The sequence below is a fragment of the Ambystoma mexicanum genome, chromosome 4p, assembly GCF_040938575.1.
Source record: "Ambystoma mexicanum isolate Mex_15411 chromosome 4p, UKY_AmexF1_1, whole genome shotgun sequence".
In the NCBI taxonomy this organism is placed as follows: Eukaryota; Metazoa; Chordata; class Amphibia; order Caudata; family Ambystomatidae; genus Ambystoma; species Ambystoma mexicanum.
This window is the reverse complement of record NC_090927.1, coordinates 70,184,729-70,439,852: the sequence shown is the minus strand read 5'-3', so window position 1 is coordinate 70,439,852 and position 255,124 is coordinate 70,184,729. Positions and strand designations below refer to the sequence as shown.

The following is a 255,124-nucleotide window of genomic DNA, read 5'->3' as shown; positions in this document are numbered from 1 at the left end:
ATTCTATGCCACACTATACCAAGCCCCAACTCTACCCCTGGACCCGACCCTTCTTGTCGGCTCAACAAAGGGAGATGCTGGACTCTGAGCTTTCAGAGGCCGAAATAACAGTAGCCCTTGGACTACTGCAGCCGGGGAAAGCCCCGGGCCCGAACGGGTTCCGGGTTGAAACCTGGCAGAAATTAGGGCGTAGTAACACAGCACCTCCCCTGCATCAAATGTTGTTGGCCACCCGGGAGAGGGGTTCCCTTCCAGATGATCTGTGCAAAGCAACTATAGTGGTTATCCCCAAGCCTGATAAACCCCAAGAACAATGTTCTTCTTATAGGCTGATCTCGCTGATTAACGGCGAAGCCAAGGTCCTGGCCAAACTCCTAGCCAACCGGCTCCAACGGGTGGTGGACACGCTGATACACCCGGATCAGTGTGGCTTTATGCCCCACAAATCGACCCATATGAATTTGCGTGGACTTTACCAGGTGCTCGAACGGGCCCCTATCCTCGATGCCCCGCTCGCCGTGTTGGTAATAGACTTTGAAAAGGCATATGATTCAATCCGGTGGGACAGCCTGTGGGAAATCAAGACCCGTATGGGGTTTGGAGAGAGCTTTCTAGGCTGGGTAGAACTGTTATATACCAATATCCAAGCAGAAGTTAAGGTGAATGGGTGGACCTCCCGATCCTTTCCCCTAGGCAGAGGCATGCGACAGGGGTGCCCCCTTTCCCTCCTCCTTTTCGCCCTTGCGATTGAACCGCTAGCACTGTGGCTTCGCCAGAGCGGGGCATGGACGGGATTCAAATGGCCCGAGGGACATGAGGGCCGTGTCTCTCTCTATGCTGATGACCATCTACTATACCTGGCCAAACTGGTCCGGAACTGCCCCATTGTAACCCAGATGATCATCACATATGGGGAATGCAGTGGATTAAGAATCAACTGGAGGAACTCAGTACTTTTCCCCGTGAAGGGGGGAGAACGGGTCGACTCCACGAGATGTCCATACCGGTTGGATACACAGGGCTTTAAATTCCTGGGGATCTGGATAACACCTGACCTAACCAAATATGTAATGCATAACCTCCAACCAATTACGGACAGGTTCGCTAGAGACGTTCATCACTGGAAGCTTCTCCCTTTGACCCTCATGAGGCGCGCCGCACTCTTTAAAATTATGTCGCTTCCAAGATTCTTGTATGTCCTGCAGAACGCCCCACTCATAATCCCCACCTCTGAATTCACCCATATTGAAACCCTCCTTAGGGAGCTCATATGTGGGGGAGGCCAGTCACGCATAGCATTGAGCACTCTGCAGAGGTCGGTTTGGGAGGGGGGGATTGGTGTGCCCTGCCTCCAGACCTACTACTGGGCTTCACAACTGGCAGTAGTTAATGATCTGCTTCATGGGGTCCGGGCACTACCTCACATCCGGGCTGACGTGGAGCCCAGGCAGGGCACAGACCCGTTGCAGATACTATATCAACCCCCACGGAGACCTCCCCTGCCCACAACCGAGGCCCATATCGCTACCATCTGGAGACAAGCACACATGTTCGTTGGGTGGGGAAATAAAATAACTGCAGCGCAACCCCTATGGCGAAATAGTAATCTTCAGGAAATTGGGAAACTTGAACCATGGCCGCGATGGGTGAGGGCGCGAATCCTGAAGGTTAGAGATGTCCTCAGAGATGGGAAAGTGACCTCATTTGAGGACATGCAGTGCAAATTCCAATTGGCCACAACTGAACAATATCATTTTATGCAGCTGACCCATGCCCTCCGGACCCATATGCCCCTAGAAGGCAAGGTCCCCGATTATACACCGATAGAACGCAATATGATCCCCGCGCACATCCCCAGCAAATGCACATCCATTCTCTATAACGCCATCACATCCTTTGCTACCCCCGAGTTATCGAGACTAAAGATCAGGTAGGAAAGAGATGTGGGTGAAATAGACCCAGAGGACTGGATCCAGGTCCTAATGCATCCGCGTGAGGTGGCCATCTCCTCTAGGCTCAGGCTGGTGCAACTCAAAATCCTTCATAGAGTATACCACCCTCGAACCGTTTTATATGGTTGGAAGAGGACAACAAATCCAAACTGCCTCTGCTGTGGGGAAGAGGAAGGCACCTTCTATCGTATCCTGTGGTCATGCCTCCTGATCCGCACCTACTGGAATGCCTGTTGCACGGAATTGTCCAGGGCACTCACCTACCCCATTGAGCTTGATCCGAGAGTTCTAATTCTGGGGGTACCCGACACATCTGACCTTAACAAATGGGAAAAACTGTTATTGAACACTGCGGCGGCCCTGATGAAGCGCAACATTGCGCAAAAGTGGGGAGTGCACGACCCCCCGACACTTTAACAATGGACACTTGACATGGACTCATGTGCCATGATGGAGCACCGGGTCTATGGCGTAGGAGGATGGCCCGGCTAAGGCATCCAAGATATGGGGGAAATGGGAAGAGACTGGACCTTGATAATGGGAGACAATGGTGATTACAACGGGAGTGGATGGTTGGAGGGAGGGAGGGGGAGCGGGCTGTGGTGGCTTGTGTTATATAAAACATTATGTGTGCTTGCGATTGAAGGTGCTGTTCTGAAGTGCTTCTAAAGGTCTAAGTTTTTATTATTTCTTTTTTACTTTTATTTTTTGGGTGCTCTGTTATCACCCCTGGTTTGGGGCTTGTCTTGTTTATGAGCAGGAAGGTAAGTAAGTGGGCACCACCTGTTTAAATTCACTTTCAAACAGATCAAAAAAAGTTGAGGTTATAAATCATCTTCAAAAAATTCACAGGAGCTGGCTACGATGAGTCTCGAGACACCCTGACTCGTGGAACACAAAAATATATAGAAGACCAGGTAACAAACCTGGCCACACAGCCGCTCTCTGTTTAAGCCCTACCAAGGGCAGTGCAATTTGCAAAATTAGGGTCAACTAGTAAATATTCACTATATTTACAGAATGTAACTCATCCAAATAAATCTCTTAGTCGGGTCCAAAAGTAATATGCGTTTATCAAAAAGAAAATTCCAAGTTGGTCACTAATAAAATCTTAGTGAAGCCGCGGCTAACTCATCCCATAATTGTTATAGACATAAAAACAATGTAAAAATAACATACCAATTTCAATCATCGAAAATTGGTATGTTATTTTTACATTGTTTTCACGCATGGTTATATTTTGTATCACAATCACGATTTTGTTTATGTTTTTCAAAACTTGATACTTTTGGTATAAATGTTCCACAGTTTGTGTAAATTGGACCTGCCCTGATGAAGGAGCTGTATGCTCCGAAATGCATTGGCACTTTATGTCTATAACAATTATGGGATGAGTTAGCCGCGGCCTCACTAAGATTTTATTAGTGACCAACTTGGAATTTTCTTTTTGATAAACGCATATTACTTTTGGACCCGACTAAGAGATTTATTTGGATGAGTTACATTCTGTAAATATAGTGAACATTTACTAGTTGACCCTAATTTTGCAAATTGCACTGCCCTTGGTAGGGCTTAAACAGAGAGCGGCTGTGTGGCCAGGTTTGTTACCTGGTCTTCTATATATTTTTGTGTTCCACGAGTCAGGGTGTCTGTTACCTCTCTCAGTCAAACAAAACTGGAGAAGTATAAATAATTACATAAAAATGCTGGACGCGCCAAAAAATACTCTATATGTAGAGCTTAATAAATCTCTTGGCGACTCCAGCATTCGATCTCTGAAAAAAAGCTCACCTTAAAACTTCAGATAATTCTCAACGCCATCAACGAAACCCCAGAATCCATGAGCATGTGTTTACCCAGTCAAAAGAAAACATTTCAAAGATTCCATTGGTGCAGTATATTGGATCTGATGGGGACCTACTCCTCTTTCTATGAATACAACTTTTTTCGAAGGAAATGGGGTGATAGACCCAACTCTCTAATTCAGTTCCCCTCTGCAGTCACAAGAAAAATGTACCTGCGTTTTAGTTTAAATCAATTTCCAATTTATGCAAGAACCAAGTATTGGCACAGAAGCCAGGGGATTATGGGCTCAGGAATATGTCGTTTTTGTGTGTCAGATGATGAGATTGAAACCTTGAAACATCTGGTGATTTATTGTAAATTCTTTGAAGAACCCTGAACTCGAATATTTGATTGCCATCTATCGAACAAATCTCCTATTGTTACGGAGTCCTTACGGCAGCGATGCATGGAAGGATATAGTCAATGACTTTCCTTAAAACTGATTGACTTCCTTGAAATCATTGAGGCAAAACTGTGTGAGGAACTGCCGATTGTATAACTAGGCATCCTGTGCTAAACTCTGAAGTGACTAAATGTCTATGCATAATTTGTATGGAGTAAAGAAAGGTAATACAGATTATAGAGTGATCTACTTGTACTAAGCAATATATCATCTTGCTGTTTTCCTTTGCTCTGAAGTTTAGTCCGACAGTCCATATAGGAATCAAATTTATAATAACAAAAATGAAAGTCATAGTCATTAACACTGTCTGCAGTATATACTTTCTGGTTTCAATCTAATGGTTTTTATATATCAAATATGTATTAACGCTTTAATACTTGGATTGTTTTATTATATTTAGGATTGTGTTAGAAGTATGCAGAATTTTTTCTCTTTTCCTTTTTCTAATTGTTTTATGTATTGTATGAAAAAAGTAAAATGTTTACTTGTAAAGGTTTTTAATGGAATAAACCAAAAACAATAACACATTTTTTTTTTAAATTAGGTTTCTCGCGGTGGATTGCCAACCCTAAACACTGCAAAGGCAGAATTCTATATTGGGTAGCAGACTTTAAATGCAATACTAAAATCCTCGCCAACACGCCATGCGCCTGGTCAGACCACAATGTCATCTCCTTTCAAATCAATGACCCCAAACATGTGTCTCCCAAGGACTTCCAAGCCCCACCTGCTCTAACTAGGAACTGTAACCCTCACCTGGTATCCACAGGGACGTCACTCAGCCTGTGCTGCCCTCTTATGACCTCGAACCCTTCCCTGGAGTCTACTCGACTTGAGACTGGGCCTGAAACACAGGATTGGTACAGTTTAACTCCCTATTGTCTCTGTCTGCTTGAACCCCTTCTTCCCTGGGGTCCAACCCTTCCCTTTGATCCACAGCTCACCTTGTTTTCTTAGAATATGTGTTCTTCATCATGCTTTCAGCACAGGGGCACGTTGATTGATGCGGGCTCGTTGCTGCCTAGTTACTTCACTGGCAAGAGTCCGACAGGTAAGTATAATGAGTCTTTTGAACAGTTCTCTAACTTCGTTCCTTTCCTTCCTTAGATGATGGCCGGCGTCTGGGGATGGTGACGTGCTGCTGAGATGAGTAGCGCTGAAGGTGATTGAGAGCGCGATGCGACCCTTTTGTATTTGTATTGAACTGAGTTCTTTTTCTCTGTCTTTTAGGTGCCGCAACGTTTTCAGCGTAGATGCCGGTTAGGAAGAAGAAATGCGGTGAGTAAGCGCGGTATGCGGCGCCTCTAGATGTTTCCATGCTAACGTGGAGTGTCTTTTCCCTCTTCCAGATGGATGAGAAGTTCCGGAGACAGAGTTTCCCCAGAGCGGCTGGGATTCAGGTAAGCGTTTGAAGCTCGTACAGTCTTTAAAAATAAGCAAAGATTTGCTGAATGCTTACTAATGCCTTTTTTCTGTTCTTTTCCCTTTTCCTTAGGAAGCGGTGTGCCGGGATGGGAATGACACCGTCGAAGATGCCCGCAGAACAGAAGAAGCGATGAATGATGGGCAGAAGCGCCGCAAGGTAAGGCTGTTCCTAACGGTGTTCTTGTTCTTGCAGGAGCTGAGCGCAGAAGAAAGATGCAGGCCTACTAGAGACCGATCCGAACATGGTGAGTGTCACGCTGCTGGTGCAGAAAACACAAAGCATGTTTCCCAGCCTGGGCGTGGCTTAAATAGTCTCTGGGTATCCCAGGTGTCTCTGGGCTGAACCACACCCAAAAGACTAGACTGCACATGCAGTTCTGGGAACAGAAATATGTGGGGGCATCCATCTTGTCCCCATCAATGCACTACAAGTCCAATCCCCAATGTTATCCTATGGGAGTGAGTGAGTCTGGTGCCACAAGTGCCAAGTCTGATTCCAAGTGGGTCTTTGGAGGGATGTAGAGGCCCTTGAGGGACATGTAGGTGATTGTGGCCTGGCTCCAGCCTGACATCTTTGAGGGCTGGGGACATGAGGGGCAGGAATCATGTAATGAACAATCGACTAATCTCATTAGAAAGCATGCTCCCTCTACTTCAACCCATCACCCACCAACAGCTGCCACCCGACTCAGACCCCTCCACTATGGTAGAACTATATAATAAAAATCTACTGAAGTCCCTTAACCAACTAGCCCACTCAAATAAAGGAAAGCTAAACCCTTAGCACACCTTAATAAATGGTTCACCTCAGAACTAAAAACATAACGCAAAGCCAAAAGAGACGCAGAGGCATCCTGGAAAAAAAACTTATGCAGAATAAGAATACATTTATAACTGCCTCTACTACCTACAAATCTGACATCTTAGAAACAAAAAGGAAAAACTACAACACTAGAATCTCCAACGCCAAATCCAGCTCTAACGAGCACTTTACCATCCTTAAAGAACTCGAATCTCCTTGCACCCCGCCTGACTCTTGCAAAAAAGATGCCCTCTGGTGTACCAACATCCAAAAGGCCCTACTCAATAAAATCAAATTACTGCAATCAGAAATCGAAGCTAAAAGATATAGCCTATCAACCACCGCCAAAATGTGTAACACAAAGACTAATCAGACTGATCCGAGCTCCCAACTTGCTTCACCTACTAAATTAGTCAAAGCATTCGAATTCACCCCTGTCACCGCACTAGAGGTTGAGTCTATCATTAGATGTCTTAAGCCATCTAGGTGCCAAAGAGACATATGCCCAGCCTCCATCATAAAAGAAGGAGCGAAAGAATTTATCACCTCCTTTATAAATGTGTCCTTTGCCTCCTGCACTGTTCCTAAAAATCTCAAAGATGCTTGGGTCATGTCCCTCATCAAAAAACCTAACCATGATCAAAATATCCCCACCAATTTCAGGCCAATCACCACTGTGCCTTTTCTCCTACAATTCTTGGACAAGGCTGCATATATCCAGATTCAAAATCATCTTTAGACTAACAATCTCCTAGGCCTCAGACAATCGGGTTTCAGACCAAAGCATGGGACAGAAACAGCCCCCTTGGATCTGAAAATCCAAATGGATTAGGCTAGGGACAATGGAAAACCTGCTCCACTCCTATTATTGGACTTATCAGCAGCGTTCGATTTAGTCGACCATAACATCCTAACCAACCACCTCACCACAGCTGCCTCCTTCTCCAGTAAAGCTGCAGCCTGGGTTAATTCCTTCCTGGCAGACAGATCCATGAGGGTTTTTTCACCTACCACCACAGCCGTCCCCTCCCCTATCACATGTGGAGTCCCTTGTGTATCCCCCACCCTCTACAATAGAATCACTAAGCTCCTATTTGATCATCTAGATGAGCTAGGCATATCATACACAAATTACGCAGATGATACGCAGATACTCATCACTCTGTCGGGTGACTAGCAATCAGACTCCATATACCTAAACGAAATTTTCAGCAAAATGCAGGCCTGGATGGCCAAACACAGCCTTTGTCTTAACGATAAAACTGAGCTCCTACTCATCGGCTCTAAGTTAAAACTTAACAAGTTAGGACCAAAATATTCCTCCTTCAATATCAGTGGCAACCTCATTCAAGTTGACAAAGAAGCAGAACTTTTAGGTTTCTATCTAGACTCTTCCTTAACTCTTCAAAGGTCAATCAATGCCACCTCATCCTCACCAGCCTACACAGCAAAGATAGCTCATAAATGCCTGTAGACCCTTCTTGACTCACAACAGTTGCATCACCCTTGCAAGTGCTCTCATACTGTCCACATTGGATTATCGTAATACTCTCTATTTGGACACCAACCAGAATAATCTCCACAAGCTACAAGGTTTGCAGAATAATGCTCTCAGATGTGCCCTCAATATCCCTCGATCCAACCACATCTCACAAACCTGACAAAACACCAACTGGCTCCCTATCCAAGATAGGATCACCTTTAGAACACTCACCATCACTAACAAGTGTCTTAACAACTCAGCCCCTAAGTATTTGATGAACAGATTCTCCAGAAAAGAATCTACTAGACCCACTAGAGCCAACTATGCGTACTGTCTTAACATCACGAAATACAAACTTAGCAAAGCAGGAGGATCCAGCTTCCCGGTGCTCGCGGCTAAGTCTTGGAACAAGCTACCTATTGCATTAAGATCCAAACACATGTTCCCTTCCTTCCGAAACAAAATAAAAACATGGCTGTTCTCACAATCAAACTAAGGACTTTTGTTCAATATCGTTACCTTGTCCCAGCCACCCTACAGACTATGCCCATAGCTTAGCTATGATCTGTCCACAGGCAGTCCGGGCCTGCTGCTAGCTTCTACCTCAGCTATGTCTTGAACTTGTAAATGTTGTATATTTTCTGCACCTTGTATATTCCTGTATAGTTTTGCATACACTCTGTATTTTATTGTATTTCGCACTGTATTTCCTACTGTTTCTGTATATTATTGTAACTTTGTACCTAAGGAAACCACCAAGATACCTTTGGATTCGGCGTGCCATATAAGCAAATAAAACAAACAAATATCACATTTTAACAAAAAACATCCCCTTGGGTATTTTTCAAACAGTCTGTGCCTAAAGGAATGAATATCCATTAGCAACTTGAGGCCACTTTTTCATTGGTGCCTGAGCCAGTTTTATGGACCATTCTGACCATGTGAGCCACTCCTGCTAATATCCTCCAATCTAAAAAAAAAAAACATTTTTTTTTGACATTTCATGCTGGGCTCTCATCCCCCCGACCCCCTGTGATGCTGCCCCGTCCCCCTGGGGGGCACGCCTCACAGTTTGAAGACCTCTGCTCTAAAGCGTGTGCCAAATTTTAAATGGACACTAAAAGATCAAGAGGTCCCCATAGTAAAAGTCACGTACTTGGCCTTCAAATTAAGGACCTATCCCACAATAGCTCTACTAGAATTGGAAGTAGAAGATAAACTCGACCAATTGTCTTCTTTCAAAATGAAGAAAGTTCTTTACACCGTGAGAAACCTGAGGGTATTCTCACTCCTAGACCCCCCTGGATCCTCTGCGCAGGTGGCCAGGGAAAGGCCATAGCTATTGGATCCTGACCCTGGGGGCTGAGAAGCGAGGGAGGATCACCTGGGTGGGGGATCCTTGGGAACCGGGAGTGTGGTACCCTTGGCTGAAACATGGTATCCCACCTTTCCCTAGTGACAACCAACCCAGCCCTTCTCTAACCTTTATGGGCTAATGTAAGCCAGCTTCCCTTATTTCCCCACAATTGACTCTGGATAGTACTGGGACAAAGAAGAGGCAATGAAGACTATGCTCTTTTACCACTCTAGTACTGGGACGAGGAAGATGCCTGCTAAGAGCCGTGAAGGTCAGGCATGGCCCTTTAATTGTAATCAGGCAAGGCTGAATAATCATCCACACCAGCAGCCTGTCAAGAGGCTGCAGGTGTATAAATGGAGTCCTGCCCAGCAGCAACAGGGACAACGGGGAACGACAGGAGAAGGACCAGGATTCCGATGCAGGCTGCAGAGAACCCTACAGCGTGGCGTGGGAGTGTGAACTCCCTGGGGCAGACAAGGAAAGGTGCAGGGAGCCGTACTGGAAGACTGCCCCTTTCATTTCTACTCATCGTGCTTGTTCCCCGGTGGTGGAGGACCCAGAAGTGTGAGTGGCAGGAACTGAAGCACCGACACGAAAGGAAGAAGGCCGTTTGACCGTTCTGCAATATAAACATTTAAAGTGAACAGTGAGTTTCTGGCGATTGAGAAACCCGGTGCGCGTGTGAACATTTTAAAAATTATTTTGTATCGGATTGGTCGTGTGTGGCAAGAAGCACGTTTTTGAAGGTCTATAAACATTGACCCATTAATTTAAAGTGAAACAAACAACTATTTAACAATAGATGAAGGGAAAATGAACCCTAAGCCAGAGCTCTAATTATAAAAAGCATTGTAGAATCCATGCAAACCATCATACATTGAAGTGCTAAAGTGAATATAAAAAGTAAACCAACACAGTATGCTGAAATATTTTTTTTTTTAGTTTTTTTTAAACAAATTTTAATAAATTTTCAAACCAAACAAAAATACAAACCAAATGTGCAGTGCATTGTATAACGGATCAACTGTTCATCGGATAATCATGTGCACTGCTCCCCCCTGCCCTCCCTCCTTATGAGCCTATTCATACTTCGCGCTCTGTATTCGCTGCCTGTGGCGGGTTATCACTTCCCGTGGATTCTGCCAGGTCTTGTATCGTGCCAAATAACACTGCTATTAATGACTTCCATGCCATCAGGTTTCCTACCTCCTCTTATCCTCCTGCGCTACTCGCTTCTTGCCACACCACCGTTTCAGCCTCCGCCCATTTCTGCAGCTCCCTCCACCATATATCTATTCGTGGCTTGTGACATGTTTTCCACCCCATAGCAATTCTTCTTTTCGCAAGCACGTATGCTAAGTCTTTGAGCTTTCCAACATGTTTACATTTTTGTGATCTGGGGAACCCACCCAGCAAGCAGGCCCAAACAGTGTCTATGATGATCGTGACCCCCTTTTCCTTTAATTTCTGTGCCACTTCCCCCCAAAAACGCTTAATGACAGGGCATGACCAAAACATGTGCGTCATATCTGCCTTTTCCTCATCGCATTTGGGACACGCCTGTCTACCAGCCTTCGCAAACCTGGATATCCTTAAAGGCATCAAGTATGCTCTGTGTGTCACATACAACTGTATTTGCTTTAATCTCGCATTCCTAGACACCTTTTTGTGGTATCCAAGGGCGCATTCCCACATCCCATCTTCCATCTGGGCTCCCACTTCCGCCTCCCAGTCCAACCTTAACTGTGTCGGCTCCTTCCCGACCTTATGCATCACCATCTCATACAGTCTAGAGATCTCGTGCCCTCCCTCAGAAACATCATATATTACCCCCATAAAAGCATCCGGTTCTTCCTCTAATACGGTTTCGGGCCACGTGTTCCGAATTTTCCGTACAATTTTATGATATGTAATATATTGTCCGGAATGCAGCCCCACTTCTTCCTCAAGCACTCCAAAATCCACAATGACCCCTCCTTGCTATATATCCCCTAATGTCACCAACCCCACCGATTCCCAGTGGGTCCGGACAATCACCCTCAGTTGCTCATCATCTCCTACCAGCGCGGCCAACGGCACCTGCTGGGAGCACGGGAATGGATTTTCCATCATCCAGCACGCTCTACGCCACATCCTCCACCCAAGCCTCATCATATTCGAACACCGTTTCATTTCCGACTCAGGCAACCAGATCATCTCCTTTAAGTGGAATGGGGCGCAGTCCCGTCCAAACAACCGTAGTTCGGGGGTCGTTTCGTCTGAGAGCCATTTGGCCACATATTGCAGCTGGCTTGCCACATAATAGACCTCAAAATTAGGCATTTTGATCCCCCCTTTTTCATAAAAGTTTTGCAGCTTCCATAATGCCACTGTTTCGAGTGCCTTGCCACAGAAAGTCCCTACACATACTATTCAATTTGGCAAAAAACTTTTTGGGTATCATATACGGAATATTACTAAAGTAGTGTAGGAGCCTAGGGAGGACCACCATCTTCAACATTGCCCCGCGTCCCATCATCGCTAGGGGTAGCTTCACCCAGAATTTTATGCATTTCTCGATTTTCGCAACCGCTACCTCTGTGTTTTGCCTATGCTCTTCTTCTACCGAGTGGTACACATCCACTCCAAGATATTGGAAAGAGCTGACCGCCCACGGCGTCTGTAGTACTGGTAGGCGTCTTACAGGGGCGCTCCTATAGCAGCCCAGCGGAAAAATGCTGGATTTCTGTGGATTAACCGCTATCCCGGATAGCCTCGCGTACCTCTCCATCACCTCCAGAAATACTGGAGATTCTCTTCCGGGTACCTCAAATATAGTAACAAATCATCCGCATACAGGGATATCAGGTGACGTTCCCCCCCTACTTCAATACCTATAGCATCATATTGTTGCCTAAGGTATATAGCTAAGGGCTCCAAGGCCAAAATGTAAAGCATCGGGGACCAGGGACACTCCTGCCTGGTGCCTCTACTTAGTTGCCACTGTTCGGATATTACCGCTCCCGTTTTTGCTCTAGCTAGTGGCTCACTATATAACATCTCTGCCCATCGAATATAGCCAGGCCCTATCCCATATCCCTCTAGGGCCGCTAGCAGCCACGGCCACTTGACCGAGTCAAAAGCTTTCACTGCGTCCAAGGACACAATTGCCATCTCCTCATAATTCTTACTACCCCACTCTATCACCCGTCGGAGTCGCCTGTGGTTATGGGTTATGTTTCTGTTTGGGACATAGCCTGTCTGGTCAGGGTGTATCAGTTTGCTAATTATACGCCGCAATCTGTTTGCCAGGACAGCCGTCATTATCTTGCCATCCTGGTTAAGAATCGACAGAGGCCTATATGAGCTACAGCTGTGCCCTGGTTTATTTGGTTTGGGAAGCGGTATTATAATCGCCTCTCTGAGCGACTCCGGCAGCCGTCCTATCTCATACGCCTCATTAAGCATTTCCAACATTGGGGGGAGAACTTCCTCTCTATATACTTTATAAAACTCGCTCGGGAACCCATCCGCCCCTGGGGTCTTGCTAGTAGGCAACTGTCTAACTACTTCTTCTAGCTCTTCAAGAGTGATCGGGGCATCTAGTTCCCCTTTCTCCTCCTCACTTATCTTAGGCAGTCCTATGTCTTCCAATGTTTCCATTATCTCTTCTCGGCTGCAACCCTCATTGTCCCCATATAGCGCCTCATAGTAGTGCGCAAACTCCTTGTTCATCCCCTCTTGAGTGTCCACTATCCCCCCATCCTCTCTCATTATTGTTCTGATGGGGATTCTAGGAGTTTCACTTTTATACAGCCATGCTAAAAGGCGTCCGGTTTTATCCCCCCCGCGTGTTGTCTCTCTATGTATTTTTTGTAGTTGAGATTACAAAGCCTCTCCCAGTACTCTACACACTCTTGTTTTAGTTTAGATGCCCGTTCCATATCTACACTGTCTCCCTTCAACACTCTCTCCAGTTCTCTTTCCGTTTTTCCCAGGTCAGCTAGGATCCCGCCCTGCAAACCCTTCGATTTGGCAATGGCAACCCCTCGCATCACTACATTGAAGGCTTCCCATAACGTGCTTGCAGAATCCACATACCTGTATTCATCTCAAAATAATTAAGGATCTCTTCCCTGACGTCTTCTCTAAAAACTGAATCTTTGAGCGCTTCTGCACGAAGCCGCCATGTTGGAATTCGTGCTCTCGGGGGGCAATATTGCCACCCGAGAACCAATGGCGAGTGATCCGAAAGGACCCTCGCTTTGTATTCTATCAGGGTAATCTCAGCGAGTACATCTGCTGTGACAAAAACATAATCCAGCCTCGTGTGCAGCTGTTGCGGGGCAGAGTAGTGCGAGTATTGCCTCTCTTGGGGGAATCTCGTCCTCCAAACATCCGTCAGGCCAAAGTTGTCCAACAGCGTCTGCAATGCCCTAGCCGCTGGGGCGGGCTTGTCAAGCTTGTCATCTGACCTGTCTACTTTGGGGTCCAACACACAGTTGAAGTCCCCGCCCCAGATCACCGCGCTACACACACACTTGCTAAGGTTGGTGCACAGCGTCCTAAAATATGTTGCTGTGTTTTGGTTGGGGGCATATAAATTCACGATACTTATCTCTCTATTTTCAACCAGCCCCCTCAGTATGACCAACCGCCTGTCCGTCTCCACTACCTCTTGCAGCAGCCGGAACGGGACATGCGGCGCCACCCAGGTAAGTACCCCTCTTGCGTAAACAGAATACGGCGAGCCCACCACTACTCACTTCCATTTTTTCGCAACCGTCTCCAACTTTTCTCGCGTCAGGTGTGTCTTCTGCAACAGTGCGATATCTATCTTCTGCCTTCTCAGATACAACATGACCTTATTCCTTTTCAAATAACTATTAAGACCTCTGACATTCCACGTAATCACTTTCAACTCACCCATGGCTCAATAATCTTCCTCCCAACCTCTGGTCGGTCCCTCCCGCCCTTGCGATACAGATTCCTCCTCCCAGCTCTTCCATGTAGGCTCATATATGAACTAAAACTCCCAACAACTAAAAACTCACCGAACTCCTCCCCTCCTCCCCCTCCCCATCCTAACTTCCCCAACAAACCCCCCCCCCCCAACTGTTGCCCAGCTCCATCCTTGGATCTCAGGCACCCCCACATCAAGCCCTGACCGCACAAGCCTGTGCTCAGAACTCAGTAGGGTAAAGTCGCCCTAGTGGCCACTCAACTACCAGTTCTCAGGGGTGGGCTGCTACCGTCCCGTTACTCCTAATGTCAAATCTGCTTTTAACGTTAACACTATGCAACTTCTTCTAGCATTGTATTCACTATATTCCAGTCCATGTAGAGCACAAGTCCCAAAAGTTATTTGACGTCCGTCTGGACTAGCCATTCACCCCGAATAAGGGCCCCCTCCCACTTACCCCCACAATATCCAGGAGCCAGCCACTTCAATCGACGTTTTCCTGACGATCTCAATCCGCCTCTTGTTCCGGACAACCCTGCAGGTCCAGCCAGGACCCCGCGTCCTCCGGCGTATCGAAGAAGAACACTCTGCTCTTGTGCAACACCTTCAATTTTGCCGGGTACAGGAGCATATACTTAATGCCAGCCGCACGTAGCCTCCTCTTGACAGCCACATAGCTGTACCTCTGCCTCTGCACCAGCATCGTGTAGTCCGGGTACGCCGTGATGGTGGCGGATGCTTTCTCTATCGTACCTCACTTGCAGAAATATTCTAGGATCTTCTCCCTATCTCTGTAGTTCAAGATCCTCGCGATTATTGGTCTCGGCGGGGCCCCCGGTGGTGGCTTTCTCATCAGGGCGCGATGCGCTCGCTCTTTCTGTGAACCCCTGTGAGAGTTTGTCCGCTCCTATTTCTTGTAGGATCATGTTCTCCACATAGTTCGTGGGATTGTGGCCTTCCTCCCCTTCCGGCAGGCCAACCACCCGTATGTTGTTTCTCCTCGCCCTCCCTTCCGCCTCCTCCACTCGGTTCTCAAGGTTAGCAACTTGCTGCTTTAACACGTGAACCTCAGCTGCATTATTGGTGCTGACTTCAGTATTGGTCTTCACTGCGCTTTCTAGCCCACTTGTTCTCTCCACCAATGCTCTGACATCTTGTCGTAGCAGGGTCAACTCAGTGCCCACCGCATCAATCTTGTTCTCCAGGGCTGCTTGCAAGTCCGCCATCATTGAGCCCCATTTGGTGCTCATCTCTGTAATGGTCGCCAGGATCTGTTGCTTATCCCCGTCCGGGGCCTCCTCCGCAGGATTCGCAATCGCACTCTGCGCAAGCGCTGTGGGGGTCCTTTGCGCTTTCGTGTAAACCTCCATCATGGGTTGTTTGGTCTTGGTCCTCAACCCCTTCGCCGACATAGCACCTCCCTGATCCAAAAAACGTGTCTGAGCAGAACTATGTGCTGTTGCTGTGGCACTTCCAGAGTTTGAGATCGGCAGGGTGGCTATCGTCCAGCTTGCCCGCGCCACAACGATTTGCAATTGGCTCTGAGTGGGCTATATTCTGTTTGTTGGCACACGTAATGCAGGCGGAGATTAATTGCGCCTATGAGGCGTACAGGAAGCCCATAGATTGACAGGGCCTTAAGTCACCTCTTGCGGCCACCATGTGTGGCATCAGAGGGTGCACACGTGTCCTGCCACTTTGTTTATCCTCAATGACCTCGCTAGGTCCAAGTGGGATCACTCACAATCCATATGTACTCACAGGCCAATCCAGTGGCAGGTCCTCTGGGCATTTATTCTGCTCCACAGCTCTTTACTTTGGGCATGCAGCGTCTGCCCCCGATTTTCGGGACCCGTTCCGCGGGGCACAGTTTGTATGTACTGCCGTCGCAATGCCAGACCGTCCGTCTGCAGCACCGTCAGTGCGCACACGGACTTCCCTTGTCCTGAGTGCAGATGCTCACAATGCAGACCAGGGTCTCTGTCGTGCCACCGCACCGCAACACGTGTGTGCTGCATTTATCACGGGGCCAGCCCCTGAAGCACAGATCACAGATCAGCCGCTCGACACACCTTTTCGAGGCAGGCAGCGCCCGCCCCGAACGTTTCTGTCCCCACGCGGGACGCGATGCTCATTCGTCGCTGCTGCGGTCCGCAGCTCAGCAGGGCCCGGCTGCTCCTCACACGCCAGACCAAGTCCCCCACCACGGGCGCTGGGCAGCACGTCCCCGGCCCGCCCAGTATGCTGAATATAATATGATTTAAAAACAACATTTAACCAAATTGTGGAGAGAAGGATATTTTGTGTTTCATTGTGAACTGTGTACTTGAAAAAAACAATAACTAAACTGTAGAAGACAAGGACATTTTATGTTTCTTTTTGAAGTGTGGCACTTGGAACTTGGGGAAGGGAACCCAGATTTCTGGCTAAAAGCCTTTCATCTAAAAGTTGTCTGAACTATGCGATTTGAAGCTTGGGGAATGGAACCCTGAGTTTTGACCAGGAGTATTTCATTTCAAGGTCATTTGAACTGTGTGATTTGTAACTTGGCGAAGGGAAGCCAGAGTCCTTACTTGGGGAAGGAGACCCTGAGCCTTGAAAATACTATTACATCTTAAATCCAAGAAAGGGAATCGTGCGACTTCTTTTTGTGTGGAACTGTTTTATACTTGGGGAAGGGTGCTGAAAGGAAGCTATGAGCTGGAAGAAGCTCAGAACCTTTTGTTGAACGCCGTTTTCTTTTGGTTACTGACATCCCTACACATTTTATAGATTAATTGTGAGGGCAAGCATAGGTTTTGGACACAGATTCCTAACTTGAGCTCTTTGATTCAGACATTTGTTAGTTTTATTTAGGCAGGGAAATCCCACCTTAGTATAGGGCAAGTTAGGCCTTTTCCATCCTGACATTTAAGTTAATACGCTTAGTTGTCTTTGAATTTGGAATCTGTTGTCCGTGTCCTTCTTCATGATGCCTTCACAACACCTACTGTACATTTTCAATAGTTCCCTTAGTAAATTTCTATATACAGGTAAGGTTATACCATCACTTACATATGGAGTGTATACAAATCCTCTAGCTCGAGTAATAAACTGGATGAGAATAGAAGGGAATCTATGGAAGAAGGTGCTGAGCTTGCCTCAGTGTCTTCCGATGGCAAGCTTGAGATACGAGTTGGGTCTACAATCCATGCAGGCTTATATTAACTGGAAGGTAGTTTCATTATATAGATTGATATTAGTTCCTCAAAAGAACTCATTGTATGAGGATATTGGGTTTCTGCCTAATAAAGCGTCCAATTTAGTTCTGGCACATTTGAATATCGATGCAAATTTAGTTTGCAGGAGTGTGACCGCTCCCGAAGAGATCTTGTCATGAATCCATTGGGCGTTAAGGAAGCTTTGACCAGAATGGACTGTATTCGCACAATATCAGAGATGCGAAGTTCATCAATAGCAAACTCGTTATCCTCATATGATAAACCTAGAGGGCATTTACCAAACTATCTGAGGCCATTCCCTAATTTGTGTTGGAGATCAGAGCTTTTAAGGTTTCGCCTTAATTTGTTACCCACAGGAGAAATCCAGTTTATCCGTAATACGATATAAACATAATCATTGTACTTTATGTGAGAATTTAGGAAAACAGACTCTGAAACATATAATGATGGAATGCAGGTGGACCTGGGAGATGCAAGTCAAGCTTCTAACCCGATTTGTTGATAAAGAACATTGGTTATTTTCTGTTCAATTTTGGGAGAGACTAACAGCAGGTCATGAAGTTTGTTGATCTATTGAAGTGTTGAAAGAATTTGGTTTTATTTTAAGATTCTGAATCATTCTATTGTATGAAAATTGATGTAGTAACTCTTTTTAATAAGTAATGTGAAAAGTCAAATTTTGGGCTAAACACAATTAAAAAAATGATGACGGGCTATTAAAGTGCCACATTGGTGGCACTGTGCACCGACTAAATTGGCAAGGATATACACTGGAGTCGTGGCACTGCTATGGCAGACTTCTAGCATATGTGGTGGGGATGTGATGAGATACAGACATTCTTGACAGATGTTTTGTCTTAGATAAAGGAGCTCGATGTTATTTCCAGGGTCTATTCCCCATTGCTGGTTTTTACTGGGGGTGAAAGACGAGGAGGGCGAAAATCGACTTCTGAATCACATGTCACACCCCCCCAGTAGTTGTGTTGCACAACAGTGGAGGAGGCCTATTGTGCCGTCCCAACGGGAATGGCTAAGAGTGAGGCAGTTACACTCCAACTTACTTGTTGGATGAAACTAAGGATAATATATATAGGAGTAGAAGATAGAACTGCTTATGCAAGGTTGCTTGGTGCTGCATGTTTTGTTTGTATTTGTACTGTTCCCTCAGCTTGGATAAGGGAGGGCGGGGAGGGGGTCGGGGGGATAGATGAAGGGATGGTGGGGAATAAAAGTCTTTGGCGCAAACATGCACATATTTATAAAACGCAAAATATGATTTTTTTTTGTATTGGTTCCCGCTGTACTCGATTTGAAAAATGAAAATAAATCTAATTTTGGAGAGAAAAAAGAAAACAATTGACATTGCGTCCTGCACTGGGCTGTGGGATTCCACTGGGGGTCCTTTTCCTGGGTTCATAGTTCAGGTCTTGGATAGAACACCCAACGCTCCTTAAATATCACGAAATCTGCACCACCCCCGAGTGTGTAAATAATAAACATATTTACCATTGTGTTAGAAAAACCCTTCATAGCCATCCGATTCAGAAACCTGTTGAAATAACGTAATGCTATTAAACTATGAATAATATTAGTTGTGGCACTTGTGAAAGCACACTTGAATTGCACCAGCATGGGGGGCCCTTGTGAAAGCACACTTGAATTGCACCAGCATGGGGGGCCCTTGTGAAAGCACACTTGAATTGCACCAGCATGGGGGGCACTTGTGAAAGCACACTTGAATTGCACAAGCATGGGGGGCACTTGTGAAAGCACACTTGAATTGCACAAGCATGGGGGGGCACTTGTGAAAGCACACTTGAAGGGGGGCACTTGTGAAAGCACACTTGAATTGCACCAGCATGGGGGCACTTGTGAAAGCACACTTGAATTGCACCAGCATGGGGGGCACTTATGAAAGCACACTTGAATTGCACCAGCATGGGGGGCACACACTAGCGCTCCTTCAGGATGACCGTAATGGAGGTGATCATTTCAATAGTCACCTGCAATATTCATTTGCTTGCTGTGCTATGAGTCTTTTTCAAAATAACTGGAGGATACTGGGCCCTAGGGACAAGTTAAATATGCCTACTACTCGATGGATTTCCCTTCATCTGGCAATACTGGGGCAGAGCAAGGCTGGGGGCACTACTAGTCCCAGAATACCAGTGGGATCTCTCTGGTAATCCCACAGTTAGGAACTGGACCAAAGTCACTGGACTGGGCTGTGGTGTTTGCCAGAAATAGCAATTGCGGAGCTCCCACCGAGGGAGGTATGGGAGCAAGATTGCAAACCCACAGTGTTCCCCAACCTGATGCTAGATACATTCAAGCCTCGACTGCAGCATCCACAGAAAACCCACAGACTATGGTGGAAGGTTACCTGGGGGAGGACTGGAGCATGGTTTTATACTGTGCCAAACCACCACCACAGTTATAGCAAAGCACCTAGGCGTGTCTATTTGCACACAACATTTACGCACGCAGCACTGTCTTTGGCTCCGCCCTTTAAGCCTTCCACAGGGCCAGGGTGCCATTGTGAGAGTTAAATATGTTGAAACTAAGCCCAACACAATATGCGGGCAATGCCCTTCTGCTTACTCCCCTACATCCCTGAACAGCCATGTTCTATAGACTAGAAATCTGGAGGGAAATGGGTGCATGTTGAAGCCTGGCTCCCCTGGGAGGAAGTGTTCCAGACCGGCTGCCTGAAGGTTCTTAAGGCCCATTAGGAACCTACAGGGGCAGCTATAGTGATGTGTGGAACAGGGCCTCTCTTAGGCTGAGGCTGGACCCTTATAGGAATTCTTCTGCACAATCCAGCATTTGTAATTGTGGCATCAACCCCAGTGACGACTGGAGCCAAAACCAGCAGTCTCCCTAGGCACTTCCTTTCTCTCTACGTCTCTCAACCGTCTCCCTCGTGCTCCTTCTACATTCCACTCCTCACAAAACACCCCATACGCATTAAATACTACACACACCCCACTCATCAAAACGTGTATTTTTTCTAAAAGAAATTTCTTACAAATCTCACTCCCATTCCCCAAAAACAATATTCCTAGAACAAGATAACATAAGAGGATATATATATATATATATATATATATTATACATACATAGCTTGAAACAACTAAATATTCACTAAAACCCTAGTGAACACAATGAAGCATGCTGTGCTCCACCAAAAACACTATTTCAACTTCACCTCATCACAGTCTTTCAACCAACAGGTGGTACTCCCACCCTCCTTCTCATTCACATGAGGGGGTGGGGCCAAGCCTGATTTGCATATGGTCTTTCCCCTTCTGTAATGGCTTGGCAGGCGAAGAACGATGGTCTGGAGGGTTGCCCCGAGCAATGCCAGTGGTTAAGATTCAGTCTAAACCTTCCAGCCAACACCTCTTTGTTTTTGCTTCATTTGAAAGCCCTTCCTTTATCTTCACAATATGCGAGACTTGGTGCAACTCCCTTCTTTATCCTTACCCAATACCCTGGCAAGAAATGCACACCGCCTTTCCTTTCCTTGCATTCCTTCTCTTCTCTCACTCCTCTTTTTCCTGATGTTTTGAGCTCATTCACCCAAGCCGGAATCACAGTGTTAGGATCGCCCCCCTGCATAATTCTGAACGGTGACTGATGTCCTAATGCTCCACAACCTCTGTCAGTGCTGGAATCTACTGCCAAATCATTTCTGAATGCTTGCTCTATTGTATTACCAAGTACTGTTGTACCGTTCTACTAAACCATTTGTCTGGGAGTGATCATTTGCAGAAAATCTCCACATTGAATTCCTCCCCCTGGTGCTGATAAAAGTCAATTATATTCTTGTGGCAAGGGTGTTACTCAAATTCTGTCAGGAGAATGACCCCCTTCTCCTGGCAAAATGTCTCTGTATCAAGTTCCTGTAACTCTCTTAAAACGTTCTTGCGGTTCTCCCGCGATTCCCTTATAGGCACTTTGACAATGTCCACTCATACTCTTCCTCTGTCGATACCTCCAGTGAAGAGAAGAGATCTCTCTTCATCCACTTGCTTTACTTGGTAATCACCGAGATGAGGGAAGTGGCTCCTGAGGCGCTTCAGTAGTTTATTGATTACTTTAGGATAGTTATTACTTTTACTAGAGATACTGAGGCTCTTCACAGTACAGTCTTGTTCTCTGAGACATATACTGCCTTTAGGGGGTAACAATGATGTATAGGAGATTACTCCTGATGCTCTTTACAGTGTTGGGAAGGGGGAGTTCCCGCTCCACCCCCCTAAGCACTTTAGAGTAAGGCGAGTGGCATTTGAAACACTATGATGGGGAGGAGAACAGTGGTATGATCCCACCCCAATATAATCAACCCACATAGTATAGCCCAAGGTGCAAGCATGACTGCCATTTTGTGTAGATCTTAGTAACCATAGTTTGGAGACAAGGCCTGTGTGGCAAATGCAGCATTTCATGCACTAGGTCCTAATTATGAGACAAGGGAAATCTCCAGTCATGCCTGAGCTGCTGTGATGACAACCCACACCCCCAACCACCACAAAGGTCACTCATTGTTCTAACAGTGTTGCAAAGATGTTTTTCTGGTTCCATGTCATAAAATCGCATCAAAAATGGCAGTCATTATTTTATTTATTTATTTATATTTATATAGCGTGCAGAAAGCCCAGGGGCATTGAGGAGCTGTTACTTGTAAGACCTTAGTTACAGAGGTACAGGAATGGTAGCAGTCGTTGGTATATTATAAATACTACAGACATAATTCTATAATTACAGCTTATGCAATTGGTCGTTACATTACAGCTTATGCAATGGGTCATATGTATAGTATTCATGCTGATACGGGGGACCTTATGTGAAGAGGAAGGTTTTCATAGCTTTACGGAAAGCGATGAGGCAGGTCTCACCTCGGATTGTGGAAGGTAGGGGATTCCAGTGTGTGGGTGCAAGGTATGGGAAGCTGGAACCACCCGCTCTGGCTCTTTTTACTAGTGGCACATAGAAGAGCATGTTGGTGTAGGGTGATCTGATTGGCCTTGTAGAGGAGAAGGGGTGGATCCTTTGTGAGAGGTAGGTGGGGTGGGGCCAAGCCTGATTTGCATATGGTCTTTCCCCTGCTGTAATGGCTTGGCAGGCGAAGAACGATGGTCTGCAGGGTTGCCCCGAGCAATGCCAGTGGTTAAGATTCAGTCTAAACCTTCCAGCCATCACCTCTTTGTTTTTGCTTTGTCACCCCGAGTGGGACGGGTATGCCCAGACGTGGGTCCCGTGCCTGCTAGGCCTAGAGACCCAAGCTACTCCTCACTGATGAGCCCCAACAAGGGCGAAACATGTTTGGGGATGCTTGTGGTCTCGTGCAGAAGGGATGTGACCTAGCAGTTCGGGCTGGACTGCCCCTTTTGGGGTGGGGCCAAGCCTGATTTGCATATGGTCTTTCCCCTTCTGTAATGGCTTGGCAGGCGAAGAACGATGGTCTGGAGGGTTGCCCCGAGCAATACCATTGGTTAAGATTCAGTCTAAACCTTCCAGCCATCACCGCTTTGTTTTTGCTTTGTCACCCCGAGTGGGACGGGTATGCCCAGACGTGGGTCCCGTGCCTGTTTGGGAGAATTCTCTGTAAAGGCTAATTTCCCAAACCTAGTGAGTCCCCCAGCAGCTTTGCTGGATTTTTTGGGGTTTATTTTTTTCTCCTGCTAAGAGTGAGACTCTTTTAATCCCACTCTTAGACATGATTTGAGGTGTTCCTTTGTCTTTCCATGTGTTTTATGGGCTATGGGGTCTTTTACTCCAGAGGGTCTCATGTGTTTTTGATGTGGGTTACACAGCACCCTCCGTGCCGTAACCCAGGGGTGTCGTAGCGACCCCCAAACATAGACTCCATACCCTGGGACTGACTACTGTCTCCCAGGGCATGTAAAGTCACCATTGGCTTTACTAGTCCCAAATTATGAACAGAAACCAGTACAAACCATCATATTGTGGACGTACTGGTCGGGGCAATTCGAATGCCCCGGGGTCTGTTGTTCGAGGGGGCACGTCTCCGTCCCCCCTGATTGAGTTTTGGCTGGTGGCAGTGGATACTACTTTTTATATTCAACCGCAAATATATCTCTATGGGATTTTCCCATTGTTCGAGGCTACCAACTTTAATTATTTAATTCTTATAGCCTCGAACATACCGCCGGTTTATTTATTTAATATTAATTCACCGGTTGGTATTTTTTGCCAGAACTCGATTCTAAAATGGCGTTTGTGTTCTCTTCTGTGACTCCAACCCAAGTCGAGCCCTTTGTTCCACTTTTTGGCGGGCTTCTCCACAGAAGCCTCCAAAAGTGGTGCCACTCTGTCTGGGTACCACAGGGGGTGTGGGAGGGGGTTTAGGCACCCTGGACTGAGTTGACTTGGCAACTCAAGTCGCACTCTTGTGTGATTGGCCCAAGTGGTGTGCCGGCGGCTCACCACTTAGCATGTTTGATTGACAGCTAGGCTGAATGAATGGGGGTTTGCTGCATAAAAGCAGGGCTTTGGGGACTGGAACTTCAGAAGTCGCCACAGGACCTAAGAATCCGAGGAGGGAGAAGCTGAGCCGACCTGCAACGACGACACCACCGGTGGAGCCCTGCTGAACCGTCTCACCACTTTTCCCGACGACAGAGGAGATCTCCAGTCCAGAGAGTCCTCTTCCTTTGACTGGTGGGGATAACCAGTTTTGCCTTCTTTTAGCCTTCCTGGAGCATCTCGTGGCCGCCTTGCCCGTGCCAAGCACCCCGGCAACCGGAACACCACAGCTTACCACTACCGCGAAGAGAAGGGTAGTACCTTTTAAACGAAGAACTCCGCGGCTGGTTTCTTCCCTGGCAGTGCAACAGCCTTCATCTTTCCTCCACGGTGAGACCACCTCTTCCTCTGGACGAAACACCGACTTGCACCCACTGCCAGGAACAACTGCCCCCGCTGGAGCTTCCTTCACACTTAAGGTACTGTGTCCCGCCTGGCTTCCCTTGCGACAGATCGTTCGGGGTGACAGTAAAGCCTCGACTTTCTAACCTGGGCTGGCCTGGGACAACCTAGCTAACTTTTCCTGACTTTAATTTCATTCTTTGTGTGCAAACTAGCTACAAGACTCTTTGGGCATAACCCCACTGTGTGAACCTGGACCCCTTCTGCTTGCTCTCTCCAAGAGTGGGCCTTGCAATTGACTTCCTTGCTCTCCAGTAGAACTCTGCCTATCCTGCCTTACTGTGGTTCTTTAAAAAGTATTGACATTTGTGTGCTTCCATAACTCTGCCTTTTTCCCTCCCTTTTTAATAACTTATTAGAGTGCCATCTTATGTTAATCGCTCACCTCTGTCTGAAAATAAGTGGTGTTTCTCACTAAGACTTGTCTAATAAGCAATTAGGGTTGTATATATATAATAGTGACTGTGTGCTGAATTTACTTTTCTCTTTATGCTAGTGTAATTTACAAGTGTGTCTTTAAATAAATAATTATATACTTTTACACCAAAGCTCTGGTCAGTGTTTGCTTGTGTTACTGTATCTCTGTACCTATTGTGTATACTCTATGTACTGCCTAACTCTTCTTGAGGAAAGTCTGACTGCTCAGCCACAGCTACCAAGTGAATGTGTGTGGTACAGACTGCTACCAAGTGGGTTTACTGCCAAACACCTGTAGTCTTAAGTCTTTTGCAGTGATCCCTAAGGGAACTGCACAGATTTCTGCCTAACAGTGCCTGCTGGGCCTAGAGACCCAAGCTACTCCTCACTGATGAGCCCCAACAAGGGCGAAACATGTTTGGGGATGCTTGTGGTCTCGTGCAGAAGAGATGTGACCTAGCAGTTCGGGCTGGACTGCCCCTTTTGGGTGGGGCCAAGCCTGATTTGCATATGGTCTTTCCCCTTCTGTAATGGCTTGGCAGGCGAAGAACGATGGTCTGGAGGGTTGCCACGAGCAATGCCAGTGGTTAAGATTCAGTCTAAACCTTCCAGCTAACACCTCTTTGTTTTTACTTTCCTTTGTGAGAGGTAAACAGGAGCAGTGAGGTGAATGCACTTGTGGGTCATTGTCAGAGCTTTGAAGACGATTCTTTCCTTTATTGGGAGCCAGTGAGATAGTTTTCTGGCCTCCGAGATGTGTTCTCCTTTAGCAATGCCTTGGGCTGCACGGAGAGCACTATTCTGTTTGACTTGTAGCCTCTCCAGGGTTTTGTTGGAAGTTCCTAGAAAGAGTACATTGCAGTAGTCTAGCCTGGAGCCAGTGATGGGTCTGGCTATGTTTGTGCAGTTCTCTTTGGAGAGAAAGGGCCTGACTGCATTGATTAGTTTAGCGTGATATGCAGCTGAGGAGGCTATTGCGTTGACTTGTCTGTCCATGGATAGGTTGGAATCCAAATAGACTCCAAGAGTTTTGACTGAGTCTGAGACAGGAATTTTGATGGTGTCGATGGTAAAGTGACTGAATTGGGAGTCTAGATTTTTTAACGTGTCGGGGGAACCTACCAGGAGGAGTTCGGTCTTGTCGGAGTTGAGGCATAGTCCATTGTCTGCCATCCAGGCTTGGATGGTGTTGTAGAGGTTGTTAAGGGTCAAGGAGTCAGTGTCCTAGTTACCAGTGAGGGTGAGGAGGATCTGGATATCGTCAGCGCAGTTGGTTTAGGAAATACCCATAGTGTCAAGGATGAGGAAGAGGGGTCATGTGAAGATGTTGTAGAGAGTGGGGGAGAGGCAAGAGCCTTGGGGCACACCACAGAGTATGAAGGTGGGTGAGGCGGAGGCTAGGTCAGAGAATACTTGCATGGTTCTGTCTTGTAGGAAGGAGGTGATCCATGCAGTGGCATCAGGGGAGAACTTGGCAGTGGAGGAGAGGTGGTGGCATAGGACGTTGTGATCTACAAGATTGAAAGCCGCGGATAGGTCAAGAAGTAAGAGAAGTGCTGGTTTGCCCATGTCTCTAGCATCGTCCATCTGGTTTTTCAGGTCATGTAGGGCGGTTTGAGTCCTGTGTTCAGGGCGGAAACCAGATTGACGGAGTCCCACGAGTTTGTTCTCTTCAATGAAATGCTGAACCTGCAGGTAGGCAGCTTTGTCCAGTATTTTGAGGAGGAATGGGACAGTGGTAATGGGTCTATAGTTGTTAGGGGATGTGCGGTTGAGAGTTGTTTTTTTTAAGAGAGGGCGGACCCAGGCTTCCTTGAGGGAGGCGGGGGCTTTCCCTGTGGCAAAGGAGGCATTGACAAAGGTTGTCAGGAAGGGAGCTAGCGCTTCAGTACAGTCCTTGATGATGGCGGCTGGGCATGCATCACCTTTACAGTTAGAGGGTTTCATATTCTTGATTATGTTGATGATGTCTTTTTCCTGTATGGATTTGAAGGAGAAAGGTTGGGGGGGGGGGTCCGAGGCTGGTGGTGTGACAGGGATGTGCGTATTAGGCAGGGCTTGTTTAGTGGCTAGTATTTTGTTTTGGAGATTGCTCAATTTGGTTTGCATGGCCGTTTGTATTACATCGCACCAAGCTTTGGTGAAATTCTGGGGGGCGGAAGTGGGAGTCTCTAGCTCCCTGAAGATGGCCAAGATTTCTTTTGTGCTAAATTGGGCTTCCGAGATACTGGATTCAAAAGATTTGGCCTTTGCTTGGGTGATTGCCTTTTTGTATTTGGTAGAGCGGGCTTTAAAGATCAACTTATCTTTGTCAGAGTGGGAGGTTTGCCACTGTGTAAGTGCAGCCTTTTTTTTCGTTGCAGAGTATGAGAAGGTCCGGGGTGATCCAGGAGTTGGAGTGGGTGGTGGGTTTGGATTTCCGGGGTTTAAGTGGGGCAATTGAGTTGATAGCTGCTTTGATGGCAACATCATAGGCTGTGGAGAAAGGTGGTCTCAAGGCTGGGCCTTGGAGGAAGGGCAGTATCCTTTCCTTAGTGAGCTGACGGGAGCTTCTTGCGAGGCAGGGAGGCAGGGGTTGGGGTGAGGGAGCGAAGGGGCTGGTGTTAAGATTCTAAAGGTGATGATATGGTGGTCAGACCATGGGTGGGAGTGTTACCGGTGATGGTGAGTGGGCAGTTATGTTGTGCGAACCAGTCAAGAGTTCTGCCCTGGGTGTGAGTTGGGCTAACGATGGTGTTTTTGTATCCTAGTGCCTTGAGGGCTGAATCAAGGGATTTGCTGCTGAGTCCTTGCTGTCCAGAAGGCCTAGGTTGACGTCCCCAAGGAGAATGGCTTTCGATTGTTTTTTAAGGTTGTCAGAGAGGAGGTGGATGAGAGAGGCTTGAAAGTCTCCTGTTGGGCCTGGAGGGCGATAGACAGTGTGAACAGCAATGGTGCAATGGGGAGAGAGGTTGATTTTGACTTGGAGGTAGTCGCTGTTGTTATGCAAGGATTTCTCTACATTTCTAATTGAAAGGCAGTCTTTGGCAGTTATTGCTACACTCCCCCTTTAGAGAGGCGATCTTGTCTAGTGATGGAGTAACCAGAGGGCAGTGCAAGGGAGAGCAAGGGCCTCATGTAACCAGGTTTCTGAGATCATGAGCAGATCAAGATCATGGGTGGTTATGAGGTCGTGGATGTCTAGAGCGTGGGCATTGATGGACCTAGCGTTAATCATGGCGCATTTCAGATGGGGTTCAGTAGTGGCTGCGGGGGGGGGTTCAAGAGGAGAGAGGATGATGTGGAGTGGGTGGTTGCGCAGTGGGAGTTTGGGGAAGAATTGCACATCACAGATTTTGCACTGGGGGCTCATTTTCAGTGGTGGTGGACACAGGTGGTATCACATTTGGCACAGTAGCATTCAAAATGGGGTAGAAGAATTGCACATCACAGATTTTGCACTGGGGGCTCATTTTCAGTGGTGGTGGACACAGGTGGTATCACATTTGGCACAGTAGCATTCAAAATGGGGGTAGAAGAATTGCACATCACAGATTTTACACTGGGGGCTCATTTTCAGTGGTGGTGGACACATGTGGAATCACATTTAATATAGAAGTATTACAAAATATTGCAGCAGAAATGCAGTGGTTTTTTGCGCCGCAATCATTTAAAGGATCCGGGGAACACCCCCATAACCCCCAAACCCATTATACCATTTAAGGGGAGCAGGGGGCACCCCCGCAACCCCCGCTCCCCTTAAATGCTCTGTTTGGTAAAGAGGCAGGAGTCTGAAAGGGTGCAAGAACGTCATGGGGCTTCAATGTAGCCTAGTATCTGGGTCTTTATAGTTAAAGAATTCTTATGCCTATGTGGAGCTCGGTCACCAACCAAGTTCTACACGTTTCGGCGGTCGTTAGACGTTTTGTTAGTCCGCCTTCATCAGGGCGTCTCATTTGAAGACCCTGTATAGATATGCAAAAAACAGAAAATATTATTCCCCATCTCGGTAGTGGTCAGAACGTTTCAGACCTTACCTTATGCAATATGACTGTAGCCTCAAATGCATCGGCTGTGAAGTTACCTACTGATACTCAAAACCCAAGTCTTGGGTCGCGTCTGGTCTGGAGTGCTAGGCCATCCCTCCACCTCCTATACGGCTGCTGCTGCGCATCGTTATTTCAACAGTTGGGGTGCACCTTTGCCTGTGACCCTTTCTTGGTGGTGTTAGCTGTGGTCCCTATGGGTGTAGAGCACAGTGACAGAAGACTTGTAAAAAGGGCGGGGACAGGTAAAGTGGAACATTATTTGTTCAACGTGGGGCGCCATTTGTGGTATGCAAAGGGCCCTGTTGGATTGATAACAGGTCGAGCTGATAAGGTCTGCCAATGGGTGCAGAGAACGTCTCCCTCCTTGGTCGTTTCTATGGCGTGCGGCTGCAGCCAGAGAACCAAAGAAAAGAACAGCCCGTATGGAACTGTGTGTTACTCTAACATCTAATGGTGGAATGGCAGGGGGTACACAGTAAATCTAGAACCAGGGTACCTGCATGTGGTTAGACTGCGGGAAGTGTTCTCCCAAACCGATGTGGTGTGTCCTACAGGGTCCCCTGTGTTCTCTCTGCCTGTAATAAATGATACAGACATTGCTGTCAGGAGAGCGTATGTGTGTCCTGCGTGTTGTCAAAACCGTGTGTTCATACAAACATATGCGAGGAGCTGCTGGTGGCCCTTAAATTTGGTATGCCGTGAGTTATATGCAAAAAAGTTCAGTGGCGACATGTTTTGTGTTGTCTGAGAATTATGTATAATACTCTCGAGGCTACTGTATGTGGAGAGCGTTAATCGGGCATTAGGATTGTAAAAGCGCTCACCTTGTTTGCTGGTGTGGGTTACACGGGGATCCTATAGAACTGTGATTGATTATACCTGCTAGAGGGCCCCTTGTGACCTGGTTTCTATGAATGCTTGTCACTGTAGTAACATCTAGGTGTGTGTTTACATCGCTCCCATATTGGGGAGCATACATCTTTTGTACCACCAGTACTAGCAGTGTTGTTTCTTGTGGATGACACCTAATTATGTGTGATTCACATGCAATTAATTTTGATGTTATTGGCTCAGAGGTTTAGTTGGTTACAAATATTATTTGTTTCCTCACACTGTGATCCAACCTCACGGCATAATCAACTTGGGGCTAAAGTATTACACCTCCAATTGTCATATTATTACTTCCTTACCGAAGCCAGCTCTCACCTACCCTGTCTGGTTTATTCGGTAGTAGAAGACTGTCCTGAAGAAAGTGGCCACACTCACATGTACATGTCACATGTACTGAAACCGGTCGACAGTGGTTGCTGCACACGAGAAGACACAAATAGGGTCTTTCTTGTAGTCTGAGCATACCTTTTACCACTTCCCTTTACCTGGAATACCTACATCATTTGAACACGGATACTGGGACGTGGTGTCTTCATTGTTGGATGTTCTCTTGAACATCGTTTGTCTTTGTGTTTATGTCGTTTTTAGACCTCAGTACACCATGGCCAAGGAGACAATCGAGTGGGCAATAAATTGTTAGACACCTCACTAGATGCCTATCCTATTGACCATTGGTGTTCTTTTAAACTACCACCGAGCACCTCTCTCCTCACACACTTTTGTCCAATGGGAGAGAATGGAAAAGGACCAACAAGGCTGAAAGCATTACCTACGTAGAAGTGGCTAGTTTTCTTTCTTATCCTATCTCCTTTTTGTAAGCGGCCCAGCACCGTTACCTAGGGGAGATATCAGACCTAGGTAGGGATAGCTAGACATTCAGCCTATCCCTTTTCTGTCCTCCTACCACAGCCTTGTCAGCAACTGCACCCTCCCTTGGGGTATCATTGCATTGGTCCTTGTCCATAGAGGCCGTTGGATCTTTTATGAGCGATAACCAAGTACGTGTACAGTGGTCTGTTGGCAGGGAGACCAGGCTGATTCCCTTTGCCGTGCTAGTCCTTGGACAGACTCTGGGTCTGTGTCCGTCGATGAGGGGGGGACGTATGCAACTCGGTGCAGTATATAAGGTTAATTCATAAAAACTGCTTCATAATGTATGTCCCACTCTAGATTGTACTATTGTGTTGGCAAATACCTAACCAGGGGCAAAAAAGGAACGGACAACCGCGTTAAACCCTTTGATGGCTGCACTGTTGGTAAGGTCTGTGTATGAAGTATGCAAAAATGTGCGCATATCTTATGGTGGTGCGGTGTCCGTTCCCACCATCAGACTAAACTGGAACCAACACCTATATTGATAAGGACAGAAAAAAGTCTGCTGAATTTTAATCTGGTGTTGAACGTTATGAAGTCTACTCAGTGTACCACCGGTTGAAAAATTTCATTTAATCCCTGGTGGTATGTGTCTAATCGATGAATCCATCTGGATTACTTGTGTAGTAAGCTGTGAGTTAAATCAGCTCCACCCTTCACTTTCTCTAGTACCCACCATTTTATGTCGTTGGGTGAGTGTCTAGCCTCCATAAAGTGTGATACCAAAGGTGCTGACATAGTTTTGCAACGAATTTTGGATCTGTGTTCTGAGATCCTTAAATGTACTGATCTCATGGCCAATCTTAAAAGTTTTCCTTTTCATTGTGAATTGACACACCACACAGTTCCCGCAGGGGTGGATGTAACGTTCTTTGTCCTGTTTGTAAAGATTCTGCCTTAAAGAGGGAATACACTAAATGATCTTTGAGGTTTTTGGCCCTCTTATATGCGAATTGCGGTGGTGGGTCTTCTGGTAGGTTAAGTTTGGCAATGTGCCAATGTTTCTGAATGATTGTCTTGATTTTCGCTGTATTTCTGCCGTGCGTTACCATTCAAATGAGGCGGTCGCACTCAGGATCGGTCGGGGTGTTTTTGGGCTGCAAGAGTAGTTCCCTGTTTGTATTAAGGGCTCTTTTTGCTCTTTTTGCAGATTGATCCAGGAGTTTTTTTGGATAGCCTCATTCTTGTAGTCTTTGTGACAACATTCTTGCATGTGTAAGAAAATCCTCTTTCAAAGTACAGTTTCTCCGTGACCATAGGGTAGGTTCTGTTTAGTGTGCAACGGATGGTTACTAGTGTGGAGTTATAGAGTATTCCTGTCTGTAGTTTTGCGATGGAGATCACAAACTAGTTTGCCATTGAAATGTTGGATGGTAAAGTCCAAAAAGGGGACCTTGGATTTACTATGTTCAATGGTGAATTGTATGTCTGGATTGCAGGAATTCCACCATTTCCAAAAGAGTAAGAGCTGACTCAGTTCACCCGTCCAGATGAAAATGACATCATCTATGTACCTATGCCAATTATGTACTTGATGTCTCCAATGGTTAACTGGGGAAAACACGTATTCATCCTCATATTTGGCCATATATAAAATGGCCAGACTTGGGGCAAATGCCGCCCCCATCGCAGTCCCCTTAGTTTGGAGGTACATCTGTTTGTCGAAAGTAAAGAAATTCTTTTGGTGGGCTATCGTCATTAATTCTATGATAAAATTCATGGGGACCCGGTCTTGTGAGGGGTTTCTAGTAAGCCACTCTTGAGTGCATTCGATTGCTGCTTCATGAGAGATATTCGAGTAGAGGGACTTAATGTTCATTGTGACAAGGATCTGGGTAGTTGGGTCAAAAGGTAGCTCCTCAAAGATGGTGATGGTATGAGTAGTGTATCTCAAATACGTGCTGGTTTGCATACTCAGTGGTTGTAAACATTTTCCACAAATTTACTCAGGGGTTCCAAAATTGACCCACATCCTGAGACGATCGGTCTGCCTGGTGGGTTGATTGGATCTTTATGAATCATGGGTAGGGCATAAAAACATGGAGTCCTGCCCCCTGGAGTGGTGAGAAAATCGGCTTCTTTAGAAGTTAACCAGTCTCTCTCTAATGCAAAATTTACCACTTCCGATATTTCAAGACTCAAGTCTTTCGTTGGATCTTTGCGTAGAATAGAGTAACATTCTCGGTCATTTTGGAGCCATGCCACCTATTTGTGCCAAACGCAGTTAATGCGGTTAACATGGCAGGAAAGGGTTAAAAATGAGAGAAAACAATAGCTGCCACCAGTCCTCTCCATGACACATCTGCACAGTTCATAAAAAGTCCAGCAAGAGTTTCTAGGGCCTTTTGAAATGACTAGAGACCCAAGTGTACTGTATGTTAAGATACTTTGCACACTTGTTACATGTTGCACAAAAGCTGCAACATGAGGAAAGGACTAAGGGAAACAAAGTCTCCCAGTACTGACTGTCTTAAGGGCATGTCAGTTTCCCCATAAAAAGTGAGCGAAAGCCCAGAGGAGTGCAGCTGAGGGCTGTGCTTCTCTGGCAAAGTTAGTCAATGGTGTTTAAACAGTAGCAAAATGTTTGGGGGTTGTCACATGGAGGGAAAATTACATACAATCTTTCCTAACAAGTATTGATCAGTAATATTGGTGATTTCATATTTCACAGAATAACCAGAAAAGTAAATGGCGGTGCTGTCAAAATCAGTCTTAACAGAATTAAGTGGAATTATGTCCCATAGCGCTTAAGGTTAGGAAGTTCTGTCCCAGGGTTGGTGTTGTTATTCCCAGGAGGGGAGTCTCCCCTTGTGAGGTCCTGTTGATCCCAACCCATAGGGGGAATATTGGGTAGCAGCCCCACCACCCTAGACTCATAGGCCAAGGTTCCCTCGTGAGGAGAAGTGATGTCATCCCATGAATCGTTACATACCCTTCCCCTAAAGACACTGCCTCCCCCATCTTCAAGCAGGGGAAATCTGGCAGGAAATCCACATTTCCTCGCTCCTTCCCTTTTTGATGTTCAATAGAGAAGCAAAATGGTTAGAGATCTAATAACAAACGCATTGTACAGGGATTAGTGTCTTTCCTAAGTCCTAACCAACTCAAGGTAGAATGGTCTGTTACTAGCCTAAACTTACGGCCAGTTAAATAATATTTCAGATAAGTCACAACCCATTTAATGGCCAGAGCCTCAACTACTGTGGCATAGTTCTTTTCCCTAAGAAAACATTTTCTACTGACAAAGGATAGGATGTTCTAATCCTTCATATTCCTGGGATAGAATGGCACCAAGGCCCACCTTTCATGCATCTGTCTACAGGATAAACTCCTGAATGAAATCTGAGACTTTAAGAACTGGGGCACTGCAGAGGATATTTTTTAACATATCAAAGCTCTGTTGGTCCTCATTCTCCCATCTTAGTTTCAGGGATTTGGCCTTTTTTAGTTTATCCATTAATCTAGCCGTGATTGTGGCATAGCTGGGGATAAACCTCTGATAATACCCTGTAAGCCGCAGAAATGCTCTAAGTTCCCCTTTTTGTTTTAGGGGGAGGGGAAGACTGAACAGTTTTGAACTTTTCTGCTTGGGGCTGCACCAAACCATTTCCGAAGAAAAAGACAAACTGCTTACTGCGTAAGATGCAATTTCTTAGGATTTGCAGTCAGTTCAGCCTTCCTAAGGATGAAACAAATGTTCCTCCCAGGTCTGGCTATGGATCAGGATGCCGTCTAGGTATGCACCAAATGGGAATAAGGTGACAATACCTTGTGCATCAACCTTTTGAAGGTGGCGGGAGCCCCATGAAGTCCACAAGGAAGGACTTTAAATTAAAACAATCCTTGGGTAGTGGAAAAGGCAGTTTTTTCTTTGTCCGAGGGATTTAATGGGGCCTGTGAATAGCCCTTGGTCAGATTGATCTTGGAGATATATTTCGCTGGTCCTAGTTTGTCAATCAAGTCATCCATCCTGGGTATAGGATAATTGTCAAACTGGGAGACTGGATTCAGTTTGCAAAAGTCAATACAGAAACTCCACAATGCGTCTGGTTTTAAGACCAGGACTATTGGTGAGGCCCAAGGACTCTCCGATAGCTCACTAATGTCGGCTTCGAACATATTTTCCACTTCCTGGAGGATTGCTTCTTTCCTGGCCTCGGGAATATGATAAGGTTTAAGATTCGCCACTTTTCCCGATGGAGTTCTGATGTGGTGTATAAAATTCTTAACCCTTCCCGGATTTTCACTAAAGACATCAGGAAATTGTACTAATAGGGCTTGAATGTCTCCCTGTTGTTGAGGTGTTAAACCAGGGGAGACTACATTTTGTTTGGGGCTTTCCCCAGTCAGTAATGTGGCTATTGTTACAGAAGTGGTTTCTACTGGGTCTACCCTCCATTCCTTTAAGGAGGTTCACATGGTAGACTTGGGTCTTTAATCGTCTGTTGGGTTTTGAAATCAGATAATTAGAAGGCCCTTTTCTTTCCAGATTAACAAGGGGGGTCCTGGGAGTCCCTCTGCCAGACATTAGTCCTGGTTACGAGAGACTTACCCAGAGTCTTTACATATCAGGGCAGGACAAAGACTGATATGTTTGGGATATTTCTTCTCTGTGAAAGATAGTGAGCTAAAGACTCTGGGTAAGTCTCTCGCAACCAGGACTAAAGTCTGGCAGAGGGACTCCCAGGACCCCCCTTGTTAATTTGCCTTTTCTTTCCAGTACTTCATATGGCCCACACCACTTTGAACGAATTTTTGTTATCTGAAGTAGGTAATAAAACTAATACTTTCTGTCCTATTGAGAATGAACAGAGAACAGCCTTCTGATCATAATGGCCTTTTGTACCTTCTGAGCCTCTTCTAAATGCTTGGTAACCATCTCTCGGACTGTCGCCATATGCTCTTTCAGCAGTTGTGTGGTCTGGGAAATAGGAAGGATTGTTTCCTCCATCTCCTCCCAGGTCTCTCAGAGCAGCTCTATAACGTCTCTTGGCTCACATCCGTAAAGACGCTCAAATGGAGAAAAGCCTAAAGAGACTTGTGGGGTTTTTTGAATGGTAGAATGGGCCCAGGGTATCATCATGTCCCAATTACATCCATCTGCCTCAACCAGCTTTTTAAGGTTGTTCTTCAAAGTCTTGTTGAAACTTTCCACTAAGACGTCCATTGGTGGATGGTAAACGGAGTCATGTAAGGTCTAATTTGTAACATTGCCTTTACCTCGGCCATCAATTTGGACATGAAAGTACTGCCCTGATCCGTTAGAATTTCCCAACTGAACCCAACCCTTGATATAAAGGGGATCAAATGTCTTAAAATCTGTTGGGACGTGTTATTCTTTAAAGGAAATGCCTCCGGATAATGAGTGGTATAGTCTATGATAACAAGAATGTATTTATTCCCCAACATAGAAGGTTCTTTTGGCCCTACTAGGTCCATTCCAAGTCTAGAAAATGGTACTTCTATGATGGGAAGTTGTAATGGGGCTAGGACAACATTAGAGGGAGCAGTCTTTTGACAAATAGCGCAATAGCTACAACATTTCTAAGATCTGCATGAACACCTGACCAGTAAACCCTAGGGATAACCTGCCCCTGAGTGTTAGAGATACCCAAATGTTATGTTGATTTATACCGTGCACTGCTAACACCCAAGGGCAGTCTCAGTTCGCTCACGTGGCTCTGCAAGAGAAGAGGGTGGGGCGTGTTAGTGAGGATAAGACGTTCGGATAGGTTCATAACCAGGAGGAACTGGCATCTGTGAGCATTGTTTTGTATGTGGGAGTTGGTTGAGAGGCTCTGAATGTTGTAAGGTTAGGACTCGTGCCTCGGATCTGTCAGTGTTTGTGTTGGGTGTATGGGTCATATGAGGTTAGTGTGGGGTTGTGGTTGTGTGCACTGGTTAGTTGCATCCATATGGGGGTTCCAGAGTCACGGATGACTGTTAGGTTTTCGATTGACTTGCAGTGCTGTGCTTTGTGTAGCGTCGATGGATTTATGGACTATGTGTATGGGTAAGCTCCCTCAAAGGTTATTTCCAGAGTATCGGAGGGCTGGTTAAGTACAAGAGTTAGATTGTTTCTCCAGCATTGGATCTTTCATGGATTCACATGCTTAGAATATTCCCCGTCGTCAGGCTGGGAATCCCCGGTACATTATATAGACCCTTTCCCGTAGGAAAACTTTTTCGACGCTTATGCGTCCTATCCACCTCGTTTTGTATCATGCGTGCCTGCGCCGTCAGGACGCCATGATATAAATACAGGACCCGCCCCCGCGCTCCCTCAAATTTCAACCGTATTTCAAAGTAGTGGGATCCTCGTGGTTACTACTAGTGGAAATTTGGTTGTTTTTTCTTTCGCTTCGGCGACGTTATATTCTGGAGAATTATGTCCGGAAAAGCGTTATTTCGCCCTTGTGCGACATGTGGACTCAAAAAAGTCTATGAAGGTGATGCCCACATGGATTGTATCTACTGTCTCCACCCGCACCACACGGCGGATACATGTGAGATATGCCAGGGTTTCTCCCAAAAAACCCTTAAAGAGAGAAAAAGAAGGTTGGTCGACTGGCTTAACGATGGAACGGGTGCCTATCCGGCATCAGAGGTTGGCTCAACGGCCTCCAGGAGCAAGTCGGAACCCCCCTCGAAGAAGGTACGGCCGGTCAACAGCCTCCCTGATGACAAGCAAAAGGGGAAGCATGCTGGGTCTTCCTCATCACACAAAAAGTCCTCCTCCTCCTCCTCATTATCTAAGGCGGCGAGGCAAGCGACGTCAAAATCCTCCTCAGGGGACCGTCATAGGTCTTCCATGAGTCGGGATTCTTCAGCCGGGAAATCGGCATCGAAATCGGCTTCCAAGTCTAAAGTCTCGGAGCTGGCTACTTGCTCGTCGACACCAGTGTCGTTGACGATGCCCATTACTGTTCAGGCTGCAGCGGTGGGGATTCCTTCGTCGACGGCGACTCAGTCTATGGCTTGGCAACCAGAGGTCTACGACCCGGTCCCCCCTGAAGTCTTACTGCAGCCGGACACGGCCTTGTCGGCGCCGTCGGCGGAAGGCGAATGTGACATGGTTTTACAGCCGTCGGATTTGGGCTTACGGCCTTCCACTTCGACGACGGCGGGTGGGGGTATGGTCCCTCTATCCTCGACGTTGCTGACCCCCCAGACGGTCTTGTCTCTGGATGTACTGAATACGCTGCAGAAGCTCCTACAGCGTCTGGATACGCAGATCCCTCAACCTGGGACCTCATCGTCGCTATTTCTTGTGCCTTCCGTCGACGAACAAGCTCAAACAGCCCGCTCGACGACTAAAAGCCCATCGGCCTCCCAGGTGGTGAAGGACCGTCCTCGAGCGCAGGAGGAGGGTGAGCTATCGGAGTCTGATTCTATCTAGGGTGACTCAGGGTCAGATATTTCCCTGTCGCCGTCGAGAGACCCAACATGGAATTCGGATGTGGAGGTAGAGTCTACGAGAAGTCAGGCACAACCGTCTCCTCCGGATGATGTGGGAGCCTTCCACGCCATGATGGGAAAGGCGTGTTCAGAGTTCGGCTTGATTCCTGAGGAACAAAAGAAAGACTGTTTTCTCTTTGATCATATGGGTCAAAGGAGGAAATCGGTTTTTGCCATCCCAATTCTGGACCACGTGTGGCAAGAAGGCCTCAAGACGATGCGCCATCCGTTTTCGGAGCCAGCTATCAAGGGGCGTATTGAGAAAAAGTTTAAAGCTCCGGAGTCCACTCCAAAATGTCTAACGGCACAACCTCTGTCAGACTCCGTGGTGTCGGCGGCAGCGGCTAGGAAGGCTAGAGTACAGCAAAAATGTTCGACCCCACCAGAAAGCGAGGCCAGAAGGCAGGACGCCTTTCGAAAAAAGGTACTCTCAGTTGGCGCGACGACGGTAAGGGCAGCCAATTCTTTGGCTATCGTATCAAGATACGATAGAGAAATGTGGCACAAGCTAGCCCCTATTCTGGAACATCTGCCAGAAGAACACCGAAAAGCAGCCATGTTGCTTGTACGAGATGGCGAGGAGGCTTCGAACCATGCAATTAATATTGCAGTTGATCTAGCAGAGTCTGGTTTCAAACAGATCAATCATGGCGTAGTGCTTCGTCGACAAGCGTGGCTCAAATGTAGTACTTTCCGTCCCGAAGTCCAATACAAAGTCCTTGACATGCCATGTGAAGGAGAACATCTGTTCGGAGAAAAGGTAGATGAAGCCTTGAAGGGGATGAAGGAAGACACGGATACTGCTAGGTCTCTGGGAGCCCTCCAGACAGGTAGAAATTTTTGCTCCTTTCGCCCATTCAGGGGTGCTTCTGGAAACTCCCGCTTTGGAGCCTCTAGGGACCGTGGATTTAACAGGTCCTCATACTCTTCACAAGGTTTCAGACGGGCATCCCAGTCGGCACGAAGAGTTAGAGATTATCAAGCCTCCAGAAGACGTGGCTCGGGTTCCTCGTCGACGAAGGACAAGCAAACCGGCAACCAATGACGGCCTTCGGAACGTCCTGGGGGGCCGAGTCTCTCATCATATCGACCAATGGAAATGCATCACCACAGATCGATGGGTCCTGGACACGATTCGCATGGGTCATGCGGTACAATTCAAAGACAAACCTCCACGTCTTCCGCCGGTGTTTTTGGCCCAGCCCCACCTTCGGGTCCTACGACAAGAGGTGGAGCTTTTGCTAAAAAATGGAGCGGTAGAAAAGGTTCCTGTGGCACAGGAAGGAAACGGAGTTTATTCCCGGTTCTTCGTTGTCAAGAAGCCAAATGGAAAATGGAGGCCCATTCTCGACCTGAGGGTACTCAACAAATGGCTAAAGAGCTTAAAATTCAAAATGCTAAAGCTCCAGGAGGTTATCAGGTCAGTGCAACCCATGGATTATCTGTCGTCGCTGGACCTTCAAGACGCTTATTTTCACATCCCAATACGTCCACGACACAGGAGATATTTAAGGTTCGTCGTCGGACGAAAGCATTTCCAGTTCAAGGTCCTCCCGTTCGGTCTCAAGTCCTCCCCCAGGACGTTCACCAAGTGTCTGGCCCCTATAGCGGCCCATTTAAGAAAGGAAGGTCACCACGTCTATCCCTATCTAGACGACTGGCTGGTCAGAGGTTCATCCACGGAACAAACACGGAACAGTCCGGGGGCCACGTTGTCCCTCTTACAGAAACTGGGCTTCTCGATAAACTTCAGCAAATCCTCCTTAGAGCCTTCGAGGACTTTGGTTTTTCTAGGAGCGGAATTTCATACGCAAACAAACCTTGTGAGACCATCCAGCGAGAGGGTACAGAAATTACAAAGCAAAGCGTCGGAATGGCAATGCGGTACCAGGGTATCGGTGCGCAGATACATGTCCCTGCTAGGAACTATGTCATCCTGCATTCCGTTGATAAACAACTGCCGTCTGTTTATGAGGCCTTGCCAGGAATTTCTAGCGGACCGTTGGGCGCAGAGTCAAGGTCGCTGGTCCGACAGACTGGTCGTCGACGAGCAACTAGTACAAGCACTCGGCTGGTGGAAAGCGTCTTCTCATCTAACGAAAGGAATGCCTCTGGTGGAACCGGAGTTCCAGAAGACGGTGGTGACGGATGCATCGTTGAGCAGATGGGGAGCTCATCTGGATACGTTGCAGGTACAAGGCCGGTGGTCGTTACAAGAATCCTCCCTGCATATCAACCTGCTGGAACTAAGAGCAGTGCGATGGGCTCTAAAATCATTCCTTCCTCAGTTGAGGAACTCGGTGGTGCGTGTCATGACGGACAACACAACTACAATGTTTTACTTGAGGAAGCAAGGAGGGACATGGTCCAGGTCCCTGTCGACGGAGGCACAAAAAATTTGGCATTGGGCACTGCAACACAACATACAAATCTTGGCGTTCCACCTGCCAGGCGTGAGAAATGTAGAGGCCGATGCCCTCAGCAGAGAACTGAACGATGTTCACGAATGGGTTCTGAACCACCAGCAAATACAACACATATTCAAGAAGTGGGGACATCCCTCCATCGATCTGTTCGCGACGAGGGACAACAGAATGCCTGCAGTATGCAAGGAGATGGCCTCAGCAGGGCTCTCTGGGGGATGCGTTCTCCTTTCCATGGACGAACAAATTCCTGTACGCATTCCCTCCATTTCCCCTGATCCGGAGGACGTTGCAATGGATCCTCAAGTACCCATGTCGGGTGATTCTGGTGGCTCCGTACTGGGGCAGACAGGTGTGGTTTTCAGACCTACTGCATCTAGCGGCGGCAGAACCGATGAGGTTCCAGAGGACCCCCAACCTTCTGTCTCGACAGGAGGGGGTTGTTTGGCATCACGACCCGGACAGCCTCAAATTGACGGCCTGGCTCCTGACTTCGCTGAATTTGGTCAGCTAACAATTCCGGAGGAATGTCGGCATATTCTGCAAGCGGCGAGAGCACCTTCCACAAACACCTCATACTCGTACAAATGGAGGAGGTTCTGTCAGTGGTGCTCGGATCAACCAGGTTTGGTTCCGCAGTCGATCAAGCCGGAACAGCTCCTTCCATACTTACTGTTCTTATCTCAAAAGGGCCTATCGGTATCGTCGATAAAAGTACACCTGGCCGCCATTTCCAGGTTTACACGTCAACGACATTCCACACCTTTATTCAGCGACCGCCTGATTAAACACTTCCTTAAGGGCCTATTTCGGAGTTTTCCTCCAGAGAAGAAATTTCCTCCGGCGTGGAGCCTCAATCTGGTGTTAGCGTCTCTTATGAAACCTCCCTTTGAACCAATGTCATCATCATCTCTAAAGTTTTTGTCGTGGAAGTTGGCCTTCCTGGTCGCCATCACTTCAGCCCGGCGTATTTCAGAAATCCAAGCTCTAATGGTAGACCCACCGTACTTACGTTTTTTCAAGAACAAGGTGGTTCTAGCCACTAACCCACAGTTCATACCGAAAGCTCCGTCAGTGTTCCATAAACACTCTTTTATTGTCTTACCTACGTTTTTTCCAGAACCATGCTCGGGAGCGGAGCGTACGGTACACACACTGGATGTAAAAAGGGCTCTCAAGTTCTATCTTCATCGCACGCAACCTTTCAGAGAAACGAGGCAGTTGTTCGTGGCCTATGGGTTGGGTGCTAAAGGCAAGGCCATTTCAAAGCAAGGACTGTCAAGATGGGTGTCATCTACCATTTTGTACTGCCATTCCAAGGCAGGGAAGCCTCTTCTACGACGGCCAAGAGCTCATTCAACTAGAGCGGCAGCATCGTCGACGGCGCTGTGGTCTGGAGTCCCGCTGGGGGACATCTGCATGGCGGCTACCTGGGCGGCTACACACACCTTTACCCGCCATTACTGCCTATCGCAACAACATGCCGAAGATACCCGGATGGGACAGGCGGTGCTTCGACACCTATTCCAATAAGGTAAGCCCCAGCTGAGGGGTTATATCCTGTTACAATTGTGTTTCAATATTGTCTGGTTGTCTAGGCTAATGATTAATGGTGTGTACACGACCATAGGGAACGGTCATTGTGAGAAGTATGCGGGTTTGCATGCACGCCTCCTCGTCTAGGGATGGTACTGCTATGTAATCTATTCTAAGCATGTGAATCCATGAAAGATCCAATGCTGGAGAAGGGAATAGTTTCTTACCTGTAACTCCATTTCTCCAGCATTGGTATCTTTCATGGATTCACATGCGCCCTCCTGTCTCCCCTGGACATGCAAACCGGTTCCCCCACTACTTTGGGGGCCGAAATCTGAGGGAGCGCGGGGGCGGGTCCTGTATTTATATCATGGCGTCCTGACGGCGCGGGCACGCATGATACAAAACGAGGTAGATAGGACGCATAAGCGTCTAAAAAGTTTTCCTACGGGAAAGGGTCTATATAATGTACCGGGGATTCCCAGCCTGACGACGGGGAATATTCTAAGCATGTGAATCCATGAAAGATACCAATGCTGGAGAAATGGAGTTACAGGTAAGAAACTATTCCCTTCTAGGTGTGTCTATGTGAAGTGTGGCTAGCCCCTACTCCTGTATAGTAAGGATGGTTATGTTGGAGGAGCAGAAAAGGGTCGGGATTGGTTAGTACATCTGTTATTCTGACAGGGCCCCGGAGTGTGTCTATGGTTGCCACTCAATGGTACCTTCCGACATTCTTGGTTGTGGTCCAGCCAGCCCCGCCAGCACTTGCTCAGTAATGCGGGACAACACCTACATTTAAATACAGCAGTAGTGGGGAAACACCTAGAATTGGAACAAAGTACTAGTGGGAGAAACACCTAGATTTGAAACACAGTAGTAGAGCGAAGAACACCTAGAATTGGAATACAGTACTAGAGGGGAAACACCTAGAATGTGAACACAGCACTAGTGGACGAAAGCCTAGATTTGAAACACAGTACTAGAGTGAAAAACACCTAGACTTGGAACAAAGTACTAGTAAATGATAGATAGGTAGATTAACACAAGTGGGCTAGATTGTAGTAGGTAATAAGAGTGGTGTTTTTTTTAGTGGAGTACAGTAATGGCTGTGCTCCCTGCCTGGACCACACTTACTTTAACAGTCACTGGTGGGTGATGGTGGCAGGTTTCATAAGTGAACACGGGCATATACGGAGCGGAACTGCTTCTACAGAACCTGCCCTTTGCCTAGGGGCCCTTAGCCTGTGGCTGCCTGGCCAGGAAGCTGCCCTAGTTGGTTGGTCTAAATGGTTCACACTGACCAATCCATGGAGGTGGGAGGGCTGGGAGGAGGTGGCACACACACATAGGCGAGGAGAAATTGATTCTAAGTGCGCACATAGCACAGAAGAATGCAAACAAAACCCCAATGCTGCCAAAAAACATTATGGGCCGCTGCCACACACACCCCTAGCCTTACCTTAAAACCACAGGGCAAATGACCGGAAGTAAGCTGTGAATGTGCCATTTCCAGGACCACTCGCTGATGACTGAGGAATGCCAAATTGGGTTTTGGCTATTCCTTCTGGGGTTACATGTCCTCCATAAAGGCGTCCCTGCTTTAAGAAACAAAATGGACCCCCATGCTCTAAACTCAACTTCAGGTATAACCCTTAAGAAGGCCGCTGCTATGAAAAAAAAATGGATGGTTGTGTTGGGCAAATGCCAAGTCGGGAATATTCTCAGTTTCAATAGGAGGTTTGTGGACCTCTGGTGTTACAACATCTGCCTCCTCAAAGCCCTTACTACCCATGTAGTAATATTATGTTCTGTGACTTCTACAGGCAAGGGAAATATTGCCTTCTCAAGGATTCCCTGGGCAATCGTTTCCCCAATTTTGACATGGTAGGCCTCTATTCCATGGTTGTGTATATTGTACATTTGTAAATCGCTTATACACAAGTGAAGTGCGCTCCTACTGCAAAGATCAACAACAATTGACTCAGTTGTAGCAACTGTGGGATCTGAGGCTCTATGGGCCTCATTACGACCCAGGCGTTAAGGGTTAACGCCGTCGTTAACCCTTAACGCCTATTCTGATTTTAACGGCTGCTTTTAGCAGCCGTTAAAATCCATGGCGCTAACCTGCCATGATGCTAATTACGCCACCGTAATTTACGGTGGCGTAATTAGCGCCTTCCCCACTCCCATTATGCCCTATGGGGCAAAAATGGGAATGGGGAAGGGAAAATGGGAAATGGGGATTTACCGCCCCACTCACCTTGGAATGGGGCGGTAAATCCGCCATCCACCATGGTGTAAACATAGTTTACACCATGGTGGTAAAGTTGGCGCAATTAGCGCCTGGGTTGTAATGACCCCCTATGTGTTAATTTACTAAAACTAAGGGTTCCCGATTTTTATCAGCCTGGTCAAATCCCGCCCCTAACACCATATGTGGCATTCTGGAGTGAGGAGTTGGACACAGTTCGCATTTTGGCTATAAACCTTTATTTGAACCAATAAACACAATCTAGCTTTCCCGGTTTATAGTGATAATGTAGAAAGACAAAACATAGAAAATCAAAATGTCGAAAAATAAATGTAGAAAAAAAAAATGTCGAATTTTATTTTATGACGTTTTTTATTCGAAATGGGGGGTTCCCCCCAAGCCCCCTTTTTTTTCTTTTTTTTTTGTTTTACCTATTTTTTTTTATTCCCGGACCCCAAAATAAATATATAATTTAAAAAAAGGGAATTCAACATTTTTTTTTCTACATTTATTTTTCGACATTATTGTCATTCGACATTTTATTTTCGACATTTTGACTGACCATCAGCTTTCCCTACTTTAAAGGTAAAATCCCTAACTAAAATAAAGATAACTGGGGTGCTCGTCATCAAGATGAAAAGTCCAACTGAAATAAACATCCTCTGTCCAAAATTCTCCTCTACTCTAGCCCTACCACTACAACATAAACCCTAGACGCCCCAGGAGAATGACTCCCTCCCCCCTGGTGCTGAAAAAAGGCAATATATTCTTGTGGCAAAAGTGTAAGTTAAATTCAATCAGGAGAATGACTCCCTTCTCCCGATAGCACCAAAATCCACCAACTGTCACAGTTCCAAACACACGCGACTTCCGTCCAGGTTCAACACCTTTGTCTGTTGCTTCAGAGCCTGATTTACCAAACAGGAGAATGACCCCCTTCTCCTGGTACAATGTCTCCGTATCAAGTTCCTTTAACTCTTTAAGAGTTCTTGCAGTTCTCTCAGGATTCCTTTATAGACACTTTGAATAGGTCCACTATACTCTTCCTCTGTCTATTCATCCAGTGAACAGACTTCTCTTTATCCTCTTGCTTTATTTGGTAATCACTGAGACAAGGGAATTGACTCCCGATCCTCTTCACCATGTTATGGTCTCCTTTAGGATAGTTATTGATTTTACTAGAGATACTGAGATGAGGAAGAAGACTCCTGAGGCTCTTGACAGCACAGTTCTGTTCTCTGGAACTGATAGTGCCTTTGTTGGAATTACTGAAATGAGGGAGATGACTCCCGATGCGCTTCACAGTATAAACACAAAAATAGGAAAATACAAAATTCTGGCAATGTATCAAAACAAAAATGTACAAAACATCACAAACCAATTGTCATATCAACTGCCTTCAACAATTTGAAACAGTTATGCTTTAGGTGTTGTTAGTAGCACACGTGAGAGGGCTATGTACAATGTCAATCAGAAAATAGCAATCTTTGATGGGTGTCAACTGTCATGGGTATCAGGCATATTTGCCAACCCTACCGATTTAGGCAGTAGGATACCGCTTTTTAAGCAGTCCTACCGCCTACCGATTTTTTTGTAAAAAAAATAAAAAAATAAAAAAAAACTTTTTTTTTTTTTACATTTTTTTTCCATGCCAGCTCGGGGGAGTCTTTCAAGGGCTCCCCCGAGCTGGCGTACCGGGAGAATGCACGGCATGCAGGCTTTTAATGTCAAAGGCACCCACGGCGGTGGGCTAAAGCGCCCCTCTGCCGCGGGTGCCTTTGGCAAAACTAAAGGCTCCATTAGCCCCCCACCACGCCAACTCGGGGGGAGTCTTTCAAGGACTTCCCCGAGCTGGCGTAGCGGGAGAAGGCGCACCATGCATGCTTTTAATGTCAAAGGCACCCACGGCAGTGGGCTAAAAGAGCCCCTCCACCCCGGTTGCCTTTGGCCAAAGGCGCCATTAGCCCCCCACCACGCCAGCTCAGGGGAGTCTTTCAAGGACTTCCCCGAGCTGGCGTAGCGGGAGAAGGCGCAGCATGCAGGCCTTTGATGTAAAAGGCGCCCACGGCAGTGGGCTAAAAGAGCCCCTCCACCCCGGTTGCCTTTGGCCAAAGGCGCCATTAGCCCCCCACCACGCCAGCTCAGGGGAGTCTTTCAAGGACTTCCCCGAGCTGGCGTAGCGGGAGAAGGCGCAGCATGCAGGCCTTTGATGTAAAAGGCGCCCACGGCGGTGGGCTAAGGGCGCCCCTCCGCCGCGAGTGCCTTTCACAAAAGGCGCCATTAGCCCCCCATCACGTCAACTCGGGCGAGTCTTTCAAGGGCTCCCCCGAGCTGGCGTGATGGCAGAAGGTGTGGCAGGCGCCTCATTGTCATTGAATGCACCTGCGGCGGCGGGCTCATTCAATGACAATGGGCTGCTGACGCGCCCTATTCCTATCATTACCTCCTCGCCTGACTATTTTTGAAACTTTAAGATTCCTACAGATTTTTGGTCACAGAGTGTTGGCATGTATGGTATCAGGCAGGTAGTTGGGGCAAGCTGGGTGGAGGCTTGGCAGGCCTGGCATAGGCACACAAAGAGCCCATAACAAATCACTCCTTTCATTCCTTCCTAGTGTTTGTAGTAACTTCCTGGTTAACACTTCCTGTTGCCAAACAGGAAGTGCATGATAAATCATGAGCTCTCTAGTGTTTGGGAGTGGCTGGCTATATAAGCCACACCCGAGATTCTTCCAGTGCTTCATGTTGCTAATTGTGAGCTGTATCAGCAACACACTTGCCGTGCTCTGGGTCAGCCAGCATCTGCTTATCTGCTCCGGATCATCCTGTTTCTGCTTACCTGCTCCGGATCATCCTGCTTCTGCTTACCCGCTCCGGATCATTCAGCTTCACCTTACCTGGTTCTTACTCCACGCCGCAGCTATCTCCAGTCAAAAGGGGACTTCTACACCAGCACCTGTAAGAACAAAGAAGAACAGCGTTAACACACGCACATCAGTAACGCTGCGCATTCTCACCGAATCTTCCCGTGAGGCTGGAATCCATGTTAGTTGCACGAGCGCACAAACCCCTGTAAGAAAGAAGAGACATTATTCAAAACGTGGACACTTATTTCACTGCACTCTCTCTACGCGGTGCAAAACCACCAAGTCTCCAGTAGCGCTGAACCCGAGGCGCTAATACCACATCATTTCCCCTGCAAAGAAAAGGGAGAGACATTACCAGGCATGCTCGAATTGAAGGCGCTGCTCAAACCTACCAGCAGCTAGCTTCTACACGCAGCGCTACTCACCCACAAAAATACCGGCAAACAAAGACAATACGGGCAATTTTGGACACTCAACATTCTCCGCGCAACGTTCACTTGTGGGAAGGACTTTCTAGCCAGTGAAGAAACTGGCACCTTGAAATCTCGGCCTCGCTGTGAAGGCAGAAAACAGTGTTTGCCATCTGAACTCAGTCTACAGACATTGGCAACAATCACATGAGTGAATCGTGCCCCTGCAAATGCAGGATGAAGTGCACACCCTGCTGAAGATCAAGGTAAGCCCATAGTGGGACATCACAGCACACAGTAAAGAGAAGGGAAGGGCCCAGGGGAATCGGGTGAATTCAGGTCTGAGTGTACACCTTGTATTTGACAGGTATTCCTCCGGGTGAAACAGAAGAAGTGAAGACTCAGGGTCAAGGGAGGCCCGTCCATCACTCCTGCAGAGACACAGGTGAGTGTGACATCAACACAGAATTGTGCTTCTGGAAACAAAGGGAAACACATATAGGTATATCTATTCCTTTTTATATGCACCCTTGAATCTGTCTTCAGGACACAAAATGATGTTGGGGAAAGGGATTGATATAGTCTATTCTCATCACGTGTTGTTGCACACAAGAGACACTACATACAATTTTTTTTACATAAAAGTATTTAAAAACGGACCCCTATTGAAAGCATTTTACGAACTGAACTACACTGTATGTCACCCACCTTCAATCTTTGTTGTGCATAGGGCTGAATATTTTATACGTGCATCATCCAATGATGTAGTAAAATAATCTGCATTCAAAGGAGGAGTAGGCCTGCATAGGAAGGATAGAGGCAGAAATCCAGCCGGGAAGATCAAGGCTACACCCCCACCAGAAGGGTTGAGTCTGGGTGCAGAGAGGATCTTGTAGCCATCAGGGAGGAGAGTCTCAAAGCTTGTGACAGAGCTGGTCGTGAACCATGTCTCGTGGGACCAAGAACATAAACGTTGAGTTCTTCCAGGAGGCAGCAGATGTCAGATGAGTGTTTAACAGCTGAGCGTGAGTTGACATTGCCAAGGTGGAGAAGGTTGCCAACCTTGAAAGACTTCCGGGGAGGGGTACAAATCAGAGGTACTCCCTGTGGAAGTGTAGAAGGTGCCCAACTGAGGGTGGAAGAGGAAGTAGGAGAGGGCAAGGTAGCCAGAGAGGTGGCAGAGGGAGGATGCAAGGAAGCCGAAGAAGGTAGAGAAGGGAGAGCAGGAGAAGCAAGGAAATTGATGAGGCGCGGGAAGCGTCTATCAAAGAGGAGGAGGTTGGCCTGAGGGCCTTGGACCAAAACGGTGCCATTTAGGTAAACATTAATGATGACCTTAGACATGCAGAGATATGGTGTGAGACGTCTGTTGATGTCCATTGTACTCCTTGTTTTAGACAATTGCTAATAAAACAGCTATGTTTTGCCAACTTCCTGAGTCGGTCTTATTATTAGTGTAAGAGTAAATCATGCATCTCAATTTAGCCAATAAAGTATTACCTCACTTAAAAGGCCTATGGGTTCATAGGTGCTTGCTTGTGAGTCGTGAATGTCCACAAAAAACAAGCCCACTGTCCATAACTACCCTAACTGGCCCTACCACGTAAGAGGAAAACCCGCTTAGGTCAGGAAATGTACTATCTTCTCCTGAGGGTACTACTAGTACCTGTATTTAAAATACAATTTGCAAAAAGGTTTCTCATGGCTTCTTGTATGAGTCTCTTTAAATCCCACAAGGGGATCTTGCACTTTTTGTCTTCTCTTTGAAACCCTTTTGGTTTGGCTCACAGCCTTGTCTTTCTCTCACTTCAATACAGATTGGTTCCTGTGCAGGATGGTGCTTTGTTTTCCTCTTTTCCCAGGTTATTTTGTACCACTGGTTCTGTCTCTTGTCATTCAATTTTTCATCAACCTTTTCTCTTGATTCGCAACATTCATGTCTATTAATTCTGTTTCATGTCTTCTACTGTGACAAGCAGACTGAGTACTATCATGATTTTCTCTTTATTTTCAGTCTTTGTAGTCACTGGCTTTCAAAGTTAAATCGATTTCATATCTTCTACTGTGACGCGTAGGCTGCATAACATATTGATTCTCTGAAGTCTCCCTGTACCTACTGTTCACCTGGTTACCTTCTCTCATGGGGGGAACGTTGTCGGAAGATTGTGGCCTCAGGGGTCTCTCCTTATTGCTGGGTTTCGTTGACGCCGACTTCTCTCCTGCTTTTTCATCATCGCTATCCCTCTCATGGTGCCGTCATGCTTGGTTGCATTCATGGCTGCACTGTTCTCCTTGAATATTGGTGGTCTTGGCAATGTTCTTTGGACCCTCGGCCGACCACAGTCTCGTTTCTATGGTCTCGCCACCACCTCTGCTTGGATTTGGGCTCTCACCCTCACAGTTTTGCGGATCCTGGGATTGCTTTGACATTGGCGGGTTTCTCATCTTCCACTCACGTCTGGTGTAGTGCAGCTGGAGACCGCCCGTAGCCTGCAACTATGGTCTTCTCTCTCTTCTCCTGCTTCTCTCTCCTCCCTCGTAGGAAGCACATCCTTTAACATACTCGTCCCAGTAAAGTGGACGTTTTGAGTCAAGGGGAAACAACCTTCTCTCTCAGGATAACAATATACCTTTTCTTTGTCCCAGTTTTGATAACTAATTTTCCTTCGTTGTAAAACAACCTGTGTAGGCTATTGTACGGCCAGCCTGAGGGAGTTCCTCATGGGAACGGGAGTCCTTGTCATCTAGAGGAGTCTCTCCCGGTGAATTCCAACTTGCCTCTATCCCTAGTAATCTCCCTCAGTGCAGAGGTCAAGCAGTTATTGCTGCTAAAGAAGTAACAGACCATTGGGAGTCATCTCCTTCAGCACAGTGGTCAACCAAGGTCCACTGTAAACAAGGTTAAAAACATTGCCATCTCTTGGACAGAGTTGAAAGCACTATAACCAGGAAACCAGGAAAGGGGCAACTAGGAGAACTGTGAAAAACCACCTATGGAAAGAGAGCCATTCCCCTGGCCTTGTCTTGGAAGGACATTGAAAGAAGATATATTCATGTCATAAGACTGTGTCCAGCCACCAGGAGAAAGGAGTCCGTCTCCTGGTGAAAGTACTTTATTTTACTTTTAGATTCTTTTTTTAAGTGTTAGGGCAGACAACATATTCTTTTGGATGGACATTCTGACAAACCAGGAAACCTCCCATGAAGTAGGGACAGGTAGGTTTATTTTGTGACATAAATAAAAGCTCATCAGCTAAAATGCCCCCTCCTTGTTAGTCTCCTCCTTTGACGCCCTCACAGCTGCATAGCTATAGTCTAGGATTATTGAACTCTTCCGTTGGCCAAAACCGGGAACATTTATTTATTAGTAGAGGCTTTTAAGACTAGGTTTGAAGACTTTCTGTTGACCACATTATTTACACTTTTTCCATGCAGCATAAGGGGTACGAGGAGGGGCAGGATTAGGGATTGCTTGATACATTAGGAGATTCTGAACCGGAGAAGCAGTCATTTCCATAGACCATCCCGACACTGTTTTATATAGAGGTTCCCTCTTTAGTTTTAGAGTTTTCCCTAATTCCCTTAGGCATTTGTCCACACTAAATCCTAATGAACCTGACACCATATGTGACAGTGTCAGAGGTCTGACCCTGTTATGAGGTAATGGGAAGTCACTCAACATGGGGCCAGATGACGGGGAGCCAATGGAAGGGAAAGTGGAGGATAAAAAGGGGATGTGGCCAGGACATTGAGGGTTGTTTGGGAGGGTCAAGGAAGGAAAAGTGACCAGGTGGATGAAGAACAGTGGAACCGAGTGTGGAGAACTACAGAAAGCGTGGGTAAGGTGAGGTATTAATTGCTGAACGAAAGTGGTACCTGGGTGTGAGTGCATGTAAGGTGAGTGAGAGTAAGGGAGAGTGTAGAGTGTGTGATTGAGAGCGGTATCCGAGAGACTAAAAGGAAGGTGACTGTGGGAGCAGTGTAGTGGATGGAGAGTGAAGTATAGTGGTACTAGAGTGGGTGGAGGATGTAGTGGGGGATAGAAGAGGAGAGTGTAGTGAGAAAGGAGAGCAGGAAAGAATAAGATCTGAGGGGGAGGGGTAATGAGTAGAGAAAGTGAAGAACATCAGAGGGGCAGAAGAGTGAGTGTGAGAGAGGGGAGAGACTGTGAGAGGAGAGTAGGGGGTAAGGAAAGGAGACAGAGAAGCTAAGGGTTAGGGATATGAAGACATGAGAGAAAGGGGTAAGACGAGCCTGGGTAACTGGAAGGCACTATTCCCAGTCGGAAGATCATTTTTGTTTCTGTGGGCACCCCTCAATAGCATCCACCTAGTAATTCCCAGAGGGAGTTAGAAATATAAGGCATTTTCCTTTAGGCCATCACAACCAGCCAGTAGGATTACAGATAATATGGGTTACTAATCTCTAGGGGCAACCTTTATATTTAGGGATGCTTAGGCTGGGAAAAGCCCATGGGAGGCAAAAGATAGGGACGCCCTTAGTGAGCCCCGATACAGAAACCTTAATTAAAACCCATGAACGTTCTATGCGAGTTGGTGTGATCTTGAGACAATCTGTGAAATGGATGAAGATCTGTTGAACCACACCTTAAGCATGATATATATATATATTGGTCTGGAATATGAGGATGATGGTAGAGTAGGCGGAATGTAGAATGTAGGAGGGAGTGTGAGGAACGTCAGGAGTGTCTCTAATTTTGGATATTTTTGCAGCAAAGTATTCAGCTATGTTATTAGCTGTGAGAGTGGAATTGATAGTCGTAGGTTTAGGAGCAGTTTAGGGTGCGCAGTAGCCAGAGAGGATGGTTGGAATGAGGGTGAGGTAGAAATCCCTTTTCGCTCATGAGAGGACTTCAGAAAGTTCAGGGCAGAGGTGTAGAGTTTCAGGTCCTCATGTGAGTGGGTAAGAGTCCATTTGCACAGCAGCCAAGACATGTCTGGGCAGAGAGAGCGTATGAATGGTGAGACCCATTGTTGAGGGCACTGAGACTTAGGTTTTTTAGTAATAGGTGGGGCATGTGGTAAGGAGAGGTCAGAGGGTGGAAGGGACATGGTGGTGGAAACAATGGAGTGATCAGATAAGGATGGTGTGACAATAGTATTAGTGGCTGAGCGAGAGGTTGAGATGAATAAGAGATCCATAGAGTTACTCCGGTGTGGATTGGTAGGTAATGGATAGAGAGGAAAGTGTGGTCATTAAGAACAGACTGAAGTTTAGATTTCTTAGAGGTGGTTGGAGAGGGAAGGTTAAAGTCACCTGATAGAATGAAGTGATGTTCAGTGGCAAGAGTATCAAAGACTTGCTCATCAAAGAACTGTCCAGGGGAATTGGGAGGATGAGAACCGAGTGAGGCAGAGCAATAGTAGAGATGGCAAATTCAAAGAGATAGGGGAGGACGTGGCATTGGAGATTTGTGAGGCGTTGAAAGGGGAAGAGAGGAGGTGTCTGACACCTCCACCTCTGCCAGTCTTACAAGGGGCGTGAATGAAGGATATGTTTGGAGTCATGTAGGGCTGGCAGTGTCAGATGGAACAATCCAGGTATTCGTGATAGCAAGGAGAGCGAGGGGAGGAGAGCTGCTGTGAAGAAGCTAGTGGTACCAGTTTTGTTGCATACAGACTGAGCATTCCAGAGTGCAGTGTTAAGTTGATGCGTAAGGAAGAGTAAAGCAATTGGTGTCTCAGATAAAGAGAGGCAAGGTGGATAGGTGTTAGGTGAGGTTTTCTTGATGGAGAAGGATTGGTGGGAGTTTCGAGACATGAGTTTTATGGTAGGGATAGTAAAGGAGAACGTTGTAGCATGATTGGAGAAAGTGTAGGGGGAGGCAAGTAGGAGGAACAGCAGGAGCAAATGCATTATAAGTGAGAACTGCCGCGTGGAGACACAGCACAGTAATTAGCAAGCAAGGGGTACTCCCAGGTGCAGCAGGGAGGAAGGCAAAAGCAAAGGCTCATAGATGAAAAGGTAAAGAGGCTGGTCAATGGATGGTCTTCGCCCTTTACTGGACACCCTGGCCTGGATGCCACAAGAGAGTTCAGATGTGATGTCACATGTCTCGTCACCTGCTCACCCAGTCAATCAGTGGTTGGTCGCTCTGAATTTGTCCCTGGATTTACTGGAATGAGGCAATTTCTTTCCGATTGCTGTTCCTAGGGGACTCCCTTGTGGTCTTTAGCTGGAGATCGGGCTGACTGAAGATGGTGACAGGAAGTAACTTTAACACAGGAGACTGGATTTCATTGCCCAATACGCTTTATGTACACAACTCTCTACCTTTAACTAGTTCACACTTTGCTCGGCCCATTTTCTTTCAGTTTCATTTCTGTCGTTTTCTCTCTATTGCTCCAGACTTGCTGTTGCCTTCACTCCATAGCCCTGTCTCTTTTTATGTCTCCCATATAAATCTCTCTGAATCTCACTTAACATGCTCCATTTAAATCACCCCACAGAACAAAAGCCCCCTCCTCGAACTATTGCAATTTAATCTTAGAGCTGCTGGGCGAAGCTTAGTGACATCTGATTAGTCGACTGCATCAAGGCTCCGCCCTTTCTTCCAATTGTTTTTGCTGCCTCTTTATCGCATCAGGCATCATTTCATCCGCATTAATGTCCTGGGAGATGATACACTCCTCTTATGTGTTCCATAATCCGTATGAAACTACAACACCCGAAATGTAACTTTATTGCTCCGTATATTATTGCCCCACCATTTGGCCTCCCATATCCTGTACATTCTGATCATCTCTTTTCTGACTGGCAGCATCCCTGTAATGCCTTCTGCTCCTCCCCTCCACCTGCCCTTGATCCCTGAACATGGGCACAGATTATGTTACTGGGTCTTCTATAGCATGGCTTCTAGCATTGTTGTCATGGCTGTTTGGGACCAGTTAGAGAAGGGAGTGGGCTGGTTAGTGAGGTAGCAGGAGAGCTAGGTTACTATTGCTAAACTAGTGGTGTGAGACAAACTGTGCTTTGCCGCGAATAAGCGTCTACATATTCAGAAATATGTTGTGATCTTTATGTTGCAGGATGAGTGCCAACATTGGCTAAGGTGCTTTATACTGGATGGCATCCTGTGGTAACACCCTGTGATGCAGCAGAAGAATTGTGTTGAGACAGTTGGATTATAGGTCAATGTGCCGGTCGCTCAGCCGATAAGGAACTATTCAGAATTCTTGCATCCGACACCAGCAATAAACATGAGGTTTCATGCGAAATAAACCAGGAGAATGAACCAAAACATTGCCATGGTGCCTAAATACCAGTTTAAAAAACACTGTCTTCATCATCCATTTTGGAGACTACTCATGCATAATGTAAGGGGGGGGGCTGGTTGACTGTACATCACATCCAAAGAGCACTATTGAACAGAAATCAAAAATGCCAATGACAAAAACAAAATCTACGATATGCCAATGTAGTGCTGGAGGGATACTAAGTTGTGGTGAGGGTTTTAACAGGAGAGTGGAGGCTAAGGATATCTTGCCTTTTCCATGTTTATATTAATCTCTACGGGGTCTCTTCCCCTGATATGATATGGCATTTATAATATGCCTTTACACAAATGTTTCAAGGAGCGACGAGGCAAGGGAGGGGGAACTGATGGAAGACGGAGACAATGATCTTACTAGGGTAGGTGACACTGAGATCACGCAAGTGGAGGGGAGGGTGCAGTACATAGGATAACAGTAAAAACAAATAAAACAATACATAAAAAGCGCAGCCAGCTGGTGGCAAGTGCAAGGGTAAGTGCAAACATCAGGTGTCAAGTGCTGGTAGGGGGTTGTAGGGATACAGAAACAGCCCACGAGTGCAAGGGTTGCTGGGGGGGCAGTGCAGGTGGGCAACTGGCAGGGAGGGGAACTGGGCCACAGATCAGAGGGTAGCCAGGTAACCAGTGTAGTTTCAGTTCCAGCCAGGCGATCAGCAGGGGAGAGGAGGAGAGAAAGCAGAAGCAAAGAGTAAGAAGGTCTTGAGGTGCTTCTGGAACCGGATATGGTTCTCCTCGTGTTTCAGAGAGGCAGGGAGGCTGTTCCAGAGGGAGGCCAAAGCCGAAGAAAGAGATCTACCACCAACTCGTTTCTTGGAGAAGTGACTGACCCTGAGGGAGTTGTAGGCGGATGAGCAAAGAGCTTGAGAAGGAAGATATTTAGGAAGACAGTTGAAGGTATTAGTGCCCCAGAAGACCTTGTGGACAATGCAGATGGTTTTGAACATAATCCTCACAGCCACTGGGAGCCAGTGCAGAGATTTCAGTCCTGGAGAGATACGGTCCCTGGGCTTGAGGCCAAGGACAAGTCTCAGTCCTGCTCTGGATGAGTTGCAGAGGGCGGAGAGTAGAAGCGGGCAGATTTAGAAAGAGGCTGTTGCAGTAGTCCAGCCTAAAGAGAACCAGATCTCTAGAGACATTGAGCTTCTGGAGGAAGGAGAGGAAAGGAAGAATACCTCTGAGGAGGTGCAGATGGCAGTGTGACTTCTTAGAGACATCAGAGATGTGAGGAGAGAAGGAGAGTGTGGAGTCTAAGATGACCTTGAGGTTTTTAGCCTCACAGGTGGGAACAGGAAGAGGGCCAAGAGAGGCCAGCCAGAGAATGACAGGAAAGGAGGGAGCAGGTGTGCCGATGAGGAGAATCTCGGTCTTACTGGCATTAAGGCAGAGATCATTGGCGGCACACCACTCTTGGATAGCGGACAGGCAGTCAGAGATGAGAGACGGAGAAGAGGTGGCCGGAGGCAGCCTGAAAATGAGCTGAGTGTCATCTGCATAGCACTAGAAAATGGGGCAGAGAGCGGCAATACGGTGGGCAAAAAGTACCAGGTATTGGTTGAACAGCCAGGGAGAGAGGTGAGACCCCTGGGGAGCACTAAAGGTAGAGATAGAGAGGAGAGGAAGGACCCAAGTTGGACCTGGGAGGGTCACAGAGACGCTTGAGCAGGATGGCATGGTTGACCGTGTCAAATGCAGAAGAGAGATCAAGTAAGATGAGGACACAGGGGGTGTTTGAATCGAGGTTGGAGAGCAGGTCTTCACAGATGTTTAGGAGAGCAGTTTCCGTGCTTCTGGCAGGTCTGAAGCCAGACTGATGGTCATGGAGACAAGCAACAGATTCAGTGTGAAGATCAAGATGGGAGATGGCCAGCTTTTCCAGGAGTTTGCCCAGGAAAGGAGTGATGGAGAATGGGTGATAGACAGCCGGGCACGACGGGCCGGCAGAGGATTTAAGAAGAAGGTGCACAAGGGAGTGCTTCAGGGGGAAAGGCAAGACTCCAGTGGCGAAGGAGTGGTTGCAGAAGTCAGCCAGAGCAGGAGCCAGGGTGTCAATGTGGTCCCTGATGTTTTTGGAGGAACAGGGGTGAACCTGTTGTGACAAGACTTTCATAGATCAGACTTGTCTAGAACTCTTTTCTGGTGAGAACAGAGGAAAGGCAGAGAAGGTGGGAGGAAAGGTGGCGCTGAAGAAGGGCCAGAGAAGAGCAGGGAGTATGATATGATTGGTTATTTATAACGCGCTTAATACCCAGAGGTTTCTAAGCGCAGACCCGGGGATCAAACCTGTGTTGCTCCTTGTAGTCTTGCTTCCAAGGCAAGCACGTTGCCCCTGAGCCATCCTCCCAAGACCTCCCAAGTAGAGGGAGGAGGGGGAGAGGAAGAGAGAGAGAGGACAGGATGTCACGAGTTTTAGAGATGAAATGAGAAGCCAGGTCAGAGGGCCTGGGAGGGGAAAGGTGAGGGATAGACTGCAGGAGGATTGGGCATCTGCTAGCAGATTTTAAAGAGTTTGGCCGAGTTGTTAGATGCCTTATGTTCACTGGCTTGGATGTGGGCTCTCTTCTTGGTGCGCACAGAGAGCCGGTATTGCCTTTGGAGCAGGTGGCAGGCCACTTTGTCAGAGTGGAAGCACGCCATTTCCTCTCAGCCACCCTGCACTTGCGTTTAAGGGTGGCTGAGAAAGCTGCTGAAAGCAAATTTAGAAGCAGATATTCTACAGTTGAATATTTGTTTATGACAAAAGAACCATCTACTTTGTTTAAAGTTGCCCCAAGTACTCCAACAGATGCATTTTTAGGTGTTTTTTAGATGAGAATTTTGCTCAGTAGTCTGCAGTGTTCTGAGACAAATGTCCTAGCAATCAGCATTTCAACGTTCAAGACTTTCCTCACCATCCTATGGCTTTTTATACTCAATATCCCAGCATGCAACACTCAATTACATGCTTACGGGATCTTGTCTAGGTTCACTAGCACTAGTCAGCCTTCTGATCAGGCTTACTCTGTTTTTGATCCCGGATTAGACTTCCCACTGCTCACTTTGTGTCACCTGCCAAGGCCCTTTGGCCCGGTCCCTATGGCCTCCTGCTCAATGATTTTCTGTGATAAGGCGCCTGTCTTCTCTAGCTCTCTCAGTTGCAGTTGTGCAAGCTACTCTCCTTTCAGTGAGAATCTGCCGTCCCAGCTTGTGTATGAGATTGTGTTTTAGTGGCAGCAACTGTTTACTCTTGGCTTCCTCAGCTAGGTTTCTCCTTGTGATTTTCCCCTTCTGTTGGCCATGTTTGCTCGTCTGGTCTTCTCATGGTAGATGGTGTTAGAGAAGTCTTTATCCTCGCTTGTGATGGTTCCATTCTCAGATATGGCCTAGATTCTTAGGTCTCATTCAGGGCTCTGTAGACTCTTGTCTCTGAAACGGCTGGTTTTGGGGGGGGGGCAGAGGGGCAATGTCCTCCCAGATGTTATGTAGATCAAAATATTGGGCAATAAACCTTATCAAATGCAGATTTATAAACACCATAGCAAGTGTTCGTTTTTTCTCTTATATACTTGAGCTGTTGATGAACCAAAAATGCAAATGGAAATAAAAACGGTCTCCCCCCAACACCAGAAATGAACGCTGTTTTATAGATTAGAATGCAACAATGTGCTTCAGTCCACACAAATAGCTCATATAAGAACCACTTAGCAAAACATTTAGATGTGTAAAATAAACTGATTCATCTTGAAGAATCTGTTAAATCCTTATATCAAAAATATATTTTTTTAAAATATTTGATCTTTAAAAGCAGGTTTTATTATGAAAGCTTAAGGGTTTCCTTTGAAATGAATAAGCAAGTTTAAAAAGTAGTTTCATATTTGCTCCTAATGTCCACACATTAGTTTTCTTTACATATGGCATGTATCGTTCAAAGGCTTTTACACTGCACCCATCACCAGAGTACTCCTACTCTGCCGAGGTTTGTCCGGTTAGAGGCGTGCTAAGCCCCAGCCTGGAGTACACCAGACCGTGGCGTGTGGTGGAAAATGGTGGGGGGATAGGAAATATGGATATCATGATTTGAGAACAATGTTCCTGAATCACTAACTACACTGTTTTCGGGTTTAAGTTAAACGTGGACTAAAGCCCTCATAACAGGTTAATCGGTAAGAATGGCAGTAATTCCGCCAGGTGGAATTACCTGTACCGGCAAGCATCCTGGCAGAATATCTGCCAAATCACGAGTATGCAGCGGTGCACACCAACCATCTGCAGTAACAGTAATTCTGCCAGTGGAATTACCACCGAAAACCCCAACACCAGTGGCAATTCCACTAATATTCAGTGGATTCCCATTACCACCATATATTGCCGCCACCGGCCGAATTACCGCTGAATGAGAAGTCGTCATGACGCAAACTGGATGAACTCCGGCAGACATCTTTAAAAACTTAATAAACTCTAAACCACCATTAAGGAAGTGCCACCCAACCCCAGAAGACACAAAAAAACATGTCAGGAGGTAAAGGAAAGGGAAAGGTGCCAGAAGTGTGGCAACGCAAGCAGAAGTTCACTGAGAAGGAGCTTAGTGTGCTTGCGGAGCAGGTGGTAGCCCCATGCAGAGAAGCTGTATGGGTCACAAAACGCAAAATATCCCAGCAGCAGAAGACCGCCATCTGGGCTGTCCCATGGGACAGTGAGGATATACAGAAGAGGTGGAACGACTTTAAAGCCCAAGTCGTCACCCTCTTCTCCAACCACAGTCGGGAGACAGCAGTCACTGCTGGGAGGAACAGTAGCCCCGCTGCAGCCGACACCCTGCGAGGAGACGGTGATCAGCATCCTCCACATGGCGCGCCTGGAGGGTGTGGTGTCGGCAGAGGCCAGAGCCAGCAGTCAGGAAGACCCCAGTGATTGCATGAGTGAACAATGGGTCCATTACAAGCCAACACCAATAGCATGTTGGCATACACATCCACGCATCCAGCAGAGCCTAACCCACACAATGCACAAGCAATCAATATGACACTGCAGGACAGTACATCAGGATGCATGGAAGGTGTGAACCCCCCTTAGATACTCACAATGTAGACAGTCACCCAATCACATGTCACATCGCCGCCCCCTCTTGCCAGCATGTCGAGCACCCATGTACAGACAGCATCCAAACCTCTGGCACACACGTAACGTGTGGCAATTCATAAACACCATTAGACGTATGGCTCAACCCTACAACTAGTGAAACAGACCATTAGCTGCAAGGTCACAATCACACTGCCATAGCTAGCAGGGCACCCCTCAGCAGGCAGTAGAACAGGGTATGGAAGTAACATTGGGCCTGCCCTACATGGGTACACGGAAACTTGCACAACTGTAAAGAACATGACACCACAGTCCAAGCGAGGCACAACTTCCTGACTGTACATATGCACACACAACCATCAAGGCAGTAAACATTATACTATCTGCCACATGAAGGAGGCCCCCCCGGGGGCCTTAGCACAGTGTTACCCCATTGTACACTACATGAAAGCACACCCTGCTAAAGTTCATAAAGGTATTGATGCACTATTTTCTGTCTCCTAACAGGCACACAAGACACCCAGGACCCCACTGAAGGCAGCAGCCAGTAGTGGCAAATAGGACACAGGACATGCCCCCCACCCGGGAGCGTGCCCACAAGACCCCAAAATCCCCCAACCTAAGGACCCTGCGCTACCACCTCTGGGGGCACAGGCAAACCTGCGATGATCGTGCCACCAACTACAGCCATTATGAGGTCCGCAGGACCTACCACCATTGAGCCACCTCCCACCACTGCTGGGGAGTCTGAGGACCAACCCACCCACTCAACTGCCAACAAGATGCAGGCATGGGACCAGGCCACTGCACATGTTAACACTGCGCCACCAGAGTCTGCCACCACTGCTTCAACCTCCGCAGCTTCCCCTGTGAGGCAGATGTACCCAGATCCATTCCCCCCTGACCAGCATACCACCTATGTGGTCCTCCACCTTGTCATCTTGCCATGCCCTCCGTTATCACTGTGATGCTGGAAATGCATTGGAGGGACAGGGCCTCCTTGTCCTGTACTCCATTTCCATGTGTGTTCTGTGTTACATTCTGCCCAAGAGTCCATGTGGGACTCCTGGCAGTGCAGCTCTTCCTTTTTATGGTTGTGGTGAACAGACTCTTGGGATACCCTTATGGCACCCATGTCAGCCCTGCATAGGGGACACAGCTTTGATTATTGCCCCTTTATTTAGACTACGTGCTTCAGGCACTCCCATAAACACCCTATCAGTGAATATCTCAAAATGGCCGCCTAACGTGATTTCAATCACAAACCGGATCCGACACGGTGCGCCATCCATGGGTCTCGTGCTTGTCTACAGACATTTAGCTGCAGACGTTCTGTCTCCAACCTCGAGGTAAGTTTTAATGAAACGCTAGAATAACTATAGTGATCCCTCTCACTCGGCCGCACCCACGGCCACGTCCAGCACTTCCTTCGTGTTCTTAACACGCACACTTTAACATGGCCAAGCATTTTGCCGCATTTTTTCCCGCAAAAACGTTCATTTTGGGTACGATCTTAACCATGCTCCATGGCCCAATGCACCCAGCATTTTAGTGCTAGTCTGTACACCTGACCTAACAGCACAGTTACTATGACTAAGCATGTTTACCGCACAAACGTTATTTTGGACATTACCTTTAAGTTTCACTATACCACACGGCCTAGTGCACGTAGCATCTGAGTACTAGTCTGTACATCCTACGTAGCAGCACTCCTAAGTGCACAGTTGCATGTACCAGCTTTGCATATCTGTGTCATCACTAATGGGACACCATGGATATACGCAGGCTTCTCCACACTAGCGCTTACCACGCCTGTCTCACCACACTGTGTCACACGGGCACCTAGACATCCATCAGACCCTGGCTCATGTCCTTATCTGAACCATGTGTTCATTTTATCCACAGTCATCCACCTTGGCGGATTGATACAGCGTCATCTTACGCCCGCCTGATGGAACACCCAGCCTCAGGTTACCTATGGGTAAGTCCCTACCCACCTGGCTATATCTCCTCAATTCAACAGAGACTGGCAACTAAATGCCGCTTGTCTTTTCCACAGGATCAAATCGACCTCGTAACCCTCACAGTGTATTTGGACACTGTTTTCCTTCCGAGCCACTGCGCTCTCAAGATCCGGTAAGCACCGGCTCTTTTCTCTTGTGATTACTGTCACTATCTCTCTGCTAGATCCTCCTTATTTGACTCACTCCTAAAACATCCCAGTCTGTTTACCTCAACAGACCTCTCAAGATACCTCTGCCCTTGGAATCGTCTTGTCCTGATGAAGGCCGTCCTACCAGAGCTCAACTAGCTCATTCCCTGGCCGAAACACTGTTGTGTGTTGACTTTCTGTATTTTTGTGTGTTGTTGTTGTTGATCAATGTTCTGATTATTTATGTGCTATCACATCACTAAGTCCGCTGGTCTCCTTCCCAAGAACACCTTAGTGGACGAAGAAGCAACTGATTGAGACTACAAATATCCAGCATTTGTACCCGACTAACTGGTTAACTTACCTCAAAAATGTACACTGGCTGATGTATCTTGTGCTCATGATTACGTGTATTGAAAACACCCGCTGCAATCTAATTAAAACCCTATTGCAACTCACTGAATCGTCTCATCAAAATATGTGTTACAAATATTCATTATAGTAAGAAACCCCACTACTCACAGGTGGCTTTCCCTTAGGAGTGTTTTTATCTAAGAAACACATTTTTGCAAGCACTCTGCGCATAGACACTAAGTAAAACTAGTTGGTATAGTGATTTTTTAATTGTCACTGAGGTAGCCTGACACGTGTTTCGGCTCTTGCCCTTCCACTGAGGCTACAAGTTTTTTTGCTTTGTAAACACAAAATAATGTATTACAAAATGTTTTTTTCACATACTACAAAGACCCAAGGTTACAGGGCGAACAAGGGATAAGCCATGGAACAGTTCAATCGTCGTACATGGCACAGCATTGCGAATGTTGCAATCCATAGTGTCAAAAGCCAAAGAATATATTGACAAAAAGACAACCAAGTCAACAGTGCAAAAACAATTACAGCGTGATTACAAGGGAAAAGGAAACAGTTCATACCATTTGCGTGTTTGAAATCATCAAGTCAAAATGGAAGGGAGAAATGGAAAAGAATATTAAAATTCATTAGCCTGAAGGTTCTTGGTGGGCCATTCATAAAGTAAGGACTAATAGTAAATTAAAGTACATTTACCTGTAGTCAGATGTAGTTCAATTTGAACTGGGAAAGAATGAAGTAAAGAGCCAATTTAGAACAATTCATAAAGTGGGCATCACTAATTGGAATTTAGCATGTTATCATACCTACATAATGTTTGCTGTCCACTTACCCTAATTGAAGGTAAGTGATTTGAGAGGGATTTGTCATGGGCTCCACTGAAAGTTGAATTTTATGAGCAGTATATTAGAATATGCACTAAATTGCATAATAAGACCAATTAATCATGCGGGAGGGCAATTGCCAAAAAAGTACCTGTCATATGCAGTTGCAACAAGAAAATAAGGAAGCGTTTCCGTGTGTCTGCTTGAAGGGATGATTGAGAGAAAACGAGCGTGGCGCGTGCCCAGCGAGGAGGAAGAGGGAGGAAAGGACAAGGAGGCAGTGCAATTAGAATCAGCTGCTTGTCTGGTTTGATAATTACGACGCGCGTAGACCCTCGGAACTCAAGGGGTCTACGTGCAAGTGTAATACATACCAGCGTTTCCGCTGAGAAATGGATCTGGAGCCTGCCGGCCGCGGCTCGTGTTGCCATAGTTATAGAAGCCGCGTGTGCAAGTCAACGTGCGCGGCCTAACGTGTGGGAATATGCGGCCGCCATCTTGAAGTGTGTGTGTGCGCCCCTGTAAGGGATAAGATTTACAAATTAATCTAGCTGAGCGAGCTAGATGGTGAAATAAGAAGTAGAGAATAAAGTGGGAGAATTAGTTAGAATCAATTATATACTTGTGGCAGCACAAACTCTGTCATATAAGAGTGACGAAGATATAGTCAGCTAATTATTTGTGTCACATCAGTTGCGGTGAGGTTGGCAGTTATGACTAAAATGAAAAGGGCCAATAACTAGTTGACCCGACCACTATAAACCGCATTGTAAGCAAAATTATGCACAAATTTATGTAGGTGACCCAGCACTAGTACGGTATTAAGATTTAAATATATGAAGGGAAAAACTGCGTAGTGGGCACAAGTGGCATGGAGGTCCAATCCTACCTATTGCACCTCAGATGAGCAAATGGGGCAATGAACAGTAAATTGTAAAACAGCTAAATGTATGACACACAAAGAATCACAGGCAAAGTCAAGGGGAAAAAAGGGTGGGGAGAGAGCTACAAGGAGTCAGTTGAACATTACATTTGTACTTTACTCATTAGCTCATAAAAACACAGAAAGTTCATGGTCTCTATTGAAGCCATGCGTGACAGTGCGGTAACGGCAGATAAGCCGCGCTTCTAATTGTCGCAATTTGAGAACCAAATTACCACCTTGTTGTGGTAATGAAACCTTGGCCATTCCAGTGAATCTGATTTCTGCTTTGTTATTCATTTGGTGAGTTTGTTGCCAATGTACTGCTAGGGGATATTTCGAATCTGTTTGGGAGATGGAGGCCAAGTGTTCTCTAATTCTGATCTTCATTGGCCGAATTGTACTGCCAATGTAACACTGTCTACATACACAAAGAATACAGTATACACAAAACTTGGTATTACAATTGATAAATGAGGTGATTGTATGCGTCCCCAAATGGCCAAATTCAAGCTTGCTTGTTTCAAGTGCAAAGGTGCACATAGAACACCCCCACACTTGCGAAATCCACTTGTACTTGCTAACTGTAGCCAAGTTGGTTTATGTTGTGGGTTAGACATAAATGAAGGTGAGAGGATGTTTTTAAGATTATTTGCCTTGGTGTGGATGAAATGTGGCGAATCATCTACCCAAGGGGTGATATCTCTGTCCAGTTGGAGGATGTGCCAATGTCTCTTGACTATGCTATACAGTTTAGAATTTTCTGTGTTATATTTGGTAATAAATTTCAGTTTATTACTGTGAGTACTCTGAGGGCGTACTTTTGGAGTGAGTAAATCCTCTCTCTTTAAAGATTTCACCTCACGTAGAGCTTTGTCAAGGAGGCCACTGTCGTATCCTCTGGCCAAAAAACGTTTGTGGATAAAAGAGCATTCTGTTTGACAAAATCCTCATTCGAGGAGCAGTTGCGTCTGGCACGTATGAATTCTCCTTTAGGAATATTACGTGAGACCGATTTCATATGGCAACGGCTAGCGTGAAGTAATGAATTAACTGAAGTAGATTTGCGATAAGTTTTAGTTGTCAGTTTGTTATCTGAAATAGTAATGGTCAAATCCAAGAAGTTGATACTACTGTGGCTGACAGTCTGTGTAAATTGAATTCCCCATGAATTATAGTTGAGATAATTCACAAAGTCGTTAAGTGTGTCACAAGAGCCCGTCCAAATCAGGATCACATCATCTATATATCTCTTCCAAATGTGGATAAACGGTGAGAACGTAACATTTGTAAACACAACCAGTTGTTCAAAGTGATGCATGAATATATTTGCAAGGGCAGGGGCATAGTTTGCTCCCATTGCTATGCCAATGAGTTGACGGTAGTAAATATTGTTGAACAAGAATACATTGTTAGAGAGTGCACAGAGAAGGAGTTCTTTGATCAATTCAATATGTTCGAAGAACGAAGCAGAATGTTCGCGGAAAATATAATCAACACTGGCGACTGCCTTGACATGGTCAATAGAGGTATAGAGTGCTTTAACATCAAGCGTCACTAGTAACATATCTGGGAGAACAGGTAATTGATCCAATATGTGTAAAATATGCATGGTATCTCGAATAAAGGTGGGAATACACATCACAAGGGGTGCAAGACATTCATTAATGTAAATAGAGATTGGCTCAAAAATGCCCCCGCCCCCACTGAGGATGGGTCTCCCTTCTGGTATAAAAGTATAGGCTTTGTGTATCTTGGGCAGGAAGTAGGCTGTGGGCATGACTGGGCCATCTACAATGAGGAAACATTTTTCAACATCTGATAAGAGGCCTCTGGTGTGCCATCTGGCCACAAGTTGGCTGACTGCTGCCCGTATTGTAACAGTTGGATTTGAGGGCAAAGTTTCATAACAGCCAGGTAAGTTTAGATGTGCAAGACCCATGGCAATGTAGTCCTTCTTGTTCATTATTACCACATTGCCACCTTTATCTGCCTCTTTAAAGATCAAGTTATCATTGGAAGCCAACTTTTGCAAGGCTTTTTGTTGTTGGTGAGATAAATTGCGTTTGCACCCTTTTTTCGAGTTGGTGGAGTCTTGCAATTTGTGTATATCATTAGCGACTGCTTGATGAAATGTATCAATTAAATTATCCTTGGGGAAAGTAGGCACACATTTTGATTTACTTGATAATTCCTTTATTTTCAAATTTTGCTGTTGTATGCTTAGATCATGCAATAAGTCCATCACATTAGCAGTTGAGTCATGTTCGCATTCATCCAGAAACATGAGAACATTTGTGCTTAGCATTGTCTGTAATGTGACGTCTGATGGGGCAGGCTGATGTGATTTAGATTTGAAACAACTCACTTGCGTTGCAAAATATTTTTTGAGTTTTATTTTACGGATACATTTGAAAAGATCAATCTGAATCTGAACATAATCATTAGTGTTATTAGGAGCGAACAAGAGTCCTTTATTCAGGAGTACTCTTTCGTCTTCAGAGAGAGGGTAGTCACTCAAATTGGTAATCAGATCTATCTTGTCTGATTCCTGAGGTTTTGCTGGTACAGCGACCGAGTCACTCTGCGTTGCGGTAGGGGGGGGGGGGCGTTTGTGCCTAAGGGATTAGCCGCCCCTAGTGCCCCGAGGCTTGGGTCTGGGGTTGTAGTACTTGTGACTAGTGGTGTTTGGAATCTGACTTTTTTCATAGCCGCTAGTGCGGCTTGACGGTTGCCTTTCTTGTAGCGGCAAATTTGCTCTAAAAAAGGGGTGGGTTGAGGTTGAGAAATATGGGCTTGATTGCCAATAGGAGCCTCAGAGTCATCAGAGAGATTCAACTCTGTATGGCTAGGTCCCTCTGAGGGGTCTGTATCTATATCAACTTTGTCAGCATCGCTATCAACTTCGGAGCTTGCTGGTGAAGAGGCTAAACTAGTAGGTTGTGTCGTGAGACTTCATATTTGGGTTGGTATGTGAACACCCTATTGTCCCGATAGTCTCTGTCATCACGGGAAAATTTCCGTGATTTACGAAGTTTAACCTCATCTTAGTGTCTTCGCAAACGGGTATAAAGAGTTTTGTAATTTTTATCTATGGTAGCACTTGGTGCATCAAAATGTGCAATCTCATCTTTGAGTGCATCAATTTGAGTTACAATGCGCACATGTTCTCTGCTTGCATGCTCAATAAGAAGTTTGAGCATTGTATTTGAGCTGGCCGATAAATTGGCTTCCCAATCAGTTGCTAGATCATTGTCAGCAGGGTCTTCAAAATCAGGCAAAATTAGTATACGTAGACCCCTAGGGATTTTATTTTCTTTGAGGTAATGCGTTAGGGTCGTTTTTTCCCAAAATGTGTTGATCTCTCTAATGCTGAGGCATTCTAATTTTATAAACTTGGATCGGAGATCATCATTTTCGGCTGTCAATCTTTTGAAGGGGTTCAGGGTTGAGCCCTTAGGAGCAAATAATGCTTTGATGTCATCCTCTCTAGTCAAAATATATTCTGCTGCTGTTGCCATGATACTTATTTATTAGTAGGAAAAACGGTCTGCAGCTGTGCCTCTGAGCCCCAACTAAGGAGAAATTGAATTGACAAAGGGGGACGAGCGAGGTTCAGCGCAAGGACCTATTGAACTTGGGTGTAGTGAAGAAAGCTGCAGGTGTTTTTTATCTAAGTACTCAGCAGTAAGACTCTTATGTCCTTACTCAATTTTGTTCTTTTCACCATGTTACCCGCCTGGGCAGAGTAAGGCATCAACCAGGTGCCCTTTTTGATAAAACCCATGGGTGGGGGTACAACCCTGTACCCCTAGTGTATGTTTTTGTGCACCTGTGTGTGGCCCACAGAGCAGGGTATGGGCTGGTGGCAGCTCCATGCTGATCTTGACAGGTTCTCAGAGTATCCTCCATTTTGGGATACCCAGGCCCTGCCATTGGAATCAGTTGATTCCTGATGGGAGAAAAGATGGCCCCTGTGGCCTCTAGCTTTCTATTACCCGTTACCTTGTTTTGCCAAAGACCTGGGAAGCCCTGACTCTGTCCCTTCCCCTGACTGGCAGTTCGGGGTGGAAGTTCCATATATGCTATTGTGGGGAAGTCCAGGCCAGACTGGCTGAAGCCTTCCCAGTGACTATGTTGTGGTTACATCCTTGGGGTGGGACATGGGTGAATGAGTGTGTGACCGATATACATTTCATGTTATGGGTATCTGGTTTCTGGTGTGTGACCCAATGACTGAGACAGCCCTGCCCGAAAATGGTATGAATGCAGTGTGGATCGCTGAATGGTTGGGTGTTTGTCCCAATCTACATTCCTTGTTGGGAGTGTCTGGATGGAGAAGAATGGCCTGAATGCACTGTGAGCCTGATTGCTTGCCTGCCTGCTGAATGATTGGCTGCCTCAGCCTGGCTCAGCAGTGTGAATGAGAGACAGAACGGTTTTTCTGGCGACCTCCCACTGACTAGAATTGTTCAGAAGATGAAGTTGAAACTTGATAATTATTCTCGAAGCCGAGCCAGAAGAAGGTTTACTGCTGTTTCCGTTCGATGCAATCTGAAAGCTGCTGTGCCTTCAAGGAACTGATCCAAGAGAGGACCTGGCTAGGAGATGTCTTCCCAAGCTACGAGGGAACATCGTGCACCGGCTAACCTTGACCAAGGATCCCTGGAAGTCAGTCCTCAAAAACCTGTCGACCGGAGACTGGGACCGCCGAGGAATATGAAGCGAAGCGCCAGGACGTCGAGGCCATCGATGACCGCTACCATCAACCGAGGTTCGGAGGAGCGATGTAACCTTGTCGACTGCAGCTGCAACGCTCCATTGTCTAAGACACTTTGAATCAAGGACTCCCTTGCTCATCACAGTCGACTGCTTTGTCCTGCCGGAAAAAGACAAGGTTGGCAACGAACAGAGGAGAATCCGCCGGTGGGTTTCCCGCCATACGAAGTCCACAAAGATGCCGGCGAAGATTCGAAAGCCAGCAGTGGTCACGACCCGATCGCCAACGCTGACGACCTGACGCCCTTGCTGGGCCTACGTTCTTCATTGACTCTACTTTGTGGCAACAAACTATCATCTTCGAGGTGCATCGCATGCCTCATCTTCGCAGGACGTCCATGAATGATCATAGACAAGCACCGCAAGGACCGAAGCTGCTCCCTCAACATTGTTGTTCACCCTCATCTTCGAGGGATCATGACGATCCATGGCTCCTGCCTTAAAGGGAGCTCACTCAAGAAAGATCCGTTGAGGATCCGACGTTGAACTCTGCTACACCAGATACATTGGGGTAGTACAACATTTATAGAAGGAAATAAGACTGCTAAACAATATATGGACAGGGCTTGTTTAATATACCTTATTTACAAATTGCCCAGGTGTGGGGGGGGGATCCTCACACAGAACTGTGCCTACTGGTAGGTGCCCAGTATTCTGCCAATTGTTTCACCAACTTGTTTTCCTCCTAGGTCTATGGTTGATGCCTTTTTGCTATTGGTTTGTATGCCATTTGAAACTGTCAGGTCAAGAGTAATTATGGTACCACATAGAGATTGTACATTTATCATTATAGTATTGCCTGAGCACAACGTGTGTTATTATAGATGTATATGACTTGAACATTATTTATATAAAGAACTGTGTTATCACTAACATAGTGTGTGGACATTCCTTTGTGGGGGCTTGGGGACTACACAGTATTTAAGAACCAGCCCGCATCACCTCCTGAGAGCTTAAGCCTTGATTGCTTGTACAACTGTACCAAATAGAGAATCTTGGCTTGAGTGCTCTGTGCTTCTACTCTGCCATATAGAGGGCAGGAGTACAGATACACCTCTCCAGTCTTTACACTGGTGCAGCGGCGGGATACTTATGGTTTTAAGAATCAGTGTGTAACCTTGCCACTTACAAAATATCCACACTTTGTTGAATTTGAGGTTTGTGTACCAGATAACTACATTACAAGCAATGGAATCTATTGGCAATGGTAAATTGACTAGGATGAGCTTACAGGATATCCAGAGTGCTTGTGAAGCTAGAGAGTTAGACTTTGAGGATAAGTCTAGGGCTGAGCTGATAGCTGCCCTGGTGGACTACCAGACTGATGGTAATGCTCTCGTTGAAGGGGGGGGGTGCAACCTTTGAGGCGCCTGCCCCTGGGGTTGTTACTGAATCGGTTTGTGGGAATGCCACCACTCCTGCTACCTCTATTCCGAAACCCAGTAATGTTTCTTCCGGGATACCTTGGAGCTTGAATTATTGAGGATGAAATTGGCCTTTGAATATACAAAGTTGGAAACTGAAGATGAAGTTAAGAAAGAGGAGTTGGCACAGCAAGTGATACTCGAAGACTAGGACACTGAATGTCAGAGAATCCAGCTAGAGTGGAGACTTCAGCCAAACCAGTTGAGTGTCAGGTCCCCTGCCACCAAGTTTATGAAAGATTTGGTTGGGGTGTATGTGGAGGGTTCTGATATCCTCCAATGGCTTGAAGCGTTTGAAATGCTTGTGGAATCCATGATGTTGATAAAAGAGATTAAGTAGAGAACCTCAGACTGGTTATGACTGTATTCTGAAACTGAGTGTGGAAGAAAGGGGTTAGTATGAGTACATGAAGTCTGCTTCATTGCCAAGTTTGGCAGGACACCTACACAATACCTTAAAAGGTTCAGGAAATATAAGAAAAGAGAGTGGAGTCACACTGCAGGACCTGCCCCACTTGTCCATTGTCTGGTAAGACTGGAGGCAGTGTCATTGCCCCACTGCAGCCATTACCAGTGGTTGGCACACCATTTGAGAGGGTTGGCATTGACAATGTCAGTCCCCTTGACTCTCCCACTTCAGGTTGACATTGTTTCATATTGGTCTTGGTAGATCATGCCACCAGGCATCCTGGGCTATACCCCTTCCGACTGTTACTGCAAGGTGGTTGCCAGGGATCTCCTGGCCATTTTTACCAGAGTTGGATTCCCTAAGGAGGTTGTCTCTGACAGAGGATCCAACTTCATGTAGTGTTACATGAAAGCGATGTGGAAAGAGTGCAGAGTAGCCTACAAGTTCTCCACCTCCTATCATCCTCAGACCAATGGTTTGGTTGAGAGATTTAATAAAACTCTCAAGGACATGCTGGGTGCTTTGGAAGAACTTCTAAGGAGGAAATGGGATCTCCTCCTAACATGCCTGCTGTTCGCTTACAGAGAAGTACTTCAAGAGAGTGTTGATTTCAGCCCCTTTGAGTTGCTCTTTGGACATCCCATGAGGGGGCCCCTTGCCTTGATCGGATGAGGTTTGGAAGCCACCTGTCCAGGTCCTGCCAAGCAAGTGGGGGAACTATGTGTTAGGCCTCAGACGGAGGATGATGGGCCAGGTGACAGCAAACCGTAAGGCAAGGCAGGAATTGAACAAATACTGGTATGACCTTAAAGCATCATAAGTGGATTGTACTCCAGGACAGTAGATCCTTGTGATGGAGCCTACGAAGTCTAGAGCTTTGGCAGATAAGTGGACTGGACCCTTCAGGATCATCTCCAATATGGGCGAAGTCAATTATCTGGTTGACATGGGAGTTCCTCGGGTAGCCCCTCAGGTATTCCACGTAAACAGGCTCAAGCCTTTCCACAGGCGAGCAGACGTCTCATGTCTCTTGCTAGCTTCAGAGCAAGAAGAGGATGAGAGTGAGCCCCTTCCTGATTTGCTGCATAGCAACCCTCAGGATGGCTTAGTGGAGGGAGTGCATCTCTCTCCAGATCTGACACCAGAGCAGCAGAGGGCCTGCAGGGCTTTGCTCCGGCAGTATTCCCCTCTGTTCTCACTGACACCAGGCCTCACCCCATGGTACAGGGACGAAATTGACACTGGTGACTGTGTGCCTATCAAAAGCAGGTCCTACCGCATTGTCAGACATGCTTAAGAACCACTTCTAGGCTGAGGTTGCCAAGATGTTGGATCTGGGTGTTATTGAACCCTCAACCAGTCCCTGGTCCAGTTCAGGCAGGTGTCATGGATTGGCGGTTCTGTGTGGACTACAGAGGGGTCAATGCCGTCACCCAAACTGAAGCGCACCCTTTGCCCACAGCTGATGAGGTCGTGGGCACAATAGGTGCTGCAAAATTTGTGAGCACCTTTGACCTTATCTCAGGCTACTGGCAAATAGCTCTGATGGACCATGCCAAGGAAAAGACTGTGTTCTCAACACCCGAGGGACTCTACCACCAGTTTAGAGTCATGCCTTTTGGGGTGAAAAAACACACCTGCCACCTTCCAAAGATTAGTGCGCTCAGTGGGCTGGAGGCCTTTTGTCTGGCCTACTTAGACAACATTGCAGTCTACAGTTCCACCTGTGAAGAGCATTTGACTCATTTGGATAAGGTGTTGCAAGCCTTGAAAAGGGCTAACCTCACTATCAAGGCCACCAAGTGCCAGATAGCTCAGGGAAACTCACATATCTTGGTCATGAGAATCCAACCTCTCCCCAGTAAGGTACAAGATGTGCATGACTGGGAGACTACCACTACTCAAACCCAGGTGAGAGCTGTTTTGGGCCTCACTGGGTATTACCGCAACCTCATGGCGGACTATGGAACCATAGCTGCCTCTCTGATAACTCTGACTTCGCCCAAACAACAGAGGAAGGTTAATTGGACAGAAGACTGTCAAAGGGTCTTTACTGGCTTGAAGGAAAGTCTGTGTAGGCCACCTGTGTTATGTGCGCCTGATTATAGCAAACCCTTTATCGTTCAGACTGATGCCTGCGACACCGGAATTGGAGCGGTCTTGTCCCAGTTAGAAGACAAAGTGAGGGAACATCCCGTCATATTCATTAGTAGACAACTCAAGGGTAGAGAATTTAGGTGGCGTACTGTTGAAAATTATGTTTTAACATAGTTTGGAGCCTTAGGCATTTTAGGCCCTACCTTATGGGGTCTACCTTTAAAGTCCAAAAAGACCATAAGCCCCTAAAATGGATTATGCAGATGAAGGGTGAAAACCTGAAACTCGCAGGTGGTCCATTAGCCTGCAAGGGCTAGTCTTCACCATTGAGCATAGACCAGGAAAGAGTCAAGAAAATGCAGATGGCCTTTCCAGAAGGTATCTTGACCGCCTGGATGAGGGTGTCAATCTCATGGGAGATTAGATCACCCTAACCGCAGTCTGGAGGTAGGGGGGTGACTGTGATGCTGGAAATGCATTGGAGGGACAGGGCCTCTATGTCCTTGTCCTGTACTTTTTCATGTGTGTTCTGTGTTATTTTCTCCTCAAGAGTCCATGTGGGACTCCTGGCAGTGCAGCTCTTCCTCGTTTTGGTTGTGGTGAACAGACCTTTGGGATACCCTTATGGCACCCATGGGTGGGGGGTACAACCCTGTATCCCTAGTGTATGTTTTTAGGCACCTGTGTGTGGCCCACAGAGCAGGGTATGGGCTGGTGGTAGCTCCATGCTGAATTTGACAGGTGCTCTGAGTATCCTCCATTTTGGTATACCCAGGCTCTGCCATTGGAATCTGTTGATTCCTGATAGGAGAGAAGATGGCCCCTGTGGCCTCTAGCTTTCTATTACCCAATACCTTGGTTTCCCAAAGACCTGGGAAGCCCTGACTCTGTCCCTTCCACTGACTGGCTGTTGGGTGGAAGTTCCATATGTGGTATTGTGGGGAAGTCCAGGCCAGACTGGCTGTAGCCTTCCCAGTGACTGTATGTTGTGGGTACACCCTTGGGGTGGGACCTGGGTGAATGGAGTGTGTGGCCAATATACATTTCATGTTATGGGTGTCTGGTTTCTGGTGTGTGACACAATGACTGAGACAGCCCTGCCCAAAACTGGTATGAATGCAGTGTGGAGTGCTGAATGGCTGGGTGCTTGTCCCAATCCACATTCCTTGTTGTGAGTTTCTGGATGGAGAAGAATGGCCTGATTGCACGGAGAGCCTGATTGGCTACCTGCCTGATGAATACCCTTCTGAATGATTGGCTGCTCAGCAGTGCGAATGGAAGACAGCACAGTATATCTGGGGACGTCTCACTAACTAGAATTGTTCAGAAGATGAAGTTGAAACTTGATAATTATTCTCAAAGCCGAGCAAGAAGAACCAGTTACTCACCAACTGGTAACGTTCTTTCGACTGGATGTACCTCCAACGTATTCCAAGCTTAGCACTGTAAAAGCTATTTTTTAACAAGTCAACTATGGAAAGTTACAGCCAGGAGTACCTTTCTGCGAAAACTGCTGATTGTTTAAGAGTTCTTTGTAGGCATAAGGATCTCCCTGTTAAAGGCAAGAACATGGAACTAATAGAAAGATTGTTAGAAAACCAAAGTCTGGGTAGTGGTTCAGAGGAGCCTACCTCCCCAGCAAATGTAGACAACAATGATGAAGGTGATATGAATCAAAGTAATGATAGTGTTGTAGTAGAGTTGGAAGAGGAGGGTGAAACTAATGTAACCATTCCCCCTGGGCCTCTGCTTGCTCTACCACCTCAGCCTGTGTCTACTGGACCTGTGTCAGGTCCCACATTAAGTCCTTTCATTGAACTAGAAAAAATGAGGCTTGAATTAGTGCCCAATCTGAACAAAAGCACCAAGAACTAAGGCTCAGTGAAATGGAGCTCAAACATGAGCTAGAGATGAAGAAATTGTCTGTTGAAAATGCTTCTCTCTCCGGATCCTCTAGGAGTTCCAGTCCCAAAAGACCCCGGATGCCTAAAGAGATTGTGGGTATGTATGAGCCTAAGTTGGATGTGTTAGATTGGCTTGCTATGTTTGAGTTTAATCATGGGCTCCAGGACACCACAGGGAATCAATTGCTTCCTTGGTTGTTCTCTAGGCTCCCCCCTGTTGCATCTGATGTGATAATGGAGTTGGGGGAAGTGGATAGGATGGACTATGAATGTGTGAAGCTAGCTTTAATAGCTAGATTTGGGAAGACCCCTTCCTAGTACCTTGAGAGGTTTAGGACCCTCAAAAAGCATGATGGTACCCCTCGGGCTACCTGGGTGAGTGAAAGTTTGAAAAACTTAGAGGGATGGATTAAGGGTTACAGAGTGAACACTTATGAGGGAATGAGAAATCTTGTTATTTTGGAGTCAATTTATGATGCCTGCTCTCCTGAGCTCAGACAACACTTGGCTGATTCAAAGGAATTAGATTCCAAGAAGCTAGCTAAGGCTGCTGACTTGTGGGTTGCCAACAGGGCTACTCACAAGGATTCTGAGGCAACCCAGAAAAAGGAGGATGGAAAACAGCCTAAAAAGGACTCCAAAGAGAATTCAAATTCCAATTCCAAAGAGGGCCCCAAACAGAACCATAAGGATAAGCCACAAGGGAAACCAAATCAGGCTAGTGTACCTTCTGGTCCAGACCAAAAGGAGGTCAGAGCAAGCCTCCATTCTAGAAAGCATTTGGAAAATGCTATGTTTGTGGCTCTACTGACCATGTGAAAGGGGATCCCAGATGTAAGGGTAAACCTTCAGGGGTCCACACTGTCTCCTTAGCCTTCGCTCCAGAGGAGGAAGTCCAAATGGCAAGTGGAAACTTTCTATTACTAGCTGATGAACCCATAGGAGTCTCAGCTAGTGTTTCTTCAGTGTCCCTGGGGTTGTGGGAACAACAGAATTTAGATGTATATAATTCTATCCCAGATAATACTAAAGAGTATTATAAGGACAGTGTCCAGGTGAATGGTCAGGAGACTCCTGCCATTAGGGACACTGGGGCCAGCATAACTGTGGTGGATTAATCTTTTTTCGAGGCAGAGGATGTTGCTAAGTCACCCAAACGCCTCACCAGGTTAGCTGGAGGGCCTGTGCAGATGTGTCCCCAGTTACCAGTTATCATCCAGTGCAATGATATGACTGTGAAGATACCTGTCAGTGTACAAAGTGAGGTACCAGGAAGGGTTCTGTTGGGAAATGACCTGAACACTCTTGGAGTAGTGTCACATACCCCCAGACCAACTAGTAAAAGGTTACAGGAGCTCACCAGACCTGCAAGGGAGAAAACTTTGAGAGGTTCTCCCAAGGAGGTGATGGAAAAAGAAATCACTCCTACTCCACTGGAGCTACTTACTGCAATCCCTAAGCAACCAGAAGCAAAGGGGCAACCCAAGACTTCTAAGAAGAAACCAGCATCAAGCACTCCAGTGCTTCCAACAAGGACTTCCCCTCGGTTGTCCAAAGTTACACCTGTAACTCCGCCTCCAGCTGAGGCTGAGAGGGAGGTACAACCCTGTGTGGTTGAACTAGACTAGACTAGACTCTGAAGAAGAGCTAGTTGGAGGCCAAGAACTTATTGGAGATCTGAACCCTGCTGACCATCCTGAGCTGCAGTCTTAAGGTGGACCCAGCAGGTCAGCTTTCCGTAAGGCCCAAAGAGAATGTCCAACTCTGGAAGGTCTCCGCAACCAGGCAGCTTCTCATGCTGATGGGCATGAGCCTGGGAAGTATAGGTTGCACTGGGAAGATGGCCTCTTCTACAGTGAACCGACTGAGTCTGCACCTGGAGACTACAAACGACTTGTAGTCCCTCAAGAAAACAGACTTCAGTTCTTGCAGCTAGCCCATGAGATTCCTTTGGCTGGTCACTTGAGTTTCAAGAAGACCAAGGAAAGGCTCTCACTCTACTTTTATTGGCCAAAGATGGGGGCTGAGGTAGATAAGTTCTGCAAGAGCTGTCACACCTGCCAAACTTCTGGCAAGAGTGGTCCCAAGAATGTAGCACCTTTAGTGCCTCTCCCAGTGGTGGATTTGAGAGGGTAGGGATTGACATTGTTGATCCCCTTGATCCCCCAACCTCCTCAGGCAACAGGTTTATCCTTGTTGTAGTAGACCATGCTACTAGGTACCCTGAGGCAATTCCTATGAGGACTGTTACAGCTCAGGCTGTGGCTAAGGCCCTCCTTGGTATTTTTGGGTTGGGTGTCTTAAGGAGGTAATCTCTGACAGGGGGTCAAATTTTATGTCCCACTACATGAAAGCCATTTGGAAAAACTGTGGAGTTACCTACAAGTTCTCTACCGCCTACCACCCACAAACAAATGGGTTGGTTGAAAGGTTTAATTGGACAATGAAGAGCATGATAGGTGCTTTAGAAGAACCCCTTAGAAGAAAGTGGGACCTTCTACTGCCATGCCTTCTCTTTGCTTGTAGAGAAGTCCCTCAGGAGGGAGTAGGTAATAGTCCCTTTGAACTTCTTTATGGCCATCCAGTCAGAGGTCCATTGGCCCGGATTAAGGAGGGGTTGGAGAGTGCTCCTTCCCCCAAGCCAGTCAGAGTGACTGACTACGTGATAGGACTCCGGAGGAGAATGTCACAGATGATGGCTCAAGCTAGTGATAACTTGAAGGCTGGTCAAGCATTGGCATGATCAAAAGGCTAACATGGTGGAGTTCACTCAAGACCAGCTAGTTCTTGTTATGATCCCAACAGGGCAGAGGGCCTTGCAAGACAAATGGATGGGACCCTTCAAGGATGTGGGAAAACTTGAAGAGGTGAACTATCTGGTGGGCTTGGGCAATCCCAAGGAGGCTCCCAGAGTCTTCCACACCAACAGACTAAACGCGTATGTGTCCAGGCCTGAAGTAGGAGGTTTGCTTCTAGCTTCAGCCGCAGAGGAAGAAGAGAGTGAACCTCTCCCTGATCTCCTCAGAGGCTTACCTTTGGATGAAAAGATTGAAGGAGTTAATCTCTCTTCAAATCTGACACATGAGCAACAAGAGGAGTGCAAATCTATGTTAAATCAGTTTGCCTCCCAGGCTTGACCCCTTGGGGACAGCATGATATACTCACTGGTGACTGTCTGCCAGTAAAAAGCAGAGGATACAGAATGTCAGAGAATGTAAGAGCCCACATCAAAGGAGAGGTCAACAAGATGCTTGACCTCGGGGTAATAGAGCCCTCTACTAGTCCATGGTCTAGCCCAGTTGTGTTAGTACCAAAGGCAGGATCCAAAGAACTGAGATTCTGTGTGGACTATAGAGCTCTTAATGCAGTCACCAAGACTGATGCCCATCCTTTGCCAAGGACAGCTGAGTTGGTGGATAAACTTGGTGCAGCCAAGTTCCTCAGCACATTTGATCTGACATCAGGCTATTGGCAAATAGCCCTGACAGACCGTGCCAATGGGAAAACTGCATTTTCTACCCCAGTTGGCTTATACCAATTTAAGGTTATGCCTTTTGGACTGAAGAATGCACCTGCTACCTTCCAAAGGATGGTAAATCAGGTTCTGACTGGGATGGAGGACTTCTGCATGACATACTTGGATGACATTGCAGTATTCAGCCACTCCTGGGAAGAGCATGTTGACCACCTAGGACAGGTTTTGCAGGCTCTTGAGAAGGCCAATCCAACCATAAAGGCAAGTAAATGCCAGACTGGACAGAGTAAAGTGGTCTACCTTGGACAAGAGGTAGGAGGGGTGAAATAAGGCCTTTGCCCAGTAAGATTGAAACTGTGCAAAATTGGACCACACCTACTACTCAGACCCAGGTGAGAGCCTTCCTAGGCCTCACTGGGTACTACAGGAATTTCATAGAGAACTGTGGGACCATAGCTTCTCCACTGAATGTGATCTCCTCTCCTAAATTCCCTAAAAAGGTCAAATGGAATGAGGCATGTAATCAGGCCTTTGAAAACCTGAAGAAAGCCCTTTGTCAAGCTCCAGTACTCAGAGCTCCTGACTACCACCAAACTTTCATTGTACAAACTGATGCTTCTAATGCAGGTATAGGTGCAGTCCTTAGCCAACTGGATGAGAAAGGTAGGGAACACCCCATTTGCTTCATCAGTAAAAAACTGAGGATCCTGAAACAAGGTGGGCAACCATTGAAAGAGAGTGTTTTGCTATTGTGTGAGCTCTGAAGGAGTTTAGGCCATACTTGTATGGTTCTACTTTTGTTATTCAGACTGATCACCAACCCTTGAGATGGTTAATGCAAATGAAAGTGGAAAACCCAAAACTATTGAGATGGTCAATCGGTCAATCGGTCAATCTGCCTTCAAGGGTTTGATTTCACCATTGAACACAGGTCAGGGTGTCACCACCAAAATGCTGATGGTCTCTCTAGGATGTTTGTAACCGACTAGAGGTATGAGATTCATCCAGGAGTGGATTCAATCCTCCTGTCCCTTAGGGGGGGGGGGGGTTGGGAGCGAGTGTTAGCGAGAATTCTCTTATAAGGCTAATTTCCCAAACCTAGTGAGTCCCCCAGCAGCTTTGCTGGATTTTTGGGGTTTGTTTCTTTCTCCTGCTAAGAGTGAGACTCTCTTACTCCCACTCTTAGGCATGATTTGAGGTATGTCTTTGACTTGTTATGTGCTTAGGGGCTATGGGGTTTCTTTTTACTCCATAGGGTATCATCTGTTTTTTGTATGTGTGTTACACAGCACCCTCAGTGCAGTAACACAGGGGTGTCACAGCGACCCAAACATAGACTCCATACCCTGGGACTGAATACTGTCTCCCAGGACATGTAAAGTCACCATAGGCTTTACTAGTCCAAAATTGGGAACAGAACCAGTACAAACCATCATATTGTGGAAGTACTGGTAAGGGGTAATTAGATTGCCCCTGGGTCTGTTTTCGAGGGGGCACTTTCCCGTCCCCCCTCGTTGAGTTTCTGGCTGGTGGCAGTGGTTACCACGCAAAATATTCCACCGGAATATTCTCTGTGGGATTTTCCCATTGATTTTAAATGCACCACTTTTTGGTGCAATGTTAAAGATACCGCTGGTTTATTTATTTAATATTAAATCACCGGTTGGGTCTTTTTGCCAGAACTCGATTCTAAAATGGCGTTTGTGTCCGTCTCTGTAACTCTGACCAAGGTCGAGCTCTTTTTTCCACTTTTTGGCGGGCTTCTCCACAGAAGCCCTCCAAATGGTGCCACTCTTTCTGGGTTCCACAGGAGGGGTGGAGGGGGGAATTGGCACCCTGGACTGCATTGCCTCGGCAACCCAAGTCGCACTCCACTCTGATTGGCCCAGTGGTGAGCTGTCCCGGCTCACCACTGAGCATGTGTGATTGACAGCTAGGCTGATGAATGGGAGTTTTGCTGCATAAAAGCAGGGCCTTTGGGACTGGAACTTCAGAAGTCGCCACAGGACCTAAAAATCTGAAGAGGGAAGAAGCTGAGCCATCTGCAACGATGACACCACCGGTGAAGCCCTGCTGCAACAAACTCACCACTTTCCCAACGACAAGAGAAGATCTTCTGCTGGACAAGTCTTCTCCCCCTGAACTGGTGGGATCAACCAGTTCGTCTCTTTTCGCCTTCCAAAGACGTCTCTTCGTAGAATCGCCCGTGCCAAGCACCCCGGCGGCCGGATAGACAAGCTCACCACTTTTGACCGCGAATAAAAGGAACCCACCTTTTAATTGGGAACTCCGCAGCTGGTTTCATCCCTGTGCAGTGCAACGACTCCACGTTCCCTCCTCAACGAGATCTTTTCTTCCCCTGGTCGGAACCACGAACTTCGACCACTGCCAGGAACAACTGCCCCCACTGGAGCTTCCTTTCACTTTAAGGTACTGTGTCCTGCCTAGCCTCCCTTTCTACAGATTGCTAAAGGTGACCCTTAAATCCTTGGCTTCTAAACTGGGTTGGCTCCAGGCCTTCTAACTATATATTTCGAATCACCCCAACCTCTTTTGAACACTCTGCAAAGACTTTTAGTGCACTTTAAACCGTGTGATCCTGGGCACATTTCGCTTTGCTCTATTTAAAGTGGGCCTGGCCTATGAACTTTGGCTCTACAGTATAACTTGCCTTTCTCCCCTTGCTCTGAACTCTTAAGTGTTGGGAACTGTTATTTCTTTGCTCTGCCTTTTTCTCTCCCTTTAACTACATTATCAGAGTGCCATCTTGGTTATGCACTCCCATCTGTTCTAACAAATAGTAGTGTTTTAACCCTGACTTGTCTGATTGTTATTAAGGGAGGTGTGTATACTTTACCTGACTGTGCTTTAACTTGCTTTTGATTAAGAGTGCTAGTATATGCCTTAAAGTGTGTTTTTAAATTAATAATTATATACTTTTTATACAAAGCTCTGGTCAGTGTTTGTTTGCTCTACTGTGTTTTGGCCCTATTTTGTATACTCTACATAATGCCCTACTCTTCTTGAGAAAGGTCTGACTGCTCAGCCACAGCTACCAGGTAAATCTGGGTGGTGCAGACTGCTACCAATTGGGTGTACTGCTTGCTCCTGTAGTCTGAATCTTTTTGCCGTGTTCCCCAAGGGAACTGCACAGGATTCTGCCTAACACTCGTCTAAAACCTCACTGAGACAGAGAACAACGAAAAATGTGCTTAGACAGCGGAAAAATCAAAACGCCAACTGTGAGGCAGAAAAGAGACACTACCCGGTGTAAGCAAGGAAGGACTGAAAAGGAAGAAAAATGTAAAAACGTCAACCTACAGAAGGTCGAGTTCAAAAACGCTGACAAACAGTAAATAGACCCTGGCAACTACATAGACGGGAAACAGACAAAAACAAAAGGAAAAAAAAAGGCTGACGATAAACCAAACAGACAAACTACCAAGACACATATTTTTAAATTGGAGCAAGACAAACACAATTACGATGATGTCGTTTTGAACAGGAAAACCATTCTGAACCTTTTTAGTAGGATCCGTAAACTTAGAACACTGAGGTCGGACGACTTCACATTAGTGGAACCATATCACAAGGACCGAAAAGCAAAGGCCTACCTTCATATAATGGCCGCCTCGCTGAACGACATACCCAAAGAAGTAGAGGAGGATCTTCAGAGACTAGGATACTTACTTACAGAGTTAAGAAGAAATCACTCCCAAAACTATACATGAAAAAAGGGAGCCAGTCCCTGTGAACCGCAAACCTCACTATACATCAAAAACTGAGATTCTGTACAGAAGCCACAGACATGGAGACAACCCTACGCCAGATTTGACGAGAGGTAGTTGAAGCTTATGGGAACTGTGGATCTCTGCGCTATTGACTTGTTGTCTAATGGTGCTTGCTTTAGCGCCTTCCGTTTGTAGCCTGCCGCCTGTATGGGGATCTCAGAAGGACAGCTCCAGCTGTGCAATTGTTATGGATACTTGTTCTTGTAACTGAGATCCAATTGTTATGCTATGGCAAAGTGATACTTCATTTTCAATAAGTGTAAATGTCCACACTTTGTCAGTGTTTGCAATATTTGTAGGTTTTTAGTTTTTACCCTTGCTTAAATTGACAATGGTTGTCACTTTTGTTAGTATAGGCTTCCAACGGTTTGAGGAAAAAAAAGCAACATGCTTTCAGTTTTCTAGTGCTGACATTTGTTTCAACCTTAAGGTTTTTCTCAAGGCTGTTCATTTTTGTGACATACGTGACAGGTGCCACATGCATGGTGATTAATGAAATGCAGTGACATTAGAATAACCAAAATTGGGAATGCAGACAGCGAGACAATGGCATACATAGTATATATAAAAATACATATTTGGTATGTGACAAATGTCCGGTATGTGCAGAGTTCAAATCAATTTAATTCGTTGTTACATTGTCATTCATAAATTTATGTTGAGGTTTAAGACAGTATCATAACATTGCCGTAAATAAGTGTTGGCCAGAATATTGGAATATTTAATAAACACATTGCCCAAAAGCAGATCGCGAAGGACATTATATGTGTGTTAGCTATTGTCATTATTGAATAAGAACCATTTGGCGCAATGGCGATTGTGGCGGGAAGGGGGAGAGAAGAATTGAAAAAATGGATGTAAGCCTTTCTTTCAGTACTGCTTATAATGTAATTAGCTAATGTGGGCACGCTTACCAATAACATCAAATGCGTGGTCCTGGTTGGTAATGGAAGTTGTCAATGAAATTGAATGAACTGGATAGTATCTGCAGGGATAATTCAAGGCTTCAGAGGGTGAAGTTGTTGTAAGAGGACAATTGTGTGTGAGCAAATTTAGGCTTGTGATGGGTGATGTATAATTGTGTGTGGTGCATATCAATAGTGTGTGGGTAGGGCTTGACCGTAAGGCTGGCGAAGAATGCTGGGGTAGACTAACCCAGTGGGGTTGCATGTTGTAGTGGCCATAATCGTGGCGTATCAAGTGGTTGATCCTTGTGCATTCGAGGAAGTGAGTGGTCTGCTAACAAGTAAGTGACAAATGGTGAGCGTATGAGGCCTCAGGTGATTAGGTCATCCCCTTAGTGATATTCGTTAATTACCGGGGTGCTACGTGTAGCTTCCCGATCAAAATGTTATATCAGTGAGCGTTCTATACTTAGTTTCCACGCTGCCACCATTCGTTGCCATGTTGTACCATTGTAAGTCATAATACTATGGTGGTTACGTTGTGCCAATAATGATAAATAACGTAACGAGGATTCAAAAGCGAAAGAAAAGCTCCGGAGCCGGTCCTCAAATCTTGACAGTACGGGAAAAGGCACCAACCTGCAAGACAAGTAAAAGTCTGTGGGCTTGAATCCCAAAAGCATTTACAAACCATTCGACGAGATAGAATTCGTCGACCTAAAACGACCGCCACATCCAACTGAGATCCAACACACAGACAACCCTACAATAACAACATCAAGGAACACTAGAGGTCATCAGCACCTCATGACATTAGGCGGTCCAGACATAGGCGATTTGACCTGGTTGGTCGAAAAGCCCTCGCTTGACGGCTTCGCCATCAAAATTTCACCAGCCCCAAAGGGACCAAAGGGGCACCAGTCATCAGGCCTTCTGTTCACCGCCTGCGTGGGAATCAAGGATCAATATTCAAAAAAGGCTTACGGCATCATATTTCTATCTTGCAATGCTAGTAAATTGGGAACAGCTCAATCCAGACTCAGGGAAAAAGGCAATCCTCCCCATAGTGATCATCAATACATACTGGAACCCTCAAACTATTACGAACGGAAACTTCCACAAGTGAAAAAGCACAACTTTGATAAAACACTGGTTGAAAAGCTCTGAAAGCTACAACAAATCAAAAGAATGGCGCAAAAATACAACTCTAAATCTTCTAGAAATATTCTCCAGGAAGAGACGAGGAAATATGAGTCGTGGCTCAAGAACTACCGAATCACCCTATACCAACGTGACTCAGAGGCAATGTTAAAGACTGTGAGCAGCAAAAACTCCTGCAAATTTTGGTCCTTAATGAGAACAATAGGTCCTCAAATCGATGACGCATTAAACTGCGTAGGAGAAGCCACATGGGGGACACATTTCACGACACTCTTTCAGTTGCAGCTATGTACCAACTCACCACCAAAGAAGAAAATGTAGCTGGGAAGACCTAACCAACAAAGAGGATATCGAAGGAGTTATTTGTAAACTGAAAACATCTAGACGGGCTGACAAACACAGATCTAAATAATTTCATCAGTAAGGTGTTTAAAAGATGCAAGGACATGAAGTCCATCCCGTCATCATGAACTTCTGCGGTGGTGGAACCAATCTTCAAGAAAAGCAAGAAAGAAGATCTGAGAAACTGCCATCCTATTGCTCTATTGGACATTATCGGAAAGGTCTTCGGATTTCTACTTCTCACAAGATTCCAAGTATGGGCAAAGGTATCTCGCTGTGCGGACCCATTTCAAACAGGCTTTATGAAGAAGTCTTGTACCTCTGTAAACATTATGCATCTTAGCATAATTAAAAGTAAAATCAGAGAGGGCAGCACAAAGGTCTTCCTAGCGTTTATCGATCTGACGCAAGCATTCGACCAAGTCGATCAAGAAAGACTATGGACTAAACTTGAAGCCTGGGACTGTCCACCTGCAATTCTTGGCCCCATAAGAACACTACACTCAGACACAAAAATTAGAGTGCGCCAAGGCCAACATGGCCACCTTTCAGAAGAAATCTCCAACAAAAGGGGGTAACGCAAGGTTGCCCCTTGGCACTCTTTATCGCCTATCTTGGTGATTTTAAAGAATCTGAAGCATCCGTTAGGCCATTTCCACTGAAAATTGGGAACTCAACGGTTCCGCGCATGCTATATGCAGACGATGTGATCCTCTTGGATCAAACACCTATCGGTCTCCAACGGCAACTTAACAACCTTGCAAAATATATACGTTCAACTGCAGGGCCGGACCACCCCAGGTACTCCGTAACTCTCGACATCAACCTCCTATAGGAGGATTCAGCAGGAGCCCCAGGCTCTGGCCGGCCAAATTCCATCTCAGGAGATGTAGCCAGGCCACTGACATGTAAAGAATGACGCAGATACTCCAACTGACTTTCCTCAGAAAAGACCATATCAGAAGCTTCAGGAGTGTCACTAGGAGCATCAAAAGGCTCAAACTCCATATCAGACCTCTCCTCATCCTCATAGATGTCCTGAAGAGAATGCAAGAACTCCTTCCAGGGCACAGGAGCAGACCTGGAGTTAAGATCAGGCCTTACAGTCTTAGAAAGATCCTTCCCCGGATGTTTCATAGTTCTAAGGGCCTCCACTGGCAAACCCAGGCCTGTAGACCCCAAGGGCGCCGATGGCTCAGAGGGCAAGACCCAGACAGCCTCCCCCGATAGACACGGCGCCAATGGTGTTGACACCTTCCCAGACATCGACTGTTTTGCTGGGGACGAAGACCGTGACCTGGACCTGGCACGTCTCTGGCGATCTAGCTGAGCCTTGTCCGAACGGGACCACAACGGTTCCCGATGTTTATCGCGCTGACTGCCAGGGCCCGAAGGCTCACGAGCCTCAGACGAGACCATTCCCTACCGGCTTCAACCGAAGGCACGGACGGAACAGTGCCCCGAGATTGAAAAATATCTGCATTTTCTACCTGAATGCCTCCCACTCCTCCGGAGTAGAGTATTTAGTGAGGCAATCCACCTTCCTCACGGAGCCATCATCCAACGAAGACGAGGAAGGCGCCCGGTGACGCTGCTTCCGGGAGTGCCTCGACGAGGTAGTTGAATGACAGGAACCACTCTGGGACGGAGATCCCCTGGACTCCCTCAGACAGGGAGAGTCACCCCTCAGAGTCGTTGGTGGAAAGACCAGCAGTCTGCTTGGATTTACGGGGTTTGGATACCTGACCTACCTGAAACTTCCCCTTACGCTCCCACAAGGCCTTGGCAGTCAACAACTGGCACTTCGAGCAGTCATCCGTGTCGTGGCTCTTGCCCAGACACCACAAGCAGATCCGTGATGGACATCTTTGACTTACAGTCCCGACACTTCTTGAAGCCAGACCGCGGGGTAGAAAAAGAAGACTTCATCGAAGTAGACAACACGAGGCCTGCTGAGTTCTCGAAGCAAACAAGTTTGCAGAAAAAACGGAACTGAGGCTACGGGCGCTGTGCGTCCTACTTATAACATTCAATGAAGTCACCCCCGAAGAAGGCCTTCGAGGGACATAGACCCAATGCCATCAACGCAGGACGCCCTTTGCCGACAAGTTTCCGAAGCAGCACAGCTGTGGACATTACATGTCAAAGATGTGGAATACGTTGGAGGACACAATCCATTCCAAGAAGGTTTACTACTGTTTCCCTTCGACACAATCTGAAAGCTGCTGTGCCTTCAAGGAACTGATCCAAGAGAGGACCTGGCTAGGAGACCGCTTCCCGAGCTACGAGGAAACGTTGTGCAGTACCTAACCTTCACGAAGGCTCCCTGGAAGTCGGTCCTCGAAAGGCTGCCGACTGAGACGGGGACCACAAAGGAATCTGAAGCGAAGCACCAGGATGTTGAGGCCATCGATGACCGCCACCGTTGACCGAGGTTCCGAGGACCGCTGTAACCTAGTCGACCGGAGCCTCAACGCTCCATTGCCTAAGACACTTTGAATCAAGGACTCCCTTGCTCAGCACTGTCTACCGCTTCGTCCCGTCGGAGAAAGACAAGGTTGCTGACGAACCAAGGAGAATCTGCCGGTGGATTTCCCACCACCCAAAGTCTACAAAGACATCGACAAAAAACCCGAAAGCCAGCTGTGATCACGTCCCAATCGCCGACCCCAACGCAGATGACCCCGACGCCCTTGCTGGGCCTACGTTCTTTATGGACTCTGCTTTGCAGCAAACAAACTATCGTTGTCAAGGTGCACTGCACGCATCTTCGCAGGATGTCCACAGCCGATCGTAGATGAGCACCGCAAGGACCGAAGCTGCTGCCTCGGCAATGTTGTTCACCCTTTTCTTCAAGGGATCTCGATCTGTGGCTCCTGCCTTAAAGGGAGCTCATTGAAGAACGATCCGTCGACGACCCAACGTCGAACTCTGCTAAACCAGATACATTGGGGTAGTAGAACATTTATAGATGGAAATAAGACTCTGCTAAACAATATTTGGACTCGGCTCGTTTAATATATCTTATTTACAGGTTGCCCAGGTGGAGGGATCCTCACACAGAACTGTGCTTAGTGGTAGGGGCCCAGTATTCTGCCAATTGTATAACCAACTTGTTTTCCTCCTATGTCTATGGTTGATGCCTTTTGCTATTGATTTGTATTCCATTTGAAACTGTCAGCAGTTAGTGCATTTTAAAGGAGTTGAGAGTAATTGTGATACACCATAGAGATTGTACATTTATCATAGTATTTCCTGAGCACAAAATGTGTTAGGTATAGGACTTGAACCTTATTTATATAAATAACCGTTATCACTGACAGTGTGTGAACATTCCTTTGTGGGGGCTTGGGGAATACAGCTCAATCCTTGATTGCTCGTCCAACGTTACCAAATAGGGAATCTTGGCTGGGTGCTCTGTGCTTCTACTCTGCCATATAGAGGGCAGGAGTACAGATACCCCTCCAGTCTTTATAATCGCCATGTCAAGCACACGGATTCCTAAAGTCAGAATGACAAGGAATAAGTTGGTCGGGCATCTGGCATTGAGGAAAGGAGCCCCCATCAGTCCTCCGGGCCAGTGCAGGAACACACCCTAAATGCCATCTGGGAGAGGCTCACACAGATCGAGAGGCAATGCAGCAGATAGCCCAGGAGCAACTGGGACGCTCCCAGGCAATGCGTGATGCGGTGCTGGGTGCATCCAGGCGGGTGGCCACTTCTCTGAACAATCTTTATCAGGGTGCAGCAGAATCCACTGCCAGCAACACCCCAATGAGTCAAAAGGTACAGGAGTTAGCGGTGCAAATTTCTGCCGCACATGAGACAATAGCTAGGTCCATCACTATTACGATACAGCACATCCAGGGCAGTGTAGCTGCAAGTTCCATGTCGACCACACCCTACTGAGGGATCAGTGGGAAGCATGCTACCAAGGGGCTCCCAACGCTGTACAGGTCCTGAAACCACGCCTACACGGAAAGGAGACACAAGGAGGAGGTAGTGGACAATTTAATGGGACAGATTGGGGACCACAGGGGTGCGGGGAGGGGGATCGTATTGGGGATGAGAGTGTGGGGAGGGGAGGTGATGTTTAGGGTGTGGGGAGGGAGATGGTGTTGGGGATGAAGGCGTGGGGAATAGGGTTTGAAATTGCCAAGAGCTGGGAGCTATTTAGCTCCTGCTTGAAACCTTGTAGAGCCTTGTTAGCTTGAAGTCAACAGCTACCAGCTACCTTTGACTCCCCAGGCCAACTAGTCCTATAGCAAAACCTATGCAATTCTAAATCCTGGCATTTACATTAGAGCACATCCAGAAAACATAAGGGGCCATATATAATGGGCATACGTTTATAGTTGGCCACATCTGTGGAAGTTAGATTCATAATCAAATATGTAAAAGCTCCTAGTGCCCCAAAGTTAGCTCTTACATACCGAGTGATGCTGGATACCCAGGAGCTGCTTATAGTAGGGCTGCTCGCCGGTGGCAACGAATCCACTAACAGCGAATAGCCTGAGTTACCTACAGCAGGTAGGGAGAAGAGTGTTTAGCATTAGAATGTTGCTTCTGCATGCTAATTTCATTCATTATTGTCGTGGTGGCCTTGGTGTGCTGAAACGGATGCAGGGCTGGCTCCCTGTACTGTACGGGGGATTGGGGTTGTAGTGGCGGTGTGTGGGCACATACAGGAGTAAGCAGTATGTTCTCAGGTGTGTCTGTGGCCAACGTTAGTTGGTTTTAGGGCCATGGGCTACTGAGTGCCACATGAGAAATGGTTCATGGGACAGTTTCCTCACATGTGCTCTCATGCCCGTCTCCATGTGTGCCTCTGTTCTGCATCATTATCAGATGTCATACTTAGCCAAGATCCAGCTTCGCTGTTCTCGGTTTGTGTCCATATATGCATGGAGGTTACTGTTCCTCAGGACCATGGCATCCCGTGTGAAACCTGGGAATCGTGCACAGCTGTGGTTTATGGTCAGATCCAAATCACAGGTCATCTGGATGTTTATTGAATGGTATGGTTTATGATTCCTGTATACAGGCTCCACTGCCTGGGGGCCACCAATGCCACATTTGTTCAGTCAAGTGCGGCTATGACATTAGGAAAATGGGCAATGGCATAGACTCTTACCTTTGCTGCATGTACCTGGGCCTGGGCGGGCAGCGAGATGTGTCGATGGGCATTCCTTGGGAACGCTTACAATACTTGCGCAAGCACGATTGAGAATGGTGGCTGGGACATACTATGCAGCATCCCCACAGTCTGCTGGAATGCACCTGTGGCAAAGAAGTGGAAGACAGACAAGTTTATGCAGTGGTGGTGTGGCAGTGCTGATGTGTATGGCGCTCTGCCTCTATGAGGGTCAGCAGCTCTCCTATAAAGTTCCTGTCCAAGCGATACAGTGAGACCAATTGGCCATCAGTAAGAGCCCAGGACGGACACGTGTTATGGGCGGTCTCCGCAACATACACCTCCTCTGTTATTTGTGCAGCCTGTATACTTCCATGTGGTTGCGCTGAATGCTGCTTGAGCACAATGAACAGCAGCAGGCTATGTACTATAATTATAATTGGTTATTTATAACACGCTTAATACCGATGAGGTTTCTACGTGCGTACACGGGATTCAAACCTGTGTTGGTCTGCGTCCACTTGCTTCCAAGATGAGCGCGTTGCCACTGAACTATACTAGCCGTGCCGATTCCGTAATTCACTTTTGGTTGTGGCTGCATGTTGCTTGGAAGTGTGTTTAGGGAGGGTGTTGGCATTAAATAAACTTTAGGAGGCTATATTTGGCACCTGTGCTTTCCATCAACTGGATGCTTTTACCTCCACCTTTTGCGTGCAGATACCTGCACTGCATTTTTAGCAGAATTACTGCTAATTTTCAGCAGTATTTCAGCATTAATGTCACCTGTAATTTGGAGGAATTGGCATTTGTATTTCTGGTGGATAATTGCGCCAGGGGTAATTCCGCCAGATGACTTAGTGTTCATTTTCAGTGTCCTGTAATTCGTCAGAGTGGTAAAAGAGGCGGTAACAGATTTACGAATTATACCACTTACCGCAGAACTTGTAATGAGGGCCTTAGTGTGCTGTAAATTACGCTACAAAATTGAATTCGCTAAACCACCGAGTGAATCTACATGACACTTATGCCTAACGGATGATCTGGGGTAAGTTATGTCTGATTCACTAAGAAAGTACACTTACGCCTGAGAACTGTAGGTGGAATATCTGTTGGCAGATACTATTCTGGCAAATACATTCCAGGTGAGGTACGCCACACCTATGTTGGAGTAGGACGCGCCATATTTCTCAACTTGGCAGTATTTACACCAAGGTGTACGCAGCTGAAATCTTGCACATCTGTTATTAAATTAGGCTATGCCAATTGTAGAATGAATACCTGTAACTTATGCGAGTAGAAGTTGGACCTTTTTATCTTGCAAGACACACTTATGCCAGAAAAAGGCTTAGTGAATCGGACCCACTGGCCATAACTATTACATAATATGGGGGGCGTGGCTTGAGCAGCCATGGAGTAGGACGTGCTTCCCGTGGAACTCCGGAGGATCCGACAGATGAACCGTACAAACTACCTTTAAAAGTGCGCCACTGGTTCCAGAATCGATCACACACGCATGGGAATGGATGCTTCGCTCATTGTATAAAGATCGAGAAAAATCGTAAGCGGGAGTCGGGAGGAATAGCTCGACGAACGACGGCGGAAACCAGAAACGAAACCAGGGTACCCAAAGAGGACGAATAGGGGCGCGGCCACGGGGAAAGAACAACAATGGCGAGGTGAAAGCGGAATACAAAAACCCCCGAGGGCCATAGGCCTCGAGTCGTGAAAGCTTGGGCGCTGGCCCGGACGGCAGGGGCCCGAGGGCAACAGAGGTGTGAAAATGCAGTACACACCACGACCAGCACGTGAAGTGCTCGCTCGGCATTGAACTAGCAGCGGCGAGAGGAGGTGGAGGTTGCGACTGCCTGGAGACCACCGCGACAGTCGGTAAATAGCGGAAATTGCAGCTGGGGGGACACTCGGTTGCTGAATCGCGATAGGGAGACCCAACGGTAACCAGAAAATGGTGGCGCGAGGGGCCGTGGGCAAGAATAAGACCAAACAACCCACGATGGATATCTTTGCGAAAGCGCAACTGTCTCCTGCGGCCACCTCAACCAAAGGTCCGATGGCACAGGCTGAGGGCACGACAGCGGCTGATAATCATCAGATTTTGGAGGCCATTACGGAGCTGAAGGAATCTTGGGGGGTTGCGATGATGGACCTACGCACTTCCCTGGAGGCTAAAATTGAAGCAGTGAGCATCGAAGTCTCCCTGCTGAGACAGGATGTCAGGGGACTGGCGGAACGCACAAGCAGCCTGGAGGGCGCGGTGAAATCTAATACGGACACCGGTGCCAACAATACAAAAGAGATCCATGTCCTCAAGCAACAGGTGGCCAACTTGGAGTCTCGAGCGGAAGAAGCAGAAGGGAGAGCGAGGAGAAACAACATTCGTGTGGTGGGTCTGCCGGAAGGCGAGGAGGGCCAGGACCCGACTGATTATATCGAGAACTTACTCCTACAAGGAATCGGGGCCGGTACACTCTCGCAAGGATTTGTGGTCGAGCATGCACATAGAGCCCTCATGCGGAAGCCGAGACCGGGGGCCCCTCCATGAGCGATAATTGCCAAAATACTGAACTATAAAGACCGGGAAAAAATATTGGAGTATTTACGGAAAGGCGGTACAATCGAGAGGGCCTCGAGCACTATCACGGCATACCCGGATTACACTATGCTGGTACAGAGGCAGCGGTACAGCTATGTAACCATCAAAAGGAGGCTGCGGGCGGCTGGGATAAAATATAAGCTGCTGTACTCTGCAAAGTTGAAGGTCGTGTATAAGGGCAAAATGCACTTTTTTGACACTCCGGAAGAAGCGACAACGTGGTTGGATCTGCAGGGCTGCCCGGATCAAGACACGGAGGAGACACAAAATGGACACGAAAAGTGACTCAGACACGGTATGCATTTTGCTAGGGCAGCAAGCGAACATCCTAGGCGAAGGCTGAGGACGATGGGCCTGGCTGTAGGAGGCTGATATTCGATAACATATTGCGGATTGTGAGAGACTTTATGGACTTGAATATAGTGGCGGGTACATATATTTAAACTGTATAGCAATGTGTAGTTCTTTGATGTGCTATTGGAGCGGCAGGGCGGTAGCACCCTACCTCCCGAATTGTAGTTGTAGTTATAGTAGGTTGGCCACTAGGGCGGCCTCACCCTCCGGAACTTCGAGTACAGGCGAAAGCCGGAAAGAGCTAGATGCGGGGGAGCCTGAGATCCAGGGATGGAGCTGGGCAACAGTTGGGGGGGGGGGAGAGTGTTGGGGAAGGGTTGGGAGGCGGGGGGGAGAGGGAGTGGGAAGTTCGTTGTGTTTTTGGTTAACAGGGTTTTAGAAGGGGATGCGAGCCTATATAGATTGGAATGGAACTCAAGGTTACACTGCACCTGGGGGGAGGGAAGGGGATCATACCAGGCCATGGGGGACTTTAAAATACTCACATGGAATGTGCGTGGGCTTAATAGCTATTTAAAAAGGAACAAGGTTATGCTGTATCTGCGCAGGCAGAAATTAGATATTGCATTGCTACAGGAAACCCACCTTACACGTGAGAAGATGGACACGATTGCGGGAAAGTGGAAGGGGGTGTTGGTGGGCTCATCGTACTCGGCCTACGCAAGAGGAGTACTTATATGGGTGGCGCCACATGTCCTGTTTCAGCGGTTGCAAGTGGTGGCTGAAACAGATGGGAGAATGGTTATGCTGAGGGGATGGGTAGAGGGGATGGGTAGAGAATAGGGAGATAAGTATTGTTAACACGTACGCCCCGAACCAGAACACGACGGCATACATTAGGACACTGAGTGCGAACCTGAGCGTGTGTGTGGGTAGCGCTGTGATCTGGGGAGGGGACTTCAACTGTGTATTGAACCCGAGGGAGGATAGATCGGACAGGAAATTGGATAGACCGGCCCCTGCAGCCAGGGCGCTACAGACACTGCTTGATGACTTTGGGTTGGAAGATGCATGGAGAGTGTGGCACCCTGGGGTAAGGCAATATTCGCATTATTCTGCCCCACAGCAGTTATCAACAAGGCTGGACTATGTCTTCGCATCACCAGAAATGATAGCGGAGATTGCGCACATAGAGTACAGGGCCAGGGTCCTCACGGACCACTCGCCCCTGATTCTTGCATGGCAATATTGCCCCCCCCCCCCCCCCGAGGGCGAGGATCCCGACATGGTGCCTACGAGCGGAGGCGTTGAGAGACAAGATATTAACTGCGGTCTTGGCGAATAGACTGAAAAAGGTCACTGGTAAGTTAATACATCCGGATCAAACAGGCTATGTCCCCCATAGAAACATCACCAACAATCATAGGCGACTTCAGAGGATCATTGAGTTTGGCAGCAGAAGTGAGGAGGAAATGGCAATCGTGTCCCTGGATGCGATCAAGGCCTTCGACTCCGTCAAGTGGCCGTGGCTGCTGGCGGCCCTGAAACACTATGGGTCAGGGCCTGGCTATGTAAGATGGGTGGAGATTTTGTATTGTGAACCGCTGGCCAGAGTAAAGACGGGATCTGTGATATCAGCGAGGTGGCAGCTTAGTAGGGGTACTAGACGAGGATGCCCGTGGTCCCCTATGCTCTACATTTTGGCCCTGGAGCCTCTCGCGATCTATTTGAGGCAGCAATATGACACCATAGGCATCAAGGTGAACGGGGAGCGGCATTTGGTCTTCCTATATGCGGACGTCATGTTGCTGTATGTGCGGTACCCGGAGGAGAACCTCCAGTACATCCTGGAAGTGCTTGGGAGATACGCTGTGCTATCAGGCATAGCGGTGAACCCCCAGAAATCTAGTCTGTTCCCGTTGGGGGGGTATACAGGGGTTCCAGCGGAGAGGTTACCGGTCTTACAGGTACCGTGGGTGGTTAGTACTTTTCGGTACCCGGGGATAGATATATATCACACCGTGGGGGAGGAGCATAGGTGTTATACAGAGGTGGCAATCCAAAAAAATGAGAAATGCATGCGGTTTTGGGCGAAGCAGCCTTTGGCGATGATGGGGCGGGGAGCGATGTTAAAGATGGTGGTCCTGCCAAGGCTCCTACATTACTTCGGGAATATTCCGTATCTGATTCCTAAAGGGTTTTTTGCCAAACTGAATAGCATGTGTAGGGACTTTCTGTGGCATGGCACGCGAAACAGAGTGGCGTTATGGAAGCTCCAGAACTTCCATGACAAAGGGGGTATAAAGCTGCCCAATTACGAGGCGTACTATGTGGCGAGCCAGTTGCAATATGTTGCCAAATGGCTATCTGATGAAGAGACCTCCGAATTTAGGCTGTTTGGGCGGGATTGTGCACCCTTTTATTTGAAAGAAGTTATGTGGGCACCCAGGGCGGAGATGGTGGGGCGCCCTAAAATGATGCTGCTGGGGTGGAAGGTGTGGCGCAGGGCATGCCAATTGATGGGGAACCCATCCCCATGCTTGCCGCAGATGCCATTGGTGGTATTGACAGTGGCAGACGCTCAGCTGCGACTGATACTCCAGAGCCACTGGGAGTCGGCTGGGGTGGCAACGATTGGGGATATTTGGCAGGGGGGCTCTTGTGTTACCTTTGAGGGGCTGCGGGAGGAGGCTGGGTTGCACGAAGGCCAGTACATCACGTACCACAGAATGGTACAGAGGATTAAGAGAAGGTGGCCCGAAACTGTGTTGGAGGAAGAACTGGACGGCACCATCAACGTTATATATGATATAGTTGAGGGGGGCCATGAGGTCTCCAGACTGTACGAGATGTTGATGTCTAAACTGGAGAAGGAGGTCACGCAGCTGAGATTGGACTGGGAAACGGAGGTTGGGGCCCAAATGGGAGATGGGCTGTGGGAATGGGTACAAAGGTGTAAGAAGGTGTCTAGAAACACGAGACTGAAACAGATACAGCTTTACATAACACATAGGGCTTATATGATGCCTTGAAGGATATCGAGGTTCGAGAATGCAGGTCGGCAAGCATGCCCCAAGTGCGACGAAGAGAACGCAGGCATGGTGCACATATTTTGGTCTTGCCCGATCATAGAGAGGTTCTGGAGGGGTGTAAAAGAAACTAGAAGGAAGAGGGGTCAAGATAGTAGTGGACACAGTATGGGCCTGCCTGCTGGGGGGGGTTCCCCAGACCACGGAAACTCAGGCATGTAAGCAAACTAAGGGACCTGGCTTATGTGCTTGCAAAGAGAAGGATTGCCATGGGATGGAAGTCATGCCATGTGCTGAGGATAGAGGTGTGGTGGAAAGATTTGCAAAAATGGCCAGAAGCCGAAACTATAGCATGGCAAGAGGCATGCAGCAACTGGGGGGAGGAGGAGAATGAGTCCCTGATGGCCTGGAAATCACTGATAGCTGGATTGTTTGGGTCGTTAGATGACCCGACTGAACCTGTGGAGGAGGAGACCGAACCACAGGGTGTGGAATCTGATGACTCAAGGTGATAGACTCGCAAGGGGGGTGGGGTAGTGGGAGTAGTGGTTAGGGAATTCAAAACGTGTAATGAAACTGTTGAACATGCACTGTTTGTTTGGTTTTATTGTTTGTTCAAAATTAATAAAAACTTTTTTTTTTAAAAACGATTACATAATCTCACTTTCTACTTGGTATATTAATCCATGAAGGTTTTAAGGATTCTTAAAAAAAAAAAAAATCCATATAGGCCCGGTCTATACAGATACATTATTCGGTTCACGGACACAGTGAAACATGTTAATAAAGATCATCATTAAAAAACACAAAAGAGTAAGAAAATACAATAAGTTACAATTAACCCATTGTCAGAAATCAGATTTTTTTAACAATTTGACATTCATTGAGAATTTTTAAAAAATGCTGTTTTGGTCATTTTGCAAAACCGGAAAACACTGAAATTTGGCAGTTATGGTTTGATACGCAACAATACCACATGATCCCAGGCGTGCACAGATCATGACCTCACAAGATGCAAAAGATTACCTTGCAAATTGTCAACGATAACATGAATTCTTAAATTGTGAGGTCATATGACATCACATCACTGATGGCCCCACATATAAAATCAGTGATCAAAAGATTATTAGTGATAGGAAATTTCAGCAAAGGCAACATTATCATATTTGTACACAGCATTGTGTGACATCTTCAAACATACATTTACACATAACCTTTAATCTAATACATTTAAAGAACATGTGTACATCTCCTAGTTACTTGATTTACTCTGAGGCCATGGGGCAAGGGCATAAAGGGTGGGTGTCAATTTAAGGTCCGGTGGACCGGTCATGGGACCTTCTGGCTCTGCATTGCCGCCGACTCTCTCCACCTGAACATTATCTGAACTTCTATCAACCTATATGGCTCGCAAGTATCCCTGTGCACACATAATCGTAAAAAGGGTGTGCATAGGTCCCCTGCCTTCAACAAAATGTTTCAACTGCAATATGTGAATCCAACATTACAGATACATAAGGTGAGAATGTAATCTACAACTAATCCATTTTCTATGTAGGGCGCAATAACATTCTGTCAGTTATGTCATCCGTTAGATCATCAGTAATGTAACTGAAGTCTCTTGTGATGTCCTCTTGGTATCATGTGCAAGGTCATGAGCAGTGCATTCTGTGAGCACAGGAGGGGTATTATGGTGTATTGCTAGCCTACTACTGAATTTCAGTTGGTTTTACGTTTTGCATTATAACCATAGGTCACTTCAAATAAGCGTTTTCATTGTGTGCGTACACACACACTCAGTAAATGCCACTCAGGACAGGATCAGACTGGAGTTCTGAATAAACGTCGACTTTGGAAGTGTCTCACTCCCAGTATCAGCCATACCAAGCCCCACAGCACTCTTGCAGACCAAGATACAATTCTGACATGGCTATATGTTATGTTACTTTACATTTATATAGCGCCTTATGTACCATTGGTATGATCTGAAGGCGCTGCTAGGTTGAACGCCCTCAGGGGGGGAAGAGAGAGAGAGAGAAAGAGACAGAGACAGAGAGAGAGAGAGAGAGAGAGAGAGAGAGAGAGAGAGAGAGAGAGAGAGAGATCGTATGTACTCCCTCAGGTCTATGCACTCAATCTGTTCCATGCATTCCTACTGATCCATGCATTCCATCCGCTCCAGACTCTTCATCCACTTTGTTCGTTCTATCCACTTCGTCGGTTCTACCTACGTCGTCCGTCCCATGCACTCCGTCCGTCTATTCCATTTGTTTCGTTCATTCCATGCACTCTGTCATTCCATGCCTTCTATCCATTCCATGTACTCTATCTATTCCGTGCACACCATCCGTATCATGTATTCATCCTCTCCACTTTAATTCATCCACTTCACTTGTTCTATTCAGTTTATCCGTTTTAATTTACATTAGCAGTGTTTTCGATTTTTCGCTCGGGTCATGATGCTGGATTGTTATTTATCATAAAGCAGCTTTGGGCTAAGGTCATTGACTGTTGTCCAGTTTGAGTTAAGAGTAAATTTTAGGGGAAGAGTCATGTTTTCAGTAATTTGCGGAAAGACATGAGGTCCTCGGTGTGTCTGATGTGCAGCGGTAATGTGTTCCACAGAGTGGGGGCCAGGGCTGAGAATGATGATCCGCCTAACCTGAGTTGGTTTTTGGTATGACTAGGAGGCAGGCAGAGCTTGATCTTAGAGTGCGTGGAGGATGGTAGGGTTTTAGTTTGTCTTGAAGATATTGAGGTCCGGTTTTATGCATTGCTCAGTGAGAGATGCATAAGGTTTTGAAGGTCACCCTTCGGGCAACCGGAAGCCAGTGCAGAGTTTTGAGGGCTGGGGAGATGTGATCTCTTGGGCCAAGTGCTAGTAGCAGTTTGGCTGCAGCGTTTTGTGCTCTTTGTAGTTTATTCAGTTGGTAAGCATGGACTCAGAGGTACAGGGGGTTAGCATAGTCCAGTCTTGACATAATTGAAAAATGCGCCTAAGAGTTTTAAAGGTGGTAGTGGCAGGACTTGGAGATGTTGACTTGGAGCGAGAGGGTTAGGTCTGAGTCTAGGGTGCATCCAAGGTTTTTTACTGAATTTGAGGGTGTCGGGGAATTGCCCATGGCAGATGGACTGGGTAGCAGGTGCAGAAGAAGTTCGGTGTTGCCACATTCCACGATTTCCGTTTTGGAGGGGTTTAGCAAGAGGTGGTTTGTGGTCATCCAGTGATCTATTTCGAAGAGGCAGGAAGCGAGGTGGGGTTGGCAGTTGGGTTTTGAATTCAGGTTTTAGGATTAGTTGTGTGTCATCAGCGTAGTTCTAGCACTGGATATTGTGCGAGCTGATTATTCGCTGATTATTCGTGGGAGGGTGCACATGGAACAAGTTACTTACCTGTAACTGTTGTTCTCCAGCATGGGTATGGCATGGATTCACATGCTCATGAAGATTCCCCGTCGTCAGGCTGGGAATCCTCGGTATAGAAAAAAAATCAGTATCAGTTTCGTTTCTGATCTGTCTTTCTTAGTAGTAACCAATCACTGGTCTCTGGGTCATACTGCCCCCAGCCAATGACTGCTCTCTCCCTAAGCCCCGCCTCTGGCAGCCATCCTCTTATTTGGTAGTACGTAAAGTGGCAGTATGACCAAGTGAAGAGCCGCAGAGGGGTAGGCGGGAGGGTTCGCATGTGAATCCATGCCAGACCCATGCTGGAGAACACCAGTTACAGGTAAGTAACTTGTTCCTTCTCCAGCATGGGGTCTGGCATGGATTCACATGCTCATGAATAAGTGAATACATAGCAGTACACACATGCACAACCACGGGAGGTGGCAACAGGCTCAACATTAAGCAATACAACAACTCAACATTAAGCATCTCTTACCTCCTCACCAGGCTCACCTTAGGCGAACAGGTTGCGCAGCACTGCTTGGCCGGCACTGGACTCCTCCCGGAGTCCGGATCGACGCAGTAGAATCTTGTGAAGGAGTGCGTCGACCTCCACGTCGCAGCCCTGCAGATGTCCAGCAGGGGCACACCAGACAGGAACGCCGTGGTAGCAGCGATCGCTCTGGTCGAATGGACTCTCGGACAGCCGGGCAGCGGTCGGTTTGCCAACCGGTGACAGTGCATGATGCAGCCGGAGAGCCATCTGGAAATGGAAGTCTTCGAGAGAGCCTTCCCTTGATTCACAGTCCCAAAGTTCACAAACAGCTGTGACGTCTTCCGAAAACTCTTTGTGCGGTCCACGTAGAACTTCAGCGCTCTAGATACATCCAGCGAGTGCAAAGTCCTCTCGGCCGGTGACAAAGGCGACGGGAAGAAAACTGGCAACACCAAGGGCTCGTTGAGGTGGAAGTCCGACGGCACCTTGGGCATAAAGGAGGGGTGCGTCCTCAGCACCACCCTCGTGTCATGAAAAGTCAAGTATGGAGGCTTGCAAGATAGGGCCTGGATCTCTCCCACTCATCGTGCGGAGGCGATGGCCACGAGGAAAGCTGTCTTCCATGACAGGAACTTCAAAGGTGCCGAATGCATAGGCTCGAATGGGGCCCCCATGAGCCTGGTCAGCACCACATTAAGCTCCCACGCCAGGGCAGGAGCCTTCACCGGCGGGAATGATTGGAATAGTCCCTTCATGAATTCTTTCACCAGGCGATGAGACCACAAGGACGCCCGTCCCGTAGTCCTGGTATAGCGGGAGATTGCAGCCAGATGTATTTTGATGGAGGCGTGAGCCAGTCCAGCTTTGGCCAGCGACAGTAGGTACGGCAGTACTTGAGGGGCCGTAATCCGCAGAGGGTTAATCTTCTGTGCACGGCACCAGACAGAGAACCATTTATGTCCATAGTACTTGAGAGTTGAGGACGCCCTGGCCTTTGCAAGAACCTCTCTGCAGTCGGCCGGGATGTCGTACCCTCCAAACTCTAGTGCTGCAGGTGCCAGGTCTGCAAGTTCAGCGACTCCGGGTTGTGGTGAAGAATGGCACCTCCTTCTCTGGAGAGAAGGTCTGCGTCCGTTGGCAGTTTGACTGGTCCAGACGTTGACAAGTCCAGAAGGTCCAGGAACCAGATCTGTCTCGGCCACGCCGGTGCGACGAGGATCATCCTGCACTGGGACCTCTTGAGCTGGTTGATGAGCCGGAGCAGCAACGGCAGCAGAGGGAACGCATAAAGAAATAGGCCGTCCCAGGGGAACGAGAAAGCATCGCCCATGCTCCTCGGCTGGGGGAACCTGCTGGCGAACCTCCGGCACTTGGAATTCGTCGCTGTCGCAAAGAAATCGATTTGGGGTTCGCCCCATCGTCGGAAGAGTCGATCCACTTGATCCTGGCATAGTTCCCACTCGTGGCACGAGCGCAGCTCCCTGCTGAGTGAGTCGGCAATCGTGTTTTTTATTCCTGCCAGATGAAGAGGCGCCAGGAACATCCGTTGGGCGACGGCCCAATGCCACAGCTCCTGGGCTTCCTTGGATAGGGCCTGGGACCTGGTTCCGCCCTGCTTCCGGATGTAGAACATTGTGGTGGTGCTGTCCGTGAAGATCCTCACCACCTTGCCCTTGAGGGATGGAAGAAAGGACCTGAGGGCCCTGAACACTGCGTGGAGCTCCAAGATGTTGATGTGGAGTGACATCTCCTCCGGGAGCCAAAGGCCTCTCGCGTGAAGATCTCCAGAGTGCGCTCCCCAACCTTCCAGGGAGGCGTCCGTCGTCACCGTCACCTGGTGAGCTGGGGTCTGAAAGTCCGTGCCCGCCGACAGATGGGAGCGGGTACCCCACCACCGGATCGCCTGACGGAACGTCTCGTTGAGGGATCCTGTCCTCGAAGCTGCCCGTTGACTGGACCCAGTGGGCGTCGAGGAACTCTTGTAAGGGGCGCATCCGAAGCCTGCAAAGGCGCACCAGATAAATGCAGGAGGACATCATCCCGAGGAGGGACTTGATAGATCTTACCCTGGCCATGTCCGTGGCCAGCAGACGCTGCACCTTGCCCAGAATGGTCCTGGTCCTTTCCTCCGACGGCGAGGCCAGCCGCGCCACTGTGTCGAGCTTGGCTCCCAGAAACAGGGCGACTTGCGACGGAACCAGATGGGATTTTGGAAAGTTGATGGAGAATCCCAGGTCCGTGAGCAGCTGGACGGTCTTTGCAGTGTGCTCCACGGCAAGCTCCCTTGTCCTTGCCCGGATGAGCCAGTCGTCCAGGTAGGGGTAGACGTGGATCCCCTGTAGGCGCAGTTGCGCCGCCACTGGTGCGAGGCACTTGGTGAACACCCTGGGTGCAGACTTCAATCCGAACGGGAGGGCCTTGAACTGGTAGTGCCGCCCTTGGACCACGAACCTGAGGAACTTTCGTTGCCTTTTTAGAATGGCGATGTGGAAGTACGCATCCTCCAAGTCCAACGACGACAGGAAATCGCCCTACTCCAGCTGTCCCAGCACGTGCTGGAGGGTGACCATATGGAACTTCTGTGCCTTGATGTACTTGTTCAGTCATCGCAGGTCCAGGATGGGGCGCCATCCTCCTGTCTTCTTTTTTACGAGGAAGTACCTTGAGTAAACTCCGGAGCCCCGAAGCCTCTTTGGGACGAGCTCGATGGCACCCTTCTTGAGCATCGCCCTTACTTCCAACAGTAGTTGAGGGAAGTGATTTTCCTTCCTGGCCAACGCGAGGACACTTCTTCTGAAACTCGAGGGCATGACCATGGCACAGGAAGGATGGACTCCCACACGCTGACGAACCTCGCCAGTCGGCCTCCCACCGGGGTGCTTCGGCGGGGGCCCGACCCCACGGTCGGTTCAATCTTGTTTGGAGGCCGCCTTGCCTCCTTGACCTCCCTGTCGACGACGACGGGCACCACCTGACTTGCAGCGTCCCCTGTATGCTTCCTGGGACGAAGATCTTGCCGCTTGGCGGTACATGGAGGAGCCACTACCGGATCCCTTGGAGGCACCTGGTCTGCCTCCGGAGCTCCGAAAGGACGGCCGTCGTTGTTGGAGCACTCCCAGTGCCCGGGCAGTCTCTGTGTCTGTCTTGATGGCCTGAAGGGATTCATCAACCGCCTTCCCAAACAGGTTGTTCCCATCAAAGGGCATGTCCAAAACCTTGGTTTGTACATCCTGGCGGAAATCCGTGGCCTTGAGCCATCCTCGTCGCCTCAAGCAAACGCTGTTGCCCAACTGACGGAAACCGGTGTCGGCGATGTCCGTTGCCACCGTGATGGCGTGGTCCGAAGCAATATCACCTTCCTGTAGGATTCCAAGGGCCTCAGCCCTTTTGGCGTCCGGAAGGAAGTCCAATAGAGGGGCGATTTTGAACCACAACTCCCTGTCGTAGCGGGCTACGATAGCCAGGGCGTTGGCCGCCTTGATAGTCGTCGCTGCAGATGAGATGATCCGTCGTCCCATCGTGTCCAGCTTCCTGCCCTCGCCGTCCGGCGGGGAAGTTGATGTCGAGGCCGATGCCCCCCCCCCAGCTTTCTTCTTTGCCGCCGCCGAGACGACCGAATCCGGGGTAGGTTGCGCCCGAAGGCACAAGGGGGCAGCGTCGGGGACCCGGTACTTCTTCTCCACCGGTCCCTCGTTGCCGGCGCCGTGGCAGGGTTCTTGAGGAGGGCGAGCCCCTCATCCCAGATGTCATCAAGAAGCGGTACGGCGAGGACCGTCTTCCTTTTAGCCTTGCGCCGTTGGTAAAGGAACCCTTCCTTCTTCTCTTCTGGGCAGAGCTGGAAGAGCTCGGATGCCCTGGAAATCATGGCATGAAAGGATCCAATCTCGTCGGGCGGGGACGCCCGAGCAGGGGGCGACGTCCCGTCGTCGCCTCCGTCGTCATCTGTACCTGTCATAGCCGTGTCCGTGCCTGTATCATCCCCGTGGGTAGTAGACCGGGGGGAAGGCAGAGCAGGCCGCAGAGGTGGGAGAGGTGGCGTAGGATGCGTCCTCCTCCTCTTATGCGGTGGATTTTCCGAAGGTCCTGGCTCCGGTTCCCCCGTCGGGTCTGGCTCAGGTACCTCCGTCGGGGGGAGGGGCAACCTTGTCCTTATCTCCGAGCATAAGGACTGAATCGCTGACAAAATGGCCGCTGAAGTGTCCTGCGGCGCCGGAAACGATGGGCGCGAGGGCTCTTGAGGAGCCTCGTCGGCGACACTTTCGCTCTCGTCGTCGCCCTCGTCGGGATCCCTCCCGATGGGCTTGGCCTCTTCCACGACTTCAACAAGCTCTTCTTCAGAGGTCGTGCCTGTATCCACGATGGCCACCAGCCCCTCCCCCACCTTTTCCAACGAGGACTTCGTGGGGGTCTTCTCAATGGGCCTGAAAGACCTCTCCCTCTGCGGTGGCAGGGAGACTCTGGGTCCTGAGGTCGCCTCCACTGGTGTAGCCTCCACAGGCTGAGCCAGGGCCGCGGCGACATCCTCAATCGAGGTCTTAGCAGGGTGAATTAAGGCCATCGTCACCTTCTGTACACCTGAGGCCTTCACCTTGTGGGGGAGAGTCCGAGCCTCGCTCCCCCTCTGCCGGAATCTTCGAGATTGACCGGGGCCTCTCCAGAAGCTTCGCCGGGTTCTCAGACTTCCTCTTACCCGAGCCAGAGCGTTGTCTCATGGTTGATGGCGCCGGGGAGGTTGCGCCCTGCCTGGCAGCCAAGGAGCCCGACCGTTCGGCGCTCCCGGTGCCCGCGGACTCGCGGTGCTTAGCCTTTTGTTGGGCCCCCGTCGCCGGGGCGCCCTCACAGGACTTAGAAGACCGCTCGGACTTCTTTTTCTTCTTCTCGCCTGACGGGCTCTTCCCTTCCACCCAGTTGGCGAGACGGAGGTGGCGATCCTTCATGGTCCGCTCCGACATGTTCCCACAAAACGCACAGTCCTTCTCCGTGTGCGTCTTGTCCTCATGGAGACAGTAGAGGCATAGCAAATGCTCGTCCTCCTTGAAAACATTCTGAAGCTGGCATCCAGGGCAGGTCCTGAACAGCTTCCCGGGCGTCGAGCTTCCTTTCTCCTGGGCCATGTCCGGGGTAGGCCTTGGAACTTCTGGAATCCCCCAAAAGTGTAACTCGACGTAAATCTTCACCCTTGAGGGGCGTAGAAAACTCCGAAACGGATCCCCGTTGATCGGATGTAGAAACGGTGGAGCTTGAGGCTCTATTTAACCGAAAAATTAGAAAAATCTCCTGAAAAGCACGAAAACGCAGCAAAAGCTCGAGAGCTACAGCACGAGGACTCCCAACACTTGAACGTGCTGTAAAAATCTGAGGATGGCTGCCAGAGGCGGGGCTTAGGAAGAGGGCAGTCATTGGCTGGGGGAAGTATGACCCAGAGACCAGTGATTGGTTACTACTAAGAAAGACAGATCAGAAACTAAACTGATACTGATTTTTTTCCTATACCGAGGATTCCAGGCCTGACGACGGGGAATATTCATGAGCATGTGAATCCATGCCAGACCCCATGCTGGAGAAATAGAGGTTAAACAGGAGGGCTTATAGGCATGCTCCTTGTGGAACTCCAGTCTTGACTGGGCAGGCGTGGGAAGCATAGGTGGAGAGTATGTTTATTTGGTTCCTATTGTCGAGGAAGGATGCTATCCATTTGAGGGCGTTTCCATGGATTCCCAGGGAGTGGAGGTGGTCAAGGAGGAGTGGTTGATTGTGTTGAAGGCGGCGGATAGGTCAAGGATTGGTGCGGTGCATCCAGCAGAATAAGCAGTGTTTTTAAGGTCATCCCGGATTGAGGTTATGGTGGTTTCGGTTCTGCGTCGGGCTCTGAAGCCTGATTGCGTAGGGACTATGAGATTGTTGGCTTCGACAAAGGCATTGAGCTGGGAGTAGACGGTTCGGACCACGAGTTTGGCAAGGCACCTGGTGTTTGAGATGGGGCGGTAGTTTTTGGGCTTGAGAGGGTCCTGAGGAGAGGGATTTGTCTATGATGGTTCTTGCGTGTTCTCCTGTGCAGGTAGATGCGAAAATTTCTTTGAGGGTTGTGGCTGTGCAGGGGTCGAGCGGGGAGCCGGATGGTTTGCGGGCAGAGAGAAGTTTGAGAAATTGGTCAGTTGATATTGGAGTGAAGGAGTCAAAAGTCGGTTGGGTAGCAGTCGCAGGTAGGGTGGGTGGATTGTGTGGTGGGTGTAAGAGAGCAAGTTTGTTGGTTAGAGAGTTTGTTCTTACGAGAGCAGTGGTATAAAAGTGTAGAGAGAGTGAGTCGCACAGTGATTGTGAGGGGGTGGGAAGGGTGGTGGTACATGATGGTTTGGTGAATTCTGCGATGATTTTGTGAAGTTCTTTTCTGGGGTTTTTACAGTTTAGGATTCAGGAGTTGTAATGTTTTTTTTTTTTTAGCTTTCCTGATTTCGGCCTTGTAAAGGCGATGGTGCCAGGCCAGGGAGGATCTGCTCAGGGCTGTTTTGTCTTTCCGCCATTTGCGTTCTAGGGTTTTATATAGCTGTTTAGTGGTCTTCAGTTCTGGTGTGAACCATCTGGGAAAAAGGCCATAGCGAGCTGATGGTTTGCAAGAGGGGGTGAGAGGGATTAGTGAGCTGTTGAGCCATGAGTCAAAGGCGTCAGAGGTTAGGGGTTCGTTGGGTAGGCGGGTAGGGGGAGGAGACTGAAGGAGTGCATCGGCTAGGTCGGGAAGGATTCTTAGTTTCTTCCAGCATTTGCGTAGGTTCCGAGGTTCTGGTTCGGGTAGTGGGAGCGGGTTGGATGAGCGAATGGTGAAGGAGACAATTAAGTGATCGGACCAGATGACAGGGGTGGGGAGGGGATTTAGATGTATCAGGTTATGGAGCTGAAGATGGCATCAAGTGTGTGTCCTTTATAGTGAGTCGGCCCGTTTATGTGGGGATGGAGGTTAATTGCGTCTAGGCCATCAACCAGAGAGTGGGTCATAGGGTTGGTGGGGATGTCAAGCCATATGTTGAAGTTTACTAGAAGGGTGAAGGTGGGATGGTTTAGTTGGAGGGTGGCAATAGAGTCACAGAGGTTGTTTGAGTATTGTATTAGGAAGCTGTGGGAGAACGAAGGATGGAGGGATAGTTTTACGAGGATTGATTCGCAGGATGGAATGGATGGCTGGCTGTCGATGATTGAGACGTAGAAGTGAGACATGAAGGCGATTGCTATTCCTCCTCCTCTAGAGGGACGGTTCAGTGGGATGAGGGAGTAATCTGGGGGGGGGGGAGGCTTCATTGGCGATAGGGGCGAAGTCGTCAGAGAACCATGTTTCCATGATAAAGACCAGTTCCGGTTTGTTAGAGGCGAGGAAGTCAAAGATGCCGTGTCTGTTTTTTGCTACATATCGGGCATTAAAAAGGATGCAATTTACTTTGGTACAGGAGGATGATGAGGGAGTTGCGGAGGAGGGGGTTGGGAGGGGAGAGGGTGGAAAAAAGGAAGCTAGAGAGAGTGGATGCTTGGTGGTCGATGGGAAGAGTAGGCGGGCAGTTGAGTTGGTGGGTCTGGGGGGGAGGGGTTGGACTGGTGTGACGGGTTGATTGGATTTGGGTCAGAGGATTTGAAGGTGGGGTGTGGGGGGTTAGGAGTTACAGTTGTCGGTGAGAAATCGAGGGAGAGGGGTTTCAGGTAGGGTGAGGCAGGGGGGGTTGGTATTGATGATCGAGATTGGGAGGACAAGGAGGTGGGTCGAGACAGGAGTGGCGATGAGTACTGAGAGATTGAGAGGGACAAAGTACGTTTTCTCTTCAGTGTTTTTGCTATGGTTGGTGTGTGAGAGGGTAGGGGTGGGTCGGAGGGGGAAAGGGACGTGGCTACTGTTCTTGCCAGGGCGAGGCGTGCAATTTTTAGGGAGGGGAAAGAGTGGGGTCCGGAGGGGGGAGAAGGTGGGAGTTGATGAGGGGAATGGCGGGTGGATGGTAGCGGTGAAGGGTTTGCTTGGGAGGTTAGGCTGGACATTAGTCAGGGGAATGGGGGCAGCGGGTATGATGATAGTAGGGGGATGGGAGGAGGAGTGGTCTTAGGATGGTTTGCTCGCCATTGTGCTCCTCTGGCTTGGTGTTTGGATAGGGTCTGGGTAGGGGATGTGGTGGAGGGCAGGATAGTTTGGAGAATGGGGGGGTGGGTGGGAATTAGGATGGGCGGGAAGGCATCCGGGCGCGAGGGGGTCATTTTCGGCGGACCTCGGTTGGTTGGGAGGACTCATGGTTTGGGTTAGTTTGAGCTGTGTTATAGTTGGCGTTGGATGATTTCAATTTGCACCTTCCCACTTCAACTATACCAACGGATATTAGTTGTATGCACTCTCTAGGATTAACTATACTACCGCTGTACCACAGCGATAATTCGCACTTAATTCAACTATACCACTGGGTGAGATTATTCACAGTTGCTAAGATTAACTAAGCCACAGGGTGATATTATTCACATATTCTAAGTTCAACTATACCATAGGGTGAAGTCATTCATATTTCTAAGTCCAGCTATACCATAGGGCGATGATATTCATATTTCTAAGTTCAACTATACCATAGAGAGAGATTCAACTATACCACAGGGTGATATTAATCACAGTTTCTGAGTTCAACTATTTCACAGGGTTTTTTATTCAGTTTTTAGGTAAAACTATACCAAAGGGTGAGAATAATCACTATTTCTAAGTACAACTATATCAGAGTTTCTATTTAGACTTTCAGAATGCAACTAGAGCACAGATAAGCTAATAGGCTGACTTACTAAATGCATCTAGACCATGGATATGCTATTAGACAGACATTCTGAATGGATCTAAACCACAGATATGCTATTAGGCAGATTTTCTAAATGCAACTAGACCACGCGTATGCTACTGGACAGACTTTCTAAATGCAACTAAACCATTGATGTGCTTTTAGTCAGACTTTCTAAATGCAACTAACCACTGATATGCTATTGGGTGGAGATACTGAATTCTACTAGGCGACAGTTATGTATTAGGAGGACTTTCAAAATGCAACTAGACCACAGATATGGTATTAGGCACACTTTCTAAATGCAACTACACCACAGATATGCTACAAGGCAGACTTTCAAACGCAACTACACTAAAACTAAACAACGACACCACAGATATGTTATTAGGTGGACGTTCTAAATGCAAACTCGACCACAGATATGCTATTAGGCAGACTTCTAAAAGCGATTAAACTAAACCACAGATATGCTATTTGTCACACTTTCTAAATGCAACTACACCACAGATATGCTATTTGTCACACTTTCTAAATGCAAACTATACCACAGATATGCTATTTGGCACACTTTTAAATGCAACTACACCACAGATATGCTATTTGTCACACTTTCTAAATGGAACTACACCACTGAAATGCAATTAGGTGGACTTTCTAAATGCAGTTACACCACAGATGGAAGAGTTTACAGCAGTTTAGCTTCCAGTTTAGTTAAGCGATTAATGCAGAGCGACAGGAAATCATGTATAGCAATGACATGATGTAAGCATGCCCAATAAGAGCCTGCTCTTCTGAATTATCTTGCCTTATTCCATCTGCAGACACCCATCCTGAGGAAAATGTTTATAACTGCCTGTCAATGGCACATTACCATGTGTCCCAAAAGGACTCTTTTTTGAAGTACCCAGAGTGCAAAAATAGGTGGTACAACTAGGCGTAACAGTGTTATATCTGGCTTAACACCCCTTTTTGCAGTTCAAAGAATATTCATAGTTTTGGAGAGTGGGTGCACAGAACAAGATTATCATTTAAAAAAAAAAAAAATGGTGTTATTGTGCTTTACCCAAAAACGTCTTTTCACATATACAAAAGGAAAAGAAAAACAAATATAAAGTCACATGCAACCTTAAAAACAGTTATTCCATAATTCACCATAGCTCCATCTCATGCTTTCATCAATCACTTCGCAGGGGTATATCTTTCCTACTGATTATGTTAACTTTATGCCATACTACAAGTCTACAGGACACGGATAACATTTACTGTCAGTGATGTTTCGTGGCCTGCTATAAGCCTGTCCCAAAACATATCTTCTCTCTCTACAATTCGCATGAGATATCTTACCCTCGCATCCCAAGTGCCCTGCACTCCATCAGAATCTTTTTTAATGGACTGCCGGCTCGGGACCTCGCAGATTGAGCAGAGTTTTTTTGCTTCTCCAGTCCGACCCCAACAGGACAGCACCTCCCCAGTGTGCATCAGATTTAGTCTGACCTTTAGGAAGGTCTGTCTCCCCTTCCAGTCAGGAAAATGCCTCAGGTACTTTGGGAGAAAGACAATTTTCTTATCAAATGGCGAGGGTGATCCAGCTAAAACTAGTTTATGCATGTAATCTATTGTGTAGATCCAATCTGTTTGCTCCATTGCCTGGTTTACCTTCTAGAAGGGTATTGACGTCACTGTCGCATTCTGTCAGTGTTCTAAGTACAAGTGGTTTTACATTAGATAAGAATACAATGTAGAATGCTCCAAGTGTGCGTTTATGTCTTCATAGAGCGAGTTGACTTGTGGGGCCACTATCAAATCGATGTAAGGAAACAAGATTGTTCTGAGTGATTTTAGGCTTTACTCTGATCTTAAACTGGTCATTGGGAGACACGGAGGGTGGCCAAGAACCTTCTTCCATATTTGACACAACAATCTCGGCCAGTTCATTTCCCAGGCCAGAGGTTTAGCTTCTATGGCATATAAAATGACTGGGATTACGTTAGCTATATCAAATTGGATTACAGGGATTATGGAGAATTTGCAATATTTCACAAGTAGTTTCCTCATTTGGGACATCAGTTGGGAGATCTTCTTGAAGATGTCTAGATTAATTTGGCCTGCCTTCGCAGATGCATAGAATGTGAACCCCTGGTAGACCACTTCTACCACCAGAATGGTTTGGTCTCCCAGAATCCACTTATATTTGGCTACCTGTCTGCCTTGTCTCTTAAAGATCACTATTTTCGACTTCCCTGGGTTAATTAGCAGGACATTTTATTTAGCATAAGTCCCCAATGAGTTCAACAGGCACTGGAGCCTGACCACTGTGTTGTCCAAAAGGACAAGGTCATCAGCATAAGCCAACCATCTGATCGGACATGTGTCAATTTTCTGTCTAGCCAACGCTGATGGACCCATCGCCTTTCCCAGGCCTGCTAAGTAAAGGTTAAAGAGGAGGGGGGCCACCACGTACCCCTGTCTTACTCACTGTCTCATGCTCTGATGACCAGGTCGAAGGCTCTTGAGAGGTCTATCCAGGCCCCATATAGTACTGCCCACCCTTTACCCAGGATTTTTCACTAAGGATCCCCATTATTGTTCCATTCAATGCTGTAGAATGCCCTCTGCGGAACCCCGTTTGAAACTTTGGTAACATGCTTCTTGTTCTGGCCCATTTGTCTAGCTCCTTCAACAGCAGTCCCACAAATAACTTACTTTCTAGGGAAATCAGATTAGGTGGGTCCGTTCGATCCTCCCACCCACCTTTGAAAACCAGGATAATGGTGGAAGTCTTCCAGGATGAGGGGAAACAGTCTCCTCTCTAAGATCCCTCGAAACAGCAGGGCCAACAACCGAGACCACAGGCTTACATTTCCTTTTAGAACCAGATAAGTTAAACCTTTTGGTCCTGCTGCCCTAGAGGAGGATATTTTGTGTATCAGCTTGGATATGTCACTCTCTGAGTACTCTAACTCCTAAGCTGTATTAGGGATTGTTGTATTAGGGATTTCAAAGCAAGTTTTTAGTGGTGGCTTTTTAGAGAAGTTCAGATAATTTACCCACTCAATTTCTGCCACTAAATTGCTTTGGTTACTCTTTTGTGGGGCCGCCACATGATTCACCAATGACCAAAAGTTACAAGAGTTGTTATTACACAATACTCCAAGCATCAGCTCTCCATCTTTTCGGAGCCAGAGTATTTGACGTTCCCGGGATCAATTTTCATTTCTGACCCACCTTCTTGCTAAAACCGAATTGTTTTTCACCAGGATGGGATTTTCATACCGGGGATTAAACCACTGGATTACTATGGAATCTGCATAGCTTTTAGAACTGCCTAAAAGCTGGAGGATTCCATATTAAACCATTGTGAATGCCTCCCACTCGGGTTCACAATACATTTGGTGCACTAAATCACAAAGGTTTGTATGCAGTGGAATGCAGTTTGCCAAATTTCACGGTTTTGCCGATACCCTCCCTGCAATTTCATTTTTGACAAAATGACCCCTAACCGAGTTTTCCTCTGGGAAATCCTGATAAAAAAAACCACTTATTTATTTATTGTTGTTTTCAGTTAATATTACTTTTACAACAAAATGCTGCAATAAAATATCAACTACTTTGTTTTTTTACCATACTAATTCGTACATACAATACATACATTTCAGATAATCAGAATATAAAATTCTCATCTCTTTGTACCATTAGAGACTTAATTAAAAAAACAGGCCGAAATCATTATAATATTTCTCACATATTAAAATTGTCAAACTAGTTTCAGAAAGCGAAACATCAGCATTATATTAAAATAACACATATCGACATCTCTTATAGAATATCCATGTATATTCTAAGTTTGAACATCAACATTGATACAAGGTAAAGCAATTTACCAAACCTTGTACAGAGCAATTATCATGGTTTGTGAGGATGTGTTCAGACAATAGTTCCAGAAATGCTCTGTGGCAATGAAATCAAACTGATGGCAATATTGACTGTACAAGGATCGATATACAGCCTCCAGTTTCGGACACACAGTCAATATGTGTTTTACAGTTTCCAAATTCGATCCTATCTCACATATTTCGACACATACGTTGGTCTGGAGTAATTTTCCACCTTGTTCCATGTGTTGATCTAACTGGTAATTGGTTAAGGCTCAACATAAGACGAAACCTACGCATTTCAGGGCATGGACACTTTATCAAGTACGATTGGGGAGTAAGATACTTATAAGCAGCAATTCCTCCTATATGTTGATGGTTATGTAGCAAACTAAATCGACTAAAATTATCTTCCCAGTCTTTCCTTTTTGCTTTATTTTTAAAAACTCTTTTTACTATCTCATATTTGACACAAGTAGATCGTTTAGGTGACCAATTCAGCTTTTCATAGTAAGATAAACAGAGTGGCATCGGATGGTATTGTTTTCTTACTAGGTTCCAACATAACTACATCTTCTCCTATCATTTGCAGCATCTCGCTCTTGGGATGTCATTGAGCATTTAATAGAAGAAGGGCTCTACGGTATTGTACTATTGATCTCAAGGTAGTCAAACCAAATTCAGCTCTTATATAGTTGATTGGACATGAAGATGGTAAACACAGCACAGTCCGCCAGAAGAACCCCTCGACCCTGTCTAACCAGACAAGGTTTGGCATTGTACGTGCTTCAAGACCATAGGATACAACCGGTATGAACCACAAGTATACAGGACATTATTCCTTTAAGTGTGTATCCAGCATAATCTTTATCAAGCTTCTTCACTAACATGGTTATCTGACGGGTGCGTGTGATCCTACTATCAATTAATGACGTATACCCTAATTTACAGTCCATTTCGACTCCCAAGTATTTATATGAATCTGTGTATTCAATAATTCCCCAACTAACACGCATTGCGGGCCTGTTAATCTTTTTAGAGGAAATAAGCATGACTCTGGTTTTCTTCAAATTAATAGTCATTCCGTATTCCTCTGAAAAGCGGCCCAACTCCTCAAGTGTGGCTTTCATACCATGTATAGAGTGAACCATGATCACAAGGTCATCAGCGTATAATAGAGCAGTAACTCTTGTGGTTAAGAATCTGGCTGGAGTTTGGGTAAATCTTTCTAGTCGCCGTATCAGTTCGGCTATGCATAAATTAAACAAGAAAGCAGCCCCGGTTCACACCCTTATTGATTAATTCACTTAAAAACTGTACCCATGGAAAACCTCTCGACTTTTACAGGACTTTATAGTTCGGATTATCTTAAATAACTTGGATCAGTCTTCGAGAGTTAATGTCCAGTTTCAGCTTCCCACTGTAAATGCTTTGTTCACCATGAAGTTTTTCTGGCATGGCAAACACTGATGGGATTACTCGCCCTTGTGGATTCTCTCACAGCGAGTCAGGTGCTTTTCCTTTTGATGCAATTCCGGCATTCACTGCACTCATAAGGTTTTTTTTCCTGTGTCGTTTTATCGCTTACGGTTTTCTGTCTTTGGAAACATTCAGAAGGATTTTCTCAAAGAGTAAGAAAAATATTCATTTAGAAAAGCAGTCCAACATTCATTCCACTAATTAAGTTTTCTCCTGAGTGGATTCTCATATAGAGATATATACTTTATATTACTGGAGGTGTCCTGCATTGGACACATTAATAAACTTTGTTGACCGATATGGGTTGTCGCATACTGAAGTAAACTGACATGCTATACATGCATAAGGTTTTAATCCTCTGTGAGCTCTTTTATGTTGAGCTGGATTCATTTTCTATCTGAACCTTTTCTGGCATTCGAGGCACTGGTAAGGATGTTCTCCTGTGTGTGTATTTTAGCACTGGTAAGTTTTTTTCTCCATTGAGGTTCTCTCGTGTTGAATTAAAGAGAGTTTGTGAGTGAAGCTTTTCTGACATACTGTGCGCTAATAAAGGTTTTTCACATGTGTGGGCTCTTTAATGCTGAATTATGTATTTTCTCACTGAATCTTTTCTAGCATTCTGTGTGTTACATTTTTCTTCTTGTGTGGGTTTTTTCATGTAGAGTTAGATTGGCTTTATGAATGAAGCGTTTCTGATATTCAGAACACTGGTAAGGCTTTTCTCCTGTGTGGGTTCTCGCCATCTTGAGTTAGATTGCATTTATGACTGACACTCCTCTGAAAACCAGTGCACTGGTAAGGTTTTATACTTGTACGGGTTTTCTCATGTTTGTTTGTTGTTGTTTCTTTGTGCATTGATATAGAACTACGAACCCTCAGGTATCTGAGCGCTGCTTATTTCCCACGGTGTGTGGTGCTCACTTATCGACCTCGGAAGGATGAAAGGCTGAGGTTGGCCATGCCAGGTTTCAAACCTGCTTCAGCAGGCTCTGCACAGATGTCAAAACAAGCACTCTACTCGCTGTGCTATCTGACCGGCTAGACTGCAGAGTTAGACTGCTTTTGTGACAGAATCATTTCTGACATTCACTGCAATTATAAGGTTTTAGTCCTGGGTGGGATCTTGTGCTAATCTAGCAGACTTTAACTGAAGGTTTTCATACATTAAGTGCACTGTAGGTTTTTCTGCTGTGTGGATTCTCTCATGGCGAATTAAAAGGAGTTTCTGAGTGAAGCTTTTCTGACATTCAGTGCACTGATAAGGTTGTTCTCCTGTGTGGGTTTTCTCATGTTGAATTAGATTGCTTTTCTGACTGAAATATTTCTGGCATTCGGTGCACTGATGAGGTTTTTCTCCTGTGTGGATTCTCTGATGTCGAGATCGATTTCTTTTGTTACTGAAACCTTTCTGACATTCGGTGCACTGGTAAGGTTTTTCTCCTGTGTGGATTCTCTCATGTTGAATTAGATCAGGTTTCTGACTGAAACATTTCTGACATTCGGTGCACTGGTAAGGTTTTTCTCCTGTGTGGATTCTCTCATGTCGAGTTAGATTGCTTTTGTTACCGAAACCTTTCTGACATTCGGTGCACTGGTAAGGTTTTTCTCCTGTGTGGGTTCTCGCATGTTGAATTAGATCGGGTTTCCGACTGAAACATTTCTGACATTCAGTGCACTGATAAGGATTTTCCCCTGTGTGGGTTCTCCCATGAAGATCTAGTAGACTTTTGTAACTGAAACATTTCTGACATTCAGTGCACTGGTAAGGTTTTTCTCCTGTGTGGGTTCTCTCATGTTGAATTAAAGTGAGTTTCTGAGTGAAGTTTTTGTGACATTCTGGGCATTGATGAGGTTTTTCTCCTGTGTGGGTTCTCTCATGTTGAATTAGACTGGCTTTTTGACTGAAACATTTCTGACATTCAGTGCACTGATAAGGTTTTTCTCCTGTGTGGGTTCTCTCATGTTGAATTAAAATGTGTTTGTGAGTGAAGCTTTTGTGACATTCGGTGCATTGATAAGGTTTTTCTCCCGTGTGGGTTCTCTCATGTTGAGTTAGATTGTTTTTTTTACTGAAACCTTTCTGACATTCGGTGCACTGATAAGGTTTTTCTCCTGTGTGGATTTTCTCATGTTGAATTAGATCGGGTTTCCGACTGAAACATTTCTGACATTCAGAGCACTGGTAAGGTTTTTCTCCTGTGTGGGTTTTCTCATGTTCTATTAGATGAGGTCTTTGACTGAAACATTTCTGACATTCAGTGCACTGATAAGGTTTTTCTCCTGTGTGGGTTCTCTCATGTAGGACTAGTGAGTCTATCCGAAAGAAGCTTTTCTGACATTCGGTGCACTGGTAAAGTTTTTCTCCTGTGTGGGTTCTCTCATGCAGAGTCAAACTGCTTTTGCAACTGAAACCTTTCTGACACTCAGTGCACTGATAAGGTTTTTCTCCTGTGTGGGTTTTCTCATGTTGAGTTAGATTGCTTTTATCACTGAAACATTTCTGACATTCAGAGCACTGGTAAGGTTTTTCTCCTGTGTGGGTTCTCTCATGCAGAGCTAGCACACTTTTGTAATTGAAAGGTTTTTGACATTTAGTGCACCAATAGTTTTTTTTGGGGGGGTTCATTTCTCCAAGTTAAGTTTTATTAATCAATATCATTGAAAACCTAACTTTGTTCCTGAGTTTTGTATAATGTTCAATATTATTCTCGGGGAGTAACTTTCTTTATCCTTGCATTTATTGAAGCATAGCTCATTTTAAGGTTTCATGTGTTGCCACCTCTATCAGCAATTTAAAATAAGCTGCACTTGTTTCTTGATCCTTCCAGTTTTCATTTAAGAAATCTTCTCCAGTGATTTTTCTTTCATGCTGAATCAGGTTAATTTTATGGTCCAGGTTTTTCACGCAACAGGCACATTTCAATTATTTTGTCTTATGGTCGCTTTATTCAAATTAGGTAAGTAGTGTTTTGTAGAAAGCAGTGATTGGATATGTATTCTTCATTCATATCCCTTTGTGAATAGAGTGTGCCTTATAATTGCTTTATGATTCACATGAGGTATATTGTTGACCCATGTACTTTGTTTACTTTAAGAAGCCATTATCTAGCCTGATTCACTTGACTCTCGACATAGGATTGTGACAACAGAAATCCCCTTCAACAGTAGTTTTTCCCACTCCTTTTCTTGAGGTTTCTGGGCATCCTTCTGCTTCTGCAAACCATGCCATTGTTGGAGCTCCTGGACATCTTAGTCTTCTTTCCTAGTAAACCTATTCATTTTGTTGGTGTTTTGAGGCACATTAACAGGCCACCATCTTGCTTCTTTCTGTATGCTTTAGTCAGCTGTAAAAGCAAAAGGACATGTTAGCTTTCTAAATGTAATGTAGCACATACATTTTGACATACATATGGTTATTTTGAGTAGTGGTACAGGGATTCACATTCTGAGTTGATTTAAAGCAAGTGGAAAAAAGCCAATTTCTTAAAACGTGACTGCTGCAAGAGCAGACAAAAGATGTCGCACCTACTATGCACCACAATCAAACCACTAATGCCTCCATCTTTGCCTCAGCTGTACCAACAAACGGCAAAGAACATCAACCAATGAAATCTTCTGGTTACACTTAAAGATTGATCAGCACTACCAGTCCCCCTCAACAACAGAAGACACCTACAAAACTCACAACCTCCTCAATGTATCCCTTCCACCCCACCACGCTCCAACATTAGATCTGCCAATCTTCAGACCTCAACCTATTTGGTATTTAATCACAATCTGCATTTGATTAAGATCACTAAAAGCCAAGCTCTTTAGTCATCTGCACCCGTACTTGCCCACCTCATTCTTCCGGTTTAGGCATTGCAGCATGGCAACAGGCAAAAGGCAGGAGGAGCAATAGTGCACAAATCACAAATCAGGTCTCCAAGTATCTAGCACTGATCTTCGTAACATCTTCAACTGTAAATTGCCATTCTACCACATCTGGGGCACTGTACACAATTCTGGCAGCCCTATTTGAAGGCCCCATTTGGAGTATGGTATCTACTTCCAGAGGGTTCATCAGCAGTATAGGACCCCAGCAGGGCAAGCTTTCCTTACACTGAGTGGATAGAGCAATGGCCACAGCTCTGCAACCATCCTCACTCACACATTCGGGCTTTACACTGCATTGCTATCTTCCTTACCTGCACATACTGGAGACCCGGATTGGCCAGAGAGAGCGAGAGAGAGAGGAAGAGCAAGAGAGAGCGAGAGAGAGAGAGGAAGAGCAAGGGAGAGCGAGAGAGAGAGAGGAAGAGCAAGAGAGAGCGAGAGAGAGAGAGAGGAAGAGCAAGAGAGAGCGAGAGAGAGGATGAGCAAGAGAGAGTGAGAGAGACAGGAAGAGCAAGAGAGCGAGAGCAAGAGCGAGGAAGAGCAAGTGAGCGAAAGAGAGCGAGAGCAAGAGCGAGGAAGAGCAAGTGAGCGAAAGAGAGCGAGAGGAAGAGCAAGAGAGAGCGAGAGAGAGAGGAAGAGCAAGAGAGAGCGAGAGAGCGAGGAAGAGCAAGAGAGCGAGAATCCATCAAGGTTTTCCGACCGTTTCCTTAATAACACACTTAAGTGAAAAAGTTACTTACCAACAGTAACGTTCTTTCAATTGGATGTTCCTCCCACGTATACCTCATCTTATGATATTCGTATATCCCAGTTCTGCTGCTTCGGAATTATTTTTTAACCAAAGGGTGCTGTGTTCGAGACCGCGGAGTCGTAGTCCCTCGAGAGCCGCCATCGAGCGTCGTCGTCATCCGCTGTATTAAGGGCTCGAATAGCGCCCGTTACCTCAGTTCTGTTATTATGGTGTTCATGGTCGCATCAGCTGATCAGGTTTTAAGTCCTCAGGCTCTTAAGGAAGTTTGTGTGCAACTGGCGTAAACCGTATGGAGGGGTAGGTTGGGAGGGTCGATGAGGAATACGTGACAGGAACATCCAATCGAAATAACGTTAACTTGTTCTTCGAATGGATTGCGTCCTCCCATGTATTCCTCATCTGATGAGACTCCCATAGCAGTGGTAATTTTGGAGGTGGGAGTACTAGAAATTTTAACCATGGACTGAATGAAGGACAGCTTTTGCAAATAGTCCACCTTGGTAGGAAGTAGAGTCCAAGTAGTAATGCTTTACAAAAGGTGTGCATTGACGACCAGGTGGCTGCAGCACAAATATCCTACACCGGGACACCCCTCTGAAGAGCTATAGAAGTTGCCATGCCTCTGGTTGAATGAGCCCTTTACCATCTGGAGGCTCTTTCCCAGCTAATTTATAGAATTCAGAGATTGCTAGAATTATCCATCTGCATAGAGTTTGTTTAGACACTGCAAGGCCCAATTTGTGTTCAGTATACCCAACAAATAGTTTTTCACATTGTCGAAGATTTGCTAATCTGGAAATATAGAAACAGAGAGCCCTTTTTGGGTCCAGTCTATGCAACCTCTCCTCTTCCTTACCAGCGTGAGTCGGAGGATAAAAAGAAGGTAGGTCATTTTTTGTGACAGATGAAAATCAAACTATTTTAGGCAAGAAAGATGATTTGACTTTTAGAATAACCTTGTCCCTATGGAAAATGGTGTGAGGAGGCTTACAAGACAGTGCCTGCAACTCACTTACCCTGCGGGCTGGTGTTATAGCCACCAACAGAATTGTTCTAAGAGTGAGAAGTCTTAGCGGGCAAGAATATAAAGGTTCGAAAGGGGCACGCATGAGACATTTTAGACTAAATGAAAATTCCAAATAGCACCTGAAAGGGCGTCGGGGAGGGATCTAGGGGGAGGGGGCACACATGTGTTAGCCCTTTCAAGAATTGAATTACTAAGGGCATTTTAAAATAGGACACTTCTTCCGGGGAACGCTTACAGATAGATAGCGCTGCCAAATATCCTTTTATAGTACCAACTTGGAGTGTAAGAGAGAAGAAAGTACTTTTGGAGTATTACAAACGAATGGACCCACATTCTTATCCCTGCACCAGTTACTGAACTTGTTCCAACGACACCGGTACAGGAATTTTGTTGCTGGCCTTCTGGCTGAAAGCTAAATCTCCATAACGTCATCCGGGAGTTCCCAATCCTTATATCTCAGCCTCTCAGAAACCATGCGTGAAGGCTGAGTGTTTTGACCTCTGGATGGAGAACCCGACCTTCCTCTTGCGAGAGAAGATCCTCTCTTTGTGGAAGACGTATTGGAGGGAAGATGGACATGTCCAGAAGGTCCGGGTACCACGTCCTCCTGTTCCAATCCGGGGCAATTAAGATCATAGTTTTCCGGGACTTTCTCAACATCCTGATAACTTGAGGAATCACAGGGACAGGACGAAACACGTAAAGGAGTGGAAATGCCCAGTCCACTACGAACACGTCCCCTAGAGCTCCTTTTGGGGGAAATTCCCTTGAGCAGTACAGTTCGCACTTCCAGTTGGTACCGGTTGCAAACAGGTCCACTTGAGGGGTTCCTCAAAGGGCGAAGATCTCTTGAAGGACTTCCTGAGCTAGTTCCCATTCGTGGGAGACTGTGCTCTGCCTGCTCAGAGTGTCCATCGCCGTGTTCAGCTCTCCGGCTAGGTGAACTGCCGATAGAGATATTGCTTCTTGCATTGCCCAGAACCAGAGCTGCATTGCCTCTCTGCACAGTGGGAGTGATCCTACACCTCCTCTTTTGTTGAGGTAGTACATGGCCACTGTGACATTCTTTCCCTGTACAGAGGGCAGAAAAGCCTTCAGCGCTAGTCTGATTGTCCTCGGTTCCAAAAGGTTGATGTGTAGTTTGGACTCCGATGGAGACCAACAACCGCCGATTGTCAGATCGTTGGTGTGGGCTCCCCACCCCGTGAGTGAGGCATCCGTCACTACCGTTATCTCCGGCCATGGTTGCCAAAAAGATTCCCCCTTGAGGATATTCTCCTTGCAAGCCCACCATAGGAGATCTTGAGTCACTTTAGTCAAGACTTGCAGAAGATCTGACATCTCCCACGAAAACTGGGACCATTACATCCTGAAGGCCCCTTGAAGGGATCTCATCCTCAATCTGGCCTCTGGCACCAGAAAAATGCAGGATGCCATGAGGCCTAGCAACCTTAGAAAGTCGAATGCCGGTAGATGTTAGGCATTTTGAAACTTTATTACCATCTGCAGAATGTGGTGAGATCTCTCCTCGGGAGGCGAGGCTTTCCCTGAGGCAGTGTCCAGGATTGCTCCGATGAAATGGAGTTTTTGTCTTGGAATCATTTGTGACTTCTTGTAATTGAGGGAGAAGCCCAGACTGTGTAAGAAATGGCAGGTCAGGGCCAGATGTTCCTGGACTCGTTCGGGTGAACTCGCCCTGATTAGCCAATCACCTAGATGAGGGTAGACATGAATCCCCCCTTCTCCTGATACTCGCTGCCACCACCGCCATCAATTTGGTGAAGACCCTTGGGGCAGAGGTCAGCCCAAATGGTAGAACCCAAAACTGATAATGAGAACCACCAATTGCGAACCTCAGGTACATTCTGTGCTTGAGATGGCGGTTGGCACAGGAAAGTAAGCATCCTGAAGGTCCAATGAAACCAGCCAGTCATGGAACTGAAGAGCCTGAAGGATCTGAGAAAGGGTCACCATCTTGAACTTGTCCTTCCTGAGGAACTTATTCAAGCTTCTTAAGTCCAAGATGGGTCTCAATCCTCCGTCCTTTTTGGGGATGAGAAAATAGAGGGAGTACCAACCCTTGTTTCTCTCCGCTACAGGTACATGTTCTATTGCACCTTTCTCTAGCAGGGTTAAAATCTCCTGCACAAGGAGCAGGTCTGGAATTTTTACAGAGTTGGCTCCCGGTGGATGATCTTGAGGTCTTTGATGAAAAGGAAGACAATAACCATGGGTCACCATCTCTAGTACCCAGGCATCTGACGCCATTCGTCCAGATACTGAATGATTCTGCCTCCCACTGGTGTCTTGTGGGTGAAGACCTCAAAGTGGCTTTGCAGCGGCTGCAGCAGTGGCTGAGGAGATAGTAGCTGCTGCTGTGGCTGATCTAGCACCTCTCCCTTTTCCACCACAAAAGTGTTTTCTCTGTTGACCTCGACTGGCCTGCCCCCTCCCTTTTCCAAAGGAGGAATAGAAGCGAAAAGGGTGACTCTTCCACGAAGATGAGCCTGCGTAAGAGTGTTGTTGAAGTTGCCTTATAGCAGTGCTAAGTGATTTTGCTGCCGTTTTTGAAGTCTGCAACTTTTCCAAGCTTTTGTACGCCTTGCTGCCTAACTACCTCAAGCCTTCAAAGGGCATATTAAGTAATCTAGATTGCACCTCAGGTGCAAATCCAGATTTCCTTAGCCAGGCAAACCTGCGTAGGACCGTGCTAGATGCCATGGACTGCAGTGTCCAATCCTGACTGAAGTCATTCCTCCATGGAAACCATCCCATTCCTCACCTTCCGGGATGCGTTCAGCCACTGGTGAAATGCAGTCCCACAGGGTATATGTAAATCTAGCTAATGTGCAAGTGACATTAGTCGATTAAAGGGCCGTGCTGCCCGAAGTAAAAGCGTTCCGGGCCCAAGCATCCATTTTTGTTTATCATCCCTGTCTGGTGGTATTGATGGGTAAGCTTACTGCCTAGTGGAGGTTGCAGCTTGAACCACTAGACTTTCAGGAGAAGGATGTTTAGATAAATATTGTGGATCTGATAAAGCTGGCCTATATTTTGGTACAAGTTTCTTATTTACTGCTGAAATAGAATCAGGAGTATTCCAATTTACCATTACCCTCTTCTGAAGTGCTTTATGGAATGGAAGAACAGGATCTTTTAAAGGACCCTCACTCAGGATATCAGTCATGTCATCCTGGTCGAAATCTGGGGAAGCTGCCTTCCAACCCATAAAATCAATGACCCTTCCCACAAGATTCCTGTAACTAGGATCAGCATGATCTGTAGGGTCTGGTCTTTCAGAATCCACTTCAGGTGAAGTGTCTAAGCCACTGGCATTTTGGAGACAGTCATAAAGGTCTGTTATTTTAGACTGTGGGTCCACTAGCTCTTCAGGGACCTCTCTGGCTCCAAACCTAACTCCAGCTGAAGTGACATCCTCTTCAGAGGAATGTTCTTCATATATAGATGACATGGATCTAAAAAATTCCTGTCTAGGTTGAGGGTGGAAAGTCTTTTCAGGTAAAGAAGGTGGAAACAGCCTTGGTATGGACAATGGCGTCGACTTGGGTCTTGGAATCAAAGAAGGCCTCGATAGAGTGTTGGAGGAGGCTTCGATGCTGTTTTTTGAAGGCTTCGATGCTGTCGAAGAAGGCTTCGATACAGTCAAAGGTGTCAACGTCATTTTCGTAAGCGGTTTCAATGCTATGGTCGTCGACTGTGTAGAGTCGAGTTTAGGCTTCGACTTCGATTCCGCTAACCCCGATTTATACACAAGAGGCTTTGACATAGTACGAGGCGTCGGGGAAACTTTCCCTTGACGACTCTCGACTCTTTTTCAACTCTCGCATGTTTAGATCTCAATTTTCCTCTGTCACTTTTAGAGTGGGTTGAGGCATGATCCCTACGCGGCAACTTCGAGGGGGTCTGTGCTGCTTTCTTGAATATTTTAAGCATCGAAGCCCTGAAGGCCTCACATTTTTCTGGAGAATCGTGCTTTGATGGATAAGTTACTCACCTCTCAGAGGAGGAAGAAGACCTGTGATGTTGCTTTTTTTACTTTTTAGTCGAAGAGGAGGAAGATTTCCCCAAGCGACTCTTCGATCTCGACCTCCTCGACTCATGACGAGATTTGACTGGATTGTTCCGAATCCTTTTGTCTTTTAGAAGACTTATATTTCTCATCCCCCACCGCCAGCTTCCCTCTACGTTCCCTAAGAGCCTTAATGGACACGGCCTGACAGGACCCGCACTCGTCAACCCGATCTGAGCTGAGGCACCAGAGGCAATTCCGATGGGGATCGGTTATAGACATCTTCCTACCACACTTCAGACATTTTTTTAACCCTGTCTTGGGTGTGGAGGGAGTAGAAGACGAGGACATCTTCTCGGAAAAACCTGATGCGCCGTTCGTAACACAAAGCAGTTGCGTCGGAAAAACGGAACTGAGGTAACGGGCGCTGCTCGAGCCCTTTATAGAGCGGATGACGTCGACGCTCAATGGCGGCTCTCGAGGGACTACGACTCTGAGGTCTCGAACACCGCGCCCTGTGGTGAAAAAAAAAAATTCCGAAGCAGCAGAGCTGGGATACACGAATATCACAAGATGAGGAATACATGGGAGGACACAATCCATTTGAATCTATGTTTCAATCGACAATATGCATAGCAACTAAGCCACACTCACATGGCAAATGTCACCTGAATACACAACATAAAACACTACACCTTTAAAAAAAAAATGGAAATAAGCCCAGGCCAATGTATCATTGCATGATGGCCACACAATACTCCTCTTCGGATACACAAGTCTCTATGCTCTTGTCAGAGAACACTGAGGGTCTGATAGGTATGCACAGCACAGGGTACATCCAGTATGCATAGTATGCATACTGTGAAGGCATCAGGAAGTAGACAGACAACAGATTCAAAATTGGATCTCAAAAGCATTATTTAACTTACATGTCAGGATGGAATACGGCCTAACTTGCATTATGCTAAATTGGGATTTCCCTACTTGAAGAAAACTAAGGATAGCCTGTCAGTCCAAATCAACATTCAGTCTGTGTCCAAAACCTATACTTGACCTCACAACTAACTGTATACAATGTTTAGGGAATGTCAGTATCAAATGGTGTTCAAAAACAAAGTTCTGAGCTTCTTCCAGCTCTTGGCTTGAAATCAGTTTCCCCTACCACATGTTCAAAACAGTACACAAAGTATCAGGGTTCCCTTACCCAAGAGTTCAAATCTTACTGCTTTATAAAACACAATTCCTTGAGATACTTCCCAGCTCTTATCAGTACTTTTCACTGGTTCACATAGGTAAGTCAGTTTCTTGACTTCAAAAATCACATATGTGACTGTTGCAAAACAAAAGATACTTTCATTGGCTTTTTCCATAAAGGGGGGCAATCAGTCTAGGCACAGTTGTCGGACCACCCATTACAGGTCACGCAACCGAAACCCCTTCTTATCTGCTTTCCATCAACAATTTCCCACTGCTTTCCTTTGACAGTGAAGTTTGTTTCTTTTCTCAGTGTTACACTCTTCCAACACTTTATTGTGGCTTGGTTGGTACCATGCACTTTGTACACTTTCTGTATTCCTCTGGCTTTTGCCAATACAGGTCTCCTCTTAACCTGCAGTTCCTGGAACTCTCTTATCTTTGGCCAATAATTACATACCCTTCTTGGTATTCTCTTGGCTTTGCCAAGACTTGTATTTCCAACAATTCATTCCGTGGTATCTGCTGCTTGGTTGTCCTTGCTTTCATTCCATTCACAAGTACGCATAACTGGCCTTGGCTTTGTGCGGCATTCAAAAGTGCTTAAAATGTCTTTCAGTTTGTTCGATATTCAAGATTACTTGTTTTGGCATTCTATGGAAATGTCGATTTTATCTGTTAATCAGTTCATAACAATATGGCTTGAAGGAGAGCCTGCTACAAAACAATCTGCTAGGGGGCCATTTAAAAAAGCCATTCAAATATTAGGCCTCGATTCCAAGATGGCCGCCGGAGCAGGGAGACGTGTGTGAGTCGGGCCACTCAGCTGCACCTCATAAAGCTACGATCCGGAGGGTGACTGTTCCATCACCGTGCATCACCCGACGCCAAGAGTTACCGGACGAACACAGGAGGCGATTGTCCCGAGGTCCGACCCCCAGCGACGTGGAGGTGCGGTCCGCCACTCCCCCATCGTGACTGCGAGTAATCCTACGCGGCCTAGTGTCTGGGGCGGCGGGGACGTGTGGGCTGCGGAGCAAGGCGAAGTGGAGCATCAACCCCCGTGGCATCCAGCGGCGGCGGATAGATTGGGCCGCCCAAGACTGGGGAGTCGAGCTGGGAGCCCCAGCACTGCAGGGCCCTTCGGGGCGAACAAGGCGAACAGGCGGACGGTGGCTGGAGGGACGAGGCCAGCGCCGCTCGACTCCAGCGATCCCGCGGAGGGCGCGGGTGAGAAGCCGGAGACGCTCCGAGTGAGCACTGAGGCGGGGGTTTCAGTGGCAGTCCAAGGTCCGCGGACTGAGAGGTGAGAGCCCCCCGCTCCTCCCCCTCCTCCTCCTCCTCCTTCACGGCCCCAAGAAATTACGGCGAACGGACCCAGGGAGCCACACGCTGGGGAGTACCCCACTTAGCTGCAACAGGAAGCAGGACTTGAATAAGGGCCAGGTAAAACGAACCCTAACCTCCCACATATAGCACATGAATTGATGATCGGCCAGGGGACAGTGAGGGGCAGAGAAAAGGGATAAGACCAACGGAACACCCCCCCCCCCCAAGAACCAACAGAGTTCAGCACTACCCGGGGCCGCAATATTGGTGGTAGACATGATTGAGTGATTTAGACCAGGGGAACAGCAGTAGTCTCAGATCACAGAACTGGTGCCAAACACTCAGAAGGAGAACACCAGGGGGACCACTTGGCTGAGCGCTACGCAGCCGCTACGCAGGAGAGTGGAGGACTCTGGTCCACACTGGGGCTTTGGATCACTGAAGGGGATATGTCTAGAGTGAAGGGGAAGGGGGGGCGCGCAACAGAACCCGCAATCCTCCAAACAGGACTCCAGCATATTACAGATGTGGGCTGCGGAGACCCCAGTTGCAACCAGAGGAGGATCACAGGATGACTTAAACATTCAGGTGGAGAACCCAGGTCATGCCACCCCCGGCAACCTACCCCAGACAAAAGAGGACATGCACGCCTGGTTCGTAGAGCTACAAGAAAAGCTCATGTTGACAGTCCAGGACCAATTCGCTGCGATTAAACACGACATGCAGCAGGCAATTCAAGTCGTCAAACACAATTGCCAATCTGGAAGAAAGAATGGATACCTTAGAAAAAATAGTGCAAGATGCGGAGGAGGAGGCCCTACAGAACAGCGAAACACAAGAGCACTTAGTCCGCCTGACCCACAATCTGGAAATACAGTGTGAGGATCTTGAAAATAGGTCCCACAGATCGAATATCTGCATAAAAAACATGCCAGAATCAGTCTTGGACAAGGACCTGAAGAAAGCGGTGCAGGAAGTCTTTAGGGACATCATAGAAGCACAAGACGCGGATGCAATTGGGATCGACCGCGTCCATAGAGTGGGCCCTAAATGCACAGGCGCACCTGGGGAGAGACCTAGAGATGTGCTGGCAGCTCTATCCTCCTATCCGCAAAAAGAAATTATACTAAGGAGAGCGAGGCAGCTGGATCAAATCAAGATGAATGGTGTGGATATTCAGCTTTTTCAAGACCTGTCAGCCGTAACACTCCTAAAGAGAAGAGAAATGGCCCCACTCATAAGGGAACTGGTCGCGAGAGAGATAAAATACAAATGGACATTCCCATTCGGTCTGCTGTTCGACTGGGAAGGAAAGCAAAGGAGGGTGACCACCAGGGAAGAGGGGCTAAAGATCATGGACATCCAGGCAGGGGAGACCCAGACCAGGAATGTGAAGATGATGGGGGAACAGCAAAGCAGACCATGGGGATGGGAAAGGGCGGCTTGAAAGGGGAAATGATACGTCAAGTGCAACAAAATAGAGGAATGGACGCTGCATTGCTTAAAGGGTCTATGGTACGGTTGCTAAACAAAGTTCGCGGAACGGTACCCAATGAAGGTTTTCGTTTTCAACAAATTCAGTGGTGTGGAATAGGTAAGACTCACATCACGGCCTGAGGAAATGCGGGGTTTAGGACTCCCCGCAAAGGTAGCCTCGAATCTACAGAGGGCAGGGAGCGATAGGCGGAATGCCAGAGCTACCTTAGGTACCTGGGCCCTCCTCGGGAGCAAAGTTGGAACTAGGTTAATGGTTGGGGGACAGTTTGGCAATTTTGGGGGGGAGGGAGGACTATCCGAAAGAGACGGGATTATATTGCTCGGGCAAAAGAAGCACCCAGTTCGGCAAGCTGCAATGGGGAAGATAAGAATAGTAACCTTGAATGTTAGGGGCCTCAACTCCCCTGTAAAAAGGAAAAAAGTGGAGAACATGTTATGGAAGTAAGAGGCTGAAGTGCTACTGTTCCAGGAGACCCACATTAAAGCCCTGGGTAGGGGGAAAATACGCCTTAGAGGCTACGATATAATTGCACAATCCAATGCACCGGAGAAACGGGCAGGGGTGTTGATTGCAGTGAAGGGGGGACTGGATGCAATTTTGGTAGACAAACAGTCTGACAGGGAAGGAAGATACGCTTTTGCCAATATTAAATTACACGCCATTCTGACATTGGCTTCTATATATGCTCCAAACACGGGCCAAGATAGCTTCATGAGGGACACAATGGGGAGGCTGGAGGGGTTTGCGAAAGGTGAGATAATCGCTGGGGGAGACTTTAATATGGCCTGGCACCCACAGGAGCACAGGGGTACCCCACCATCAGGGCGCCCCATCAGAGCGCCTTAAACGACGGATGGAGGGTATGGCATTGTGTGATGCATGGAGGGAAGATAAAGGTCAAACCAAGGGATACACTTATTACTCACACGTACACAAAACGATGTTGAGAATTGACTACTTCTGGGTTTCAGTGGGGATTTTGGGGAAAATTCAAGACATGGGGCTTGGTCCTATATCTCTGTCAGACCATGCACCCCTCTGGATGGAACTGTCGACCCCAGGGAAAGAGAGGGGCATATGGAGATGGAGGCTCCCGTAGGATGTGCTATCGGACCCAGTGATGGGAGAATTTTTAAGAGACAAGATCGCAGAATTCTTCAAACTCAATGATACAGGAGATGTCTCCCTGGGTACAGTTTGGGAGGCATTTAAGGTGGTAATCAGGGGTCACATGATCGCCCTGAAGGCTACAAGGGACAAAGACAACAATGGGAAAGTGAACTGGAAAAGAAACTCTCGGATATCCGTGAAGAACTAGTGGCAAATCCCTCCAGAGACTTAAAGAGGGCATTGAAGCACACAGAGGGGCAACTCGAACTACTCCGTAACAAAAAGGCACAGAGTTCCCTCCTATACCTCAAACAAAGATACTACATCAAAGCCAACAAGGCGGATCGATATCTAGCTAGATTACTCTCCTCGAAGCAAAAATCAATGACCATCCGGAACATTAAAAACGCACAAGGTGACACGCTGACGTGCACCAAAGATATAGGGGACTCATTTAGGACGTTTTATCACAATTTATATGCATCAGAGCACCCAGACGATGCAGACCAAGAAATATTTCTGGAATCGATCCCCTTCCCCAAAATATCAGAAGAATCCAGAACGGAACTTGATGCCCAGATAACGGACGGTGAAGTGAAGAAGGCTATAAAGGATCTTCCACTCAACAAAGCACCTGGCCCGGACGGCTTCACAGCCTCATTCTATAAAAAATATGAAGACCTCATAACACCCATCCTTACTAGACTGCTGAACTCATTTAGAGACAGTGGGAATGTCACCCCATCCATGAATGAGGCTAAAGTTTTGGTACTTCATAAACAAGGGAAAGACCCCTCTTTCCCGGGCTCGTATAGACCTATTGCCCTGATAAACTTAGACTCAAAAATCTACACGAAAATCTTGGCAAGCAGGTTTTCCCCGCTGCTACTCTCCCTAATTAACCGGGATCAGTCAGGATTCATTCAAGGGAGGGAGACACATGACAACATGAGAAGGCTAATAAACCTAATTGAAAAAATAAACATATCCCACACCCCAGCAGTGTTACTATCACTGGATGCCGAAAAGGCTTTTGACCGGGTAGAATGGTCCATGCTCTTTAAAACCCTGGCACACATGGGATTTGGGAACCAATATATTAACATGGTCAAGGCCAATTACTCCCCCACGGTTAGGATAGCGGTAAATGGGGAAGTCACGGAGAGGGTGCAGATCTCTAGGGGAACGAAACAGGGATGCCCGTTCTCCCCGCTCCTTTACGCATTATACCTGGAACCACTAATTAAAATAAGGGAAATTAACCAAATTAGAGGGATTGAGAAGGCGGGTAGACAGCATAAGGTAATTGCCTATGCGGATGACATGTTATTGGCTCTCGAAGACCCTAGACATTCTATGCCCGAGGCTATTCAACTGCTCGAGTCATTTGGGAATATATCGGGTCTAAAAATAAACAAGAAGAAATCGGAAGTCCTACACTTAGCCGGGAGCAGAGATTTACTGATCAGGGAAGCAGGGCTATTGGGTTTAAAGATAGCGGAGGAAGGTATTAAATACCTCGGCATAACTATCACGCAAAAGGTAGACGCCTTATATAAAAGGAATTACCCCCCACTCCTGTCCAGAGTTAAAAAAGATCTAGAGCGGTGGTGCCCCCTAAATATCTCCTGGTGGGGTAGAATCCAATCGGTAAAAATGAACACCCTCCCTAAAATGCTGTATTATTTTCAAGCACTCCCGATAATCCCCAAGTCATACTTCAAAACTTTGGCAAAGACAGTCTCCTCATTCATATGGAACGGGAAACCCCCAAGAGTTGCCAGAACAGTTCTCACTTCTCACATCAGAAAAGGGAGGGCTAGCGCTCCCACACTTTAGGAAGTACTACCATGCGGCGCAATTATGGATTCTGAAAGAATGGCTAGGGGACAAGCAGCGAACAATCTGGGTGACACAGGACAGGGCGGTCGCAAGAACTCCGCTAGAAGATCTCTTATGGAAACTACAGCAGCACAGACATCCAAACTTGTGCATTAGCGAGATCATGAAGGCCACATTGAATGCCTGGGACGAGCAGACACGGAAAGGGAACATTGCCACGGCAACGGCCCCGTTTACTCCAATATGCAGGAATCCGCAATTTCCACCAGGGCTGGAGCACGGCGCCTACGAGAACTGGGAGGAAGCTGGATGTAGGAAAATTGGGGAAATGTTCATGGATAAGGAAGTGAGATCTTTCGCGGACTGCAAGTCATTTTGGAACCTCACGAACGCGGATAGATACAAATATGAACAGCTTAGACATTGGTTGACAATGCCCGAGATAACACAGGCGGCGACCAGGGAACGGACCGCCTTCGAAAAATTTCTTCTCACCAACTCAGGAGAGAGAAAGCTAGTCTCCACTCTATACAATTTCATAAATTCACAGGAAGAGGACCTGAAATGGGCATACATGGAAAAATGGGAAAAACACTGGGAGAAGATATCGCAATCCAAAAGTGGCAGACGTTATGGACCGATATCCCCAAACTAACACGAGCGGCCCAGACCAGAGAAATGTGGATCAAAATAGTCACAAAATGGCACTATAGCACCAGAGAGGCTAAACAGCATGTACCCGCACACGTCAAACCATTGCTGGAGGGGCTGTACAGACGCTCACACATGGAGACACATCTGGTGGTACTGCCCAAAGTTCACCGGCTTCTGGTCAGAAGTGATTTCCGAAATGAAAAAGATATTTCCAGAGGCGGATCAACTCAAAGTGAAGGTTTGGCTTTTCGGTCTGAAAGGGCAGCAGTCCAAAACATTCACCAAATTGCACAGGGCTGGAAGAAGCAAGACCCACCAATACTATTTACATGGTTACAAAAGGTTTGGTCGCAAATGACCATGGAAAAGATTACACATAATCTTCAAGGCACGCAAGACACCTTCACAAAAGAATGGGGAGGAGTACTAGATTATCTACAATCAAACTATATTTCTCAATGGTGCCCGCACACCATCAGAATTACGGACTTATTCACTTCATAGCAGACCCCGAGAACAATTGAACACCGAGATCTCTTCCGGAAGGCGGGGGATGGGGGAGGCGGGATGGGATGTTTGGGGGAAACGTCGGTCTTTGTAACTTGGTTAATTTGCGAAAATAAAAAAATAAGTAAAAAAAAAAGATTAGGCCTCCCTGCTTTAACACACGAAGCTAAAACATTAGGCCTCATGTTAGATGTCCCTGCTTAACACTGCACAATGCATAAAACTTGCTTACGCTCGCTGGAATTCAAGATAAACAGCATGATCTCTCACCGAGATATGCGTGTTGAAAGTACATCAGCTCATCCCAGATGTGAGAAAATTCTGCTGACATTAATAAGAATTTACAGTAAAACCATTTTATTAATAAAACGAGACCGGCAGAAACACTTCCCTTTTCTGCTCATGTTCTAAACCTTTGTACACATTAAACATTTGCGTTGCTCGCTTTTCTTCCTCATTTTACAAATAGCATTTGCTTTCAGTGACATGAGATGTGATTTATTATGACGACTGCCTTTTTACTCTCTGCATATACCGTTCTGACACATTCTGGGAAACTACCACAGAAGTGACGCAGGGGTGATTGATCTGCCACGAGATGTCTAGGCACGTATAGTGTGGGAGTGATGTCTGTTATCTAGCTATATAAACATGGTCATTCTGTTTTGAAAATTGTCAGCAACTGAGGACTGCAAAGACTTATGTTATTTTCTCCATCATTGTAATATTTCTTTGCTCACCCACTATAGTGTTATTCGTAATAAATGCTTGCAATTGTGAAAACCTCTGTGTCGGAATCTGTATGTATCTTATGTAAAAGTGTTTGTTCCATTTATATTTCAGACCGGGCGAACCCCATCATAACCCATTGTAAATTGCCTTTTTTACAATTCAAAAGGGCTCAGTACAACTTTCAGTTTGTTCGGTATCCAAAAAGCGGTTGTTTCAAGGTCCTGGTATGAGTGTTTGCCTGTTTCCACTCACTGGTTGTAGGCAGAAGCTCCTTTTGGCTTCTACGGCTTTTAACAACTTCTGCTCTTCCCTCATGGAGGATACAGAGAGCACCGTCCGGTCTCATGGAGTCTCGTGCCGACGGGTGTGCTTTGGTACTTCACAGCTCCTGCTGCGAGCAACCTGCAAGGAGGGCTTGCAGGACTGTTGGGTAAGATTTTCTTAACAATGATACCTCTTCCTGGCCTGTATCAACCCCAGAACCTTTTGCTTTTACTGGTGGATAATATTCCCTATACCTCTGTGAGTGGGAACCTTTTCCCACACTCAGAATCTTTTACTCTTCTTATGGGTGTCATTTTAAAGACTCTCCATAGTGTATTTTAAAGTTATCCTTTTGTTGCTGGGTTGCCCTAGGGGCTCCCTTTTTAACTTTCACGGGCTAACCTTGCGTGAGCTACATTTCCCAAGGGTAGAAAGGATCTTTGGATCCCTTTTAAAAAAAAAAAATGTAAGCGAGACCAGCACCCTCACCTTATGTGGAGTGCTGGGGATATACTGAGTATCCCCTTTCTCAATTTTAAATGTAACATTTATATTACAAGAACAAACTTACCTTTAATGGCTGCTAGCAGTGAACCTTTTTATTAATTCGGTGCACCGTTACCGCGGGCTGTTTCCACAGCTCCGGTAAAGGCACCAATGGGTGCTCGCTTTTAGCAAAATGGCCCCCGTCTTGTTTTTTTGCCATTTTAGTGTTCCTTGTCCTTTCTTCTCCCTTGCCCTGACATCCAGGGCAGGAAATTCCTTTGTGCGATTTGTATCTTCGGCAGGAGTCCTGTGGACTCCCCACCCAGCCTCCAGTGTGTCTGTGAAGGCAAATGAGTCCAAAACTCTGAAGCCCTTTGTCTTTCAGCCTGATTGCGAGATTCCAGTTCAAACTGGAAGGCTAGCTGTCCTGAAAGGTTTGCCAACTCCCCCATCCCCCACAAGTTTGAATGTTGCAAGGCTGTTTGATTGGCTGGCTTTCTGCATAAGAGTCTGAACCTGGAAGCTGAAGAGGTAATCGACCACTGGAACCAAAAATGCAGAGGATGATGAAGGAAAAGTGGTCAAGATGATTTCCAGTGACCGGAGAGCCTGCTGTGTAATTAGAGCCTGCTAAAGCCCTTCCTTCCAATCAACCTGGGGCCTTCGAAAACGACGACCCCGACCCAGACCCTGGTGAGATGCACTAGACTCGAGAAGAACTGCATTTTGAGCCCTCTCATGCTGTGCTGCAACCTTGCACGGATGCAATACCCCAATACCCTGGGAACTCAAGCCATTGTGCGGTACACGGTCTTCTGAATACCGAATATCGCTGATACTTCGTGGGCACCCTGCTGCATCTCCAGAGACAGGATTCAAGTCTGAAAAGTCCCTTCACCAGAGTGATGGACCTTTGTAACGACAAGAATCCGACCAGCGATCTTCTGTCTTCTTCTGTGCTTGTGAAAAGGTGCCAAATCCACAGAGCCGCATCCAGCCATGAGGCAAACCTCACCTAGAGCCTTCCCTGTTGATCCTTGCTGCAAAGTCCCTTTCAAGGTCCTGTATTCCGTTACCACAACAAGGAATCCACTGACTGGGTTTTTGGCTGCAGATCCTGAAGTCCTCCTGCTGCAAAATAATCTTCTGTGCTAAGGTACTGTGCTGGCTTGGGTATATACTTACCTTAAGTCTCTTGGAATTCCTGTCTAGTTCTAGGGTGTCTTCTGTGATTGGGAGGCCTCTCATCCAATGAACACAGGGCCACTGCTGGAATCCTCCTAGGTTGTCTTCTGTGAAGCCCCTGGACCTTCAACTAACTAAAGTAAAATACTCACCCGTTTGAACAGTCTTCCTAAGGACTTTTGTTACTTAAGAACCTATCCTGACACTGCCTGTTGGACACTAGACCCTAGTGATTCCCCCTTCTGCCACTGAGAACACTCATGCCCCAAGAATAAGGGAAATACTTTTAAAGGATTGAGCCTTTTGTCTAGAAAAGAGAATAAGTGCTTAAAAGTTACTTACTTGCAAAAGAAGTTGGCTGGTAACTAACAGAGTGAACCGTTACAAAAGTTCTTACTTATCTTGAATGTGTGTTGCACTATTCTGAAAAGTATATAAGGTAAATTTACTCACCTGTGAATTGGTTGTGCCTCTTCCCAAAAAGTAATGCTGTTGGTTTCACTTTATTATTCCTGTTAGTATAATTGTATGAGTGTCCACCAACTGGGTCTTGCTTCCCCTGACTTGCTGTTAGCCTGTCCAGAATAGGTCTGCATTAGGTTTTACCTATCTAGAATAACTTGTGTAACACGTTAGCTCTCCCACCTTTGCTGGCTAACTTTCAACCTACAACTAAAATTCCACTTTCTCTGCCTGGTTTTCAAATCCGTCCATGGTCTTGCTCCTCCTCATCTCTCCTCCCATCTCTCCTTCTACTCCCCCTCTCGCTCCCTTTGTTCCGCTGACCACTTCCTTCTCACTGTACCTCCTTCCCCCTGCGCTTCCTCCCGGTTCCGCTCCTTCCAACTCCTAGCTCCTCTGCACTGGAACACTCTCCCCCCTCTCAATCCGCTCTTCCACTACCCTCACCTCCTCTCGCACTTCCCTTAAATCCCTCCTCCTCCATTCCCCACCTTGAAGCCCCCCCTGCCCTCTCTACTCCCCCCCTATTTTTCCCCTCTTTTAATTCCCCTCTCCCATTATACTCTCTCTCTCTTCCTTTCACACTCATTCAATCCTCCTCCTGCCCCCCTCTCCACTCCTATACCCACACCCGTTTTCACTCAGTCAATCCTTCTCCTTCCCCCCTTCAACACTACTATTCCCACTCCACTCCGCCCCTCAGTTAATTGCTCTTTGCACTGTTTTGTTGAATGATTCATGTTGAAATTTTTGCTCACAATGTTATTTCTTGTTATTACTCTTTATTTGTTGTTCCATTGTACAGTGCCTTGGTGTAAAGCGCTCTATAAATAAATCAATCAAACAATGGGCTTTGCTTTCCCTGGTTTGTTTAAGACAGAAACAAAAAGAGTCTTAGGTGTACACTTGCCTTTAAAGTGCTTATAGCTCCTGTAAAACGTGTATAGGTTTTACTTACCTTGAGTAAAACTGTTATCCTAAAACAAGTTAGTTATTGCTTCCCTTAGTCTGTGAACTGAAAAGCAACTGTAATTGAATATTACACCTTAAGGTCCACCTCCACTAGAATAACTTATCCTGAATCGAGAGTTATAGATTTATACTATTGCTAGTATCTGTGTTTCACTAGATCAGAAAAATATACTGTCCAGTTGATATTATTATGTGATTTCTTGCTGAGCGTCATGGTAAAACTGACAGGATCTACTACCCTTGAATTACTGTGAAGTAATCTGAAAGTAATTTATGGTTTTTACACCCCAAGAATAGGTGTGTATGAAAAGGTTCGACTTACCTAGACTATTGTTCTCAAATAGGGTCTATTCTTTGGTCTCAGAGTGTTTTTATAATTGTGGTTAAATATAATGTGATAGTACTTATTTCCCCCCAAGAATTATCGGGGCCTACTTGTATTTAAATAAACCATTTTGTTTTTTACAATACATAGTCTTTCAGTGTTTCTTTGGACCATATGTATTACAATTTCATTTGTACTGATTCTACAGCACTCCCTCCCTCCCTCCCTCCTAGGATAAATCGGGCTGCTCCGTCTATGCTACTCTGAACTCAGGTGGTACATACAGCCTTATACTAAGAGTGGAGTCTTGTACTGCCTCAGTTGAATGGTTCTACTAAGCCCTTAGCTGGACTTCAGAAAGCCTGTCCTAACAATGGGTGTGCTTCGGAGCCCCACAGCTCCTGCTGCGAGAAACCGGCAAGGAGGGCTCCTGCATCGTCTCACGGCCAGCCTCTGCATCCCTCTCTCCTGCTCGACACGGCACATGTCTCCTTGCTCTCCAGCCTGCTTTTCTGCTTCTCCGCTCTGTGAAGCCAGGCTTCTTATACATGTTGCGATTAATAAATGACCACAGGTGTGGGTCATGTGACAAACCAGAGGGTGTTTCACCGTCTAGACACCGGGAATCCCTTGTTCAGGTGACCAGGGAACGGCCATTGCCTTTGGATCCAGACCCTGGGGGTGGACCAGTACGTGAGTATCATCTTTGCGAGGGGTCCTTTGGGTGTGTGGGGGGAAGACACCTGATGCCGAGACATGGTATCCCCCTCATTTTCCAACACCCCTAACCCATCCTATTTTCTTGGACACTACAACTCCCAAGACCCCCTCCCAATTCCTACACAAATACTGAGCCGAGGAAGATGAGTTCTGAGACTGAGAAGATTACCACCCATGCAATACACTGGCCATGTCCCGCTAATGAGATCAGGCAGGGTCAGTCACATGACTTTAATCATGTACACCCGATACCTGTGAACTCTCCCCACAGTTAAAGATGGAACACAGACACGTTGAGCAAGGAGGTACACGAGAAGGAGCCGTTCCTCCACAACCACGACGAACCAGCCGAAGGAGAGCGACAAGCCGAGGGTCTGAACCGGAGGGGCTGGAAGCCAGAAACCCCTCTGTGAGAGATGGCTACTTCTGAAAAGCCACGAGGGTTACGCAGAACAGCCCGGCTGGAGAAACTCTTCCGAGTGCTACAAGGTTACCAGCTGCCCTCCCGGATGAACACCAATAGTTGGGGAGGTGCTGCGGCAGAATTGGCAGCAGCCTTGACTCCTGCATCAAAGGAACCAAAGACAGAAGCAGCTAAAACAACCGGTGAGTTGAAGGATGAAACGAAAGCCTGGTCTGTGATGAAGATGGAATGTATGCGGCAGTATCCAAGGGATGAAGGTTACACGAGTACCGATAAGCTGCAAAAGAGAATTAATACAATGTCATGAACTGGCAAGCAAAATACACAGTAGCAGAATGGTCCGGCTGTAAAAGTGTAATGCAATCGTGCAGTCCGAATGGTATGTTGGCCAGAAGCAAATCGCATCATGTGATAAATATTGCGAACCATGAAACCTGAGATGTAACCACTCCAAATCCATTTTGTAATTGTCTGCCATTTTCTTTCTCAAAACGCTGTTGCAAATATATTCTGTGCTTCATGTCTACATGCGGTTCGAGGCAATGGCTTCAACTGTGAATGCTAACGTAGGCAGGAATGTGAAACCCTGCAGAAATACATTGTTTTCCTTAGTCTGCAAAGACTTGAAGCTGTACATAAGCATCGACTAATCAGCAAACCAGGTGCCAGCCTGTCTTGCAAACACTGTTGTAGAAGGCAGTTAAAAATAATTATATGCGGTTAAATGTGCTCCTCCATGAAATATGATATTTCCCTGCTTTAGAACTGTCTGACCCTTAGCCCATGAACATAGCGAATAGATAACGTTAGTTGGAAAGCAAGGAATGTCTCCTCACTGGAACATGATATCCTTCCCCGTGCCATTGCCCGTGTTCCCCAAAACAGTAAGCTGTCTCTGCAGTCTCGGCTAGAAATACTGAATGTTTAGACTGAATGAAGTACGCACACTAACTGTCAATTACTGAACCCTAGCTTGTATGTCATGTATATGGGCAGGCCGAATAATGCTGATGATGTATTGCTGCTTTACTGATGCTCACTCTCTCTCCTCTCACAGTGTTTGTGAGCACACGTTGTGAGGTATTGAGACCCGGACGGCTGATCGAGATACTTCGAAATAAACCAGACTGGTTTGGAAAAACGGACCTCATGACTGGCGTGTCATTAGTATATGGTTATTGTGCCTTTATACGATATAGGGTCTTACAAAATGGGGCCGAATAGGGACCCTCCGTGTGATGGCCCATCGCAACGTTGAAGGCAAGGACGAGTTGAGGACGGAGCTGTTGGACCGGGATCAGAAGGTGCTCGGTGCGCCCCTGCAGAAGTGATTAGAAACTCCTCCGCAGATCTGTACACAGCCGATCCCTGATCGACGAGCAGCACCCAGAGAGCATCAAGGCGAGGGTCCTGGAACCGAGGCAAATTGTGCCAGACACGTTGGTCGTGACGATTCTTGGTTGCACCGAATTGCGTCCTGAGTGACGAATTGGTTGATCATTTGAGTCGTGCCCCGATTCTTAAATGTCCAAATATTGGTTGAGTGTTGCACTTGTAAGTACAAACACCCAGGTAAAAGAGGTAAGAATGAACCATGCCTGGGAAATTATCTTCCTGTCTAGTAAGATTGTTCCACTGCGGTAGACAGTCTTTGGAAACTGGCCAGGCCGCGCCACCCGAGGGGTCGCCGGCATATGAAATGTACATCAACTATGGTATTGGGGCAATTGTGTTTAATGCGATTTGGCATAGGCAGACCAGACGTGTATCAGAACTTCAGTGGCCGAACAATGGGAGCTCGAGCTAGCACGCATAGAGCATTTAAAATTAGTACTGCTACAAAAGAAGACCAGGCCTGCAGCGTTCAACGCTGTTAGGGACTGGAGGAAGGAAGCGAATCAACGCCTGAAAAGTAGAGAGAAACACGCACGTAGACACATGTCAAATTCAGAGAAAGCGTTAGTTCATGATCAACAGAAGCAGACAGAAGCCATTAGAAGCATGGATAGGGCCTTCCAATTAGTGATACAGAAAATATACCCATCACAAGATTTGCATAAATCAGATGAATTAATAAATAAGATACTGAACGAGCGAAGAACTGATCATTCGAGTACTGACCCAGTTGCACTGCCTCCCTATGCATCGCCTCCTGCTGCTACTCCCACGCTTGCATCTGCATCTGCAGTAACCGTCCCAATCCTTCAGCCTCCACTACATTTCAGTGAACTCTGCTCTAATGAGATGTGTGTGGTGATCCCTTGGCCCCTGTTCACCCTAAAGGGGACAGATCCTGGGCCCCCAGAAGCACTGAGACCAGTCTCCCCTGTGGGTTACTGATGCCTGCCACCCCTCTGTGTAGCCGACACCCAAGAGAGCCCCCACGCCATTGCCACTCTGCGTCTCGGATTACGCTCTGCATCCATGCTACTCCCGTAATGCCACGCTGCATGCTGGCCTTGAGCCAGGTAGTAGGAGTCTTCTAACAAGCATCATAACACCAAGAAACAGCCCCTGCCCCGGATCCCTCTCACTGACGAGAACCGTAGCCTTTCCATCGACCCAGCACTTTGATTTCAGTTTTCAGGAACTCTCAGCCAAGGGCTAGAGCCACTCTCACCTGCGCTCTGAGGACAAGGCTGCCCGGCCCGCATAACAACAAGGCGACCGACAAAAGCTGAGCCCTTGGGGCCGTATGATAAGAGGTCCTGCATCTGAGTGACCTGCGCCAAGCTGGGAATTTGGGACCTGAGCTGCTTCTCTCGACTCTAGACCCCCGGTGACTGCCCCTAATCCAACCCTGATCCTTCGCTAACAGGGTCAAGCTCCCCCTCCTTAACTACCAGCATAACAAAGCACTGAGAACCCACTTGGGACCTGGGTTGGAACTTACACTCTCCATAAACTTACCTGGCCTGCACCTCTACACCCCCACCTCACAAGTGTCGGGGGAGTCAACTGTCCCCGTCCCCCAGAGAAGACAGTCTTGAGCAGTCCTCATCGACATCTCAATGACCTTGGGGCGTGCCCAGTCAGAAGCCAGCAGAAATGTCAAGACACCTCAAAACCCCCAAAAACATCAACATCACTACCATGTTACTCCTGGCTGACAAGGGGAGAAAGAATGAAACTCCAAAATCCCTGCCCCAATCGCTCTCTGAGGGTTCAAACCAGTTAGCGACCAAAGGGGATATTCAAGCATTTATGATGGACATCAAAGCTGAATTTAGGTCTTGCATGTCGGATTTCACGACCAAGATAGAACAGACAGAGCAGAGAGTCACGGAGGCGGAGCAGAGACTGGGGAAAGTGGAAGAACTTGCCCAAGAACATTCTGCTACCATCCTAGAACTACAATGATTCAGACCCTGAACAGCCGAAACAAGATCCTGGAATTCAAGCAAGAGGACCTCGAAAATGGAGCCCAACAGAACAAAGTACGGATTCTCAAAGTCCCTATTGCCACACAGACAAGGCAAAACATGGCTATTCCCATAAACAACCAACCACCCAAAGATATGTCTGAACCCTCATCGACCAAATGACGAAGCATACAATGAGACTGTCTACCTGGTGTGCAAAACCTCCGATCCTACCCACAGGATTGTATGGAATGGATGGAGCGGGTGGAGTGGAATTGGATGGAGTAGATGGAATTTGATAGTACTGACGGAATTGGATGGAGTGAATAGAATTGGTTGGAATCGAGAGGGAATGAAGTGGATGGAGCGGAGCGGTTGGAGCGGATGGGACGGATCGAGCGGATGGGGCGGATAACATGGATGGAACTAGATGGAATGAATGAATTTGGATGGAATGGGCAGAGTGGAACAGAATGGGCAGAGTGGAACTGAATGGGCAGAGTCGGTGATACAATGGATACAATGGATGGAAAGAATAGAATGGGCAGAGCGGGTGGAATAAACTGAATGGATTGGGTAAATGAGAGACTGAATCGGTAGAGTGGATATAATACATTGAATGAATTAAGTGGATGGGGTAGATTGATGGAATGGATGAAGCGGACAGGGTGGACGAAGTGGACAGGGTGGACGAATTAGATGGAATGCATAGAGTGAATGAAAGGAAGGGATAGAGTGAATGGAACAGATGGAATGGATAAAGTAGAGGGAATAGATGGATTGGATAGCGTGGATGTAATAGGTAGAACAGATGGTACGATATAGTGGATGGAATAGATAAGAGTATATGAAGTAGATGGAATGGACGGTGCGGACGGAACGAATGGAGCAGATGAAATGACCAGATTACAATGGAATTCGCCCCACATGTGTATCATTGTGCACCCTGCCACCCTGGTCCCCATGTTGTTGCTATATATCTGTATACCCCTATATGCCCATATCCTCTCTGCCTCTAAATGTATGTCTGTCACTATGTTCCCACCATCTTACTCATGTGCCTGGTCTCGGGCATTCTAAAGATAACCACCATATGACATCACTACTCTTACTCTCTACTATACACCATTACTCAAATTGAACACAGCTATACCCCTGAGTAATTCGGCATAGCTGTCCACATATGAATACGACCTCATCACCCTAATAAAACACAGCTAGCTGAGCACATTCCGGCATAGTTGCTCACATACACGTCCTTCAGGCTGATGTCCACCCACCAGACTGCACACATCCAACTGACTTCTCCAGCACCACACCTAAACGCTAGCCCACAGCTACCACCCAGCATTACACCAACTGTACACTTATCTGGTGCACCCACGCACCCTACAACACTATCTCTCTACTGACCAGAACTACAGTTCCCAAGGGCGTTCAACCTAACAGCGCTTTGAGGTCATACCAATGATATATAGAGCGCTATATAAATGCCAAATAACATAACCTAATAACTGATGCTGGACCGTACTCATCGGCTCTGACCCCGCCGAGGAATGGACTAGGACACCCCCCGCCCCTCCACCCAGACGTAATCATCCAGGTGCACTTTTACACCACCAAGGAGGCCATCATGGCAATTGGCGGACGCTCGCGAGACTGACGTTCCAAGGCTTCCACCTCCAGATATACCAAGATCTGGCCATGGTCACTCTACAAAAATAGAGGGCGCTGAGGCCTTTAACACTATTCCTTCGGAACCAACGCATCAGATATCGATGGCTCTTCCCAACAGCACTTCAATGTTCCTACAAAGGAGTGCCCCGCACAATAGCGCACCTGTAAGATGCAGCATCAATCCTGCACCCGGAATCGCCTGGGGGAAATGAGAACACCGCGCCGGACCCTTCGGGAGAAAAGCCAGAGAATGGATCCCCCAAACAGAAACACTCAACTTGGACGCAGGTACAGAAAGGTTGGAATGCAAAATGTCCCCCCGCTCGGGACATGTAGAACCTAAGGGCGATCAGACTCCCTGGCCCTCTCCCTGTTCAGCTTCGGATCCTGCAAAACCTAACTAACGGACCCCAGACTTTCAAGGAATGCAAGCAACCAGATGTTGGTGTGGGCTTCGCACGGCACCTGCCCAATTCCAAGGTGGATGACACCTCTACACCCTTGGAGAGCATTACTGAACACTACGTTTTTAACTGTTGAGGCTTCACGTTGGAAGCTTAAGTTAAAACCCCGGTAATGCAGCAGAGACAAACTGACGAAAGACACTGATGGCGACTGAGTCACCCACAGCTCCGGCCCCTCACCCCCAGAACATGAACGACCCAGAAAACTCCCCACCGCATCAGAAGATACACTTCATCTTGCTTAACAGAAAGGGTCCAAACTCTCCTTACAAGCGAAAATCAATGCTGAAGCGGCTCTACGATATGCAAAGATCAGTAATCTTTTTACAGGAAACTCACCTGCTGCCACAAGATTTCACAAGCTTCCGAAATAAATATTTCCCTCTCCAAGTCATCGCTTCTAACAGGACTAAAAAAGGAGGCACCGCCATTCTCTTTGCTAGGGATGTCCGTTTCCAGGCCCTGGAGACGCTGCTGTGCCCGAAGGACGTTTTGCCGCAGTCAAAAGGCTCCTTGGGCGGACAACTCTAATCCCTCATCTCGGTTTATGGCCCCAATGAAGGTCAAGAGGCATTCTACAACTCGCTGGGTGACTCCCTATTTCCCTTTGTCGAGGGCCAGACAATAATAGAGGGAGACTTTAATGGGGTTCCAGACCCCTTATTGGACAAGTCGCATCCCCCAGGCCCCAGAGACTTTAAACTCGCCACGGAATTACTCCACTTCTTCCGGACTCTGCGGGTGGTTGACTCGTGGAGGGTGCTCACCCAGACGAAAATGACTTCACCTTCTTCTCATATGTCCAATGAACGTCCTCCTGTATTGATTTAATTCTGTCATCCCCACAAATCCTTTCCTATGTGGACGATGTAGCCTTGGAACTGAAGCTCCTATCTGACCACGCCCCGGTCAGACCAACACTCCGAGCCCACGACCCAGGTCCACCCCCAAAATGCTGCTGGAACCTGTATGATCCTATCTTGAATGATATGCCGCTGAGAGACTATAGCGAAGACGATCCGAAACTTCATTCAGGAAAACCCAGTGGAGGACACGTCCCCAGCCAACACCTGGGATGTCATGAAGGCGGTGGTGAGGGGGGAGTTGATTGCACAAGGAGCAGCATACAGTAAGCGCAAACAACTGGCCCGCACGTCATTAGAGGAGGAAGTCCACAGGGCATAGGCCCAACATGCGCAGAGAGGATGGTCCCAAAAAACACAATTTACAATCTACTCGTAAGAAGTTGGAGGTCCATTACACTAAAGATATGGTGCACCTATTGGCCAAATCCAAGCAGAGATATTACGCAGCGAGCAATAAAGCAAATAAACTCCTGGTAGAGAAACTGGCCAGAACAAAAAGAAAAAACACAATAGTGGGCCTACACGACCTCCAAGGTCAAATCCAATATGCGGGCCAAGATAAGCTTCTACTGGCAGTATCCCACCTCGCTGAAATGATGATCGGGGGATGAGGCTGAACAGTCAAAATATCTGCAGGAGGCTATCCTCCCCCGACTAGACGAGCCCAGCAGAGAGGGACTGTAGGCTCCAATCACAGGTGAGGAGGTGGAAGCTGCTATCAAATCCCTGATGCCTCGAGCCCCGGGACCCAATGGGTTCACAACAAGATTTTATAAACTAGTCTCCCCCCAGCTGGTTCCCCTATTAGTGGCCCTCTTCAACTCATTCGGCACCTCTGGCACCATCACCTCAACTATACAAGAGTCCATAACGGTACTCTTACTCAAACCCGGCAAGGACCCTCGAGATAACACATCATACAGGCCCATCTACTTACTGAATATTGATGCCAATATATTTTCAAAGATTTTGGCAAACCGTTTGGCCGCCATCTTGCCCGCTCTGGTCGGCCCAGACCAGATAGGATTTATAAGACATAGATCAACCAGCGACAACATCCGCAGAACCTTTAACCTTGTGGACATCGCAGCTCAGGATTCGCCAAAATTGGCCCTGCTGGCGCTAGACGCCACCAAGGCCTTTGATTAAGTGGACTGGTCCTTCCTCCGACTCACCCTGTAGCATTCCACTTTGGCCCGAACTTTCAGAAACTGGTCCTTGCTAACTAGCAATCCCCTAAAACCCTCCTTCGAGTCAACCATATCCTTTCAGATCCAATATCTCTGACTTGCGGAACCAGACACGGATGCCCCCTGTCCCGACTTATCTTTGCCCTAGTCATGGAGCCCTTGCCCGAACAGTAACAAGCATCGAGGGCCTCCCTGTGGGCTCCTCTCAGCACAAGAGCTCACTCTACATTGATGATGTTCTGTTATCCATAACAAATATCTGTCCCTCCTTGACCTCGGCCTTCCAGGAACACCACAGATTCAGGAGGGTTTTGGGTTTCGGCATCAATTATAGGAAATCAATGGCTTTGGGTATAGGCCTGAAGTCTGAAGACCTGGAGACCCTGAAACCCTATGCCCGGACCACTGGAATAAGAAATCTATCCCATACCTGTGGGTCCAGATTCCGGCTAGTCTCAAAGATGTATACGCTGTAAACTACCATTCACTTTTTAAACGACCTGGAGGGGGACCTCAAACGCTGGGCCTCACAAGAAATCTCTCTGATTTGGCAGATAACCGCTTGCAAGATGAACCTTCTCCCTCAATTCCTTTATGCATGCTCCTCTCTCTCGACTTCCATCCCGCTCCCCTCCCTTTGGCGCATAGAGAGGAAGACTTTTGGGTTTATATGGAGGTGGCGGAAGGCGAGAATCTCTCAGAAGGCCATGATGAACAGCGCCCAACTGGGTGGCAAGGGGGTCCCCAATCTGCAAAGATACTACGTAGCATCCCAACTGGCGCAAGTCCAAGCCTGGGGTGGAACTACAGAAACCCCGAAATGGATGGAACTGGAGCAGTCCCGCCTCCCGTTGCCCCTCTGTTTCCTCCCTCACATTCCGCCCCTGCTGCGGAAATCCTGTACAGGGACCCTGGCTTCCACAAAGCACACCCTCAGCGCATGGGATTGGGCACTGAAACACAAGGGGGTCCCACGAGGCATGAGCCCCTTCTCCCCGGTTCTCCACAATCCAGCCTTTTCACCTGGATTGGTCCCGGGACACTTCAGAAACTGGACGGCAGGGGGCCTGGAATCCCCGAGACAACTGTATGAGAACGGTCAACCCCGATCCTTCAAACAATGCAAAACAACTTTTCAGCTAACAGAGACGGATAGGTTCTCCTACTCTCAACTGCGGCACTGGTGACCCCCAATCCCAGGTAGGATCTCCATGCTCTACAAGCTACTACAGGCACATTTCCTTAGAACTAGACTCCCCTGCATGGCACAGTGGGCGGCAGACCTGGGTCACTCCCTTGAGGATCAATCCTGGGTCGACATATGGACCAGAACCCACTCCTCTTCTTTCTGTATCACCAATCGGGAATGTGCTCACAAACTACTTCGGCGGTGGTACTACCCCCACGACTCGCTTCCATAGTTTCAATCATTCCCTTGACCCTCAATGCTGGTGTAAATGTCACCAGCCCGGCTCCTATTTCCAGATGTGGTGGACACACCAAAGTGCAAACTTTCTGGAACCACTGTCTATCATCCATAAAAGGCATTACTCACGTGACCATTCCCAGAGAGCCAGAAATCGTCCTGTTGGGTGCACCAGCTCCGGAAACCTATCCTAGATCGGGGAGGATAGCTAAACTCTTGACAACTCCTACTGGTGGCGAAGATTACGACTGCCTGCACATGGAAGACTACTGAGGGCCCATCCATGATTCTATGGTGGATTAAAATATGGGATATCCTAGTGGCAGAAAAGGTAACGGCGGCCAAGATGAGCCTCCTCCACCGATTTGAAAACATTTAGGGCCCGCTGATGGACTTTGACAGGAATTTTTTGCCCGCCACGGACCTATAAAAAGCATCTAGCCCAACTGGCCCTGCAGTCAGGCCTGGGGTTGCCCACAGAAGAGCATCCTTCATTACGCCAGGAGGGGTCCTGATCGGGGATCCTGGAGGGATGGAAGGAGCGGGGAGAGCACGGGGCCTTTAGATTATGGACACAGCCTTTTATAGCAATGACTCTTAATCGCATCAAATGTAATGTTGAGATTATTTGCTGCTGGTTTAAAATAAACGTGTACAAAAAAAGCACTCCTCAAATTTGCCCATGTATAAATGCTGTTCACTTGATTTGCATGTGAAATTGATTTTTGATTTGAAAAACTCAGTGGGAACATTGTGAGGTTGGGGTTTCTTCATGCTCGCAAGGCCTGGCCTTGTGGAATGTTGGAATAAAAGGGATTTCATGTCTAAGGACATCAAGAGGTCAGGATCAGACTTGATAGGAAGACCTACAAAAATGCTGATGACATCTGTGGTATCGGACACAAAAAAAGGAAGAAGAGGTAGTCTCTGCAGTCAAGGGTTTCAGAAAACAAAATCAATACATTTTCCCAAAGCTTCCAACACTGCGCTGCATAAAGATACAATGGATCTGCCTGGAGACATGGTCTCATTTGTATGCACCTTAGGAAGAATATAAAACAAAGGGGTTCTGGAATGGTTTGCATTGAGAAATTCAGATTATTTGTTTGCAAGGAACCCTGCATCTAATCCAGATTTGGTAATCTCTGCAATAAGTGCCTTGATGGAGGGGGTAGGATCTCCCTGTAAAGTACCACAGGTGTCAACTTGATTGAGAACTGTAAGAGCCTCAGTATCATAAAAAGCTACTGTCCATAACAACAACCCTCCACACCACACCTTTTTCTGCACCTTTTAATCGCAATACTCATACCATTGTGCAGAGAAAGTATTTCCTTATGTGTTTGACCAAAATTGAAGTATTGCATATACATGTATTGTCTTGAAAATGTTTCTCAAAACCTTTCAGGGCTAAAAAGTAGGGCTTCTTTAGAGACCATGTTGTTGGATGGAATAAAGGAGGATGAAGTACGAAAGGGGGTGTAACCTGACCCAGGGCTCCATAAAAAGGCCTTGAGCTGGTCGATGTTCAAAGGGTATGAACTGCAGCCACTCTTTCCAGATGCCTGCAAAGCGATAGTGGCCCCCATGTACCTCTGAAGGCAAGACCACCAGACACATTCCTCACATGCAGCAGATACAGGAAAATGGTATAATATTACAAAAGCTATTGCCACCTGGCATACTTCTTTGTAAACCTGGTTATTTAGAACATACGTGGCCCTTCTACAGTACCAGCTACTACTACAAGAATATTTGGCAGATTGAAGACTGCAGGGAACTAGTAAAAGTTGTCAGCTCTCTGGAAGTACAATATTCCCTATATCTGTTGTCTTGTCTTCTTAACATGCGCACACCCTTCTGCTCCCAATGATTTCCTCATGTTCTGCCACCCGAAGTCTAGAAGCCTTTGGGCAGGAGGTATAAATGGGGTATTTTGCAGCTTGAAAGTGCTTCAGCCCCCCCCCTCCCACCCTCCTCAATCAGTGAATAACTGGTCCATAGAAGAGGGTGATTTACAGGAAGAAAGTCACTTGAGAAACACTGATGGTGAAAATGAGGTCGATTAAAGCAAACACAGCCAACTGTTATCAGGTGCCCACAGAACAGCAAAATCATGTGTTGAAAACAAAGTATAGTAAGGTTGCATGGATCAACTATGGCAAAAAAACTAAAAGATATGTAAAGTGTAATCTTGTTGCGAAACATTTATTATCCCAAACAGCAACTCTAAATAAAATCATGGAAAAGACTATAAAAAGTAAAACAAAATGTAGGATCTGCAAAGCTTTATCAGTACTACCTGCAATTTTAAGCTATAAACTAAGGAAACAGACTGGTTTCAATATACATTCAAATGCAAAGAGGACCAAACACTGGCTTTTACATTCAGGAAATAGCAATTTGGGACAGTGGAGACAACCAGATTCCATGTTGTCACTTGTCCAAAAGTAGCAGATAGACTTGGTAAGCAGGATTTAGAGACAAACTCCTTCACAGAACAGGTGCTCTGCTAGTATAAAAGGCATGTTTCTGCTCTGCAATCCTCTATGGCGTGCAGGCTCATTATGATTTAACATGGCTCCATGTCATTGAGGGTTGTGTTTGGAAAATAATTGTGGGCTTGCCATCGTGCGTACCTATGGAGATTCCGAGACTTGAACTTAGTCTAATCCCTGTGGAGGCAAATGTATTGATGAAGCAGGGTTTATTATACATCAAAGCTATGACCAACACACAACATCCCATACTCGGCCCCACGCTTGTGCAATGGCAGAGGATGCACAATATGTCTGGGACTCACATACATAGAGCCCCCAACATGGATCATATGTGCCCTGATGTCAAATGGTACGTGCAAACTGAGTCAGGTTAATGGACCTATTTAAAGATGACACTCCTATCCCCTTTTCAGAAGCTAAAGCCATGCTGGGACTGTCAAACGCTGACTGGTTACGATACAAAACTATACTCTCAGTCATTATCACCCACACCACCAGGGAATCCCGAAGGAGGGGAACCCTCGATATGTGAGGCAGAGTTCTCGAGACCACCTGGAGTACCCCCGGATTAGGACAGTTTATGCCCTCAGTATGCAAAATAACTGTAAAAGGAATACGATTCCTCAAATATGTGAGCGGAGGACTTGGCCTGAATGTAGGCAAAGAGTTTAATTTCATGATCCACTATAACTCAAGTAGTTTGAAACAGAGAAATGCAATTTAAGATTATTCATAGAGCCTACTTTACCCAGGCCAGGCTATACAACATGGGTATTGCCTCGTCGGCAAAATATTGGGGAAAATGTGGCGAATTGGGGACCATGGGTCATGTTGCCATTTTGGACCAGAGTCCCCTAAACAATTGCAGAACATACAAGGTATCTCAGTGGAGGCGAGGCGTCCCTCACATCAATGGTGTTCGTAATGGACATAGATGAGTGGCATGCGGATGCAATGAACAGCAGGCTGATCCACGTAGTTCTCTTCACAGCCCGCAAATCACAGAGCGTGTATGCTTCCGTAAGACTGCTGGCACTACACAGGTAGATTATATGCTGGGATCTAGCTGGCACCTTTGTTTGAGTGAGGTGGTCCCAGATGGCATTATTGAATCTGCTACCTTTAGTTCTTATGCAATGCTCCTAGACACGTCAAATGTATTTTTGGGGGTGTGGAGGGTATTTTATTTCTTTTTAAATGTTTTCTGATGTTATTGGTATGTGGCGTGCACATCCTACATACAATGATAAGATCGATGCTGCTTCCGTTTATGGCGTACATAGCAAAATAAAAAAAGATTTCATCAAAATGACCAACACGAGATACCCTCAGCTTTCTTCTCTTGGTTTTGCCATGAGATCAAGTCACTGTGATGTTTACATTGAGTCAATTACTACGTTTTTAAACATGACTGATTGGCATCCAGATTGGGCTGATCTTTATGAGCTAAAAAAATAATTTGTTATAAAAGCTGAGAAATGGAATTGGTACCGAAATTTTGAACATTTGGCAAAGTTGAAACATTACACTTGTGTTGCCAATATGTTGTACAGCTATAAAACTGCACAACCTTATTTTGGTCCATCCCTGCCTGTTCGTAGATTCGTATTGCTAATGCGTATGTACCGCCTTCCGGCACTGTCTGTAAATGGTCCAGCATTGAAATTGCCCATAGACAAAAGACAATGCTGAATATGTAAGGTTGATACTGTACTCGAAACTGTGAAACATGCGTAAGGTTGATACTGTACTCGAAACTGAAACATGCGATGACAGAGTGCAGGTTATTAGGACCTACTTATACATATGCGTCTTTTGGGCAATTTTGTGTACGATCTTGATTCCATCAAAGAAGTCGATTTTTGGAACCATTGTCTTAACTGTAAAAGCAATTCCCTGCACTTAGCACTTTATAGTGTTTGGCAGGTCGTGAACAAATAACGGACACAGTGAAATTGTATGTTACTATTAATGTAATTTGATGTATTTTAACAATTTGTTAATTAAATGCTATTTTAGTATTTATTTGCGAATGATTTTAACATGTTAAAAGTTCACTTGAACTAAACCTCATAAAATAAAGATAAATATATTTGACCAGACAATATGGAGGTTTTAGTTTAATGGCCACAATTCAGGTATATCATTCGAGCCTGTTGCCTACTGCCCTTTATGTGATTCAAGTGGGGCTGGAACATACTAGAAGTAGGTTCGACACATTCAAAAGTATGATATGGTATGATATGCGCCTTCCTCTGTAGCCAGGAATCTCTGAGTCATCTTTAATCCATCCCTTTCCTTCATCCCTCATATTCAGGACATTGCCAAGAAGTCCCATTTTCAGCTTTTCCTTCTCAAAGGAACTCTACCCTTCCCCCAGAGACTCAATGTTACTTGTGGCTCTGGTTCTCTCCAGGCTAGACTATTGCAATAGCCTCCTCAATCTTCCTGTGTCTTCCCTGCGACCCCTCCAGCTAACACAGAATAGGGCAGCAAGACTTATCCTTGGCCTCAAGCCCAGGGACTGCATCTCTCCTGTCCTACAAAGCCTTCACTGGCTCGGTCTCAGCACAGATTAAATTCAAAACCCTTTATCATCCACAAGGCTATCTGGGGCTGAGGACCACTATCAACTAAATAATCACCTTCTAGACTTCTGTGTTCCTCTGGCACCAACACCCTGCGTGTGAAGCCGTTAGCTAAACAGAGCTGTGGTCGATCACGTTCCTCAGCGGGCCCCCTCTGGAACAGCTTCCCACTCCCTCTGCATCTTGAGCACAACCTCCTTAAGTCCTGGAAAGCCTCAAAACCTTTCCCTTTACCAATTCCTTCTTCACTTCCCTGCTAATCATACAGTAGCGTGACTGATGTGCAGGGCCCTTATGTATACTCTGGGTCCTGACCCTCCCAAACTCTCATCCAAGCCACTGTCTATTTTCCGCACTTACCTGGCTCACTCTTCCCATGGGAGTGAGAACTTTATGTTCTTGTCTTCTTCGCACTTCAACCCGAGCACTTTTCCATGAACAACACAGCACCTATTCCCGACACCCCTCCCCCCTGCACTTACATGTTCTGAACACTCACAAGGCATAGTAGGTTTGTTTCCATGTCAGTCTCGTTATTGGTTTGTACTATTAATTCAATTATTTATCTTTGTTGTAATTCATTGTCTATCTCCCCTTATCCCCACCCTGTCGCCCTGTGGGCGCTCTAAAACAGTTTTGCTAATTGTATAAGCGCCTAACAAATGACCAATAAATAAATATTGGCAACACCACTTTAATGGACTGTCCCTGACTACCTCCATTTGCTGGTTTCAGCTTCTAGTTTATGAATTTGCTTTCGGCTCTGGAGTGTTTCTCTAGTTTGTGTTTATGTCGGTTTGTCTTGTCTCTTTTGATGTGCGCCTTAATGCCCATGGGCCCATGGCGCTTTACAAATGAATGAATAAATAGAACGTTATTAGGACTAGCCAATGTGGTGCCTACCTTCCACCACAGTCCCATTATTATTAAAAATCCTCGACCGTGCCGCACACCTCCAAATTCAGTCCCACCTCAAGAACAACATCCTGAGCCCACGCCAATCAGGCTTCTGCCCTCGGCACGGCATTGAATCCACTCTTCTCGATCTAAAAAATCAACTAGATGACATCTGTGACTGATCATCTACTCTTTCTCGATTTCTCAGTAGTGAACCACCACACCCCTCTGCCAACATCTCATTACAGCTCCAACTTTTTCCCTGAAGCAACCAAGTGGGTTGCCCAATTTCTGGCAGACCGAACTCTGTCACAAGCTTTGACACTCTCCACCCTGATGGCTACAAGATCCTCTACGCGCCCAGATCCAACCGTTCCAGAGGGCGTGTAGCCCTGAACTTCCCCGAGTGGATTCCTGCCTCTGTCATTCCTATGCAGGCCTACTCGTCTTTCGAATGTCTCGTCTGCAGGCTTGCTCTCTCTCTCTCCTGACAATTCCCTCACTGTGGCTACCATCTATCGGCCATCTGGTCCGATCTCCTCCTCCTTCTCTGAGTGAGCGTACCTCTCCTCTTCCCTCCTGGTCTCAACCACTTAACTCCTCCTTCTTGGAGACTTAAACATCCACCTGGATGCTTACTGTCCTTCCACTGGACTGTTTCATGACCTCTGCGACTCTCTCTCACTATCTATTCTCCCCTCTGGCCCGACTTACTCCGCAACACTCTGGATGTTCTGATCTCTTCAGACTTTCCCCTTCAATCCCTCTCACCACGCCTCTCTCCTGGAGTGATCACTTTCTCCTTTCCTCCCATCTCACCCTCTCTACCTCTCAGGCCGAGCCAGCTCGAGCACTGCCACCAACCTTCTCCGTTAACCAACCCATGAAGCATGTGTCAGTGGAGGAGTCTCCCCTTTGGCTGACTCGCACCCTGACACAGCCCTTTTCATGCTCCACTCTGCTATATCTGATACTCTCGATGTTCTTGCCTCTGACATGAGGCTCCGCTTGAAGCCCAAAGCCAAGTGCAACTCTTGGTACGACTCAGACCTCGTCACCCTGGGTGGCTGAGAGGAAATGGCGTGCTTCCGCTACATCCTCTGACAAACTGGCCTGCCGCCTGCTCCAAAGGCAATACCGGCTCTCCGTCCGCACCAAGAAGAGAGCCCACATCCAAGCCTGTGTCTCTGCAGCATCTAACACCTCGGACGAACTCTAAAATCTGCAAGGAGCTAGCCAATCCTGCTGCAGTCTCTATCTCTCCTGTCCCCTCCCAGACCCTCTGCACAGCCCTGGCTTCTCATTTCATCTCGAATACTCAGGACATCCTGTCCTCTCTCTCTCTTCCTCTCCCCCTCCTCCCTCCACTCCCTGCTCTTCCTCTGGCCCTTCTTCGGCCACCTCTCCTTCCTCTTCTCTGCCTGTCCCGGTTCTCCTCAGATGAGGTTTCTAGACAAGTCTGATCTATGACAGTCTTGTCAAAACAGGTTCACGCCTGTTCCACCCAAACCATCAAGGACCACATTGACATCCGGTTCCTGCTCTGGCTGATTTCTGCAACCACTCCTTCGTCACTGGAGTCTTCCCCTCCCCCCAGAAGCACTCCCTTGTGCACCCTCTTCTTAAGAAACCCTCTGCTGCCCCTTCCTGCCTGGCTAACTATCGTCCAATTTCCATCACTCCTTTCCTAGGCAAACTCCTGGAAAAGCTGGCCATCTCCCAACAAACCTTCACTCTGAATCTGTTGGTTGGCTCCATGAACATCAGTCAGGCTTCAGAGCTGCCAGAAGCACAGAAACTGAACATCCGTGAAGACCTGCTCTCCAACCTTGATTCCAACACCCCCTGTGTCCTCATTTTACTTGATCCCTCTTTTGCCTGTGACACAGTCAACCATGCCATCCTGCTCAACCGTCTCTGTGATAACCTGGGTATCACCGATCAGGCCCTGGTTTGGCTGACCTCCTTCCTCTCCCAGGTCTAACTTGGGTCCTTCCTTTCCTCTATCTCTACCTGTGTTGTTCCCCTGAGGTCTAACTCCCTCTCCCTGGCTGTTCAACCAACACCTGACACTTCTTGCCCACCGCATTGCCGCTCTTTGCCCCAACTTTCAGTGCTATGCGGATTACACAACTCATTTTCAGGCTCCCTTTTGCCACCTCTTCTTCTCCCATCTCTGACTGTGAGTCCGCCTTCCAGGAGTGGTGTGCCGCCAATGATCTCTACCTTAATGCCAAAAGGACCGAGATTCTCCTCATCGGCACACCTGCTCCCTCCTTTCCTGTCAATCTCAGGTCGTCCTCTCTTGGCCCTCTTCCTTCTCCCACCTGTGAGGCTAAAAACCTTGGGGGTCATCTTCGACTCCACCCTTTCCTTCTCTCCACATATCTGACGTCTCTAAGAAGTCACACTACCAGCTGCTAATTGCAGAAAAAAGGAATCCAGAGGATACAATTTTAGAAACAAGAGAATCAAGAAATTTAATTAGACCCGATTCATTATTTAAATATCAGAATTTTAATCAAGAATTAATCATAGCACTCATAACAATTTTTACATCGCAGGAAAGAATTTAAGAACACATGATTTTACATACAATTCATCTCATTCATACACAGGCATCCAATAGCCATTCGTACATACACAACAATAACACATATAAGTTAAAACTTTATCCTAAAAAAGTCATAACAATCGATTACTTATTGTCTTCATTATAAAGAAGGAAAATATATAATCAATATATGAGACCACGAAAAATTGCTCAGGTGGTCAATAGTTTGGGATGGGTCACGTCGGTGTCCAAAAATCGATTGGACACCGACGTGACCCATCCCAAACTAATGACCACCTGAGCAATTTGTCGTGGTTCTCTCAAGGATGCAACAGCCTCTTTCTAAATCTGCCTATCTCTACTCTCCGCCCTCTGCAGCTCATCCAAAACAGGACTGCGAGACTTGTCCTTGGCCTAAAGCCCAGGGATCGTATCTCTCCAGGACTGAAATCTCTGCACTGCTCCCAGTGGAAGTGAGGATTAAATTCAAAACCCTCTGCATTGTCCACAAGGACTTCTGGGGCCTTAATACCTTCAACTCTCTCTTCCTAAATATCTTCCTTCTCAAGCTCTTCGCTCATCTGCCTCAAACTCACTCAGGGTTAGTCGCTTCTCCAAGCAGCGAGTTGGTGCCTCAATGAATGCTTCTGCTTTCTCGCCTCCTCTCCCCTGCTGATCTCCTGGCTGAATCTGAACCTGCACTGGTTACCTGGCTACCCTCTGATCTCGGGCCCAGGTCCCCTCACTGCCAGTTTCACACCTGCACTGCCACCCTGGCAACCCTTGCATTCGGGGACTGTTTCTGTATCCCTACAGCTCCGACTAGCACTTGCCACCAGCTGGTTGCACTTTTATTTATTATTTATAGTCTTTATTTATTTTACCGTTATCCTACATACTGCACTGCCCCCTCCCCTTTCCCCCATACTTTTCCCCTTCCCCCCTCCCCCACACTTGTGCGATATCAATGTCACCTGGCCTAGTAGGATGTTACACTCACCTGGCTCCCACAGGGGCGTCGATCGGGACTGGACAGCTGCGGTCTCCACCAACGTGACGCGTAGTGCAGAGATGACAGACTGGACTGGCCCACCTAATTTCGTCTGCTTGACCCGTAGAAGTATTCTCCTGAAAGTGGAGAAAGGGAATTAGCTACCCATGGATTTGAGTGATAACACCCCACTGTTCTCCCCACTAATCACCTCCGATATCTTCTTTCATAGTCTCACCTTATGTTTTTAAAAGATGAGCTCTCCATCCTGTGTGGAATGCAGGGGCGCGTAGATAACCAGTTAGTTCACTGGTCCAAAGGAATTGGGGAGTTCCAGAACAATATTGACTCTGAGGTCCCTGGCGAGGAGCCGTAAGTATATAGTTTGTATGAGTTCAAACTGTCTGACTTTCACTCTTGTCCGATTCCTTGCAGCTTGCAGCTTGACCCAAGATAAGATTGCCTAGTGGCAGCTGGTAGCGTTCAGGTAAGAGTCTGTATTACCCAACACTGTCCGGTAAATGATACCTGTGTGTAATCTGTTGCTTTCTCCCTTATTACAGGTGCGGTGTGTGAAATTATGACGTCTTGATGAATAATGCCTCCGGCGGTAAAATCAGGTAAGTCTATGGTGGTAACAGATATTGCCTTTGTTTACTCTCTCGGCTCACCTTGCTGTTCTTTTGTCCCCCTTAGGTGCCGGAGTTCGGCGAAGATGTGATGAAGACTATGGTGGCTCGTGGAGTTGCTGCGAAGGCTGGTGAGTATAGCGCAGCGCTGCAGCGGGCGATGCGATGCGCATCAAATTTCTTCTTGTTCGAAGACGCAATGGATCCGGAATCAGGTGAGGAATAAAAGTAATATTCTTGTTCTAACCTTTTCTCCTTCTTTCCCCTTTTTCTAGGAGCTCCTGACTCGAGGCGGGCGTGGCAGAAGACTGGATGCTGACTTGCAGACACAGTGAGCGTTACGCTGCAGGATGCACAATAACGCGAAGCGTGAGCTGCTCTTCGGGCGTGGTTTAAATAGCCTTCAAAGTAGTCCCAGGTAAGAAGTTCCCCCAAGACCACACCCGAGTAAGAAAATAGTCCCTGAAGTAAAGTAGTCCCCTTGAGGCTTCAGAATGGCTTGGATGCGGAGCAGCATGGTCTGCATAAGGTAAGTGTAAGCAAATGAGCCTGGCGCCTATGGCACCAGGATTGACCCCTTCTATGAGCCTGGTGCCTACGACGCCAGGACTGTACCCAGATAGCCCCTAGCCGGGGCTGCTGGGCTTTTTCCAAGCATCTGGATGCCTGCTCCCGGGACGGATGGGCCTGGTCCGGATGCCCGGTGGTAGGCATCATGACATAGGATCACTATCTCCGCCTTGCCTCAGTTTCCCCTCCCTTGCCTCGTCGCGCGTTGTAACACTTGTGTATAGGCGCGTTATAAATGCCATATCATAACAGCGCGGGTCTATGCAGGGAATGCAGCTGCCATCCCCACAGATTTACCTGTGGCATACGGCAAAGCTGCTGTGTCTCCCCTACCCTGTATAACATGTACCCTAAGCCCCTCTTCGACCATTTGGATGCACTTCGCATATCCTATACCAACACACAGGCGGCCATACACAAGACACCATCTCCATCAACATAATCTACTACACCATACAAGCCTGGATGGCCAGCCATCAATTGTGCCTTAATACGGACAGAACCGAAATAGAAATTCTCCTGGTGGGCCTGCCCTCATGGCTAGCCAAACTCGACTCGGCCATCCGAGCCTTCACCATTGACACCATCACTATCCCAATCTCCTCACGTCAAAACTTTGAGCGTCTGCCTGGATTCCAACCTTAGTATGACCCACCATATGAATGGTATTGCATTATCAGCTGCCCATATTACCAAGCTCCTTAACGCAACCAAACCCTTCCTTACCATACAAGATCGATAAACCATTGCAAGAGCAGTAATCGGCTCCCGACTAGACCACTGTAACTCCCTCTTTGCAGGTACTTCTAAGCGCAACCTCAAACTATACCGTACAATGCTATCCGTTCAGCCTTGAACCTGACCAAACGTGACCAAACATATGCCCAAGAAAAATCGCCCATTGGCTTCCCGTAAAACAGAGAATCGACTTTAAAATCCTCTCCATTACCCACCGCTGCCCATCGAACTCTGCACTACCCTACCTCGCAGACATTCCTCCTCAAGACCAACCAGAGCAGCCTTCAGCAGCGGGCCGATCATCCCGCACTTTACACGCTTGAAAGCTGAATGTTCTAGCTTCCCATCCATCGCCACAAGACTCTGGACGCCCTTCCACCCCATCTAAGGGCTGAAACTGCATACTGGCCATTCTGGAAACAATTTAAAACCAGACCGTTCAATTGACTTGGCTCTCCTCCCCATGTTCCCATGCCTCCCTCTCCCTCTCCCCTCTATAACCAGCGCCTGGACGCCTACAGCTTGAAGCACTTCATGAATGCAAAAATAAATAAATATACGTGTTGGCCATGATTAGGGAAGTTTCGACTTATGTAAAAATGTTTAAAAAAACATGGACCATACAATATGGGCTTTAATGCACACTGCTAGTAATGCAGGTAACTGGTGAACAGGACTCTGATGATTATAGAATGGCAGGTAGATTGGTCAAACTGTGGAACATGTAATATGCCAATTAAAAAAGAAGGATTTTTGCTGGGATAATGTACATAGTTATGAACTGGCACTGGGGAAGAAAACAACACAATCACTTGTTGGTTTCACTTTCTTATATTATAAGCCCCAACTCTATTTGCTAAAGATCCCATGTCAAAAAATCAGAAGGGAATTTTATATTACTACGATGTAATCAATTGCACGGTCTTGCAACCTATGGCCCTCGGCTGGGACTTCCTGCAGATAAAAGGCTTTGACGATTATGTACACAGAGGGTCAGGAAACAGTGAGACGTTTACTGCTGGAGTGTCCGCGAGCCGTTCAACACAGACAGCGTTACCTTAGACCGTTTGTTCGTTGGACATCATTAATATGGATGCCTGAGTGCGACTCGGGTGTCTCTGATAATCACAATAATAAGACTATGGGAAAAGATTGAGAAAGAACTGCCTCTCCTGGGTAACTCTTTTAATGATTAACCTGGAATAATGGTTAACTCGAAGGAAGATACATGTATATTACTAACGCTATTGAATGTTAAGTGGAGTGTAGTAAAGCAAACTTCCTGAGGACAGTCCAACTATATTTAGGGATGATGAATGGATATGTGATGTAATATTTATTAATATGTATGCATGATTTTTTTTTTTTTTTAAAGAAATTTGATATGTAGTGTGGAAAGTTTAATTTGAAACTGAAAACACATTAATAACAAAATTAAAAAAACTGCAATTATCGTTCCAAGGACATGTAGCAAGGCGACATGTAGCAAGGCAATGGGCCTATAGTTACTTGGTTCATTCCTATTGCCTTTCTTAACTCCTGGAATCAGATAGAATGTTTTCCAGGAAGCTGGCAGCTTCTCATCTGCGATCACGCCTCTGAATAGTCTTTAGATTATATCGGTCCACAAAACTGGGTCCGATTTGAAAATCAAATTACATAACCCATTTGGACCTGCTGCTCTTGAAGTGTTTAGACAATTAATATAGTAAAAAAATGGTATCATGATTAAAAACCACAGACCGTTCTTCAGACAAAACATTTAAGGAAAAGTCAACCCCATCAATCGTCTCAGCATATAGCTCTGCATAATATTACATCCAGTGAATTTCTGCTATGGGATTTGATTAAGAGCTTGTAGCTTCGCATTTCCTTCAATAAGGTTCCAGAAATCACAAGACAGCCTCTTAGCCAAAAGGGTTAGCCAAAAACACTTTCCTTGTGAAATGTGATGGCCATATGACTCTTGGGCCAATTTTTGTATCGTGATCTTAACGCTTCGTTCATTTTCTTCATTTAAAGCTGTCAAAGAAATTCTCAGTTCTTGATTTTTCAAATGAACCAGCTATTCAAAAACATGTGATTGTTAAGAAGTAGGGCTTTTATGGACCTAATTAGATCTCCTTGAATTGTATTCCCATACATAAAATTGAAGAAAACGCTAGGGCAATAAAGATCTGTCTTGTGCTCCTCCGACAAGGATCCATGTAAATCAATTAGCTCAGCATTAAAAATCTTAGCCATCCGTGGGGTCCACTTTACCCGGTTACCAGCAGTGTGAACAACAAGACACTGTGGACATCTATCTTGTACTGTCATTACACTCAACATATTGCACTACTAATCAATAAAGAATGATCAGTATTCATAATGGTTAGGTTGCAACACATACTGAATATAAGTGGGCCTAACAAAAAGTAGTCCAGCATAGAAGAAGAAGAACCGGTCACCGGTAGTGGCACAATTCAGCATCTGCATCCCCCATCCATTTACTATAGACATGATAGATTCACCCCTATTTCTGGGCTATGGCCTAGGTCCATGGAATTTTTTATTTGAATTTTTGTTTAGCGCTGGCCCTACCCAGAGGGTCTCCTTGTGAAAGAAGAAAGGTGCGAGTTGAAAAATGAAGTTACAAAATGTTTTCAGGAAATGATAGCAAGATTAGGATAGACAACTGATAGCAGTCGGGGAGGGTAGGGTGATGTGTGGGGAAACTGGTATGTGTCAAGGCTTTTTCTGAATGCGGTGGTGGAGGATGCAGTGCGTGTGTGAAGATGTAGGGTGTTCCATGCCCTGGGTGCCCAGGGGGTACATACTTTTTTGTGTGTACATGTGAGTTTGCAGAGTGGAATGTGTAGAAGGTCTTGGTTGGCTTATTTGGCGTTTAGGTTTATGAAGGGTTTGAGTTTGTCATGACGGTATGATGGCTTTCAATACAATTGAAAGTCCTTTGAAGGCAATTTTCTGAGGAGCCAGTGGAGCTGGGCAAAAGCGACCGTAATTTGTGAATGTCTGTGTAGGATGAGCCTGGATGGGTGTCAGTGTTGATGGGGTGCAAGGTGTCCTAAGTGCTGGAATGTTTGGGAGAGGGTGTGTTGAGTGTGAGCGCTTAGGGGAGGGCTGTACTGAGGTTGTGTATTTCGGAGTTGAAGTAGTTCATGAAGGAGTTGCATACTGCAGTAGATGGGGTGTGGAAGGTGGTTTTGAGAGGGACTGGACAATGTTCAATAGTTTCTGGGTACGATTGTTGGCGGATTGGAGTTCTTGAAAGTTATGGGTAGCTTTGGCATAGCGCATAGCTGTTTTGTATTTATTTTTGCAGCAATGTCCGAGCAGTGTCCTGGTTGAGGGGCATGGATTTGTTCCCCAGACTCGTTTTAGGAGCCTAGCTTCTGTTTGATGGAGACGAGGGACCTGTTGACCATTGACCACCATAGAGGGGTATGGGACCCTAACAGTTAACTATCAGAGGACATCTTCCTCATCTCGGTGGAGAGAGGGAGTCCACTGACTGCCAGATACAAAAAAGAAAGGTCGAAGACGCCAGGCCACGAAGAAAAATAGTTAAAAAGAGAACCTGTACAACTCCATGGCAGATTAGAAATCCTTCAAAGTAAATAGGGACACTGCAGGTTTATCAACACCTGGAGAGAGTGGGAAACCTTAATAAGAGACTTGGTGTGAAACAAATCTTGGCAATCTGAGGATGAGCGACCAGTCGAAGGGAGTCTTTCCCCCTGGATCAAGTTGTAAAGAGACACCATGGACTCAGTAATACCAGAAGAAGGGAGTCATTCTCCTGGTAGACAAAGTGTGTTCCCCTCAAGCACAGGATCAGAGAAGCCATGGGAAGGGAGACATTCCCCCTAGCCTTAAGAAAGCCCTTCTACAGACCAGGAGAAGGGAGGCATTCTCCTGGCCTCCCACCACTGACTAGATCAAGGAACTGGACCAGAATATCGACATCAGGGGAAGGGAGACATTCCCCCTGGCTTTTGTTGGTACTAAGAGAACATTTTCATCAACTAAACCAAACATACCAGGAGAAGGGGGTCATTCTCCTGTTAAAGGAACTTTACATTGGATTATAATCTTTTTTGTAGTGTAAGGGTTAGAGTAGGTTTGGACACAGAATGGAGGAGTTTTTTTGGACAGGACATTTTAGTATTTATTTTTAGGCAGGGAATCCCCTCTTAGAGATGGGGAGAGTTAGGCATTTCTTTACAATAAAGGTTTATAACCCGAAACATGCCACCTGTGTGTCAGTATCCTCCTTATATGCCCTTACAGATTCCGTCTCCCTGGTCTACATGCTGGCAGGCTTCCTACCTCAAAGAGGTATCATCGGAAGTTCAAACAGGGGAAATGGCCTCATTTCATTGTATTAATATAATACAGCCAGTTAGACTTTTTATACATACAAAGCCCCTCAATAAATACATACCAAAGGATACAATAAATTAAAAGATAGTAAAACTTCATCAACTAGGAAAACGCAATAATATGAACAGGAGTATACATCTATCCCAACAACTCCAAATGGGCATACTTACAAAACCTTGCGTAAAAGAAACCATACTTCATTGAACAGTTTAACATAGCAGTCGCAAAACATCGTCCTCTTTTCCCATAATTTAGCTAAATTATATATAAGGTGCACATAATCCCCAGCCAAATAGGTGTGCCACAGGTCATCTACGGAGATAAGCTACGTCTAATAGTTACTAGTGCCTCACACTTGATGATTAAGTGTTTATGGGTTTCCAGTATCATCGTTCCACACAGCCTGCAACAACATGAGGTCAAGTGAAAATACTTCTGGCTGTCAAACCCAGCAAGTGCACCCACCAAGTAAAATTTAGTGTGGATGTAACATGAAACTATCCAATTGTACGGATAAGCAAAGAGGTACCCGTTTCTACCTGTATTGCACATCCAGTGAGCCACATATTCCCCAGTAGAGGCTTTAGTGGCCATATTAACTAACAGTTCCGTATTTACCTCGTAAATTGCCCTTTTCCCCAATAGGCCAAGTTTAGGATGTAGTACATTTTCAATGTGACAACCAACACTTTGCAGCCAGTCACATGCTTCACAATATAACAAATAATAGGAATCTTCCTACTTCCCAATGTATCAACCTTTAGCAATAAACCATTGGAGTAAAGTAAGGATTGCTCAGAAGAAGGAGCTATCGTTAAGCATAGATTAATTTTGCATATCTTCAAGGCACTATGTACCGAATTTAAACGGGCCTCAAGGAATATGTGTTCAAATGGCGTATAAGAAGGTAATTTGAGTAAGGACGCAAGACTATGTCTTTCTATCAGATACAGTCTATCAAGATGTTTATAATCCCAAATGTCAGCCCTGTACAACAGTATTGGCCTTATTTTGGTCTTAAACAAATTAACCAAACTAATCCAAGAAAAGCCAGCATACATCCCAGAAAATTTCTGCAGCCCTGCTACAATCTGATTTGCGTTCCCCCTGAATACGTTATAAATGCGCATCCCAGGTTAAATGGCAGTGAAATGTAATTTAGGGCAAAAAGCATCCTAAGTAAGCCCAACGGGATTCCCCAGTTAACAAGTTCCCTCTAAAGTTCTACCCGGCGAACACTATCAAACGCTGCACTGAGATTGACATGCACCCGCCATCGACATATACAGCATAAACGCATAATGTTATGTTATGCTACTTGGCATTTATATAGCGCATGATATATAATTGGTATGACCTGAAAGTGCTGGTAGCTTGAACGCTCTCGGGAACCGTAGTTCAAGTCAGTAGAGAGAGAGATGGTGCACCGGTTATGTGTGCAGCTGGTGTGGTTGTTGGATGAGAGCTGCTTCCTAGCGATAGGTGTGGTGCTGAAGAAGTCGGTTGGATGTGTGTAGTCAAGTGGGTGGACACTCAGACTGGGTTCTGGCTTCGTTAGACCTGAGGAACGCCTATGTGAGCAGCTAGGCTGGAATGTGCTCAGCTAGGTGCGTTTTATTAGGGTGATGAGGTGTTCATGGGGTCGTATTCGTAAGTGAACAGCCAGGCCGAATTATCCGGGTTATAGCTGTGTTCTAGTTGAATGATGGATGTATAGTAGGGAGTAAGCGTAGTGGTGGGATATGGTGATTATCTGTAGAGGCGTCTGATACAAGGCACGTGAACAGGACAGTGGGGACATACAAAGCGGCATAAGGATAAATATCATCTACTCCATCCGTGCCATCCAAGTTTCGCACTCGCCAAGAATAATGAACAAAATTGGACAGCGTCAATGGGTTAGTGAGCATGCCAGCTCCTTTAACAAACCCCATTTGAAACTTGGGAATAATTTTAGCCCCCGATGCCCAATTTGATCATTCCAATAATAGCACTCCAAGATTTTAGATGGCACATCCAGCATTGCAAGTAGGCAATAATTATTTGCGTCATGTCTGAATGCCTTCTTATGCACCGGGACAATTACACTTTACCGCTAAGAGAATGTTGGTGGCAAAGATGGCTCTACATAGTTGCCCTCATTCAAAGACCGCCCATGATCATGCAACGGCATAGGGATATCAAACGAGTGGTAGCTCGACTCTCTCTGTAATATCAACAAGTCCACAGCCCCCTGCAGAAGAAGAGGTGGCAAAAACACAATCAATAGTGCTAGCAGATCTGGTGGAAACTCATGTATAATTACCAGGGGAGTCAGACCCACATCTCCAGTTATATATTACGAACTGGAGAGCTAGCTAGCCCAATCCTTACCTTCCTTCTCAAAGGACGTTTGCCAGAGCTTCGGAAAGGGCAGATCAACAGAGACCTATTCATTAGGTGGGATTTTTCTTTTTTTAAAGTCACTCATAAGAAGAACCAGGCAAGATGACCAATAGCTGGCTATTAAAAAGCCAACCAACTTGCGAATGGATGCTGCATATTTAGTGCCTGGGACATCATATACATCCATAATAACAGACCTAGTGGCCTTTTAATAGTGCATTTTTGGATGGTTGTTTTGCCTTCTATTTTAGTATTTATTTTATTTATATATGGCACCAGGCCACAGGGCATCCAGGCGCGTCACTTATTTACAGGCATAGAAACAAGACAGTGAGTTATGTACAGTCATAACATTGGGAGAGAATATACAAAATATTATAAGTTATACAAAATATACAGGAGGAATACAATATATAGGCATTATATAAGGATAAAGAATATACATTAAGCAAATTGTGCTAGTTATGGATGAGATACAGTATATATCCAGATTACAGTAAAGGAAGTACCAGAGGGATGTTAGCAGAGAATTGTGGCTCATGTGCTAAGGATCACAGTCCAGGCGGGTCTTGGGCAGACAACCAGGTTTTGACTTTGCGCTTGAAGGCCGGGAAGGTAGGATCGGCTCTAAGAGGATTAGGTAGTGAGTTCCAATGTTTTGAAGCTAGGACAGGGAAACTGCGACCACCAGATCTCTGGAGGTTGAAGCGTGGTATAGCAATGCAATTGGTTTGAGCACTTAGAGGTCTCGCAGATGTATGTGGTGTGAATCTGCTGGCTAGGTAGCTAGGGGCTTGTGGCGAGGCTTTTGTGAGTGAGTGCAAGTGCTTTAAAAGAGATTCTTTGGGAGACTGAAAGCCATCGAAGACTACGTCTGGTGTCAGAAATATGGAGGTTCCTGGGCAAGTTCAGAGCCACTCTGATAGCATTGTTCTGAATGATTTGTAACTTTTTAATGTTACATTGGTTGGTGCCCAGATAGAGGGCATTACAATAGTCAATTTTGGATAGGACCAAGGTCCTGGCCAGTCTAGTGCAGTTGGCTGGAGATAGGAAGGGACGGCATGCTGTGATAAGCTTGCATGTGTAAGAGACAGCCGATGATACTGCATTGGTTTGCCTCTCTGGTGAAAGGGTAGAGTCTATGTAGATTCCAAGTGTTTTAGTGTCTTTAGCCACTTTAATGGTGTTACCATCAATATTGAAAGATTTAAACGATGCGTCTAGTTTACTGAGTCTTTGGTGGGAGCCAAGGATGAGAAGCTCAGTCTTTTCGTCATTTAAACACAGTTCGTGTTGGGCCATCCAGGCCTCGATGACTTGATAAATGGCGTTAATGGCTAGAGAGTCGGCTTTGAGGTTGTCTGTGATGGGGATCAGTATCTGGGGGTCATCGGCGTAGTTAGTATAAGTGACACCCAGATGATCGAAAATGTCAAAAAGGGGTTTTGTAAACACATTGTAGAGTGTCAGTGACGCGCATGATCCTTGAGGGACTCCACAAGTGACTGGTGAAGGCTCAGCGGTGGGGGAAAAGACCCTCATTGATCTAAAATCATATACTTGGTGACCCAAGTTTCCTGGAGCGCTACTATAGTAAATACAGACAAATTATTAAAAAGCCCATCATCCATAAACAAATACGTGTAACCACGGGTACTCCATGAGGCCGCTATTAGGGACGTTCATCATAGTTACAAGGCAAGAAAGAGGATAACTGTTGTGTAGAGCCTGTCTGTGACATGCCTTGTGTATGTGTGGTTTGGTAAAGGAGGGAGGTGTGTTGTGTAGTGCCTGTCTGTGATGTGATGTAGATGGTGATGTCACGTGGAGTGTTGAGTGAATGTTGGAATGTTCTGTGTGAGGGTTCTCAGTGGTGGCAGTTACATCTGGCCTGCCTGGGTGATGGGAGCCGGTGTTGTCCTAGCAATTGTCCTGTGTATTTCTTATGTGTCCTATAATGGAACTGTAACTAAGAAGCTGGAAATAAATCTACAAGAAGTAAACATAATTAGCCTGGAGACAGCATCATTACAATATTCAAGACCAATCTTCCTGGAGTGCAACAGGTCTGGATTTAGGACAATCATTTATCAATAACTCCCTCATACCATTGGAGTCAGTAGCAATACTAATAGATTGCATCAAGGGTATTGATGAAGACCCCAACTCCCCAGGCTTCAAAATATTGCTGCTGTTCCCCTGATCTTCCTTCGCTCAAGCATAAGTAATACTACATGCATAGCCCAATCTATAGAAATAGACCAAGTTTGAATATAGTCTACAGTCGATTCTTGTTAGAAATGAACGAATATGGTGGCCAAGTGTAAACTGTCATGGATTTCTACTAATTTGATGTCACTGGTATTGATAATACATAGTTGAGGCACAGAATTGCAAGTGCCCAAGAAAGTGGAGCGATTCAAAATAAATGTGATGGGTCTATGAAACAGAATTTGTATCTTTATTGTCCCGTTTGGGGCAAGACTGCCTTGATTTCCCATCCGAGTCATTCTTCCCTTATTTATATTCAATCAAGGGCAATCTATTTGCGACATATCACAAGCTCCCAAAATGTGAGGTTGGTAACTCACTGAAGTAGGCAACTGAGATTTAAGGGGTTGAAGGGTTTTGCAGTGACATGTAGGGCAATTCTCAGCAATAGTAGCACTCTCATTACTTGGAGTAATTAACGGGGAGTCAGACTCAGAAAGGTGGTGTACGTCTTCTAATATAGACTTGTCAATTTGTGTCGGAGTTTGTATCATTTTGTCCTTCCTCATCTTGCTTTTATGCGGTTTACATAGAACATTAGTCCCTTTAGGATGGGGGCGCGGCCAACCGACATGTAGAGCAGACGTGTCCGAGACTAGCTCCTGTAGATCCGACAATAGATTAGCTTTAAAGTTGCAGAGCTACTTTTGAAACAACAAAAACGAATATATCAGACCCTCAACAGTCAGAGCGTGAGTCTCACCAAGCCAGACAGTGCCTTGCTGGCGGGATTAACAGTGCAGGAGCACGGCTCGCAGAACCCGACCCGGAGAAAATGGCAGCATGCGTGGAGTGATTCGACTCAGCCTGCGGAGCAACGCCTGAGGTGCCGTGGCACCCACGTAAAGGGCCCCAATGAAGCCGCCGACTACAGAAACCAGCAGATACTAAACGCCATTGCTGCATTAAAGGCCACCCTGGAATCCAAAATAGACAAAGTCAGGATAGACGTCGGCTTACTGAGACAGAACATGCACGGGCTGGCAGAGCGCACAGGCAAATTAGATACACAAGTGCAAGAAAACACCACAGAGAAGATACAAATGTCCAAAGAAGTGAATATCCTACAGCAAAAAGTCAACTGCTGGAGGAAAGAGTGGAGGATGCGGAGGGCAGAGCGAGACGTAACATCAGGATCGTGGGCCTGCCAGAGGGCATGGAGGGGTCGGACCCCACCAATTACATGGAGAATCTACTGCTGCAGGAATTAGGCCCTTGGAACCTGACGCAGGGGTTTACCATAGAGCGAGCACACTGCTCCCTAGTACGAAGACCACCACCAGTGGCCCCGCCCATGCCTATCATAGCAAAAGTCCTCAATTATAAGGACAGGGAGAGGATCCTTGCCTTCTCCAGGAACGGGGGCAATATACAGAGGTCCTCCGTCAAGATAACGATTTGTCCAGACTATACCTTTCAGATACAGAAAAGACGTGCACAATTCATCTCGATGAAAGAAAGACTAAAAAAGCAGGCCTTAAATACATGTTAATCTACCCTGCAAAATTGAAGATCCTACACAATGGAAAGGTCTTGTTCTTTGAAACACTGGCCGCAGCACAAGACTGGATGGACCGCGCACAGATACCAGCAGCTGAAGCCTAATGGCGAGATAGGAACATGAGCTTGGAGGTCCGCAAGCGGCTAACAGATGGGCTCAATGACTTGATGAAGTAGGAGTGTGTGAACGACTAGTAAAGACATTGGGAGAGTACATTAACTCTGCAGCCGCTCATCACAGGAGCAATACAGAAAATAAATGGAAGACTAGTAGGAAGGACATTTCTGTGGAAGGTCCTACTACCCCACATACTTTTCCTTAGGGTACAGTATTGTACCCACCCGTTGGGCACCAAGAGCCCTGCCAGCTGGAACAGTCTGAGCATGCACTGCATTACTGGACAGCTTCAGTTTGAGGAAGTTTTGTTATATGTATGGGGATGGGGTGGGCGGTGGCCTGATATAGACATATGTAGCCCACACTCGGAAAAAACAGATGCCCCAACCAGGGCAACGGCTCCTACTGAACTTACGAGGTCATTCACGCAATGACGGGGGACATCAAGATAATGACCTGGAACATCTGGGGTCTGCACAATTATGGTAAAAGACAGAGTAATCACGTACCTACGAAGACAAAGTGGGGATTTCACTGTCGCAAGAGACCCATTTGAACGAACAGAAGCAGAAGAAACTAGCTGAAAATGGGACCGGGGGGAGGGTCGTAAAATTAAATTAAATTATATTTTATTTATATTGCGCTCATACACAAGTGTTTCAGAGAGTGACCAGGCAAAGGGAGGGGAACAAGGGAGAACAAAAACAACGATCTTACTAGGCCCAGTGACATTAAGAGCGTGCACGTGCATGGGAAAGGGAAAAGGGGGAAGTGTATGGAAGGGGGAAGAAGTGGAAAGTGTGGAAATAGAGGAGAGAACAGAATAAATAATAATAAGTAAAATAAATGAAGGCGATAAACAGTGGTAGTGCAGCCAGCAAGTGGCACGTGCTAGGTTAGTCAGCAAGGGTGTATCTGGTAAGTGCAGAAGAAAAGTAGGTGGGGGGCTGTATGGGTACAGATACAGACCCCAGTGCAAGGGGTGGCCCGGAGGCAGTGCAGGAGGATGGAACCTGGGCCCGAAGGACAGAGGGTGGGCAGGTGCACGATGCCAAGAGAGAAAACAGATCAGCAGGGGAGAAGAGGGGCAAAGGCAGGGGAGAAGAGGAAGGTCTTGAGGTGCTTCTGGAACCGGAGATGGTTCTCCTCCAGTTTCAAGATGGCAGGGAGGCTGTTCCAAAGTGCGGCCCCAGCCGAAGAGAGAGAGATCTAACCCCAGCTCGTCTCTTGTAGGTTCTAACTACTCAGCATAGGCTAGGGTGGGTTCTAACATGGATAGCCCCATCAATCCCTTTTAAAGTGCTGCACACTAAAACAGCTGATGAGGGGAGGATGGTCATTATGCATGGAATGCTTGAAAATAGAGAAGTACATCTAGTCAACACTTATGCGCCCAGTCATGACGCTACTATTTTCTTCACATCACTATACACAAGGCTAGGACCTCAGGACCTAGGAGTCACGATATGGGGTGGAGATTTGAATTGTACTTTGAACCCCATAATAGACAGGTCTGAACATAAATTCAAGAGGCTGGCCCCTCCGGTCAAATTCTTAAACTCTCTCCTGTCCCAATTTCAGTTAGCAGATATATGCAGGACTCTTCACAATAGCGAGAGGGACCACTCTCACTATTCTGCCCCACACAGAGTATATACCGGATAGGACTATCTGTTCATATTGGGAGAACACATCACAGAATTTGTAGAGGCGAAATACTTGCCCAGAGTCCTCTCGGATCACGCTCCACTCCTACTAAAATGGGAGATCACTGCTCCGAGATGGCATATACCCAGCTGGAGGACTCAGGAGGGAGGCTCTGCTAGACACACCATTTAAAGATCATATCAGGCAATGCACAATAGAGTTCATGGAAGTCAGTGAAGTTAGTGTTATAAAAGTGGGCACTCAATGGGAAGCATACAAGGTAGTGATATGGGGGAGAAAATGATAGCAAATGCGGGGGGAGTTAAGAAAGCTACAACTAAAGAGATACAGGAAAGTGAACGGAAACTTGCGGAACTTGAGAGGAGAAATAGTGGTGGGGAAGATCACTTGGGAGAGGAGATCAGATTACGACGGGCTTCCCTTATGCATTGGGACAGGCTGGGTAAATTCAGTCATGCTAAATTCCTAAAAAGAACCCATGCACAGGGAGACAAACCAGGTAAAATGTTAGCATGGTTGTATAAAAGCAATAATAAAAATGTCCCAATATACTCCATACAAACTACAGATGAGAATGTAGAGCACACGCAAACAGGAATCAATTCAGCATTTCAGGAGTACTACAACGAACTATATACAGACTCATGTAAACAGAAACGAAGCGATACAGGACGCGCTAGACCCGATACATCTACCACATCTAGGTGATCAACAGAAGGCCATGCTAGAGCCTCACTGCAGAAGAAGTGCTGGCTACGATTAGATCCCAGCCATCGGGCAAAACCCCAGGAACAGACAGTTTACAAGGAGAATACTATAAAGAATATGCTAGCATCCTGGCGCCGGTCCTAGCAAAGGTATACAATGAGGCATACGAGACAGGGATCCTCCCAGACCGCACGAGAGAGGCCTAATAATCCCACTACTAAAACCTAACAACAGCGAGACAGACTGTGGATCTTAAAGACCTCTACTGCACCAGGATAGTAAGATTCTCACGGCAGTACTGGCAGATAGACTACGTAAACTGATAAATAAGATCAGATTGGGTATGTGCATGAGAGGAATATATCCTGGAACCTAAGAAGGCTACATCACGTGATAGACTGCACCAGAGACAGACAAGAACACTATGCGGTGGCATCGTTGGATTCGACAAAAGCCTTTGATTCAATTCATTGGGACTGGCTTTATGCCACAATGACTAAAATCGGATTTGGTCCGCACTACATGAAATGGGTGCAACTCATATACACTAAACCAATGGCGAGAGTTAGGACGGGTGCTACTTACTCAGATAGATGGGAGCTGCAGAGGGGCACTAGAGCGGGTTGTCCACTGTTGTCATGCTACACCCATGGAAACGGTGGCAACAATGGCGGTTCTTCTAGCGGCCGTCATGCTCCCCACGCTACACTAGACGCGGCCTAGTGTTTTCTTCCAAGATGGCCGCCGCCTGTATTTCATTCTAGGTGGTGTGCGGCTCAGCGCATTGCAGCCTCAGTATTCCTCTCTGGTAAGACGCTAGTGCATCTCCCCGTCTTTTCTAGTGCTCCCTTCCTTAGTATGCCTTTGTGCAGCCCTGTGCCAGCTCTCCCTTTCTCTGGAGGTAACGTTCCCTCCTCGGCTTCCCTGGTTCTCCGTTGCCTCTCGTTCTGACTTCCTTTCCTTTTTCTACTTACCTCCGGGTAGATTTTCAGTTCCCTTTCCTTGTTCCGCTGTTCTCCGTGGCTTCTTTTTATGCCGTGCTCTCCCCTTCTCGATATCTGCTAACATCTGTGTCGTGGGTGTCCTATTTGGATTTGAAGCAGCTTACTCCAGTTTTACCTCACTACTCCCGCTCCTTTTACTTGGAGGTCACCATTTGTTCGTTCACTGTGCATTCCGGATAGACGGCTTGGCACGCATAGTAGTCTGGAGTCAATCTGGCAAAAGAGAAGAGACATCTCAGCACCCACTCGGATTACACGCAGGTTTTTTTTCAGCTGCAAGGCTTTTTCCCTGAATGGGGCGTGCTCCCTGGGGTCCCTCTAGCCTGGAGCTCCCTCACACAGTCTAGGTGGCCTCCGGGGGAGCACGTCCTTTAACTTTGAGAGAAAGAAGGATCGCAAGGAAGAGGAACCAAAGAAATCCCGCAGAAAGAAGAAGACGGACGCCTCAGAAAGCTCCACAGAAGATCCAAGTGAGGAGGAGGATCAGGGAAAAGACACACAGAAGCTTGCGAACCGTCCCCAATGATGTATATAATGGCGGTCGAACCCATAGCAGCATACCTTAGGCAGGAATACAGCGATGTAGGAATAGACATCGATGGGGTTAAACATACAGTATCCATGTATGCTGATGACACAATGATATATTTAAGCGACCCTGATGAGAATTTAAAGTATGTGTTGGAGGTAATGGACAGTTAGTACACTAACTGGGATAGGTATAAACAAAGAATACATCTTGCTTGCTGACGCAGTTGGCTGCGAAGAGTTGACACAGAGCTACCTATGCTCTCAGTGCCGTGGAGCAGGACCTCCTTTAGATATCTTGGACTAAATATATATCACGATCCTAAGCAGTAATACGAAAATAATACCATAATAGAAAGGGATGGATTGAACATCTATGCAATTCTGGGGTAGGCTGCCCCCATCAATGGCTGAGAGAGCGGCCTTACTAGAAAGTGTAGTGTTACTTAGACTAATCCATGGTTTTGGAAACATATCATATAAAATACCAAGGAGATTCTTTCAGGAATTAGATAAAGAATGCAGGTGCTTTTTGTGGCATGGTGGCAAGTACAGAGTTGCCCTAAAAACGCTACAAAGACCCTATGCACAGGGAGGACTCAGGATCCCCAATTCTGAACTGTATTTCCGAGCGTGCCAGTTACAATATATAGTAAATTGGATGGATGACATGCCACTGTAGACGCTGAAACCTGCAATAAAACAATTACACTTGAGGGACCTGGTTTGGCTGGCCCAGCATGAGTCACGACTGTACCCATAGCTAGTGACATTGGGAATTCAAATATAGCACTGGACCTGTAGCACTTTGAGCGGGGGAAGATGGGGGGGAAATCAGGGACCCCATATCGCCACAGATACCACTTGCAGCGATAATGACAGATAAAGGGGGTCTACGAACGGGAGTGCTGGCACACTGGGAGTCTTGTGGTGTAGCAACAATTGGAGACCTGCGGGAGGGTGACAAGATGCTTGATTTTTCAGAATTTCAAGAAACTACGGGCATACATGAGGGCCAATTGCTCCTGCGTAGGGCTATATTGCAGGGTAGGTGGCCGGATACTGCAGACAATAATAGAAAATGAGGATATTGAGACCATAACGAATATTTTGGAGGGCGAACAGGGCTTATGTGCCTTACAGGGGCCAGGCCTTCCTCATCCAGTCTACCCCAGCACCATGTAACCAGCACTTGCCCTCGGGCATCCTCCCTGACTAGCTTGATTCTGATCCACCCTGTCTTCGCACTTAACCCCTATCCTTTTTCCTCTGGCACTTGCCCCTTGGCTCCCCTCCGCACTTGTTCAGATCTTGGGGCTCAGCATCCCTGCACTTCACCCCTCCACCCCCTTCCTTCATCCCAACTCGTCCTCCCTGACCTGCCCCATCCCCCTGCACTTAATCACTGCACTTGCAATGTTCCGAATGTCACAAGGCCTAGTAGGACCATTATCATTGTTGTTTTTCTCCCCTGTACCTCCCACCCCTTTTTGTATTGTGGTGCCTTGAATACTTGTGTATAGGCGCCATACAAATGTCCAATAAATATATAAATAAATTCCACCAGCTTGGACCACAAACAGCTCAGAGATGTAGATGGATGATAATTCAATGGAATAGGATGAGCTGACTTGCTCAACGAATGCACAGGAATAAACGTGGCAATTTTCATGTGATCAGAGGCGAGTGTAACCATAGGGGCCTTAATAATTTTCGGTGGACACATTCTATGTTTCTGCAGAACACAGGCATGCGAAGGCCCGCCATTTGCAGCAGGAATGGACCTACTTACAAAGCCGGCGGCAATGATAGAGGAGTAAGATGCCTTAATCAAATCAGTATCCAAACGAGCTTCACTGGACATAACAGAACCAGTTGTCTTGGCTCGGACGTACAGCCGGATGACGGCGTGACATTGACGTGTTTCAGCACAATTTTTATGGTGGCTCAATGGACTCCCTTCACCTTATGAATAGACTCCTTTCCAGCAGTCTCTGCCCTTAGAACTCAGAAGCTCAGGTAAGTGGATAGCAAAACGGCGTTCAGCCTCTCCTCCTCAGTCAGAGCACAATGCGTATAGCTCATTTTGAGCTGAGGTGAAGCGCACCTCACTGCTAGAGCTCTGCAGGGATGCTACCTGGGTTGACCATATGCAACACAATCTCAATTTGCAGCAACTATAGATCTGTCTATCGTAGATATCAAAAAGGTAAGGAATGGGATGAGAGAGTATGCTATGTAATGCCCCGATTTCTTGCCAGTAATCTTCATTAGTACCCAGCATGCATAATAAGGAAGAAAACAAATGCACCGATTGATGCTTTTGCGAGCCTTAACTCATGGTAAGGCTGCTCACACTGTGCCTTCCCTCGCACCCCACTCCACACCATTTCTTGACGTCCCTCCGCTTCTCGCCGCAGCATCCCAAATGGCCGTCATGGAAAGGGAGAAGGGACTACATGTAGTCCCTTCTTCCCCTGAATGGCGGCCATTTTCTTTGTTTTCTATGGCCGCCACAGAAAGAGAAAATGGACTAAGTTTTCTGTCCGCGGTGGCCATTCTTTTGTAACTTTTGTTTTTAGCTGCAAAATGAAACGTGTCTTGTAGCCGGCGGGGTGGGGGGTGAACAACCTTAGTATCCCGGTCTAACGGGCCGGAATCTAATGGCAATATGGCCCTCAGCTGCGTGACATTAACGCATAAGGTAATTCCCCCGGGGACTTTGTTAAGGCCCTCGCTACGTTTGGAGCAGAAGCCTTTTGCAGACTTTTTCATGGAGTGCCAACAGCAGATGGGAGTGAAGAGGAGGACGGTGCACGTGTACGATCCCACGTGCATGTGCAAGATGTCACCACCTTCCTCTGCCGGCATTGCACACTGCTGAAGGACCCCGTGAGGTCCATAGACAGCAACGGAATCTGGGATGGCAAGTGGCACGTCACCGCCAAGCTGCCGGAAGACCCGGGAGCAATGGACGGGACCCACCACCCCCATCCAGCTTCGCCATTGGCAGGGACGCTGGCTACATGTATTACCCTGGGTAGCCCAGGCTCTGCAACAGGTGTGGCAAGCTGAGCCACACAGGCAAGGACTGCGCCGCCATCACCTGCAGGAACTGTAAGCAAGAGGGCCACATAGCCAAGGACTGCAAGGTGGAGGTGGCATGCAACCTCTGCGGGTAGGAAGGCCACCGTTTTAAGGACTGCCCCAGCAGAGCCAGGTCCTATGCGGAGGCAGCAGCCCCCCAGAGAGAAGAGGAGCCACAGGAGGCCCCAAAGAAGGACAAAAAGGAAGGCAAACCTAAGGTGACCAAGCCAGCCGCCACACCAGAGGAGGCCCAGGACAAGTGAAATGGACCCCGCACTCAGCACCCAACTGGAGACCAGCGAGATACAACAGCTGGGGCTCCAGCCCAACACTGAGGATGCAGAGGAGGGTCCATGAACCAAAATGGGTTCAAACAGAAGAAAGAGGAGGCTAAACGAGTCTTCCGACACCATGCAGGGGGCGTCCAAATAAACCCTCAGCACAAGAAACTGCTTCGACCCATTGAGGGATGAGGCAGAGCAAGAGGAAATGGAGATGAGAGGTGACCAAGTAACTCTGACCACCAACTCACGGAAAAGCGGAAGATACAGTTAGATGTTCAAGAAAGACCCCAGTTCACCAATGCATCTGGCTGATGTGATGGTTCAGAGGAATCAGACCTTCCAAGAAAACAAATTCAATATTTCCTGGTTGCTGGAACATTGCAAACCGTACATTACCGGCTGTTGCCCGTTTTCAGGAAGGGGCATGTTTTTCACCTCCATCCTGCAGAGCCTTTCCCTGGACCCTTTTACAGAAGCCCTTCCACAAAGTTTACACATCTCCCATTTAGGGTAAATCACTGGCTCAGAGTTGTGAAACTATTTTGATCTTAAAAAGGTACTCCTTGTAGAGGGTGGCCCAGTTCAGGCCTTTTAGGATTGTTGTTGTCCTAGCTCGATACTCCGAAAGCTGGCATTCTACCCAGGTTCATTATAAGAACATGTGTGCCTTTTACCAACTCAGCTGGAGCAATCAGCAGAAGAGTTGATCAGTCTGCAACTATCCTAGTTACTTTATTCATATTTCGCATTGGACATTGGATCAATGAAACCTGGATTTGTGTCAACAGCAATAGGCCAGTATCAGTGAGTTCACATTTTACACTTGGCTCTAACCATTATGCACACAATGAAAGAATAAAAGAACATCTGTGTGTTTATTCTGAAAAAAAACCTGTTATCTGTGGTTTTCCGAAGGGGGCACACGAGAAAACACTGAAAAATCCAGATTCCGAAATTTTTTGAAAACACTAGAAAAACACCAGCAGATGTAAAAAAAAAAAACTAAAACAGGAAACCCTACTTATGAGGTAATGGCCCGCCGTCTCGGGGCATATTGTCTAATTACACCTAGTCCTTCCCTCCTGAGTCACAGTCCTAGCACCTACGTACACCTTCCCCTTCTGAGTCATCCTTTTCCCTGGGTAGCCAATCACCCCGACTCTTTGGGTATATAAACAGGTGTATCGTCCTTAGAGGAGGAGGGGTTGGGAAAGTAAAATAAAAAAAGATAATTGTGAAGAAACACTACGGGACAGGCAGACTGCCTTAAGGAAAGTAATTACATCAAGTCATTTTCTTGTAAATGAGATCAGGAATTACATGATAAACTGTTTGAACCAATTAGGAATTATTCTATTTTTTTTAGGTCTTCCTGACAAACTGCTTTCTCCTCTCACACCTCAATACCATTTCTGGATCTGTGCAATTACACCTGTTAGGCTACCTTTTTCCCCCCTGAGTGTGAGTGAGTGAGTGAGAGAGAGAGAGAGAGAGAGAGCGAGTGTGAGAGAGCGAGTGTGAGAGTGAGAGTATGTGTGTGTGTGTGTGTGTGTGTGTGTGTTGCAATGGTGACATCACTCCTTTCCCGACAAGGACCCCTCCCCATGTGGCCAGCGAACAGCAGCTGCTACCCGATCCGGACCCTGAGGGCGGCTATATGAGGGAGGATCACATGGGGAGAGACAACCTAGGAGTAGCAGGGCACCATCGGACAAGGCATGGTATTCCCCTTCCTCTCAAGGATACCCCATCCATGCCCAGTGCCTTAATGGCATGTTTCATCCTCTCCTCATCCACCTAGGAAAGGTAATGTAAGCCATTTGACAAAATCTGTGTGTGAAGCAGCATCAACATTTGACTGATCTAAAACTCATGAGAATGTCCTCTCAGACTCTGCCTACAAGTTACTAAGAGCTAACTTGCCTAAAAAAACTTCGGAGAACACATACACAGATTCTACATATAAAATGGACTACCAGTCCCATAACTGCAAGAATACTGGGATGAGGAAGATGGGTGTCTGGTCAAAGGATCGAAAACAAAAGGATCGAATGCAATAGGGTCAAGTCAATAGGACCGAAAACAAAAAGGTCGCTTTTTTTGGGGAGGTTTCCATATAGGAAAAAAAAAAAATTTCCACCAAAAACAGGGGTTTGGGAAGGGATTTGATTTGATTCGACCCTATTGTATTTCGATCCTTTCGATTCAATCCTTTGACTTACAACCAGGAAGGAACAAGTTACTTACCTGTAACTGTTGTTCTCCAGCATGGGTCTGGCATGGATTCACATGCTCATGAATATTCCCCGTCGTCAGGCTGGGAATCCTCGGTAAAGAAAAAACCAGTATCAGTTTCGTTTCTGATCTGTCTTTCGTAGTAATAACCAATCACTGATCTCTGCGTCATACTGACCACAGCCAATGACTGCCCTCTACCTAAGCCCCGCCTCTGGCAGCCATCTTCAGATTTGGAAGCACGTGAAGTGGCAGTATGACCAAGTGAAGAGCCGCAGAGGGGTAGGCGGGAGGGTTCGCATGTGAATCCATGCCAGACCCATGCTGGAGAACAACAGTTACAGGTAAGTAACTTGTTCCTTCTCCAGCATGGGGTCTGGCATGGATTCACATGCTCATGAATAAAGAATACATAGCAGTACACACATGCACAACCACGGGAGGTGGCAAAGGCTCAACATTAAGCATTACATCAAACTCAACATTAAGCATCTTACCTCCTCACCAGGCTCACCTCAGGCGAACAGGTTGCGCAGCACTGCTTGGCCGACCCTGGACTCCTCCCTGGAATCCCGGTCGACGCAGTAGAATTTCGTGAAGGTGTGCGTCGACCTCCACGTAGCAGCCCTGCATTTGTCCAGCAGGGGCACACCAGATAGGAACGCCGTGGTAGCTGCGATCGCTCTGGTGGAATGGGCTCTCGGACGGCCAGGCAGCGGTCGGTTTGCCAACCGGTGACAGTACATGATACAGCCGGAGAGCCATCTGGAAATGGAAGCCTTCGAGAGAGCCTTCCCCTGATTGACAGGTCCAAAGTTCACAAAGAGTTGTGACGTCTTCCGAAAACACTTCGTGCGGTCTACGTAGAACTTCAGCGCTCTAGCCACATCCAGCGAGTGCAAAGTCCTCTCAGCCGGCGACGAAGGCGACGGGAAGAACACAGGCAACACCAAGGGTTCGTTGAGATGGAAGTCCGACGGTACCTTGGGCATGAAGGAGGGGTGCGTCCTGAGCACTACCCTCGTGTCGTGAAAAGTCAAGTACGGGGCCTTGCAGGAAAGGGCCTGGATCTCTCCCACTCGTCGTGCGGAGGTGATGGCCACAAGAAACGCTGTTTTCCACGACAGAAATTTCAACGGAGCCGAGTGCAGAGGCTCGAACGGAGGCCCCATGAGCTTGGTCAGCACCACGTTGAGCTCCCACGCCGGGGCCGGAGCCTTCACCGGCGGGAACGATCTGAACAGTCCCTTCATGAACTCTTTCACCAGACGATGAGACCACAAGGACGTCCGCCCCGTGGTTCTGGTGTATCGGGAGATCGCAGCAAGATGAATCTTGATGGACGCGTGTGTCAGTCCAGCTTTGGCCAGCGTCAGCAGGTACGGCAGTACTTGGGGAGCCGTAATCCGTAGAGGGTTAATCTTCTGTGCGTGGCACCAGACAGAGAACCTCTTCCATTTGTGTCCGTAGCATTTAAGAGTCGAGGACGCCCTGGCCTTTGCAGGAACCTCTCTGCAGTCGGCCGGTATGTCGTATCCTCCAAACTCTAGCGCTGCAGGAGCCAGGCCTGTTCAGCGATTTCGGGTCGTGGTGGAGGATGGCGCCTCCTTCCCTGGAGAGTAGATCCGCGTCCACCGGCAGCTTGATTGGCGGGGACGCTGACAAGTCCAGAAGGTCCGGGAACCATATCTGCCTCGGCCACGCAGGTGCGACGAGGATCATCCTGCACCGTGACCTCTTGAGCTGGTTGACGAGCCGGATTAGCAGTGGCAAAGGAGGGAACGCGTAGAGGAACAGGCCCTCCCAGGGGAACGAGAAAGCATCGCCCATGCTCCTCGCCTGGGGAAACCTGCTGGCGAACCTCCGGCACTTGGAGTTCGTCGCCGTCGCGAACAGGTCGATCTGGGGTGTGCCCCACCGTCGGAAGAGACGATCCACTAGATCCTGCCGTAGCTCCCACTCGTGGCACGAACGCAGCTCCCTGCTGAGTGAGTCGGCGATGGTGTTTTTTATCCCTGCCAGATGAAACGGCACCAGAAATATCCTTTGGGCGAAGGCCCAATGCCACAGGTCCTGCGCCTCCTTGGACAGTACTGGGGACCTGGTTCCGCCCTGTTTCCTGATGTAAAACATGGTGGTGGTGTTGTCGGTGAAGATCCTCACCACCTTGCCCTTGAGGGACGGAAGGAAGGACCTGAGGGCCCAAAACACTGCACGGAGCTCCAGGACATTGATATGTAGGGATTTCTCCGTCGGGACCCAACGGCCTCTTGCGTGCAGATTTTCGGTGTGCGCTCCCCACCCTTCCAGGGAGGCATCCGTGGTCGCTGTCTCCTGGTGGGCTGGGGTCTGGAAGTCCATGCCCGCCGTCGGATGCGCGCGGGTGCCCCACCACCGGATCGCTCGTCGGAAACTCTCGTCGAGTGTGATCCTTTCCTCGAAGCTGCCCGTCGTTTGGATCCAGCGCGCGTCCAGGAACTCCTGCAACGGGCGCATCCGGAGCCTGCACATGGGAATGAGGTAGATGCAGGAAGACATCATTCCGAGGAGGGACTTGATGGACCTCACCTTGGCCGCGTCAGCCACCAACATCCGCTGCACCTTGTCCAGGATGGTCCTGGTCCTCTCCTCCGACGGGGAGGCCAGAAGGGACACTGTGTTGAGCCTCGCTCCCAGAAACAGAGCGTCTTGCGCGGGTACCAGGTGGGATTTGGCGTAGTTCACGGAGAATCCCAGGTCCGTGAGAAGTTGGACGGTCCTTGCCGTGTGAACCACGGCGAGCTCCCTCGTCTTGGCTCGGATGAGCCAGTCGTCCAGGTAGGGGTAGACGTGGACCCCCTCGCGGCGCAGCTGCGCCGCCACCGGTGCGAGGCACTTGGTGAATACCCTGGGTGCCGACCGTAGTCCGAAGGGGAGGGCTTTGAACTGGTAATGACGCCCTTGGACCACAAACCTGAGGAATTTTCGGTGCCCCTTTAGGATGGGAATATGGAAGTAGGCATCCTCCAAATCCAACGACGACAGGAAGTCTCCTTCCTCCAGCTGACCCAGGACGTGCTGGAGGGTGACCACCCGGAACTTCTGCGCCTTGATGAACTTGTTCAGATGTCGCAGGTCCAGGATGGGGCGCCATCCCCCCGTCTTCTTCTTCACGAGGAAGTATCCCGAGTAAACTCCGGAGCCCCGAAGCCTCTTTGGGACGAGTTCGATGGCGCCCTTCCTGAGCATCGCCTTTACCTCCAGGAGAAGTTGAGGGACGTGAAGTTCTTTCCTGGCCACGGGGGGGACGCGCGGACACCTTCTTTGAAACTCGAGCGCGTGGCCCGGGCCAAGGCGTCCAGCACCCAACGGTCGGTGGAGATGAACTCCCACACGCTGACGAACCTCGCCAGCCGGCCTCCCACCGGGGTGCTTCGGTGGGGGCCCGACCCCACGGCCGGTTCAATCATGCTTCGACGAGGCTTTGCCGCCTTGACCTCCTTGGCGACGACGGCGGGGTCCGCCAGACTTGCCTCGTCCTCTGTAGGCCTCCTGAGACGACGAGCGGGCCGCTTGACGGTAGGTGGAGAAACCGCCGCCGGAACCTTTGGAGGCGCCCTCGCCTCCGCTGCTCCGATAGGGCGTCCGTCGGTGTTGCAGAACTCCAAGGGCCCGGGCCGTCTCAGTGTCCGCTTTAATGGCCTGAAGGGAATCGTCCACTGTTTTCCCAAACAGGTTGTTCCCATCGAAGGGCATGTCCAGGACTCTGGTCTGAACGTCTTGACGGAAGTCCGTAGCCTTGAGCCATCCACGCCGCCTAAGGCAAACGCTGTTGCCCAACTGGCGGAACCCAGTGTCGGCGATGTCCGTCGCAACGGTAATGGCGTGGTCCGAAGCCACCTCACCTTCCTGCAGGATCTCCAGGGCCTCTGCCCTCTTGTCGACCGGCAAGAAGTCCAGCAGGGGAGCCAGTTTGTACCAGAGCTCCCTGTCGTAGCGGGCCACGATAGCCAAGGCGTTGGCCGCTTTAATCGTCGTCGCTGCAGACGAGATGACTCTGCGTCCCATAGCGTCCAATTTCTTTCCCTCGCCGTCCGGTGGGGAAGTCGATGGGGAGGAGGGCTGGACGGGGCGCGACGGCTGAAAAGGAGGTGGAGGGTGGATCCTTCTTTTCTTGGTAGGGGGAACACCAGAAGGTCCCGGTTCTGGGTCCCCCGACGGGAGAGGCTCCGTCGGCAACGGTAGTCTCGTCCTTATCTCTGAGCATAAGGACTGTATAGCCAACAAAATGGCCGCCGAGTTGTCTCGCGGCGCTGGCAGAGGGGAATCCGACGGGCGATCAGGGGCCCCGTCGGTACCCTCGACGATGTCGTTGTCACCTGCGTCGGGATCCATCCCGACGGGCCGGTCTTCTTCCACGCCGAGGCCGTGGCTTAAGACCTCGACCAGCTCCTCCTCCGAGGTTGAAGCCGAATCTACGACGACGCCCTGCCCCCTCTTTTTCTTCCCCACGGGGGATTTCACGGGGGTCCTATCGATGGGCACAAAAGAGGACTCCCTCCGAGGTGGCAGGGAGACTCTGAGCCCCGAGGTCGCCACCACTGATGTAGCCTCCACAGGCTGAGCCAGGGCCGCCGCGACAGTTTCGATAGAGGGCTTGGCCGGATGGATTAAGGCCTTCACCACCTTAGGTGCGCTCACCGCCTTATCCTTGAGGGGGGGGGGGGACACTGCCTCGCTCCCCCTCCGCCTTCGAGCTCGACCGGGGCGTCTCCATGAGCTTCGCCGGGTGCTCGGCCTTCCTCTTACCCGACCCAGAGCGTTGGCTCGTGGTTGATGGTGCCGGGGAGGGTGCGCCCTGCCTGGCGCCCGTAGAGCCCGACCGTTCGGCGCTCCCGGTGCCAGCGGACTCGCGGTGCTTGGCCTTATGTTGGACCCCCGTCGCCGGGGCGTCCTCAAAGGTCTTAGAAGACCGCTCGGATTTCTTCCTCTTCTTCTCGCCGGACGGGCTCTTCCCTTCTAGCCAGTTGGCGAGATGTTGATGGCGGTCCTTCATGGTCCGCTCCGACATGTTGCCGCAAAACGCACAGTCCTTCTCCACGTGCGTCTTGTCCTCATGTAGGTAGTAAAGACAAAAAGAGTGTTCGTCCTCCTTGAAGACGTTCTGCAGCTGGCATCCAGGGCAGACCCTGAACAGCTTTCCGGGCGTCGAGCTTCCCTTCTCCTGGGCCATGACCGGGCCTGAGAAACTTCTGGAGTCCTCCAAAAGCGTAGCTCGACGAAATCTTCACCCTTGAGGGGCGCAGACGAATCCGACACGGGTCCCCGTTGATCGGATGGAGAGTCGGTGGAGCTTGAGGCTCTTTTGACCGAAAAAACAAAGTTTTTGAGAAAAAACGTGAAAAAAATAGCACTAACGCTCGAGAGCAATAGCACGAGGATCCCAACACATGAACGTGCGGTAAAAATCTGAAGATGGCTGCCAGAGGCGGGGCTTAGGTAGAGGGCAGTCATTGGCTGTGGTCAGTATGACGCAGAGATCAGTGATTGGTTATTACTACGAAAGACAGATCAGAAACGAAACTGATACTGGTTTTTTCTTTACCGAGGATTCCCAGCCTGACGACGGGGAATATTCATGAGCATGTGAATCCATGCCAGACCCCATGCTGGAGAAGATGGACTAAGTAATGCAGAGCGGAAAAAGACCAAGAGTATAGGCTGCACTCTATTTGTCAGGAGCACAGGTCTGTAACCGGGAGATGTAAATTACAGCTGACTCGGAGGAATCGTTGGAAGAAGAGAGCTGCTTCTGACAGGACAGACTGCGTGACTGTGAGGCTGCAGAGGTTGTCATGGAGTCAGCCGTCTCAAGAAGACAGAAGTGGAAAGCTCTCCGCGAGTGGAGACACGCTACGTGATCGCCAGAAGCCAACAGAGGCCTCCTGGGTGTTTGCAGGTGCAGAGCAGCAGCGTTTCCCATGCCGAAGCCGAACGGAAAGCAAAAGAGCCCAGCAGGAACCGCGAGGGGCGCATGTGCTACGGAACGAAGGCAGTGAGGCGAAAAGGAAAGCACAATGACTGCCGCCGGGTGGCAGAACGAAGAACATCAGCAAGAGCCAGTGAGTCCCCCAAGAGGGAAGCTGGGACACCGGGGCGTATGGGCAGACATGCCGAAGGAGAATAAATATAACATATTTGAACGAAATACTGGAAAGGGAAGGAAATAATGAACCTTTTGTTGAAAAGGAAAACGAACAACAGGCAAGAGTCTTCACGTTCTGTAAGTGTATGCAATACATGAAGGAAAAACTCTGTCAGGAGAGTGTACCAGGCAGATACTGTGTTACATAAACTAAACCCAAGAAATCATTACGTTTGAAAATGCAGAGCACATGTGGGAAAAGCCCTGGAAGGAGAACACCAGGCGAAGCAAAAACTGCAAAGTGTGTGCATTTAAAGAAAGTACACAAGGCAGGAGAGTACACCAGTTATTTGTATTTATTTATTTTATTTGCTTTAACATTGCATACATTTTTTTTAGCAAGATCTGAAAAGGTACAAATTTAGATGTACAATGTATGATTTGAACATTTTTAACAGTTCCAATTTCTGGTAGCGCCTCTGTCAGGAATTTTACGGCAACAATTGTATATTTCGTTTTTTGTTCTGATATCACAGATGACCACCAACCTTCATCGTCAAGAGGTTCAAAGTCAGAAAAAAGAAGTCTGAAATGTCCATAGCAGAGATCTTTTAAGGCCGAACAAGATGTCATCAGATGGCGAAGTGATTCGACCTTAGAGTGATCTTTACAATGCAGACAGTGATTTTCAAAAACCTGGCCCCGAATTGCAAGGATTTAATTCGTATGATGTAGGTTCAAACAAATTCTCAGGAATTGTTCCCCGATCCGTTTATCGGGGAACTGTTTCATGTACTCGCTGACTGTATTCAGTCTTCGTACTTCTAACAGAAGATGAGCTACTGACTGGTACCTATTAGCCTTCTCCAGCGTTTGAGTCCAATCGTAATTTTGATGTTTTTTTTCACCCGTGTCGGGTTAAATAGCAATACCTCTAAGGAGCTTAGTCTAACAGATGGATCATATTTAAGTGCCTTCAGGACAGAAATAGGTTAGTCCTGGAAGACATTTCCTTGATCAACATTTCCAGAATAGCCGGACGGGAGGGGTGGTGGCACTTTCCGAAGAGAGCAAGTCTATTCCAGTCCACCGTGAATTTCAAGGATTTCAGACCCAATTCCCTCTGTATAAGTTAGAATACACGGTACCTTCTTTCAAAAACTCCCCTTGAGCCGGGTCCACAAGGAATCGGGGAGGTTAAACAAAAGCTTCTGCCCCATAGGTCACAACAGGCACTACGTTGGCTCTGTAATATTTCACTGCTGGCAAGATTGAAAAAAACTTCCAAACTTTGTTCAATACTGTTGCTTGACTAGTCAAAGATTTTATCCTTCTGACAAGATGATTTGACATCGGTGTCTCAACAGTTGAATTGCTCATTCAGACCCCCAGATATTTAAAAGATTCTGCCTCGTCAATTTTTTCACCATCGATAGACCAGGTGTAACGGTTTTTAGTCTTCAAGCCTGCGCCAAATGTTAAGATCTAAGTTATTCCCCTATTGATTTCCAAATCATTCTCTTGGATGTAACAGTCTAGGGCATTAAGTTGCCGTTGCAACCCAACAGGGGTCTGACCAATTAACATACTCTCCTCCGACCCTTGGGGGAAATGATCTAGTGGTCAAGAAACCGTCCGGTAAATACTCCATGAAAAAAATTGAAGAATGTAGGGGCCATAGGGCATCTCTGCTTAACTCCTCTACAAGTTCTTATGCATTAGAGAGGGTTCCAGCTTTGTTCAATCTTACCTTTAAGGAAGTACCGGAATGCACAGCCTTGATCGGGTAAATTATCCGTTTTGTGCAGTTCTTTCTTGCCAGTTTTGACCATAGTTTACACCTGTTGATTCGGTCAAATGCCTGAACCAGGTTGGTTTCCGTGGACCCGAGTTCCCTTTCAGCGATTGCAGCAAGAGGATGTTTATCGATGTGCCCAGGCCGTTAAGAAAACCAGTTTGGAATTGGTCCAAGGCTCCAATCTCCCTACACCACAGATTAAACTGATCTAAAATGAATGAACTGTAGAGTTTGCCAATGACTGAGGAGAGCGATAGGGCGGTAATTCTTTGGATTTCCTATATCGCCCTTTTTGTGGATGGGAACCACTATTGCTCTCCTCCAAGAACTTGGAAGCTGATGAAAACCAGCTATTTGGGCAAAGAAGATGGATTATGAAAGTGGCCCAATCGTCTGGAAACTCTTTCAGCATACAATTTGATAGCCCGTCAGGGCCAGCTGCTTTCGAGGCTTTCGACCTTTTAATTTGTATAATGATGTCACTTTCACTGTCAGGGGCAATAATCCGTGGCAATGAGCAATCACTTATTTCGCTGAGCTCTTCGTTATCACAAGCTGAAGTATACAGCGTTCTAAAATGAGTAGACCAAGTCTCTTCACTTATTGGATTTGATTGGTCAGCTCTTGTTGATGTTACTTCGGCTTTGATTAGTGCCCAAAATATGTTTGGGTCTTTACCTGCCAATGCTTTTAACATGGTTTCCGCGTCATGTTGGTATCTTTGCTGTTTTGATGCCGAAAGCCAGTTTTCGTAATTTAACTTGGCGGTCCGAGCTGTAAGGTAGGCCTCTGATGATCTTAATTTCTCCGCTATACGTAACAGCTTTCTCAGATCTTTGCGTCGTGCAACTAGTTTGGCGTTAAATGCATGTTTGTGATTACAGACCAGCTTGCGCTTTTTTGCCCAGTGTGAAAATTGTTCTAACAGCAGCGAGTAATCAACTGATGCACCCACTTGGCCTTGGGTCATCGTCAAAGATCTTATTCTTGGGGAGGAAAGTTTCAGGCGCAACCCCCCCCCCCCCACCATTGCAGGTGTCAAATGAGATTGACAATTGGTCCAGAGATTGGATGCCCATGGTTTTCCAGTCAAGCAGCAAAAGATGGTGATCACTGTGTAGTGTCTTGATGACTTGAAATTTCTCTACAAAAGGAAGGAAATTCTTGGACACGTAGATGTAATCAATGACTGAAGTACTGCCCCTATTTTCCCATGTCGGCTGAGACGGGTTGTCTCCTGGGCAGTTACCATTAAGCAAGTGCGTGTCTCTTGAATACATGAGGTCAGACCAAAGGTTACATCTCATGTGACGTTGGTCGTCAAAGTTCCAGGCAGGTCCTCGTGTTTTAGTAACTAGAGCCGATATATTAAGGTCACCGCATATGATATGTGAAGCATGTTGGTGGATGTAAGCGACCTCCAATAGATTAGTGATTTGGTCCACAAATACTTTGTTGGCGATCGAGGCAGGGTTCCAATAAACATTGATTATTGTTATCCTCGATGTAACTTTAAAGGCCTAACCGAGTTGCTTCGGTTTCCCAGTCGATCTCCAAAACTTGAGTAAGAGAGTTTGTGTTCATGCATTCCACAAGTTTTAGAGGACTATCTGACCTGAACGCAGTCAGGCTTCCTGCAGATGGACGAGCAGTGTTCCCTGAAAACCATCAATCACAGGGGTTTTTCTCAACCAGGTCTCATGTAGGCAGATCGGGTCGTAGTCCCCCAAGTTTATGTCACTTGGAGATGTTAAATGGGCAAACCCCCTAGTGTTCCATGAAGCTAATTTTAAACCAGATTGGGAAACGATTGGGATTACACGTACCCACCCAATTTTGTGAAGATTCTTTAATGATGGCTTTGGGTTGCTACAAACTACTCGGCTCCGAATGGGCTCACGCCATCCAGAACCAGTCTGTAGAAACCAAACTGGGCTTCTTATTGGAAGGTTTAAGATCACCGCCTTTTGTCATCCATAGTCAGGAAAACAGGTGAAACCGGGGGCCATCTGGTGCCCCCACTTTACTAGATATATCCTCCAAATCAGTAGCCGTGGCCACTACCACCCTTACTGTTGACTGGCTGTCTATTGAGGCATCCATCTATTGAGGCATCAATTGAGTAAGTGGAGAGACCAAGCAACACCAACGTGGTTGGACTTAGTGGTTCCACAAGGGGTTGGACCGTAGAACTAGAGGGTCCAGTGTTGTTGGGCGATTTACATGAGCCCGTTAAGGCCACGCGTCTTGGCCTAAGAGATGGTTTTCTTGGTGCTGGAATCGCAACGCCCCGCATGGTGCTCACGTTGACTTTTTTGATTTTGAGTTTGTGTATTAAAGCAAGATCTAGGGATGGGATTGTTTCTGATGAGTGAGTCAGGGAGCTTTGATTGATTAAATGTTGGGAATGTTAATTACCAGGGGGGCCTTCAAGCTCTTTTGTCACCAAGAGGTTTTGTAGGCTCTCGTCATTGCAGATTCAAGGACCTTTACCCAAGCGCGTGGGAGATGATATTTCCTTTTGTGCATGCCTCGGAATCCCTTGTTGTTCAGGACAATCTTCTGTCAAATCCACAGGAAGAAAAACACGAGTAGTCTGAACAGACTTCAAATTGGCCGTGCTATCTTTTCTGTTATCTGTATTAACTATGCCACATTGGGAAATGTTCTTTAAATTCCGGTCTTCAGTGGCAGTAACAAATCCTTCCAGAAAAATATGTTTTGAGTGGCTCATTGCCAATAGAGCTGTTTGGTCTTTAGACGTGTCATTTAACTGTTCATTCAGTTTGGTAAAGGGACCAGGGCAATCGTAATTGTCGACATAATGGAAAATAAGTCAAGTCTATCTTTTTTGTTTGGAGCAGTGATTTGTGCCTGACCAGAAGAGGAATCAGTACCGATCCTGGGAATGTTAATTTGATCTGGCATAAATGATGTAAAACAGCACCCTACATTTGCAAGTTCTTCAGGGTTATGACTTATTCCCCCAGAGGGCAACCCATTATTGTCGGTGTCGCAAATCGACTGCATTCCTACCAGCCCGGAGTGGTTAGGGCCCCTGATTTGCCCTTCATCTCCATCGGTGTAGCTGGGCTTTTGTTGATCCAACACCTCAATGTTAGAAGGCGGCACTGGCGGAAGCCCCGATTCAATAGTGCCAGGCCCCAAAGGGGCTCCACTAAAAAGGTGAAAGCCCATTAGCCAGGCACCCAGCATCCCCTACAGCTGGGCTCGTGTGACTTGGGGTAACAAGCCTTGTGTTATTGCTGCCCCATGTCAAACCACCCCTCTGACTTTTCTGTCCCAACAGCAGGGGTGGGGGCTGCGGCTGGTTAAGCATTGCGGCAGAAGCCGTAAATTTAAACGGGATAACAAAATTATGAGCCACATCACAGGCCCCAGCTAGGTCCTGATGATCTTTAGATAACCACCCCAGGCTTCCACACCCTCCAAAAGTTTGGCGTCGGATAGGTCGCCACGGTTAGGTTCTGTGGTAAGCAAGATTTGTTTTTTAGAAAACATGGGCATCAGTGCCGTTTGTGGGTGATTTCACAGATATTTATTTACTTGGGTCCCACCGTTTTGGGAGTCCTTTACACTATGTTGGGACGGTTAAGGACCAAAGTTGTCCGTGATCATTACCTCATTAACATCTGAGTTGTCACAAGCCGACTTAAACAGAGCTAGACCAGGAACCAGCGCTCCCTCTTCAGCCAAGTGAGGCCGTCCCATGGTTTGATTGTTGGAGGTTATGGAAGTTGCAAATGGAACAGATATTGCGTTAAAATCAGGTGCATTATTGACGTTCTGTCGTATGAAGCAACAAGCCCTTCTAAGATTGACATGGAGAATTTGTGCACTTAGTCCTTAATCAAAAACAGTGTGCCCGAAGCACAGGTAGGAAGGATTGCCGTTTCCCGGAGGGTTGAGATCACACCCGGTGAGGAGTCCAGGGCGAAAGCCAAAATTGACGCTGTCAAGGAATGACTCTGCAAACCGAATCCTGGGAAGCCCAAAAGGTTGCAATGATTAGAGTCAGTACGATTGTTAAATAGCTGGGACCTCTGGATAAGCTGTCGATCTTCGCTCAGGGGACTTTCACGCAAATGTATTTGGGCTGACAAACTCGAGTGCCATCTTGACGGTGTCTTGCATTCCGTATTTGAGGATAGCGGCTCTTGAACTGTGTTGACAGATATACAGGCTGTGTCCATTGGTTGTAAAGTAACTTGTGAAAGAAGAGGGGATGACAGGGCTGCATTCTCTTCTGAACATTTACAAACCACTCAAGGCCAAAGAGATTACCCTTTTTACCTTAGAGTTTATTTTGTTAGATACATCCATCACAACCACTTACAAATGAGTGCTACTTTTTCAAGATTTTGTTTCCACAAGTAGCATTTTCAGTGGATGCATTTTGTGTTTCTCTACTTTAAATATAACAACGTTTTTCTTCAAGTTGATTTCCCTTTTGAGCTTCCACTAGCCCCACGGTCCCACCTGACCAATGAGTTGCAGTTATTTGTATCCTATACCCCTTAACCACTCGTTCTAATCCATCACCACAAACCCTTCTGTTTATCTCTTTAACCATAAACCTTTGTTCCTATTCTTTCACCACTAAACCTTCAACCCTAACCCTTCACGCGTCTACCTCTAACACTTCAAGGGGTTGTAGGGTGCATCTTACTAAAATACTGAAGTTATCAAAGGTTGCATCAAGAGTAATAGAGATAGCTTATATGTATATTAGCCCACAAAATGGAAATTAAAATTAGCTCTTCAGATTAGCTTCAGGGAACTATTTTAGAATTAGTTTTTGCTATAGTTTGGAAAAGTAACAAGAATACATTCGGTTTTGTTTACTGATGGCTGGGGAGCGATTCTAGCATCTGGAACTGTACTGCCTCTTTACATTGTCAATAGGAGACAGGGGCTCCACAGTAGACTACCTGTACCTCCTATCAACATCAGCCACTTACCCTGCCGTACTGCTGCTCATGACCAATGGCAGGCAGTCCTTCTGCCTTGGGTACAGTTATATGCGGGCACTAGACTAACTCTTCGTCCCCTGCTCCTGGCCAATGGCAGGCCTTCTTGGCTCAGGAGGCACGGCAAGCTTATGGTTTATGTCATGTGACCAGCAATCACATTTTCAGGGGCAGTTCCATACACCTGGCTTCCTGGTCACTGAACGTACAGTAATTGACCAGCAAGAATCAAGGGACACAGGTCAGACAGTAACAAAGGTTTGAAATCTGGGACGGTCTCCGGAAATCAGGGATGAATGGTAACTGTAGTCACGGCGGACAGGGAGATAAAATGTAGGCCAGCAGAAGAAGTAGGGTGATCAACAGCTTTTTATGGGGCTATGAACAGGGCAAAACCAAATCAATTCCCATAGGCAAGATTAGGCATTGTGGTTGGGATGGTCATTCATCAGGATGTTAGAATCCTGGGATTACCTTGAACGTCAGAGGCTCCTTGTGAGGGTCCAAAATCAGGTCCAAAGCAAAGCTCTCCCATTTATTATTAAGCCCAGTTTCTGGCCCCACCCAATGGCTGAACATAGTAAAACATGTCTTGGGATAGGTGCTGGATGGTTGAAGCAAAAGAATATATAATATATCAATCTGCATCCTTAATGCTATTCCACTCTTCTCCCGTACCAGTCCCTTACACTTCTTCTCTACTCCTTTGCAGTTCCTCCGCTGCTCTTCTTCCCTACCTTCTCTCGCCTTCACCTTCAGCTCCATGTTCTGCCACGTTTCGTCTTCACTTCTCTCTATTGCCATTCTTCTGGGATGTTCTCTCCCCAGCTGTCTGCGGCTCTCTCTTGCTAACCCTCTGGCTCTTGTGTTTCTGGTTCCAACCAGTTTTCTTTAGCCCAGCGCATGGGCCCTTTTGCCAGCGCATGTTTTACAGCGCCCTAGGTCTCTTACTTCCCCTCATACAGGTTCTGTCTCTTCACAGACTGTTGGATTTTTTCCCCAGACCTCCTAGATCTACTTTACTCTAGTCCTCTGGATTTACTTTCCTCAATTTCCCCAGGTCTGTCCTTCTGCCTCCTATCATCTCCTGATGTCAGTCTCCTGGGTTTCTCCTGGCCCAGCCCCCTAGGCCTCTTTTATGGCCCCCTGTCTTCTGCTCATCTCTCAAGCTCTCTGCAAATCACCTACTCCTCTGGACACCGTCTTGTATTGGGCCTTGGTCCCACCTTACAGTCTATCTCTGGTTTTATGGAATTCAGGTGCATCTCTTTGGGCGGTGTGAGTAAAGATTGGCTGTTCGGTATGGCCCCTGGCAAAGGCTTCCAGTTCTGTTCTTATGTGGGACATGAGGTTGGCTAATCTCTTCTTTTCGATGGTCCCCTCTGGTGGTCATACTTTGGCCCTGCCCTTGCGATGGACTCTATTAGTGTAACGCTCACCTGATTCCCGTAGAGGCGCCGGTCTTGACTGGGCGTATACCGTATCTTCAAAGGTGATGTGTAACACACGGCTGGCTCTTTGGGCTGGACCTCTGTGCACTGTATGTCTGACTTGAAGGGTAAGATGTCTGCAGATAGAAAATATGGGATTAAGGAACTGGGTTATTGAATGTCTCTCTCTTCTTCCCTTTCTCTTCTCCTGTAGAACCCCAAAGGTTAACGCTCTCACCTTAGGTAAGTGAACGCCGTGCTCTCCATCTGCCTCGGGGCAGGGTGCTGTAACCAGTTTCTTCACTGGATAAGGGGAGCAGGCCTCTTGACTTCAGAGGACTGCTGTCCGTCGTTTACTGCACGAACGGTAAGTTTCGAGTAATTCTAATGTCTTTAAAGTCTTTAGTAATGATGTTTCTTGTTTTGCAGGGTTCCGGCGATGGCGGATGACGGGCTGATGAGTTGAAGATGGAGCCTGTGTGATGAATAGAAGCGCCTGGAAGCACGTAAGTAAGCGCTTGTTGCCTGCTTCACGATGCGCTCTAACTGTCTTTTTATTTTGCAGGTACAAGTTCGGAGCGGCTGCAGGGTGCCGGAATACCCACTGGGTTAGATGTGGAAAGGAGTAATGGCACGTGAGTATTAAAGTTCCCCAATGTCTTTAAACGCACCTTGTTTTGTCTTTCAGATGCGGGATGCAGCGCCGAAGACCTCCGGAGCGCACGAAGAGTAGGTAAGCCTTTGTCTTTCAGATGCCGGAATGCAGCGCGAGGCGTTGGTGACAGCCGATGGACCAGGTAAGTGAAGAGCTGCCACTGAAGACCGTAATGCTAACCTGTTCTTTCTTGTCTTTATAGGTGTTGCTGAAGACTGGATTCAGGATGGTAAGTCTTTTTCCTTAGGCCCAGGATCAGATGCAGAAGACACGATAAGCGTTCTGCTGCAGAGGATGCAGAATAACGCAAAGCAAGATTCATCCATCGGGTGTGGTTTAAATAGCCTCCTGTAGTGCTAGATGTCTCCTTCCACAGCCACGCCTAGGTAAGAAAAGAATTCCTGCTTTCCAGAAGAGTTCCAGTGTTCTGAATCTAGGGAGTGGCTCCTGCCCCACCCAACAGGAAAAGTAGTTCCAAACAGAAGAGGATCAGAGGCTCAACTGGCAGGCAAGTAAGCAGCATGGTCTGCTGCAGGTAAGTCCACCCAAGCATTATGAGCCCGGCGCTTCCAGCGCTGGGACTGGGCATATTTATGAGCCTGGTGCCACTGGCGCCAGGACTGGGTCCAAAAGGTCCCAATTGGGACTGGTTGGCATTCGGAACCTGGGTTATGGATCTGCTTCCAAGGGAGTTGGGAAAACCCTGACCTTTTGGAAGCAGAGATCATGACAATTAGCTTATCTGGTCTTATCCGTATGAGGCTGGAGGCCTTATTATTTTATTCGTATTTATATAATATGACTGGCTGACTGCTTCTTGAATTGTCTGTCCTAGTTCAGGTCCTGCTCTGTAGATGAACACACTATTTCTGCACCCACATGAGGGAACCCAACATACAGGTCCTGCTGGCTCCGTGGGACCACCACTTCTTGATTTCTAAAAGGGCATCAAACGAGTGCAAATCGAGTGCTTGTTTGCGGTCTTCTGTGGATGCCCTGCAGTCTGCAGCTTACTGGACTTGTAACAACATTGGACATTACACATATTGTACATTTGAGTTCGTTGCGGCAAGCCACGCCCCACCTTGCCCCGTATTTGTATTTAAGAAGCGGGCGCACGCATCAAGCGAGTGCACATTGAGTGCTGTTTGCTGTCTCGCTGTCTTCTGATGATGCCCTGCAGTCTGCAGGTTACCAGACCTGTGATAACATTGGACATTGCGTATTGGACATTTGAGCGGTATGCCAATAGTCAGCCGATTCCTTCTAATTCCACATTTGAGAGCTATTACATGCCAATAATAAGTAGAGCTTCTTTATTTTTTCTTCTCAGTGTTTGCGGCAAGCCAGGCCCCCACTTTACCCCGATTTGTATTTAAGAAGCAGGCGGGCGCGCATAAAGCGAGTGCATATCAAAGGCTGTTAGCTGTGTCGTGGTGTTGCCCCTATAACAACCTATGTGGAAGTCAGCTAGTAGCAAGACAATAAATGTGCTGAGGTGAATTGAGTCCGTTTGCTGTGTATAGTTTCCCCTCTTACAATCTCAGTCCAGACACTTCACTCCGTCAACCTAGAATTTGAGCTTGTACTGCATTAATCCGGGAGTTCTGGACTCTACGTGACATTTGAATAGCACAATAGTTAATTAATAATCCAATTAATATTATCCAACAGATATCAAGTGATGACTGCAGTACACTAGTAGCATCTAAAAACAGTGGTGCGAGTAACTCTGGTAGATGTAATTAAAGCGACTAGAGATGGAACCAGTTTGTTCGATACCGCTTTCTGACTCACCTAGGCTACCTATAGATCAGAGTCACCTCCAACGGCACCAGAGAACATGGGTGCCAAAAAAAATAGCAAAACCTGAGGTAGTGAGTACATCTAAAAAAGCTGACCACTTACTTCACCAAACGGCCCGTACTAAGTGTAATAGATGAAAATGAAGCTATTGAGGACATTTTTGTTGATCTGAACCTGGCATTGGGGTATGTAGGCTCTAAACTAATTAGCCCTGATGCTAGTGTACATCCTATGGCTATATTGACACCATGTCAGCTATCAGCTGCCCAGTTACTAACATGGGGAACAATGTTTTGGATGTACATGCAATGATACTTAATGTGGAGGAGAATGTACAACAAAAGGTTAAAATGCTTGGTGTGAAAGATTTAAGTGTTGTAAATGTTGTAAGTGCAGATGACAATCTAATTCCACCTCAACACCTGTTTGTGATGTGTTTGATGGTGGTACGTCCCCTGTAACAATGTATGATGTAGGTTTGGGAGAAATATATCACAAGTGCCATTGATACAGGGAAGCAATGAAGAGATGGGTGATTGCCTTGTAAATGCGACTAACAACCTAAATGATATAGCAAATGTACTGTTCGATACTAATGATGAAACTAACCTAGAACCCGATATAAATAGCACAGGGAATGTCAGCTTGACATCCACTGCGATGTTCAGTATCTTTGAAAACCTCTTGTCCACTGTGGTGGAAAGATGCAAAAGATTGTAGAATAAGCTTGATATCCTATCTATTTTACTGAATAAAAGTATTAATAGAGGCTGTAAAACCTACAGAGCAGCAAGGGGTAAATACCACAGCATCTGACTATTCTAAAGGGCCAGAAGCCGGGTTGGGCCCAATTAAAGATAATGGCCAAAATAGTGAAACCCTCTCTAAACCATCTGGTAATAGACATCTAAAAAGTCGGAATAAGAAGGTAATCGGCCAGGCATGTATGTATACTAAAACAGAACCAGCAGAAGAATTAATGTGCAGTACCTGCGGCTGAGGCAAATTGTGTTATCTCAGTAATATTAACAAGAACATGATAAGTGACAAGCAACTGGTGACTACTGCCTCCCAAACAGTGTTGCCCAAACAAGTGCAGTCATCCATCGCAAAAGCTACAGGTGGTAAAAGTGGTAATGTAGAAAACGGGAACCATGAGTCAGGTGCTGTGGAAATGAAAGCTCTGCAGATACGACCACTGTCAACTATAGATTATGAACCTCCTCTGAATCACTCTTATATCCTATGTCGCTTTCACTCTGTGGTAGCTCTCAGAGTAGTAAATTCTGAAGATATTAAAATTGTCGATCAGCTAGAAGACTCGCCTGTCTCTGTGTCGAATATCTGGTTTGCCTCAGAGGCCACACTTGATTATATCATGAAGTATGAACTGGCATTAAATAAATTGGGATACCGCTGCAGTATTGTAACAATATATTCCCAGATAATGAGATACTCTAAAGCCCTGAACCCTAGGATTGGCTCTGCTCCTGTCTTGGTGGTGAAAGTTAACACGAGTCAACACCAAATAGGAGGGGTGGAAGCAAATACTAATAACCATCATGAGAGAAATAGTACGAACAACAGAAGTGAGAATGAGGTCAGTGGAGAGGGCTATTGGCAGTGGCTGCCCTCTGTTTTTCAAGTCGCACTTCGCGACAATATCTCGATGACCAGAACCTTTTATGTTCATGGAGCACAAAGGGGTATACGCGTTTAACTGCAGAGGAAGGTCTATTAGCCTACATGCATCTATTCTGGGTAGTGGCCTTGCAAGAAACATGGTTGCTGGAGGCTTGCGAATTCAATGGTCATAGCACCATCCATCAAATAGCTACTAAAGGCCCAATTGGTAGACCTATGGGTAGATTATCGATCACTGCTCACCACCCATGGTATTGAAAGAGATACATGGCTCCTCTACAATGATGTTGGCCTCTAAAGCCTCTCATAATACGAAGGAGATGAATATCAAACATTTACAACCCCCCAGGTGCTGTGACCACCATCCTGAATGTTAAAACAGTGAAATAAATTAGATACGTGTGATCCTAGTGTGCCCCTTGTGATTATGGGTGACTTTAATGGCAAAATAAATAGCGGTGACGAAGAACTGGAGGGGTCATATGCTTCGACCTCTGTTAAGTCGTCGTGTTGGATCGCCACGGCCACGCCTGGGTGACATTGCTATACTCTTATCCGCTAACTAGACTTAATGTTTATTATAGAGGTGACTCTCCTGAGGCATATACACGAATAAGTGGTAAAAGTGCCTCCACTCTAGATTATGTATTTGCAGAACCTGCTGCAATGCTGTTGGTAGTGGATATGGCTATAGTAATATGGGATGAAAGTGACAATATGCCACTTTGTGTAGTAATAAAATAAGATAGAGGTGTTCGTTGAGGTGTTCGTCTTATGCAGGTTCCTCTGTGTCCTGCTACAGTCTGTTCACTCTTGCTATTGTGCTGAAGTAGGAGGAGTTTACCCTTCAAACACTCCATTCAGACGCAGAGAGTCTGCAGAGTTGTTCGCTGAGGTGTTCATCTTTCGCGGTCTTTGGCTGCAACGGCCGCACAGTTCGTTGAAAGCTCCCGGCTCCTGACCTCCCACGCACAGTGTCAAAAGGTTTGTCTGTGTGCCTGAAACCATTATCGCATTCTACCTGGACGTGCCAAGTGAATAGTTAGCCCACTTGTGCCGGTGACGGCGGGGTTCTCATTCCCTTTGAGCCATGCACTGTGGGCCTTGTTCTTGTCACTGGGTGACTGCAGTGTTGTAACCATTTCCAGATGGTTTAGAGAGGGTTTCACTATTTTGGCCATTATCTTTAATTGGGCCCAACCCGGCTTCTGGCCCTCCATACTTTGGACACAAGACAATTTTCAGATGCTCAACAGAGTGCCGCCCACAAGGCTGGTGGCTCCACCCTTCTGAACAGCACCCTGGATGGCACCACAGGGCGAAGTTATGAGTCCGAGATTGTCGCAGCTTTTAGACATAATCTAGGAGTCTCAAAAATAACTGTGCAATTAAAAGTTACACCTGCTGACTGTGTGGAGAAGCCACAACACAGGCCAAGTACAAAAACGAATGCTGTGGCTCTTGTTAGGCAACGTTTGTATGCAGTACCCTCTAGGATCACTACACACAACTATGACTACAGGTGTAAGCAAGTAAGCAAACCAACCTTTGGTATAAGCCTGTACTACACAGTTTTGGTAGCGTGTTGAGCAGCCAGGCTTATCTCAAGAGGGGAATGTGAGCAGTAATGATGTGACACAGAGGTTTACAATCACAGGTGTTCAAATAAACTCTTACACTCAAGGTTTCTTGGATAAACACTCATTAATGTATCAGTCAGTTATAAAACATTCATTAGAAGTAGGCAATAATATAGTAACACAAATATACTTCAATACTGTACACTCGAAGTTTCTGAATCAGACAAGACCCTTTTGGGATGGCCCACAGACACAACCTACACCCACAGTTGACTTTTGTAACAAGGGCGCTGGGGACATTAATATCTTACTGTTGGCATTCAGAATACTTTTCAAGAGGAGTAAAAGGCAAAGGTTATCAGACCACAATTATTCTTAGGCAGTGCAAATACTTTGAGTTCACCAGAAGAGTCAATCCAATTCAATAGGCTAGGCCAAAGTCAATGGGCTAAAGTCTTGGATAGGATAACGCGGTTCTGGTAAGTAAACGAAAAAGTCTCTGCACAAGTTCTTAGAAGTAGTTTGTAAAAGGAAGAATCATATGTTGGGTCACAAGCTGATTAGGCCTGTGAGTTGCAAAGGTTTGAAGCACTTTCACAGTGAGAGGTAAGTTCTCACAATCTTATTTTTTACAGTACCTTACAATGAAGAGAAAGATGCAGCTGATGACTTCTGTTCCTGGCAGTTCCTGCAGATGTCACTGTTCCTGGGCCTCAGTTGTGGGGACAAGAGGGAGGACGTTGGGGGACTCCTGCACTGCACTGGGACGGTCAAAAGCTTGCAACTGGCAAACTTTAATTTCAGTGGCTGTTTTGCGTTTCAGCTACCACACTGGTAACAACGCTGGTCCTGGCTGTCAAGGTGGACTGTCCTTGCTTCATAAAACCCACACTCAACTGAGGAGGATCAGGCTCGGTCAGTCCGACGTCGTGGGAGTCCGGAGGATCTTCCAAACGCTTTAGGCCAGCTTAACAGTAATGCAGACAATCTGGTGCCTCTCTCCCTGGTTCTACGGTTTCCTGCAGCAACTCTGAGGAAATAGAACCAGCTCCGAGATGAGTGTCCAGGTGGCTTACTTTGGAGTTGATTGGTGCCACCAACTCAAAGGGAGAGGTCGTCCTTGCAGGAGCTTCTGTCAATTCGAACTTGTCTTCTGGGCACTGCAGCAGGGCTTCACCGGCCAAACCAACGGTCCAGGAGTTGCAGCAGCCGTCCTCTTCAAGCTCTTCTTGAGTTCCTTCGTCCAGTGGTCGACTCTGCCTTCCAAGCCAAAAGACTCACCTTTTATTCAGTTCTCTTCCATTCATTCTAGCCTAGCTGCCACTCACCCATCAGGGTGGCTGTCCTTGCTGGACAGCCAGCCGGCCAATCACCACAGAGAGCATTTGGGTCTCCTAGGGGACTAAGCACAGGGAGTTTCGGGCACATCCCACACTTTCTGCCTACCCCAGACACTCTGGTGCCAGAGGCAGGTGTCACTCCAGAAGCCCGCCAAAGACGAAATTAACAAAGAGACCAAACCTGGTTTGACGCGCAGAGAAAAAAACTCAAGAAGTACCTTAGCACACAGAAATGATGTAAAAAGAAGACCGGGGGACCATTTTAACAAAGGAGGCTCTACGCAATCTTGAAAAACATGGCTCCCGCGATTTAACGTTATCGGAGCTACGAATAGTTAGCGGTCGGGAAAAATCATGGTAGTTCGTTGTAAAACCACTGCCACCAGCCATTCTGAGAGGAGAGGGTAACATATGAATGTTACATGAGTATCTATACACAGGGGATACCAAGTAGCCCCTCCAGCATCGTAAGATAGGGTGTGTGGGTCTAGGAATTGAAAAGACTAGTAAAGTCAATTTCACTTTTACTTACCATGGGAAGCAGTTTATCCCAGAGAAGGTAGTTAAACCTTGGGAAAGCCTGAAAGGCTTCCCTGTGTCACTCCACTGAAGGTGCTGTGTGACACAAATGAAAAGATGATGCTTATGGAGTTGGTTAGACTCCATAATCCAAATAAACACAGAGGTAAAACACACATCAAAATACATGAGAGAGTGGGAAAAAAAGGGTCACACTCTCTCCAGGTAAAAAAAAATCAAGTCCTCAAAATCCAGAAAGTTGCTGGGGGTCTCTAAGGTGAAGGGAATTAGCACATATTTGAGAATTGTCTCAGCTCTGAAAGCAGCTACCCCACCTCTGATGTCTCCAATAGCAGGCCAATGCATAATGGACTACTTTCCAAAACTATCTAGGGTAGGTGGCTCAAGCTTTACAGTAGTTGCCCCTTTATTGTGGAATACGCTTCCCACCCATATTAGAAACGTGCAGTCCCACCAGTGCTTTAAGAAAATGATTAAAACGTGTTTTTTCAACAAATTGGATTAAGACCAGTCTAGATTACCGAGCCTCGCAACTTCGGAATGTGAATGTATAGCATGTAACGGTACCCTGAGATTGTCTTAATTTCCTTATTACGGATACACCTGTAACCAGTAGCCTGGCTGTAACTTACTTACTATGCCCCTTTCCTCCATCGCTTCCACTATGCTTCTGTAACCTGTATGCATTTAACCTTTCCTTCTGATTGTAACCAGTGAAGATGCCAAGTAACCTACGCCGTGATACCCTTGGGTTTGGGCGTGTAACAAATGCAATAAATAAATAAATCTGGCACGAGCACTGAGGTGAAATCTATCCTGCCCATCAGGAAAATTGCAACCATAGATTGAACTCAGATGAACGTACTAAATGACCCAAGTATAATCGAATATGCATCTGAGAATGTAATCCAACAAACTTGCGACGCTTCTTGAGTCGGCTCCCCTACTGAACTGACAGACTTTATATCGCAAGAAAATCGAAGAGAGCAATCAATTTCATCTCCTAACTATTCAGCTCATCAAGTGAAGGCATAATTCATCACACTCTCAGGGAGGCCGATGACTTCATTAAACTGGCCTCGCCTAGCCTCTGGTCTATATATGGTCTTACGTTCATTCGTAAAACTATATGACATCGTATGGGAAGAGGTGATGGTTCACACCATAATGTGATCTTCTATAAACACCAAGATTGAATATTTAGAGGCCTGTGTAGGTCCCATAGCATCCCGTGGTACTATCCAGGTTGCGTGTAAAATTGTTAGAAGCAAACAATCATCTAAACCCTATAACCCTATTATGATAGATGAATACATAATTGAGGTGGCCCCTCTACCTAATTTTACCCACCACCTAGGAACCTAGCCAATGGAATTGGGATGGTTTCTAAAAAAGACGCACACAACAAATGTACACAGCAAACAGTGGCATTAGTCCATGCTCAAAGAGCTGGTGGCCCTGATTTTATGAGCGGCCGAAGTAAAAAAATAAAAAAGATTCAATTGTTAAAAAGCCGCAATACATCTTCCCTCAAATGGCTGTGCAACCTTTCTATAACTGAATCTTTAAAAAGGCCTCAGAATCAGATGAAAGGTCCCCAATGGTTACTGACTCCAGTACCAGAAGAAAGCAGCACTGATCATCAATCTGCTTCGTCTATAGGTCATCCAACTTTGGCCTTGCATGAGCCATCTTCGAGGATCAATGCACCCGCTGTAATTTGCAGTTTGCCTTCTTCCAATTCCAGCTGTTCTTTATGTATTTAAAGGCTACTGAGTCTGTGCACATTTTAAGGTAGCCACTCAAGCTGGCAGTTGAAAAAAGTGTACGCTGGAATGCAGACTATAGCTAAAACAGTATCTTTTGAAGACCTTACTATACCTAAAATATTCCAGTGTCAAGCCCAAATTCCAACGTGCTCTGTTGAACAATCGCCTTTGTTCTTTATAAAACTGTCCCTGCACCCAGCAGTTGCCAACCCGAGTCACTGCATGTGTGATGTCGGACAAACGCGAGATGTATCATATGTGATTTCTAACTGTGACGATGTTGTACGACCTATCAGTCCAAGTAATCCTGCTCAGGTGCCGTTATATCCCAGATTCAATCATATACATACTCATTCTTTATCAGGTTCAGATATTAAATCTACCGAACAAACTCAAAATACAAATTTGGGAGGTCTACTTGACAAGCTATATATCCCCGAGAGGGTGGTGCTCCGAAGTTTGTCAAAGCCCACTGAACACAATTCAGCCCTGCAGAATTCCCTCGATACCATTAACAATGGTACACCTGCAAAGGGAATTACTGTAATACAACAAACCCAAAAATTGCAATGCATGGAAGAGACTACTTTTATATTTCCCTTAATTAAGGGCAAAGTGAAGCATATACTTCGATTCCCGGGGCCTCCAACTACATCAGCTCGCTGTCAACTATGCCTAGACCTACGTCGAAAACTCAGTATTGTAGAAACACGCTCCCTCATGAAGACAATAATGTGATCGTGTTCTCTAGCCTTGTGGGACATAGTTTCCCTATAAGTTTTAATCGCACCAATATTTTGTTATTCATAGAGATTCCTACACTAACTGCTATCTCCTCCGCAGATATTGAGAGGGTCGCTTTCCCTGACAAACAACACGACACAAGCTTTACTTTATGTACGCTACAAATTGGTGATCGATTTTGTCTGAAAGAATCCTTTTAAACAACATGGGTTTCTCAATTGCTAGATGGGAGATGAACCTGTATAGTCTGCAGTTTCCATGGTTCAAGGAAAACTCTCACACCAACTACTTAAAAGACTGGAATAGAATAAACCACCAATATAGAATTCCAAATCGCAGAGATTAGAGGGGCCCAACAATTTTTGCTTCTGGTCTAAACGATGAACCTGAACCACCAACTAATACATTGGACATGGGCGATTTAAAACGAATCTCCTGGAACTCTAGAGGCCATGCTCATCTGCTGACAAATAATGTAAGTGTAGATATTCTGAGAAGTTGTGATTGCCTAAAGCATCGGGAAACCTGGCTAGCATCCACTCCCTCTTTAGATTGTTACAATGTTTTCTCTATACCGGAAAAACCTAGTTGAGTGGGTAGACCCTCTGGTGGCCTAGTTATTGCTCTCTAATGCGATCTTCACATAACTAGCCACCAGATGGAGAACCTCCTCTATGGATTGCTAGCTGCGGAGATCTCAACACCCCTGGACAATCATCACGTCGTTTTGATTAACGTTTACCGGCACAAAGGGGTGGGTGACTTGGAGGAATTTCTACACATTATTGTTGAGCTCGTCTCAAAGTGGAAAACAAGAGCTGGCCCTCAGTATGTCCTTTTGGCTGACGATTTGAATGTCAAATGTTCACAGACGCTTCTAGAAGATATCATGTGGAGGAATCCTACGGACAACACATCCTTTAATTTAAAATCACGAGCGAGCTGACAATGGAGCTGCGCTTTGGCCTCTTTGAATCTGCAACTAATTAATGGTCAGATTGGGGGGTCTGAGGGCGATAGACACACTTGGTTTCGAGGCAATAGTAAATCAACATTAGACTATATCTTTGATGATCAGCAGATGTTTGAAATTTTCTCCAACTTTACAAATCGAACAAACCTCATTGAGCGACCAATGCATCAAAAGGGCCAATTTCAGCTTACCCTTCAAAATGATATAAAAGAGACTAGTTGGCCCCACCAATCTGAAGGTAACCTCATGGGGTAATGCTGTTCGTAGATCTTCACCAAATATAGGAGGTGCTGACCAACAACTTCAGACATACGATGTCCCATACGACCCGCAAATGAAAAAAATCAGATTTTCAATGTGGATCACCTTGATTCGACAATTGAGGTTCTGATGATTGGTGCTACAAATAACTCTAGGCTCTTTCGGCAGACTGCATCTAAGAAACACCTTCACGTTTACGATGATCAGTTAGCTCAGAAGAAAGCCGACATGAGACTAGCGATAAGACTAATAAAGACCCTCAATATCAACCACGATGCTCAGATAGTCAGATGCAAAGTCGAAAAACGAAAGTATAGAAACTATTGTAAGTACTGATGTGCTGTTTTGTTACAACATGACGCAGAAACCATGCTATATGCCCTAACAAAAAAGGATTTCGGTACGTTCTGGGCTTTAATCAATGGTCAAGACTTTCCAGCTTGTACCTCCCAGCTAAACAGGGTTGCCGAGTCAGTTTGGGGGACGTTCTTTTTGACCTATACAACTCTGGTAAAGCTAAGCCCTGAACCCTCACCAATTGAGTAAATAAAGACGTGGCAAGATTCTCACATGAAGATTGAAGCCAAGGTGGTGCTTGACTTAATAACCTGATGTAAATCATCACGAGCTGCGGGTCCAAAAGGTCTCACAAACAATACTCCTGAATAAATGGGCAAATGCCTTGGCCATTTTATTAGAAAGTATCGTGGCAACTAAATCCTTCCCTAAATCATGACAAACAGCATATGTTGTTCCCGTCTTTAAGAAAGGCGTGTGATCAGAACCAACAAATTATACACCCAACTCGCTGTTAGACGTAGATAGTAAGATTTTTGCGTACATATTACTTTACCATCTTGAAGTTTGGGCCTCTAAATCCAATAGGCTATCTAAATTTCAGTCAGGCTTTCATAAAGCCCGTTCTACGAATTTAAATGGTCTTGCTTTGAGATATATGCAAGAATCAACCTGGTCCACTCCTGAAGACTGTACCTATGTTGCATCGGTTGACCCGTCATCTGCTTTCGATTGAGTTGACCGGTCCAGATTATGGGAAAAACTGAAAGGGTGGGGTATCCCAAATGGCCTGCTCAAACTCATAATAGGGCTCCATGAAAATGCTAGCATTCAGGTTAGGTTAAATAGAGAGGGGGCTAGGTCTCACTGCATTCTGACTGTCTGGTCTTAGACGGGATTGTATCCTTGCTGCCTGTTTATTTAACCTATACGTATCTGACGTAAAAGACTATCTGAACCCTGCCGCCTTGGTGCCTGCAAAAGTAGGTGTTTTGAAGGTGTCTTGGCTTGCTTATGCCAATGATTTTTTACTTTTTGGTAAATCCTGTGTGGGTTTAAAAAGATTACTTGCTGCCTTTTCAGTGTATGCAAGTGAGAATGGTCTCATGATCAACCCAAAAAAAACAAAAATGTTAGCCCTCTCAAGAAGTAAGAAAAGGAGGGCTCAGATGTGGTCTTGGGAGAATACTGTAATTAGATCAGCACCATGTATGATATGATATATCTTGGCTTTCCTGTATCTGCGTCACCAGGTTATTGTAGAGACAAATTCTCCTCCAAAAATCCTCTGTCCTTATCACCCAAGTTTTAGTAATAAACCGAAAATGTGCACTCTTTTACCATCATTCCTGCATTGACATTTTTAATTTGGGAAATGTAATTCCAAAACGTATATATGGACAAGAATAATTTTTCATATAGTCCCTAAATGGCTGGACACGACAGAGGCTAAAATTTGGAGGAGTCTCTTGGGTGTCCCGAATGCCTTCCCACTTGTTGCCATTAGATTTGAGCTTGGTCTTATATTTATCCATGCCCACGTAGAGTGGAAGCTGTTGTCCTTATATAGGAAATTACTCCTTCCAGTTAATGACTCTATATGAGGATTTGAATGAGTGTGTATTTTAAACATCGAGGGAAATCTACAAACTATATTAAAGGGATGGTCTAGTAAACATTTTTATTTAAAAAATAGATAGGCCACATAAAAAAAAAATACTAGCATCCTCCGTTTTAAAACTTCCTATGTAAAATTTTGAGCTATTCAAGCTCAAAATTCAAAAAAGCAAGCACAGGGGAGCAGCCATTTTGTGAAATGGAGGCCCTCCTGTGCTGGCTTTTGCGGCACTAATGAAGGAAAAGCCAGCCAGCTGTAGTAAACAAAGTCTACCGCTGAGTGGCTTTCCCTTCATTAGTGCCGGGACTCGGAGGACGCGGACCAGAGACCAGAGCAGGAAAGCTGCAGCTGAATCTCGGTAAGTGCTATTTATTTTTTTTACAAAAAATAAGCACTAGCTGCGTTTTTTTTTCTAAGTTTTCCGGGCTGGAGGAGCCGGAAAACTTAGAAATAAAACCGCAGCTTTAAAAACGTTGTATTTATGTTTGCGGTCGCTTTTGAAGCGACCGCAAACATAAATACAACGTTATTGTGTTGGAAAACGCTGCAGTTTTTCTTTCCAAGTTTCTCAGGCTCCTCTGGCTCGGAGGAGCCTGAGAAACTTGGAAAGAAAAACCGCAGCGTTTTCCAACACAACCGCGTGTGTTTCTGCCTGAATCTGCTTTACCATTTGGGGCTCTCGGGCCCCCACGGGGAGCCCGAGAGCCCCAAATGGAAAAGCAGATTCAGGCAGAAACAACGCGGCATTGCGGAAAACAACCGCGTTGTTTCTACCTGAATCTGCTTTCCCATTTCCCATCAAAAGCGACCGCAAACAAATACGTTTTTAAAGCTGCGGTTTTATTTCTAAGTTTTCCGGGCTCCTCCAGTTGTTTTCCGCAATGCTGCGTTGTTTCTGCCTGAATCTGCTTTTCCATTTGGGGCTCTCGAGCTCCCCGTGGGGGGCCGAGAGCCCCAAATGGTAAAGCAGATTCAGGCAGAAACACACGCGGTTGTGTTGGAAAACGCTGCGGTTTTTCTGTCCAAGTTTCTCAGGCTCCTCCGAGCCAGAGGAGCCTGAGAAACTTGGAAAGAAAAACTGCAGCGTTTTCCAACACAATAACGTTGTAATTATGTTTGCGGTCGCTTCAAAAGCGACCGCAAACATAAATACAACGTTTTTAAAGCTGCGGTTTTATTTCTAAGTTTTCCGGCTCCTCCAGCCCGGAAAACTTAGAAAAAAAACCGCAGCTAGTGCTTATTTTTTGTAAAAAAAATAAATAGCACTTACCGAGATTCAGCTGCAGCTTTCCTGCTCTGGTCTCCGGTCCGCGTCCTCCGAGTCCCAGCACTAATGAAGGGAAAGCCACCCAGCGGTAGACATTGTTTACTACAACTGGCTGGCTTTTCCTTCATTAGTGCCGCAAAAGCAAAAGCCAGCACAGGAGGGCCTCCATTTCACAAAATGGCTGCGCCCCTGTGCTTGCTTTTTCGAATTTTGAGCTTGAATAGCTCAAAATTTTACATAGGAAGTTTTAAAATGGAGGATGCTAGTATTTTTATTTTATGTGGCCTATCTATTTTTTAAATAAAAAATTTTACTAGACCATCCCTTTAATCTGATCCGTATGAGGAGGGAAAGTATCCTGCAAAAGTTGAATCTCAATACTGGGGTGTTGATTAACAATCCCACAAAAGAGAAAAAAAACGGTCTATATGACAATTGGATCGACAGTTTAGAAACTCCATACCTACTCGTCAACGTCTCACCTGAGTCATGATACCAAAAAACAGGGACATTTGCCATCTCATCTTATCCAATTCTCTGATAACACTGTACAGAGCAATATTCCTTAAATTACAATATCTTGCCAACTAAGGAAATTCTTTTGCAGCGAGGTTTGATTCAAGCTACAGACTCTTAGATTCTGTAAGAACAAAGATACATTAGAAACAACTCGACATCTAATTTCATACTGTACAGCTATTAATGAAAAGAGGGTGAGATACCTAGGTAAGCTGTTCCCCACAAATCAGTGGTGTAACAAAGAGCATATGTGGCATAGATGCCTATATGGCGAAAACACTGCAGATACTATAGCATGAGCGGCTCTTTAAATCCCTTCAATTAAATGTAGAAAGATAATACTACCTATAGAATACCGTCCACAGATTTTAAATTGATGGCAAATATTTTTTATCTCATTTTACTTGTTTTAGGTGTTTGAATGTTTCAATCATGTCCATATGTTTTGTTACTTAGTTTGGCTGCTCCTTTAAAGGTCGTAAAAAGTAAAATGTTTTATTATGGAGTGATTCATGTGTATTCTATAAGGATGAGTTACATATGATATGATGAATGGGGAAAATGTGGTTATTATATGTCTCTGTGCAGAATTTGTAAAGGTTATTTAAAACAAATAAAATGGACCAGATATGAGAACCACGATGAGAACGGTGACATCTAGATTAATAAAAGTAATAACTGTATACAGTGGAACAGTAAGAATCTTGAGAAAGCAAATATAGTAGTGGCAACCCTACTCCGGAAATGTATTGCCCAATATACAAATTATTTCATTGTGTATACAAAGATGTGAATGGTTTTGAGAGTTGAGAAAACAGATATAAACCCAGGAAGTTAGCAAGAATCTCTCCCAATACAGCGCAGAAGATGGTAATGACTTTTGGGATGAACAGTCAGTTGGAAAGATGGGAGGAATGACTCACAGATCTCTTCTATGCTGTAGGGGGAGAAAACACAAGTAAAGTGCACCATATATAATTTAGAGCAAAATCAATCCTCCCTTCTTGCCCTTTATAGTAGCACAGTGCATAAGTATACTCTGATGGGCTCTTCCTTCCCCTGTAGAGGCTTGCGTCCGTGCGTCAGAAAAGACTGCCCTGTCTTAGGTTTCCTTAAGAAGATACAACTAAATATTAATCCAGAGGGATCTGGCCAGAACGGCATCAGGATGGAAAACTAGAGAAACTAGAGGGAGCAATTGGAGAAAGTTGCAGTCTAATATCAAAAGAATGCATGTTAGGGAGAATTCTCAGAAATGTGCTAATTCCTCTCTACCTTGGAGACCCCCAGCCCTTTTGCTGGACTCTCAGACTTTTTCCATTTTTACTTGAAGAGAGTGAGACCCTTTTTTCCAACTCTCTCATGCATTTTATGTGATTTTGGAGTCTGACAAACTCCATAGGCATCTTTTTACATTGTGACGCACATCACCTTCAGTGTAGTGGCACAGGAAAGTCTTTCAGATTTCCCAAAGGGTTAAATACCTTCTCTTGTATAAACTACTGTTTCCAAGAGCAATGAAGTGAAATTGACTTTACTTACATTTGTAACCTTCTATACCCAGCACACACTATATTACAATAGTATCCCCTTTGTATAGCTTCTCATGTAATAATTTTATGTTACCGTTTCTGTGATTAATGGCAGGTGGCAGTGGTTTAATTTTCACTACTATTGTGTTTCTTTACCACGGACTGCGTTCGCAGCTGCAGTAAAGCACCCATGGGTGCTCATTTTGTCAAAATGGCCCGGTCTTCTTTTTTCACCATTTCTTTGTGGAAAGGTCCTTCTTGAGATTTACTCTGCACGCCAAACCAGGTTTGGTCCCTTTGTTCGTTTTGTCTTTGGCGGGATTCACGATTGAAGCCCGCCTCTGGCCCCAGAGTGTCTAGTGGAGCAGGAAGTGAGGGAGGTGCCCGAAACTCCCTGTGCTTAATCCCCTTGGTTACAGGAATGCACCCAAAGGTGATTGGTCAGCTGGCTGTCCGGCAAGGACAGCCACCCTGCTGTTTGACTGCAGCTAGGCTGGAATGAATGGGAGAAACCTGCATAAAAGGCAAGGCTTTTTGGCTTGGAAGGCAGAGTTCACCACTGGTCGAAGGAATCCGAAGAAGAACTTGGAAGAGACGCCTGCTGCAACTCCTGGGCCATTGGTTTGCCCGGTGACCACCTGCTGCTGTGCTGAAGCTTGAACTCGTCTCGACTAGAGAAGCCAGGCAAGGACAACTTCTCCCCTTGCGTTGGTGGGACCAATCAACTCCAAAGTAAGCCACCTGGACATCCTCACAAAGCTGGTTGTATTTCCACTGCAGTCGCTGCTGGAACCGAAGAGCCAGGGAGAGGAACACCAGTTTGTGCGCGTTGCTTTTAAGTGGGCCAAGAGCTCCGGGAAGATCCTCTGGACTCCCAGGAAGCAGGACTGAGCGAGTCAGAGCCACCTCAGAGTGCTGGATCCCAGATGCAAGGAAAGCCCATCTCGACAGCCAGAAACCGCAGTGGTGCTATTTGCGGTACACGCGAGGAGCTGAAACACCGAAGTGCCACTTGTTTGAAGATTGCTGGATGCTGTTGGTGACCGCCCCATTGCAGTGCAGGAGTCCCCAGAAGTCCTCCCTCTTGTCCCCAAGACTGAGGCCCAGGAACACCAGGATCCGCAGAGCTGCACAGGAACAGAAGTCATCTGCTGCATTTTTCTTCTTACCTATGGTACTGTACAGTCTAAGAGAACTTGGCTCTTGTTGGGTAGCCTTACTTGTTCTCAGTTGAGACTGGTATTGGTTGCTCTGTAGAGTTGCTTGCATTTTCTACTACTCACAAGTCTAACAGCTTGTGGCCCTACATTGATTCTCATTTTCTACAAAGACTTCTAAAACATTGTGCAAGACATTTACTTACCTGCAAGAAGTTCTTCAGCTCACCTAAACTTTTGCCCAATTGACACTGGCCTGGCCTGGCTCCCTGAATGACTCTTCTCTCCGATTGCCTTCCTTCCAGGAAAAGGTTTCAAAAAGTACTTACCTGCTTCAGAATATTTGTGTGCTCTCTTGTTTATTCTAATAACACTTTTCTTTGACACTATTCTTAGTATTATACTAAATGCCAACAGTAATATATTAATGTCCACAGTGGCCTAGCTATTTACGTCACCTGAGGGTGTAGGAAGTGTCTGTGTGCCAGCCCCAAAAACTAAGAGTGTGTATTTTGAAGTGTATTTTTGTGCCACTATTATATTGCTCCCTTCTGAAGAAGGCTTATTCAAACTGACTTAAATAAATTAATAATTGTTTAATCAAGAAACCTAGAGTGTAAGTGTTTATTTGGATACTTGTCACTGTGAATCTTTGTGTAACTACCCTACTGCTCATATTGACCCCTCTTGAGAGAAGCCTGGCTGCTCAACCACACTACCAACCTGTGCAGTACAGACGTATACCAAAGGTTGGGTTCCTATTACCAGGAGTCTAAGGTTGTTGTAGTGCACCCAAAAGGGTACTACCCCAAATCTTTACTTAAAAATGCACAAAATATTAGAAGTAGCCAGCGTGCACAAAGACTGGAAAATTGCATGTTCCAAGACACAGAAGAAAAACCGACCGGCAAATACCAATAACATTTTTAAAAAAAGGAAGCAGGAAAAAGAAAATCAGCAGGTCTGGAGGGACAAAACAGAGTCAGACTACCCAGTAAGTCGACTGGTTCAAAGGGAGACTGTGGGAGCCTGGGAAACCTAGTGTTTCAGGGTAAAAGAGAATGTTCTTATGGTTCAAAGAAAACACCAAATTTAATTTTCACGTATCAGAAAATAAATGTTTAGTCCAAAGCACTAATCCATGCTGTAGGTCAAAGTATACCAGTCAGAAGAAAGGAGAATAGAGCAATCTGAATGCAGGTCAAATAAAGCAACACTAAGTTCCGGGAAGGCACCAAGAATATTTGGGAACAACTTGACACGCAAGAAAGGAGCCATGGTTGAAAAGCAGCACTGTGCTAATTGTCACTGCTTTCAATTCCGCATTTCATGAGAAGCTCCAGTGTGGCGTTGTGTGCCATTTGTTGGCTGGCTACGCAGCATAAGACGTCACGCTGTACCAGAATGTTCAGGAATTATAGTCTTTGGATTGGGAAACTTTGCCCACGCACCATGGAAGATGCCACCTTGTGTACAGTAGGCTCCCACTCGACTCATTCCAAGGTGAGTCCAGTTACCTCGAAGTCCTACAAGTCGACATTGGGACTTGTGAACTGTTCCTTTGCTAGGGGTTCTAACAAAGAAAAGTCAAATTAATTATATTTTTGTTACTGGTGGACATATTTAAAACGTATGCCTATTTGTAGACACAGATTTTTTCAGGCAGACATGTTGAATGACTAGTCACTCTAGAATTGCTTTACTATTTTCTTTGCTCTTCTTGGCAAATCTGAAGCTCATTCACTCTGCCCCACTAACATCCTAAGCTGTACATAACGTAGAACCCTCGAAATTAAGATTGACTAACAAGGAGCTAAAAGCAGCTCCTGGGTATTGTGAGATTGGCGACGAGAGATAGACATAGACACGGAATCGGTTTTGAAAACCTTTATTTCAAAAGATGGGGTTGGGATAAATACTTATCTTGCCCTATTCTATATGGGAGAAGTCTCGACCATAAAAGAAAAATAGTCCAAAGTTTGTTCGTTAAAATCAAAAGAATGTCTGTGTCTAACCTAAATCTGCCATCACGGACTAGAAAGAAACTGTGTAGGGGTTTGGACAACATAAAAAAGGGTGTAGCAAAATAATACCAGGATGGCAGTACAGGTCTTCTGCAGCTTTCTTCTTAAAGTTCCACAGATGGTATTGGAGCTGTCCCACAACTCCCTTCCCCAAGCTTGAATGACTTAGAAACAAAGTTTGTCAAAGTTCAAAGAGTCACAATTCTTTCATAAGGCTTTTCCAGGTTCCCTTTCTCAAACCAAGCCTTTCTCTGGTTTAGTACTTTCATTCTCATACATTTCAGTGGTCTCACAACAGGCTTTACTTTTCACAAGGTTCCTTCCCCAACTGCTTGCATCATTTTCCAGAGGTTTCCATCATGGACCACAATTCCAATTAGGACCACTGTTTTCACAACTTTCACACTTTTCACACTTTTCCAAGTCGTTGTGTCGAAGACTTTCGAATGCGCCTTTAAGTCAACTCTGTGCGTGACCACTCCAACATCTGGCCATTCTGGGATTGTGCCCCTGGCACTCTTATTCATCTCTGGATATTTTGGGGCTTCTGCTCGCTCTTCCCATCTCGTGCAGCACCCCTTTCGTGCTTTTGTCAGCTCCAACTTTGAGCCTTGCACCACTCCCCTGCACTTTCGGGGAGCCAGTTTCACTTTTGTAATATCATTCAATCTATTTCTCAAACACAAGTTCACAATGGACAATTGAAGCTTTCTCTTCAGCGGTTCTTCCTCCTACGCATGTCCTGCTCTTGTATTACTTCATCTCTCACGCTTCGCGTCTTTCACCAACCCAGTTCCCTTTTGCCTTTGAAATCACCAGCTATGATCAGTGTAACTGTTGCGGGTTTCTTTCGTGCCAAGGTCAGGGACTCTTCCCTCACCCCTCCGACACTTGCTGGCCAAGGTGAACAAACACCTTCAAGGACTACCCCTTCAAGATTAGCTCTCCACGCACTCCCCTTCTTGCGGGAGACAGCTCCCTCGCCACGCTTTCTCTAGCCCTTCTCAACCACGGGCCCTCAGCATCTCGGCGCTCTGTTCTCCGAGAGAGCTCAGGCCTTTCCAGTTGCCCGATAGCACTGCCTCTGCTTCGGGTTCCTTCTCAGTTTCCTACTAGCTCCCTGTTCACCCAGTTAGTCCTTTTATATACCTGAGGAGTATTAACAGGCTTCAGGTGTCTTTCTCCTTCGTTCATTGCCGGACTTTGCCTGATCTTATTAACGGGACATTCATAAACATGGTAGAGCGTCTCTGGATGTGTCTTCTCTTTTCTGACAATGCAATGATGTTTTGAGTACGGAGAGTACAGGGGAAAACAAATGTTGGGTGTACAATAAGCCATATAGACTGAGGGAATGTCAGGTAGGGGGTGTTTGGAAAGGGGGATGCCATGTCTTGCCTTCAGGTAAACCCTCCCAATCCCAGAGGACCCTCCAGTCAGGTGATCCTCCCTGGCTAGTCTGCCCCCAGGGTCAGGATCCAAAGTTAGGGCCCTCCCCTGGCCACCTGTTTGGAAGATCCCTCAGGAGTGGGAAGGGATAACCTCTCAGGTTGTTCACAGAATCCAGCATTAACCAGGGTCCAGGAGCTACCACTGGAAAACAAGGAGCTAGTGCATAGCGTTCACAAAGCAATGGAGTTCTGCCTCCATCTGCCATAAACCGAGCAACTAGAGGCACACAGAAGAGGCTCAGCACATAACTGAGCAGGTAATGAAAGGTGGCAGAGGTCTGGCCCCACCACCTCTCGTTATTGGCTAACAGCTTTGACACAATGACTGACAGGAGAGGACACCTCTCCCGTCAGTCAGCGTGTTCACATAGACGGGAGGGCCAAATGGACCTACATGGCGGCACATCGTGAGGGTGCAAGCAGGTACATTTTTTTTAATTGTGTGTACTCCGTCTCAATATGTACATACAGACAGACACATAACATACAATAAGGAAAACACTAACCTGCTCGCACCCTCACCACATGCTGCACCACCACAATGAACCGGATGGCCCTCCCCCTCCCTTTATGCAACGTGGACATACTGACTGCCAGTGGTCAGTCAGCGTTGTCTGTGTCGAGGAGGGAGGGACATCTGAGAACCAGATCCGCAACATGGACCCCACTATGCAGTATACATGCTTGGTTTGTGCCCCGTTACTAATCAGGATTATACAGACTGATGATCATAGCGATAATCCCATGTTCAGAGACAGAGTTGTCCCTTTACTAGTTCCACACTGGCAATTGACCGAAAGATGGTGTAGGAGAAACAGTATGGAGAAGTTGGGGGCACCGTGCGTGGGACTTGAGGCACTGGCCAGGATGGGTGGGTGGTGTCAGGGCAGGGAGTTGTAGCTTTTGTGCAATGGTGAGCAACACACATGGCAGCACAGGATGGCAAGCGAAAGCTGGCGGTTACTGGCAGATTCCGCCCACATTCCCAGACACTTGATTTGCCAGATGCTGTATGCCAGGTGCTGATAATAGTTCTATTGTTGGCTAAACCTTAGTCAACTCCAAGATACACCAGGTGAACGATTCAATCAATTCTGATTGCCCCTGACCCTGATTCGCCTTAAAAACCAGTGAATATTAAGTTGTTTCTCGGGCCCTCGCGTGTGAACTGGCATCCCATTTCTCTACTGCGATTCCATTGATTCTGCAGATGCGTGTTATCGGTTGTCCTAATCAGTGTGATCACCTTTTGCCAGTATCGTGCTTTTGGCAGTCATTTACTCTCTTATTATGACGCCCCCCGATTTAATAGGTCACTCTCAGTTAATCCTGGGTGTAAATATTATCCATTGTGTATGGGTACATGAGTAATATTGTGATGGTTTGATAGATCAACAAGGAATATCAAGGCTTAGTACCACCAGAAATTGAATCCGCCAGTCACAAATTCAAAGTTAGGAATATAACTTTATTCTGTACAGTTTCAAATATCAAAGCAGATAGCTATCTGGCTCCCAAGCGCCTCACAGTGTGTACCAGCAGACACTGTGAGGAGAGACTACTGGTCATCACAAAGCATGCAGTATTTATACACAGTCCTGGTCATAGCCCAGCCCTTCTCCAAACTAATAAGTTACAAATTTGCATTTGTGCCCAGTTCACATAACAAATATAGCAATATTAGTATACACTTTTGACATGTTGTCCTATCCTTGAAGATTCAATGGTGATGTTGGTTCTCCAGCTTAGGTTGATCCTAGTTTCAAGAAACACATTCAATAGTTTATTGCTAAGGCACATAGTTTTAGTTTGTCTACCATTCAGTTCTGATGTTTGTATATGGCTGATGCTATTGATGCAGACAACACTTTGAATTGAGGTTCAGTATGGCTCCAAGGTTCCTTAAACATACTGGCAAACTTATTTGTATTCAGCTGTGTAGATCTTTCCTCATTTCTTGAGCTTTAGGATAAGTCCTGTTCCAAGAAATGCACGAAGGATTTCTTCCAAAACTCAAAGCATTAGTTACTTTGCATTGTATGTCACTGTTTGAGGGAGGAGGAGTCTGTAGACATCGATATCACTTTGAATGAGAGTTCATTCTGACTACAAGGTCTCTTTGCACAGAACAAATAGTCTGCTCTTGGCAGCTCTAGTGTTGACATAGGTTCAAAGGTCAGTCTGCTCTGCCAGCTGAAAACATGGTTAATCATTTCTGAACAGAGTTTCTGATTTCTGAAGAGTCAGAATCAAAATGGCAGTTTTCAAAAATGGCGGCGGAGTCAATTCTGTCTAGATCTAGTTAAGCATAGGTTTTTAATACAAATGCGAACTGGCTTAGGCCAATGTTTATAATCAGGCAGTATTTATGCAAATATGGTTTAACAAATTCTTGGTTAATTTCTTCTTAAGGTTGAACTCCTCCAACTCTTTCAAACTGGTGTCAAGGTCATCCACTCTCCTCTGGTTGTCTTCAAATGTAGATGTGTCCCTGAAAGCTATCGCCTTCTCCTTAATTTGTCTCATCCGGTGTTTAGAGACTTTATTTGAGGGACCGTAGCTAGAATACACCCCACATGTTCTTCAGTGAAAGGCAATTTCAATCCACCATCCTTGCTTAATGCTGTGTGTTTACATATTGCATTTGGTTCAGAAGGACTTTAGTAACTCACCATAATATTTAAAGTATTCTTTGACTAGTGACTCAGGTATCCCACCTACCATCAACAGGACCATTTCCTTTTTTGCATGGTGGGTGCACTTTACCTTTACCCCCTCAGCTGATCCTCTACCCCATTACAGGGTTGGCCGATTTGCTGCACATCTCTTCACTTGACACAAAGAAAGTAGCATGAAAATGTAGTTCCCATTGACAGTGTACAGAAAGCTAAATGAGCAACCAACACCTGACATGTCATCACTTCAGACCTGCTTTGTAAAAATGGAAGAAGTGGCATTGTGATGAAAAGACTACTACTCAACCCCACACTACTACTAAGCCAGCAGTGATCCCAACGAACGGTGAAACCGGCACAGCATGACATGTGCACTTCCTTGAACTCATTTGGTAACGTGAGCCGAGGCAGGCTATACTCTTCAGGAGGGGTGCGAGCCGACATAAAAGCAACAAAAAACAATAGTACGTGGGTACCGTCAGGACGGCCACTGATTTCAGCAGGCAAGACTGTTGTGAATATAAAGTAAACAAGGATGTATTTGTGATTGTGTACAGGTTGAGGCAAAAATAAAAGTGGGGCAAATAAAAGAGAAATTAAATGTCTCTCCCATGTCCTTTAGACCCCTTCCTGGAGTCAGTGTCCACATGAGTAGGTTTGTGTTGCAGGATTGCTTGGCGAGGTCACGCATTCCCTAGAATGTCCTTCCCACCTATGTTCACCAATGGTTGAGAGTCTATCTGGTTCCAGGTATTCCGTCTGCGCCAACTGACTGAGTCCTTGCTTCAGGTCTGCTGGTCTGGATGCAGCTCACTCCTTGTGGTAGTAGAGTGTGGGGGGTTTGACAAAAGGCCCAACCCTATCGTTCCCTCTAACAAGTGGTCAAGAACCTTAGCTAGTCTTGCTCTCTGCATCACCATGCCACAAACTCATACCGTCTTCCACCATTGGGTTTTCCCCTTCAGATCAGAGACTTGACACCAACCCAGTCAATTTTCCTCAAACAACCTCCTGACCTTCTCCTTCAGTCCGTCAAACTAACAATACCACCATCTCGTCCTTAACTATCCCAGCCACCTGTCAATTCTCCTCTACCACACTTTCTTCCCTCCAGATGATCCACATCTATTCCAATCCTCATCTACAACACACCCCCAACAACTCCTTATCTGGCAACTCCCCATCTCTTACCTTAACGTACTGCAATTTTAATCGATCCTGCTTTAATACTCTTCCCAACTTCCTTCCTGCTACTGTAAATCAGTGCCCTCACCACCTCCTGCTGCCCCTTTCAGCTAATAGTTCTCCACCACATTCTACAAAGGTCACAGTGCACCAGGCCAACAAATCAGTTACATCAAAAGCTTGTGGCTGTAATCCTAATTTCAGGAGTCACCATAGAAAGTGTGCCTAATAGCGTCACTGTGCTAAAGTTGGATCTAAAAAATGTGCCCAATAGCGTAACTGTGGTATAGTTGAATTTAGAAAATGTATCTAATAGCGTCACTGTGCTATTGATGAACTTAGAAATTGTGCCTAAATGTACGCCCCCTGTCCTGCTCTCGTGCTTAATCACAGGCGGTTTACTGATAATCACCATATCAAACTACTACGCTTACTCTCCCCTACACACCATAATTCAACTAGAACAGAGCTGTATTGTGACACATTCGGTCTAGCTGTTCTCATAATTAACATGACTCCATGAACTCCACATCACCCTCATAAAATACGTCTAGCTGAGCACATTCTGGCTAGTTTAAGCGTCTCTTCAGGCCTAACGCAGCCAGAACTCAGTCTGGGTGTTCACCCTCCAGACTGAACACATCCAAACTGATTTCCTCAGCACCACACCTACCACTAAGAATCAGCTTTCAAGCAACAACCACACCAGCTGCACACATATCCGGTGCGTTCATGCACCATACCATACTTTCTCTCGCTCTACTGACTGAACTGCGGTTCCCGAGGGCGTTCAACCTACCAGCGCTTTGAGATCATACCAATGATACTTAAGGTGCTATATAAATGCCAAGTAACATAACATAACAAACCCGAGATGTCTTATCTTTAGATATGAACCTACCACCAGGCCCCAAGGACACACAGTTATTACTTTGAGAAACGGGTGCCTCCGATTACAAAGGCAGCCCCTGGCAGCAGGTCTGCATATGCAGCATTTGGCATGCCCTGATGTAACTGCAAGGTATTTGCTGAGGGCTGTCGGGAGACTGGCCCTAGCAGGGGCACATGATTTTTGCCAACGAGCATGTAAAAACGTGCCTAATTAGCAGAGCTCACCTTCACAGTCAATATTACCAGCATGAGTTTATTAAAACTCAAACAGCTCAAACTGTTGCCACCCTCACAGATGACATTCTGTCACAGGCAGACAAAGTACTGAGAAGGCACATTTGCTATGCTATTTGATGGATACCAAAAAATGACCAGTACAAAATAACACAGGAATGACCACGATGATAATTAAACCAATGCAAAAATAGCTGGTGGGCTGAGTCCTAGACAAGACTCTTGCAGATCACGGATTTGAATCCGAACAGGGCCAACTCTGATGTTGTTTTGCCTCGTTAGGCATTTATTTTAATGCCTTGTTATGACTTAATGCTTTGTCAAACCGTCAAACTGTGCCATGTTCTTCCTTGTTTTTAGTTTGTGAATCTCATAACTTGTTCACCTTTCACCTATGGTGCTCCAAGGAGTCACAATATGATTCTGCTTCTAAGTGTCCTACTATACTCTTTCCACTAGGGATTCCCTCCCATGTGTACCGCTGTACTTTTGCCCCACTAAGCTTTTTCTCTGCTGTTAGTTTGAACTTCTCTTTCCATTAATCTTGGGAAAAAGGAGGACCCAGATACAAGTCTGCAATGTAATATTAGGATTATGTGACGGATTGCAGGATCTCGTCACTTCTCACCCGGGGGGGGTAGGGTGGCATTCCTTGTGAGGCTAGGGAGGTGAGCACACTACGCGATATTGCCCCTAGGGTTGGCGGGAAGCGGGACCTCACACGGACAGACTCCCGTCTTGGGGACAAGGACTCCTGTTCTGTCAAGGAACTCCCAAGTTCCCTTTCAGATGAACCCTTCATACTACCAGGGCTTCAGAAAAAACAAGCTTAAACAAACAACGGTTTGCTATTTTAACGTATATTACAACACTTAAGGGTCAAACTGAACATATTTACTTTTCTCAATAAGACATGAAGACTACTACATGGTTGGGAGCCAACCATACTTTAACAAAGAAGAAAAACGGAGCAGTAGTGTTTGCTCACAAGAGAGAAAGGACCAGAGTTTCCGCTCGGGAGGACCCAGTCGAAAAATATAAAAAGTGAAGCAGGACTGAGAAGGGAGAGTCCTGAAACCCAAACACAACATATCATGTCCTCTATTCTGCTCCCCCTCCTGCACCAACATCTCTTGGGCCCCCCTTTGGCCAACCCTGCCCCCCCCCCCTCTTCTCTTTTCCCTCTCCCCTGTCGCACCTGATGAGGTCTCTAGACAAGTCCGGTCTATGAAAGCCTCCTCCAACCAGGTGGAAGCGGCCCCTCCAAAACCATCAAGCACAATATTGACACTCCCACTCCAGCACTGGCCAACCTCTGCAATCTCTCTTCCGCCACTGGAGTTTTCTTGTGCACCCTCTGCTCATAAAACCCTCCGCTGACCCGTCTATTCGGGCAAACTACCGCTCGATCTCCATCACCAACTCCTGGAGAAGCTGGCTATCACTCAACTTACCCTCCATACTGAATCTGTTGGTTGCCTCCATGACCATCAGTCTGGTTTTAGAGCATCCAGAGGCACGGAAATTGCTCTTCTGAACACCATTGAAGACATGCTCTCAAATCTTGACTTTAACACTCCCTCTGTCCTCATTCTTCTTGACCTCTCTTTTGCTTTTGATACGGTAAACCACAACATCCTGATCACCCGTCTCTGTGATACCCTGGGCATCACAGATCAGGTCCTGGCGTGGCTCGTCTCCCTTCTCTCTGACCGGCCCTCCCAGGTGGAGCTTGGGTCCTTTCTCTCCTGTATCACTCTCTCTACTTGTGGTGTCCCCCATGGATCTAACCTAACGCCCTGGTTTTTCAATGTCTACATGGCCCCCGTGGCCCACAGGATGTCTACCTTTACCTCTAACTTTCAGTGTTCTGCGGATGACACGCAGCTCTCTTTCAGGCCACCCTCGGCCGCCTCCTATTCCTTGCTCATCCCTGAAGGGTCTATCGCAATTCAGTCTTGGTGTGCTAACGATCTCTGCCTTAATGCCAGTAAGACGGAGATTGGCCTGATTGGGACCCCTGCTCCGACTGTCACACTGGCCGGCCTCCCTTGGCCCTACGCCCTCACCTACCAATGAGGCACAAAATGTAGGGGTCATCTTCGACTCCATTCTCTCCTTCTCTTCTCCCATCTGACATCTACAAAAAGTCTGACTACCAACTGCACCTCCTCGGAGGTGTTCTACCTTTTCTCACTTCCCCCAGAGGCTCACCACCTTGAATAAATAAATCTGCTCAGAAGTGCTGGGGCCTTGTCAATAAGAGTGTAGCAGCTCATCTGAGAAGTGCTGATGTTGTCCTATCAAAAGTATAGCAGCCCCCACTAAGATGAACTAGCATTGACTCAACAAAAGCGTAGTATTACCGCTGAGAAGAGTCAACAATTATAGAAGCCCTGTTGGGAAACAGCAGTATAACCCAAACAAGAGTATAGCAAGCTAACTGAGGAGTACCACCATTGGCCCATTTCAAATATGGCAGCTCTACTAGAAAGTGCTGGCTCATATAGATTACACAGCCCTGCTGAGAAGTGCTGTTACTGCCCAATAGCTCTGCACCATTAGAGTTACAACAGCCCTGCAAGTACTGTCCCATTGAATGCTATTACACTGAACAAGGTCAACAGTATGGCAAAGTTCTATGTGATAATTCTGCATTTTGAAGAACAAATACAAAAAAGACCGATCTATTTCGGCCGATTTGTGTGGTCTTCAAAATGCAGAATTATCACATTCTACTACCCCCCAACCCCTGCTAAACCCTGCAGAAGATGATCCCACCTCACCCCAAACTCCCACCCTCTCCTGTGCTGTTTCCTTCCTTAGAATTCAGGGGAGTTCCCTCCCTCAACGCCTCTGTTCCCCGCCTATAGCATTCACCCTCACCACGTGCACACTCAGAGACATGCAAACAGTCTCATTTGCCCTCTCCCAGCCCCCTCCCTCTGCAGATGCAATGCAATAGGGGTGCACAGATGTACAAACACATCAAACCCAAAACGATTTTTAGAAATTGAGGGACAGACTTGCTTTGCATCTGTCCCTCAATTTCTAAACATCGTTTTTTACCTGGCTTTTACCCGGGCCAGAGACACACACAGGATGGAAGAAGGGGCCAGCCATACCACGTCCCTTCTCTGTGTCCCGGTGGGGGCTCGGCCCCGACTTCATCCTGCTGGCGAGTGCCTGGCCCCCGGAGCACCCGCGTACTCAGTGCCCCTGGCAAGACTTATTACGAGGGATGCAGGAGGTGAATACGGAGGTACAAAACCTGAAGGAGGAAAATGCTGTGCCTCGTCAAATGGTTGTGACACAGGACCTACTGTTGGAAAGTCCCGCACTGGGGACAGTGCTAGAGAAGTACGATGGATCTCCAAGAAAACTGCGACAATTCCTGGATTCTTACCTTATTCATTTGACTTTTAAACCGCACTTCTATGCAAAAGTGTAGTTTATAGTTTCTCATTTAACGGGCAACACACACACTTGGGCTACACCTTTTAGTTTCTGCTGGAGATCCTATGTTGGACAACTACACCACCTTCCTCTGAACTTTTAAGGCATGTTTGACTGTCCTGATGTGTATACTGCAGAGGAGAAGTTGCTGGGTTTCCAACAAGGCATGCAGGATATGTTGACCTATTTAACCAAGTTACATCTTTCCTGAGTGGATCCCTGTTTCCACTATTCCCACTCAGGTCTATTCCTCCTTTGAATGTCTGGTCTGCAGGCTCCCTCTCTCGTATGTCGCCTCTCTTACTCTGGCCACCTTCTATCAGCTGTCGTGCCAGTCCACCCTCTTCCTCTCAGAATGGGCTGAACTGGCCTCTTCTCTCCTCTCCTGCTTTTCCCAGCTCCTCCTGCTGGGGGAGCTTAACATCCACCTTGACTCTCTGGACATTTCCGCAGCCTTTGATGCCCTTTCTCTTTCCATTCTACCCTTTAACGCTCTGGGCTTGCTTCCAAGGCGAGCACGTTGCCCCTGAGCTATCCTCCCAAGAATCTGTAGATCTGAAGTACATTTAAAGAAGATGGAATTTATCAGAATGTAGCAGCACTATTCAATAACCCAAAGTGCTTAAGCATAGGTAAAGTGAAAATACTACACTTCTCACCGTTGAAACAGTACTGCCACTTCTCAAAGAGGTTTCTACACCTTTTATGCGGCAGCACTGATCCAGCCTACTGGGCAGCTTCACTTTTAATGGCACTTCTCAATAGGGTTGCAATACTTCAATAGGAAATGACCAACACTACCTCGCAGGGAATTGCATACTCTCGATGCCACCGAAGCAGCACTTCCACCAACCACAGCTGCTTTATTTTTAATGGCACAGTGCATGTACTTCTCAGCCACTCCGCTTTACATTTAAACAGACCAAATTGTCATTTCTGAGCAGGACTGCAACACTATACCATTTTTTTAAATAGAATGTATTTGTTTTTAGTTTGTAATCAGCAAACTTTTACAAATATTCATAAGTATTTTCCAATAGAAATAAAAGCAAGCAATTTATACAATAAACTATGATTTGTACAATAACTACATAATGCACAGTATATATAAAAAAATAAAAGAATTCATATCAATCTAGACAATCAGCAAACAATTTCACAATGTGATAATACTTCAACTTAAAAGTAGCTCTCTAAAACATCTTTTTGCGATTTTGAAACAATAGAAAATAATCATTTAGCACCGATTCTCTATAGTTTCGTTACACAGCATAAGAAGCTCTTCAAATGTTATTAGTAGACTATAGAGAGCCAATAATACTTGTATATTGTTCCCAACCATACAGCGATTCCAGTGGATTTCGAGATAAAATTCAAAATCCAATGGTGCAAAAACACCTAACTTACTTTTTCTTACATCTTCTAAACGAGAGCAATAGACCACTACATGTTTTAAGGTCTCTTTTTGTAAGGAGTTTTTGCATATATGACAGGTCAAGTGTTCGCTAAGGGTTTCATGGGTATTCCATGAGGCAATTCGTTCCAATGTATGGAATTGGTTTAACTTAAATCTTAGCTATAAGCAGCGGAATTTGTGACAAGGAGTCTTTAGCGAATACAATAAACTGGGTTCTTTCTTTCTTGAAAATTGGGCATATTTGGAATACGTTTTGTAGGTTTTTATGGCATCAATGGTAAGTATCCAATCGTACTCATACCATTTTTTCTTAACATTGGGTAAAGCTAATTTCAGATCTTCCATGGAAGAGTTTATGTTATATAACAGGTTACTAATTTTTTGTAAGAAATTCCACATGGAAGGGACCTTATTATCCTCGAGTTACGAGTAGGTGACAATATTTTGGAAAGGATTTTTAGTCGCCGCCAAGTCCATCTGGCGCTTAGTGAAGATAGAGCCAGTTTGTGACGTATAATTGCATTAGGGATTGAAAATGCCAGTCCCTATTTTATTTATTTTATTGTGTCACAAAGTACAAATGTACTTTTAACACAGTATTTAAAAAAACGTAATACAATAAGAAAAGAATAAAATGTAACAAATCTAATGCAATTTCAAATTCATGTTTCAATGCACTTCAAACTTCAGCAGCCATAGTATCAACAAATTTACAGTCTTAGAGTTCATACTAAAATTAAAACATTCCCTACTCTACTATAAGAGTACTGCAGCGTTCTTTAAAAATTAAGACATGAATACTCAGACTCAATTCATTACAATTTAAAATCCTCCTCCACAGCTCATCTTCAGAGGAGTAACCTATCCCAGATAAGAATTGCGTCATCAAGATTTCCAAATTGAGGCACCCGACACATAGGTGCTTTAGAGTCTCAATCTCGATTTTGCAATGACGGCACAATCTCTGGTCTCGTGGGATGTTAAGTCGCCGTCCCAGTCTTTCATTAGTTGGGACCAAATTCAACCTAACTCTTAGTAATTGAGACCTAAAGCTTCTCGATTGGTGTTTTTTCAAATAAAGGAGCTGGTACATTGAAGCTTTTGCAAGACCACAGAAAATGATCACCAAAACATTTAGAATCCATAATCGTTCTTCTCACATTTGTCTAGACATATCTACACCATCTTAATTTAGCTACTTTTGGTGTAAGGCCCAGTTCAACAGATATGTCTGCACACTGGAGCATTGATTCACAGCTCATGACCCAATCTGTGAGGACCCTACAGCCACCCTGTGACCTCACAAGGTTTAGCTGCTCAAAAACCGAAGCCATTGGGGGGGTTCAAAATATTTATGAATAGCTGGAGTTTCCCCAATCCACCATTGTATGGATATGGAGCTGGCCCAGCTCAAACAAGATCCCTGAAAGGGATACTGGATGTGGCAATTGCAAAAGACCTCTCCACAAAACACCCTCCAATTTTGGCCAGTCTATGAGCTGACGCCTCGTTTGAGCACCATAAATTAATTTTGGAACTAATTGCTGTCTATATAGTTTAAAAACTGGTAAAAGTGAATATCTGCCAAATTTACCATCAAATACTCGCAGCTTCACAAGTGCCCCTAGGAATTTAGCCTTAAGATCTTCTTGAGGCTCTGGCCCTGTAACCTTATCGTACACTACAAGGCCTAAGGAAACAAACTTGTTCACTACTTCTAGCTTACCATTTTCCAAATGCCAGGGTAATGTTTTGCAACTCCCCCTCCCCCCTTTTAAGACAAGCACCTTTGATTTAATTGAGTTTAGTGATAAAACCAAACTACCCGGAAATCCTTCCACTGCTGTTAATGCTCTCTGTAAACCAATAGCTGTTAAATCACATAGAACAATGTCATCCGCGTAGAGTAAATATTGGATTACCAGGGAGGCCAATCTGGGGGGGGTGTTATTAAATGTTCCTAAATGGCCTCCCAACCCCAACAGATAGATGCAAAAAACGGAAGGGGGCCAGTACACAACCCTGCCTTAAGCCCCTATTAGTCTGTATCCAAGGTGAATAACTTCCAAAAGCATCAAGCCTAACCCTAATCCTTGTTTCTGTGTGTAAGGTCCCCGGGATACCCAACAAAGCAGCCGGGCACCCCTGAATGCCAGTCCCCATACTTGTATGCGATTTAAGAGAGGCTCAATTTCTAGAAGACAAATGTTGAGGCCAAACAATAATATTGGCTCTACTTTTAGTAAATAAAAGTCAATTAGGGGAAGTAGAGAATATTTGCAGTTTACCAAAAATAATCATCATGGAGATAAGTGGACAAGCTTTGGTATTAAGAAGAGCAGTCTATGATGCAAGAGAATTAACATCAGATGGGTGTAACCAAGATAACGCATGGCTGTGGCTCTCTCGATTTAAGCTTTACCAATGCACCAAGTGTAGGATTTTAACTTTGTTTTATTGGAGAATATGATGATTTTAGATTTTTCAGAGTTAATCAATAAATTGTGTTGAGTGGCATATTTCTCGGACTGATTTAGTTTACACTGGAGTCTAGCTGGAGTACGATCCACAAGTAAAATATCATCTGCATAGCATATCCAGTTGATTTTCATATCTCCCAGGCGGATTGGATACATAGCTGAATCCTGCCAAAGTTGGTCCATATCACTTAAATACAGATTAAAGATAGTAGCTGCCAAGTTGCATCCTTGTTTTACTCCAGTCATAGGGACTGTAGGAGAGGTCAAGGCCCCCGAGTTGGTGGTACGAACTTAAAACATGGTGTCATGATGCAACATAGCAATAAGTTGAATCAATCTGGGATCGAAACCTAGGGCTAGAAGTTTAGCCCACGTGAGCTCTCCAATAATCGTGTCAAAAGCCTGTGAAAGATCGAGGGCAGCTAAGTAAATAGGTCCAGAGTTGAATTCTTTCGATTTGGCTGAGAAATGAGCTATAATAGTGGCATTCACTGAGGAACCCATTTCCTTACGGAACCCAACCTGGTATTTAGAATATATGTTTTGAGTAATAAAAGTCTGCAGATGAGATAACGGAATTGTAAATACCTTGGCAGATGCGTCCATCAAAGCGATTGGGCGGAAATTAGACAGATTTCTTGGGTCCCCTTTTTTAAATAGAGGGATGATTATTGCTTTGCACCAGGATTGCGGAATTGGATTTGTTGAAATAATATTATCAAATTTGTTATAGAGAACAGTAGACCAAAACAATGGATCTGATTTAAACAGGTAAGCCGGGATCCCGTCCGGACCGGGAGCTTTGGATGATTTAAAATTGTTAATAGCAAGAAATATCTGCAGGCCGATTCATGGAATAATTAGCGCGGCGCAAGTGGCCAAAAACGTGCGAATCGCAGTGGAATAGCGAAAATCGCAGTGCAAGTGCGAAAATCGCACGAAAAGCAGCGCACATCGATTCATGGAAGGCCGTGCGCGAGAAAACCTTCGGATGTGTGATGAAAAAGTGCGCAGCGCACGTTGGCGCACAGGCCATCTAACTGCGTGCGCCAGGTCACAGCGAAAATTGCACAGGCCACAGCGAAAATCGCACATAAAAGTAGGAACACGGGGCGTAACACTCGGAATGGGGAACAACTTGCCAAAATGTGGGCGTCACGGTGGAAGTACAGGGCACAAGTGCGCGGAACGCCCACACGCTCGCCTAAAACACGTATTCATGGAATAGAATAGGGGGAAAAAAGCGCACGCTCAAACCAGCGCACAGGCACAAACACGACCGCTACAAGAAAGCAGGCGGTAGCGTCTCTGCGCCTGTAAGAAATGTGCGCCAAAAGGTGCGCCAACAAATAGCACCTATATACTGCCATGATGAATGTCCTATACTGTGGCCCTCCAGGACAAATGACGTGCAAAGGGGTACCCACAAACACGGACACCCGCTGACAAAAAATACGTGTGCGTGTATACCGGGGTGCGCGGGAAGTCTCACACGCGATTTGGCCGTGTACGTGGATTTCAGGGGTGCGCGGGAATTTCCACACGCGATTTGGCCGGGTACGTGGATTTCAGGGGTGCGCGGGAAGTTCCACACGCGATTTGGCCGGGTACGTGGATTTCAGGGGTGCGCGGGAAGTTCCACATGCGATTTGGCCGGGTACGTGGATTTCAGGGGTGCACGGGAAGTTCCACACGTGATTTGTCAGGGTACGTGAATTCCAGGGGTTTGCGGGAAGTTCCACACGCGATTTGTCAGGGTACACGGATTACAGGGTTGCGCGGGAAGTTCCACACGCGATTTGGCCGTGTACGTGTAGTACAGGGGTGCGCGGGAAGTTCCACACGCGATTTGGCCGTGTACGTGGATTACAGGGGTGCGCGGGAAGTTCCACACGCGATTTGGCCGTGTACGTGGATTTCAGGGGTGCGCGGGAAGTTCCACACGTGATTTGGCCGGGTACGTGGATTTCAGGGGTGCGCGGGAAGTTCCACACGCGATTTGGCTGATCACGTGTATGACAGGGGTACGCGGGAAAATCTACACGCGATTTGGCTGTGTGCTCCCAGGTATTCCCTGTACACCCTCCACGGCCCCTGCAGGCAGCACACACCACAGGGGACTACCCTGCACACCTGCTCATGTCACCCAGCACCCCCACCCCCCAGCCACCAGGGGCAGCCTCCACCAGGCCCACACTCATGTCTCCCACCACCCCCCAGCCAGCAGGGGCAGCCTCCACCAGGCCACCACTCATGTCTCCCACCACCCCCAGCCACCAGGGGCAGCCTCCACCAGGCCACCACCCATGTCCCCCATCACCACCACCCCCCAGCAGTGCAGGGGCACCCTCCACCAGGCCCCCACTCATGTCTCCCACCACCCCCACCCCCCAGCCACCAGGGGCACCCACCACCAGGCCCCCACTCATGTCTCCCACCCCCCCACCCCCCAGCATCCAGGGGCAGCCTCCACCAGGCCCCCACTCATGTCTCCCACCCACCACCACCCCCCAGCAGTGCAGGGGCAGCACCACCAGGCCCCCACTCATGTCTCCCACCCACCCCCACCCCCCAGCCACCATGTCCTCACAATCCCCAATCATGTGCGTTATGGTCAGCCTCCACAGCCAAAAAGCCCTACCAAGTAACCCATTCACCCACATGGAAATGGAAATTACATGTTACACCCCCAATATTCATGAAGCTAATGAACCCATGTCCGTCACACACAATGTTTGCAATTGAATGGGAAAACACCCAACATGACATGCATGAAACCAATGAGATGATACCACACAGTGAAGTATGAAAACAAAATTGTATATTAAAAAGAAGAATGCAAAAGAAATGAAACAAACTACAATGGGAATGAAAAAAAGATAAGCTGCATGTCCGTTTAAAAAAATAAAACCACCAAATCCTAATTCAAAAAAATGTTGTCCAAAGTCAAATGAAAAATAAAATCAATCCAATGAACTATGTACAAAACATCCAAGGGTCCATGAGCCCAAGTGAACAAAGGAAACCTACAAAAAACCCTAACTAAAATGCAACTATATACAAAACGTGGAGCAGTGTCCGTCGACTCCAAATCATAAGAACAAACAAAGGAAACCTAAAACTAAAGAACTATATACAAAGGCGGCGGGCAAGTCCAGCGGCTCACTCCGTGGTGTTCCGGGCCAGGGCATCATCGAACTCCTGTTCGATGTCCCGGAGGCGGTCCTGTTCCATGGCCCCGAGGGTCCGCAGGGACGACGCCGTGTCCTCCTCCAACCCCCTGCGGATTGCCTCGAGGCACTCGGCCCGCCTCAGGGCCCTCCGCATGGAGTTCTCCGCCCTGACCATTGTGAGCTGCGCCTCTTCCGCCCGCCGCCGCTATGGCGTGGCCCAACCGGCCCTCCTGCCGATGCCTGCCCCTCCGATGTCGAAGGCCCCGAGCCTTCATGGCTCCCACCATGTTGCTGCTGCTGCTCTGCCTCTGCCCGTGCACTGCCTCCTGCTGCCTGCACATCCTCCGCCGGCTGGGGTGCAGTCGTAGATGTGGCCACCCTTGCTGGACGTCCGACTCCCGACTGTGGCAGGGATGCCTCCTCCACCAGCCTGGCCGCACCGTCAGAGGCAGCACCACAGGGCACCCAGGTGACTGATGGGTGGGAAGATGGCACAGAGGACGACTGGCGCGTAGGGGGTCCAGTTGAGGAGGGGGCGGAGCAAGCCCCATCAGACGGAGGAATCCGGCCTGGGTGACCTGTCCCAGCCGGCTGGCGTGGTCAACGAGCCATTCGAGATGACGTGCAGTCTCTCCAAGAAAAGACTGCAGGTCACCTCGCATGGCCCGTTGACGCAACGCCACACCAGCCAGGACAGGCTCAACCCCGACCTGGATGGCCACGTCCGCAGGCAGAGGAAGGCCAGTTGATGTCAGCGCATCCCCTGCCTGAAAACAGGTCTGGACGTAGGCATCCCTGCTGGTGCAAGATGATGCAGGGACAGGATCGGGGACAGGATTGCACACAGGCACCTCCGCGGCGGCTTGTGCTGCCTCCTGTCCCTGGTCCTGCACTGCACCACTAGCACCAGTGGGATCCCCACCTCCAGACCCCGTCTCTGGTGCTTGCACGGCCTCCTCCTCCACCAAACCCCCCAGCAACCTGGATGACTCCGTGCCATCTTCCCCTGTTGGGCCCTGTGGGGTTCCAGCTGCCCCTTCTGCTGCCGAGGAGTCCAACTCCAACCTCCGCCTCTTGGACCTCCCCTAGGCAGCTGCGGCCTGGGACGCAGCACCGGACTCCTCACTCCCCGACGAGATGACAACACGGGAGGGGAGCCGGGCCTTGCGTCTCCGGCTGGCGGTGGGATCCCCGCCGCTGTGCTCCACAGCACCTTCTCCGCCCTCTTCATCAGTTGACGCTGCAGACAGGGAGAAACAAAACACAGGCATCAGGGCACTGTACAATGGACACATACACACATGACAGTTGCACATGAGTGGCATTGGCAAACCTCAGACATGTCATCACAATCCCCAACACACATGTCATTACAACTCGCACACATGAGCCATACCACAGCCATATCGCAACTGCCACCACCATCCCTACACATACAACTGCATGAGCAGCCAAAGGGGAGCCAGACATCACATGCAACACAGGAAGTGCACCACACATGTACACACACCACCACACTTGCATGCATGTGTACACCTCTGCCAAGTGTCGCAGTGTTCAGACGGGCATCCATGTCACATCTGCCAATCAGGCTTCCAGATACCGCTGTCACATGCATCCATGTTGCATCACTGTTGCACCTTTGTCAAATACACACACATGCACATGTACACAGTGCTCATACATGCAGCCGAAAACAACATACATGCGTGACATCACGGACATGTCTACTTACATCACATTCATCCAAACATGTGTGCACACACAACTGCATTTGGCATGCAAGCCTACACACACAAGCACCATCCATGTCTCACACATTACAGCCCTCGCATGTGTCAGCCCCACGGCCCTGTACACCCCCACCCATACTCCACCCCATACAAACAGATGTGCAACCTGCACACTACCGAATAATCACCACACGCACTGCTCACAATCAGGATGCATGTACACTCACCGCTCGACTCCAGACGGGTCTGCTTCTCTAGGACCTGGACCTGGAGCACTGGGGATATGCGTTCCAGGACCCTCATCTGTTCTTCCGACAAGTGGCCCCGGCGCCCCTTGGCATCCGCTGCCTTCAAGAGGCGCCGGGCCTTGTTCAGGGTCCTGGACCTGAAGTCCTCCCAGCGCTTCCTGACATGTTGGGAGTCCCGGACTGCCACCCCCTCCGCGTTGATGGCAGTCACGATGTCAGTCTAGATCCGAGTCCGTCCTTCCTTGTCGGCGTGGGAACTTCCAAAGAGGGCATCATACTGCCCCAGGACTTGCTCCACCAGGACACCAACTTCGGTGGCACTGAAGCTGGTGCCCCTCTGCCTCTCTGGCCGGCGGTTGTCAGTGGTCACAGATGGTGTTTGCCCCGACATGACAACCCCAGAGGCAGGAGTGGGTGGGCAACTGGGTCCTGGGGCTGGGCTGTGGAGCGATGGAATCCCAGTCGGGAGTCTTCAGTTCCAGCAGGGGTGGTCACAGCAACAGCACCCCTGGCTGATGTGCAGGCAGCAAATGGCAGTGCATGTGGGCAGCAGGCGGTCAGGCAGCAGCAGATGGCAGGTGGGAGCGTGCTCGGGGCTCTGGGGGGCAGTAGTTCGGCCTTCTGGGCAGGAGCGCGTTCTTCCGTGTGCTTACGCGTGGCCAGCTTGATACGGAGTGATTTGGCACGTGAAAATCCTGCACGTCAGCGTGAAAATCGAGGAATACGCGATTCTATTGGACCAAAGGCACTCAGCGCGTAAACGCGTCGGCAGAGTATGCGTGTCTATGAAGTCACGTGCACGTTGAATTGGGCACACGTTTGAAAATGTTGCGTGTGAAAAAAATGAAAGACACGTCCGAGTGTCAAAGTGTGTAATTGGTGGGAATGGGCCTAGCGCGTACACGCGGCAGTGACAAAGCGTGTAATTGGTGGAAATGGCCCTACACGCAGAAGTGACAAAGCATGTAATTGGTGGAAATGGCCCTACACGCAGAAGTGACAAAGCGTGTAATTGGTTTAAATGGCCCTAGCGCGTACACGCCGCGTAAGTGACGCTGGACGTGTGGGCCTGTATAAAAGGTACGTGTAGAACACCATTTCCTTGTACGTGCTTTTCGTGGAGAGCGAGTGGGTGAATTCTGTACTTCTTGTCATTTCACACGCGATTTACTTCATGGCGTTTCAAGTTCGTATTCCCTGTTACCTCTGACAGCTTTTTCTCTTTTTTCTCTTTTACTGGTTTACCTGGGCCTGTTCCCTCAAACAGTGTTCCCTTCTACTGTTGTCCTGTCTCCTCAGACAGCGTACAAATCTTCTTTTGGAGGGGGTGTTGCCAACCAAACGCGCTCCTTTTTCACGCTCTTTTACCTGGCAGACGGTGAGTCACGCACGTATCTAACATCTGTGCTTGCCCCGTGTGTAGCCTACCCCTTCAGAGGTCATTCTAGGCTGCGTGTGACACGCATATGTTCATTCTTGTGTTACTGGGTGCCACAGCGAAGTGCAGGTTTTTCTTTCTGCACACGTGGTCTAGGAGGGGTTGCGTTCACGTCATCTCCCTTTTTTGGGGCTCCTGTGCGTAGCGTGACCCGTCATCTTTCCCCAGGGGTTACATTCAGCCTTGCTAGAGCACTAGGGTACAATTACCATCTGGTACCCAACCCCTTTGACCCCCAATTGCCCAGGACAATAGTTTACAGCCACTCCCATACGCACATTAACATCAGTGCCATGGCTGGGAGGCGAGGATTCCGTAAGGGTGGCAAAGGTGGAAGAGCCAAAAGTGGTGGCCGTGGTGGATCCGGTAGGGGACGTGGTCGTTACTTGCAGGGTGAGCCTGTCCCCCCATGTGTGGAGGACCAGTCAAGGGCACCCTTAATCCCCCCGTCCCCCCCTCCCGTTGAGGCTGATGTGGCTAACACCATCCATGCTCAGCCCTTGTTGGACCAGCCCATTGTGGCACCAGACCTGGCTGACTCCATGGCTGACTTCCAGGTCAGCAGGACTATGACACGTGCGCTGGTGCACGTTGATGTCATCATGCCACGTGCATCTGGGGCAGCAAGGTCATCTGCTGCCCCAAGTAGGCAGGGCGGAGAGGCTGCAGGGGCAGCTGCGGCTCCATTCACCCCAGCTCTCACACACCCAGCCAGGACAGTGTCGGTCCTAGTACAACCTGCTGACATTCCCCCTGACACCATTACACTTGAGCCAATGCCTGCACCAACTCCCATGCTGGGTGTGCAAACCCACACTCCTAATACAGAGTCCACCAGGGCTCCTGCCCCTAGTGTCCAGAGCGGCGCAGGACACTCAGGATCACCACCACCTTCCAAGCGGAAGAGGAAGACTGCTCGTCCGGCACAGGCTGATGCCCCAGACACGGCTACACAGTCCGGCCCGTCCAGGAAGCCCAGCTTCACGGATGACGAACTGAATGCACTTGTCGAGTATGTGTCCGCACATGATAACAAGATGGTCATTGTTGCAGGATCCAAGACCACACCTGCACAACGCCAGGCACACTGGCAGACCGTTGCGGACATCGTAAGTGCCCTTGGAATCGTGAGGCGCACAGCCAATGATTGCTATAAGCGCTGGAATGACCTAAAGCGCAGGGCAAAGAGTAAGCTGGCCTCAAGTCATGCCGCAACTCTAGTGACTGGAGGTGGGTCTCCAGTAGTAGACATGGAACTCACTCCACATGAGTCAGTCGCTGGGACCTACGTCACGGAGGAACAGATCCAAGGCGTGGGAGATCTGCCTGATTACGAGGCATTGTCCGGTGAGTGCACATGCATGTGTGTGTCATCCATGTGCATGGTGTGTGTGTGAGGGCTTCTGTTTGTGTGCCAGGTGAGAGTGTGGGTCGTATGGGTCAGCCATGTGCTTCATGCAATACATCCTGCGCAGCTGCATTTGGCCATAGCAGTATCCCTCCTGCCAACAGTAGACATCTAGCCCAACTGCACGCCAGTTGCCCTTGAAGTGTCACCTTGCCACAACATTGTTGCTTATTTTTCACTGTTCATTCAGTCAGATTGTTTGCATTGCACCACTTTTACTAGGCATTTCGCAGTCCTCTAGTCACATGTCTGACATGGCTATGGTAAAGTGGAGTGACTTTGTTACCTGGATATCATTTGTTCACACATGTCCCTGTGCAATTGGACCATTTTGGACTGGCAGCTCCAGGTGAAAAATCTGACCTGTTTGAATTAGAAAAGCTATTACATGCGTGAACTGGACTGAATGAATAGGTGCTGCCCTCCTCTCCATCTTCACTCAATAGCAATGGTACATGCCATCTGTGTGATGCCATGTGTGTTTCACCGGGCAATCACAGGCCAATGTGTGATGCCACTGCCAGGCAGCATGCAGAAAATGTGTTCATCTTCCATCTTGGTGTCATCAGTGTGTGCCATTTGCCTGCCCTTCATATGCAGTGAGGGTGCATGCATTGGAGGGTTTTAGTCATGTGGGACATGTGTCAATCAAGTACTGGTTCTCTGCTTCTCAGCCCTCATTGTGTGCCATGGTGCTAATGCGTGTTTCCATTTCTTTGTTTTTATGTCTTTGCAGGGGAAGACGCACCTGATACTGCTGGGGTTGTGGAGATGGTGCAGACCCAGGAGGGGTCCAAGGGCCGACCAACCACCAGTGAGGGACGTGGTGTGGTGGTGGGTGAGAACCCACAAGTGCTGCAGGTCGTGCTCGCAAGGGGTGTCTCTGGCTGCACTTCCCCCGAGCTGTACTCAGCTGTTGATTCGGATGATGAGACCTACGTGCCGTTGCAGGTGAGTGTTCCAGGGAGGGATTCTGTTCTGTCCCACCCACCTGCACCAGGGTCAGAACCCTCAATGGGGATGTCAGTGTTGGCAGCTACGCCTTTGGTGGTTACGGATGCAGGGTCACACTCCGCGACATCTGATCCTGTTCCTGGGCCAGCAGATCAGAGGGGGAATGCAGTCCTGCAGCCTCAGGCAGTGCCGGCACAGCAAGGCGCACTTCGCCTTGCCCCAGACTGTCACGAGTGTTGGGAACCAGCGTATTATCCTCCAAATCTGATAAATCAAAGTCCACCTCCCCTTTCTCCTCACCTGTCTGTTCCGGAACGGGGTTTCGTCTGAAGGTCTTGGTCTGGGGCTTCTTCTTCTTTGTGAAGAGGTACGGCCGTCCGCGGGAAGAAGCCACCCTGATCCCCTGATAAACAGGGAAGCAGCCGGCCCCCTTCCCGCAGAAACCAAGATGAGAGGAAAAAAGCAGCCGCTTAAAAAAACCTCTTTACGGATGTAGTTGGTTACAATGCTGAGCAGGAAGAGATGACTGTGAGCCCGGGAATGCAGGAAAAGCCGGAGCAGGATAATCAAGGTATGTCTTACTCGGTGCAGCAGGTAGGCTGGAGGATCCGGTGAAGCTGATACTGAACAAGGAGCAGTGCGAGAGACCGGAGTGGAAAAACCGCCAAGCACCAGGAACAGGAGAGAGGAAGGAAAGGAGAGAAGTAGGGCGAAAGGATACCGCGATAGAGGTCGCGGGGAATGGTAACAGGAGTTAAACAAGGAACACAAAGTAGCACAGCAACAAGGCACAGGAAAAACAAAGTTGCAACGCAAAGAGCCCAGGAGAGGGCGTGGTTAAATACAGGAACAAGAGAAAAAGACTAGACCGTCAAACCAGGAAGTGAAGAGAAAAAACACGGAACATTCTAATGGCGCCGCCAACGCCAAGCCTTCCATAACCGCCAGCGACCACCAAAAGACGGCGGCATGACAGTATGCCCCCTCCCAAGGGACACCCCCCCCCGGCTTCCCCGGGAACAGACGGTGAAACCGCTGAATCAACGCTGGAGCGTGAACATGAGACACCGGTTCCCAGGAGTCCTCCAAGTGTGGATACCCTTTCCAGTGGATGAGATACTCCAAGCGACCCCGCCGATAGCGGGAGTCACGAACGGAGGCCACCTCATACTCATCAGAAGGAACCGCCTTGGGGACCGGGTCCTGTGGCAAAGGGCGATGGTATGGATCATCCTTGCATTCCCTCAGGAGAGAGGAATGGAATACAGGATGGAGACGGTGCATGTGTTTAGGCAACTGAAGGCGGAAGGCCACGGGGTTGATCTGGTGTAGTATAGGGAAAGGACCCAGGTACCGGGGAGACAGTTTAGAGGGGCGAAGCCAGTGAGGCAGAAACCTAGTAGACAACCAGACCTTGGTGCCCCTTCGCCAAGCTGGAACGGGCTGGCGCTTAAGGTTGCAGTATGATCGATACCGAAGACTGCTCGCCCGCAAGCTTCCCGTGGCAGACTTGTGAGCCTCCGAGATACTGGTAAGTAAGGCATCCACCGATGGAGTGGTAGAAGGAGGGAAGGAGAGAGAAGGAATAAAGCTGGGATGGAAACCATAGGAACAAAAGAAAGGACTGAGACCAGTGGCACTGTGCTTGGCATTGTTATAGGCAAATTCCGCGGTGACCAACAGACTAACCCAATTATCTTGTTGGGCGTTTGTGAAGCATCGAAGATACTGCTCCAACGTGGCATTGGTTCTTTCAGTCTGCCCGTTAGTCTGAGGGTGAAAACCAGATGATAAGGCCCGTTCCATTCCCAGTCTCTCACAAAGCTCCTTGAAGTATACTGTGAACCTCTGTCAGAAATAATCTTGTCCGGAGTACCATGTAAGCGAAAGATTTCTCTGGCAAATACAACCGCCATCTCAGAGGCAGTGGGAAGACCAGCCAAGGGAGTGAAATGTGCCATCTTAGTGAAGCAGTCGACAGTTACCATGATGCATGAACAGCCTTCCGAAGGTGGCAGATCCACAATAATATCCGTGGAAATAATGCTCCAGGGTCTCTTGGGAAGGTCCTGTTGTTGGATAAAACCAATCGACTTTTGAGTGCAATGTTTGGATCGGCAGCATACTGGACATGACTTGACGTAGGTTGAAACATCTTTGGCCATACCGGTCCACCAGAACCTGCGATGAAGCAATTCCAAAGTGTTCTTAACACCTCTGTGTCCTGCCGTTGGATCATCGTGACACCACCTTAAAGCCGATTGACGGGTGAATCTGTCTGGCAGAAACAATCGCTGTTGCTTGAAACATAAACCATCTTTAATGGATAGATCCTTTGAGAGAGGAGAGGTGGACCGCGTGGCCTTGCGGACTCTTTCTAAGAAAGACTCCACCGAACAGATTACTTTGACTTCAGGAAGCATGAGACTGGGAAATTCTTTCTGAGACACGTCTGAATAAGGCCTTCTAGAAAGAGCATCAGCCAGAATGTTCTTGGAACCTGGTAAGTAGGTCAATGTGAAATCATATTGGGAGAAGAAATGCGCCCAAGGCGCCTGACGGGAGTTGACACATTCCATCTTTTGCAGTACTTTAAGATTCTTGTGGTCAGTTCTGATTTCAAAGGGATGGTTAGCCCCTTGTAGAAGATGTCTCCATTCTTCACATGCAGATTTCATGGCCAGGAGTTCTTTTTCTATCACTGAATAGTGTGTCTGGCTATCATTCAGTGTCTTGGACATGTAGGCAACCGGATGTTCCAAACCTTCATGTTCCTGTAGAAGAGCTGCACCTATCGCCGCAGAGGAGGCATCAGTCTCCACAATGAATCTTAGATTCTGATCTGGTTGATGAAGTACCGGGGCAGAGCAGAATTCCTCATTAAGTCGTTGGAAAGCTCGGTTTGCCTCAGAAGATCAGATAAAAGGCATTGAAGACTTTTTTAACAGCTTTGTAATGGGAAGAACTCGATCAGAGAAACCCTGGATGAATTTGCGATAAAAATTGGCTAGCCCTAGAAATCTTTGGACGTCTTTGATAGAATGGGGTGTAGGCCATTGCAATATGGCGTTGATCTTAGCGGGATCCATGCGGATTCCTTCCGAAGATAGGATAAAGCCAAGATAGTTGACCTCGGAGGCTTGAAATATGCACTTATCAGCATTGGCTTTGAGTAGGTTGTCTTGCAGTCTTTGAAGGACTTGTTGGAGGTGATCCGAATGGAGTTGGGCGTCTTTAGAATAGACCAGGATGTCGTCAAGATAGACGACGGCACAATGAAAAAGTAGATCAGAAAAGATGCGATCCATGAATCTCTGAAATATTGCTGGAGCGTTGACTAGGCCAAAAGGCATGACACAGTATTCGTAGCGTCCGAAGAGAGTGCGAAAAGCAGTCTTCCATTCATCACCGGATCGTATCCGCAAAAGGTGGTAGGCTCTTCTTAAATCGATCTTAGAAAATATTTTTGCTCCTTGTACTGCTTCCAGAATGTCTCTGATCATTGGCATGGGATACCTATCCCTAAGCGTGACTTGGTTTAGGCCCCTATAATCGATGCAAGGACGAAGCTCATTGGAACCCTTCTTTGGAACAAAAAAAAGTGAAGCCCCTGCAGGGGAAAATGAAGGTCGGATCAGGCCATGATGTGAATTAGAATCCAGATATTCCTTGAGAGCCTTCTTTTCCTTGAGGGAAAGGGAAAACATTCGTCCAAAAGGAACAACAGCATTGGGTTGGAGAATGATCTGACAATCCTCTGGTCTATGAGGAGGTAACTCCTGCGGGCCATCGTCCGTAAACACCTCCTGGTAGTGGAGATATTCTTTAGGGACGCTGTTTACCTTCAACAAATCTAAACTGGAGGTTATATCTGGTAAAATGTGGACAGAAGTATGCAGGGTCTGTGAAGAACATTACTGACGACTAAAAGATGAGGTAAATGACAATTGGTTCTTTGGCAGTGGTGAGAGTGCAGGCATTTCCAGGTGGTGAGACTATTAATTTATTACATTTGTGATGTCATGTTAATGGTAGTACCTGCTCAAGTTTGTTGTTGGTCCTGCATTACTGTGAGCATTTCAGGTGTTGCAAGTTTAAATTAGGGACACTGTACATTGTGACACTAGTGTCATGTTGTGGGGATCACTTTGTTTACCTGCAAATGGCATGACATGGCACGGTGTGTCGTGTGACGGTGCTGGGGATGGGTTGGCTGACATGGCACTGTCCTCTTGTTGCATTTTGCAAGTGGGTATTCATTTTAGCTGCTTGGATGTGTTTCTTCACAAAACTGCATTGGTGGTGTCTGTGTGGGTAGGGATGCACACATTGTAACACTTCCAGGTGAACAATCTCAGGCTGATATGGTTTTCACGGTTGATTCTCCAGACATTCAGGATCAGTGTCAGGTTGAGTCATCATTGATTGTCAGATGGAATGTGCCAGGGCAGTGTGCACTCCACAGGGGTGTGATTACTATGTGAAGTAATTAGCCACTAGCTGTGTACGGGCTGCCTCCCCCCAGGCCCTTTCCCCTCCCATGCGCAGCGGCTGTGCATGTGGTTGGGGATGTGGGGCCACCACCATGTCCACGGCCAGGCCCCGGCGTGTTGCAACGTTGTGCAGGACACATGCTGCCACTATGATCCTGCACACTACTGGGGGAGCGTACAACAGCTGCCCGCCAGAACGGTCAAGGGAGCGAAAGCGTGACTTTAGCACTCCGAATGTGCTCTCCTCTATGCCCCGGGTTGTAATGTGGGCTGTGTTATATCTTACCTGGGGTGGCGTGGTGGGGTTCCGAATTGGCGTCATCATGTGGGGGCTGAGAGGGTAGGCACTGTCCCCTGTGGAGGTGGTGATTGGCATCATTGGTGGGATTGTGACCTTGCTCAGTATCTGACATGCATGCATGTGCAGTGGCATTCATAATCACCAAGCAGCCATGTATCGCCATGCTGCCCAGCTTCTAGGTCCCGGCTTAGGGTGGACATTCGGTAAATGAAGCTGTCGTGGGTGGAGCCGGGATAGTTGGCATATACTGAGGTGATGATTCCCTTGGCATTACATACTACCTGCACGTTGATGGAATGCCAGTGCTTGCGGTTCCTATAGATGTGCTCTGATGCCCTGGGGGGGACGTAGAGCCACATGGGTGCAGTCGATGGCACCTAGCACTTTGGGGAATCGTGCCACACCGTAAAAATCCAGGGCGGCAGCATGCCTTTCTGCAGGTGTTCTGGGCAGGTATATGTGCCTGGGGACTGATGGGCGTGCAGTGATGATGTTCAAGACCTGGTGTATGCAGCTTACGCGCTGAGTGCCTTTGGTCCAATAGAATCGCGTATGCGTGCTTACGCGCTAAGGGCCTTTCCTTGATTTTCACGCTGACGTGCAGGATTTTCACGTGCCAAATCACTCCGTATCAAGCTGGCCACACGTAAGCACACGGAAGACCACGCTCCTGCCCAGAAGGCCGAACTACTGCCCCCCAGAGCCCCGAGCACGCTCCCACCTGCCATCTGCTGCTGCCTGACTGCCTGCTGCCCACGTGCACTGCCATTTGCTGCCTGCACATCAGCCAGCGGTGCTGTTGCTGGGACCACCCCTGCTGGAACTGAAGACTCCCGACTGGGATTCCATCGCTCCACAGCCCAGCCCCAGGACCCAGTTGCCCACCCACTCCTGCCTCTGTGGTTGTCATGTCGGGGCAAACACCATCTGTGACCACTGACAACCACTGGCCAGAGAGGCAGAGGGGCACCAGCTTCAGTGCCACCGAAGGTGGTGTCCTGGTGGAGCAAGTCCTGGGGCAGTATGATGCCCTCTTTGGAAGTTCCTGCGCCGACAAGGAAGGACGGACTCGGATCTGGACTGACATCGTGACTGCCATCAACGCGGAGGGGGTGGCAGACCGGGACTTACAACATGTCAGGAAGCGCTGGGAGGACTTCAGGTCCAGGACCCTGAACAAGGCCCGGCGCCTCTTGAAGGCAGCGGATGCCAAGGGGCGCCGGGGCCACTTGTCGGAAGAACAGATGAGGGTCCTGGAACGAATATCCCCAGCGCTCCACGTCCAGGTCCTAGAGAAGCAGACCCGTCTGGAGTCGAGCGGTGAGTGTACATGCATCCTGATTGTGAGCACTGCGTGTGGTGATTATTCGGTAGTGTGCAGGTTGCACATCTGTTTGTATGGGGTGGAGTATGGGTGGGGGTGTACAGGGCCGTGGGGCTGACACATGCGAGGGCTGTAATGTGTGAGACATGGATGGTGCTTGTGTGTGTAGGCTTGCATGCCAAATGCAGTTGTGTGTGCACACATGTTTGGATGAATGTGTATGTAAGTAGACCTGTCCGTGATGTCACGCATGTATGTTGTTTTTGGCTGCATGTATGAGCACTGTGTACATGTGCATGTGTGTGTATTTGACAAGGGTGCAACAGTGATGCAACATGGATGCATGTGACAGCGGTATCTCGAAGCCTGATTGGCAGATGTGACATGGATGCCCGTCTGAACACTGCGACACTTGGCAGAGGTGTACACATGCATGCAAGTGTGGTGGTGTGTGTACATGTGTGGTGCACTTCCTGTGTTGCATGTGATGTCTGGCTCTCCTTTGGCTGCTCATGCAGTTGTATGTGTAGGGATGGTGGTGGCAGTTGCGATATGGCTGTGGTATGGCTCATGTGTGCGAGTTGTAATGACATGTGTGCTGGGGATTGTGATGTCATGTCTGAGGTTTGCCAATGCCACTCATGTGCAACTGTCATGTGTGTATGTGTCCATTGTACAGTGCCCTGATGCCTGTATTTTGTTTCTCCCTGTCTGCAGCGTCAACTGATGAAGAGGGCGGAGAAGGTGCTGTGGAGCACAGCGGCGGGGATCCCACCGCCAGCCGGAGACGCAAGGCCCGGCTCCCCTCCCGTGTTGTCATCTCGTCGGGGAGTGAGGAGTCCGGTGCCGCGTCCCAGGCCGCAGCTGCCGGGGGGAGGTCCAAGAGGCGGAGGTTGGAGTTGGACTCCTCGGCAGCAGAAGGGGCAGCTGGGACCCCACAGGGCCCAACAGGGGAAGATGGCACGGAGTCATCCAGGTTGGTGGGGGGTTTGGTGGAGGAGGAGGCCGTGCAAGCACCAGAGACGGGTCTGGAGGTGGGGATCCCACTGGTGCAGTGCAGGACAGGAGGCAGCACAGGCCGCCGCGGAGGTGCCTGTGTGCAATCCTGTCCCTGCATCATCTTGCACCAGCAGGGATGCCTACGTCCAGACCCGTTTTCAGGCAGGGGATAAGCTGACGTCAACTGGCCTTCCTCTGCCTGCGGACGTGGCCATCCAGGTCCGGGTTGAGCCTGTCCTGGCTGGTGTGGCGTTGCGTCAACGGGCCATGCAAGGTGACCTGCAGTCTTTTCATGGAGAGACTGCACGTCATCTCGAATGGCTCGTTGACCACGTCAGCCTGCTGGGACAGGTCACCCAGGCCGGATTCCTCCGTCTGATGGGGCTTGCTCCGACCTCCTCCTCAACTGGACCCCCTACGCGCCAGTCATCCTCTGTGCCATCTTCCCACCCATCAGTCACCTGGGTGCCCTGTGGTGCTGCCTCTGACGGTGCGGCCAGGCTGGTGGAGGAGGCATCCCTGCCACAGTCGGGAGTCGGACGTCCAGCAGGGGTGGCCACATCTACGACTGCACCCCAGCTGGCGGAGGATGTGCAGGCAGCAGGAGGCAGTGCACGGGCAGAGGCAGAGCAGCAGCAGCAACAACATGGTGGGAGCCATGAAGGCTCGGGGCCTTCGACATTGGAGGGGCAGGCATCGGCCGGAGGGCAGGAGGACCCAGGACAGAGAGTGTCTTCCGTGTGGCAGTGGTTGGGCCACGCCATAGGTGCGGAGCGGCGGCGGGCGGAAGAGGCGCGGCTCACAATGGTCAGGGCGGAGAACTCCATGCGGAGGGCCCTGAGGCGGGCCGAGTGCCTCGAGGCAATCCGCAGGGGGTTGGAGGAGGACACGGCGTCGTCCCTGCGGACCCTCGGGGCCATGGAACAGGACCGCCTCCGGGACATCGAACAGGAGTTCGATGATGCCCTGGCCCGGAACACCACGGAGTGAGCCGCTGGACTTGCCCGCCGCCTTTGTATATAGTTCTTTAGTTTTAGGTTTCCTTTGTTTGTTCTTATGATTTGGAGTCGACGGACACTGCTCCACTTTTTGTATATAGTTGCATTTTAGTTAGGGTTTTTTGTAGGTTTCCTTTGTTCAGTTGGGCTCATAGACCCTTGCATGTTTTGTACATAGTTCATTGGATTGATTTTATTTTTCATTTGACTTTGGACAACATTTCTTTGGATTAGGATTTGGTGGTTTTATTTTTTTAAACGGACATGCAGCTTATCTTTTTTTCATTCCCATTGTAGTTTGTTTCATTTCTTTTGCATTCTTTTTTTTAATATACAATTTTGTTTTCATACTTCACTGTGTGGTATCATCTCATTGGTTTCATGCATGTCATGTTGGGTGTTTTCCCATTCAATTGCAACCATTGTGTGTGATGGACATGGGTTCATTAGCTTTATGAACTTTGGGGGTGTAACATGTCATTTCCATTTCCATGTGGGTGAATGGGTTACTTGGTAGGGCTTTTTGGCTGTGGAGGCTGACCATAACGCACATGATTGGGGATTGTGAGGACCTGGTGGGGGCTGCCCATGGTGGCTGGGGGGTGGGGGTGGGTGGGAGACATGAGTGGGGGCCTGGTGGTGCTTCCCCTGCACTGCTGGGGGGTGGGGGTGGGTGGGAGACATGAGTGGGGGCCTGGTGGAGGCTGCCCCTGGATGCTGGGTGGTGGGGGGTGGGAGACATGAGTGGGGCCTGGTGGTGCTGCCCCTGGATGCTGGGGGGTGGGAGACATGAGTGGGGGCCTGGTGGAGGGTGCCCCTGGATGCTGACCCCGGCCCCCACTCATGTCCCCCTGCACTGCTGGGGGGTGGGGGTGCAGGGGGACATGAGTGGGGGCCTGGTGGAGGCTGCCCCTGGATGCTGGGGGGTGGGGGGTGCAGGGGGACACGAGTGGGGGCCTGGTGGTGCTGCCCCTGCACTGCTGGGGGGTGGGGGTGCAGGGGGACATGAGTGGGGGCCTGGTGGAGGGTGCACATGGGGGTGGGTGGGAGACATGAGTGGGGGCCTGCCCATGGTGGCTGGGGGGTGGGGGTGGGTGGGAGACATGGGTGGGGGCCTGGTGGAGGCTGCCCATGGTGGATGGGCTGCCTGCGGGACATGAGCAGGGGTGCAGGGTAGTCCCCCGTGGTGTGGGCTGCCTGCAGGGGCCGTGGAGGTTGTAGAGCGTACACCTGGGAGGACCCACACGGCCAATTCACGTGTAGTACTCCCCAGAACCCCTGAAATACACGTACCCTGCTGAAATCGCGTGTGGAACTTCCCGCGCACCCCTGGAATACACGTACCCTGCTGAAATCGCGTATGGAACTTCCCGCGCACCCCTGGAATACACGTACCCTGCTGAAATCGCGTGTGGAACTTCCCGCGCACCCCTGAAATACACGTACCCTGCTTGCACGGGGCCAATCACGTGTGGAACTTCCCGCGCACCCCTGAAATACACGTACCCTGCTTGCACGGGGCCAATCGCGTGCGGAACTTCCCGTGCACCCCTGAAATACACGTACCCTGCTCGCACGGGGCCAATCGCCTGTGGAACTTCCCGCACACCCCTGAAATACACATACCCTGATGAAATCGCGTGTGGAACTTCCCGCGCACCCATGGAATACACGTACCCTGCTCGCACTGGCCCATTCGCGTGTGGAACTTCCCGCGCACCCATGGAATACACGTACCCTGCTCGCACTGGGACAATCGCGTGTGGAACTTCCCGCGCACCCCTGAGATACACGTACCCTGCTTGCACGGGGCCAATCGCGTGTGGAACTTCCCGCGCACCCCTGAAATACACGTTCCCCGCTTGGCGTTTGCTGTTTGCCAGCCCGGTGAACTGGTCCAGGGTTAGCGCAGCCCTTTGCGATGATTTAGCGATTTTGATGGCTTTTCCTTGCGCGAGGGCGTTCTTGGGGGCGTTACTGGCGCTGCTGCAGGGTCGCTGCGATTCTCTGCGCCACGGCTGGTTTGGGAGCCTAAAATCCATGAATACGCTGTGCGCGGAAATCGGTTTTAGCGCACGTGCCTGGCGCAGACAATCGCACGCGGACACTCTGCGCCAGCCGCTTGCGACACTTTTCTGCGAAATTCTATGAATTACCCTCCTGGTCTCTAGTGAATCTAATAGAGTCTTTACATAGTTTCCTAGAGATACCAGAATCATATGTTAAAAAGGTATGAGGCAATTTGAATTGGTCAGCAATATAATTGTGCCAATTATCAGCTGAAATGAACGATGCCAGGGCATTTTGGTTAGTCTTAGGTTTATCGTTCAAAATCAACCATATTTTGCACGAGTCCCTTTTACATAACAGAGACAACACAGCTTGATTTTGCAAGTTATGTAAGTGATGTTTGGTCACTTTGGTCAAAGTACGATATTGTGATATTATATTAATTTATTTGAAGCTTATAAGAGCTGAAATCTACAGCAGAACGTTTAGCACTTTAAGGTCATTCTTTTTATTTTTGATTATCCTTACTATAGAAGGATTCTGAGAGTGCAAAGCTGAGCTAGTAGATTGTTCACGGGACGTAAAGGCACACAAGGTATCCCGAATTAAGATGTCATTCCATTCTTTTCTAATTGTATTATTACAGAGCAAGATGGAGTGAGCTTTCCAAATTTGCTGATTTATAGAAAAAGTAAATTCTTTGCATTTGCGCAGATTCCATCGTACAGAGCAAAGTGCTGGATCGTTTTCAATGAGACGTAAAGAGGAGTTTGTTTTCAACATTGCGCTTTCCTGAAATACAGAAAGCACAATGGGTACATGATCGCTCAAGGTACAATTGTGTGCCCTTACCCTCTCTGTAAGCGATAGCAATTCAGATGACACAAAAAAAATAGTCTATGTAAGATTCTTGATTACTCCTCGACCAAGTACCTGATGAAACTTCTTCGTCAAAAGTACTACATAAATATTCCATTCAATTAAGTGCTTTTCCCATATGCTACCTCTTTTGGTTGCTTCCTGGTGGCGTAGGGAGCCTCTAGAAAGTTCATTGACAGCAATGGCAGTTGTACCAACAAAGTTAAAATCACCCCCCAAGATGATGTGAAAGTCAGGATTTTTTAGATAAGCACATTCCATTACCCTATCGATGTCATCAAGGAGAGCATCAAAACTTTGTTTTGCTGGATTATGATATATACAAATGATGAGCATCTCATAAAAAGGTTCACCTGACCATTTGTATTCAAGTACCAACATTGAGGCTGTAGAACAAATCACAGAAACCTTATAAATATAGCCATTGTTCAATAATATAGCTAGACCACCACTCAGGCGCCCAAGAAATGGCTTTGTTGCCGGTACACAGAAGCAGGAGAAACAGTTTATGTCAAAAACATGAGAACACATTGTTACTTGCAGGAGAATTACAGCAGGATAATCGTCACAGGGCATTGTATTTAGCCACGTTTTGAAATATTTTAACCCGCAGCAATTCCAAGATATTACACGAAAAGCCACACGGCTAGGATGGTTTAGAGTTTTTGGTCATCTCAATTATTGTTGATAAAAATGGAGCCAACCATGTTAGGTTTAGATCCAACCACTGTTGACATCTGATTTACCAACTCAACCTCTGATTCTGGAGGATTAAGGTTGGCATCTCCTTGTTGGAGTGGCTGTGCAGGAGTTTCAATTTGTTCCGAGAAACAAGGTTGCTTCTTCATTTGATCTAAAGAGACAGATAGCGAGCCCCTGCGTTCTAAGTTGCTCTCTATGGTCCCACAACATCCTGAGTATGATTGGCGAGAAGGGAGCACATGTCATCCTATAGTTGTTGTGGTTAGCAAGGCGAAGCCACTTTATGTCTTCAGCGATCAAGGTACGAAGTTGTGGACAGCCTCTAAATTTACTGAATAGAAACGATCTAGTTAGACGCTGCCGTCCATTGATTAATAGATCACTGGACCAACCCATAATATACATAAAGTTCTCATCAAGCTCCTGCTCCTCCATTTCTTCTGTATCTAAATGTGAGTCAACTGCCTCTGCAACCCTGGGGTCCAAGGACGAACCCTGCATCTCTTGGCAGTGAGCGTCTCTGGACTGCAGGGTAGTAGATACGTGTGAGCTCAAATGGCACGGAGATAGGTAGGGCAAATCACTAGCTGATTGAGCATTTGCCAAAGGTGGAATTTCGTGTACTACTTGCCCTGTGTTGCTAGGCATGCATGTCACTCCAAGTGGAGTTGGAATTTTAGTTTGCTGATTAAGACCGCTGCTTGTTGCATGATAGTCTGATGCGGTTTTGAAATTTTTAGTTTTCTTTTTGCTAATGACAGGATAATATTTAAATAGTTGACCACTTGAACTATTTGTGAGCATCTCAGAAGAAGATTTTGTTGCATTATTTGTAGTGATCTAGCTCAGAGGCTTATGTTTTGTAACATTTTCTTTTGAATCGCTGATGGCCAAATTAAGAGCCGTCTTTGACTCTTTGTTTAACTGCCTAAGATCAATTTGTGTCTCACCCTCCATTAAAGTAAGAGTTTGTACAAAGACCGTTTTTTTCATCTTTTTGTATGTTTGATGTCTTGTTCGCTAAGAACATGAACTTGATTTTGTTTGATTTTTTATTTCGTTTGAGTGCCCTCCAGTGAGCATGCCGCATTTTACGGTAGAAGGTAAGTTGATTTTTGTCATCATCGGTGTCTGACAAATAATTGTCTGGAATATAGTCTTCATGTGCACCCTTTGATTCAGCATTTGGAGCACAAGCATGATCCACTTTAGAAGAGATATGTTCAATAATAGTCACCAAGGGTGAAGGACTATCGGGCATAGATATGTATTTTTCAGTAGTAGACACGGCATGCTCAGCTATGTGCGGGTGATTTTTCGCCATAGCATGCCTTTCAGAAATTAAGTAACGAAAAGCATCATCAAGTTTAAGAGACTTTACCTTGATCGCATCGATAATTGAGGTTGTAATATCCTCTTTGCTTTGTTCCATTTTCAATTGTGACAGCATTGGCATATGAAAATCCCTGGTTAGTCTCATTCAGATCACCGTCTTGTGTTGGAGTAGACTGATTGCTGACAACACTGACAGGCTGATTTACTATTTTCTTGATTGCTAAATCCGTCAGTTTAGCTTTTTGTGAATGATAGTAAGCCTGAGCGGACAAAAAGCCCTCTATCTTACACACTTTGGACATTAATTCAGCTAGCAGTAGTTGACATTTTCTAAAGAAACTTAGATAAATCAAGTCCTCTGTCTAGTAAGTTAAGCAGGCTAGAAATAACTGGGAAAGAAGGGGGCTCTTTATCGATCTCGCAAGGCAGCTCATGCATGGGTGTAGGATTTACTTGCGACTCTTCATTTAGGGATTCTTTAGGTTGTTCGTTTTGCTCTCCATATGCAGTCACGTCTGGGTATGAGTAATGCGGATGATACTCGCATTTAAGTCTAGTGGTGAATTTGTTGTTGAGCTGGTAGAATGCACACCAGCTTGAGGAGTGAAATGCGATGCAGCCCCAAGATTAGCCTCCTTGTCCTGTAAATTATGAAGACAAATTCGTTCAATTTGTGAGGGAAGAAGTACTAATGGAGAACTGGGGTTTAGAGCAATGCGAAAGCGCTTCTCCCAGTCTTTTAGTAAGTCTTTTAGGCACCAAAATCGATACATCTGTGTGTAAAGTTCCAGGTGAGACATCCCACTTAATAGAGTGCTCGTTTTCAATGACACCAAGTTCTTGTTCTTTTAGTTGGGTGGTAGATAAAATAATCTCGTTAAACTCAGTGTACTCTTTATTTGCAAGTGGATTACTAGCTAAAGAGTGGTTAGCATAAGGAGCCATGCTGTTGTTAGGCTCCATCATTGGGGCTTGGTAACTGTGAGGGGTTGTAATTCTCCATCTGGTATTTCCGGCGAATTATGAAGTTGTGGCAATGATTCAGCGATACCAGAAGAGTCGTGCAATAGAATCAGGGCTGAGGTGTTAAGTATGCCGCAGGTTTTTTTTTCATGTAGACGCATTCCACTCCTTAAACTTCCTACCATTTTAAACTTTTGGCAGTACACGTAAGTTTGAGCCAAGTAAGAATGTTGGAAGGCAAAGAGTGAAAGTAACAGACTTCAGTGAATAGGTTCTAGGTTGCACTCTTAAAGAAAAGAATAACAAGGTAATAGATTAAGGCTTACTTACCACCCTAACAGCCCAACAGCCAGATCACTTGACGATGCACGTGCACCCGGTTTATGAGGAAACCGGAAGAGTTTGCGGCAGGATGATGGGCGTGGTAGTGGGCTGCTCTGGTGGGCGGTGTCCACTAGGGGAGAAGTGAGGAGAAAGAAACCGAAGTGAATACCCTGGAAGTGTATTTTGTGCAGCACACAAGAGCCAACACAAGTAAAAGCACCAAACACAATACAATATAGAGCGCAGTCCAAAAAATTACTTGATCTCAAAAAGTTCAAGTTGTGCGTCGACCAACTTCCTCTTGGCGACTTGCAAGGAGCAGTGTATCGTGCAGCCCAACAGCCAGATCACTTGGCGAGCACCCGGTTTATGAGGAAACCGGAAGAGTTTGCGGCATGATGATGGCTGTGGCGGTGGGTGGCTCTAGTAGGCGGTGTCAGTTGATCTCAAAAAGTCCAATGTTCAAGTTGCGCGTCAACCAACTTTCTCTTGGCGACTAGTGGCAACAGGAGAAACAAATCCAAAACAGGCACCCGAAGCGAGGAGCAGTGTAGCGTGCAGCCCAACAGCCAGATCACTTGGCGAGCACTTAGCGATTGTGCACTGTATGTTGAGTGCTTCTTCACTCTCCCAATGTCTAAATAGTAGGTCTGGCTAAATTAAATTGGCAAAAAGGCATGTCCCAAGCTGCCTGCTGTCCATAAGTTGCCGCTCAGGATGTTGTAAACCGTGATGGGGCAAGGGATAGAAGGCTCGAGTCTGTAGGATAGCAGAATCAGCAGGGTCTTAAAACCTGCTCACTCATTCTGGAGTGAGGGGCCATGGGGCAAAATTATTCTGATCCCACATACAGGGGGTTGTTACCCCTTTATCTCTGCTGAATGAAAGAATGAGCTCCCTCAGAAACAAGTTATCACCCCTGCACACACATTGAATGAATATGGATCTATAGATCAAGAAAACTGGAGTGAGAAATGTTCTTCCCAGATGAGAGACTGACGCCATTAATATACATGGGGTCACTGAGATGACTAAGAGTTAAACTGTACGTTCAGTCAGCAATGGGTGACACTATGCTCCGAAGAGTGAGGTGCCCATTCAATATATCGCACTGTTTAAAGGTGAGAGACCCATCCTAAATGCTTGCCCAAAGAACCTTGGGCAGGAGTTTCTTTTCATTCTGGTGGTGTCAGTTTTGGGTTTCCTATTGTAAATTCGGGAATACAAGTCCCAGAATGCAAAGAAGAAATGCAGGCTTGGAGGAGCACCTGCAGATCTGCACTGCGCATGTCTGCAGGTAGATGCCCCGCCCTCCACACTAGACCAGGGCCAGACCCTGTACCAACCTGCCAGGCTGTGTACACGGCCCACACAATGCCTCACTGACACCACACAAGATCTGCAGCAGTGTATAGTGTCCTGCTTTAAACATTGCTTGTTTACCTGTTCAAGATCCCCAGTGTGTGTTCCTGTCAAGGCGAGCGAGCAGCACCGTCTACTGAGCAGAGACCAGATCACCACGTTCAACTTCACACACGCCAGACAGAAGCTCTTCCTCTGAGCATGCGTACATCTGCGTTTCCGGTACCAGTCCTATCTCCCTCTCGATCTATGAGCATGCGCACACAGGTAAGACTGGTGTCTACCGAGCAGGGGATCCCCACGCTCACTCACGCCAGACAGTAGATCTTCATCTGAGCATGCGCACATCTGCGTTTCTGGGACGTGGTTTGATTATGAGCATGCGCAAACAGGTAAGACTGTGTCTACCGAGCAGAGGCAGGGGATCACCACACTCACTCACACGAGGCAGAACTTGCTCATCTGAACATGCGCACATCTGCGTTTCCGGTAACAGGCCTATCCACGTCTCGATCTATGAGCATGCGCAAACAGGTAAGACTGGTGTCTACCGAGCAGGGGATCCCCACGCTCACTCACGCCAGACAGTAGATCTTCATCTGAGCATGCGCACATCTGCGTTTCTGGGACGTGGTTTGACTATGAGCATGCGCAAATAGGTAAGACTGTGTCTACCGAGCAGAGGCAGGGGATCACCACACTCACTCACACGAGGCAGAACTTGCTCATCTGAACATGCGCACATCTGCGTTTCCGGTAACAGGCCTATCCACGTCTCGATCTATGAGCATGCGCAAACAGGTAAGACTGGTGTCTACCGAGCAGGGGATCCCCACGCTCACTCACGCCAGACAGTAGCTCTTCATTTGAGCATGCGCACATCTGCGTTTCCGGGACGTAGTTTGCCTATGAGCATGCGCAAACAGGTAACTTTGGCAAAACAGAAAGGTGATGGCTGGAAGGTTTTGAATTAATCATAACCACGGGCAAAGCTTTGGGCAACCCTCCAGACCATCGTTTTTCAGCCTGCCAAGCCATTACAGAAGGGGAAAAACCATATGCAAATCAGGCTTGGTCCTACCCCAAAAGGGGCAGTCCTGCCCGAACTGCTAGGTCATATCACTTCTGCACGAGACCACAAGCATTCCCAGACATGTTTCAGCCTTGTTGGGCGTCATCAGTTAGGAGTAGCTTGGGTCTCTAGGCCCGGCAGACTCGGGACCCACGTCTGGGCATACCCGTCCCACTCGGGGTGACTTTGGCAAAACAGAAAGGTGATGGCTGGAAGGTTTTGAATTAATCATAACCACGGGCAAAGCTCTGGGCAACCCTCCAGACCATCGTTTTTCAGCCTGCCAAGCCATTACAGAAGGGGAAAAACCATATGCAAATCAGGCTTGGTCCTACCCCAAAAGGGGCAGTCCAGCCCGAACTGCTAGGTCACATCCCTTCTGCACAAGACCACAAGCATTCCCAGACATGTTTCAGCCTTGTTGGGTGTCATCAGTGAGGAGGAGCTTGGGTCTCTAGGCCCGGCAGACTCTGGGGTTGTTTGATTTTCTGTGCAGAGGGGACCTGGCCTAGCAGTTCGGGCTGGGCTGCTACCTTCGGTGGCAGCAGCTGCTGACTGATTTGCACATGGCTGGTCCCCTTTTGCAATGGCGCAGACGGGCTAAAAAACAGTGGTGTGGAAGGTTGCCCAGAGCAATTGCCAGTGGTTAAGATTCATTTGAAACCTTCCACCCATCACTTTTGTGCGCAAACAGGTAAAACTGGTGTCTACCGAGCAGAGGCAGGGGGATCACCACGCTCACTCACGCCAGACTGTGGCTCTTCATCAGTGTTGCCAGGTCAAGAATAAAAAAGAAGCTGAATGTCTCTCTAAAACAAGCCCAAAACAAGCTACCTCCCAACCAAATAAGTTGCAAAAACAACTGCACTGCTAAAACAATGTGGCTAGGACTCAAAAGACAAAATATTGGAAAACAAACATACATAAAGAGAACCCAATTATGCTAGAACAAAACGCATTTATTAAAATTGCATTTTCTTTTCAGTAAAACGTGTGTACTTTCATTTCTCATCTGAATGGGGCTTCTAAAAGCACATCTTTGGCAATCACGCAATTTACGTTAGTAACCTGAAGTGCATTTCAACAGGGCATAGCAAAGAATTTCAGAGTCTTATGTGGGGCAGTACTCCGGATTCCATAACTCGTGAATGGGAACAATAGGTATGAAAATTAATGTTGGCCCAGCTAAGTTGAGTCCTCTATACTTGCCCAGGATCACACACCTAGAGAAAGAAAAATCTAAAGTCGTGCCCCCTGCCCTTATCATCGAGGTCTCTGGAAGGGATGGAGGGAACACAACTTTACAGAGACCACCTACCCATGGTCAGAGGCGGTTGCTGGGAGTAGGTAACATGCCAAAAGGCGAATTGATGCAAGGTTCGCATAAACCTCTTGTCTTTGAGTTGGTTAGCTTGTGCAAGCATATTGAAAAGGAACTTCTTAGCTTTACGAATGTTACTCACCACTCCGAAATAGGCCGAAGATGCAGAGGAGTGACCTTGGAGATGATGGTGGTACAAGAATCGATATTCAGCCTTCCATCCCAGCTCCCCTGAGTACAAGACTCAGGCTTCCTCGAAGAGGGGCTCTTTTCTACAATGTACCTCTCTGCTGTTTCAGTTGGGACAGACAGAGGTGTCAATTGAATAAAAGAGCGGGGAGAACACACACCAACAATACCAATGCTGCAAAGGAATACAAAGATATTAGACAGTGTTGAGGTTATGGCAAGTAATTAGAACAGTTGAATTAAATGGGCAACTACCTAGATAGGTATTGGAGTGGAGCTTCCCCGTGGTGGATCTACAAGGAATAACACAAAATGAGTGGAAATGGTCTAATTAAATATTGGTCCCAACTATATATATATATATATATAATTGGTAACAACTAACCTGAATAAGGATATTTTGAGGAAAGGGATCCAGGAAACAGAAGACATCGACAGGAGAAAATAACAAACAAGGATGTTAGTATAGGGAACTAGCCCCGGACGGCACGAGGGTCGCACTAGTGTCGGGTTGGTGCAGTTTCAGGGAAGCGTTTATATGCACTTGAAGACAAGCTCACAAGATAGTCACTCAATGTCCCAGAATCCAACAGAAGACAAATATCCAAACAAGTCGTGGAGATAAATAGCAGAGATGGGGTTTGCAAATTAAGTATGTATCTGAGCACACATGTATCCCGAGTAGGTGTAGAAAAGTTCCAGATAGTTGACAGCAAGTCTCTACTTTTGGTTCTGAGTGCAGAAGCGGCAACCTGGAATGAAGTACCGCAAGAGACAGAAGGGAGCCGGATCCAGTAACGTTCCGAGTCAAACAACCAGACGAGCACGACAGGAATAAAGGAGACGACAAGGCAATCCAATAGTCAGGCAAAGGTCAAAACCAGGAGTTCAGATGAGGAATCGTGTAGGAAGACACAAAGAAGTAACAGACGTAACCACGTGTAGCTTGTAACGCTAATTAGCAGCAACAAGCCCCTTGGAAGACGGTGGTTTTATAGTCGTAAGAGGGGCGTGTCTTGCCGTACGTCTTCCACGTACAAGACGTATCAGCTGACCCGGAGTCCGTCGCAGTTTGTACAGACGCCATGGCAGCCTGTATCTGGTCCATAGAGGAGCTTGTAAAGAAGTCGTATTCTGCAAGGAGGCCCGCGGGGAAGCCTGAAGTGTAACAACGAAGTAGATGAATTTATCATGAGATGTGATAATTCCTTTTCTCTTCTTTTGTAATATTGTTATTTTGCATTTATATAGCACCTTATATAACATTGGTATGGTCTGAAGGCGCTGGTAGGTTGAACGCCCTTGGGAGCCGAAGTTCAGGTCAGTTGAGAGAGTAGAGAGAGTCAAAAGGTGCGTGTGAGCACCCGGTATGTGTGCAGCTCGTGCAGTATCCGTGTAATGGCTGCTTTCTAGCGGTAGGTGTGATGGTTGAGAGGCCAGGAGTATGTGTTCGTTCTGGCAGGATTTATCCAGCCCGATGTGGCTGCGTTAGGCCTGAGGAGAACGCCTGGCTGGGGGGGGGGGAGTGTAACCAGCAGTGATTACTTAGAATGATGTGGAGTGCGCGGCGAATGTTGGTTTGGGACCAGTTATACCGAATGGTGTCATAGTATCTCTGTGTTATAGCTGAGTGGTGATGTAAGGAGAGAGTAACCGTGGTGGTGAGATAAGATGGGTTATGTGCCCTTTCAGACATTCTCTGTATTCCAAACCATACTATAAACGTCATACAAATTCTATGTGCTCCAGTACGTTCCCTGCACTCCTATCCACTCCATGCACCCATGCGCTATGCATTCCGGTCCGCTCCGCATTCTGGCTTGCTGTGTGCATTCGAGTCCGCTGCGCGTGCTCCAGTTCACCGTGCGTACTCCAGTCATGGTGGGTTATACGCTCTTTCAAGCATTCTCTGCATTCCAAACCATACTATATACGTCACGCAATTCTATGCACTCTGTCCGTTCCATGCCCTCCTATCTACTCTTGTCTGCCTCCTGTGTGCATTCTTGTCTGCCCCAGGCATGCATTCCTGTCTGTCTCATGTAATGTAAACTCAAATGTAAACATTTTTAAATTGTTTTATTTTAAGGTTTTATACTTTTTTTGTAAAGGTTCTGCAATTTTTTTGTAATTGAACCAAATACAAATAAAAAAAAGAAAAAAGGTGAATTGCCCACAATCTTTAATATGTGCCTTTCAAAATAGTGAGTCTTCAATAAGAATGAAAGCAGCACATTTGGAATGTGATTCTGGTAAAGTCAAATAGGTCTAGATGAATAGCCCCTCTGCGATATTCAAATAAAGATGAGTAGAGGGATTCCTTGATTTGGTTTAAGGGTTGGGCAGACATGCCAACATTCTGAAGCCCCCGAGAGGGAGATTTCAGCACCGAAATCAGGAGAATGCATTTTCCCCATAGGAATGCATTGGGGATATTGTTATTTTAGGCAGGAGAAAGTAACAAATAGTACTATTTTTAATGAAAAT

At 47.1% G+C, this 255,124-nt stretch overlaps 1 protein-coding gene across 1 annotated transcript; it reads right to left on the bottom strand.

Annotated features, from left to right (window-relative positions):
- Positions 1-111,947: 111,947 nt before the first annotated feature.
- LOC138453006 (zinc finger protein 84-like) lies at positions 111,948-250,251 on the bottom strand. The gene is made up of 3 exons (XM_069605412.1): positions 250,137-250,251; positions 248,700-248,823; positions 111,948-116,879 (listed from the first exon to the last, which is right to left on the bottom strand). Exon 3 carries the CDS (start codon positions 116,159-116,161, stop codon positions 114,641-114,643), a length of 1,521 nt encoding a protein of 506 aa, XP_069461513.1. The 5' UTR covers positions 116,162-116,879; positions 248,700-248,823; positions 250,137-250,251; the 3' UTR covers positions 111,948-114,640.
- Positions 250,252-255,124: the final 4,873 nt, after the last annotated feature.

What these genes read in the sequence shown, in the direction of transcription:
- LOC138453006 (XM_069605412.1), bottom strand. Translation starts at nt 116,161, where the DNA reads ATGAACCCCCCCAAAAAAAACTATTGGTGCACTAAATGTCAAAAACCT.